The sequence below is a fragment of the Cavia porcellus genome, unplaced genomic scaffold, assembly GCF_034190915.1.
Source record: "Cavia porcellus strain 051 isolate PalLab524CR breed Dunkin Hartley unplaced genomic scaffold, mCavPor4.1 scaffold_22, whole genome shotgun sequence".
NCBI lineage: Eukaryota > Metazoa > Chordata > Mammalia > Rodentia > Caviidae > Cavia > Cavia porcellus.
In genome coordinates, this window is record NW_026947505.1 from 17,619,724 (window position 1) to 17,851,361 (window position 231,638).

A 231,638-nucleotide genomic window follows, 5' to 3' on the forward strand; every position below is an offset into this window, starting at 1 on the left:
AATATATTCAAAAATCAAAAGTTAAATATTATCAAATCAATCCCAATTGTGCCTTTTAAAAATATTAGGTGATATCCTTAAAGTTTAGTCTAAGAATTAAAGGATAGTAGCTCTGGTTGCGAGTGGTTTGAGGCTGTTGCCCAAAAGGCCATGTTCTGGAAACTTGACCCTCAATATTGTAGTACCGAGGTGATCGAGAACCTTTAGGAAGTAAGATTTAGTGGAAGGAAGGCAGTAGGTTGTGGGGACACCACGTTAGAAAGAGAATAATGGTTCTTCTGAGGACTCAATTAGCTCCTGTGAGAATGGGTTGCTACATGGGAGCCTGGCACCTTTAAATCCTTCTCATACATGTGACTCTTGCCCCTCATGCGTGTACACACATACATGGTCCTGCTATTGTGATGCTAGAACAAGGCCTTCAGGAGAGCTAAGTAGATGCCACATATGGGCTCTTGAACCTCTGCAACTGTGAATTAAACAACTCTTCTCTTTATATTGTACCCAGTATCAGGTAATTTGTTACAGAAATACAAAATAGATTGATTCAGTAATTCAGCACCTGTCAATCCACGTAAGTTACCACATGTCAGATTAAAGGAGAAAATAGTAGTCTTCACAATAGAAGTTAAATATAAAAGATCCACCAAAACTCATGTGTTTAGAAAAGAATCCCAAACTATAAACAAAAGAAAATCTACTTATTGATAGGAATCATGCATCACAACCCCAAATCATATAATACATTTAATGGTTAGATATTTTCAAATAACAATGTCAATAGCAAGGCAAGTGTACCCTTGTATCCCTCGGTATTCTCAAAGTCTTAGTTAACCAAGTAGGAGATAAATAACAAATAAAAGGTTACTAGGTTATTGGTGACACAAGCAGGATAGTATAACATGTAAAATGAAAGTAAACAGCCATTTAGTTAGAATCAACTTTGCTAGTAATAGCAAAGTTGCAGGAAATAAGGTAAATGGCATAGAAGTATAAAATTGGTACACAGCAAGATCGATACTACAGCCAACTAAAAATTTCCAAAATAAATAAAACCCTTAACTTACAATAGCAACACAATCTTAAGTTACCAGGAATAAAACTAAGTAATTATGTGTGCAAAAATTGTAAAACTTTGTTGAAATGTATTAATGACTTCTTGTTTGTTCTCCTGCAGTCTGTGAATGGCACTGACTACTGGAAAAGGCTGGTGTCTGGCTATCCCCACAGTGGCCTGCACATGGTGCCAATTTGCAGGGAGGGCTTGCTTCTTAGTGACTTCTTGTTCTCTTCCCCCTATTGAAATATATTAGAAAGCCACTGGATAGTTGACCAGATGTGTATGAATTAGGAGATGCAATGTTGTTTTAAAAAATTGATTTCCTCCAATATTGATTTCTAAAAATACTCCCAGTGGAACTTTCAATTAATTGGACTAATCTGACTCAAAAATTTACACAACAAGAATAAAAATTCAAGAATAGGCTAATTTTGAAAAGAAGTGCTTGATATCAAGATTTATTTCTAGTTTATGCAATGTGATACTGATTTTGGAACAGATAAATAGATCAATGGACTAAAATGTACAAAGCCCTACGTAGGTTTTGAAACTTAGTGTAAGACAAAGGCAACATAAATGATAGAGAAAACATATACATTCAATAAATGACTTTCGAGAACAGAGCTCCAGAGATCCGGCCATGGAGGGACTCAGGTAGCTTATTCACCCGCCCTCTTGGTAAGAGCCTGCAGCGTGGGCCAGGAGGAGAATCAGCTCCTGAGATCTGGCCATAGAGGGACTCAGACAGCTTGTTCACCTGCCCTCTTGGTAAGCATCTGCAACGCAGGCCAGGCGAAGAACAGAGCCCCAGAGATTGGGCCATGGAGGAACTCAGGCAGCTTATTCAACCGCCCTCTTGTTAAGCACCTGCAGCTTGGGCCTTGTTGTAGTCAGGGGTTGTACACAGAGAACAACTAGGATTAGGACATGGAGTTTATAATATTTTTATAATGGTCACCAGAAGTTAACACAGGAAAATGCAGGAAATCTCTCCACAACACAAAGACATAGATTATTTAGTCAAGAGCCTAAACCCAATGGCAATGTCCCACATGAATCCAGATAAAAACCCAGAGCTCAGGACAATGCCTCCCACGAGTCCAACTGGAGGTCCAGAGCCCACAAGAAGGACTCACGCCAGTCTCTTTTATGGATCTGTGCCAGGAAGACCCAAAGGTCAGCGGTGGAAGCCAGAAAGTCTATGCCAGCAGGATGAAGGAGCTGTGCTAGTGGGATGAGGGTTCCACTCTGGAGCCGAGAAGTCACACTCACAACAAAGAGCAGGGCTGTCCTGAAAGGCACCACAGCAGTCCTCAGCGACACAGAGGCCCCGAGCTCCTCCAACGACAAGCACAGTCAGGTACGTGCCAGGAAGCAGTGTGATGAGTTCATCCTGGAGACCAAGCAGCACACATCTTCCCCTCTGGAGCCAGGAAGCAATGCTCGATGTGAGGACCAAAGCTTCTCCAGGAGAACCAACAGCTCAGACAGCAACTCATAGGAGAACCCACAATGCTTCCTTAACACCTCAATCCCTCTCTAATACATCCCTTCTTCTCCACCTATTTATCCTGGCAACCCTCCTCAAGTGGAGCATCTTCTCTCAATGCATGCTGATGTAATCCAGCTGACGTTAAGTTGACCACCAGTTCTCAAACCATAGCCTGAAGGAGAACCATTACCTATGAGCCTACTGCCACGCAGGCTGAAAATCAAGCACCCTTCTCCCGCCTGTCCCCTTCCTCCATAGCTACTGGGGATAGATATTTCAACATCTCTTGGGAGGATGACAATATGAAGTATAGCAAATATGGGGGATTTCCTTCTATCTTCTGTTCGAAAGCATAGGTTGTTTTCACTGTTTTGTTATGTTTCTTTTGCTCTATTCAGTATTCTCAATTGGTCTTATAATGTTCTATTTTTGGTTTGATTCTACAATATCTACTTGATGGACAACTATTGTTAATTTAAAGAGATATACCATAGTACTTACTACAATCCCAGTATCCTATTGTGAAATCCTGTACCAATTTCACTGCATTTTTTTGATTAGCTTTGTTCTGTCGCATTTTTACTACTTTCAAAATTAAAAAAAAGAAATACATATTAAGGCTCATGCCTGTGTAGAATCTATAAACAGTTTATAAGAACTGATCTTATGATACATGATGAAATGAACACATACTTTGAAGAAAAAGAGACACCAAAATACCCAGTGCTGATCCTGGAGTGTCATAATGTGAAACCCAGCAATAGTATTATTCTTTGTTCAGAGTGATATTAGCCTGCTTGGGTTTATTCAATGTCAACATAATTGAAGATATGGGTAACTGCATGTATGTTTAAGTGTATAGGATTGATAACCATATTTCTAAGTTTTTGTTGGATAGTTGAACAGAACTGGTTGCAATCTCACTGTTTGAATCCCCACTTTATATGCTCCACTTTAGTATCTTGAATAACTATTTGTAAGACAATCTGTAATCATCAACTAGTGATTTCTTACTGTTTATTTTTTCTTTGAAACTATGTATTATTTCTACCCGTTTTCTGTATTGTTTAGTCTTTCTTTAAATTCAGTTTTAAAAAGAAGACACTATAGTACCCAGTGATGATCACAGACTGTCATGATGTGAAATCCAGCAATACTATTATTCTTTGTTCAGAATGATTTTAACCTGCTTTAGTTTGTTTAATCTAAACATAAATGAAGATATAGATAACTGCATGTATGTTTAAGTGTATAGGATTGACAACCATGTTACTAAGTTTTTGTTGGACAGTTGAATAGAACTGTTTTCAGTCTCTCTGTTTGAATTCCCACTTTACATGTTCCATTTTTGTACCTTGAACAACTATTTGTAAGACAACAATATCAACTAGTGATTTCTTACTGTTTATTTTTTTCTCTGAACAAATGTACTATTTCTACTTATTTTCTGTTTTGTTTAGTCTTTCTTTAAATAAAAAATTTTTAAAAAATGACTTTCTTCTGAAAAAATAGTTTTTATTTTCATCATAAAAGACAACTATACTACTAATCTCCGTGTGCATCAAAAAGAACAGTTGGTGCTCTCATTGTTTGATTGATTGACCATTTTTATGCCTAAGTCCTATAAGCTGAACAACTATTGCTAAAATAACAATATGCAATATATCAACTAGTGCTAATTTCCTTATTTTTGAAATTCTGTGTTATGTCTATCCTTTTTTGTTTTGTTTATAAAATTTTAAAAATTCCTAATGAAATAGAAATCTAAACATTTTTTAATTAATGTCATTTTATAATCAGAAAGAAGCTGAGAAAATGACATAGTCAAAATTAAAAGCAATAAAATGTGAATTTATTCACAACTATACAACATGCAATAGAAACTACTATTATATATAACTAAAAAATACAAAAGCCCCAAAGAAAAATGAGCAAAGGATGTAAAAGATGCAAAAAAGAAAGAGAAAAAAAAGGAAATAAGTACAGAAGGCCAATATACCTGTGAAATGATGTTCAACTACATTTTAGAAATCAAGGAAGATTAATTTAATGTAGTTATGAAATGTTACTTTTCCTAAATGGTTGAGAGGAAATGAAAACTCTGTATAATCAGTGTGTATTTTTCACTTTACCACATGCAGTCAAATACACACCAAGGTTAATACACAGATCAATTTGCACTTCCAGTAGCAATGTTGTACCCAGAGTGACTGCATCCCCTCACTGTGACCAACACCAGTCCTCTCTGTTGTTGGTTAGCTGTCCATGGACAGTGCTGCGTGGGAACCTGAACTTGGGGTTGAGTGAGCTTCATTTAAGCTCTTTAATGACTAGATTTATGAGGTGATGTGAAAGTATTTGCCAGAAGTTTTGGTCCTGAGACCAAGAAGAAACTTAGTATTCAGATGCAGGGTTAGCATCTTTATTTTATTAAAATGGGCCATGTGTCATGGAGTCTTGTAGCACAGTAGAACTTAGCTGAAGAATAATGAGCATATATTCTTGCAAGTTTTATTCCATGTGCCTCTTGTTTGTTATTCATATTCGTTTTCAGATCCAGAATGAAAGAACAGGGATGTTTCTTTCCCAGAAGGTTCCAGTCTTGAGGGCTCACACTGGATCCCAGGCCAGTCTCCATAACCAGCACTCCAAGATGTGCTAATTAGTTTAAGGCCACCAGTCTCATCCCTGACTGGAGAGGAGGAAAGAGTGTCAGCTTCCCAGCAAACCTGAGCTACTAGAGGAAAGTGAAGGACAAGAAAGAAATGAAAACTGGATTTCTGTTACTGGGAAGCCCTGAGACCCAGTTTTTAGCAGCAACTATTTACCTATTAAAAATATCTACAGTTTGGTTGTGAAGAGAAATATAAATAAAATGATGAAAAAGCAATATAGTACCATATAATTTTTAAATCATATAATGTAAAATAAAGCATAGAGGAAGGGCTAAGGAAACAAAATGCTAACATGATTCTATATCATCAGAGAGTTCCCCCCAAATTTATCAGGCTCCTGTTCTGCACTAGGCCTTGCTCTGGGCTCTGTCACATACTGTAAAGTTGTTGCCTTCTCTGACCCTAAAATGAGCATAAGACCTACTGTAGTGTTGTCAAGGAGTCGGATAAACCAATGTTTGCTAGGGGATCAGCTGCACATTACTATGTGGATATGATAAGTTCTGTATTGAAACGTCTCAGTATGCTTACTTATACTCTTTTCTTTATGTGCATATTTACCTCTTGGTTAAACAAAACTTACTCTTCGTCCAAAAACTGAGCTAAGATATAGTTTGTGAAGTTTCTCAGTTGTCTGTCTCTTTTACCATCGAGGCAGGTTCTGGACTCATCGCACCACACCTTGTTCTTACCTCCATTATCATAACGAATAGGTGTCTCATGGGTACTTCCGGTCCGTCAACTCCATTGATCTGGCATCTCCCAAGAGGGAAATATGATAATCTCCCATTTTATGCTTCGGGAACTGCAACTCACTATTGAACCTTCAGAAATCAGTTTGTCCCAATGCTCTTCTGTGACATGTTATGTGACATTGAAAATTAAGAAATGGTACCCTTATTTTAAGAAGTAAGTATAACAATAACACTTAACTATGATATAGATAGTAGAAAAAGAAAAAAGAAACTCAGTACAATTTGTGGTTATTGATAGGGAAGTTCTAAGTATTAGCAAAAAAAAAATCTGACTCCACATTTTCAAAATTACAGCATGACAAAGTAGGATTTATTATCCCAGGAATGCAAGGTTATTTCAAGAATGGAAAATTCATTAGTATAAGAGGCTATGTAAAATTTTTCAGCGAGAAAAATAATATGATTATCTATAAATGCTGAAAAGGGTCCTTAAAAATTGATATCCTCTTTTGATAAGAACACCCAAGAAAACAGGAATTGATAAACACCCTTTTAATGTGATAAAATGTATATTCCTTAGTTTTAAAGCCAGCAGTTTAATTGGGAAACATGATGAAGAGAAACAAAGCAAATTAGAGTACTGTTTCCACTGTTAATCAACATTATATTGATAATGTCACACAGACAGAAATGAATGAACTGAACTATGTAAATCATATGAAGAATAATCACAATCCAGGGAGTGAAAGAATTAACTCAGGCATGATATTTGGATTATTATCTTCCTGTTAAAGGTAAAATTGTTGTAAACTAGTACTGATTTGAATTAATCAACTTCTTCATTTTGCCCTAAAACATAGTTTAATAAAGCCAACAGTATTTTCTGCACATTCTGGGGTTTGACATAGAAATACAGAGATTGCTGATGACAGGTGACAGACTTCTCACTGTTGGAGAGTGACAAATGTGGAAAGGGGACCAGGATGGAGCATAAAGTCAGAGGCAGACAAGGACTTACAAGCGGGTAGGGTCACGTGTGAGTCTACACACGTACACATGTGCTAATGTACAGAGCTAGACACTGCACATATATGTAATGAGTGTGTTTCTCTCCCATCCCTTCCTCCGGCTCTGTCCTCTGAGAGGAGCTAGCAGCAGTGAAACATCATAGCAGTGAGCACACTGAGCATCAGATCTCATTTTCTATGCCATCCTTCCCTACAGGAGCCAGCATCTGGGGAAGCAACTGACCAAGGCTGAGCTAGGGAGAGGACGAGATGAGCGGAGCACACTCCACTTAGTCAAAGGATGGTGTGGGATGTTCCGCAAAGACAGAGAAGCAGGACCTTGCCCTCGCCAGGAAGGCACTTGTGCGGCAGCTACATCCCTGGCCCTTTTAGCTTTAATTTCTGCAGAAGTCTCCCAACTGTTTCTCATGCCCCAGGGTGGATCCTTCACCCCTGTCCTGCAGTCTGTCCTCCCGCCAGAGTGATTCTTCTCAGTGTGAACCCTCTGGGCTGGCTCTGTCTAGACAAAGGAAGAAGTTCATAAGAACAGTCAGGCTAGGGCTGGGAATTTAGCTCAGTGGCATAAGCACCTGCCTTGCAAGCCAGCAGTTGTGAGTTCCATCCCCGGTACTGATTAAAAAAGGAAAAAAAGAACAGTCAGGCTTTTCGAGAGTTTCAGCCTCATCTCCTTCTGTTCTCTGTGGCGTTCGTGCTTCACTAAGGCTCTGGAAATGCCGTGCTTTCTGCAGGTCTGATTGCCTTTATCACGTTCCATCCTTTACCCACACAGCTTCATCCTTTACCCAAGTGACTGCACATGTTTTCCCCTTGGATCCCCCTTCCTTGAGGACCCCTCCATGTGTCAAACCACGGACAGTGCCCTTCCACACACCTAGCCCATGCCCTGCTCTGTCCCCTTCAGTGCATTTGCCACAGTGCTGGACCTGGCTTATTCCTTACTGCCATGTGTGAGGGAAGAGAACAGTTTATCTTGGACACCATATGCCCAGGACCTACCACAGTAGGCACCTGCCATAGATACTGATAAATACTAAGTGAGTAGGCATGTGTTTTTTTAAAAAGTAGATTTATAAATACATGTTCAAATCACAGAGGAAAGCTTATCTAATCTGCCAAAGAATCAGTTTTTAATCTGCTTACGACACTAGGGAGTTGCATGGGGTGGAAGGAGAGAAGGGAAGGAGTGGCCAGCTTGTCTTTTCCTTTATAAATTTCTTTATTGAGGCAAAAATTGACATATGAAAGCTGTAGATATTTAATGTAAACAACTTAATGCATTTGGAGGTAAGGATGTACCTGTGAGATCATCACCAGGATACAAGAGATTTATTCACAGTTTTCAAAGGTTTCTCCCATTTCCATTGGTTTCTTGTTTCCTTTTTTGGTCAGAGCACTTAACATAAGATCCACCTTCTTAGTAAAACTGTTGAGGATCCAGTACAGTGTTGTTCTACAGTAGATCTCCAGAACTTACTTTCCTCGCAGAGCTGAAATGTTTTAAGTTTTGACCAATACTTCCCCTTTTCACTCTGCCCCTGGCTCCTGACAAGCACCATTCTGTTCTTTATTCCTAGTTTGCCTATTTTAGGTTCCACATTGGTGTTTCTACGCCTTGACCTCCCCTGCTGTCCATCCTGCTGTCACTTATTCGGTTAGTTCAGCTTCTAACTGCTTTAGGGAACAAAGAACTCTTGGTTTCCTAGGTATGTGCTCTTACCCATTCCTAGAGAGGCCGTGTGCCCTCTGTGGAATCTTTAACAAATTACTGTGAACTTGGTGGCTCAAAGCACCACAAACATATTGTCTTGATGCTGGAGAGTAGAATCTGACATGAGTCTCTTTAGCTAAAATCGAAGGACTGACATGCGAGCATGATGGGTAAGGGACATTGTCAGGCCAACCATGGCTGGGTCTTAACTAGAAGTGTGCACATGCATCTGTATTTTGAAAGTACATCAATGGAAAGATGCAAGTCTATGTCTTTCAAGATAGATCAGAAAGCTACAAGCTGTGCTGAGAAGTGAATCATATTCCTAGTATATTTCATTGAAAATAAATCTCGAAAAGATTATTTACCTACATGGTTTCAGGATGATGTTCAGTACATAAAACACCAGTAAAATAAATTATTGCAAAACTTTTTAGGAGGGAAATTTGGCAAAATGTATTAAAATAAAACATGTTGATATACTTTAATGTAGAAATTCTTTACAGACATAATTGTGAGAACAAAAACTGCAAAAGAAAAGCGGTTATGCAAGTTAAGTTTATCTGTCCACTGCATTGTGACCCTCTTACAGTACACAAGGAGGGTTCCGTAGAGGTGCAGGTAGCAGCAATGTCTGACTGTGGTGTGAGTCTCAGGGATGACCTACGTGTACTACTGTCCAAAATAATTTGGAGGAAGACACATGAGAAAACCTCAGCAGAGACGGGGTTAGCAGAAGCCAAGAAAGACAATCTATCTACATTTCTACTGTGGGGACGTTAATACTTTATTTTATAAAAGCAGGTGGAGAAGCAGTTAAAATAAATAGTAGCAACACAAGCAATGAGATCCATGAGAACGCTGAGAAGCCTGTCTCCTGTCTCACACAATTCCAAGCATTTTACCCAGATTATTTTACTTAATGCTCGCATCTCTACACATAGTAAATACAATCGTATGCACTTGGCAGATGAGGAAATTCCGAGTTTTAATGGTAAGCCAACTGTTTTATGTCCCCTAAGATAAGGAGAGCTCAGACTAAACTGAGGTCTGTTTGACCTAAGCCAGTGCTTTTTTAAGTGCTGTTTCTGTATGCATGTGTGTGTGCTTCTGATTTTTTATATTAAACTAAAAACCCTAATGAATGTAATTACACGTTTTAGCATGCAACTGATAAAAATATTCTTGAATGAAGAAACCAAAAGCATCTTCTTCCCCCAACCTAAGTCTAAATCAGAATTATTATACACAAAGCCCACACAACTTTGAAGCTTAGTATGTTCAAAATGCAAACAAATAAATAAATTTTTAAAGAGAAGCATTACTCAAAAAATGACAGTTTGTGTAAACACTTATAAGGAGGGCAATAAAAATAAAAGTTGGGGAACATAAACAGAAAAAAAGAATAACAAAGGGCTGAGCAGAAAATTTACAAGGTTGTGCTAACACCAGTGATTTACAGCTCTAAGGAAGTGCTTTATAAAAGGAGTTCAGGCTATCATTTTTGACAGCTGCAGTTTTTCCCCATTGTATGCACTAAAGAAATACTCCATTCTATTTCAGATAAGGTGAGGTTGGGGTGTTTTTCAGTGGGAAGATGTACCTCCATTCATATCAAGCGTACCTTATTAAAATTGCTTCCACATGTTGAAATCATTCATTTTGTTTTAGGGAAAATGAGAACAGAAGTAAACACATAACTCATTGCCACTCTAGATTTGCATAGACTCTAAAAATAATTTACCAAACACTTTCCAGGTGAAAATGTAACTATCTTGTCCACCCTGGTCACTGTTTCACAAAGGTGATTCTGATGCGAGCGGGTGACTAGAGATCATCCCTTCCAGGCCCCCTTCTTTTCTGACTTCTTTTGCCCCAGTGGGATGTCATCAGGTTCATTTGTTTGCACTGTTGCTTTCCAAAAGATCCCAGTGAGGAATTCAGGGTGGGTATCAAGGAGGCCTGCAGGGTCCCCCGCTTCACTTAGGAGTCCACACTTGGTTAAGTAATGGGTTCTGATTCAGTGACGTTGGACCAGCCTCTAGGCCATTTCTAACTACTAAGTATAAAAGATCAACAAAACACACATTTAAACAGTAAGATCAAGCTGCCGGGTTATTATATAAACTGTATTCTATCCACCTATCTGGACAAAAATGTATCAGTAAAATTTTTAAAATATATCAAATGTTGCCTTTATCCAATTGAAAGATATGCCAAGAAAATCAAATTTTATCATTGATGCACAAATTTGAATGTTTTCTTGATTGGGCTGCTGATGCCTGAATCAGTGAATAAAATGAAGACACTACATAATTCATAAATTATTACAGAATTATGTCATGCAGTTCACTTATGTTGCCTTTATTTCAGGAAAGAAACACTATATAGTTATACTGTTAAAATCGGGATTGCCTCAGAATTAGTGCTTTGTTAGTGCTAAAACCAAACTGGATTACTGCAGTTCTTAGATTCGTCAGTCAGTTCACATTTTAAGAATGGCTCGGCCGCGGAGCAGCAAATGGAAGCCTAATCACATTCATAGCACTCTGTCGCGTGCTGTGTAGCATGGTGACAGGACTCGTAAGACATTTAGGTAATTCTGTGGTGCTTTTTTCTGTCTACTTTCTGCTTTCAGAAACTGTATTTTAAGTTAATTGATGCTCGTCCGAATGTCACTGTGCTCTTTCTATTGTTTCCTGTTGCTAATCTCTGCCTACTTCATTTCAGATGGTTTCTGTACCAGGCTTTCCAGGTCACCAGTCTTTACTTTTTGAAGGTCTGCTGTACACCTCTTCCACGATAGATCTTCAATGTAGTTTTTTGCAAGTTCATCACGTGTTGTTTGGTAGCTGATTTTCCTCATAGTTGTAGGTGACTGTTACCCTCTTTTTCATATCCTGTGATTTACCACAGGATGTTGAATGTTGCAAATTTTACATTCTTGGTTGCTAGATTTTGTTGTATTTTAAAAGTTTAATTATTTTGGGGTAAGGCAGTTGAGTTTATTTTGCTGCTTTTGTGATTTATTTTTAAATTATTTTGATTTGGATGTAAAGTACTCCATTCTAAGGCCGATTTCTCTTTACTTCAAAGGAATATTCCTACGAGACTTGTTTCCTTCCTGTTATACTCCAGCAATTTCTGGCTCTGTAAACTTGGAAGACTGTTTGTTTTATATGTCCTGGTAGCTATTTGTTCCTTGAAGACTATTTTTGAGCCTGACTTAGGTAACAGTTTTCTCTCGGAGAAACACTTTGGTGTTCAGGTTCCTTAGATTTTTAGAAGTTTTCTTTGTGTACCTCCCTTCTTTGAAAAGATCTACACCACAAGATCATGCTGAACTTTGAGCTACTCAACTAAAGAATGTGTAAAAAAAAAAAAAAAGAATGTGGGTGTGTGCTAAGCTACCTCACCAGAGTACCGACATGGGTGATGGCAGGTTTGTTTAGCGGTGTTTACCAGCCTTGTGTTGCCTGTTCTTCAATATTGAAAAATTGATTTTCCTCTGTGTTACAACATGGTGATTATCACTAATGCAATGTATTATATAAACTCTTGAAAATGTCTACGAAAGTATAGCTCTCACCATAAAATGAAGCGTCTGTGAAGAAATATCTACACTAACTAGTTTGCTTTAACTATGCTACACTGTACACATATTTCAAAAAATCACACTGTATGTAAAAACGTATGTAAAATTTTATTGTTAGTTCAAAATAAACAAACATTTGTGCATGGTGGTATATGCCTTTATTCCTAGCTACTTGGGAAACTAAAGCAGGAAGCTACCAAGTTCTAGTCAGCCTGGGAGATTTAGCAAGACCCTGTCTCAAAAGAAATACAATAATAATGGCTAGGGATGTAACTCAGGGCCAAAGCCTTGGGTTCAACCTCCCGTGTTGCAAAAATGAAAATAAAGAAATCATTTTACTGTATAACTTTCATTCATTTCAGATATTTATGGCTGGAAGTTAATTGGCATTTACATCATGTTCCTGTGACAGAAATATAATTCTGCATATTAATTTTCTTGTTAATACTGTTTTCCTTTGCATTAATGTTGGAGCATAGGTGGAAATTATTTTCTGTGATAAATAATCATGGTGTTAAATACCTTTGTAGATAATGCACTCCCGTGGAAGGACAGGTGGGAACGTGAAGGGAGATGAGGAGATGAATTAGACAGGCCCCTGATTTCTCAGGGGAAAGAATCAGGTCTAAATTATTTTTTATTCATAGAATAGTCATAGTGCTTAGAAATAATTGGCTTCCTAGATCTCATAGGTCAATGATCAAGGAAGAACCAAAGAACTAGATGGATCAATAAGAAAGAAAGCTATTGAATCAGAAGTAGAATTCTTTTTGTCAAATGATACAAATATATTTTTAAGATCTTATTACATATTTCCCCTTTGCGCTTTAGGAAACTGACACCAATTTATAATTTATTCATTTTATTTCAGGGCAGCCAACACTGAGATAAATAACTTTTATACTGCAAAGAACTGACAAATGACAAACATCAAGGAACATTAATTTGCACACTAGACCTTTAAAATTTGATGTCAATTTTCTTACTGGAATTAGGATTCTTTAATAAAAGACTTTGCCGAGGCAAAAATGTTACTCAAACTATTAGCTAATCATAACCATTTCTATATTCAGTTATATTTATAAAAAATTAGTTGTTAAAGTTCTAGATTAATACATTGTTTATTAATCTATTATCACTTTTTGATCATTTGGTGGGAGCCATTCTTATTGGTCATGGTGTATAATTTTGTTCTTATCTGAAGTTATTAAAATACCATCAAAATTAACATAAAAATATTTTGATGGGTTTGTAAAGTAGATTAATGTGTTTTATGGTAATGTAAAAATAAAGTTGAGTAAAGTCAGAATGCATCAAAGATCTAAATATTAAAACAAAAACACTAAATCTACTGGAAGACAAAGTAGATAGTAATCTTGAAGACACCAGGGTAGGCAGAGTTCATGAACAAAATGCAAACCACATGAGAAGAACTTCAAAACATCAACAACTAGGATTTCATTTTATTAAAAAGATTTTGCACTTCAAAAGAAATCACCAACAGAGTGAGAAGAAAACCCACAGAGTGGGAAAGAATTTTAGCCAACTGTCCCTCAGACAAAGGAGTTATATCTAGAACATATAAAGAATTGAAAATCATCAGGCCCCCCAAATTTAAAAACTCAATCCAAAATTGGGCATCTGAGATGAACACACAATTTTCAGTTGACGAAATACAAATGGCAAATAAATACATGGAGACATGCTCAACATCACTAGTCATTCGAGAAATGCAAATTAAAACAACACTGAGATTCCATCTCACTCCAGAAATAATGGCTGCCATCAAGAAATCAACCAATAACAAATGCTGGCAGAGCTGTGGGGAAAAAGAACCCCTTCCCACTGTTGGTGGGAATATAGACTGGTGCAACCACTGTGGAACTCAGTGTGGAGACTCCTCAAAACACTAGGATTGGAAGGCTCAATCAATCCAGCTATTCTTCTTCTGAGTATTTTTCCAGAAAAACTGAAAAGTCATATCACCCACATTAATAGTGGCACAATTTATAATAGCTAAATCTTGGAAACAAGTAAAATGCCCATCAATCACAGAAGGAATAAAAAAGATGTAGTGTCTTTATACAACAGAATATTGCTCAGCTATAAAAATGTTAATCTTGAGGCTTTTATAGGTAAATGGAGGCAAGTTGAGACTAGCCTCATAAATGAAATAAATCAGATTCACATTTATAAATATCACATTGTCTTCTTAGTGTAAAAAATAATAATAAAAAGCCGAAAGGGTCATAAGAACCACAATGTATAATGGATGCTATAGTAATGAAGGGAAAAAATACTCAGAAGGAAAGAACAACTGGGATAGGGGAAAGGAGAAAAGGAGGAAAGGAACAGATTACACGTATGTAGGTATCCATATACAGCTGTATGTATGTATATGTATACAAGCTAGATAACTGTACTGCTCCTCTCTATTAGTTCATCCAAAAGAACAGTTTGTGCTGTCACTGTTTGATTGTTTGATCATTTTTATGCCTAGATCTTGTAACCTGAACAACTACTTCTGAGATAACAATATGTAATACATTAACTAGTGTTAATTTCTTACTTTGTTTTGAAATTCTGTTATTTCTATCCTTTTTTCTGTTTTGCTTTTTAAAATAAATTTAAAAATAAAGTTTAGATTTTCTGAAAATAAGGCAAAACAGTAACATAAAATCTTCATATAAAATTTAAAGAAATGATGTATAAAAGTTAACAAACATTATTTCAAAATACATAGCTATACTCACAAGAAAATGACATAAAAATCTAGAGAACAAAAATATAAAGAAAATTGATCACAAGTATGAGTCTATATACTTGCATATATATACTGATTGCATAGACGTGTATAAAGTATATTTATATGTTTGACACTTCAAGTTTCTAAGAACAGTCTTAGATAAACTAGAGATGTCTTGATAAAATAAAGGCTTGGAAATTAACTGAGCATAAGTCCAGGCTGTGATAGCATATAAGGAGTTGGGCCTGTAAAAAGATAGATACTTGGACTTCTATGAGCATATAAGGAAAGTGGAGTAAAATCTTCTATTCCCAGCATAGATAGGTAACAAAGACAACTGTCAGTCTCGGGCAGGGGTCTCATTGAAAAAAAAAACCGACAAAACAAAAAAACCCCTGGAACATTATAACATTAGCTTTATCTGACAAATTTTAGGGTTGGATTTCCATTATCTCTATAGTCTGGGAACTATATAACAAGTTAACATGGATATCAGTCCTGGATTAATCATGATCCTGGGATATGTTAAGTCAAATAACAGAATTCTTATCATAAAATAGCAGAAAAGTAAACTCACAATCTAAAATTATAAAACATACAGAGAAACAATCTATAATAAAAGTCAGCAAAGAAAAATATGATTAGATCACACCCTCAAGTATAGGATTATTGTACATAAACTATAAAATAAAATTTTTAATGGTTAAAGAGATAAAATTAAACACATAAGAATATGAGAGAAGGGTAAGTTACTATGACAAGTACCAGGTAAAGTTAAAAAGAATGTATCTTTAGAAAATATACAATTATTATTACTTAAAAATCGTTATGTGAATTAAACAAGGTTATATGGAGACAGAAGGAGGTGAATGAGTTGGTTGGCTGTCTGAGGACCCTGCCCTGAAAGTAACACAAAGAAAACTAGAGTGTGAAAGAGAAACAGGCAGACGTGGAGACCGGAGTAAGAAAGTCAGCGTTCGAATAACTGTAATTCAGGAAGAGACACTAGAGAGAATAAAGCTGGCTTTCCGCATGATATAAAAGGAGAAGCTTCCGGGATTTAATGACGATAAGAATCCAAGATCCACGGGCCAAAACAAGTAATAAAAGGATAACAAAACTTAACACATACTTAGAAAAATTACCAAATGCCAGAAACAGAGATGTTATAAAAAGCACAAAAAAACCACTTAAAATAGCATCGACAGCAATGAAAAGACAGTAAAATAATATATCCAGTATGCTTAGAAAAAACAGTTTATACCCATATAAACTACCATTTAAATGCTACATCCAATTACAAATATTGCTGAATAAGTTATTATTCAGGAAGCATAACATTAATTTTAGTAAGGAATGAGATGTACAGGAAGAAGAAATGACATTCTACATATCAGGAAAGCTTAAAAAGGACTTGTTGTATATAGTGACTAATTTGTAGATATAAAAACAAGAGTTTTGAAAATATAGAAAATAAGGGCATGGTGGCACACGCTTATGATTTCAGCACCCAGGAAACTGAGGCAGGAGCAGCACAATGAGTTTGAGGCCAGTTTAGGTTATATAATGAGTTCAAGGCCAGCTTGGAGTATGTGGCAAAGATCCTGACACACATACACATCCAATAGAAAGAAAAAGAAAGAAATGGTTTTATTAAACTAATAAACTACTACTGAGATTAGTATAAATCTCTGCTTTTGTCACTCCCCTCCTCTATTCTTATTCTGCATGAGGCATTTATTTAATGCTTACTAAATTATTTGATGTGTGCTAAAATAAGTTCATCTCTTATTCTACCACTCTTGAGCTCACTCAGTACAGATAATACCTTCAGAGTAAGATGAAATTCAGCCCTTAGATCAGAATGTGAAAGATAGACCCTGTTCACACCAGGAGCTTGTGTAATTACTTTGCAGCAAATTTCTGAGTACAATAATCTGCTTCTCAAAAGAAGGGAAGATCGTTTTCACCTAGTAATTTATGCAGTACAGTATGTCCAATCATTAAACCTCATCCAAATTCCTAGAGAATTTAAAAATCCCATTTAGGAAATAGTCAATAAGTCAATGACAACTGTCATTTCCCTTCCCTATGCAAGCAAAGAAAACAATGTATAAGTTTGAGTACACCTGGTGCCTGTCAGACCAGTAGTCCTTTAGCACAGTATGCAATGTTTATATACTCGGAACAAAATGTTTACAAATGTTTGGCAAACATGATACACCCCAGGAACTATGCTGCACAATAAATTATAAAAATTATCCTTACATTTGAAACACTTATCATCTGCTAGAGAAGAGACAAATGAGTGAAGAGATAATTTCAATATAAAATAGTGAGTTTGACAGTAGTGCTGTCAGTTAATTTATTGCCTCTCGGCTCCAAATCTATCCCTTATCATCTGCTTTGTGATACTGAAACAGCTCTTTTCCCAGTTGGCGCGATTTTAGGCATTGTCGGTAGAGGGCGCTGGAGGGACTCTGCAGGAGAAAGGAATATCCCTTCCTGGTTCCGGTCTGCTTTCCAGCTTTCCACCTCCAGCAGTGCTGGTCTGACCTGCTGGACACTCAGTGGAGCTACTGCAGGGACCTTCAGAAGCAGTGCTGTAGAGGTTGTTGGAGGGAGTTCCAGAGTACCCAGAGGGCTGTCCAGTACAGAGTGCAACAAAACCTCCCGAGTCAATTCCAGGTGAGTTCTTTTGGCCTCTACCCTGGATGTCCAGGGGCAGTGCAGTTCCATCTCCCCAGCAGCAGCTTCAGGATAGGTTCTATGGCCACCCCAGCCAGCTTCGCATCTGCAGGTTTTCAAGTTCAGTGGCACACCCCTTGGTGGATTCTGGTGAGTTCTCTGAGTCCCGAGGAGATCCATGAAATCTCTTGAATGGTGACCTCCTGGCCATTTTCTGGTAAGTCCAGCCAGCTTCCCAACCAGCTCGACAATCTCTTCTCTATCCCAATGGGCAGCGTTCTGCAAGTTACCCTAGGCTCACTGACCCCTTCCAGGAGGCATACAGCTTGCCAGTCTTGGTCTGCAAGTTACGATCAGCTCTGACCTGGACAACCCAGTAGTTTTTCATCAGCCTGTGGGCAGTGACCACTCCAGGGGCTTGAGCCCGAGTCATGGGAAGGGCCTTCTCCATTGAGTGCACTTTGCCAGCCTTGAGGAACTGAATTCTTCAGCGTTCTCTTTGGTGTTCTTTTAGTTTTTGTGTAAATAGTTAATAATTCACATCCCTCCTTTTCCAAATTATTGTATCCTTATTGGACCCAGATAATGTACTAGGTATAATCATTGTAGCTTAATATTATTCTAATATACTTAATAGATATAATTATCATGTCTATAGTCAGCAGTTATATCAACCACAGATATTGACTAAATTAATAATCTATAGAACATTACATAGAATATAGTGGTATGCCAAAATACCAATATTTGAATTTTTTGTTTGTCTATTGTTGCATGTTATACTTCAAATAACCACACATTTTTCTAATCCTACTTTCCCTTCATAGAGACTACTAATAATCTTTTATACCTGAAAATATATCTAAAAATCTCAATCTAAAACTCAAAGTGGCACTAGTATGGAGTATATCATATTAGAGAAAATTATTTCCCCAGTTAAGACCCTGCATGCGTTATAAATGTAGCCTTCAAACACCCAATCATCATGGGAGTGAAGTTTGTGAAAAATGGGTTATGAGTGAGAAATGCTCAACTTTACCCTTTGCTGGCATTGAAATTTCAAGGTTGAACTTCTGTGTGAGGGGCACCGGCCCACAGAAGTTTAATAGCCAAGTGAGTGGGCTAAATTCCTTTCTAAAAGTAAATGGATCATGGAATAGTATCTCACATCTTCTGGAAGCAAGGTCTCTTGGATTGCGGGCTGATACTCTCCGTATTGCATTCGTAAGGAAGGAACCGCAGATGCAGAGATCTGAGACTCCGTATTCCAGAATTCAGTGAAAGCAACACTTTTCTAGGCTCCTGCTATGGGAAGCACTCTGTTTGTCTTGTGCCAGTCTATGGCAGCAGTGTTTGACTTTGCAATATTGCAGGGGGTTAGAGATAAGAGTTTGCCTTAAGTCTCAAAGTAGACTTTGGACTTGGACTTTGGGTTTAATGTACCTCTGTGCTCTCTCTGCTTCCTATCTCCCCATCCTGTGAGCAGCTTTCTTTTGCCATGCAAGACGGTTCTTGTGGTAACTAAATGTGATTTTTTGTAAAGAATTTAGCTGTGTCTGGCAGAGAATAAGGTGCAAAAAAGTGATAGCTATGACTTTTGTCATTAAAACTGAAAGGTTCTTGGAGGCAGCTGACTATGAATATATTTTGATTTTGGGGGAAGGGAGGGTCTTTTTTGAGACAGGGTCTCACTATGCAGTTCAGGCTGGCCTTGAGCTCACTTCATAACCCAAGCTGATCTCGAACTCACAATGATCCTCCTACCTCAGGCTCCAGAATACTGGGATTACAGGCCTGCACCACCACACCCGGCTTTTGACTTATGGATATAAATGTGAACCAACATAAAACTCTCCTTTAAATTGTAGATGTCAGGTATTTTGTACCAGCGACCAGTGAAATAACTAAGACACATACAGTGGAACAAAAAGATAACATAAGTCCTGCCCTTAGGGAATTTATTACCCAGTAAGAAAGCTATTCGTATATAATGACAATGAGAAAATAGACCACAGTGAATGTGTGATAAACAGTGTGGCCGCCTGACTGAGTATCTTCCAGCTCCCCAGCTAGCGTATAGCTGACAAAGCCTTCCTGGAGGACCTAGGATTGTGTGTAAATGTGTCAGCAGCATGTAAGGTATGGGAAGGGGAAGTCCCTGGGCTGGGAGTGGCTCAGTGGTACAGTGGCTCACTTACCTAGCATGTGCGAGGCCCTCGGTTAGATTCTTAGCACCACCCATAAATTTGATTTTGAAAATCTAGAAATTGTCTTTGAATCTGGACCTTGATAGAAGCTTTGTGTTTTCTTAAGAAATTGAGTTTATTTTATAATCACTTAACCTCTTTTTGCTCCCTTCTGTTGAAAATGCTAATCTCAGACCAGAAGAAGAAAAGTCTAATTCTTGTGGCTGTGAACAGATTTCACTGGCTCACACTGCAAGATACCAAGAAGAAAGGTGGGCGTCTTGGTAGGTAGATCGAGCCAGTGACTTCCCCAGGGAACTGAGGTTTTCATTTTTGCTCTTCTCTTTGTAAAGTGTTGGCTTTTTCAGGCTGATCTTTTCAAGATGCTAGGATGACTGCACACTTTCTAGTTTAAATGTAAAATATGAATGGTTATCTGTGTCTTTCAAGAGAAAAGAATGTTCTTAAAGCCTGTGATACATTTGCCTGGCCTCTTCTTCAGTTGAAGCTGGGTCACATACCCATTCTTTAGCTACGAGTGGCGAGGGTGGAGTGTTGCTGTGGGTCTGCTCAGAACAGTCAGCTTCGCTTTGAGCAAATGGACTATTTTGGAGGGCATGATCGATAAGGACGGACTCACACTTAGGGAATCTATTGTGAGAAAACTGGAAGCAGGCTGACAAGGCAGCCAACAATGTTCACTGTGATAGAGTAAAGGAACTTTTAGGAAGACACTTTAGGGGCTCGCATGGAAAAATACGGAGAATTAAGAGATTAAACAGGGAGACCATTGGAAAGTTAACCAGCAGCTTCAGAAGTGGTAGTGTCAGGAGCATGAATCAACAGGACGGAAACTTTCACAGAGAGACAGACAGGTGGACAGAGACCAAGAGAGAGAAAGGGACGTAGAATCAGAACAATTTAATGTCAGGGAACTCAGAAGAGGAAGGAATTTTATAGAGTAGGAGAGGGACTGTGGAGAGAGAGTTTAGGCGTAAGCTTCGCCACCATGTCAACACGGAATTGGCCCTGCCCTGGCTTTAACTAGCCATATGTTCTTGGGGTATGTGTTCCTAAGGACTGAAGACTACCTAGATGCTGATGGACTTTGGCACCAAACAGCTTGGAATTCACACCCTGCCCCACCAGTTAGCTCTCAGAGCCATGGGGTCAGCAGCATCTCTGTCCTTTATCCAGAGCCAACTCTTTGTTTTGGTGCTTGTTTTAATCTGATGCTAGCAAATATTATGTGCTGTAGGTTTGAAGTGTAAAACTGTGAGAAATGCAACTAAAAGATGGTCCTTGTAACTAAATGCAAAGTTTGTAAAGAATTTAGCTATGTCTGGCAGAGAATAAGGTGCAAATAAGTGGTAACCAGGACTTGTGATATTGACACTGAGAGGTTCTTGGCTTTGGTAATGAGGACAAGTTGGCAATCCTTGAGAAATAGGTTCCTGAGATGTAAAGAACAGCATGAAAGTCTCTGAATCTGGAATGAGCTCAAGGGGCCCCCGGAGGAGCAGTTGTATCTCTATTTTTTTACTTCTAGTTTTGGTTAGGGCTGAAAAGTAGGGGTTAAAAAAACATGAGACAGCTCTACCTTAGTTATTAGTACTCATCAGGTGGGCACAAATAAGTCTCATTTTCCTTCCCAGCTATGCAATCTTTGGTTTGCGTGATACTTAAAAAAGTTCTTTTCCTTCTGGTATCACATCCTCCAGGAAATGTTTCTAGATTAACTCCACCAGTTTTCTAGTAAACTGCCTCCCTCAGGCCGTGTCTAATCTGAAAGCCCATGAAAATCAGAGATCAGTAGATATACACAATTGTATAGATGTCAGCAATCAGTTTGGGTGGGCTGTTAAAGAATTCACAGCTGCTGGTGGGCGAGATGTAATCAGCTAAAGACAATGCCGTGCTGGACGCTGGCTGGGTAAAGAGCCAGGCAGCCAGGAAGGGCTCTGGACTAAGGGCAGAAGAAAGAAAGAAGAGAGGGGCGAAGTTCCTGCCCCAAGAGACTGGATCAGTGCTAAGGACTGGAAGCCCTCCCTGAGCCCCGGAATGCTCACCTTTCCCTACAGACGTCGATCCTCTGCTTCTGGGCTATTTCAGGTTCCATGGAAGCCATGAAAGCCTCTTAGTTTTGGCAGAGATGACCAGCTAGATTTTGCAGAATGAACTAGTTTTGTCATCTGCTAACCACAGAGTGTCACCACTGTTGGTTTCAGTCATAGCAGAGAGAACAAGGCTTGACTGTGTCTCACCTTGTGAATCACATGTGAGGGAGCTGGAGAAAAAGTGAAAGGGCCGCCATAAATACATTAAGCTAACACCGAAAGCCTGTGTTAAAAGTACCACATTTAAGACAAAAGCTCACAGTGTATTCATATTTTTAAGTACTTGATCAACCTCAGATAGAAAAGTGAGTTCAGGAGCAGTGTGTGTTCCTATCAAATTCAGGAAAAACATCTTGTTCTTTTATGAACTTTAAGGGTCCAAGCCATTGCCCAAGTCTCGGGGGGAAAGGTTGGAGTTTACAATCCTAATTCACCAGACATCCTCTACTGAAATTGAGCTGCCATGTAGAAGATTTCAGCTGCAAAATGTTATTATAATACAGGTTGACATTTCAATTTCCAAAGCTGCCCAGGTTTTTAAATACTTGCTCTTTTAAGAAAGTCGCTGAGGCTGCAGATTCCTCTTGCATAGAGACCAACTCATTAGCAGAACATTGCCTGAACCGTCAAAAATAGGTGAGGTACAAAATAGCCTACCCAGGACAGCGAGTTTTAGCCCTGAAGCCATACGCTGCCTGCACCCCAAGCTTGGCACCAGAGGCAACTTGATTTTGCAGAGCGTTAAACGCTAATCTTTAGACAGCGTCCCAAACATCTGTCAACCTGCCAAAAAAATTGTTTTTTTCTTTTGCTAAGTGCATAGCATAGCAATGTGTGCTTTCTCCTTTTCTCTCCACTGCCCTTTCCAGGGCAGGAGAAGGGAGATTTCCATGTTTAAAATCCCCGCCACTGCTTCTTGCCCTCTACCCACTGTGCACACCTCTTTTGCACGTCTGAAGATCTCCCCAGTTCAAGGTCTTAGTGAGAGCGCTGGGAACCCGAGCATGCTCAGTAGCTGGGGTCGCTTTCTGAGCACTGGCAAGGAGCTTGGGTTTGCTGCAGCGGAGGCTGGTTCCAGGAAAGTCACGCTCTGCCGGATGACCTGCGGCTCGAGGGCCCTCAGCTGCAGCCCCTCAGCAGCCGGTCCCCGGGCGCCCGCCAGCTGCAGCGGATCTGGGGCGCAGCGCTCGAGTCCACGCTGCAGGCGAGGCTCGCGCAGATGCGGGCGCGGAGCAGAAATGAGCTGACGGCGTCGCGGTGTGGCGTGCGGGGCGCGGGCGAGCCGGGGAGGAGGCGTGGCGGCGGCAGCCCGGCCCCCTGCAATCACGGCTGCTTTGCCTGCTTTCCGGGATGCTGGCGTTCGCTGCTCCAGACCTGAGGAAGATGGTTACGGTGGTGACACAACTGGTGCACTGCTTCCACCGCAGGTGAGCACGGCGTCTTTGCACGATTTTCTGTTTTCCAGAGCACGGGTCGCTTTGCAATCTAGAGCTCTTGGAAAGCGCTTTTCACGATGGGTTTTATACTCACTCTAGTAGTTTGTTCTTTAGGAAGACTGGAGAAGGAGACTTTCTGAGTGATTTTAACTATCCTTTCTGGAGGAGGTTAAAGATAAGCATTAGAGTTCTGTCCACTCTCTCATACAGACTCTAAAATTTTCCTGGTTTGGTAGAATTTTGCCTTGAATCTACCATGCAAATTTCCATTTGCAAAATGAGGTTTAAGTTACTTTAAATTTTTTAAAAAAAGGTTTCTGTCTGGGAAAGGAACTTCATATGATATTGTTAAACTGGTGCTGTAATTGATGGCCTTTTCCAGATGAAAGAGAACAGTTAAGATTCTCTGTTAATCTTGGTCACCATTGGAGTGTCAGCTGATTAGAGGAAATGTTCATATTACAGTTATCCCAGTGTTAGAAATAAAATGACAACACATGCAAAACGGAAAAATAAAAAGAAAGCACCAGGGCTTACTCTTCAGAAAGAGTTCATAAATGTAAATAAAAATTAAAAATTAGCATTTCTTTGAGTCAGCAGAATAACTTCAGTTATTAGTCTGTTAAAAATGAAACCTTTCCCAAATGTAGTTGGTTTTATATTTTTGGTGATTGTGGAATCAAACCCTTAGATGGCTTTCCATCTCAAAAGAAATGAGAGTAGGGGTAGTAAACCAAGGTTATTTGAATACACATACTTAACTATGGGCTACCAAGGGAAAAACTCCCCAGAGCTACAGCTACAGATACTTCCAATTGCTATTATTGGGTTGGAGGTGTTAAAGCTGTTTTCCAAATAAGTAAGAGAGCTGCAAATATTTCCTAACCTTTAGCAATTCTAATCAATAGGACAGAAAAATACTTTCTTCCTGTTTTGACATTAGACTTTATTTCTTGCTTCAAGATAAACTTGTTAGTTACTATAGAAAAATGTATGTTATTTCTTTAAGGTACTAGGGATTCTTTTCGTATTAAAACTAAATGGGATATAAATCATGCACGGATAGATTTGATTTTGAGTGGTAATTGGAAAAAATCGAGAATTTCTGGACAGATGATTGCTTTTAAAGCCTGTTTAAAAGCATCGTTTAGTGTTCGTGGTGCATTCCCGGGTGAGACCATTAAACTCTGAACAAATGCGTCTGTCACTAGAGACAGAGTGTCGTGGCTCAGATCTGCCTTCTTGTTGAGCTCCTCCTCTGTAAATCCCTTGCTGTTTCCCGTAAGTTCTGGCAGCACAGCTGACACTTGAGATTAAGGCAGGTGGACAAGGCGAGGGAGGGAGGCGTGCTTTAACCCTAGTGGGATCAATTATGGGTGATGCAGGCAGCCGTCTGTCTCCAGACTCGGTCAGCGCTGGAGAGGAGGGACAAAGGCATGGCCTTGCGACGCTGCCCCTAGGAAGCAAAGATGAACGGCAAACTTGTACAGAGATAAAACTTGCCAGTCCCAGTTGGCTCTGCAGGAAATAGAACCCAAGTGCACTCAGGGGTGGGCTGTGAAAGGGAGACAGTGTTGCCGGGCCTGGTCCACTTTCACAGCAGCTTGGAGAGACCCGTGCCTGCCTTTCCATGTTGGTGTAAATGTCCAGGGCGCTGTCCTTACCCAGCATCTCCAGAGCTGCCGCCCGTGAACACCGGGATGGAAGCTGCTGGGGGCCTCTGAGATTAAGTGAAGCCTCTGCCTTTTCCCTGTGTCACATTGAAGAGCTCTGAGGTCCTCCTACTCAGTGTCCCTCCCAGGAATCAGGAAAAGAAGCACCCTTCTGTGAGCTCCCAAAGATGCAGGAATTTACAGAAGAAGACACACTCCCTGGCCCTTGTTTCAAGCTTTGTGTAGCAATGGAGATGCCCTCGTGGGTCCCGGGTCTGCAGAGATCACTTCCATTCTAGTCGGATGGCAAGCAGGTTCTAGTGTTTAACACCACAAGTAGCAACAAAGGACGAAAATGAGACAGAGGCAGGCTATTCTGTTCTTTCCTCTCTCTGCCCTCCCTCGCTCCTCCCTCAGTTATGACCCACGATAAGAAGTAACACGATTCGAGTGCAAGTTGTCCTGTGACCTGTTTTAATGCATAGAAAGGTAAGGGGCTATCACATCCTGCCACTGATCTGTCCTGGCCCCATGACCCAAGCATCACTTTCATTGTCAATGCAGAGAATGAATTTGTGTAAGCTCCCTTAGAGTGAGTCTGTGAAGCAAATGCCGGAGGTAGAATTTGTTCCATTTTTCTCTTATCATTATAGGGACAGAACTTCAGTCCTAGTATGTATAGGAACATAGTTTCCTGTTTCTTAAAATTTATGCCTGCTTTTCTCTGCCCCCACCCCTCTTTACCATTTTTGAGATGGAATCAAACTAATTTTTAGGATTAGACAAGAGCCCAGCTGTAGCTTGTTTCTTCTCAAAACCAGGTCTAGGATACCTCTTCAGCATTTTCCATAGAAGACCGTGTGGTTCAAGGTGTTATTTTAGTAAAATCTAAACTTCCTCCATTGTCTCCATCCAGTTTTTCACCTGTCTGAAAGACAGCAAATCACCCATGTTTGCAGTAGTGTGTGAGGTTTTAGTCCTGGTCCTAGTCTTGGATTGATTTTGATTGGATAAATGAGTTTTAAATTACTTAGATGATTCGTAGCTTTGGTTTTAGCAATTTAATGGAAGGATAATTGTATCTACACAGAAGTAGAGATACACAAACATTAACTGGAATCTAGGCAAGAAGCCAGAAATATCAAATTAGTTCTAGGAATGGTGTATTCACATTCAAGATTGCCAGGAATTCTCTGTCACCAAGGGTATCATTAGCTGCCAGCCCAGCCAGTGGCTTTTTGGATTGTCACTGCTGGGAATACAATATGAGCAGACTGACACATGCTGAGGTTTGAGAAAAGCATGGTATTGTTTCTCTGTGACATTTTCTGGTCAAACAGCTCAGCAGTGGTGGATAAATGTGAGTGAAGGCTGGAATCTTTGCAAATGGGCTGGTCCAGTTGTAACCCAAATATTCATGTTTCTTGGTGCTATGCAGGGCTGACAGGACATGGGAAGCCCTGCCTGGAGCTGAGACATGTTCTCTGGACCTGGAACAGAACTGAAGCCTGGGGCCATATTCCTGGTGCCAGTCTCTTATTTGTTCCAGAGGTAAACATAAAGTATTGTGGCCGGGATGGAGTTACTGTAAGCAACTGAGTTAGATGGAGGAAATCAGCACAAAAAGTACAGATGTCAGAATTGAGGCTGGAGGTGCATCTGAAGCCAGCCAACCCTGCATGCCTTTCTAGAGGTAAATGATGACTTGCAATTATACTGCAATTAGCACTACCTGGCCCAGTGGGGACCATAGAGGGATCAGGCACGTAGGTGGGTGACCAGGACATTGGGATCTACGCTCTCCTTCCTAAAAGTACCACTCGTTTCCCTGTTGGATCAGTGTTAGCTGAGTAGCTATTCTTGTAATCCTCCATGTTGTGACTTTGCTGTGTATATTACCCCTGACAAAGGGGCTCGGTAGCCAGCTACTCGGGAACCCAACTAAAAATCCAGAACCTGTTCTTCTCTCCTTATTTCCAATAAACTCCTCCCTTTGGTTTGCGACTTCATTCTCCCATGTTGTAGGACCACAAAACCTCCGCACATTTGGCATCTCCTGGGCCAGGACGCTCTTCTGTATCAGGGAGTGTTTGCCTGCCTGTGTGTGTAGGGATGCAGTGCACACACGAGGCTAGCTGGGAGGTGAGCTTGAGTGTGCAGGAGGTAGGAGACGAGGTCAGAGAGATGCCTCATCGAGGGCTGGAGACTGAATTTTTATGACACAGTGGAGCTCACTGGAGGATTTCTCCTTTCAAAGTGCTACAGGAGAAAGCGTTGCCGGGTCAGGAAAGAAAGCTGAGCACTCAGTGATGCCATTGGAGGCATGTCCTGATAGTTGCTTAAAAATATCAGTGTTTGTGTTTGTATTTTGTTTTGAAGCATTTAGGATGGATCCTCATAATTTACTTTATGAAATATTTAAAACTACACTTCTGTATCTGTCCTCAGATCCAAAATCCAGTACCTCTGCCAGAACTGGGTTTAGATTTATTCCAAGCTCGTTCCTCCTACTGTATTTCCTGTCTCTGTTCCATCCTACTTTTCGTAAAGCCACCCCAAAGAGACGGGAGACTCTTCTTTAGCTCTTTCTTTCCAGGAACAAGGGTCTACAAAAATTCACAGGTCCCTCACAAAGGGGTTCTTCCCTCCATTCTACAAGTCATTATCTTGCTTTAGTCAAATCATTTTATCTCTCCCCGGCTCTATCCAGCATGCTGCTACGATAGTGTACTTCCTTGTGGTGGTCTTGGGTGTTCCAGGCTGACCTGTTGTTTTATTAAAAGTGTAACAGTTTCCAGTACCTCTGAACTCCATACTTCTTGGACACCCAAGGGACATTTCAGTTTGCCTGCATTTTCTTTCTTTTTTGAGGGGTATTGTTGGTGGTAGTATCAGTAATCAAACTCAGGACCTCACCCTTGCCAGGCTGCCACTGTGCCACAGAACTAAATCCCCAGCCCTCGCCTTCAATTTCTAAGCTGTCTCCTCCTCTTTGTCACAGGGTTAGCCATGCTGGGTCAGTCGTGTCGGGCCCACTGCTTTTTGAATATGTTCATTTTGAGTTTGAAACTTTTGGACCTGCTGTTTCCTCCACCTGGAGTAGTTTTTCACCAAGTAGCATAATCTAGTCAATGCTGGAGACACACGTCCCATGTCACTTGTTTTGTGGCTTCTTCAGAGCTTGTTGGTTACTCCTTCAACACTCCACAAGCATGGCAGTCAATATTTCTAATTATTTAGTTTTTTTCTTCTGTTAGACTTGAGCCTGTGCAGGTGGGTTTTGATGTTTGGTTGTAGGCTTACGTGTGCACCTGGTAAAGGCTTATGATGGAAGTGATGGATGAAAAGACACAACAACACCTTTTACTTTAGCATCTGCCCCTCATCGAAAGCAGCTCTCAGCTTGGATAAGTTGTGCTCATAATAAAACAGTGCACTTTCATACTCATGGGCATGGATTGGGGTGTGTGTATGTGTGTGTGTGTTTCCTTTCCCAACTATTTTCCAATGGTTCTGCCTTATTTCTTAGGATTTGGCAAACAAAAGTCCTTGGAGTGAACCTTGCCTGACACCTGTTTTTGTAAATAAAGTTTTATTGAAACACAGCCATGGCCATTCACTTAAGTATGCTATACAACAGAATGAAGAATTTATAACCAGACTGTGTGGCCTGGAGTGTTTAAAGCATTTACTTTCTGACTCTTGTCTGCAAAACTATGCTCACTTTTACTCTAAGGAAGAAGCTAAAAGCAGGGTGATCAGACTGATTGGCTGTTGAGATATTTCCCAAGCAGTAACTGTAATGTTCTTATAGGGAGCAGTGCCTTCCTAAGGTTTATGTTGACTTGTATTTTGCTTCAAAAGGTGCATTTGGAACAAGGTCCAAGAAGTTCCTGATGGTGCCAGTCCAGAAGCCGTACTCCTCAGAACCACTACTAGTTAGGAATAGTGGTTTTGAGTTCTAATGTATTTCAGAACCACCTAGGAAGTTTAAACAAGTTTTTTTTTAAAAACATGTAGTTGGACTTCAGCTCAAACTGACTACCCAGAACCCATAGGCATGTTGTGGATTTTAAGAAGCGTGATTCTGAAGCGTACCTATCCAACCATCATGCTTTCACAGCTAACTGTCCATAAGAGTTTCACTGGAAACTGTGTGTATGACATGTTACAACTGTGAGTTTAAAGCAGTAACTTGATACAAGTGTTATTACATTCTCCTTTTGAGAAAACCTTTCCATGGAATTTTGTTTGTAGGTGGACTACAGTGAAACTAGAGTTCAAAAGGACTCTGTTTAGCAAGATGCTTTTCCTTTTGTTAGTCTGACAAGCACTGGTTTGTAAATTTGTGTTTCCACTGCAGTTGTGATTCTGTTGGATACTTGCCCATTCCATGTTCCTTGAAAGTGAGATTTTATTTTGGGAGGGTGAAGTGGCCCACATGGTGTTATCTTTCTCTGGCTGTCACAGTAACAGTGCCTAGTAGAAAGGGATGAGGGGCTTCCTGCCTCCTGCAGGGAGTAAGTACTATAGTCCTTAATAACCCAGTAAGAAGAAAGCCCCTGTTGCTTCACAAGGACTTTGCTGAGTTGGTTTCTCCCCTACCCCATTTTCAGCATACTATATGACTGGTTGTACTTTATTTTGCGACATTCTGAAGTCAAATATTGTGATAGAATACAAATAAGACGAGGCAACAGTGAAATATTAATTGTGGAAGTGCTAAGCCCTTGCACTTTGGCAGCCGGTGTAACAACCATGACAGACAGACGTGAGCCACGCCAGGAACTCTTAAGTGCTGTGTTGGTTCAGGGCAAGCATTTGTGCCATGCTTTTGGTCTGCATTTTAAAAAATTTCTTTGCTTTTAAAAGGATAGAAATCATTGGAAATAGTTGGGTTTACAGATTCCTAAATCCATATGACAAAATAGCCATGAACTTTATAAACTACATAGTTTCGTCTTATAGAATCATGATTACTAATGTGAAATGTTGGAATATGCACTTGACAAATGACAACATGACTAATATTCTCTAGGATGGAAGAGTTCATTTATTAAGTGTATTTGCCTTACTTCAAGTTCCAATGTGGATGTTTTTAATGAAAATTTTTGCCTTTTTTGGTTTTGCATTTCGTTAAGATTGGAAAGGATATTTAGGAGCTATTGTGAGGTGAAAAGAAGACCTATTTTTAAAAAAATTCTTTCCTCTAGGTATAATATGCATATGTTCCTTTAGATCTACATAGAGGGGCTTTTAATCCTAAGGAATTGTGTTTGTTGCCCAGACAGGTCTTCAACTTTTCTTCTTCCTGTCTCAGCCTCTTGAGTAGCTAGGATGACAGCTGGATACATTGTGCCTGGCTTCCTCAGAGCTCATTTCTTTAGGGATTCTAGTAAGCCATAGTATGCAGAAACATCCCAGTGTAACAGGCTGTAAATTTACTATTGCTACTGTTAATATTGTCTTAACCACACTCATTAGAAACACAAGGTCTAGCTATGTATTCACCTAGAACTGGTAAGTTTTTCAGTGATCATAAATATATATTGTTTAACTCCATCACTTTTTGCCTAGTAGTTGAACTTCCTTTCCTAATGGAAATATTCTAGATTCCTTCCTCGGTCCCAGGTGAGGCAGTTCCATGGATTTAGATCTAAGTGCTCTCCTTGTTCTGAGCACAAGTGAAGTACTTGTTGGTTTTTGCATGCTGAGAAGTGCAGTTTAGATCGGTAGATTTCCAAAGTTGAGTGTTTTTCCTGGGTTCAGGTTGTGCCCTGTTCTTGGCTTAATGCTTTGCTGTGGCTTGCTTGAAATTTTTAATACTTTTAAAACAATACTCCTGCATTTTTATTTCATACTCTGTCCCATAAACTTACCTACCTGTTCTGCCCCTATGAGCTTTATTTTATTTCTTTACATTCTTGTAGATTTCTATCATGATGCCTGATGCACAAATGAATGAGACTCTCCCTTGTTCAGAGAGCAAAACGAAGTACTTCCTATTTCTTTTTTAGTTGCTGTAAGTACGAGGTTTACATGACTGGTTTCCCAAAATGAGTATACTTCAGACGTAGTGAGGCAGACGGTGGAGTGAATGTTGGGTGGACGGGTGAACGTGGCAGCAGCAAATGGACTTTTAATGAATACACATTCTCTGGCTCCACCCGATCTTCCTGGCTTAAATCTGCTTCTGGCTGGAGTCCAGGAATCTCTCTCTTAGAAGCTCCTCAGGTGTGATTGCCTCAGTGTGCGGACTACAGTCTTCTCCCTACTGAGCTCTGCAAGGCCCCCACATCTGTGCCCAGCTGTGGATGTGGTTTGGCTAGACAAAGTGGGATTCAGCTTATTTTTAAAGAGCGTCAACTAATATTTAGACTGCAATGGGTGTAGGGGGCTGGGGATGGAAAGCAGACTGCACCTGAGTAGAGGATGGTACTGCGTGACCCAGCGGGGCAGCTGTTTGGATTACTGCATCTGCCCCAGTGGAGGGGGCGTGCACTGTGCAGCTTCTGCTCAGACACCGAGAGACTGAAGCGGGAGCTGGCCTCGTCCTCTAGACTGCGGCACCCCATCTTCTTCACAGGTGTGGCAAAATAGTGTCTACCTCCAGGGAGGGGGAATCCTAGAAATAAGATCACAGTCTGGGAAGGCCCGCTGGTCAGAGCCTTGCGCTGCAGTCTGGGTGTGGGTCTTGCCAAGATGACTATAGCTTTGGGAGAGGAAGGCTGTGGAGTGAGTCATGGACGTGGACCTGTCTGTCTCTCATGGTGCTTGATGATGTCCGAGATTTCACTCTTTGTGAGGGTTCTGGGCCAGGCATGTGGTTCATGGTAGAGAAAGGCCCTAGACTGATTTACTGTGGAGGAAAAGGGTGAGGTGGGGACCATGCAAATCTGGTGGAAGCTTCAGATGGTTAGGAGGCATGACTTCAATACCAGGATGAAAATGTGCACAATTCATGTTACCGAGTCACAGAATCTTGTCTGTGACAAGACATTAAAGAAAGGCATTCCAGAAGAGGGGTAGAACCCACTGGAAATGTCTGCTGCCCAGAGGGAAGGCTGTGTTCTGAGGGCCAAGGAGCAGGTTGCTAACATCTCAGTGCCAAGCTATGGTGCCATCGTCTGTTAGGATCTGTGAGGTTTTCAGGTCGAGACAGATGCATTCACCAAGGTGCAAGGAGACTGGTCATAACGTTTGTGATTGGTTCTGTTTAGATAGTTCCCTACAGCCTCATGCCCTCACAGGCTGGGCTTTTGAAAGGTGACTCCATCATAAGCAGTGTAACCGACTTGCTGTCAGAAGGTTGGTTCTGGTCAGAGGAGGTGTCTCACTGTGGGTGTAACTCAGAAGGGCCTGTCTCCTCTCTGTCCTCTGACTTCCAGCTTCCCATGTGCCATGTCAGCCTGCCTTAGAGCCAGGTGACTGTGGACTGAAATCTCAGACTGTGAGCTCTAATAAACTCGCGTCCTTTTAGTTGCAGGTGTTGGCTATTTTGTCCCAGCAGTGAGAAAGTCACTAAGACCTAGGTGGAGAGATGGAACAATAACCACTAGCAAAGAATAAAGGATAAAAGTTACCCAGAAAGTGAAGTGTTTTTTAAACAGCAAAACACTTGCATAGTAAACACTTGCATAATAAACACTTATTTATTATCTGGATAAATATGTCCCGAGCACCTATGATGGGTTAGGAAGTACTATCATTCTATGTTCTGCAGGGGCTAGAAAACAGAATAAATGTTACTTCAAGGAACCTGAGTTTTGATGAAGAAAGAGAGACCCTCAATAAACATGCACTGGGGTGTAAAGTAGTGTAACCATTATGGAGGTGCCACAAGAAAACTAAACCTAGCTTGTCGTATGGTCCATCAATCCTCTATTAGAAATTTACTAATTTCATTTTCTTTGTCAAAAAGATACCTATGGGGCTGGGGATTTAGCTCAGTGGCACAAGTGCTGGTCCACAGGCATGAGGTTGTGAGTTCAATCCCTGGTAGCAAAAAAAAGAAAAAAAAATCTATATTTTTATGTTTATCATGGCATTATGTATAATCACCAATGTATGGGATCCAGTAAGTGAATGGATGAAGGAAATGTGGTATAAATGCACAATATAATATTATTCAGACTTAAAGAGGAAAATCTTGTCATTTGCAACACCATGAATGAGCCTAAAGGACATTAGGGTAAGTGAAATAAGCCAAGCATGGAAAGACAAATGCCGCACAATCTCACTTGCATGTGGAATTAAAATCACAGTTATGCAAACAGCAGAAGGGCCATCAGGGGCCTGAGGTTGGGAAGGTGGGTGAGCTGGGACAGAGATGGTCAAGGAACACAAAATAAAACCAGAATTACTGTACAACATGGTGACTGTAGGTAACACCTAAGCAGTTTTCAAGCAGGACGTAATTTAAGTGCTCTCACTGTAGGAAAAGATGAGTAGATGAGGTAAGGTATCTGTCAGTTGTCTTGATTTAGCTGTTCCACAGTGAATATACATTGGAGACATGTAAATGATAAATGTTTACAGTCTGCCATTAAATAGTTGGAGAATAAATGATAAGCACATGGGACTTGTGAGTACCGTGGACGTCACAGGACCAGCAGTGGGTGGGCAGAGCCATGAGGGCGTCCTTTTCTTCCTTCCCTCCTCACAATAGTCACTACATAGAGTGAGAGCTCAGCTCTTTCATCCCAGGAACTACCAGCAAATTCACATTTTGGCCGGGGCATTGCGGACACAGTTGTCCTGTAGACTGCTGCGATTACAAGCTGCACCACATTGCCGTTGTACAATTAAGATTTATATAGTGAAAGTGCTTGATTTAAATTCTAGGATTTTCAGCAGCTCAGACCATCTCATCCACTCTCCTGTCACATCTAAAGAAAACTGAAACTTGGAAAGGTGAGCAGTCTGCTTTCCATGGGGATCATTTCACTTTGAAGCCTGTAGAGGATGTTGTTTAGCACAATGCTTGTAAACATTCATGCATGCGTGTGTGTGTGTGCAGTGCTGGGGGTTAAACCCAGGGTCTCTCCCACTGAATATCCCCACAGTGCGCTTTTCTAGATTGGATCCTGTTTTGTGTTCTCTCCTCAGAGAAGCTGTGGGGAGTCTGTGGTCTCTTGGCTGATAAGTGGAGAGCAGGGTTGGAGACCCACCGGGCTGCATTCCTTATGTTGCTTTTGGCCATGACATGGTACCAATATGTCATGGGGAGGAACTGCTGGAAGATGGGGAGAACATCTTTCTGCGCAAAACTAGTTATACAGTCTAGTTACTGAGTAAAACTCTGCTTTGTGCTCATAGATGCTAATACAGGGGAGGAACGACTTCCTAAGACTTCATGCTACAGGAATACTCAGTATGAAAAATGGCTGTCATGAACTAGCAGTGCCCATGGGTCACTGATTCTGCTAGGCTGTTGGTGCATTCTTTTTAAAATTTCCTCAGGATAATCATCTGCAGATTCTTAGTCACATTTTTCTTGCTGAGACATCCACAACTGTAAAGAGGAGAGGTTTATTTTGGCTTACAGTTTGTGGAGGTTTCCGTCAGTAGTTGTCTGGCTCCAGGACAAGGCAGCATGGCAGAGGAGCATCACAGCAGAAGAAAGCGATCAAGGGAGGAGGAGGAGACAGACCCTTCCAGGCCACACCCCCAGTGACCCCTTCTTCCTACTAGGCTTCCCCTCCCAACACATTCAGCTGTCAGCTCATCAGTGGTCTGAAATGAGACATGAAGTTATTTTGCCTCTCTCATCCAGTCACTCCCCAAAAGCCTCACCTATGAGCATGTGACATTTTGGAGAAACATCTAGATACAAACCCTAACAGTGATGCATTGATCTGATGATAGATAGGTTATCCCACTTTTCAGATGATTCAACTCCATCTGAATGAAGTTAAAACTTGCCCGGAGTGGAAATCATTAATCATGAAAGTCACTCTATTACTTTTTAATGGACATTGTGTGTATCTCAGTTCTGGGCTGCATGAAGCTATTAATAAATGATGTTGACAGTGAAAAATACAGTCATGAGAGTAAAACTGAGACTGTCGCTTAATCTCCCAGGTAAATTTACTCCCAGACATAGCAGGAATTACCTGTTTTACCTTCAAAGAGCAGTGACTTAGCTTACATGAATAACGAAGGCAGGATGTAGGACCAGACACTTTCTAGATTAAGGCTTTCATTTTTAAGATTCAGGATCGGGCCTGAGACATTAGCTTGATATTCCCCGAAGGATCACTAGATGGCGCATGAGAACAAAAGTGACCCAAAGGGTTCTAGGATGCAGGCTCCCTTGTTTCAAATTGTGTTTATTTTCTGAAATGAACCACTGCGTATTTCAAGCTACATCCGTTAGTTAATGGAAGGAACACCTGACCTTATCTTACCAATATAAAACTGTTTTATCTCCAATTTGGAGTAGAACTTTGATATCTAAGCAGAGTCAGTTCTTTATTTTTGGCAGAACATTAACTGTATGGATTGCCTGGCAAAATTGTTATGAAATCACTGATATGGCTTGTGTCTGAATGAACCCCCTAAAGCCTCATGCCGTCATGGGAACAGGCTTCTAGGATTTGTGACTGATTCACAGCCCAATGCTGGGATTATGGGTGTGAGTGCTACATCCACCCCAGGGTGGGTGTGGCCAACATACAATATAATGGACAGTCTTCTGTGGAGCTCTTCCCTGTTGCTCTTTTTCATTTTGCTGTCCTCCGCTGCCATGAATAAGGTTGCCCCTGTACCAGGCTACCCTGCCTTGGAGCCAGCTGATTGCAGACTAAAACCTCCACACACTGGGAGCTAAATAAACGTTTTCTTCTCTAATTTTGAGAATTGAGCATTTTTTCTCAGAAATGAGAGAAAAGTAATGAAGACAATAACTATGGCTTTAACTGTAGCAAAATTAAAGCAGATTGAAGTTGAGTATGGTAGCACATGCCTGTAATCCCAACACTTGGGAGACTGAGGCAGGAGGATTGTTGCAAATTTGAGACCAGCCTGGGCTACAAAATGAGCTCAAGACCAGCCTGAACTACATAGCAAGACTTTGTTTCAAAAAGAGCCCTCCTCCCCACCAAAAAGCTTTTTTGAGTATACAAGAAACGATGATAGTTGGGAAATATTCTCATGGTCTTGTAGACTTTAAAGTGTATGTTATCAGGAGTACAGGCATGATACATTATGCAAAGAACATAAACAAAAAGCATACTTATTCTTTAGAGATGTTTGTTTTTAGATCATGAAACTTCAGACTTTGGTATTTATTAACTTGATCATTTCTATTCTTCCTCTTTTTTTTTTTTGAGAAAATGTTTCATTATCTATGAAGAAGTCCATTCTGGCCTCGAACTTACTATTTACTGCAGGCTGACTTCTAAATTGCAGTGATGCGCCTGCTTCAACCTCCTGGATACTGGCGTATACTACAAACACTTGTTACAAAACCTGGCTTGTATTTCCACTTTTACTTATATGTTTTTCACTTTTTATGGTCTGTGCTGCTTTTGAGGAGTAGAATCGAGTAAGAGAGGGTAAAAGGTAGCAAGCAAAAGGTGGAGAGAACCAAGGAAGGATAGAGATTAAAGAATAAGGTGGAGAGAACCAAGGAAGGATAGAGATTAAAGAATTAAGTATTCAGATCAGACGCTTTAGCGAGGCCTAGCTCAGTGTAGATTGGTTCATGTTGTGAATGTCTCTAAAGCCATAACGGTAATGCTGGTTAGAAGGGCAAGTTCAGACACGCCCCCGGTAGAAGTACCCTTCCAACAAAGAAGAAAATATCGCTGCGAGTGTGGCCCAAGAGCGCCTTTGCTTTTCACAGCTCCAACTATGTGTGGAATAGTTGTTTTAAAATTTTAGTTAAAAATTATCGAGCACTCACTGGTGATGAAATTTTGCTGCTGTTTATCATCTCGTTTAATTCTCCTGCCAGTTCTAGGAGGAGGGAGGAAGCTCATTTACTGTGTTATTGACTCACTTTATGGATAAAAATCTGAGGTTAAAGGCAGCAGGTAATGAATAAGCCCAGGTTGCGATGAGGCTGGCCGAGGGGCCAGCTGTGTCTGATTAAGGCCCAGCTTTGACCCCCGTTGGTGTGGTCTTCCCTTGATAAGTGGCGTTTGAAGACCAGATCTAGGGCACATTGCAAATTAGTTGAAATAGTCTTTTGCTACCCTCGCAGTGTTCTTATTTCTCTCACCCGTACTCTGTGCCTCTCTTTCCCTGCTCCCATGGCCCTGCAAAACTTAGCCATTTCACTTGCTTTTGTTATTCCCTGCAGATAAGATAGTGCTGGAACCCAAATTTGGGTGCTACTAGGCGGATAATGTGGACTTTTTCATGTTTAGGGGCTGCTTTCATCTCATGCATCCCTAATATTGTATGCAACTCACAATGTACATATAATGAACCTATCTTGCTATCCTTCTGATTTCCGGTGAGTAACACACTGGTTCAAGCCTCTGGATCATTTCTCCATGGCAAGCAGGTGTTCTCACCTATATGCTGATGTTGTCTAAGAAAGTTGTACATAAATTACTTTTTAAAATAGCTCCCGAGGTGAGTGGAGCGGGTAAAAGGCAAGTAAGAAGTGTGTTATCTTAGCACAGCGCAAGGGAGACTGAGCTTGAGAGACCAGGAAGTGACTCATGCTATGCGGGATCTGCCCTTTGAGCCACAGATGGAACTGGACAAGTCCCTTCCCCCAGATCGGCTGGGAAACCTCTGCAGGAGACCCAAGGGTGGGGCTTGATGTGCTGTCACATCTTTCCAAGCCTTAACCTCCTAGGAATCTTCGAAACACACCTGAAGAGAGTAATCGAAAGTAGAGCATGAAACTTTTAATCAAAGCCAAAAATCATTTCAAGTCGGGGTTATAATTAAAACTCAGAAGTTCTTAGAGATGCTTAGATGAAAGCTCAGAAGGGAAGATACCCATGGCTAGGAGAGCTAGTGAGTAATTAATTACATGTGACTTTCGCCGTCATCTCTGCCCCACATTGCTTTCAGGAGCACAGGAGGAGGGCGACTGGAGTTCCTCCTGGCAGCCCTAAAAGAGCAAAACGTTTCTGATACAATCTAGTAAATACTGTTTTCCGTCCTCGTCAGTGATGAAGGAGAACCTGCTCAGTACCTCACAGCACCTTCCGTCTCCTTGATAATTCTCCACACACTAATAATATCCTCTGTCCACGCACCGAACAACCACAAATTGCATTTCACACATTCCCCTTCCGTCCTTGGCCTTTCCCTTTTTCTCCAAAGTCAGAGCAGATGCTTAGACAGTCTTTTTGAAAATCAGAATGCTGGGCAATAATAAAAAAAAGTTTACACTTGGTCCAGTGCAAATTCAAAGGAGGGAGGCCTTTTGGTCACCTGGATCCTCCTCGTCTCCAAACTGAAGGTTAGACATGAAAGGTTCTTTGAAGAGACGTGTTCGTTTTCCTTCCCTTTTCACATATTGGGAAGCAGCAACCAACGAAGTTAAGGTACTTGGCCGTGTTCACAGAGAAGATTAGAGGCGACAGGACTCAATCCCCAGCTCTGGAAGCCGGTGTGGGAATGAACCAGATGTTGTATGTGTTTTTACAGTAACTGGGTGTACAGAAAAAAATATGAAAAGCAGGTGATTTGCAAATCATGCCATCCTGCCTAGAAGATCAGTTGACTTTTGTGTTTGACCTGTACTTCTGACATGAGACTAAAAGGCCTAGTTTAATATATTATTCGTGGGAAGTACAGCATCTGAGAGATCCATTTGCAGGAGGAGAAATGGGTAGAATTAGCCACATTTTCTTCCCAGGGAGGAATAAATATGTGTTTTGAATGAACTCAGAATACATGGTCTTGAGATTAATATTAAATATACCAGAAACTCCTAGCAGTCCATTTATGTGGGGCGTGTGTGTGTGTGTGTGAGGGAGAGAGACTGCAAATAAAACCAAGTGAATTATTAAGACAGGATGAGGAGCCCCGAAGTGAAACAGGCTGGATCGGTGTCTGTCTGCACTCTGGGAGGAGGCAAACGCAGCTGTCCATTTCACTGCCAGAGGCCTTCCTGGGAGGGCCGTCTCCAGCATGGTTGGGTGTGAACCTACATGCCGCATTAGGGACCTTTCTTCCCAGTCCTGGCTGTCTGAATTCAGAAGAATTGCATGTGTTTTTCAGTGGCTCTCTGGTCTATAAAAGCTCTAGAACGGCCTGGGAAAGGGTGGAAAACCAGTCCTGGGTCACTCCCATGATAACAGGGTGCCTGAAGGTAAACAGTCACCCTTGATGTTTGACCTATTGAGTTTACAGCACAAATGAACATGGGAAGAATTATGTCCATCGTGTGTCTTGATCCAGGACACATGAAGCTTGTCTCAGATGGAGTCCTGCAGGTTCCAGATGTGTCTAAATTCACATTTTACCACTTATTTTCTGTATGGAAAAAAACTGTGAGCCTGAGTTTGACTTCTCTAAGTCAATTTTAGGTAAGGTACCTAATGTGTAATAGATGCCCTGTGTGTAAAAGGTTGTTGCCTGTGGTGGATGGAAAACTGATGGTCAATTTTGAACTGAATCAGCGTGGTGCTGAGTGTAGATGGCTTACCTGAGGATTGTTCCCAGCATAAAACCATAAGGACCTGGAGAGGAAGAGTTGTTGTTTTGGAGCTGTTGATTCTTTTGGAACTGCTGGTTCTCCTGGAGGAGCAGATGATGTGCTGCTCAGAATCCAGGAGAAGCTTCGTTACGCTGGCTTCCTGACAGGAACTCAGCTGTTATCATCAGAGGAGCTTGGGACCTCATTGTCACTGAGCATGGCTATGGTGTTTTTCAGGGGAGCCCTGGCTCTTTACTTTGGGCATCATTTTCTGGCTGCAGTGCAGAACCCTCAGCCTGTTGGCACAGATCCTTCATCCCACTGGCACAGACTTTCTAGCTTCCACTGCTGACCTTGGGACCTTTCCAGCATAGATCTGTGAAAGAGACTTGCATGACTCATTGTTGTGGACTCCAGGCCTCCAATTGAACTTGTGGGAGCCATTGTCATGGGCTCTAGATCTTCAGCTGGACTCATACAGGACATTGCTGTGGGACCCAGGCCCTTGGCTGGATTCTCTAGGTCTTCAGTATGTGGACAGATTTTCTCTGCACTTGTTTGTATTTGACTCCTGGGTGACTGTTATAAATAATACTGTAAATTATGTAATTGTTTTCTTAGCGATCTCTGACTACAATGCTGCCATTTCAGTTTGTCTAGTAAATGAATTGGTAGAGAGGAAAGAATGTACTGTGAGTTGGGCGGATTTTACATAAGACAGTACTAAAGTCCAAGGTTCAAAATTTGTTGGAAAAAGAAAACAAAACGTTTGAAAAAATGTGCAAAAATACAAGAACGTTTACTTACTAAAATCTCTAAAGAGCCACTGTGCCGTAGGGTAGAAGAGCTGGATGCTTATGTCTGGTCCCAGATCTTGTTGAAGCAGTAGTTTGTAATGTTAGACGTTTTCTTCTAGAATTTGTTTCCCATTACATTTTCCTTTTAAGTAAATAAGTTTTAAAATCACAATTTCCTTAAAATATTTTTATATACTTCGAAATATATTACTGGATTTAATGTCAGAGACTTCTGTTTCTCTCAGTTAACTCGGAGTAAATGCCTCCCAATCTAATGCTCTATGCTGGGAAGACAAATAAAAATGCATCCCTCTTTACAGTGAAATCATAACCTGTGCGTGGCCCAGAGGTAGATATTGACTTGGAATTACAGCTAGGTCCGAAGGCTATAGATGTAAGTAAGCAGCAAAGATCATTTCCTAAAATATTAGAGGAAAAGACGGACCAAAAGGTGCACTGCTAGAAGCCAAGTGCACGGGTTTAAAATAATGGATTCTTCAGCCAAACCCTGAGGAGCAGGGCTTGCAGGTCTGGAAATGGGGTGGCTGATGTGGTCCCTGCAGTCTGCCTGCTGCAGAGAAGCAGGTGTTCTAGCAAGAACCAGAAACCATTTTCCTGCAGGGTCTAGGCATCGATTGTTTTCTCCTTAATCCCAGTCTCATGGTTTCTGTTCTCACTCTCTTTACAGTTACAAGAAAAGTCAAAATGAAAACTAGCTTCATTTTTTGATGATGTAGAATGATGTTCTTTGTAAGATATTCAGATGATAAAGAAATATACAGAAGTTAAGACTTCAACAGTACAGCTTCTTAACATTTTAATGTCATCTTTTCATGATTCTGCATGTTTATTGTGTAATTTTTCTTCATTTTTTCATATTTTTAATTAAAAATGAATAGAAGAAAATATAAAGATCAGAAAACACAATCCCTTGTCAAACTGTCAACATTGTTTTTCATATAGATTAACATTTTGATTCTTACATTTCTGTAAAAATAGACTCAGAATAGTCTAAGCATTTTTCTTATATACTTTTTATCCTTTACCTTTTCCTGTAATCACTTTTAAAGCAATAATGAAAGTAGCATACTAGATCCCTGTATTTACAACTCGATACGTACCTTTCCGTACCTTTCTCCATGCTTATATAACATGTAAAAATATATGGGTGGAAGTGCCTTTTGGGGAGTGTATTGTTTCAAAATTGGTAATTAATTAGAGCTCAAACCCCCTGACATGGGTGTAGATTTCAAGCTGGTATACATCTTTATCTAATTGTTTAGCATCTAACTCTCACCTAGTTCAACAAATGAGTTCTTTTTGCAGCTTGCATTTATGAAAGCATTCAACTTTGGTCCTCCGGGAACCATTCTTTTTGAACTCCTGTATCTTCAGTTTGGACAATGTATTATGTAATTTCGTTGATTAAAGTCATAGGCCCACCCAGGATGAAGAGTGTACTGATTCTCTGTAGATGTGTGTAACTCAGATGGTGAGAGGAGAGCTCCACCTCCCAAGGTAAAAGTTTCAGATGTTCTGATGGCCATTGGTATTTAGAGAGGACTGAGAGAGCTTTCATCTTATAAAAATGTGTATTGTGTATGCGTTTGTTGTGTGTGTCGTAGTGTTAAAGATTAAATCCAGAGGCACTCTACCATGGACCTACGTCCACAGACCTGTTTATTTTGATACAGGACCTCTTAAGATTACCCAAATTGGCCTTGAACTTCAGGATCTTCTTGCCTGCACCTTCCAAGCAGCCGGGATTATCAGTCTGCTGCCCTGAATCTGGCTGTTTCCTGCTATTTGTGCACAAATGGAGCAGGGGACATACACTGCTTCATGTCTCCCTCACCATCACATGTGTGATGTTATTCAGAGATCCTTTTACATGTGTGATTATTCAAAGAAAAAAGAGATTTATTTGAAACAAACTTATTATGTACCAACTTTCATATATTACCTTTTGAAGGCTTTTCTGGTACTAGTTCCTAGTTCTGATAATAAGGCTTGATCTCCTGTGTTATAATGTTCTTTGGAGGCTCTAGCATATTTTGCTAATGCAGTATAGTCTTGCACTTGGTATGTCTCTTCTTGAATCAGTTCTTATTGTCAAATCTTAGTCTTTGGCACTGTAAATGTGTTTTTTCAGTCATCTACCGAAGTAGCTTGGGCATTACTACAAGATAACTTCACACCATTTATATAGATTAGTCTAAAAATTGTAATTACAGTGGCAGGGCAGGGATGCTGATATCTTGGAATTTGGTTAACTAGAAAGGAGACTGGTTGGTTTTCTAAGTTTGAAATGTCAAAAGTCAAGCTTAGGGATGTTGACCAAGTTGTGAGGCATTAGAATGGAATCACAGCCCAGGAAGACAAAGAGTCAATTCCAAAAAACCAGAAGGATGAGTCAGAAATTCTAGAGTAGACTCCCATGCAGGGGAGGGAGGGGGACAGAGCAGATCTGCACAGTGAGGAAGCTGGGAGATGCGCTGCGCATATCCATGTGAGAGGAACTGAATCTAGGTCTCAGGAGAAGAACAAGCAGGGGCATAGTGACGGCATCTGGCACTGAAGTCACATGGAAGAACTGAGGTATCACGATAAATGAAAGCTTATGCAGAATTGGTTCATAGCTTTAATTTTCTACTTTTTAGTTTTTTGGATATCTACGAAATTTACCTATTTGGCCCAAACATGAAGTGGTCAGAAATAAGAAAGAGTGAGAGGTGGGATGCCCAGTTGTGTCCGTGGAGCTCAACTTTTGAAGAATTTCTCAGTAGAGCAGAAAAGTCAAAGCTGGTGGTTACTGGCTATACTCATTCTATATTGGCAGCTCGCTTCCCATGTAGTATCTTGGGCTATTTACAAAAAGCAGTGGAAAGATGAATCTATTAGTGCAGCCTATAGCAGCAGATGATGGTGTCTTAGTCCATTTCCTGTTACTGTGATTATGTACCAGGAGCTGAATAATTTATAAGAAAATAGAGATTCCTCACACTGAAACTAGAAAATCTATCGGGCACTGCCATTCTCCTTGATATCTTCCCTAAAGAGTTAAAGACATCATAGTATAGTGGTCCATGCACACCCATTTTTAGAGCAGCACAATTCATAATAGCTTAATCCTGAAAGCAGTCTACAGGTTCATCACCAGGTGAATGGTAATTATGGTACACACAGCGGGTTACCACTTGCCATAGAGAAGGATAAACCTGAGATGTCTATAGGGACATAGATTCAAGTTGAGACCATAATGTTGAGTGAAATAAATCAGACATACAAGTTTAAATATCACATGGTTTCTCTTATATAAGAAATTATAAATAAAAAACTAAATAAAATCTGGGTAACAGGAAGTAGGGAGGCTCTCCCTCAAATGGCGAGGCGACCCAGCAATGGAGAGAGGGGAAGGGTATGGAGAAGTGTTTATGTACACGCACTAACTCCACACCAGGAATATAAAGGTATGTCCTACAAACACTATTAAAAATAAAATAAAAATTACTGAGATATCTAAAACAAAATTTTTATAGATTGATAAATAATAGAAGAAACTGAAAAAAGGAAATAGGTTTATTTAGCTCATAGTTCTGGAGACTGGAAAGTCCATGAATTTGGCAGCTACACCTGGTCAACATCTGGTGAGGTCTCTGCCTGACATCTGGGCTGCACCGTCATATGGGGGAAGACCCCAGACGGGGGACGGGGGGAGGGACACAGAGGATGTGAGCTAGCTTCAGTCTCTTTCTTATCAGATTACTAGTGACAGCCAGCCAGGGTCTCATCTCCTTCTCCTCTTCTAATCCGCACCTCCAGATACCAGTAAGACGGGGATTTCAAAATTAAGTTTCCAATGCTTGAGTTTTATAGCCCATACTGAAAGCCCAACACATGGGGAAAATTTATAAAAGTACAGGACTTCTTCATCTCAATCTCAATAAAATGGTGGTAGCAAATGTTAAACTTCCAAGTCATGAACGTAAATAGATAATACTTTTAAAATTTCTTGCCCACATTTAAGAAAAATAACAGCTACAAGAGGCAATACAGAAAATTCCTAAATGTTTTCTTATTTAAAGAAGTTATTACTGCTGTTTGCCTGCTGTACCAAAACCATTTCTAAATGTTTTCTGTTGTTGGGTGGATGCATTTTGTGTGTTTAATCGTACTTATTTCTTCACTGATTATTTATTTAAAGCTTGTTACCTAATTATGGGGAAAAAACCTGGAAAATCTTTTTTACCGGTATCAGGGATTGAACTCACAACCACACACTTACAATGCAGGTGCTTATGCCACTGAGCTAAATCCCCAGCCCCTGGAAGATCTTGATTAAACCAGCTTCATGGAGTGCTTTGATTTTGAGAATGGCAAAGTGAAAGAACCAGAATGTGTTTGATTTCAATATTAATAAGTCATGTCAGTGACGGATCAAAAGCACAGCTGCCTTGTCTATATACATTATAAATATTAGAACTCTTGGTTAAATTTCTTGAGAACATAAGTAATACAATTGTAAAGTTGACACGATTAGTCTAAAAAAGACAAATGTTGTCCTCTTTGAAGATAACTTATGAGGACATTACAAAATAGGGTTTTGTTATTACAGCTCCTCAGATATCAAAGTCCCCAAGGAACTACCCCACTGGGATATCTTCTGGAATAGACTGTGAACCACGTAACATATATTTCTCTCCCTCATGGTCTGATGTGGTGTTTAGAGTGTATTTTATTGTGGAGCTGCTAACTTGCTTACAGTCACACGTGAGCTGTGAGCTGTCACTTGCCATTTAAGTGGTACTAATGGGGATGTCATTTGTCTCTATTTTCTCTAATTAAGGGGCTCTTTGTGTTTTAATTTCATAACAAAATCATGCTCTTATTACCTCCCTTTCCTTGCTGTGTTGTTACCCTTACTTTTGTTTCAAGTTCAGCTCAACACATTTAAAACTTGTTGAGATATTCAAAGAAACTTGTTTAAAATATTGTAGGTACTTATAATACTCTTAAGTGTGTTTATAACTCTTACCAGGTAAATGCCTCCTGTTTTCATTTGCTTTATTATGATGAAATATAAATGACATAAAATTTATCATTTTAGTTAGTTTTAAGTGCAAAGTTCAGTGGCATTCAGTCCGCTTATTTTTCAGTTGGTTGATAAACGAGAGATCTGGAGCCGTCAGAAATACGCACTTAGTAAGACTGCAAACCTCAAGCATTAGTTGGTAAATAGAATGCAGACACCTTAATGTTTCAGTGCTAGGAATGACGCCTTGGGACTTGTACACGATGAGACATGAGTGATCCGCCACTGAGCTACACCCCAGCCCCTACCATTGTCATTGTGATTCCCTGAAAAGTGCTGTAGTGTCCTGTGATTTACTAATCATTGATTTGTTCATTTAGTCAACATTTAAGAACCTTCCAGACAAAAATGCAAAAGCTCCACCATCTAGGAAGTTTACTTTTAGAGGTGTATGAAGGAGATTTATAAAAGACAATCAGTTATACATTGTGGAAATACTTAGAGCACAGATGTTTGAAATGTGTCACAGGAGTGGCAAAGAAGGTTTGCCCTGAAGGTTGTGTTTGAATTTAAAGGATGAGAGACAGATACCAGCAAGAGTGGGCCAAGGGACAGCTTAGCACCTGTGCTGTGCCAAGGGAGGCAGGATCACAGCATGAGTTTAGGGAGCTGCTAAACTGGCATGCTGGTGTTTCCCAAGGATCACCTTCACTGAGACACTTTTCACTGCTGCTTACATAGGAGGAGCAGAAAAGCTTTGCCAAATGAGTTTGGAGAATGTTCAAGGCTGCTTCTGGGTGTGATGGCACACATCTCTAATCCCAGGCACTTAGGAGGGCGCAGGCACAGCAGGAGGATCTGATTTTGGGCTGGCATGGACAACTTGTAGGGAGACTGTGTCTCAAAAAATAAAAACAAGTGGAGGAAGCAATCAGTGGTAGATTACTCCTGGGTTTCAGCCCTAGTACTATAAACACAAGACAAAACCGAAAATTGTTTTCTAGTTGTAGGACCTCCAGGAGATCAGTTTAATAGGCAAGTTCTGTTTTTCCTAGGGTGAGAAAAGATATGCACTGTTTCCTAAATGCATTGACCACAGGACTCTTGACCACTCTGTTGGTTGGTTCTCTTGAAAAAGTGCTACTACAAGCCTTGGGTTCCCACTAGCACCCTTCATTATTGGAACTGAACCTATTTTCACTGCACTCTGTGAGGCTATGGATCGTTTATTATTAAAAGGCTCTACAATGCCTGATATTCAGGAGTGTCAAGCCCAAACAAGTCTCAGAATATGTGGTATATTCTTTATCATGATTGAAACTAACCTTGTAAATGGGACCAAGACCCAGACACTCTTTATTGTGAAAAACTGTAGGAAAAAAACCAGCCTGGCTGTTTCATGTTTTGTCTACTATACTTTGTTTTTTTTTAATGAGAAATGAATCAGTTACGGTGAGATATTTTTCAGTGTTGCAGGGCTCCTGGAATTTATGGCTAAAACCTCCTTGTTAATTTAGGTGTGTTCCAATAACACAAATAATTCAGCCAATGTGAAAAGAACATGCCCCATGTAGTGGGACCGTGGATAATTAGTTTTATGCTTCTTTGGATTTTATATTTGTACATAAATCTGTGGGCACTCAGTGCTTGTGAATTAAGAATGTATTAATAGACATTGGGCTGTAATGAAAATAGGAAGCCAACAAGCAGTGCTTCTGAAAGGTTGCAATTCAAATTATGTTGATAGCCATGTATTTTACTATAGTCAGAAGTTTACAGTCACAAAGTATTGTTCGTTGCCTTTAATAACATCATATTTTGTGTCGTGCTTGGTATTCAGTTTAGAGTTACACCCGGCAGCTGGCTTTCTTCTGAAGATGATAGGCATTTTTCCTTTACCGTTTAGCTTTATAGTTGCAGTTCCATGTAGCACAATGTGGGCACACGAAGTGCGTGGCTTGGTGGACATGCACAGATGCGCACACCCTGTGGCCATCACGGTAACATGGATGTCCATCCTTGCAGAATTTCTCCAGTGCCCTTTCGCATCTGGCTCCTCAATTTCCACCAATCCATCACCGTAGGTTAGTAATGTCTTACGAATTCCATTTAGAATGAAATGTGTGTGTGTGTGTGTGTGTGTGTGTGTGTGTGTGTGTGTGTTTTCTTCTTTTGATGTTTTTTAAGATTTTCTTATGCTGTTCTTGTATTAAAAGCCAAATTTTAAAACTTTAACTCTGAAATTACAGCACTTTGTCCATTTGCTTAAAAATGGTTATTTGCGTAGATTTGTGTTATTACAATGAATACTTAAGATAATTAAATTTATAAAGAGAAGTATAGCTTTGGCTTAAAGTTTTAGAGATTCCAGTCTAAAATTGGGGGTGCTGGGTGACATATCAGAGTGTGAGGAAGAGTCACTGCATGAGCCAGACAGCAAAGAGGGGATGACCAGGGACTCTCAGTTCCATATGAAGTCCATGTCATCAGTACTGCATTCCATGCCCCTACAAGGCCTCACCTCCCTAAAGATTCCTCCAGCTTCCCACAGTGCCATCTGGGGACTAAGCCACAGGGACCTTTGAAGAACCCACACCATAGCAGGTACCTTTCAGGTTTGGCTAATTTAAGTAAGATTAGGATCTCCTCGAAGATTAGATTATTCAAGAAAGAGTGGTAAAAAATCAAAGTATTTATTATTAACTGAATTGATTTGTAAATGAATAGAATTTTAGAAGGCAAGAGTTTTCAGACAGAAAGTCAATTATCATTTCAGATATTGAACATCTGTTGTATTCATACCATATGAAATACAAAGATAAGTAAATCTCTAAACACATTTCCTATCTAATAATATCAATAAATCTGGCATGTAAATATCCACTGGCTGGGGATATAGCTCTGTGCTGCAGTGTTTGCTTAGCATGCATGAGGCTCTGGGCACTGTCTGTAGAGAAAGAGAGAGAGAGCGAGAGAGAGTATGATTGTGTGTGTGTGTGTGTGTGTGTGTGTGTGTGAGTGAAAGAGACAGAATCTGATAAACAATAAGAGAATTAGACTACTTTAGGTATTAAACATTCATATATTTTAAGAAAATGATTATATCACTACCTGACAGAATTGGTGGAAAAGGATGAATTTAAAATATTTTACGTTGAAAAATGGGAAATAGTGAGACTGAGAAAGTGGAGAAAAGAAAATAGAAGAATGAGACCGTGGTGATCCAGAACCAGCAAGCCGGAGGTGAGAACATCATGAGATCACCTTCTAAAAAGTTAACTTCTGATGTGACAACTTCAGACAACAGTTTGTAGCGTATGATTCATGAGGGAGAACACTTTAGTGAGTAGAGTTCTGAGTACCTGTGACAGGGGCTGCCTTATATGACAAATTTATTTTCGGTGATGTTGCACTGGAGTTGGAAGCTCCTCTAAGAATGAGGCAGTAACCAGAATAAGGTGCAGAACCTATTACTCTGTTGCTGATTGAGATCATAGGTCTGTTCGCCTCCACTGAGAGCCATACCATGAAAAGCTGTCTCTCCTTATCTCTGAACATTGTCACAGTTTATCAGAACGGCCGCTAGATCCTTTTTGAATGAATTGTGAAGAATCCCAGGTGTCGTATTACCAAGTACTTTTAATATTTCAAGAGCTCCATTTCAAAATTATTGCTTTGGTTTGTTATCCTAGTCGCTTCAGTCATTTAAAAACTGAAGTGTCCACAGGTTTCATTGGATTAACATGGTTATTCTGGGTACGGTCTGGGAAGTCATGACCCAGAGATCCTTGTGGGTATCCCAAAGCTGTTTACCTTTATAGCTGTGATCACTCTTCATAAGTAAATAAACTTGTGTAAGGCTGAAGTAAACAGCCGAACACCAGTTCATTCATTTGCAGTAGGAAATGACTGTAGCATAAGATTTGCAGAACTGTATTAATGGGAAAATCTATAGCCAGGGTGCTCCTTCCTGTAGTACGGGTTTCCATGCAGCTCTCTGAATAAGTGCTTGAACTAACAGAGGAAATCAAACAGCAAAGATGGTGAAAAACTGAGCAGCATAATCAGCAAGGCTGACTTGATAAGCATACATACAGAACCTCTTTTCAGCATATACAATGATTACTAACCACAGACAAGTGTTTGACAGATTTCAAAGGACTGAAATCCTGTAGTAGGTGTTCTGTGATCACAATTCAAATAAATTATAAATTAACAAAAGGAGCACTAGAATGCCCCCATTTGGTGAAAAACAAATAGTTATTAAGTAGCCCTTCTATAAAATTAGAGAATAGATATTTTTGCATGTGATATTAATCATGCATCTTTGTCAGATGCAGCTAACCCTAAGTGCAGTTGGAGAGCAAATGTATATCTTGGAATAAAATTTCAAAATCAGTAAGTTAAGCATCCATGAGGAAAAAAAATCAGAAAAAATACCAGCACATTTAGTCTAAAAACATATACAAAAGGTAAAGATAACACAAATTAATGAGTTGAAAGATAAAAATATAGTAAGGAACAAACACTTATCCTAAGTCAGACCCTTTGAAAGGACAAAGTATGGATGGCCTTTTGGTGAAATTAAGGTTGAAAAAAGAACATATAAACACCAGTAGCAAGGAAGAAAATATGATATTAAAGACATTAGATAATTATCAACTGTCAATATAATTGAAAATTTATTTAAAATTTGCAAGTTCCTAATAAGTTAAATCTGACATACGTTGAATCTGTAACTAATGTCTTTATATTTAGAAGTATTGTTGGCCCACATAGCTTCATTGATGAACTTCACAAAATACTCAGAAAACAATGAGTGTTTTTCAAATTCTTTGAAGTAACACTCGGAATTTTTCACAAAACCAGAATAACCCTGATGTCAAATCCTAAGAAGATTATTACGAGATATTGATTTGATACCTGCTTTTCTTTGTAGAATGGCTAAGTATGTGCCATACTTTTTGATTGCACTTGTAAACAAATTACAACAAATTTCACGGCTAAAAGCAATATGAATTTATTATCCTGCACTGTGTGTGTTAAAAACCCAGGGCAAGTCTCACTGGGCTAAAACCTGTGTGTGGGTAGGGCTACATTCCTTCCCAGAAGCTCAGGACAGTGGTGTCTTCCACCTTCTGGACTGTGACTGCTTTCCTTAGCCCTTGGCCCCTTTCATATAAAAAGCCCACAACAGTGATACAACCTGTCCATTCCTTACCACATTGTAGTGGTTGGTTGATTGTGTCAACTTGAGACATTTAGAAGCTTAAGTAAATGGGTTTAGCAACTCTACACCCAAGGATGTAGAAGAAGACCCACCCTAGGGTGGGTCATCACCTGGAGGTATAAAAGGGAAGGAGGAAGGACAAATGCATTCCATTCTTGGGAGAAGCTCCAGTCTTCACCTTTGGTTTGGACCTCATCTCCTGGCTTCCTGTGTAGACTCCTCAGCTTTCCGGCATAGACGCTTCAGCCTTCCATCGTAGAGCCTTTGGCCTTCTGTCACGGACCCATCAGCCTGCTGGTGTGGACTTGAGCAGGATACTAGGGTGAACTCCAAACATTGGATTGAATCCTTTGGCCTCCAGCATGCAGACACCCTCTGCACACTTCCTCATTGGACTCTGTGGCTGACCATCGTAAGCCAGTCTTGTTGTTTCTGTATATCTTGTGTTATATCTGTTCTCTCTAGTAAAACCCTGAGTAATACACACTTTGAATCATTCTGACCTCCTCTTTTGCTGCCTTCTGCTTTTAAGGGTTCTTATGATCGGGCCCATCTGGATTATGCAGGACATTTTCTTTTATGGTCAACTGATTTAGTAATATTAATTTCCCTTTGCCGTGTAATGTAACATGGTTTTCAGGGTATTTTTTGGGGGGTATGGACATTTTAGGGGAGAGAGCATTATTCTGCCTACTATGGCATATATTTCTATTTCATTTATGTTAGATAAATGACACAGCAGCTCTGCCAATATATGGAAAGTATGATACGTAACAATCAAGTCAGAATGATTTTGGAAATATGACACAGGTTTTATACTTTAAAAATGTATTTTATCACATTAACAAAAATGGTAAAAATGATTTGATTGTCTAAGTTAGATGCATGCAGTGTTTGATAAAATCCAACTCGTTTGTGATTTTAAGTGTTTTGTTTTCCCTAACAGATTGGCTAAAACTCAGTGTGCTGACAGTGCCAGGTATCGGCAGTGTTACAGAACAGTAAGAATGGTCGTGTGCTCTGGGAAGAGTGTCCGGGGTCTGCTCTTCTGGAGAGCCATGTGATTTATCTGTAAAAGTTGAAGCTGTGTGTGTAGCGTGACCCAGCAGTGCCACCCCTGAGTACACTCAGTTAACACGTGTTCATGAGTGTGTCAGTAGCACGTTATTTATATGGATGAAAATTGAAAATAGCTCTAACGTCTGTCCATAATCAAGTGGATACATTGTTTTCTGTCTATAAAGAAGTGCGAGGGGCTGGGGATTTAGCTCAGCGGCATAAGTACCTGCCTTGCAAACAGGTAGTCGTGAGTTCAATCCCTGGTACAGATAAAAACAAAAAAGACCAAAAAAAAAAAGAATAAGTGCGATGTGGCGGTTAAATGAATAAACACGCTTGCTTGAACAATATAGGTAGGTAGTATAACTGTAAGGGTAAAAAAGGCAGTAGAAAATTTACATATTTTATGTTTCCATTTATAAAAAGTTTAAAAAAAGACAGGTAAAACTCAAAACAATAATATTTTTAGGGGTGAATTCTTAGGAGGCAAGATTACAAAAACACAAGAAAATCAAGAAGTCATCATGTAACTTCAGATGGAGGTACTGACTGAGAAAGGAGGTACAAGGTTTCTGTGGGCTGTGACAGTACCCTGTTCCTCAGCCAGTGGTGCTGTGGTGCAGAGCACTTCTGGCTCTGTGTGGCTGCCTTTTCTTCTCTTCCCGGTCTCTCCTCCTGACCTCTTTGATCCACATAACCTTTCCTTAGACGTCAGCCCTGTTCAGCCCTGTTCGTGTAATTGACACAGCCTTGTGGTCTAGGAGCTACTCTGTCCTTCAGAGATGTGCGGATTGTAGATTGAGAGCTGCTCAGTACCACCAGACTTTGAGGTTCTTTGGGTAGTGTTCAGGATGACAAGATGGACATCTGGATTTGAGAGTCTGAAGGGTACCCAGCGTAGACATCCATCCTTAGCCAAGGGCACAAAAACCATCCTTAAAATGGATAGCATTTAAAAAGACCCAAACCTGCATGTCTCTGCCCATGGAAATGGCAATTTTTAGAGTAGCATGGCTAACATGGATTTTCAATAAATATCTTAATTTTTTTTACCATAATCTTAATAGAAAAAATATCACCTAAAATTTATATTTAAAAATGAATTATTCCATAAATACTATTAACATGAAAGCATTTTGTTGATTTTAAAACATTTTTATTCGCATTTTCATATTATATCTGAACTGTTTCAAATTACTAAAGTCATTTTAGCATTTCAGAGTTTCTAAATTTGTTGAATTCTTTTGAAAGACACTGACTGAAAGATAGGAAACTGTAACAATTAAAAGATTGACTACAATTTTACAATTTTATGTTACAAAATTTAATTCAGGGTTGACTTTTGGAATACCATTATTAGGAAATGCATCACAATATGCTAAAATGTACCTATATTCAGTATTAAATGAGATTGAAACCTGTATTTTCTTTCATTTGTTTTCATCTGCATATCTGTGTTTCCTTTTACCCTTGAGCAGCACCAGGAAAAGCCATCTATTATAGACAATTAATTTCTGTGCTATCCCAGTCTTGCTAATTCTGCTGGGGCAACAAGAGGTTATTCTGTATTCATTGCATTTTCAAATAATGAGAATGAGAAAAGCTGAGTTATAAAAACTTTCATGATCATATGCAGTCTTTTAGATGATGGAGCAAGGATGCACTGAGTGACAAGACAGCTGAAGTCCCATTGCCAGGCGCTGGCAGCAGTGGTCCTAACCCTGCCCTTCAGCCTGATCTCTCACCGAGCACTACAGGAACAGACTAAAAAAGGCTGTAGGCTGTGGGGAGGCAGGCTGCCCAGAGAGGCCTTCTCTTCTTGTTTGTCACTGGAGGACCTCAATATGAGTAGTGAGCCTCTCCAATCCTTGGTTTCTTTCAGCTGTGAATTGAAGTCATATCCCCCGTGGTTTTTGCAAGAATGAATTAATACATGTAAAGTGTTTAGCAGAATATCTAGGGTATCATATGCACGCAGGAAGGTTTGCTATGTCTGCTTTTCCTTCTCATGGGTAACTGTCTGCTGCCTTCTACTTCTCTCATGGGATATGTTTTAGGAATTTTGTATCATTCCCATAATCCTCTCTAGTTACACGTTTTTTCATGAATTTTACATCAGAACTTAAATGCAGCTTGGGATCAGAGCATGGTGCATCTATTTTCAAACTACTGGCAAGGTTGTTCAAATATGTTACACAGTGGACACAGGAAATAGGAACTCACTTATAAAATTTTCCGTGGGCTTGCCTGTGTTACCTGTTGCCTGTGTTACCCGTGTTACCTGTGTTACCTACTTTCATTTTCTCCTTTTATTCCCTGCTTTTCCTAAAGGAAAACAAATACTTTGTTCAGTGGGGGAGGAGCCCTATACACATTATTGCCCTGAAGAATTAAATAAAAATAAGCAAGAACATTTTTATTGAATTCCTTTACACTTATTTACTGGCAATCATTAGCCATGATTTTTTGGGGGGGCGGGGGTACTGGAAATCAAACTCAGAGGCTCGTGCTTGCCAAGCAGGTACTGTGCCACTGAGCTACATCCCCAGCCCCAGCCATGATTTTTTATCTTTTTCTTTAATTTTGGGCAGGTTATTTTGCTAATTTGTTTGTCTCCTCATTACTCATTATCTTGATTAGTAATAAATGCCAGTTATGACTACCTCATCCAGTTACACCAGTTAGGACAAATGTGAGAAATGTTTATGAAATGATCATGGTTATTCTTTCTGAAACCCCCGAGTTTCCCCCGAGGGCAATGCTGTTGCATAGGTGTGACTCGTAGGGGTGTTTGGAGGGAGTTCCAAGTCTCACATCTTCTCGTTTAGTATATTAAGCCAACGTTTGAATTTTCCTCAGCAGCTGGTGACCATTCTAAATGGAAGAACATGTAAGTGGTGGTGTGCATGCTGCTTTAGAATCTGAGGGCTCCTTAAGAAGTCTGGTGAATCGCTTCTCACTTGCAGAGTTGTGTTTCTAGGTCAGACCTCTCTGCAGAGGGGACCTGGCTTCCAAGAAGGGGAGCTCGTGCCTTGGTGGACTGGTTCTACCCGCAATGCACAGTCTCCAAGCAGTCTTGCGTGGAATTGGCCCACTCCACCATTGCTGCTGCTACCAGTTCTTTTCTCAGCAACTTGACCTTGAATTTCCTCTGGTGACATGCCTGAGTATGCTTCAGACTTGTGTCATTATTCTCAGAAACAGCGTGCTGGCAGCCAAGAACCGGATAGACCAGTGGTTGGAGAATTAGTTCTCTAGCTCAGCTGGCTGCTTCACATCTGATAAGTTCCCTGACTTCTCTGTTCCTGTTCTTCATGAAACCAGAGCCGTCCTGCTTCCTAGAGGACACAGGCTTGACTCTGCAGATATGAAGTGGGGTGCAAAATATTTGTGTTTAAACACCAGTTCCATCACTTTAGAGCTCTGTGTGGTGTCAGTCAAATTGCTCTCCCTTGCACCTGTGATGAAGATACTGGTTATCTCTGACCATTACATGAGAATGCAGTTTGTGTATAAAGTGCTGCACTTACCAGTGCAACATTAGCCATGGTTATTTTCAGTAGTATTTCCCAGAGGTAAAAGGAGGAGGTGGATGGCATGGCACTCTAAGAATGGAACCCTTATGGATTTGTGCCCTAGTGGACCTAAATGGACCTTAAAATTGCTTCAGTCCCCCCACCCCAATACCACCCCCCACCATTGCTACGGTGTCCTCCCGGTACCTCCCTTTGAGTAATGGATAGTGGGTCTCCCTGCCAGCTCCGAAGTATTTACCTGGCTACCTCTGCTCCATTGAGTTACGATAAAGGCTCTGTGACTTGGCCTTGAGTTGCAGCTTGTTGCTAAGCCTCAGCTAATGCATGTTTCCTGGATCATATTTGGTTATTTGAGCGTAGCAGAGTAAAGAAGAATCATGGGATGTGGAAAGAGGATGTGTTGATGATAAAAGTTCTGCCTGAGTGAGACCTGGTTTTGAATTCACTGTCACTTTTGGGTGGTGTAACCTGTTTTCTATTCCCCAAAATGGTGGTTTGTCACATGGTTTCAAGCCATTAAATCTAATAACCCATCTGAAGCACCCACAGGCTGCCCAGCTTGCCATGGTTCCATTAAATAGAAGTTCCCTTCCCCTTTAGATGTCAACCTGATGTCAGCTCTACTTGCTTTGCTAATATAAATGGATTTGCATGAATTTAATTTGTTTACTTTTGTCCTTCAGAGTTGCCAAGCAGTTTTCCCTGCAGCAGGAAGATTTTTGTCTTCTAGCCAGCAGGTGGCAACCAAATTAAAGCTAAAAGTTCACCTCGTTAGCAGAAAGGTACAAACATTGTGTATTCATGCTTGGTTAAATGACAGGTGAGTGAAAAACATCTGATATTGAAGTGGTGTCACTCCACAAATGCGTCTTGAACTCCAGGTGCCTGATGCAGGAGATTGGTTTTTCTGAGGCCGCTTTTGATTTCGGTACCTGCATATCGCTGTCACCTGCCTTCCGAGAGGCGTGTCAGAGGACTCGGATTTATGCAATGCTGTGTGCAAAATAATGAATCTGCTCACTGGCATTTGCACGTTAAAAAGTGGAGTAGAAAGTGAAGTTGTCAGTTGTAAAATAGAATGGCTATGAGTTTTTTTTATATTCGATCTTATTTGTGTGGGGCTTTTGTTACTGTTTTTTTTGTGGGTTTTTGTTTGGGTGTTTGCTCTCTGGGGTGTGCATATGGTGTTTTAAAAAGCACATCCTTTTATGTGAAATCTTTAGAAACCTTTATAAAGTCTATTTTTGAACCCCTTTACCCCTGAGCTATTGGTGATTAAGCCCCTGGCCTTCACACTGAACTATATACCCAGCCCTTTAGTTTTTCATTTTGAAATACAGTTTTGCTGAGTCCACTCAGTTGCCCAGGCTGAGCTTGAACTTGCAGTCCTCCTGTCTCAGCCTTGCGGAGTGCTGGGATTACAGGCACGCATGACGATGCCTGTTTGAGCCTTTCTTTTCTTTTTCCTGTAAAATGGAGATGATATCTTCACCTGTTGGGTAAGGATGAAAGCGGACTTATGAGAAGCACTCAGAATGGTGCTTGGCTCACAGTGAACGAATACGGAGAATGGTGCCCTTTACATGATTTAGACTCTACATTGATAAGAGTCATCACCAAGCTTAGAAGAGGTCTGACACCCATGCAATCCACCCCTCACACAGGGAAACAGGCATAACAAAGCTCATGCTCCCAAAGTTATACCACTCATGGTTTTCCAGAACACCAGTTCTGGAAGCCAGGATCCTGGGCAGCAGCACCACCTGGAGACTCCCACAGTCTGGCTGGATGGTGGTGACTCGATTCTGCAGGACTGCGGGCAGATGGTCAGTGTGGCAGGCACGGTGAAGGCAGCATTCTGGAGTATCGTGAGGGACCCGCTGTCATGGGATATGTGTGCTGATATCCTCTGAGATAAAGTCAGAAAAGAGAAGTTCCTACTCCAGCTGTGTCTTCCGGAACAAGTCCCTGCTGGCCGCCTCCATCACAGTTAGATTTGATACCTGTTCAGTGTCCTGTGATGATCAGGAATAGGTGATCATTACTACCACTGCCCCTAGTCGGGGGAAAAGTGACCAACAGTGCCCTGCTAATGAGGCCCACTTGCAGCACCTTCATGATTTGCAGTTTCCTGCAAAAAATTCTTCTTCAAGGAGGAAGAGAAAAGAGGAGTAAACTTTCCTTGTTTCTCTTGCTGCTCTCCATTGTTGGCTGTCTGTGTCTCCCTCGCAAGGTCAGGGACGTTTAGCCCCCTTTGTTAGCCAGTGGTGGTCACTATCACACCTACATAAGGTGCCAGTGTATAGAGTGTGGACCACCGCACTATCACTGAAATTCATGCCGCAAATGCATCAGAGAACCATTGCTGCAGGAGAAAGGAGTACAGAGCTTCCAAAGTACACTTTACAGTTCAGAAATCCCCAGCAGGATGTCCTGTGGTCATTACCTTTCAAAGGACAACAGTGATTCGCTTCCTTATTTGATGCCAAGCCTTATACTGTATTTGGCAAAGATGAAACTTTTGTCAATTTCAGTTCTAGTTGAAAATGTTCCAGACCCCACAGAAACAGAGTTGATGGTGGTTCAGGGTTAGAAATAAGACATTACGTCCTCTTGTTGTATGGGTGTATATGCGGGCAAAGTTGTTCCTGAGTCTTGCCTAGTTTAGGGGTCTCTTTGGCCAGGTCTTTGTTAAACTAACAGGATTTTTTCTACCTCACTTCCTGTGAGCAACACCTTAGGAGAATGATTAAGACAGAAGGTGAAATCCAAGGGGAAGGTTCACAGGTCAGAAGAAAGGAGATTTGGGTGGAGAGCATGGAGATTACCTTTTCAGAGCTGCTTAACTCCTGCCAAATGGCTTGCTGCCCTGATCCTGTAGGCCTGAGGAATAACTCTAATGGTGGAACCATTCCTAGGACAGAGACATGAATTGAGAATGCATGAAGGGTGTTTCTAGCCCTGGAATAATTCCAAGTAGCTAAGTTAATAACGCTTCTACCGTCTAGAAGTTACAAAGCAAAGGTCTTCTAAAATTAGATACTTGTAATTTATAATTAGGCTTAATTATAGTTGTTGATTAGTGATGAAAGTGGTAGTTTCATGCAGCACTGGGGACTTTATGTTCTTGATGTGTTTTTTATCGTGTATTCCAAAGCTCAGTAAGACCAAGATGGGTTGTGACTATTAACAAATTGGTCAGTGCTAATGTGATAGTGATTCTGGGTTCTTTGGGAGGAGAGGGGATCAAAGAGTGGTAACCATTATATTTTTTTACTGTTTCAGAATGTGGAGCTGGCATTAATTTTCCTTCACAGGTGATCCAGGATTATGTTTACAAAGACTGACTCAGAATAACAACTTGCTCTTACCGTAGACTTCCAGCATTTGTCTTGCCAATCAGTGAACTCTTCTAGCAAATTTACCTCCCTTCTCTGTGTCCTAGCCCAGGTTTTATACCAAGCAGGCCACCACTTTCCACAGAGGAGAGCCCTTGAAGTCCATGTGCCCTTGGCCACATCAATGGCATTTGCACTGGCAACAAATACCACTGAATAATTGTATGCCCATATATTGAGAGGAGGGAGCTGGTTGGAACCTTCTGCCCATGAGATCTGTAAAGGCTGTACAAGATGTTCTAAACAATGCAGTGAATTTAAAAATATTTATTATAAGAGACACCACCATTAATCCTCTTCGAAATACTTCAGCCCCTGTGTCTCAGACATATGGGTCCATCGCTCCTGCCTTCTTTTGAAGCAGTTTTGGAAGTGCTCTTTCCTGAGTGTTTTTGTGGTGCTATCTCGGTCCTTAATCAGTTTAAAACCTTTACCTTTCATGGTCATTTTAACTTTGGGGAAGCCAGAACTGGCACAGTGCCAGCTGTGGTGGAGAAGGTGGGTGAGGACACAGCGTGATGTTTGTCACGTAACAGAAATTGCTATAGATGTCTCATCAGTGAGAAGTGATCGTGAAATATGCCAAATGTTCAAATTAAAAACTTTATTACAGTAAGAGATGTAATTGCTGTTAATCCTCATCAAAATACTTCGTACTCTGAACACACGCCATCATTCTTGGCAATGTGTCTTTTACTATAGTATTTTTTATATAAGAATTATCAGGGCTGGGGATTTAGCTCAGCAGCATAAGCGCCTGCCTTGCAAGCAGGCAGTCATGAGTTCGATCCTTGGTACCGATAAAAATGAAAAAGACAAAAAAAAAAAAATAGAATTTGGGTATGGAGAGGAGGAATGTCTTTTATACTGAAGGCATCTGCCTTCAGTATAAAATGGTAGTTGTAGAATAGAGGCTGAGACTATTCTGAGAGATCATCTTGTAAGTGAAATGGTCACATGTTGAAGTGCTGTTCCTACTGCAGTCATTGGACCTTTCTCCAGGATGTCTAAGGAGGGCGTGAGGGAATAGCTAGTTCTTCCTTATGACAAATAAAGGCTTTCACTTTTTAGAATGCCAAGCCATGTGTGTATATTGGCAGTATTCATTTAAAAGTACCTAAAAGGACAGCCCCAGACCTGGCTTCCAATGGGACAGGTCAGAGAGGAGGCCAGTAAGCTACTAGGCAAGAGCTTTACTACATAGTTAGCTTTGACCCGAGGTGACTGAGTACTTGGGACCAATTGTTGTCTCAGTGTAAGAGTGTACCACCTCTGAAGAACCCTTTGTTATGGGCCAGCGTAACAAGGTTCCAATGACAGCAGTATAATATCACCACATACAAAGCCAGAGAAACACTAATAGGCTAATGTTTCCCTTCTAAGGGTAAGGCTAGTTTACCAAGAGACAATACATGGAGCACTGTATGATTGAAATAGGGATCCGTGGTCTTTCCTTCGTCACGTCTAAACAAACATCCAGCCATCTTGTCTACCTATTTGATAGATATAAGAGTATCTGGAATACTTGTAGTTCTAGTTGCTTGCACATTATGGTCTGAGGCTTCACTCATGACATACGGTGCTCATACCACAGAATGCAAACCAGCCCGAGACTGGAGCTTCTAACCATACACCTGTCATATACCTGTGCCACCTTCAGAATAGCTGTTAGCAGGAGCAGACTTAGTAAGCGATCAGATTGGATGCAAACCATAGACTGGGTTCAATGCCAAGCCCTCCTGGCTCTACCTCTTATAAATTGCTTAATTTTTCTGACTAAGCTTATAGTGTCTTCATTTGTCAAATAGAGGCAGAAAGGAAGGATTGAGACAATAGAAGTTTAAAAAATTACGGAGTAGCATTTAATTGGTGTTTTAAAACATTTTCTCAACCAAGAGTTGTAAGAATTTAGGCAAACTAGCTTTCGTAAGTGTCTTATTTCATTTATTCACCAGTGTGTTACTGTTAACAAAGATAGTATCCAGCACCAGTAGGTGTATGCCAGAGGTGTTTGCTGAATGAATAAATGGGTGGCCAAGGAACATATCTTTATTGAAAAATAAGTGAATTGGCAATGTGTGTGCCACAGATGACATTTTAAGACCAAGACAGTGACCTTATGTTAATCTAGTATATGAATAATTAAGAGATGGTTCCATAAGTATCAAAGAGGAAGCTGGAGATTGTCTTCTTTTGATAACTTTAAATCTACTGTGTTAGTTAGTGGAATAAGTCAGTAGCTTTGATTCTCGGAAATGAAAGAGTGTGAGGTGGCTGTGTAGCCCAGTGGTAGAGTACCTGCTTAGCAGGCCGCGTGCCCTGGGTTTAATCTCGGGTGGGGCAGAGGGGGAGAATAAGAATGAACAAGAATGGGAGGAACTGTTTCTAGCAGAAGTCTGTAATGTTTCAGTAAGTTGCCTGGCAGTTGCAAAACACAGATCTTGAATAAATGAGCCCTTGTCCAGTGGTCCAGAGCATGTCAGGTGGTCTCTGAGTCTGCCTTAGAGATTCATGTCAGTACCTGGGAAACACAAGCTAGTCCTAAAATGCTGGAGTTTGGATTATCAAAGGATAATCTCGGAGTCTGTCCAGGAGTCCCAAAACCAGGCCGGGGTGCATGGCAGGTAGCCATGGTGACATGGAAAGCCTGGAGGAGTTCAGGGCTGGGGAACTTTGGTAAAACCGTTCGCTATGGCAGAGACTGTGCTGTGCTGGGAGGCTGTGTGTGTGTGTGTGTGTGTGTGTGTGTGTGTGTGTGTGTGTGTGTGTGTCTGTGTGCATGTGCGTGCGCGCACGCCCGGGTTGGGACAGGATCTAACCATATATAGACCAGGCCTGCCTTGGATTCCCTAAGTGACCCAGGCTGGCCTTGAACTTGGGCCCCCCTACCTCAGTGCTGAAGCACTTCAGTCCTGTGCTACCACACCAGGTTCCAATGGGTCTTCTAAGGGTGAACAGAGAAATCTAGAGGAGGAGTTTTCATATTAAAATGAGTGTTTTGCATATGAAGTCAGTTATTTGTATGAAAAATGAGGTGAGGATCTGTACCTAATTTGCCAGTTGTGTTCCTTGTGAAAGGGTCACTCTCTGTTTTGTGCCCTGATTACCTTTGCAGTCTCCCGTCCTTGTCACCATGACACTTGATTGCCATTCCTTGGTTTCATATCTCTTGTCCTTGAAGGTCAGGACAGTGCCTGTGGAGGTTAAATAAATGTACAAATATTGTCCGAATAAATGAGTATCGCTATCATGTATTATAGACAAAATATCCATAAATTTTAACCAAATTTGTAACTTTTGGTGCAATTTTAAATATAGTTATATCAATCTTCTTATTTCTGTGTTTAGTTCATTCTAAGATGTGTTTCATTCACATAAAGTTTTCTGAAACAGGTGCAGCTGACTTTTGATGATACTCATAATCTTACTGGCAACATTTTTTCTTTAGTGCTTTAATAAATGGGGGGGGGGTCTAACAAAAGATAAATCCTTAGGTTTAGCAAGCTGCAGTAACAAGACTAAATGCATCTTAATAATACTTCTGGGGCTTCATACCCAGGAGAGAACGATGTGGGGAAAGCACGGATTTGGGAATCAAAGAAGTTGTATTCTGAATCCTGTCTCTGCCTTTTTCCCCCCACATTATTTTAAATCTGAGTACAGTTTCCTCTACCTCTGATTGTTGCATGGCAGTGTTTTTATGTGTATGATGGGAATAAAACATTGATATGTAGACATTCAATGCATCAAATCAAGTGAATGCCTGTTCTTTCCCCCTCTATCCCCTTGGAACACCGATAGGCTAGGAGAGGCCTCCTCAGAGCCTTTGGTTTTGGGTGATTTTTTTTTTTTTTTTTTTTTAGGGTGGAGGGTGGTGCTGGGGATTGAATTTATGGCCTTTTGGACTATAGGCAAGTGCTGCACTGAGCTACATCCCTGGCTCACAGCCTTTGATTGCAGAGCACCGGAACTTCTGGGCTCTAGTAGGCTCCTTACAGGCAGATGTGCACATAGGTGAGAACTTAGCTTCTCTTTTATTGATAAAACTCCAAGGGCTAGCCAATGTAACAGTTCTATACAATGTGCTAATAACAGTGTCACACACACAAAAACAATGTCACACCCGCATCCTTTTTCAGAAAGAACTTTACCTCCGGCCCTTTTCTTCCTGTAAACAAGGATGGGCCTCTATTCAAAACAAAGGAAAAGGAAGAGGGAAGAGGATATTATATCACCTGGTGCAGCATTTTGGGAGCAGATGTTTTCTTTGTCTCATTGTTTGCAGAGAATGGATTCATGGTGGTGTAAACCAAATGTCCAAAAACATTTGATTCATCAATCAGTTCATGCTATTCTGTGGCTTGGATAAAGCAAAACTATGGGAGTGGACTGGAAAGGAGAGCTCACTACTCAGACTTCAGAGCTTGGTGCAGACCCTAAAACAAGTTCTTTGTGTCATGCTGGGGAGAACCATGACGGATGTTACCCTGCAGACCTTGAGCAGCAGAGGAGCAGTTGGGGTGGTGGTGGGGGAGGATGTGGACACTTTGTGTAAGTTCTCAGTCTACTCGGAAACATTTATTTCAGTTGTGACATTTGTTGTAGGCTTAGCATTTTAATCTAGTAGTTGTATTTTTAGGTTGCAAGAGAAACAAGTAACAAGGAATAGGCTTATTTATTTAATAAACTGTCAGATTTTAAATTTAAAAGCGTCACCTATTTTCAGACTCTACCAAGGCCTAACTGGGTAACACTGGGCTGTAAAGTCACCAAAGCATCAAGATTTTGTAACCCTGTGTATCAAAAGGAGAAAATAAAGGGCTCAGCAAGTACCAGAAACCTCATAGATGCTCAGTAAGTTCATCTTTCTGGACTTTCTTCTTCTAGCTTCTTGAGCCCTTGCTTGACCCAGTTTTGACATGTAATGGTCTGATGGGAGCTGCTAGTATAGAAATGGAGCTTCATCAAAAAGTGGGGCTTGTCTGTAATGCAGGTTCAGGAAAAAGCATTTGGACGATTAGCTCTCAGGGAGCAGTGGCTAGAGAGTCAGAATGCTAAGTATGGAATTGTAAAGCAAATTTAAAGACTCATAGCCTGACAGTACACTAAGGGCAGGAAAGGCAGGCCCAGCCTGGTTAGATCCAGCCAACCTTGCCATCTCCCTGCCATGCCAGCTGCAACTTGTAGCCATAACTTAGCCAGAAAGCACATCTTGTTGTGCTAACTTCTTCAAGGATAGTCCGGCTCAGTTAAAGGCCATGATCAATTCTACTCACTCACCCAAGCCCCTGACCTTCCTGCTGTAGGATAAGAAACCCCCTTCTGTCCACTGCAGGTCTCCCTGAGAACATGACACAGCCTCTATAACCAATTATAACCGACTGTCAGCTGTTTCTACTTCCTTCCTAAAACATATATCAATGTCGGTTTAACCCCAAGGAGGGGCTGGTGATTTGGATCTGTTTCCCCCAGTCAGCTAACGTGATAAAGAGTTGCCTTCCGACTCCTCGGTGCCCGTGTGTCTTCCATCCAATTGGGTCCTATTATTTTCTGCAACCGAAGAAGTTTTCAACACTCCTTCACTTCTCCTTTTGGTCCTTTATGAGCACATGTTGTTTGATACCTTTGCACCCATGTGGCCTATCCTCTTCTCTCCCCACTGGTTAGATATCTGCACTCGTCTGTGTTAGAAAAGGTAGAGTGATTCTAGACCCCTCTCATCTGTACTTGCACATCCTGCCAGATACTAAGGGGTCCATTGTCACAGGCTCTCTTAGCACTGGCCCTGCGCTGTGTAGCACAGGCTTGGGAGGAGGCCAGCCCAGGCAGGTCTGCTGTGGCTTTCAGACCCTGGCACCCCTTGACGCTCGCACCCCCTTGACCCTCATGCTCTCCTGCCTGCCCTGTCTTCCCGGGTTCTCCCTTCAGCCGTGCTATCCACAGCCAACACTGCACTCTTCCTTTGCACAATCTGATTATGGTGCTGCTGTCTCCTGCTTGCCTTGGGCTGTTTCCTGCTGCTGGTAGAACAGACTGAATACTTGCAAGGCATAAGAAATCTCAAACATGTAGTACCCATTTACATATTTTTATGTGGCGTTTCCAGATCTGCCTCCTGTTTACCATCTTGCACCCTTCATAGGAATTTAAAAAAAATTTAAAAATTGATATTAAATAGTAATTGTGTTTATTTGTGGGGTACAGTGTAATAATTGATACTTGTACAACTATTTTAGCCAGCATGCTCACCTCCTTTAACACTTTTATTTGTGTTAGGAAGTTTCGAATGCTTCTCTTCCAGTTCTTTATAAAGGTATGTGTAACAGTGTGTCATCGTACTGTGACACAGAACACTAGAATTTCTTTTATGCAATGACACAGTGCTTTGACTGGCAACATACTGGCTCTTGTGAACAACTGGCCAGAACCTGAGTCTTAGGTCCTTTTGTTCTAGGTCCTGTAGAAAGCCCCAAAGCCCCACTCTACTCAAAATGTGTGTTGATCAGCATCTTCTCTAGTTATAAAATAATAAATGATTACTACAAAAAGCCTAGCAGAAACCATAGAGGCATATTGCTAGAATTGTTCCCACCTTAATAGACCTTAGGCTGACCTCTCTTTAGTTGTTCTCTTGGTATTGAAGTATACTTTTCTTTATTTAGTTTTGCATTTATGATCTCATGTTTGATAGTATAAACAGGCACCTATTTGCCCATTCTGACTGAAAATTAAGGTTTGGGGTGCTGGTTGTTTGTGAATCACATAAACCTCTCCCAGGTATTGGTAAGAAGGGAGCCAGCAACTGTATAGAATGAGCTCGCGTGTGACTTTAATGGCTCTGTGGGCTGATAAAGAATTCTTTTCTTTTTACAAAGGCAGCCTGTGAGTGCCCATCAGTGCAGCCCTCAGAGGCCATTGCTGGGGCCCGGTACTTGCTCTTGGATCAATGCAAGAGGCTCAGACGGAATCATTTTATACCTCTCATCCACACTGAAGTTGTAGAACTTTTATTCTGGACTGAAACCTTTGAAAAAGTCCTTTAAACATGTTTGAGGGTGACTCTACTAAATTTTTTTATATTTTTCTAATATGTGAATGTTCCCAGTAGGCCACACAGAGTAATGTATAGGTAGTCTCTCTTAAAAGAGATGAAATCAGAGAAGACTGTGCGTTTCACTTTGTTTTCTCCAATTGGTGTGTTCGTTTTGCTCATCACAGCTCTATTTTGATGATCTTTGCAAGGTTAAGGCAAATATTACTTTTGAGCTAGGCAGACTTACAGTGAAGAATTTGGATATATGTTTCATTTTCATGGCCGAAAATGTGGATCTATTGCTTTGATTTGAATCCTTGATAACTTACAGTGATATAAATGTCCCAGAACATCACAGTGTTAGATTTAAACTCAGACTTGGAAGGTTATATTCACCTTCTGGAAACATTGTGACAACTCCTTCTGCTTAAGTGCAAAAAGCAATATGTTACAACGTGTGTGTTACAAGTCTGGGGAAAGGATCTACTTTTGTCAAACCAAGGCTTCCTGCTTTTCTTCTCTTGTGCCAAGCTGTGTTTATGTCTATATCTGGTCTCCAGTGTGTAAGTGTATTTCACGTGCATGTAAGATGTACTATGATGTGGTTGGAAGCATGGTGACTGAGTTTTATTATGTGTATTGATGCTGTTTAACTGTTACCTGCAGAAATGTGCCATATCTGATATTAAATGTGTAATTTCATTATTGAGCAAGAAAAAATATCTTAGATAGTTTTTAAGAAACATACAAAGATGAAATATTGTTCCCGAGACGACAGGTTGATGGGAAATCATATGTGTTTCCACTCTTTGTGGTGGAATTTTATTTTTTTCTGTTTGAATTGTAACCAGTCTTCTGCAGGATTTATTTATTTGCAGGAGTTTGGGGTGGCATTGGGATTTTTAAGACAGTATTTAGGAATGATGAATGAGAATTGACACAAGTTTTCAGCTGTTTCAATTGAACCAGGGGCTGGGTCGAGGATGTCTGAAGTCTGCACAGCGAGAAGATATTTTGGTGTCAGGATGTAATGTTCTTCTGTCTTAGCTCTGTCACCATTTGATTGGCTATTGTCTGACCTTTCTTTCCTTAGCAGTTGCTTTTATTAAAAAAAGTAGTTTGGGCTAGGCATAAAGATCTTTTGGACAGCCCCAACCTTACAATTTTGAGTATCTTTTAAAATGTCAGAAGGCTGATTGTCATAATTATAGGTGTTTGCTGAGTCTTTGTACTGAACTAGGCAAGTTACTAAATAGAATACAGGAAGATGACCTTTTTGGATATTTTCACAGCATATTTTAGGTGCACAGACCATTTTAGAGCTAGAATATTATTTAAGGAAATATTTTGCAATTAGGGTGAGGCACAAGGCATTTGAGTGAAAAGTAGGAATTTCTGTAGAACAATGGTTCTGGTACCACAATGGGCATCTGTTGAAACTTAGGACTCCTTATTCAAAATTAGTTCAGAATAAACAGCTCTACTTCAAATTTTGGGTAAGCTTTATGAATTTCACCAGAAATTCTTTCACAGAGATAGACTATATAACCAATGATATGAAGATGTTACACTCAATGATACCAACATTTTGGAGAAGTAGAATATTTCCTTGATCCTCTTTTGCTGTAACTTATAAGATAAACCAGGTTTAATGTCTTTTTGACCAATAAAGATTTTGCTTGTTACCATATCAAATGATCTGCAGAATTTTAAGTTATAGACTTATTTCCAGTGTGTTAAAATTTATTTCTTAGGAAAGCGGGAATACACTATTCTTTTTTTTAAAAAAATGAACTTTGGCTTGCGTATTTAAGAAAGAGGTTAAGATGTTATTCCCAGAAAACAGATGATCAGTGACAAATCTCCAAAATCAATTTTAATACAAAGCTATTTTTATTTTATACATTTTTGCACTTTCATTTTGATAGAAGCAATTGCTGAAAACCTTGTTTCTCAGAAGTCTGCTGTGACCAGGAAAGTAGAAACCACATAACTTGCTCTGCTGGACACGGATAGGCCTGTGTGAAGTCCAGTCTATCTAGAATCTTCCACACCCATGAGTTGGAACAGGGTCAGGAATGCAAGAACTGTTCCTCTCCCACTTGTCTGAGGAGAAACAGACTTGCCAAAGGGTTCTGAGATGTTTGTTTGCAGAGATATTATAGAGGAGATGTTTCTCCCTGTACTAGGATACAACCGTGGCATTCAAATCATGGACTTCAGAAATTTATCTAGCATTTCAGCTTTCAACCTTGGCTGACATGCCTAGTTGTACAAAACAATTCTGCTGTTTTTTTTTTTTTTTGTATCTTTAGACATGAAAAAAATTACTCATTCAACAGACCAATTGGAATTCCTTTTAAATATGCCAAGTTCTACCAGCATTGAATTCTTTAAATTATCATGATGGATTTTCTTAAAAACAGAAACTTCCCCATGAAATGCAGTCAGAGATATTTAGATAGACTCCAGAAAGCTAGTGAAGCTCTGTGTCGTAAAGAAGGACACTAACATTTTCCTGTGTTCTTAATGCTCCATTTGGGAGGAGTCATTAAAGCCCCAGCTCTGATGCTGATCACTTACATGGCTCTAGGATGGTTGTTTTCACCACCAGTGTGCACACCGGTACAGAGTGCTGACCCACAGTGACCTGTGAGTCTCTTTTCCTTCCCAGAGAAACACAGCTCACAAGGTACGCTGTTGGATGTCTGAGGCATTCATTCTGAAAGTAGAGTATGAGGAATTGTTTTTCTTTGGAAAAATTTTGCTTCTCCACTTTTGAGGAGCTTTCTAGCAATAGATATTCCTCAAAGGGTTTCTGGACAGAAATTCTTTTTGATAGTATCACTTTGTATAGTTTCATCATGGATTTGTTCAAGAAGAATAGGATGCCTATTCTGGAAACTACTGGAAAATGTCAGTGGAATGCCTTTATTCCACTTGTGTTTCTCCAGGTCACAAATCACCTCATTGTTGTGCTTTGACTAGCAGTGTTCTCCAGGTGTTTTTGTTTTTTAGCATAACAAAAAGGTGAATATCCTCCGTAGTCCATGTCAGGCCATGACTGTTATGTTTGGAAAATCTAAACAGAGATACAGTTTTAGATTTTCCCAGAAGGAAAATTCTCCCTCTCCAGAATGTTCTTCTTGACTTCATGTTTTCGGTTACAAATGTTTGCTCCCAGCACAGTCAGTGATGAGTTAAAGACTAAAGGAAATATTAGGGTCGTTGTATTTTCTTTTCTTGAACAGTGTTTAGTTTGGGCTGGTCTTGATGTAATTGTTGGATTTCCTACAAAGTTGAATGAAGTTAAACCTTTTCAGGTTTGGTCTCACTTGACCCCTTCCAAGGCCTTGTGGTTGACAAATTCTATACACTTTCAGGTTCACAAATCTACTCTGTAGCTGTCCCGTATTAAAGAATAAAGAATATTCCTAATTATAATGGCCAGAATAGTTTCATTTCATGGCAGCAGAAACAATGTTAGGATAGTGTAACAGCGATTAGAGTGATGTGTATGCTGTACCACACTACTCTCGTAATTTGAGATAAAAATAAAATTTCACACTGTTAGGAAAGAAACCAAGGTACGCGTGGGTGTCTGAATGAAAATCTTTAAAATACTGCACTGACGTCAGTATTTCAGTTAAAAGTTTGAAATTTGCTACAGAGTATTTACCTAGTTATTCATACGGTTCTTTTCATAAATGAAACTGTCAGTTCGTGACAGCTGTAACCTTCATAACGTTTCGGTGCTTAGGCTCAGTGCTCACAGAAACCAAGGCTGACATGTCCTGCCAGCTAGGTGCCCCCCCCCCCATTACTCCTTTCTAACGTAGGCAGAATTCCAGAATCTCTTAGGTTTGTGATTGAATACGAGTCTATGTGGGCCACGTCTGGCAATAACAAGCACTTAACTATTAGCAATTACTATTTATTGGTAAAAACAAAAACCCTCCCCAGCCATAAAAATACTTTTTTTCTACATGTTTGCCAAGAAGTCTAAATTAGCCTCTGCCGATAGCAGCTACGCATTATATCAAGCATGGCTCATATTTTTCCCTTGGAGGAACAGTTAGGAAAATAACTTTGAAAATAATGCAGAAATCTTTAGAGCTGTCCGGAGAGGGGGGCACTTCATTCCTTGTTGCTTCAGATAGAATTAGCAAGGGCTACCATTTCCTAGAAAGTCAGTTTAGATTCTATACACGGGGAGTTTTCCAGTGCCAGTTCCTCAGCACAGAATTGGCTAAGATACACACTTTCAGGAGTTACTCTTACAAAGACCCACCCAGGCATCAGAGAGCAGAGGTCAAAATACTCCCTCTGCAGTAGTGAACGCTACTTTACAAAGGTACTTTTCATCTCTTTGGTAATGCCATAACATCACACTTGATGATTAATTTACTCAAACTCTTGTTAAAATATTATTATAAATTGGCTTTAACTTCGATAATTGAGAAATCATTTTTACATGGGTTTATGTCCCTTTATAAGACTTACATTACCTTACAGGGATTAGAGGAAGGTACACTTTATCCTTACTTAATTCCTTCAAAGTAAATCAAAAGCATTGTCTATAAATATGTTGATTTCATAATTTTGGTTCCATTCAAATAGAATTCTGCATTATGAAGTAAGCTTCTACATCAAAATACAAAAACAATAAATTCTGTGATAGCACTCACACTGAACCCAGGAAAATTTCTTTCATTATTCTTGAACAGGGTTGTCAGGTCCTCAGCCCCAGCCGCACCATCTCCATCCTATTTTTAACAAGCTGAGTACAAGGATGATTGGCTTCCTTTTCCTTCCTGTGACCCTCAGTCCCCTCCATGGAAAGAGAATGAATGAAATGCATGTTTAAAGTGTCCTGCGGTTGTTAATTACTAAGATGTTTCCCAACAGGAAAGTATTTGGCATGCTTACAATAGTTTACAGCATCAAAATCTTCAAGGACACAAGGTTCTCAGTGTTTCTTTAAAATGATTGAGGAAAGGAGGAAGAGCATGTGCTTATGTGCAAAGTGAATGAGGAATAAGGGCTTGATTGGGGTAAATCTTTATAAAATTCAGCATCCGAAAAAGTAAGAACAGCCTTATAAGGAGCCATGTTCGTGGTTAGGATTGCAACCCTGATGACATAGGAAAATTCCGGAACTATTTTTAAAGTACTTGAGTGTGTATACCTGAGGCTGTATGTACAGGGTATGGTCCTACCGACTAGCCACCTGTGGCATGCACTACCTCAGAGCTGTAAAATCAGAGATTAGTGGAAGGAGGGGAGAGGGGCCCAGAGGATTTCCATGTCCTTGAAAATGAATAGGATTCAAATTTCATGTACTGTACTATGGAAATCAGTTTTTAATCACATTTTATTTGCTGCCTCACCGAAATTAAAAAGCATGGTTACTCTGAACTCAAACATTAGTTTGAACTCATAAAATAGTTCCAGGCCAACCTCTACATTATGAGTGTCATTAAACAAGTAAAGAGACTATAATTAGGCAAAGGTTTAACTTAATTATTGTTCTGGTTACAAACGGACAAAGTTTGCTTCTATCCTGAATTGACTGATTCATGACTGTTGGTGCGAGTCCTGAACTGAAGACGGGGCAGAGGAAGAGGGGAAAGTAGAAGAGAAATTGAGGAAGAAGGTCAAAAGGAGGTTCAGGGACCCACAGGAAGGAAGGGGCAAATAGGAAGCAGGGAGGGAACGAATTTCCAGAAGAGAGTGTGGGCGTTGCCTTCAGTAACTGCACCCCAGTGGGCTCACTACTTTTGCATTCTGCAGCACACAACTACCTCAAGAAAAAGTGTGAATGTGAGGAGCGTGAAACAGTTTTCCACGTCAGGACATTAAACGTGTCCTAACAGCAAAGTATTTGGCATGCTTTCGCTAGATCAGAGTATTAACATCATCCAGGGCGTGGCCTTCTAAGTGATGGTTTAAAATTGTTGAGCAAAAGAAGTAAAGGTGTGCTTATTTTTATCAGATGAGTTTTCATACAAAACAGCTAACATGGGATGAGACACATCATGCTGCGGGATTTTGGTGCAGAGAGGGGGACACTGAGGCCTTGTCCCCAGACAGCAGCTTTATCCCTGCTGGCATGAACTCAGCAGGCTCGTATCCAAAGGCTGAGCACTGAGCATGGCTGAGTTGCATCCTTCTATTCAATTTTTGTGTCTTTGTCTCTCTTCTATGGGCATGCGCTAACAGCTTACAGTCTGTTTGGGTATGATTTATGTGATGGAATTATAGCAGAACTACATAGATGTGCACAGAGGTTGATACTGCTCTCTTGTAAACAGGGACTGACCTGACCCGTCTGGAGGGACCCTACCACCCATGTCAGTGATGTGTGTGCTCCCATGTCCCATAGCAGCACACTCATAAAGGCTGAAACTTGTACAGGGACTCTACATCCATAACCGGTGAATGGATGATTACGATGTATTTACACACAGTGGAGTACTACCCTGTTGTAATGAAGGATAAAGCTGAGTCATCTGTAGGAAGATGGATGCATCTCAGGAGCATAGTGTTAAGTGAAGTAAATCAGACATGAATTTAAATACCACAAAAAATCACTGTGAATTTAAATACTCTGTGGATTCCTTTATGTGAGAAAACCAAAGTATAACAGATGAACAGAAAGGATAACAGGGAATAAGGAGACACATCGTTTGCACGTGGAACTAAGACCAAGAGATGGCGAGACAATGAAGATGGGTCACCTCTCCGCGCCAGCTTCCCACGAGGGCGGCGTCATTGTGGGCTGCAAATGCACACAAACAAAAAGTTTAAAAACTAAAAAACAAAACATGTGCCTCTCCCTAGTTTGAGCTTTATTCTTCCTCGTATATTTTCATTCTGCCCCAACTAGTGAGCGTATCATCAGTGTTGGCTCTGGGGCGTTGGGAGGGAAGGCAGGGCAGGCAGATGCCCTAGTTCCTTTCAGAAATTTTGGCCTTAGACACCCTGAGTGGGCCAGGGGAGTGGAATGTCAGACAGTTCAGGGGAGGGAGGAGCTGAGCTAGAAGCCTGCTGGAAGCTGGAAGCCAGCACTTGGTTACATGGCTCTGAGGTTGGGGCTGGGGGACTAGATAAGAAGTGGAGGTGGTGAGATTGAGCTCCTAATTTGGGATGGGAAGGACCTGTAATCACCTCTTTTTGAGGAAGACTTCTGTAAATGAAAGTTCACTGCAGATAGGACAGGGCTTTTTCCTCACAGTTTTAAATAATACTAAGAGTGAACCATGTTTGGGGAATGGTGAAATCAAAATCCAGCTTATGAGGAACCCCACAGGAGTCCAAGGAGATCATAAAGATCAGCAAAGAACTTCCGGTTACTAGGGCTGTCAAAAAGAGAACTTTTGGGGAAGACAAAATCTAGAAACAGCTGGCACTTTTCAGAAACTTTAAGCTTGTTTCTTAAGACAGAATTTTGTTGAAAGAGGATAGTTCAGATCCAGCTTTCTGCACTCAGTAATGGTATTTAGTAGCCTGTGCTTAGCCTGATTTTCCTTACTTTATTGGTGACACCTATCCTTGTGTCTCTGTGTGTGTGTTGTTCACAGCAGTGCACAAGTGTATGCACACACAGGTGGAAACACATGGTGGATGATACTTTTCATTCTCAGCAATAACAGTTGACAGAGCATTGATAGCGATCTCTTTCTGGCATTGAAGAATTTTTCTGTAAAATGGGATGGGCTTGGCCGTGGCTCCTAGAGAAAGAAGACATCCCCAAGCACACAGTAATTCAGGGGGGGCATTTATAAGCCTCTGCAGAACTCTCCTGTGGACCATATGGCCCAGGATTGCTGCTGCTGTTTGGGTTTTGCTGTGGTTGGCGTCACACTGTTCCTGAAGGGGTTAACAAATGCCCTTACTCATGTTACATGAAGTAGCAGAAATTATCAGATGGAAGCAGGAATTGGGAATGGGGGAAGGCGCTGCAATGATCCACTGTTTCCTGACCGGCACAGTTGTGCTTACGTGGATGAGTTAAGAATATAGGCCTCAGTCTCCGCAGATCAGGATAATTCCCTGGTAGGTGCAGCCGGACCCCCACTGCCTGAGCTGAAGCCACTCAGGCTGGAGTTGCTGGGGACTGAACAGTATTGTGAGTCGCAGCTTCTAGCAGAACAGGCAGGAAGCCCAGGCTGGGAGACACCGCCCCTGGGAGGAGCCGGCCCATGTTAATGAGCAAGTTGCCTGACAGAGACAGGAACTCCGTTCCCCTCCGAGTCAGGATCGCAGAAATTATGCCCCTTCTGTCACCATGAGCTGGCTCTCCAGTTCCCAGGGAGTTGTGCTAACTGCCTACCACCCCAGCAGCAAGGACCAGGCCGTGGGGGACAGCCATGCAAAGCAGGGCGAGGAGTCCATCTCCTCTTCCAGGTAAGCCCTGGCATTGGAAAGCCAGCAAACAAAACCAAGCCTTTTACCTGCTTCAGGGAAAAAGTGACAGGGAAGCTGGGTGGGGAGAGAGAATGACCTCTGCCCCCTGGGACCCAGCCTCCTGCCTCAGCCGAGGCGGTGCGAGGTGTAGTTTTCATGTACTTTGCCTCAGCTCCAGCCCCAGCTGAGAGAGCCCACAGAAAGCAGGCACAGGAGCTTGGATAGGGCGTCATGGCTCTCAGCAGGTGCATTTGCAAGCGCTGGGAAGATCAGATGACCATATTTGAAACACTTCCTATGAGATGGAATTCTTGAATGGGCTCAAGGCTCGGCAACTGGAACTGCACGCTGGGAAAGTCTGCCAAAAAGCAGGCATGCTGCTCACTGTACAAGCTGTTGTTGTTGGTTTTTTTTTTTTTTTTTTCCCCTCTTCACTGAAAGCAAACCTCTTAGGCAAACCGCCCAAGACCCTGGCCTGTGGCAGTATGTTTCACATTCTTTTGTGTGTATGTGTTCTTTCCCTTTCTCAGTGGAGTTTGCAGAAAGGAGTGCTGGTTAGGAGGTAGAATTCAGCTGCTGGGGTGAAATGTGGTTAATGTTAAATCACTTTATAGCAGAGAGGGCAAACTCTATGGACCACTGAGGCGCAGAGGGTACCTTTCTCCCTATCTGTGTACTTTGTTCTGTTTTCCAAAGGTTTTTTTTTTTCCCTTTCTCCTCTTAGTGACCTTCTCACTAGCTGAACATTTTTACATCTAGTCTTAGATATAAATTGCAAATATTGGCCTGGAAGATTGCAAAATCCAAATGCTGACACGTAGCTTGGGATACTAAATTAGTTATCAGTAAGTACATTTCCTCCTCAATGCTTAATGTGAAGAAGAATAAAGCCTTCTTTGTTGTTATGTGACTTATGCCTATATACTAAGTGGACATAATGCCTTCTTTCATTTGTTGTAAAATGCCCAAATATGGAGGTGAGAAAATAAGAGTGGCTGTGACAGACACCCTGGGTTGGACCCAGGCTCACAGGACTTATTTTCTCATGTGTTAGCTCCAATATGTATCCACTGGATGAATTCATTGCCAGAGATAAAAGAGAATTGCTACTTGTGCATGAAATATGTCACCATATTATTTTTGTTGCTTGAAGTATTTTCTGTGAAAATCGTAACTCCTTTTCATGAATTTTCTGTAGAACCGTAATGTATTAGTAATCAGCAGCACCAACTCTGTGCCAGCTGTAACTTGGCTTCTCCACGGCAGGCAAAATTGCCAGTGTTGTGCCAGCTCAGCGTGTTCTCCACTGGCTTTAGCCAGGGGCAGCAGGAGGAGCTCAGGCGAAGCTTGGCTTGTGAGAGTGGGTAGAACCATAGGGACCGGGGAGTCTCAGATCCAGGGATTCCTTCGCTTCTTGCAAGGGCTGCAGTTCTAGGATTTGCCTGGAGCTACATGTCCAGTTCCCTGCACTGTTTGCCCTGCGTCTGCAGTTTGGAAGCTTGTTGTAGGTTGAGCGAACAAAAGAGGGGAAGGCATTACATTATTCAACTATGTTGAGGCAGAACCAAGAGGCACTGCAGGGGGCTAGCATGCAGCTCCCCAGGCAAGGGGCGCTCACAGTGTGACAGAGGCCCCGTCTGCTCCTGAAGAGTCCCTGGCTGGCTGCCATATTGCTTGCCCATACTGGCCTCAAGTTCCCACTTGTCGAATTGGAGTCCTAGGGATCAGTATTTCTTTGGTTGGAGTAGAAGGAAGCCTGCTATGAGGGTAGAGAGGGAAAGCAGGAAGAAAAGACAGACCTCTCTAGCTTTTCCTTAAGCATGGACTATCAGAGAGGCATAGTAGCTTTGGGAGGCACTTTGTGTACCCTGAAAGGGCTGAGATACTGGAATTGGCATGGGGTGGGGATACTTGGGAAGGAGGAGTGATTTGAGGATGGGGGAAATCTCGAGTGGCCACCTGAGGAAGGCGGTGACGACTGGTGTGGGCTGCTGTGCTCGAGTATTCGAAGGTTCAGGGTTCCGAGGGGTGAGCTTGGAGCCCGCTGCCTGTTTGACAGCACCCTGAGAAGTAGCACCAAGAGAAACTGCTTAAGAGGGCAAATTAGATTCTGCATTTCTTATTGCCTATTAAAAATGGCCAGAGGTAACACCAAATCTGACTTCTTATCACAAGATTTTATCTTTTCTGAAGAATATGAGCTATTTAATCAAACATTTAATCTTTGATGAGCTACTTAATCAACTATTTAGTAAGAAAAGCACATATATACATAATACCATTTAAAAAGTATAAAAAGTTACATATATACATTTATTTATTGAAAATATTTTGATTTTTAGCTTTGCCTTACTAAATCCTTTTTTCACTATATTGGCCTTTTGGAAAAATGGGATGGCAGGTAATTAATATTGTGTAAATCTTTTAGTCTAAAATTTCTTCCATTCCAATTATGCTTTATCAGAAGATGTTCAGTGAGCCAGGTTTAAGGAATTCCTCCCACTCCTGACTAAGGCCTCTCAGATATTTGTAGAATCTTGTTTTCACTCTTTTTATTTTTTAAATGTGTTCTCAAAACCTGATTTGAAGCAATATGTTAACATTGCTTGCTCTAGCCGAGCTGTCCACAATCAAATGTTCCCAGAGAAAACCACTTTTTTATGAGCAGCTATATTTATAAGACTTTATTTACATGTTTTCCAACCAAGCTTCTTAATATTTACTTTTTAAAAGTAATTTTTCAAAGGAAGGCTATACTTCAGTCTATTTTTTACACTTCTCTCTACCATCATTTCAAGAAGAAAATTCCGATTGCTATTTTTATAAATATTTTAACATTATATCAAGTGATATTTTCTTCTTGCAACTTTCAACTCTTTACCTGAACAGGTTGAGAATTAGATATTTTTACATCTTCTTTGAACAACGATGTGGCATTCGTGGAGCCTTTCTGACCCCATTTGCCATTGGGTGGGGAGGGCAGGGGAGGCTAAGCTACAGTGACATAAGCCCTGTGACCAGCTGCCGGGGTGGCAGCCCTGTCCTCCCTCATTCTGCAGCAGGGTGACCCTGGACATTAAGTCTGCTGTAAATCAAATTCCTACCAATTCCTCACTGGGATGACTGAGCTCGGGCGGGGAACACTGTCTGCTACTTTAACACTGGGTTAAGAAGAGAAAGAATATTCTTGCTTGGTCCAGGAGCATTTTTGCTATATGTTAAGCTGTACAGGAACAGTCTGGCATATTTGAAATGAACTGAAGTTGAGGCCTTTGAAGTATGAAAGACCTGGGAAGTGTTCTTTTCTTCCTTGGCAATTGTTTTGCTTGGAAATGGGGATGGGCCCAGGGAAGACTTGGGCTACTGATAGGCTTTGAGGTCCTCAAACCCTGACTTTTAGAGCAACCTTGAAGGTGGGTGGATTCTTTTTTGGCAGCTGGTCTTTCTTTTGTCTCTACATTTCTTCCCTCCACCTGTAAGAACTACTACCCAGCATGCAAAGGGAGAAGGACTGCCCTCTCCATAACATTTATATTAGTTTCAGAGTCTTTCTTTCTTTTTGGTGGGGGGCAGTGGGTCTTGAGACTTGAACTGAGGACCTTGTGCTGCCAGGCAGATGCTGGTGCCACTGAGCTATGTCTGAAGCATTCCTGACTTCTATAATCATAGCTCTTTGGTCCCTCAGTCAATCCAACATAACCTTCAAGGTCTTGTTGAGTCACAGCCAGTTGTCCAGATGCTGCGTTATATTGGGGAACTAAATGACCACTGTGTGGGGAGGACAATGGAGTTTGAAAACCTGAACAGGTGAGGGTGGCCATGCAGACGCTGGGAGCAAACATCCAAGGCAGAGTGAGCGTAGGAAGTGTAGGGGCCTTAAGCTTAGAGGAGGCTGTAGAGCAGATTCCCACAGGAGCCAAGAGCCCCATATAGCCGGAGGAGGAGAGAGAAGAAAGCAAGGTAACAATTGAGGGTCCGTGCAGGGCTTTGGGAAATTAATTTTATGCTGAAAGTTAGAGGCAGAGACACTGATTGAAGGGCATTTGAGCCCAGCACAAGTGGAGCGGATTTTGGTTCTGAAAGTTCCCTGTGGCTGTGATGTTGATTGTAAAACCGTAGAAACAGCAACAGCACTCAACAGGCGAAGGTGATGGTGCCCTGGGCCGAGGTCCCGGCACTTAGGTGGGGGGGCAGTGGGCAGTGAAGGTCACATCTGCAGGATTTCCTGATGGCTATGGCACGCACCCAAACAAGTATAAAGAGCACTGCCAGGCTTTGGTCTGAGGAATTATGAGGACAGAGTTGCCATGCATTGACAGGGGAGAGATTTCCTGGGGAGTAAAACAGGGTGGGCTAGCCATCATCGCAAGCTCAGCGCTGGGCATGCAAGTTGGAAGCAGCTTTTTGAAAGACGCACAAAGAGAAGGGCACAGTTGTCTTTTTTGAAGAGATCAGCATGGTTATGAGACACTCAGAGCATTTTAAAAACCTACAGTTTTTCCTTCTGGATTTGTGTGCGATCTGATAGTATTGTGGTGCAAGAGGGCCAACGTGGTGATGAGCTGTTGGGCAAAGTTAATGAATGCACGTTTTCAATTTTAGAGGATTTAGTGACAATTTTTTTTTTCTTTTTCAACCTGTCCATCCAGATTATTTGGTCGGTCTCTCTAGTCCTCAATTTCATGGCATACAGATGCCTTCTGAAGACTCATTTTCTTTACCAGGCATTTTGGAGATTCTAGCCATAATTCCCTCCTGCATTGCTAAAGGAGGTTCCTCACGGGGCAGCAGGTTCCTTACTGGGTGTTTCATATCTTCCTTTAGGAATGAGATATTTGCCTTTTAACTGAGGTCACCTAGGAGGCCTGTGATTGTTGTGCATCTGGGTGAATTATTATAGAACTTACTAGACTTATGCTTTTCAAATGTAAGGGTTTAGAAATCACAAGCCCCCATCCCTGTTAAAACGTGCTGAAAATTTGCCTTGTTTCCCATAGCACACCTGTCCCTCCTTGGGGTGCAGCCGTCCTGTCACTTTGTGTCTAAGGGGGGCTTGCTTCTACTTCTCAGTGTTCTTCTGGTTGCCAAGGTTTGTTAGTGTTTTCTGAGAGTGTGGGCACGAAGTGGGTTCATAACAGTCGATGATAAGCTGTGTTTCATAATTGGACCAACCCCTGGGACAAATGATCTTTTGTATCTTTAATCCCTGGCTTGGTGTAAACATGGGTCTCCCTCGCACACTAGGGAAAGTTCCCAGCATCCCGGGGGCTGAGGCTGTCATTGGAGGAAGTGGAAGCTGCACGTCTGCTCCTGACCTGCAAATGTGGGTGTTCTCTCCCCTTGGCTGCCTCTCTTGGTTCAGCTCTGCCTGAGGGCGCTGAGAAAGTTCTTTCCTTGCCTTCCTCTCCTGGCAGTGTGACTGGAGTGAGCTCAGGACTGCAGAGACTGGGCCCCAAGCTGTTGGTCACTGCTGGCTTGTTGACAGTATGCACCCCACCTGTTTGTGGGAAGTAAGGTGATAGGACGGGGTGATGCCAACCCTCAGCAGAGCACTCTCCTTTAAGAGTTACTGAGTTATGGCCCAAACCTTCCATTCCATGCAAATCTTTTTGAGATGGAATGGTTTGTTGGAAAGGCTTTCTTCAATATGAAACTTGGGAGGTTCCTTGCTTTCTTTGGATAAAACAAGATGATGGGGAGCATAAGAAACAGGGAAGAGCCTTCAGGAGTATAGATAGGACGGGAGCCGGAAGGGTGCATTCTGGATGCTTCCGAAGACACATACCTGTGACTTCTGTGTTCATCACTGTGATTCGGCCAAGTTTATTTTGTTGTTTTATTTTGATGAGAATTAGGCAGGAGCCATGGAAACCTCTGTGGCAGTTATTGTATCTCGAGTCTTCTGAACTATCCAGATTTCTTTGTGGACAGTGTGGGAAACCACATCCCATTTACACTTGTGTTTGGGAGTTCTTTAGTCACAGAGTGCTCGGCGTTTATCGCAGGATCTGGGTCACATGGACGGGAGGCGTCTGTCTCTTGTGCTCTTAGCAACATGTCATGTGCTGTCCGATGAGCTGTGCCACGCCTCCTCTTTATTTCCTCCCTGCTCACTTTACTGTCTCATCACTGCAGTGTGGATGGGACGGGCTCTTCATGGATGCGCCTCTATCTTCTTCCACTCTTTTGTCTGTTTTCAAATGGCCTCAGATTTGCCAAGCTAATCTCTTCGAGCAGACCATAGTAGATAGATTCCCCAGGCAGTGGAGGGTTTGGCCGTTTTTGGTTCTTATAGAGAAGTAGGACCTATGGGAAAGGCAGGTTCCTGTAGGAAAGCTATGGTGCCCTTAAGATGTTTAGAGTCTGATAGCTTATGTGTTTACTGCTCTTTGAGATGAGCATAAAAATGTTTTTTGTATGCTCACAAGGACTGGAGACCTTGAGTGGGTTTTTCCAGATGAGGGATCCATATTCTTATACCTAAGCCTTGACACAGAGCTTGTTCCCCTGTAGGCAGTTAACAGCAGTTACTGAATGAATGAGAGAGTCGATGTAGTGATCGCACACAGATTTTGGAGCCAGATTGCCTGGGTTGGAATCTCAATTCTGTCACTTAATAGCTGTATGACTTCAGGCCAAGTTACTTAATGTCTTAGGGGTTCCGTTTTTTCTTTTACTTCTGTGACCTGGGGATAATAATACTGAGCTCAGGAGTTGTTAGGAAAGCTGAGTTAACCTTTGTACCATGCCGAGAATTGAGTTCGCCTCTGAGTGCCCAGCATCTTTGAAGGCTGCTGCCTGGTACTGAATGAATCTGGAAATGCTGCTGAAAAGCGCTTGTAAATAGTTTGCAAAATGAATTTTCCTTTAATGTGCTATTTCTCTGATTTAGAAATCCTGGAGTAAGTTACACGCAATACTCAAAAAGTTTTCCTAGAAAGAATTTTAGAGGTAGTGAGCTTGCGAGGTGTATGTGACTCTTTTGAATGCGTTTTGTATTTTAGTTGGGTGCTTGCAAGTTCATGAATCCTATGATATCTTTAATAAAGAGAAAATCATGGAGTGAAGACCAAGAAAGATGTATTTGCTCAGATTTGTCAAAGATCAGAGTTACCTGAGGTTGTTTGTATACTTGCAGTGAAAGGAGTGGGATCTCATGGCTAAAGTATTTGGGCCTCGCTTTTATACTTATTTTACCCCTAAAATATATTCGGGTGCTTTATGGACAATTGTTAATCTCATAACCAAGAAGCGGTGTGTGATGGAGCAGAGATCCCTGGAGGGGAGGGACCCCTGGTACAGATCTGGATGATGGGGTCTCCCAAACAGTTCCTCTTGAGCCCTGTATGCCATTCCCTTTCTCCATTTCTGCTGCATTATGTGTTAAAATTTTTTTATTGGCCAGAAAATGTAAAATACCACTTATTTGAAACATCATTGTTATACAAAGATGTGTTTTGAGATAAACTTTTCAAACCCAAATAAAATCTTGAAGTAAGTCGAGGGCAAGTAGTACTTTTTGTTGTTTCTCAGGACTTTTATGAATGAAGGATTGTTTTTTTTTCTTTTGGCTGCCTCTCTCGTTTTGTCCTGTTGTAGTACAACACCCTTCCGAAGGTAGGTGAGGAATTTTACAGGATTATTTTTCAATAAATATCCCTTTCCACATTTCCTGAACATGTGCCTGGCCACATTTGTCATTGCTTTTTGGAAGGCATACAGAGATCAAAATTAATGTATGTTCTTATGACTTAGTTGAATCACATTAGAATTGACACAATTAACTTAGTAACATGAGCAATGCTTTAATACTATGCAGCTACAAAGCTAGAACTGTGTAGGAAAATCTTGGGATTTGCGCTGACAGTAATTTTGAAATTGGGATGGTTTGGTATTAGAGATCTGGTATATCTCTGCGTACTGCAGATTGTCAGATACTATGAATATCTGAAAAATAATAATAGGTATCCTCTATTATTGATGAACAGCATAAAATTAAAATCCTACCTTGGAAGAAATTTGGATAACTCATAAATGCTTTCAAAATATGTAAATATGCAAGATCTTAAATTAAAAATTTTAATGTGTTTTAATTAAACAACTCTGAAGGTCCTCACTGAGTACAAATGATAAACTCAGGAACAAAACAAATATGAGAATTCCTGCTCTGAGGAAGCTTATAATAAAATTGAAATGGATTTTAAAACAGCTTTCTTCGGTTCATATTTAGGAAGGTCTGGCATGGTTCCCTTCCTGTGATATAGAATTTTACAAGAACTTGTTATTGAGTAATTGAGATGAGCTTTGGCTAAGATAAATTGGCTACTGGAAGTTGAAAGGAGCATGGGCTATTTATAGGTGGTCTAGAAACATGTAACCTGAGAAGGTATTCTATAATTAATGTTTTTTTACTAGAGTTACCAAGGGCATGCCTGTTCATTTCTCTTTGTCCAAATAATACACTCAAAGCTATGGTCTCTCATCTGACAGGTTTTTTTGAGTGAAAGTAAAGATAAATCTATGTAGTATCTTATTTTTTTAAAAAAATCAATCCTTTATTATGCTTGAAAAAGGAGTTATATACTCTGGTATTTCCAGATTGAAATTTTTTTGGATTGTAGCATTTTTAGATTATTCTGTTACAGTATAATCACATGGTATCATATCAAACCACTGTGTATACTTAGGTAATTATATGAATGTATTAATCCCTGATTCTCTGGTTTTAGAGCAAGGTTATAGACTTTAGAATCAGTAGGGACCTGGCAGATAATATGATAAATGAGTTAAATGGGTGACAAAACAGTGCAAGCCTAAGAAGAATTGGATTTTGACTGAAAATATTAGTTAGAATTTTAAAAATGCCAAGACACTCATCTGTAGGTTGGACCTACCCCAGGTAACCCCAGTTGTGATCTCTGTTGTGGAAGAGCAGATGGTGACTCCAAGAATACACTGATGTGTATTCTACCACCCAAAACTCAGTAAAAATGATAGTTTCCCATATCATGATTCCGGAGGGGCTCATCCAAGTTCTTTTTCACGACCATCATGCAGGATGGGCTGAGATGGATTGTCAGAGACTTCTGAATGGGTACATTTGACATCTGGGCTCATTGGGTAGCTCTTTATCTTCCTGCGGGTTCTCCATGTGGCCAGCTTGGGCTTCCTGAGAGCTTGGTGGCACAGGGATTGTCACACTTTTTACACTCTCACTGGCCTGCTAGCACCCCAAGGAGTTGTGGTGGAACCTACTAACCGGGCTTCTTGTGACTTAGCCTCAGAAGTCACTGCGTGTCACATAGCTGTGTTCTCTCTGCCAGCTAATCACAGGCAGATCCAAGACCTGGTGAACAGGATTCACCTCTCCGTGGAGGTGTGGCTGGGCACACAGGGAAGGAGGGCGTAGATGGCACTGGCACTGTCCTTGGAGGCAAGCTACTCATTTATCCTTCCAGTCTCTGGCCCTGCCTCCCTTTCCTGGCCTTGCTACTGACTGTCCTGAAACAAAAAATCTTTGTCCCCTGTAACTCCAGCAGTAGAGTGTTTGCACTTAGGGGCATTTATCTTTGGACCTTCAGTTTATATATATTTTTTATTGGACCTTAAGTTTTTACTGGAGAAGTGTTCCTTTGATTAAGAGCATAAGTGTCTTAAATGGGGCCTGATATTTTGTTTATCCTAAACATCAGAGTCTAAAAAATTGCCCTTAGGCACAAGTGCCGGTTCGAGTTTGGGAAAAACAGTGCTGAGAAATGAGGCCTTTTGAGAATGTGACAGGGTCCAGCCTAAGGTAAGTTCTCCAAAATGCTGGCTTACAGTTGCTCTTCGAGTTGTTGTAAAGCAAGCTGTTCCCTCCAGTTGTTGGCAGCCAAGTTGAAGCTACCCTGTTTGTTTGTACCCAGTGAAATTTGCTCTGAAGTACTCTTGGACACAGAGGTAGCACTTAGGAGCACATAATATTTTTGAGATCCTTTATTACATAGGGGCAACATCTTAGAGGTTATATAAAAATAGGCCAGAGTTGCCTGGTTTTCTGGACCATGGTTGAAGTTAGCAGTCTCCCCAAAGCCTGCATCACCCCGCCTTACATACCTATGCAGCATCACTGGAGGCTAGCCTTTGTTTCTTGTTCCAAAATTTTTGCTTGACCATGTTTTACTGCTAAACTCCGTTGGCTTCTTGCCACATTTTCTTCAAAGATGGAAAAACGGCATTAACTGGGAAGCCCACTGAAGCCTGGGGAGAGGGGAAAGTTTTCCTCTAAAATAAAAGGAGATTTTTAAAAACTAAGAGATGTGATGTCTGTTTAAAATACTTTGTGTCTTCAGCTGGTGTCCTCTGGGAGCTTAATGCATACATTTAAATGAGTCATCTATGGAAAGACTGATGTGCTTTATCAGTTCATGTACCAGTAAATCCTATGATTTTAGTGTCATTTACGGAAATAAAATTTTGCTACGTTCCTCTTCGCTGTTCTGTGAATTGCAAATCATGTTGATCCCATTTCACAGGCAGAAGAAAGGGACAAATTCCTTTTGGGCCTAATTTGAAGCCTAAAGTCCTGGCCCTGGCTTCTTCAAATGGAAAACCCATGCTAGTAGCTAAATAGCTGTAAATCTCAAGAGAGAATATTACTTTGTTAACCTGGTTAAAGCAAAATTTATTTCATAAATTAGTTTGAGTTTAGGTCCTTGTTTCCTTGACTGTGTGTGGAACACTATTACTAAGGGTCTCATTAAAAAGGCTTTTGTAGGTCAATATTTGGGTACAAACAATACTTCAGGCTGCCTCCTATCTTAGGGAGTAGTTTGAGTCATTGAAAGACAGGTGATAGCTTGGTATCAAAATAGCATATTGCAAATTTGACTTGGGAGCCCTTACTTTGGGGGAAACACTTGTTACCAACATTTTGGGAAAACAGTCTGTGAAATCCCAAAATATAGGTGTCTTGTCATATGTGGAAAAATGTTCAACATTATATACCTGGGAAATATTGAGATATTTGGGATTCTTTTAATAAAGTCTTTCAATATTTTTACCATTTTCAAAAATCTGCCATACTGATGGTTGTACTGGCAGTAACCATCTATATTTGTGGATTGATCCTAGAGCCTTTGCCCTAATCTCTACCAGCCCACTGTAGTTTTTATTTAGAAAGAGGGTCTCATTACTAAGTATCCCAAGCTAGACTCAAATGTGTGACCCTTGTATTTCAGCCTCCCAGAAAGCTGGAAATACAGGCAGCCCTAACATGAGTAGCTACCTAATATTTATTTCCTAGGGAAAAAATCTATATATCTCAGAACTCAGTATGATTTTTTTTTTTTTGTCTTTTTCATTTTTATCGGTAGCAGGGATCAAACTCACGACTGCCTGCTTGCAAAGCAGGTGCTTATGCCGCTGAGCTAAATCCCCAGCCCCCTCAGTATGATGTTTTAAATACGAATGTGGTGGAATTATAGCCACTGACATTTTTAGTGTGATAGAAACATGTTTGGAGACACACAGTGTCACACAGAGGATACCTGCCCTCTCATTGCCTAGAAGCAGCTCCATCTTACCAATTGTTTTGTCTTCATTTATCAGAATTTTAAGCATTTTACAGTCTCCTATGCTAGTTTGTTCACAATATATGGGAGTTTGTTGTGTTTTGTTTCAGAAAATTGGTTTCTGTCTTAGGTAGATGTGTTTGTATGTTTTTGTTTTTAAAAGATTTGGATGATCTCAGTTTTTTCTTGGCAGAACACTCAGGTGGGGACCCTTGCCACTAAGCCAGGAGGCTCACTTAACCTCCTTCAATGCACCTTGCCCGGTTGGTGGGGCTAGTGTCACCATTTTGCAGGTGAAGAAACACAGGGACAGAGTGGTGAAGTCACCCTGTATGTAAGTGGCAGGTGGCTTAGAATTGAGATATAATCAATTTCCTCTAAAGTCCTCAGCTTTGTCCCATTGGTCGAAACACTTTAGTCTTCAGATTCTGTGTTTGAAAGGATACACAGAATGAGTTAAAGTACACCAGACTGTTTCACTGTCTGGTGGTTTATAGGATTGTTTCACCCGTTAGTATTTAGAGAAGGCTGTGCCTAGCTGGATTCTAGGCAATTCACAGGTAGTAAAACAGGCCCTTTGAGAAATCACCTTGACCTCTTCTATGCCCCAAGATACTATTTACTGCAAAAACTGGCAGTTTTACCAAATGCTCCCACTTAGTATGTAAGGTTATTCAGTCTTGAGGCTTCTCCTGGTATTTTGGGGTCTGTTATTCATGAAACTGGGGCAAATTCTGTAATAGGGGAAAAGAAAAAACAAGTACTTCTGGGCACTCTGTGTGTTCCAAACGCTTGAAAAACAGAATTTGTGTAATCCTCATAAGGCAAGGATTTGTTATCTTCACCTGAAAGAAGAGAAGACTCAAGTGCATAGAATAACTGGACTGAGATCAGTTTGTTTTCAGTTCAGTTCTATTTGGACCCTACTTACTTTTATTCTGTTGGAAGATACAGAGTAAGTGTAGGGACCAGTTTCCCTAGCCTCAGCCTCAGAGAGGCTATCCGGACGGAAGTCTGGGTACATTGCTGGCAGCGTAGGGGTTCTAAGGCGAAGGAGAAAGTTGAGTTTCTATGGATGGAGCACAGGAGCCAGCCTGGCTATGGCTTCTTCTGTCTCCAGCAGGGAGCATTTGTGAATAGGAAACTATTCACAGGAGAATATTCAAACTCAAAGGGAAGCTGCTGGAACCAGCATAACAAGAGATTTGCCTTTAATCCCCAGACCCTTTTCATCACTGCCTTTGATGGTTGTATTTTTCTATAAAGGCTAAATATTCAGATTTTTCTTAGCTCCATGTGATCTGCAGATCTCTTCCAGCAATCCTGGTGGCTTTATTACCCTTTCTGTCCCATGAAAACTTACCAGCAACATCCGAATAAGCCATGCTGTTTGGCTGTGGAACTTAGGATTTTTTGCAGTGGCAAATGAACAGCTCCTTTTTGCTTCGCAAAGTCACTCACACACTTGGGGACCGCAGGGACTTTTAAAGTCCAGGCTTCCCACAGACCCAAAGATCTCAAAATAAACTGAGCTGGTGTTTCAAAAGCACTTTTGATTAAATCACTAAGCACCTTTGAGAAGGTGGTAAGGGTGAGTTGAGGGCTGGCTGGCTGGTCAGCTTGTCTGGGTAACCGTCTTGGATCCTTGGGTCTTTCACAGCCTGTAGATTTTCTTCATTTGTAAGTATTCACATCCGACCCATCCACTGCAGCTGTTTCAAGAGTTTCTCTGTTTTTAGGCAAAGCAAGCTGAAATCTCTGAAAGCTAAAGGTATTGGAGGACTGAATTATTCTTGGTCCTTATCCTCGACCTGTTTTATAAATAATGAATTTGCAGGCCAAGGTGTCCCTGTGTGACATGTGCCCATAAATGTCCTGTTGCCACAAATTGCAAGTCTTAGCAAAAATAGACTTCTGTGTCCACTCAAATGTTCCTGCTTTCCTGGGATGCCCTCTGACATTTCCCTTCGCCAGGTAGAGCTTTTTGGATGATTTCAAATTTGTCTCCTAAAATTCTGTGCACCCTAAGCTCCTTGACAGTATATTCTTTCCCCATTCTTGGGCAGCTAGTTGCATGGAAGGTCATCTGAAACTGCCAAGTCTGTAGGCCCAGAGCAAGGAGGGCACGGAGCAGTAAGGAAGCACGCAAGTGGGGTCCCAGGCACAGCGGAACAGTCTCAAGACCCCTTGGGTGAGCTTTACTCCCTGGGCTCGCCTCTTAGGTGAGAAGGAACGAAACACACATTTTATAAACAGTAAAGTGTTTCACAATGTTAAAGCAAAATTAACAGCTGCTCGGGCAGCCGAGCTCCTCTCTCGGATCTGTCTAGGGCTCATTTGGAGGAAGGTGAGATTCTCCTGGTTCCATGGTCAAACAGAAAACTGGGCAGAAGGAAGTGGAGATCAGCTGGGGACGAAGAGGCAGCAGAGGGGCTGGCTGTGTTAGCCCTGAGCAGCCCCGGTGCCCGCCTCTGTGCTTGCACCAAGAGACCGAACCTGAAACACGCGGCCATGGAGGTAGCCTGCAGGAAGAGCCAAGGACAGGAGAAGCCACCGCAGGCGGACAGGGAGTGGGGGTTTCCAGAAGTCACGGCTGCAGGCTGGAGGCTGTGTTGACCCTGCGTTGCCTTTGGGCCCCAAGAAACAGACAGGGAGAGAACTGCAATTCCGGGCAGCAGCAGCAGTCAAGCAGTGCTTTGGTTTGGTGTCTTGGTGGGGCAGGTCCCACGGGCCCCGAGGTCAGGTGGCCCGGGAAGTACCCATTTGGCCTGAAGTTCTTACAGGTTTTGATTGGTAGTACTGAAAAAAAAAGTGTCCCATAAAATACTGTGCTGGGAACTCTTGGCCAGTACATTTTAATACTTGGAGGGAACTGCTTTTCAGATTTATACCTGAAATTCCAATAATCGGAGCATCTTGGGGGAAAAATGATTGAAAAAGTGAATTATATGTTAAGAGAAAACAGCTTACTTAGCAGAATATTGAAGTGCACAGAATTTCTTTCAGGTTGAGATAGATCTTTCAGTGGAGAGGGTAAAAGCCCCAATCTCCATGATTTGCTGTCTTTCTACCCTGAGTTTCTGTTCCCTTCATCTTTTGATAAGACCTGGAACCAACCTTAGCATAGCTCTTATGAAGGACTGGGCTTAGGGAAAGTGTGTGAGCGTGTTCAGATCGAACATGACTGTTTTAGGGTCATTCACTTCTCTTCTCCTTGTGCATCCTTGTCTTATTTCTTTCCCATTTTTTATTAGTTGACTAAATTAATAATTAAATAACCTGTTAAGTTGTGATGTTTTTGTACAATAATATAATGTATTTCCCTCATCAAAGAAACTCCAACCCAGTGTGTAAATATGATATAAAATTGTCACACAGTATTCTGCGTACAACCAGCATCTTTTAAAAGTAACTCACATGTCAAATTGTACATTTGAAGTGAATTTACAATTTCACAGATTTAAAGGAAACTTCTTAATATTATGTAAGCGCATAAAATTATATTTGGTGCCTCATGCATCTTTTGAACTACACTATATTTTCATGGTGTGAAAAATTTTTCTTTTTTAAGAGGAATATAAAATGCTACACACCTTCATAATGTTGTGCAATTGATTCATATCCTCTATGTGTGATTATTCAAGATGACTATACCTTTGGATATTTTGTGTTACATCTTGGAAAAGAGTAAATAAGGAAGATGGTAATTATTTGTTTGAAAGTGAACCTCACCTACAGTTTCTAAAATTGTGGTTGTAACCAGTTGGTTGCTTTACTGTGTGAGTTGTTATCATGTTTTATTCTTTCAGCATGAATCATTGTGTATTTGAAGAGCATATGTGTTGATGGATGACTTGTAATGAGGGTAAAAATGTACCACTCCTGTTTAGTCACATCAGATAGTGAAGTGTTTTCTATTTGAAGAACAGTGTTTTTATGAATACATCTGGTAGGTACCTAGTGCCTTAGTTCAGTAGTAGTTTTATTTGTTTACATAGTATGTACTGCTGTAGCATTGCACCTATATGAAAATATTAGTGTTATGACTAAATTAGTAGTGCATTTTGGTTGTAATTCCTTTACAAATCCTTACACATTTACTTGGACAGGAAATTTATGTTGATTTTGTAATGAATATTATGAATGGACTGTTTGGCTAAAACCCTTGTATGTTTACCATTATTGATAGTGTTAGACTAAATTTAAATTTGTATAACTAGTTAACACATAGCTGAATAAGCTTCTTTTCAAGCTAGGTGGAAAACTGAATTAAATGCTCAAACTTTGTAGTTTTAAAATACAGAATGGAAATTGGAAAACTGGAAGCGTCAGGCCTAGGGATGCTGTAATGGCTTATCCAGGGATACTGTTTCCAAGGCTGTTGTGAAAAGGAAATGCATCATGTTTCTGAGTGATGAAATCAAGGAAGAGACTGATGGCTATGTATATGCATTCACTGTGATTTCTTAAATTTGACCAAAAGAATACTTTAATGCGAAACTATCATGTACAAGTGGACTTTTATCCCTGCATCCTTGGAGGAAGTACTCTGGTGGAGTTTTCCAAGGCAAAGACAATATCTGGCCAGTTCTTAAGTTTGAGGGAAGAGCCTGTCTGTATTTGTCAGCTTCCAGGATTTACCTTACTGTCTTTCAGGCCAGAGACTGGAAGTTTCCAAACTCCTGATGGTGAGGACTTGGAGGTGATGATCAGTGGCAGCACTCCTTGTTCCTTTAGAAACTTTAAGATTTGCCCTGCTGGTAATGCTCATTTAGTAACTTCCAAAGAAAAACAAGGAATGCATACACTTTGAATGTTGAAGAATTACTTAGATTCCTCTTTTTGGCTCTGTGATACCAAGATTCTTAAGAGGGCAGAAAGGAAATGCATACTTTTTTCTGTTAGACAGTGGATGTAGTGCTTTAATCAACAGTCTGTCGAGTCTTCTAAAGTTGGGATTATTGTCACTGGTCGTGCTCTTTTCAGCCTTCATTACCCAGTACAGCAGCTATCAGAGATGAGACATAGTTCTAAAGACTGTGCTAGGCATGGTTAGTATAAGAGGGGATTAGAGTCAATCTTTAGTACTGCAAAATAAGCAAACACTGTACTATGATAACTACTTGGAGTTTGTTGAATAGGTGCATTGTGTGCTGCCCAATGCTATGTATGCTGAGCTGTGCAGAGATAGCATTTTGTAAAGTGTTTTTAAAATTCTTCCCCAAATAATAAGCCCTGTCGCATATCTGTATGGAATGGAAAGTTACAGACACAGCCATAGCTGTTTAAAAACAAGCCTGCTGTGGGCCTTTACAGAGGCTGACATTTTCTATCTAACTAGGGGGATCAGGGCAAGTTTCATCTTGCTAGAGCAGTTAGGACTGTGATTTGGGGGAAGAAAATAAGTGTGTTCTCAGGAGAGGGAGATTTGGATGGAGCTTAGTACTATAGGATGGTGATTTAGTGGGAGGATTGGACTCTTGCAAGGAGAGAAAGCAAGATTGGGAGGCTGAAGCCAACATATTGTCAGCATTAAAATCCAGTCTTGACTAAAGAATTTGGACTTCTTTCCATCAGCATCTGCTTCACGTCAGAATGAATACAGGAGCAGAGTGGACCCTCTGATCTGCTGACCTGGGACGGTGACTGGGAGGGTGTAGTAATGCAGAGAGAACTCAGGGTTATGAGTCACATGGCTTCTTATCTTAGGTCTGTCTCTTGCTGGCTATTTGACCTTGGACAAGTTCCTAAAGCTGCGTGGGCTTCAGTGACGGTATGAAGATTAAATGAAGCGAACCACGTAAAGCACACAGCCTCTTTGCTGATAGCTGAAACCTTTCTTCCCTCCCCAACCTCCTACGCCATCTGCAGCAGTCCTGGCCACTTTTCTGTCATGAACTTAATTTGCAGTGAGTCTGTGGGTAAGGAGGAGAGGGGAGATGGTCAGCGCAGATAAAGGTGTTTGAGGAAAGGACAGCTTTCATGTGAAACAGTAAGGCTTGCCACGTCCCCTGATGAATCTGCCATCCTAGAGCAGAGGTGCTCACTGACCTTCTTTGCTTTGGAGGGGAGTGGGAGGTGCATCTCGCTGCCAGGCCTGCTCCTGTAGACTTGGAGCCTCAGGAGTCCTACCTGGTACCGAGGAGAGGAGAGGCCTGTGGCTTGTGAGCCCAAGACAGGCAGGAAATATTTCCTGCGGGTGAAGTTTCAGCTGTGTCTGAAATCAGACCCTTGGCATTTCCAGAGTTCGCCTCTGCAGTTTCTGCCATTGGCTGTAACTTGCAAGAATGGATCTTATGCAAGTTTCCAAATTCTCAGAGACCTATGAACCTGGAGTTTCAAGTCCTGAGGGTGTGGTGGGTTGAGCTGGTTCCTAAGAAGTGAGCTATCTGCTCAGCCTCTGCAGCAAGTGTTGCCCTGACTTGAAGAAACTTTGTACTTACTAAGAACTTTTTTTTTTAAAGTGAAAGTTGAGGTCACTTCTTTAACTCATGGAAGAAATGTGAATCAAGATAAAGGCAGAAGTCCCACATAGACACTTCTGTGCTTTGCAATCCTGAGAATTCTGAAAACTCAGCCCCATAGTTCTGCGTATCCCACAGGGCGCCCTCCTCAATGTCCCAGGGAAGAGACTGGATGTAAAGGATTCAGTGAGGCACCTCAGTTCTGCGGACTTCCTTGACCATTGCCAGCTTAACCGCACAGGGGCCTTTTAGCCTGGTGTCCTATTATTAGTGTGCTAGTCAGGAAGCTACACTCATTGGACAGATGGGAAAGCAGGTGCTGGGTTTTTTTGGCGCTCCCTGGTGGTGATCATAAGATGCACCAAGAGCCTTGTGGTCCTGGCTGAGAAAACAAAGTCACTAGGAGCAGAGGAGCCCACGGGACTCCGCAGAGGGCAGTGGAAGTGCTCCTGACCCCAGGGAGAGGTGGACCATGGCAGGGGAGAGGAGGCACCACAGAGAGTGCTGGGTTTTCCACTGTGGCTGACCCTCCGTGGAAGTGACTGTCAGAGGGGACCTGTACACACTTGGTATTTCACTATAGACACCTGTAAAATAGGAGTTTGGTTTTCCTCAGTGCAGCCTCACCTTTTTATGCTGTGATCTTGCTCTTGGCTTTGAAAGTTGCCAGCATACTGGGCTTCGAGTAAAGAAGTTCCCACAGCTCCCCAGAGGGAGAAAGAATCCAGGAAGCTGCTTCTCACTCTGGAGATGGTGTCACATTTGAGGAACTCTGGATCAGCTCTCAGAAGCTTTGTCTAAAGGGCATTGGGGAAGTGAGAGGAAGTAAAAGGGGGAAAAAGCAATTATGTGTTTTTTAATATGAAGAGGCTGTATCAAATTATCTACAACTCGATTAGCACAGTTTGTAGTTGTATTGAAGTAGACATTTTTTAAAGGCAGGTTTTTCTACATTTCACTTTTTGATGGAAAATGTCATAACTAGCCTTTGCCAAGTGTGTCCTTTTTATCTAGTACTGTCCTGTGTGCTTACAGCGTGTCTTATATCTGAATATCTGCAATGCTATAAGATTAGAGGTGATTATCTCCATTTCACTATTAGGGATACCAGGACACAGAGATTAAGAAACTTGTCCATGGAGCCATGCCAGGAAAGTGCGGGAGCTGGGCTCCCAATCCTGGCTGTCCAGTTTCAGGCTGTTCTCTGAGTGTCACTCTGTGACCACTGCCTAAACTAAGGGCAAAGTGATGGTGCTCGTGTAGGGACTTGGCCTGCTGGGTTTGCCCAGTGTACTTTAGAAGTACCTGTCCTATATGACCATGAAGTACTGCATTTAATACTACTAGAAATTCTTAGTGCTGCCAACTTTTGTGTTTCTCCAAGGCTCTTACCTGATCTTATGAGAGGATTCCATGCGATCGTATCAGGCTTTCAGTTAAATAAGTTATTTATTGCACTGAAGTTTCTCTCCGCTCCCCCTCTGTTCCTCTCCTCTCTATTCCGTCTGCTTTCCTCTCTCCTTCCCTCCCTCTATTTCTTCCTTTATTTGATTGCAGGTTATTGCTAAGTCACTAAGTTGCTCAGGCTGGGCTCAAACCTGTGATTCTCCTGCTGCACCCTCGCAGAGTGCTAGGATTATAGACAGGTGTGTGCCGCCATGCCTGGCTTGTACTTTCTTGGCCTTTATGATTTGGCTGAATTATGATTGATCTGTGTGTTTGATGTATTTAAATACATTATTAGGTATCTGATCATGATGACGCGTGCTGACCTCAGTAGGTACATTAGTGGTTCTTTGGAGTACTCCCCACGTGCTAAAAGTTCCCTAACACTTAGAGAGGTTGACATGCTCTCTATGTGGGTGTGTATATGTGCACTCATGTACATGCAGTGCATAAACTAAGAGCATTCTAACACATTTATTTACGAAATTTCAAAAATTCTATGATGGTTAAACTACACAGAGGAAATGAAGCTCCCTTGGAATGCTACTTTATACTAGGCACTATTGAATTTTACTTTCTTTTAATAGTTTTGCCCTTGCACACACCTTCCTAGACACGCTAGCGTAAAGCAGTATTTCGGGTAGCTGTGTGTTATCTTAGCCATAAAATTGTAAGTGGGGCCCAGGTTTTGCTGGCGAAACCACAGAGCTGTGACCATTTATAGTTCTGCTTCGCCATCGCATGCATCATTTCCTCTCCTACTTCCTCTGTGTCCCTGCAGACCTGCTGCTGGCTCTGTGCTTGTGACATCTGAGTCATCCCTGACATCTCTCTCAGGTCTGCTCGCGGAGCCTGTTAGAGAGCTTGGTTGGTCAAACCTCCCGCCCCCATCCGAGCCCCTCTCAGATCTGTACTTTAATTCCATCATCTCACACTATCGAAGTTTGTTTCCTGAGCTCCAGATCCTTCTCTGTTTCAATCCACACTTTAAAAAGTAATTTCCTGCACTGGGCATGTAGCTCAGTGGTAGAGCTGTGCTGAGACACACAAGACCCTGGATTCAATCTCCAAGACCACCACCAATCAAAAAGCAATTTTCTCCTGCCTGTTTCCTCAATATCCCTTTCCTAGCAGAGGTCCCCCAGGGAACCCCTCTGCATTCTCTTCTGGTCTCTCCTGCATCATTTTGTGTTCTGCAGGTGTTCCCGTTCACTTTGTTTACCCATGCAAGGCCAAGATGTACCTTGGTGCTTCACTTTGGCATCGTTAAAGAGACCTGGCTGGAGCTGAGAAGACTGACATAAGAAAGGCTCCTGACGTTTCCAGCCCCTGCACTCTGTTCCATTTTGACCAGCAGGGTTTTTCTCTTCTCCTGCTTGTTGCTTGAGAATGTCATTCTTGTTGTTGGGTTTTATTCTTGCTCTAGAATTCACACTTCTAATTGAAATATGACAGAATCTCATATTAATTGTTTACACTTGAGTGGATTTGATTACAGATTCTTTTTTGTGACCAAGTATTTTAATGAAATAAAACTAATATGGGTAGATGTAGTGGCATTTTATTTACCAAAAAAGTCCTTATTTGGTAAATTAAAAAGCTTGCAATCCTCTCTTAATCCCTTCCACCCTAATTTAAAAAACCTGTTTCCCTCCAAAGTCGGTGGGTCAGGGAATGCTTTTTGGAAATAATAGCATAAAATAACAGGAGAGGGAGAGGGAGGAGGGAGAGGAAGAAATACAGCAGCCCATATGAGATGTAATATTATCAAGCTATGGTCTTTCACATACATATATTTTTATGGGTGTATATTTTTCTGTGATAATAAATACATACAGTTTTTTCTGAAAGAGCATATTTCTTTTATTCAGACGTTTCTTAGGGACATGTGTCCAGCTGTTGTATCTTAGAATATAATTTCATTCAAGCATTGAGCATATTCTTTTCCTTTATCTCGGATATTTCTGCAGCTCAACATATAGTTAATACCATGTATAATGTGTATAATCAGTACATACTCATTTTATGGTGATACTTTTGACCACCATTTCTTTGTATTTCTAGGGCTTTATGTTTTTTCTTATAGAATATTAAGAATTTTACTAACACTGGTGTCAAAAGTCATGTTATATTTACCCCCAGATAATGGCACTCAGTTGTCCATGAGAAGATGCCATTTGCAACCTGTGTTAGTGACAGCCAGGTTTAGATTCCTCTTGGGTTTGTGCTGCTGCTGGATTGAAGACCTCACCTTTGGATCTGGGATCTGCCAGGAAGGAAAGCTAGCCTGGGGCCACATGGTGGCGAGGCAGGTGTGTTTTAGTGATTGTGTCAGGATGCTGGTTTGACAAGAGGCAGGTCATCAGTGGTTATATTCTGGAGTTAGCTCCTCTGTCACCCTGGCATGTCTCCATACTCACAGTGACAACTGCTGTCTTTTTCTTGGATTTTTCCAATCATAGAGGGTGTGGGGGAGAGGTGATGGATTTTTTTGTTTAGAAAATAGGATGGGGATTGATGCTTGCTTTTTATATACTGCTTCTCCAATGACCCTTCCTTTAAAAATTCCATGATTTTGTGATTATAATTTTTTCCATTGAAACAGTTGTCAGATTGTAAATTTAATAATTTAAAATAATCTTTGACAGAGAATATAGATTTTTCACTGGAATGGAAGGATAGTGCATGATATGAGATGCAGTAGAGAGGAAATAAGAGTTTCTATGTAGCTACTTCAAGTTTCTGCTAAAGTAAACTGCCTGATCTGTGCACATGATCGTACTCTCTGAGAACAGGATTAAGTGCAGTGTTTTGTTTCTAGGATGGTCTTGCAGTGCAGGTCCTCAGTAGACACCCTTAACTGAGGTCCTCTGGGTTTTTATGCTATTCATTTTGCATTTGTTTGCATGTTGCTATATTTGAAGCCAATGCAACAGTAAAATTAATTTCTTTATATTGTTTTTAAAAATACAAAAAAGCCAAAAAATTTAATAACCCAAATAAATGGAGGAATATTATACCCCATTCCAACAACTCAAAGGAGGAAACGTTTAATTTCCTTAATGGTTTCAGAGGATCTGGTCCATGGTCAGCTGGCTCCAAGGCAGCAACGTTATGGCAGGATGGAGCGAAGCTGGCTAGTTCAAGGAAGTGGGAAGCACAGAAGAGCAGCATCAGAGGGAGAAGGGATAAGGAACAAGAGTACCCGAGGGCTGTACCTCCGTGACCCAGGCATACCAACCCGGAGGTATGCTCTGCCAGCTTCCTTGGCAGCTCCCAAGCCTATCAGGTTGACTCAAGCATAACCATCACAGGTTTTTATACAAGCAGTTATTAAATTGGCAATTCTTTTATTTATTTATTTATTTTTTGGTACCGGGGATCGAAGTTATGACCCTGTGCTTGCCAGGCAGGTGCTTATGCCACTGAGCTAAACCCCAGCCCCAAAATTGTCAGTTCTTATAGTATGACATATGCTGCTTTAGAATGTTTTCTTTTCTGAAGAGCACCAAGTACTAACTACACTGAGAAATACAGCTGAATAAGAAGGATTTTAGCCAAAGATCACTGGATGCTAGAATAGCAGTAATTCTCCACAGCCAATCAATAGAAAGAGGAGGAATTTCAAGCTTTCAGTGGTCTGTGTTACGTTTCTACTCAAATGGTTTGGTCAGGAGGGTAAACAGCTGGCTCAGCCTCCACTGTCATAACTGCTGGAAGGTAAGAGGCGTAAACAGCTGTTCAGATTGTGACTGGAATCTTGACTTTCTCTATCTTACGCTTGCCCAGGCTACTTTGGCCCTAGGTTTCACAGCGCTTCTAGCCAGCATTTACTATTGTAATGATAAAGCCACTGCCACTAAAATGTGTCCAGTGTGATTGTCCTGTCAGTCTTCCAGTGACACCATGCCAGGCTTCGATCATGCCCAGGTTCACCTCGAAGCCTCAGGACTGCTACGACCTGATTGGGTTGCCTTACTGAATTATTAGGTTTGTTTAGTGTTTGATATAACAATTGTCAAGCCAGAGTTACAAAGAAAGAAGGTCACTGTTTTACAAGGAAATGAGACTGTAAGGAAGAAAAGAGAGGCTGGTTACGTTAATTTTAATGCATATATTTCTCAAATGCTCCTCATAAACACATGAAGAGCAGAGGAGTAGACTTAGACAATCGTACACCTGAGGCCAGCTCAGGCATGGATGCCTTCTTCAAATCTGTTTAGTGCAGTTGGGCTCTTTTTCTATTTTTTTTTTTTTTTTTTCTTGGTCTTAGGCTTTCTGTGTGTGTTTGTCAGGTAATGGCCTCAAAATAAATACAAGTTCTGATCCTCGAAATCCATGCATATTTTTTGGAAAAGGTGATTTTTGCAGCTGAGACCAAATTGAGGATCTGGAGATAGGAATCGACCCTGGATTATCCATCTGGACTCCGAATGCAGTTACCAGCACCCTTCTGCGAGGCAGAGGGGAATTGGACATCAGGAGGACAGAGCACGTAAGGGTGGAGGCATAGGCTGCGTCTCCTGGCCACGGAGGAGTGACTGTTTGTATCAGCCGATGATGCAGTAGGCCAGAAATGAGTTTACCCGTGACTCTACCCACAGCTGGATTACGGCCCAGAGATCCTGAATTTAGACCTTTGGCCTCCAGGCTGTGACACAGTAAATTTTTGTTGTTTTTATCCACCGAGTCTGTGGTGGTTACTTACAGCAGCTGCATGAAACCTAATACAAGAGGTAAAAAAATAAAAGTGGAATAACAATTTAGGAGGACTCTGCCACCAAACTTAATTTTTCTGAACTCCTTTTTATTTATTTAGCATTGTGGACACTTAAAACAAGCCTGGTGTGGTTTCATTTCTTTCTGAAACAACTCTGTTAGTGTCACACATGTTTGCCTGTGTTCCCAAAGAGGCTATAAATTTGAGATCCTTTCTGCCTTGTTTGTAATTGCACCCACATTGGCACACAGTAGGCTCTTAGTAAATATTTTCTGAGTGAGGACACAGCTAAGTATAGCTGTTTTCCTAATCGGGACTCCAATCTGCTGCTCTAGCTATTTTTCTCACTATCCTTCTCATGTTCTTGCCAGAGGAAAAAAATCAAGTTGATGAGATATAAAAAATGAATAATAAGTACAATTTCCCCTACGAATAATAACGATCCAGATGACAGATGGCACTTGAATAGACTGATTGTGTAATAAATATTAATTGGTGCACTTTTGTTATATCTCTTAGAAAAAGGAGACCAATTAGGACAAATCAAATGTATACTAAGGATTGATTAAACATGTACTTCAAAGTGTGTTCTTAGGGTGTCTATTGATAAGACTGAACCACATCCTATATCGTCAGTGTTCTGTACTACTTTGCAGAGTGTCAGCAAGGCTGTGGACTATATCTTTAAAAATAATTTAAAGTAAACACTGAAACAAAGTTGCAGTGCAGCTGTAAGTTGAAATTCAGCTACTTGGTGAAGTTTTAAACGTTTCTCGTCACCTAAAAGTAGTTTTCTGCCTGTGAATTTTAGTCTGTGGGCATTATCTTTGGAAGATAAGCGAGTAAACACAATGGTCGATATTCTTTCCCCGGCTTTTTATTGTAAAAAACTGAAGCACTTTGAAGCAGGGCATTGGTGGCACAGGCCTGTAAGCCCAGCATTCTGAGAGGATGAGGCAGGAGAATCTCCCATCTAAGTACCTGCCAGCCTGACCCTGCTTAGCTTCCACAATCAGAAGAGATCGGGCACTTTCAGGGTGGTGTGGCCATAGACAAGGCAGAAGAATCACAAGATCAAGGTCAGCACGGGCAGTTTTACAGTTTGATGAGGCCCTGTCTCAAAAATAATAAGGGGGCCGGGGAAGTAGGAAGGCTTTGGGTTTAATCCCCAGTCGTGTAAAGAAAAAAAAATTCAAGGAAGTAGAAATATTTTTGATAGGTTAATGAATTCAAATAAATTATAAAGGTAGGTTCAAGATTTCAAATTTAGAAATATTAAAGTTGCCAAGCACAGGTCACATTACAGATAAATGAATCTCAGTCCCTTCATGAGTCAGAGGCCTAAGTTGATTGTTGTTTTGGTGAAATTCCCTTGTGGTTTTAATGATTTTTATCACAGTAAAGAAAATTAGGGTTCGCTGTGCAGTTTATACTACAGCTTTCCAGCTTCCTCCCCAGATGCTTTTTATGCTGTTTTTGTTCCATACTCTGATGTGTTTGGTTACTACCTCTCCAAAGAATGCTTATTTTTGTTTTTAATGCTCACCAATGCACAGGCATGATAACTGCAAGTATTCGTAGCTTCAGTGCAGTTAATAATGTCTTCTGCATCTTGTCTGGGTGCCGGTGGAGTGTGTTGTACTGTCTCAGTGATGTCTTGCACTGACCAGCAAGGTAGGAGGCAAACAGGAGAAACTACATAGCCTTTCTCAAGCACAAACGTTGCATTGCTGTGGATTTAGAAAAGAAATCAATGGAGAACTCAGTGTCTGTAATCAATAATGCATTTAAGTTCAAATATGTGCACAGAGATGTGAGGGAGAATTTTATTTCATGTTTGGTGTAAACATCATTCACACCAACTCCAAAGGACCTATGCATATGGCTCCCTGGGGTTCTTAGGGTACAGCTGGAAAGAATCCTGGCTTGAAAGTTGCTCCTCCCCTGGGGTGAGCTAGTGGTCTGGTGGTCATGGAGCCACCTTTCTCTTCTCTTGCAACAACCGCTGAACTTCTGTCTTGCTCGAGCTTTGAGGCATAATTGGTCAAGAAAACATGAATTGGTACTCATACACAAGTTTTATTTTTTAGCCTTTCATTTATTGGTATGTTGCTTTCTGTTTCCTCTTAATAAAACTACTCCCAGCTTTGACCGTAGTCATATTTTCTGTATGAGAAGCTTAAACCCTGTCTCACAGACAGGATGGCGATGCTGGGAAGCAAACGCTTCTTCATGCCAGGGATGATGATGATAGGGAGGCTGTGAGTGGCATTGCTGAATCACCAGAGGGCTGAAGATATGTGTCTAGGAAAAGAACCAAGGAGCCATGCAAGGTACTCTGTGTTGTGACAGAATTTGGGGAAGTCATTTAACCATTATGTGCCTGCTACTGAATATTCTGTGAGCATCAGGCTTCCAATTTCCAGGGATTTGCCAAATAGCACACAGAAATCTAAGAAATGGAACTTAAATGTTTTAAAGCAATGCCTTACTTTTCTGGAGACACATCTTTTAAGTCAGCATGCTTAGCAAAAATAAGAATACCTGGCAAAAACTAGCTGGCTGTAATCATAAACAAGTATGATTTTTATGAGCCACAAAAATAGTAGTGACCAAAGGTAGCTTTTCATTAGACTTGACCTTTGGTACAGGACTCTGACAATCTCTTAATTTACAATTTTAGATCTGGCCTTGGATTTATTTTATCTATGTTCAGTGATTAAAATTTCAGTGTTCCTCAGTATTCTCTTTCTTAGTGTACAAGTACTTCTTTTTTTCAGCTATACCAGTGGTTCTTAGATAATTTCCAAGGATAATTTTTACTTTGTAAGTTTCTATGTTTAAAGGAGTCTTATTTTAAGGGCCCTTGTTCTGGAGAGGTAAAGTGACTGCTCAGAGTCACTTGCGTCCAGCTGGAAGGGAAAAGGATCAGAGCCTTCAAGGGCCCGAGGAATGTTATTCTGTGAAGTGCCTGCTGTGTGCACTTTACTTCTGGACATTTTTAAGAGTCTTGTTAGAATAATTTGAGCTTGAGACCATGCAAAACGTAGTATTTATATGAGGCCTCATGGATGGCTTCAGTCTTTTCATCCCACTTTCACTAAGGATGGAAAAGGTGTGCTTTCCATGTAAGTGCTGACCATGGGGAGGATAAGGATGCAGAGGCTGAGATATGACCCATGGATTTGTGACACCTGAGGTGCATGCTAGGTGGACGCTTCTTGGAGTCAGAGGTTGCTTTTGGGTCATTTGGTAGTTTTCCAACACACTGATAAATATTCAGTGACTGAGTCCCAGGAGCCCTGCTAATGGATTACCCATGATGAAGGTTTAAGTGGTGGTAGTTGACCTGTTGCCTTCTCTGCAGTCCGTGGGATTGTTAACCTTTTGGATGGGCAGGAGTAGAAGTAGCAGTCTTCAGCATGGTTGCTGGTTAGAAGAGGCTGGCTGCTTCCTACAGGTTTATTACTTTCCCATTTATTGCAGGAACTCCGGCCAGCTGTGGAAGAGGTAAGCAAGGTGGGCCGGCCATGGGCTTCCTCTAGGCTTTCCCACTTTTTGTACCATTTGGCAGCCTTTTCTGGAATATATAGCCTAGAGAGAATCCAAGTCTGTTACTCGATCTGATCAAGTGCTGGCCGCAGTGAGGCCAACCAGGCCTTTGTGTGGCTCTGTTTTATCCTTTCAATGGTGTCTTAGTCACAATTTTCTCATCACTAGCACACAGTGCCTGATACAACTCAAAGGAGCAGGAGCTTATTTGGGGTCACATTTTGCAGAGAATTCAGTCCATAGACAGCTGGCTCTAAAGCAGGGCCCCATGCGAGAGGGGTGCAGAGGAAAAACAGCTCACAGCAGGATACACAGGAAGCAGAAAGGGAAAAAAGGAAGTGGGGAGGGAAGTCGACTATCCCAGGCCGCCACCCCGGTGATGACCCAGCTCTCCTGCCCAGACCTCATCTCCTAACCATATGTCAGCTGTGAGTCCCCATAATCCAGCCACCTACCGATTTAAATGATCCCTGGCCACTCGCTGATCAATCTCAGGATACAATCTCCTCGTTCCTATAGTTGTGGACCTAAGGCAGTAGATTCTGAGGCTACTGGCTAAACTTAGAGTGGGAGTTGGCCTGGAATCAGGTCGGTGTGGTGGGGACCCAAGGAGGGAAGCGATACCTGGGTCCCAAGGAACCAGCGGGGAGGAGAGCAGTGAACTCTGGCTCTTGTTTCTGCTGAGATACATGCTCTCCTCTGAGGGCTGGGAAAACCCAGGCTACTTCCTGCATTGTACAGTAGATCCCTTTATTCTAAGGAGGAAAGAAGCCAGGTGGCTGGGCTCTAGGAAATGCCCTTGACAGAAATGCAACACTTTCCAGATGAACCTGCTTACATGGGCTTCACGTATCACAGCACCAAACATTGGGAAGTTTATTAAAGCTACTCCCAGAGTCCTTTCCTCTTGCAAATGTTGGAAATGCATTCCAGGGTTGTGTTGCCTGATTAGTGGCAAACAACCAGACTCTTCCCCGGGGGTGCAAAAGTTGCATGAACTAAAGTTGTATTGCTCATGGTGTGAGTCCAGCCTGCCCAAAAATGGGGTGACCATCACCCCTTGTTTCTCTGTCTCTCAGCTGACAGACTGAGGTGGTGAGGAGCCCTGTGCAAATGTTTTGGAGCCTTGGAGGATGGTGAAGACTTGCAGAATGTGAGCTGCTGATAGCATTTTATGTTTCTGTTTTCTTTTGGCTGATTTATACTCTTACTAGAAATTCTGGTTAAACATTTTTAAATGAAAGGTATTGGTGACCCCTTATGAAAATTTTGTGAGTTATGAATTCAATCAGCTATACTTAATATGTCACGATGAGCTGAGATTAGGGTTAGGGATTCAGTTTGACTCAGGAAGTTCTTCTATTGAGGGGCTTCATTTAGTCATGTTACAGAAAAATGCTTCAGTGCAGTACAATTTTTTATAATGTCCTAAGCCACAGAATTTTGAAGTTTCAACATATACAGTATTAATGTTCTCTTATGCCTTGATTTACAAGGAAGAAAATAGGCCAGAGAGATGTAGCAGTGTTTCCCAGATGGAGCAGTTAGTGACAGAACCAGGCAGGCCACCAGACCCGGACTGCAAACCTTCCTGCCTGCCTCCTAGTTGTAGCCATTTACTTTACTAATGGTGAGAATTTCGCTTATGACTTTATTTTTGGATAAAAAAACACAATGGAAATTGTAGACAGGTTATGAAATACTTTTGTAAGGTGTATTTCCTTAATGATGGGGAGATTAAAAGCCTGAGGGAGAGTTGGGAAGAAGCTCAAAGCCCATCTGTGATAATCACTGGTTTCAAAGAGATTGTGTGTATTTGTGTGTATGTGTGTTACTCTGTGGGTCTGCAGGTTGCTTGACCCAGTGTCTTTTAAGCTTTTTGTCATTAAGTTGAGTAGATTTTTTGATCACGTGCCCACTTTCCTTTTCTACATCTGCTACAGTACATTGGTTGTATTGTGTCAAATTCCTTCAGATGCAAGTATCAGAGTTTTCAAGCTTGGTGGAGCCTGTTCTGTGGTGGAAAGTGTCTGCAGGCATAAGAGTGTGGTATTATGGGCTCTGGACTGTGGTCTTTTCTACAGATTCTTTTAAAGAGTTGACTGATGGCACGTTCATTTAAGAGAAGCAAATAGTAAAACCAACAGCATGAAAATCATGGGTTTAATCTTATCTGATCAGGCAAAATGTGTATCACCTAAGTGGTTGAATGCTAAGAATTTGGAAGGAGACAGATAATTGTGCATTTAGAGAATATGGAAGGCGGGTGTGGTGACAGACCGGTAAGGCCAGCACTTTTGAAGGCTGAGGCAAGGGGGTTCACAAGTTTAAGGGCAGTCTAGGAAACTTAGTGACTTAGTAAGATCTGGTCTCAAAAATAAAACGTTCCTTAAGAAAAGGGCTGGAGATGTAGTTTAGTGAAACGATGCTGGCTTTTGTACTGAGTACCAAACCAGCTAACCGACCAACCAAACAAGACATCCCAAAAAAGTAAAGCAGTGGTGACTAATAGTAGCTAAGACCTGCAAGATAAACCTTGAATTCTTATTGAATATTATGTTTTCTTTTCTTATATAGTCATGAAACAAAGAGGCAAATCCCTCTGAAATAAACTTGATTTAAATCCAAAATCCAAAAAGAAACCCTTCACTTGGGATGTGAATTTGGCTGTTTCATTTATGGATGGTGCACATACACTGGACTGGTTAAAAAAATTCTAGGAGACTGGGAATTGGATATTTGCTTTGAATTTTTGTGTATGAAAATTGTAACAAGGAAAGGCTTCTACTTTTAAATACTGAATGACAATAAGGAACATAGTGTTATCATTCTACAATTTATATAAAACATTTTTAAAATAAAAATTTTTTTCTGATATTTTATAAATAAATGGTTCACCTGTGGATTTGAAAGAAACAGGGCAAAAGGTGGGGGGACCTGAGTTGCCACCTCAAGTGTAGACAGCCACTTACATCACCAGAAACTTGGTTTGTAAAATAAAATAACATGAACAGGTGATTTGACGATGTCTTTCGCCTTGGCAAATCTGTCATTGTAAATAGTTTCAGATGTCAGAGATCAAGATGGACCAAGAGCCTGAAAGCATTATTGATGATATGAATGGGTACCAATTTTGAGAAAAGGTGTAAAACTTGATTTCTCAGAGAAGGGTGTTCCATGTAGACACAGGGCATGAACAAAGAGGTTATTGAAAGGGGCAGCCTCATAATTTACAAGCTCATTAGTACACCGGCAAAGTTGTTTACTGGAGGGGGATTGAGTTAGGTGTTGGATCAGCAAGTTGGGGACAGCCATTGAAGTGCATTTGCATGCAGTCAGAAAGCCATTGAAAGCAAATGCACTGCAGCTAACACGTGTGAAGTAACCCAGGTGTGTGGAGTTGGGAAACTGAACACACTCTCATGCTTACTTCCATGAGTGAGGATGAGAACGGGGGCTCTGGCAGAGGGGTGTTAACAGGTGAGGTGATGGGCAGTGTGAAGCAAGTGTTGAAATCGTTATCCTGGGTTCCGAGGGTGGGACGTGGGAAGGGAGGAACCCACAAGATAGGCTGGCTGGAAACGAGTTGTGGTTCGAGATGAGGAAAACCAAATTGGAGATCTTTGTGGTTTGAATTAATAAGACTTGGCCTGTGGCCATGGGAGTGGAACCACATGTAGGGGAGTCCAGTCAGCACGTACAGTTGGGGAAGAGCCTGCCAGGGTTGGCATCAGATCCATACAGGGTGTTTCTATTTGGAGGGTAATGATCGTGGAGAGCAGGCATGAAAACCCTGCAGTGGGAGCAGGGGTGGGGAAGGAGTTTGTGTGTGTGTGTGTGTGTGTGTGTGTGTTAGGGGTGCTGTGTTCACAAAGTGGAGTGAGGGAGAATCAGAGCTGAGCAGGATCAGTGCTGCTCTGTGGGGCAGGATCACCCTCTGAGGGTGCCTTGGCATCTGGGGGTTCTTTCAGACCATCTCCTGCTTGGGAGGGCAGGTTCTAGCTGTCCTCCCCGCCCCTCCCATCCTGCAGTTTCAGAACGACTCTGCCATACCCAGAATCATCTGGTGCCCTACATGACTTCAGAGTGACCAAGCTGGCATTCCTGAAGGATGTGGTATTCCATTGACTCTGAGCTCTGCTTGTGCTAACTCATTTTAGTCCACACACCAGCTCTCCATGTTCTTGTAGATTGTTTTTCTTATGAGGAACGTTTTCTAGCCTTATTTTTAAAAAATCTACATTTACAGGTTAGAAGCAGGTATAAAATATTGACTACATCATTTATATCTTTTGGTGTCCAAGTGATAAAGGAGAATGAAACTCCCAACCTTCTGTATGTCCAGTATGAGTTCATGTTCTCTAAAACTGAAGAATGAATTTTAGGAACAATGGAGGTTAAGAACAGAATATATTTATTAAGAGAAAGCTTCTGCCTGAGGGACAAGGGGGTCCCAAGTGGGTTACCAAAGACTGTCTTTGCTAGGGACTTTTATAGAGTAAAACCACAAGGAGAGATGGGTCCAAGGTGAAGAAAACCTGGGAACCCACAAGGTGGACATAAGGTGGGACAGAACTATGGTTAACCAGTAAGATTAATCACTTAGGTAAAACTGATTAAATTGTAGACAAATGGGGAAGCAAGTCAGGTAGGTAGTAAGTGGCATGCTTAATGAGTAGTGAGTCTTCCCTTAAGGACTTGGAATGGTGACTCCTGGCTTTCTCAGTGTGATAGAGACCTATTTAGAGTACCAGTGTATAGGATGCAGTTGCATTTGTTTGATCTTTTGTCTTGAGCCCAGCCCACAGCAGGAGATGTCTGTCTCCCCAACAGCCCAAGGTATTTGGGCTGGCTCCTTTGAGGACCTAGCCCTGTCTGCTTGCCTATAATATTTCTGTCTACCTCAGTTGCCTGTAACACAAGCATTCACCATAGCATGTGTTTTACATTGTCTTCCTTTATTTCCTCCCAACATGATAAAGGACATATGCATACGCATATACAGCTACGCATGGATAACTGACCTGAACTTCACTTCAGAATGAAGGTGAGGGAGGCACATTACATTAAGGGCAGTGGGGCTGCTCAGGTTGAGAGCTATTTTACTGGATGGTGTCCAAGGCTTCCAGACCAAGAATCACTAAAATAGTGCAGCTCCATGGATGCAATGCAGTACTATGAAGAGGTAGACTTTTGGTAGTGATGGAAAATGTTAGAAACTGGTGAGATCAGGTTGGGGAAGAATCAGGTGGGCTGAGGAGCAGGTGCTCAGGTCCAGCAGCCCAGAAAGGAGAGGTGCAGTAGGGCAGGCAGGCCCCTTGAGGTCCTCACGGGACGTGAAGTAAGTCAGACATATGAGCTTAAATATCACATGGTTCCTCTTACAGGAGAAACTCAAAGTGTAAAGAGCAAAATAAATAGATAATAGGACACGTGGAGATAGAAATGGAGAGAGGAGCAAGTGAGGGGTTGAGGTAAAAAGAAGTGGATGGGATATGTGCATGTACCAGTTCTTCATGATGAATGTCATCATTCCATACAGCAAACATGGTCTAATAAAAATAAAGTAAGTGTTACTAGCTCGCCCACTTTTAGCAGGTTCTACATGACTCTTACAATGAAATAGGTGCTGGAAGAGCATTCTTTCAAATAACTGAACTACCCATCATTGTAATCCTCTGTCCTGAAAGATGATTTTGCTTTGTAAATTATGAGATTATACTACTGTCCATCATCAGTGTGAACATTCTCTTTAGAAACGCGCAGGAAGAAAGTTACCCCCATATGTGATTGTCCCTTCTATTTGAACAGGCTCTTTGTTGCTACACATCAGTCTCGAGCTGCAACATTTCTTTCTTCCACTTGTAAGCTTGCCTCATGCCTTAAGGAATATTGCAAATGCTAAATAATACAAGTGACTATAGACAACATAAAAGAAGAATGTCAAAATAGGGAAACATCCATTAAGCCATAGGCTGGATTTCTTAGGCTTATTGCTTTTTTAGAAGTTTGGTTTTAGGTTAGAAAAAGTTTGAACTTGATATATAGCACATTAAACACGCACAGTGGTCACACCTAAAATTCCTAGGGACTATTTTAGAATCAAATTTAAGGGAAATTTCAATAAAAACTGTCCATAAAGTCAGTGTGGAAAGAGTTGCTTTCTGTAACCTTAAGTGGTAGAAAAATTAAAATATGAAAAGATAAATCGATATAAAGTCAATTGAAAAGGGGAAATAATGTCTACTTGCAGTGTATAATAAGAATTGGCAAAGCCAAAATTAGGTGTCATGGTGAATATATTTAGCTTCACTTTTATAATACTTGTCCACTCTAGAAAATTTAGGGACTGTTGAAAACTACAAATAAACAATAAATTTCTTTCCGAACCAATGCATAAAGGTAGTTTCATGAATATTGGGTGCATGTTACTTATTTTTGGATTGCTCTTTAAGAAGTTCTTGTGAGATGGAGTGCCTAGTGGTTGGAGTACTAAGTCCACAGAGGATTACAAGGAGTGGTTGTGTTCTTGCGAACCCCCTTGGCGTGTGGATTATTCCCTCCAGACTTGAGCCTGTTAGTGTCTTTTTTTTTTTGGTCTTTTTTTTGTTTTTATCGGTACCAGGGATCGAACTCACAACTGCCTGCTTGCAAGGCAGGCACTTATGCTGCTGAACTAAACCCCCAGCCCCACCTGTTAGTTTCTTTTTTGTACTGTGGTTCTTTATTGATTTGCTACCCTGTAGGGCAGATTTGCTTTTCCTTACCTGAAATGCTTCAGACAGCTTTTGGAGTTTGTGTTTTGGAATATCTGCCTAGATGTTACTTACAGGTTGGACATCCTGTAATCTAAAAATCTGAAATCCCAAACACTCCAAAATTCAAACTTTTTTGAGCCCTTTGCCGATTTCAGGTTTTTAGATTGGGGGTGCTCAACCTATATTTGGATTGTTACATAAACTCTTTACAGTACTCCTAACAGGCAAAGTAGGCCCTGTTATTTCATTTTACAGAGGAGATGGTTCACAAAGTTTGGAGGATTGGCGCATAGCTTCATCTGCAGTAAACCGTGAGCTTGTTGGAGTCTAAGACAAGGCCATGCTGTCCCTGGAGGGATCTCATCACTGGGTGACCAGAAATGTGGTGCCCAGGGCAGCGGAAGTTCAGAGGCTGAATGGAGGCCAACAGTGCTCGTGGTGTGGGTGGTGGGTGGAGTGATGGCTGGGCGGGGGACGTGGGGACAGGGCTGTGTGATGGGGTTACACAGCATCTTGGGTCAGAGCCAGGTGCCTCAGAGAGAAACAAGAAGCAGCCTGGAAGGGAGGAAGTGGACTGGAAGCCCAGGCCACACCTGCGCCCCTCCTCTTTAGGTTTATTGCAAGATTGAAAGACGATACTGAGAAGATAAGATGTGCTGAGCCTATGCCATGTTCTTATTTTAGTGACAGTGAATGTTGGGATAAACTGATGGTTTGGGGACTCATAGTTGAAGATTCTGCCTTGACACCTAGCATTGTTCCACCGTGAAGTGAGCATTGTTCTATAAAAGTGAGCATTCTCAATGAAAAGGATGGCTGGAGACACCGGTTTGCATTGTCCTGGCTTGGGAAACAGAATTTCTTCTCCTGCTACAAGGACTATTTCAACAAGAAAAGGGAAGACAAAAAAACCAGATAAGCTTGCTGCATGACAATTCCAAGAGCTGGCAGGCCGCTTGGGGAATTGAAATATCTGTGGTTTCTCTGAGTTAGCCTTGCACTTCCAAGGATGTCAACAGTCAGAGGAGGCGGCGAGGTGGGATTGTTGGCAACCTCCTGCTAGCTCCATTGGTAGGGTTTGTAGGTGTGCGTGCCTTTCTTCCCTTCCCTGAAAAGAGTATCAGTGATACTTCCTCCCCTGCTTTTCCATCCTCCCCTGTTTCATGGCACTCTCCTTGTTTTTCAGCTCTTCTCCATGCACATTTCTGAACGCCCAGTAACCTTCTTCCTCTTGGCCAGGAGCCCAGGCAGACGTTCTCAGCCTCCTCACCTTGGCCAGGCGCCTGCAGGACATGCTGCGGTTCTTGACGGTTTCTCTTTGCTCTGCCTGTATCTGTTGCCTTCCGCCTGGCAGATCGTGACCCAAGAGGAATAGGCAAGGCCCTGCCAGACACTCCGGGCCTCAATAACTGCTTCCTCAATGAGTTCATTACTCATGGGGAAGAAAACTCGTTCAGGAGAGGACTTCCTCTTTGGGCCTCATGCACACATATTTCTTTTTAGGTAGACTTGGCTGATGCTCGACTCCATATTGTAGGATTTAAATTATTTTAATCTCTTAACTACTCTGCAGAAAGCATTTTGTTAAAGGTACAGGGAGCCTCTGGTTTGGGGGCCAAATAGGGATTGTAGTTCAATTCTGCCTGTCCTGAAAAGTATGGAGATATCCTTATTCTGAAAATGTCACTGTGCTTTTTGAGAACATCAACAGAACTTACAACAGGAGGCTGTTATTTTAACGATTTTGATGGAGATTCCCTCTCTTCCCCCTTTCTACCTCTCCCCAGCCCCTCCTTAGCACGGTGTGGGATTCTGTTTCCAGGGTGGCAAAAAAAGTGTATTTTTTTTTAGTTGGGAAAAAAAGAATAAAAATGAGTTTTAAAATAACTATAATTTACCAGCTTTTCAATATTGTGAGGTTTATTGTCCCAGATTAATTTTCACATTCTATGAGAGTATGAACTCATTTTTCTGACCAGTGGAATATTTGTGTGTGAATTGGATGGCTCAATGTAAAAACTACATTTTGTGCCTAATTTGAGGGAGGCGCTGGTGTTGAGGATTTGCAGAGTAGGAAATAGGCTTCTAATAGCTACAGGAGAGCAGAATGAGGTTTCCTGTCAAGAAGGACTTATGATCTCATTTGTGGGATGAGGCAGACACATCTGAAATGATTAGCAAACCAGGCAATGTTATTTATAGCTGGGCATTTGTTTTTAATATCTGCCCTGAGTTTTCCAAAGGCTTTGTGTGTCTCTGTGTATGTGCGTCTACTCAGAGTGCTAATCAGTTAAGAGGAGGAGCCTGGGAAGGAGTTAGCTGGGGAAAGAGGAAGCTGACCCTGCAGTCACGTTGGAGGCTTCTTGGACAGGCCACAGAGGGCCAAGGGTGGCCTTAGTAAGGGAAGGGGTGGGGAAGCTGGGAGGTTCTCCAAAGTGGGCTGAGGAGCCTATCCCCTGTCCAAGTGCTCCGATGCTTGTCATGCTTTTTGCTGTCTCCATCTGGGTACCTTTCCCAGAAATTCCCTATGTCCTGGCCCTGCTGGAAGCTGAGCTCCCGGTCACCGAAAGAGGGCGCAGCATCCAGCACAGCAGGCCTCAGAGGTGCACACAAGTGACCCTGCTGGTGTCTCCAGGAAAGCAGCATTGGGGGAGTAACTCCTGGCCTGGACACTGGGGGAGGCACCCAGGAGGCTTTTAACGGATCCCCTTTCTGCTTGGCCAATATTAAGTTCTATAATTTGTTATTAAAAACTTGACAAACATAGATACCTGGCATTCGTCCCTGTCTTCGGCATCAAGGGTCTGCAGGTGCTCAGAGCACAGTCTCGGGCCTCCTGGCAGCTCCAGAAGGGGCAGCTCTGGGGGTTCCGGCTTCCCAGGCAGAACAGCTGGGATTCAGGAAGCGGGCAACACGGGCAAGGTCCGGGGAAAGCAAACTGAGTGGGTCGTAAATGTCACCTCGTGCAGCAGTGCGGAGCTCTTGATTAGAAAAGGCTTTTTCTGGAAAGTTAGTGCGGTTTGGCTCTTATCGAATGTTGGATTTGACAGGTATGCATTGTCGTTGGTTAGAATGTGGACATCGAGGTGGTTTTGGTCAGTTTTGCTTTGGGGTGTTGGGCCCCAAATGCTTAGAAGCAGGGAAGCAGGGGTGGAGAGCGGGGAGGAAAGAGGCTTATGTCCCCCTAAAAGTGCCCGTGGCTCTGCAGGGGGTTCTACCTGCCACATCATCAAGATCTCAATCGCGTGGACAGTTCTGTTCCCAAACATCCGCATTGCTAACCCTGCTGCCCCATCCCCTGCACCTGCTCTCGTCTACCCCCGGGCACCTCACCATGGTCTTCTCTTTGTGTGTCTGGGAGCTCGGTCCCCTCATCCTTTTATCCCACCTGATTTATTTTCCTGGAATTTCTCACCACCCAATATGCTAGGAGTCTTTTTTATTTATTTTCAAAGCAAAACAAAAGATAGAAATGATACAGAATTTTTTAAAAATAAGAAATTAACACTAATGTATTGCATATTATCTTAGAAGTGGTTGTTCAGGTTATAAGGTTTAGGCATGAACAAACGATCAAACAATGAGAGCACAAACTGTTCTTGAACTAACAGATTAGTCGTATAATTATATCTGTCTTGTGTACACACACACACACACACACACACACACACACATTTATCTGTATACTTTTTTCTCCTTTCCCCATCCCAGTTCTTTATTTTTGAGCACTTTTTTTTCCTTTTCATTTTCACAATATCTATTGTACATTTGGATCTTACTCCTCTTTCAATTTTGTTTTGTCTTGTTTTTACACTGGGGAGACAATACAATATTTATAAATGTGAGTTCGACTTACTTCACTTTTGAGTATGGTCTGAATCACATCCATTTACCTAGAAAAGCCTCACATTTACCCTTCTTTATAGTTGAGCAATACTCCATTGTATAAAAATACCCCATCTTTTTTATCATTCCACAGTTGATGGGCATTTGAGTTCTAAGATTTAGCTGTTACAAATTCTAGCAGTCTTTTTGTTTACTTATTTACTTTGTGTCCTTGACCCTCTCAACTTCATGAAAGCAGGGACTTTGTCTCATTTGCTGTGGATTCCCGGGACTTACAGTACACTTTATGCATAATGACTGCTTGATAAGTTGTTCTGAAGAAGTGAGTCAATGTGGAGTTCTAGATAACTTACCGAAGGTCTTGTGGAGAAGGATGAAACTGGGTTTTAAATTTAGTCTTCATAACTCTTACAATACCCCAGTTCCTGTTGCCCGCTACCCCCAGGCCCCACTGCCTTGGAAAACTTTTGTATTTTTATACAAGTGGAATAAGAAAAATGTGTTCAGATATTTCAGTTGGAAAACAGATTTTCATGTTTCACAGACGAGGACCCAACTGCAGTTCACTCCTGCTGTGTCTGCTTCCTTCTTGTTAGAGCAAGACTTGTTTGGTGTAGAATTCACTTGTCCTTAATTGGGGATGGGTTTGACATAGGAGGCCATGTTATTTTAATGCCATAATATGAATGGAGTGGAACAGAGCTAGTAACACAGATATAGCAGGACTAGAGGCAGGATGGGGGTGGTAGATGCCCTGTGCTGTAGGTACCCTTTTCAGAGGGGCCAGGCCCCCACTACCCGTGTCTGCTCACAGAAATATGTTACAAGAGACAGAGGTGGTAAAGCAGGCTAAGAATGCTTACAGTGTGTTGCCAAACAAACACGATGATGCTTCTGCCTGCCAGGTCTCCCTCGCGGATCCCTAGTTTGCAACTGTCGAAGTCTTAGATGTATTAACAACCTGTTCTGTTTCAAAGATGTAGTCTCAGTAGGAACATGTTAGGAAGTAAGTGTGGTGATATCACCATGGCTGTTCGTTCTTTGGACTGGCCGTAGGGATCATTGGTGGGCTGAGCTGTCAAAGTTCATACGGGGAAAATAATGATCTATACAAGAGTATTAATGGCTTGCCTTTATGATCTGTGTGATAAGGTGAGGGTAGTACGCTTGTGTGAATAACATCTGTCCTAATGGGCTTACTTGGTTATTCCCTGTTTTGTGTGAGTCAGGAGACCCCCGTAAAGCTTTGACATAGGTATTAAACATGAGGGTGTTAACTGAGAATATTACTCAGTTTTTTTAATTCTATTATACTACCATTTCAGTACTTAAGGACCAGACTTTGAGGCTGGAGAGGATTTTGTGCAAGAATATGGAACCTAGTCCTTTGTCTTCCTGTCTTTGGAACCTTGTCACAGTGCGTCTCTTGGGTTTACCCCGTCTGGTTTTCTTGTGTTCACCCCTTTCTGTTTTTGAGCGCATGGATAATCAAAGGACACTTGCTGCCTTTCTTTAGTGAGTCACCTGTGAGGAATGATCCAGAGTTAATGTGTCATTTTGGCTCTGACATCCACCATACATCCAGTTACCCATCCTAAAGACAGAATTGCAAATCTCTTTAAGGGAAAATAAGAGCGTAGATTTTGGCCCTGTGGCCTTGGTTGTACCCTGCCCATTGCATCCCTGTTGATTTATGGCTCTAAGCCTCAGTTTCCTTATCTGTAAGTGGAGGTAATAATCATAACTCCTTCCCCATCTTATGGTGATCATTATTCTTGGCAAACTATCAAATATCCCTGTTGTATAGTGGAGCAAGTCAGTGGTGTAAATAATAAAATCCACACTTAAATGAACTTTTGTATTGGGAGAGCGTTTGAGAATTGCCTTTTTCCTCAGGTTTTAGGCCTTTCAATGTCTTTTTTCTGACCTGAAAGGTGTTGGACACAGAAGCTGGCAGGGTGAATCAAGGCTGTCCTCATGCCCAGGCTGAGGCAGCGTAATATGTCTCTGTATTCGACCAGCACCAATTGCTTAAGGTGCAGAGACCTTTGCCTCTTGTAGATGTCAGCTACACAGCTCAGCTTGCCCGTGTGGCTAGACAGAGTCACGTGGCTATATATCCCATGCAAGGGTGCAGAAAGGTGATTCTGCATGCACAGCGGGATTCAGAGGCCACAATGGTAGTGTTGCTGTGGAGGGAGGTGTTTATGGCGTGAGATACTGCAGTGGTTTTCAGGGGCTAATGTGAGGGCCTCTGCATGGGAGGAGCAAAAAAGCACCTCTCCAGATCCAGATTGGTACATAATTTAAGGAAAGAGGATGACAATAGATTAACTGCACCCACTTCAGGAGGAGAGCAAGAGTGTACACTGCTCCAGAGAGGTGAGAAGCAGGCATTGTGCCCTGGTGTGCCCTTCCCAGTGGGCTGCTGTCAGCAGCCTCTCCTTGCCTGCTCGCTTTGATCTCCTGCCATATCTGTATTCATGTGTACCAGCTTCCACATAAAAGAGCACAGCTTGCTATTCCTGACTTCGCTTCTGTGACCTGCAGTAAAACCATTTAAAAATGCATTTGAAGGCTTTCACATGGCATAGTAATTATGCACAGTGGTTTTTAATCATTTGGGCATCTAATGAGAAGAGGGTCTTACGTTTCAGGGAAGGGCAGCTTATGTGGATCTTGGGAAGGCCTCTGGCTTGCAAAGGCATTGGTATTCAGGTGTTTGTGTGTGTGTGTGTGTGTGTTGGCAACAGCAGGCAGCCATGACAGCATCACCTGGGAAACAGGACACACACGACTGCCTTATGGACTTGAAACCAGCTCTAAGCAGCTGTGGGATTCTAACACAACCTCAGGAAAGGTGTTCGCTCAGGTAGGCTGGTGGGCTAAGATGGCCAGGTGGGCTGAGGGTGGAGAACAGCTTGGCAGTCGTTGGTGTTCTCCTGTCATTGTCTTAGGAGAATCTGATGGAGTAAGTAAGTCTCACGTGGCTGCCAACTTGGGCCATCACAGTCATAGCCAGGAACCTTCTTAGAAGAGAAACTTCTGTTCTCTAGGCCCCCATTATTAGCTGAGGATGCTGTGGTGTGCTGCGGTGGCCATGTGGCCCCTGGGAAACCAGCCCAGCATCCAGCCCTCCTGGGTCCTACTTCTGCTTCTGTTCCTCTTTCCCAATAAGCATGGCCTTTATTTTAGATTTCTCACTTTAAAAAGTAGCACATAATTACTAACAAAAGCCTGGAAAACAAAAAATAGAAAAAATAAACAAAATCACCCATGATACCACCAAAGCAGCCACTATGAATATTTTTATATTCAGCTTTTTTACAAATTAGTAGGCTGTTGTACATTATTTTGTATCTCACTTCTTAATGTTCCATTTGCTTCTGCTTCCACATCAACTTTGAAACATCACATTTGTTTTTGTTGTTTAGCAACCCTGAATATTAAGAACTATTAGCACGAGTTCTCTGTAGTCATAAGAAGAAGTTCTTTATAGCTTTAATGTGGATTTGCCATAGTGGCTCTTTTAGTTTTGCAGGTTTCATTTCCTCCTCCTCCTCCTCCTCCTCCTCCTCCTCCTCCTCCTCTTTCTCCTCTTCATCCTCTTCTTCCTTTCCTCCTCCTCCTCTTCTTCCTCCTCCTCCTCTTTCTCCTCCTCATCCTCTTCTTCCTCCTCCTCCTCCTCTTCCTCCTCCTTCTCTTCATTTTCTTCTCAGTTCAGTTTTTGTATAATGCACTTAACAAGCCATCGTTTACCCATGTGATTCTTTATTTCACTTCCATCCACGCAGCATCCTCCACACCACACACAGCCTCCTTTATCCTGTGTGCATTTGTTTTCCATGGATGAGCTGTTTTTCACTCCTATGGTTTTAACTCTCATGTGGATGTTAATGATTTCAAAATTACCTTCCAGCCAGTAACTCCTTCACGAGCTCCTGGATCTCAGTTTTCCAATGCCTGGAGCAGTCCTTCTGTAACTTGCATGTGACCGGAGTCACGTGGGGCTCTTGTATAAGGCACATTGAGATTCAACAAGTCTCAGATCCTGCCCTTTTGATAACTTTGATGCCTGGTGCTAGTCGTGTAGGGCCCAGCTTGCTCCCCAGACAGTAAGCCGATCAAAAGAAACAGACACATTTACATACACAGGAGCCTCTCAGGAACGTGGTGAGGGAAGAGACACAGAAGCTCGGCTATCTTCTTCTTCACAGGGGAGAGCAAGTGAGGGCTGCGGGGCTTTTACCAGGGAGAATAAATGATTTTTAGGGAAGACAGGTGGGCTCAAAGAGCAAATAGGCGGGACCATGTTCCTATGGGCCCCAGCTCTAGTCTTCACTGTGGGTTCATTTCTGGAGGATCCAGGCTTTAGATAGAGACAAGAACTTCAGCAGGTGCTTCTTTCTAGGCTTCTTCCTGTGCTTCAGGAGGAAAAGAGAGACAAGATATTCAGAGAGATGCTGGTGCTTCCAAGCATTTAGCCCTGGTCTAGGCCTTCTTAGCAGTTTCCCTTGGAGTATTCTGTGTCAGAATCACAGGTCTTTGTTACCTTTGAAATACTGGGTCTCCTCCATCTGTGATGTATTTGCATTTTGTTGTTTAGCCTAGCATGGAGAAAAGTTGGTTTTAAGTAATTACTTGTTGACTTAGTGAAAACACAAATATCTGTAGACAAGGAACATTCACTCTCACATGGTGGTAGCTGGGGGAAATTGTGATGGATACATACTGTGTCACAGGAGGACCTGGCTCATAACATTTTGTCACACACTGTCAGTGCAGTAGCCAGGAGCCACCTGGGGCTATTGCACACTTGCAAAGTGTTGTCCCAAACTGAGTTGGTGTGGAAACGTGAATTTTTCATAAAGCTTTAAGAGAATGCAATACAATATATTTGGAATAGGCTGAGTTAGTGTAATGTTAGCACCCATGTTTACCTGTGTCATTTTACTTCCTTAATTTGGCAACTAGAAAATTCTAAAATAGTTGCCTGTGGCCCCTTGCTTCTATTGGCTAGCACCACACCGTTGTTAAATAAACATTCACTCATCCCTCTCAAAACAACCCTGGAAGGTTTCCCACCCCCTCTCCAACTTTTGTACTTTTGTGACAGTGTCGTGTTTACTCTAAATAGAGTTCTATTTTTGTTCATAGGAGCTGATTTAAAAATAAATCTGCTTCTGTGAAGATGCCATCAGTGAACTCACTTCTTCAAGTTGTGTTTTTGAGATGATTTTTTTCAAATGTCATTATGTCAGCTGCTGGCGTCACCAGTGAACATGTGTCAAAACATTTCTTTTATTGTGATCTAGGGAGCGATAAAAAAAGTGAGAAATTCTACTATGAGATTTGCAGTCTTCTTCCTTAACCTTGCTCCGCTTCATGATCTTTTCAGGGATTAAAGATAAGGATTTTCTTACTTGAGAATTTTTTGCGTTTGAGACTTCAGGTTTCTGAGACAACAAAACTCCTGCAGTCATGGACTCCTGTTCCAGTGCATCCTCCAAGACATCTTTAACAAATCCAAACCAAGCAGCTATGGTGGAGGGGTAGGTGGGGACCCAGAGAGCCCCTTTCCTGCCAGCTTAGCTTTGCTTTCCTTGAAAGATGCAAACTGGCAGCCAAAAGAAAGCTCCATGTGTGAGAAGTGTTAACAGATTAGTTATGTAATTCTTAGACTAGGTGGTGACTTGAGGTAATATCCTTCCTTTGGTAGGACGAATGTATCTATCACGCCCAGACAATGAATGGTGGAGCTGGAGATAGGCCAAGCTCCTTTGGCTCCCAGTAGAATCTTCTTTCCCCAATTATCCTGTGATAATAGCATAAGGAATCATCTGTCTTGGGACATAAGTATGGGCTAAGAAAGATGAAGGCAGTCAGGTGTGAGTGAGGACCTAGTGGCGATAAGAGGTGTGTGTTTATATCATGATGTGTGGAGCGTGAGGATAGGGCGCATGCTCAGGAGGCAGCTAACAAATGCTCCTCCTCTCTTGCATCCTCCATCGCTTATTGCATGCACTGATTAGGGTTTAAAGTGGCACAATGAATTATGCAGAGAGTGTTTCGAGGGTGGGGGTGCTGCCTTGTAGCCTAATGCAGCGCAGATGGAAAGATCCTCTTTTAATCATTGTTCTCACAGTACTTGGAAGCTTTTTGAGGAATAAGCACTCAGAAGTGGAAGTGAATGGCCTTCAGCAGTAAATGAATTCCGTCTGCAGAGAGGAACTGAAATGTATTTGTGATGCAGATGGTTGTCCTGTGTTTGAATGCACATCTTTGTCATTGGAGATTCATACTTACAAGCAAAATGTCTCTTGAAGTACTTGGGTTTTAGATGGCTCCACTGGAGAAATTAATTCTGCCAGCCTGGCCCAATATGTATTTTCTTTTTTTCAAAAGTGACATTGTGTTTAAATGCCACTCACTGCATTCAAAATATGCAAATTCATCACTCTCTCTTGCTTTAGTTGGTTCTCTCTCGCTCTGATCCTGTACTGAAGAGATGGAATTATTTAGCATCCTTTTACTTTTATTAGCATAATATTAATGCAAATGTTCAGCAGAGGCTTTTTGAAAAACAGAACCATGGAAAGCAATTCATAACAGTGCTCATTTCTTTGGTGAGGAAGGAAAAAACATTTATGATTAGATTTCTAACTTTGTTATATGGACCAAGGACCTTTTGCTTGTGCCCAGACAGGTATGTTTCTAAAATAAATGTCAGTTTAGATCTTTCCCCCTTCCAGAGCAACATCCAATTTGAAAAAGACACAAAGGAACCATTCCATAACAAAGATGAGATGTTATCTGTAAGTAGATTTCAACATGCATCTGTGCTATTGGCTATGTTTCTGAGGTCCTACTTTTTAAATTATAAGAGAAAAATATACTGGAGTAACTAATGTTCATTGAACAACTCAAGATGTAGAAAAGGGTTGAGTTAAAATCATCCCAGCAGAGGGGTTAATATACAGAGGACACTGATAAAATCTTTATTTGGTCAGAGGAAGTGGGCTTAAGTGGGAGGGAAGTGAAGTCAAACCAAACACCAGAAAGACAATGTTGGCTCTGGAGAAAAGTTTATAAAATTAGAACAAAGTATAGCAAGACATTGGAATTTCCCTGCTTCCCTCCTCCTACTGTACTACAATTATGTTTCACACTTTCTGGCACCTCGTCCTTGCCTGTGTTTGACAGGAAGTGAGCACTGACATGCTGGTGTCTCATCCAGTGTGGAGCCAGCAGTGGAAGCCAGCATGCCCTATGCTCCATTGCTCCTGCTTACCGTAGCACCTCCATCGGGTGCAGATGCTGAGCTCAGAATGGAAACCCGGCGTGACCTTGGTATTCCACACATGTGATACCTGGCAAAGAATGAGTCGCCAATATTGGTTGCAGGAATGGCTGGGTCATGACAAAGTGGTCTGTACATTGTGAGCTAGCAGGCGCCCAAGTCGAAAATGTCATCCCATCAAAATGTTAAAAGTGTTAATATCATTCCGATTCTGTCTTTGTTTTATATGTCCTCTTTGTTACTTAAAATGGAAGTTGTGAGGGCTGGGGTATGGCTCTGTGGTGAGGGTGCGTGCTTCCCACGTACAAGGTTCCCTGTTCTTAAACACCCAAAGCAAAAATGTATAGATGCATGTCTTTTTAAATCATAGTTAGAATGATTTTATAAGTAACATTTAAGTCCAGAATCCTGACTATCCATAAAGAAGACCAATAAATGGAGAAATAAATGTAGGTATTGTTCACTGAAATTTCTATTTGTAATAAAGAATTGGATTAAGAAATGTATGTTGTACCACACTGGTTGACATATGAATGATTATGTGCCCAGAATTTGGCCCCAAACAACTGAGTTAAAGAAAAAAAAAATAAGAAAACAAGGAAAAGTTTGAAGTCTTGGGTCTTTACCCTAGAGTATCGAACTTAAATGTTTGCATTGATGTAGCCTGGTGAGACAGAGAAGTAAGCGTTATTTTTGATGCGATCAGCAGAGCTAGGTTCCATGCCTGTGGTACCCACTGCACAAATACTGGAGGATGCTACAAATTCTTCACCTTTTCATCTCCTTTTAGTGCTTATTCCAGCTGTTTTGGTCCCTGGAGATTCCAGTCTTCGTTCAATGATACTGACTGATTTCTTCTGATAGGAATCTTTGTCAGGGAGCAGGGAACATTGGTACCAGATTTGTTTTATTTTGTTTTGTTTGGTACTGAGGATTGAACTCATTACCTTGTGCTTGCCAGGCAGGCACTTGTACTGCTGAGCTAAATCCCCTGTCTAAGACTTGCCTGGGATGTGTCCTAGGCGCTCTGACCAATGTAGAATTTGGGACTCAGGAAGACTGATCTAGCATATGGCATTTTGTGGGGGGAGATTGGAGAGCAGTCAACCTCTATTTTTTCTTTCTACAGGCTGATCAGGGTGAAAAGCAGAGAACAAGAGGGATAGAAACTTAAACTGAGCTTTTTGCAGAAAGCTAGCAGTCTTGGCTGAGGCCCAAGAGTGAACGCTTAAGGGCACGAACTGCTTTTGGATTTCTTAAGCTGCTTCATGTCCCCACATAACATGGCATTTTGGAACCAGGTGTCATATTGCTTCTGCTTAGGTGGAGATTTTAGTTTTTGCTTTTTTGAGATAGGTTCTCACTATGAAGTGCAGGCTGGCCTCAAACTCTTGATCCTTTGATCACAACACCCACCTTTACCTTTAAAATTAATATTAGAATAGTACTAGAGGAAAAAATATAGAAGAAATAAGATATACCATGTACAGACACAAATTCCCTGTAATGAATGTGGTCATTACATATACTTAAATTGTGCCAGTAAACTTAAGAAGAGAGAATAGTACTGGGGATAAAGTGGATAGCAGGTTGACACATTTTGGCAGTTGATAACTACCTTGGGAGCCACGTGACTAAGGCAAGACAAGAACCAAACACCCAGAGTTGTGAGGAAGCCAGCTTAGTCTCAGCAAAGAGCTGCTTTAATAATGGGCTCGGGTAGAGTGCCAGCAGATGCAAGATGTGTGGGACCAACAGTCAGGCTAGGAGAGGCTTCCAGGATGGCTCTCAGTGCGTGTACCTATGCGATTCAGACAAGACTGCAGGAGCCCGGAGGGGTGGTGCGTGGGAACAATGAAAACTTTAGACTTTTGGGAGGAAGACAGGCCTCCCTGTCTGACGAGGGCTGCTTTATCACTGAGGGCACCTTCTCGCTGTGTCCTCAGAGGCAGAAGATGCAAGCCAGTGCTGGTGCCTCCTTTATGAGGGCGCTAATCCCTCGCCCCATGACCCAGCGCTGAATATTGTCCCCTTGTTGGGATCTTAACATGCGCTTTAGAGCACGAAAATACTGAAACCATAGCATGAAGGTAATGGAGGCAACCTGGAGTTACTGGTGTAATTGCAGGGGATGATAGAGTAGGGATGAGAGAGCAACAGAGGCTGCAGCAGCCCGAGAGGAAGTGAAAGTCTCACTGGGGAAGGAATGGCGAAGCACAGCAAAGCCTGAAGAGAGTTAGGCTGGCGCTTACACAGAGGTCTTGCAGGCTAGTCAGGCTTCTGGTTCTGTGAAGAGCTGGAGAACTGCACGCTGCACCTGCTGATAATATTTATCATCTACCTCGTATACAAGGTTTGAAGATCTTGGTTGAATAGACATCTCTGATACAGTGTTTCACATAAGGTAAGGCATTCAGTACTCAGTTGTTTTAGAGATCAGGGTGCCAGCATACAACATTAGAATGCGTGTTTATAAAAACTGTAGGTGAGAACTTATTTGTGACTTCCTATTAGTTTCAGTCTGAAGTTGGTACTTCCCTTTTTATATTCTGCTGTCTTACAAAGCCTGCTTTTTTTGGGATGGGGTTGTTGAGACATGGTCTCCCTATGCGGTTCAGGCTGGCTTTGAACTTGCTGTGTAGCCCAAGCTGGCCTTAAATTTGCGATGATCTTCCTGCTTCAGCCTCCCGAGTGTAAGAATTACAGGCATTAATTGCTCCCTGTTGGGCAGCCTCCTTTTTACACTAAACCTCTAAAAGTAGAGTCACAGAGACAGAACAGTTATCTTACTAATGTTAGGATTTCTCCAATTTCGATTTCTTTGCTGGCTACTTTTTATGTTCCTATCTTATTTCTTTGATGTTTTGTACAATGAAATTTTCAAAAATTTTTGAAATGAAAGGAATGTTATTTTAGAAGCAGCAACAATAACTCAATAAATAATGGAATGGTTACTAGCTGGTGCTATGGAACAGGTTTGCTTTGTGATAGAATTGACACCCTCACAGGCAGGAGATGTAAAATTCTACGGCCTTAATTCATGACCTTTTTCATGCTAAATACGGAGACATCTCTTTTTCTCCCTCTGGCCTTGCTAATAATGCATGAATAGGCTTTTCCCTTTATTCCTCTACTCTTCCTGCAAGGACTAGGTGTGTTGGGGGTGGAGTTCAGGATGTCTCCTGCAGTGAATGGCCCCAGCCTGTGTTATATTAGGAGAAAGACCCGACACTCAGACACATGAGGCCCTACTCACAAGCTAAAGGCAAGTTACCAACCTCTGGTCCACCCCCAGGGAAAGCATAAAAGCTAGTCCTGCTCTTTGGGAAAAGGCTGGTGTGATCATCAGAGCTGTGCTCCTTTCCTACTTTCTAACTAATGAATGTGTCTTCTGATGGCCCTTGAGGGCACACCTTGAAATCCTTTTTCTGTAACAAGTCAACAAACCTGTGATGTAGGTGCTGGGGAGGTTGTGGTCCCGTCTTCTCTTTAGAGGACTTCCTTGGAGGGATCTTATGGAAACATGATAATTTTGTGATTTCCTTCCAAACTGAGCAAAAGCTCTCTTGGCTGATTTTTAACAGCTTAAACCCAGGGCTACCAAGATGAACCACAACAAAACAAAACAACCAACCATTTTGGGTCTCAAATAGTAGGAAAAAAAAACCCAACCAACCATGGATTCTTGATCCCAAGATCACAGGGTTTGGTAGTAGGGACTTAAGCTTGAGCAGATCCTCACAGTGTAAGATGCACTAAGGGCTTTAGGAAGTCCATCAGCGTGAGGTATTCTAACCCTCACAGAGAATGGCACCAAGATATGAAGCTGGGTGATGATAGCTGGAGAACAGATCACACTGAAAGGCTTTTCTAAGCTCAGATGCAAAGTAGCCACTGGTACCTGATTTTAGGGGGCTGTCTAGCTGGCCAGAGCAAGCTGGAGTCCTGGAGAAAGGACAGCAGACCCTGGCTGTAAGGTGGATGCTGAGTGAAATACATGTGCGGACACCACTCAACATGCTTTAGACCAGCGACTTGGGATCTGGAGACTTTATGTCAAAGTCCCTGCACAGATGCTTTCCTTGTCATGCTGGAAGATGGTTTTAACCTCAAGGGCCCATGTTCCTGGGTCTGTCCTTGTCAAGTCATACCCCTCCTAGAGCTGGAGGAAAAAGCAGCTTCCTGAGAAAGGATGAGGAGGGAGCCCAGGAGCAAAGCGAGCCCACTTCAGAACCCATCCTCTAAAAGAACAAAGACCTGTGTCTCTCAGCCCGTGACAGCCCCGACCTGAGGACCACAGGTCTGTGTGTGAGAGGGGTGAATGTTTGCTGCTTCCTGTCTGCCAGACCTCACGGTGGTAACTGTGCTTACCTCGCTGTTCCTTCAGGGGGGCGGAAGAAGCATGAAAACATCGTTGCAAAACAGAAGCCACACTTGGGAATTGGGTTTGCCTTAATCATCCGCAAAAGTGACAAAGTCAGGTTTTAAAGGTGCACTTTCAACCTTGTTGCGAGTGGGCTTTTCTTGTCAGTGTTACGGATGTGATATTGTATAAACCCAGGAAAGCCCAATGACCACAGTTTTGCTCTCTGTCAAAGCTGGGTGGACACTGAGAAAAGATGTTAAGTGATCTTTTTTTTAAAGAAAAATCTGAAAGAAAAAGTTAATTTAATTTTTTCCTTCAGAATGTAAAAGAGTTTACATACAACATAAAGAGGTTAGTTTGCATGAAATATGGTGCTAAGCTTAAGCCCTTAAACTATAGCCAGTGGGTTGGGCACCAGAGACTGGGAACCTTTTCCCTGAGTCCTGATGGCCCCTTCGGTTTGGGGCGTGATGATGTCACATTGCTTTCTAATCAACTTCTCTCTGCCTTCAGGCAATGGCAGCGTTCCCTTTGGAAGTTAGAGCCACTGTAATAATTACTGCTTTCAGCTAAGCAATAGTAGGCATTCACTTCCAAGGGAAAGAAAATGACTTGGTCATCATAGGCTACCGCTCTTCATAGTCATTCAAATTGAGCGTGTTCTGATGGACAGAGCCGTTACACAGTGTTAATGGCTTCACCAGGGCACAATGGCAGCGATGACTTCTGTAATATCACTGCTGCAGTGAAAGACAAAGCTCTGCACCACAGAAGCTTGCTTTTGCTTTCAACGTAGAGAGGTAGATGAGGAAGCAAGGTGAGCTTTAAAACATTTAAAAATGTTTAAATTTGTGCAAAGCAAAGTTGCCTTTATAATGAGTTCTATTGGAAGCCATGCCCAAATGTGACACCAAACATAGTTTAAATTATTTTATCTCAAAGAGAAAAAACCAGAAAAATCAAGAAGCAAACAAAAACAACAACAAAAGCAAAACAATGACAACAATAACAAGAAGAAACACTTAGTGATACAGGATTTCAAACCAAGATGGTTTGTTATTTTCAAAATAGTTGCTCAGGTTACCAGATACAGGCATGCAAGATTGATCAAACAGTATATTTTCCCTTTGAGCAGTTTCTTTTCCTTTTACTATACCTATTGTGACTTTTGGATCTTACTTACTCTTTCAGTTTCTTACACTAGTGAGGCAATATGGTGTCTACACATGCAAGTCTGATTCATTTCACTTACGAATATGGTTTCTAGTCGCATCCATTTACTTATAAAAACCTTGATTTTATCATTCTTTATGGCTGGATAGTACTCCATTGTTTAAAAATAACACATTTTTTATGTTCCTCAGTCAGTGGGCATTTGGGTTGTTTCTCAGATCTGGCTATTATAAATTGTGCTGCTATAAATATGGGTGTGCATATATCACTGTGGTATGATATTTTCAATTCTTCTGGGAAAATACCCTGAAGTGGAATAGCTTGGTTGAATGGAGCCTTGAATCTTAGTTTTCTGAGGAATCTCCATACTGATTTCCATAGTGGTTACACCAGTCTACACTCCCACCAACAATGCAGAAGGGTTCCTTTTTCCCCAAAGCCCCACCAATATTTGTTATTGGTTGATTGCTTGATGTTAGCCATTCTTTCTGGCGTGAGATGATATCTCAGTGTTTTTTAAGTTAGCATTTCTCAAATGACCAATGATGTTGGACATTTTTTAGTACATTTACTTTTTGTATTTATCTGACAATTCCGTGTTCATCTCAGATGCCTATTTTTGAATTGGGTCTTTGAATTTGGGGAACCTGATTTTTTTCAATTCTTTGTATGTTCTAGATAGAAACTTTGTCTGAAAGTTGACAAAAGTTTTTTCCCAATCCATGGGTTTTCTTTTTACTCGGTTTATGATTTGTTTTGATGTATAAAAACTTTTTAATAAATTGAGGTCCCAGTTGATTCTTTGAAGTATTTTCCATGTAATTTGTATTTTGTTCATGAACCTTTTGCCTACCCCTGTGTCCTCAAGATTTCTATGTCTTTTGTCTTCCAGTGGATTTAGTGTTTCTGCCTTAATATTTTGGTCTTTGATCTATTTTGACTTTAGTGCATAGTGATAGATAGGGGTCTAGTTTAAGTCTTCAGCATGTAGAAAGCTAGTTTTTCCAGTACTACTTATTAAAGTGACTATCTTTCTTCTAGTGAACAAGTTGGGCCCTTTGTCAAAGATAAGGTGGCTGTGTGTGTTTGTAGCTGTGTCTGTGTCTTCTGTTCTGTTCTATTGGTCCTTAGGTCTGTTTTTCTTCTGCCAATAACATGCTGTAGTATAATTTCAAGTCAGGCATTGTAATGCCTTCTGCCTTGCTTTTGTTGCCTGGGATTGCCTTGGCTATTCTAGGTCTCCTATGATTCGTATGAATTTTAGGATGTTTTCTCAAGATCTTTGAGGTATGCTAATGGTATTGCCTTTTCGAGAAGTGTGGTTTGATCTTTAAGTGTATTTGTCTCTTGATAAATGTAATGGTCACTTAATTATAGACTGTATCAATAATATCTCTTTTGGCTCAGCTATCTGCATTATAAACTCAGAAATATGGGTGTATTTAATGAGAATAAAGCAAATTCTATTCTTTTGATCTGTTTGAGATGATAAGATAACCACTAAAGAAAACACAAGATCTTGATCTTAGTTTTATCATCCCTTTGGTTAGCGAGTTTGGGAAGGAGTTAACCGTGAGTCCTCATTCTGTCATTTGGAATATGAACAGAAAGGTATGAATCTCTAACATCCAGTACTGAAGTTTAAGTTTAAATAAAGATGACTTTGTCTCAAATACACTTAGTCATTGAGGTTGGTCAGGTCATATGTCAGGATCCAAGTAGGAACTTCTGTTTTGTTTTTAAAAAAGAACCAAGACAAAAAATAAACCGTTATCTCCCTTATTATGCCCCTTAGTCCAGTAACTTCGTGTCCTGCAGGGAAATAAAGGGAAGACGAGAAACATGATGATGTTACTGTGGATGACAAGGGTCCAGAACTGATCCCTAGGTTCTTGTGCCAGATACATATAAAGAAGGAATAACAATGATTAATTAGGTGACAATGTGAGTGAATGGGCTTGTGTCAGCAAAAGGAACGTGGTAGAGGTTAATGTTCTGCCTAGGGTGCCTCCCATTGGCTCTTCTATTACAAGATTGACAGCATGATTGACAGTACTGAGTCAGCTGTTTGCTGGGGGTGTGCTTTCCCATGATGCACTCTTCTGTAATTGGATGTATGAGATGCAATATATATGCACAAGCTTTCAGTGAGCTCCAGGTGAAGACAGGTTAATACAGGTCCTGCCAGAGTTATAGTGCATAGCTCTCTTGATTTAGGGTTTTGCAGTTTTCCAGAGTGGCCAGAGGCGTCTTCATTTTCCTTATCTCTACCTTTGGGAAATAAGGCTTAGAACAAAGTTCGGGGCTTGGCCCCAGAGCTACTTACTGGTTTCTGGTGAGTGGAGGGGAGTGGCCCCATGGCCCCAGCTGCACTGTCTGTGTTAATGGGATCTTCTAAGAACATGAAGCACAAAGCCAGAGACTCACATCAGTGCACTTCAAAAGGACAGACTTCACACAACAAAAATGTCTCTGGACAGGACAGAGCGAGATACAGACAGTGCATGCAGTGCTAATATACGGGAAGAAACTCACAGCCTGCTAGATGTCTGCTAAGAGTTTGTGTTCCGTAAGATCGAAGAATAAATTTTAGTAACCATGGAGGTTAAGAGCAGAGTATATTTAATGAAAGAAGGAAAGCTTCTATCAGAAGAGAGAGAGAGACAGAAGGGCTCTTGAGTGGGTTGCCAAAGACTCTTTCTTCTCTAGGGAATTTATACAGCAAAAACCACAAGAAGAGGTGGGTCAAGGTGGGGAAAAAATGGGAACGGAAGGTGGGCATGAGTTGGGACAGAACTATGATCAACCAATAAGATTAACTGTTCAGGTAAAATTGATTAAATCAGAGACAAATGGGGAAGTGAGTCCTGTAACAAATGGGCATGCTTAGCAGCAGTGACTCTAACTGTAGGTGGTTGGGATGGTGACACCTGGCTTCCCCAAGGTGATAGAGATCTACTTAGAAGATGCATCCTTGATGTTTATCCCTAAGTGTGGGTGCATTTGTTTTGTCTTTTGTTCTGAGGTTGGCCCTCAGTGGAGTTGTCTGTCTCCCCAACAGGTACCTGGTCTTCTGCACTGGTTCCTTCCAGGGCCCAGCCCTGTCTGCTCTAATATTTCTGTCTAAGTCAGTTGACTATAACAGTGTCACAGTAGGTGTCAGAGGGGCCAGAGAGGTCCCTGCACCCTCTCTGGAGTTGGGCTGAGTCACATTCACATTGGACAGATTAGCAGATATACAAATCTGTGTAATACGGACACAAATGTGACAGCATGAAACTCGAAAAAGGTTAAAGCTCGAATAGCCATGTCACAGGTGCAAGGAGGGTGGCAGAGGGGACTGTATGTGCTTTCAGAGGGGTAGTGATGATTTTAGGAGAAGAGAGTGGCCTCCACGGAGGACATCCTGACCTGTGACCCAGTTGTTCTCTGCTGTGAGGAAACTGGCCGAGTGAGAAGCAGACGCCTCCTGTGACTGGGAACCAGTGTTGGCCACTCTCGAAGCTGCTTGGAATAGGGGCAGCCTCCGTGGGCTTGCTGAGGGCTGCTGGCCTCTGCCTTCTCCACAACTGGTTCATTTTCTGTGGTTATTTGATGACAATTCCAGGGCAGGAAGTTCAAGACAGTAACACGTTTGGCAGAAGTTTCATGGTGATAAAGAGACCTATAGTCAGACAAGGAAAGAAAGAAGAGGGTTAGAAAGGCCTGTTTCAGGGGCTGGTTCTAAGGCTCTTAATTTTCTTCCATGCAAAAGTGCTTACTTAGTATGCCAAAAATGAGAACAGCAACAAAAAACCTTCCTTTGGATTACTGTTTCCTCAGTCCCAACAACACGGCCTACAGATAGTAGGAATTGGACCGGATAGTTCAGTAACTTGAGAGACACGTGCTGAACCCTATAAACGTACCTTGAGGTGGTGTCAGGGAGAGAGGTCCATGGCAGAGGAGCAGTAAGGGAAACCACATGTGATACCAGGCTAAAGTGGGGACACCTGCTCCCCCTTACATGTGGTGGCGCTGAGCCAAGCGCTCAAGACCCGGCAGAGGCCAGGCTTTCTGCGTGATGATTTCTTTCCATGTCACTAGCGTATGAGTGAGCCTGGATGTATCACTGGAGTGAGTCCCAGTTTTTATGAGAGGCTACGAAACCAAACTAAAGTAAACCAAGAGTTGGGCTGAGAGTCACCCGTGAAGCACGTCTGGGCCTCCATAGGACTCTGGAGTGCTGTTCCTGGGATGGGAAGTGCTTTCTCAGGTCCACTAGCTGGATGCTTGAGAAAGTTTCAGAGCATGATTCCCGGACGTCTGGGAGCCGCCACAGCTTTTCGGGGGCCTAGGAGATCAAAACTTTTCATACTATCACTGAGATGTTATTTCCTTGGTTAGTCGTTCTGTCGTGAGAGTATAGTGTGGCACCTCGGAGGTGACATGCTGTGTAATATTCCAGATGACTGAGCACGTCAGCATCCAGATGCTGTTTATGAAGCTGGGCTTGAAACACTGTTTCGAGGATGTAAAATTTGCTTGCTTGCTTGCTTTTTACAGATGGGTTGGAAGATTTTTTTTCTAAAAAATGTTTACGTTGAAATGTTTATTATCAAATGAGTAGTCTTTATTGTTTTAGTTTTAATATCAACTGCTAAGAACATCAGTAGAGACCACACATGCATGCATGCACATGCACACACACACACACACACACGTATGTGCCTAAAGCTCTTTGGGAGACCTTAAAATATATTAAGTATGTAAGGAGCTCTGGAACCAAAGCACTGAGAATCCCCATAGGATAACCAATCCCTCTGGACCTCAGAAGAGAGCAAAGGTGACCTTAGGAAAAGAGGAGGAGGGGTAGTGGCTGTGGATGTGGTTGTGTGTAGCCATAGAGTATGCACTTAGCATTCCTGAGGCTCTGGGCTCAGGTCCCAGCATCAGAACAAACAAAACCGGGTGAGTGGCAGTGGGATAATAGATAGCAGTGAAAAGTTAGCTGTGGTCTTCCCATGGTTACCTGTCCGGCACTTTGGTAGGAATTAAGGCTGGTGGGTGTTTGCCTGTTTATTTGGTTGGTTTTGAAATTCTGGGGATCGAACCAATGACCCTCTGTTCCCCTACTCCCACTGTTGTTAATATCCCATTTTATAGACTGAAAAATTGAATAGAGACGTTGTCTCCTGTCTCCCTGCTGACTCCATCCGTGGCGGGGTGAATCATTGATCAGCTTGCTGTCTTCCAGTAGACCCTGGTGTCATGAGATGCAGCCCCCATCTCCTAGGGAGATGTTTACTGCACAGACCAGTTCCATATTCTTTACAACAAAATAAATAACGGGCATTATCCATCCCTGGAATGATATCAGTACCTTTGAAATTCACTGATCAGCTGGAAAAATGATCACAGAGAGGGGGTGATGCCTGTCTAGAGAAAATACAGCAGAACAAATCCCTAATTTTAAAAGCTAAATATAGCATGAAGGACATGCTAGCAAGGTGACAAAGGAGAAATGCATCAGGGTGTGTGCAGTGAATGTTCCCTGGAGGTGTTGGTGCCTATGACAGAAGACGGGTGACTGTGCTGTGGGGTGTTGGAAAGAGCTTAGCTTGCACCAGAGCTGGGAGCGGTGCTCTGTCGGGCAGCACAGGTGATCTCTTTTAGTGGACTCTCTGCAGTTGCATACTGATGGTTGTAAGAGGTGAGAAATAGGGGTGTGTCGGGGCTGGGGATTTAGCTCAGCGGCTTAAGTGCCTGCCTTGCAAGGTGAGTTCGATTCCCAGTACCGATAAAAAGGAAAAAGACAAAAACAAAAAAGAAATAGGGGTGCGTTGGAAGCCTGGCCATGTATGACCAACACTTGGGCTTTTAAGCGGGCAGAGAGGGAAAAAACTTGGAATAGTTGCCTGCCAGTAGGTCAGGCGAGGTCATGGCCAGTTGCCTGTGGTGTGAGCCATGTTCTTTTGATTATTTCTGCACTGTGCTGGCTTGGATCTTTTGGAAATGTAAAGTATTTCTGTTCTGCAGTTCATTACGTCCAGCAGATGTTGCTTTATGGCTCTGAACCCAAATTTCAGAATGAGCGAGGTATCAAATAACATAACCCTGAAAGCAGGAAAGAGGAAATTGGTCTGCTGGCCACTTACCAGGGAAGTTTTAAGAAGGTTCCAGATTGTTAGCCATGGCTGGTCTGAAGTACAAAGCAGAGCAGATCCCAAGATGGAAAGAAGCTGTGTGACTGCTGATTGCTAAGCCCTGGGAAAACGTTCGCTTACGTCTTGAGAGAAGGGGCACCTGAAGCAGGGAGTTGGCCACTGCATGTCTTCCGCTGCCTCCTGGCACTTGATTCCTGAGGCCTATTTAAGTGGAAAATGTGTTTTTGCCAAACTTTCCTGTGATCTAAGGGGAGGGGGCAAGCAGTGTGAAAAGAAAAAGAATCCATGACTCAGTATTTTCAGGTTGTGGTAAAACCTTGTGCGGGTTGTGAATCTTATTAAAGTCACAATATTGAGTCAGTTCATCAGCACTGAGCTGTGAGACTTGCGTTACGCATATTTTGGAGGCAGGGCTTGGTACAGGTGAATAGATGCATTTTGTGTAACAGTGCTATGACTCCATGCCCTTGCTCCCTTAATGGAAATATACTGGGAAATTCTTGCCAGAATAAACACATTCCTTCAGGAATGAAAGGCTTAGCAGATTTCTAGTTCAGCTGTACTTCTTTCCTGTGAGCAGATAAACCACATAATTTGACATTAGCCTTTATACTCTGTACAGTTCACTGTACTATTGTTGACTCCCTTGGGGGTCATTGAGACCAAGGGTAAGAAACAGACTGAGGTAGCCAGTATTATACTGTAAGAAGTAAAAGCCAGGCATGGTAGCACACAGCTGTAAACCCCGCCATCCTAGGGGCTGAGGCAGGAGGATCACAAGTTTGAGCCCAGCCTGGAAAACCTCACGAAATGCTCTCAAATAAATAGTAAAACACAAATAAACAAAACAGGTGATGCTGGAAATGTAGTTCAGTGTGAAAGCCCTGGGTTCAATCCCCACTGTTACATCAAAAATAAATACATCAATAAATAAATGACAGAAGCAAAATCAAAGATAGAGCATCTGTGTACTTGACAATTTAATTTGAAATAAAAATGAATCTGGCAGACAGTCTGTAATTAGTTTTAGCCTTCTTGGAGAGGCAGGATTAGGACTATGAATCTAGATACATTGAGTTACTGTTCCTCCAAACTTAAAAATCATGTTTAAGAGAAAGATACCTTTTTACTTACACTCTTAAGACTCAGACCTAAAAGTCACGTGAAGAACAGGTTGGTTGTGTAGTGACCACTGGGGCCACTGCGGGGGAGCAGGGGGAATACAGTGAGGTAAACAGGATGCTAGGGCCAGAGAGGAAGGAAATACCCCTTAAACTAAGGGAGGGAGGAGGCAGACAATGGACAATGGAGATTTGAGGAAAGAGGCTCACAAGCACGGCTAGAATTATTCTTGTTGGCCCTGAGCCGTATCCACCCATCACCACCCAAGGTTGTTACCAGGGAGAGATGATAGTGACTGTTTATTCATTCATGTGAATAGCATCAATAAAGTGCTTAAGCAAGGCCGGAGAACCATCTTTAAGGGGATAAAACTGGCCTATTAACACTGTAGGTAACTGTTCAGTGATATTACCTGTATTTGCAGCAAGGGGCAATTGAGTTCTTTGCTTTTTTCTAATACACCAGTTAGAATTAAACGGGGTGGATTTGCCCAGAGCTCAGTGACCAAGCATCTCCCTCCTGCGGAATTAAAATTCTAGTATCCTAAATTGTGGGAAAGGCTGGTTTAGAGGTGAGGTTGTTCACATGCTATTAAAGAATTTTATTTCTTTTTATTTTCAAATTGTACAGGGTGTAAAACTAATTCAGCAGCATATTACTTCCTAGAAGTCCTTCTTGGGAAATAAAAAAGCAATTCAAATTTAGTATATTAAAACGCTTTTTCACCAATTATTGTTTCCACTCAAATTTTGCTTTTTAAAAAAATATTGTATATAAAAGAAAGGCACCATAGCAGAAACATTTCCCTTTTCAGGTAATTGTTGTTTTTCCTTATTCTATAAGTATTGAAACAAAATTTAACATTTCTAGTAGTTATAAGCTCTAATTCAACTTTAGAAGTAGAATAGATGTGAACTATAAATAAAGTATAGTTTACTTGAAGCCACAAAGTACTCTTACTTAATTTTCTTCTCTTCATAGGTAATATGTAAATTAAATATTTGAAGTAATCCCAAACTATTCTTGCCATAATTGAGCGGTTGCCAATAAATGAATGTTAAACTCACTTAAAAGTTATAATATACACAGCAGCAAATTTAATAAATCATCCTTTTATTTATATGGTAGTTCCAAAATTGGGAATTCAAATAATACTCTATTCATTGATTGAAGGTGCATGCTATATAAGAGTTGATTGAGTTTGGCTTATAAATGTAAATGATAAATATTGGAAAAATTTCTTCCTAATGTTATTTATTAATAGCCTATAATCAATATTTATACTATTGTTTTCTGAGAAACAAAGTTTCAGATTTAAGTGAGTCTTAAAGTAATTTAAGGTCATGTAAGCTAACACCCTAACACCCTAGAAACTGTAGATTGTGGCAATTGTTTCTGTATTTCCTAGAGAATGGAAATACATGGAAAAGTCAATTCCTATGTTGTTTTTTCACAGTGGGTTTTTATTGTTTTGTTTTGTTTTGTTGTTGTTGTTGTTTGTTGTTTTTTGCTTTGTTTTGTTTTTGTGGTCCCAGGGATGGAACTCATGACCTCGCGCTTACCAGGAAGGTGCTGTGCCGCAGAGCTGTACCCCCAGCCCTCCACCATAGGTTCTCAAACACATTGTTTTACAAGCGTCTTATAAGCAGTAGCATCCCGAGGGAAACCGTTTCCAAATTCTCCAGCTCAGTGTTATATTTTGAAAGTCGTATGACTTCTTCCTCTTGAACCCAGATAAACCTTGTTTTCTTTTGTATGTGTAGTTGCAGGTATGGCCAGTACACCATGAGCCAGGGAAGCACGACGAAAGCTACAGAGAAGCCTCCATTCGATCGGTCGAGTTCCCAGGATTCCTTGGATGAAATGTCTATGGAGGACTACTGGACAGAACTGGAAAATATCAAGAAATCTAGTGAAAACAGACAAGCTCAAGAGGTGGTGGTTGTCAAAATCCCTGATGGTAATAACTAAATAAATGAAGCTGGCATTCTTGTTGTATGTATTTGTGGGAAGTGGGTGCATAGAGGGGAACAGAACAACCAGAAGGTGATACTGCTAGTTGCCCTTCAACTTGAAAATTGTTTGTGGCAGATGTGTGGATAGAGCTGCCCAGCGAAAGAGGCCTCAGTAAATTCTCTTAGTTTGTAGTTATGGCTCCACCAAGTGTGGCTAAATTTCTTAAGAGTTAAGCTTGGTCTTTGAAAATCAACTAAACTGCATTTGATAACACTCCTCCCACGTAGTTGCTTGGTCTCCAGGAAATGTAGATGTTTACAGAAAGGTCCCGATTTTTAAGTGATACTGTTTTCTAGTGGTCTACTTGATTGCTTTTGATATTTCTTTATTGATTTGTGGCCTACTAGCTTCTAACTTCAACTCACATGCTGTAGATTTTTTGCCTTTGGAGGAGAGCAAAGAAAGTTCGCTGTACTTTTACAGGGTGGATGCCTTTCAAAGAGTTGGGGATACCCTGTTTCTAGCTGTCATTTCTAGAAGGAAAGTTTATCAGACCATTTTTTTTTTTTTTTGTGTGTGGCTGGTTTTCAGGTGTTGTAGTCATAATGATTGAGGAGTACAGATCTACATTGAAAGACAGTGGGGCTGGGGATTTAGCTCAGCGGCATAAGCGCCTGCCTTGCAAGCAGGCAGTCGTGAGTTCGATCCCTGGTACCGAAAAAGACAAAAAAAAAAATAAAATTAAAAAAAAAGAAAGACAGCATGAGTGTTTTTTAACTTCTGAAGTTGCCTCTTTCTTGTGTTTGTCCCATAACTTTTCAAGTCTTTTCCCAACTGTATTTTGCCACACTATGTGCCACTGCACTTGTATTGTAGAAAAAAACGTGTAATAATCTATTTCTTTTTTTTTTTTAATTTCATTCCATTTCTCTAATCTCTTAAATTCAAGCAATCACCAAGCTTTTGAATGCTCAGTTTGGGCACATATTTTATTAGCATTCTTTCTATGCCATCTGTAGATCTGTGAGTACTCTGTTTTGATAATTCAGACGATAGACGAAGGCAGAGAGTGAAGTCTGTGCCTTGTCACCTGCTAAGAGATTTCTTTCTCAGTGAAGTGACTTCTTTACTAAATGATTCAGGATGGAGCTAGTTAGAAATGTCTGTATTAGATTTTCTCCTTGGCTGCACCATTACTTGGAAAAGAATCCAATAATTTTAAAGTTGAGGAATTTTTCTTAATGTAACATTTCTTAGATTTGTTTAAAAAAAAAAAAGCCAAATCACCAGCTCTGTTTCAGTTTCTTTCTTTCTTCCCCAAACATGTTAGTAGTAAAGTCAAGTTATTTGTGGTAATTAATATTGTTTCTTAGTCTTTCTGTCGCTATGTTTCAAGATGGAAGCAGTGTTACAGTGGCCTGCTTAGTAAAATAAAGTAGCATTTAAGCCATGTGTTGCTAGCTGCTTGATAATTCTCTGAAGATAAAAACAATAGTGGCCAGGTGTGGTGGTGCATGCCTAGCACTCAGAAAGCTGAGGCCAGCCTGGGCTATGCAGCGAGACCCTGTCTCAAAAAAAGAAAAAATTATCATGCACAATGTGGTCATCAAAAAGACTGGCCAGAGTGGTTTCTGTGTGCCTACACTTTTTTTTTTAAAACCTTATACAGTTTGAACTTACTTCTGTTGGTTGAAATAAATGACTCTCTGTGGTACTCTGTTTTCCTCGTCATAGCAATTCCAGCTATTTTTTACCTCCAGCAATTTGGTTTTGTATATCTGTACTGAGCCCTACCTAAACAGCATTAATAATAATAGTTGACTGACTTTTTATGTCAATAAACAGAGTGTCTGACAGGAGCCAGGTTATTAACACCCAATTACTGTCATGAAGGAATTTATGTAGTGTAGAAGGATGCACACAGCCAGTGCCATCCCATGTGGCGCAGGCTATGCTAGTACCCTGTGAAGCTCCTCCCCTGCCATGTCCTCAGCCTTGGTTAGCATGTGGCTGGGGGAGCTGCCATCCAGTTTACAGATGAGACAATGGGGTCACCTTGAGACAGAGGGACTTGCCTAGTGGCACAGCTGCAGAATGGACCCAAATCATTGCTGTAAGCATAATGGTTGGAGTGAATCTCTCTATTTAGCCTCCTGATTTTCTGTGATTAAACAGCGTAGTTACCCCTTGATATTCATGGGTGATTGGTTCCAGACTACTGCAGATATCAACATCCACAACTCTCAAGTTCTTTCTATACCATGGCACATTATTTGCATGTGGCCTGTTGGTATTATCTCATATGCTTTTTTTGGTCCTCTCTGGACACACATAAAGCAATGCCCATGCTACTCAGTTGTTACCCTGTGTGACTTAAGGACTGATGACAATGCCTGCACGCATTCAATGCAGGTACAACATTTTTAGAGGATGTTTTCAGTCTGCTGGGTTCAATCATCAGATGCACAGCCTGTGGGATATGGAGGGTTGACTGTAATCCCTGTTTCCTATTTTCAGTGATTTGAATGGATTCAGGTATTTAATTATTTTCCCATATCGTCTGTTTTTTTTTAAACAGGGTACTTTTTAAAATTTGTTTAAAAAATAATGAAATAATATGAACTGATGTGTTGATGGCAGGATTAGAAAGAGTACGTTGAAACTGTATAATTCCCTGTGTCCAGCTGCTGTCAGCTACTGTCCCCTGTCCCGTCAGCCACTGTGAGCAGAAGAAGCACACCTTCCCACAAAGCATCGTGGGACTCTGGATGGCGCTGAACGTGACCCAGGTTGCCAGCCCAGCATCCACAGCCTGGTCTGACTGCCTTGTGTAATTGATGGGAGCAACTTATCTTTTCATCGCTTGCAGTCTCTTAGAAGGCAACAGTATCAGCCTCTACAGTTAATCTGCAAGACGTTGTGGAGGTTAATTACATGTGAAGTCATTTAAGGTTTTGTAATCGCCTATCTATGAAATCACCTTCCATTGGATAGCACTGTGGCCAGCATAGATGGCTGTTGTCCAAGTTTCAGATAATGAATCTGAGCAACACAGCTCGGTTACAATAGCTGAATTTCAGGAAGAATATTTAACAGCTTGTAAAAATTGAACATTTTTGTAATGTGTGATTTAAAAGCTGTTTTGTTTTTTTTTTAACCTTCTGTCTCAGAGGGCGAACTGGAAGAAGAGTGGCTGAAGGAGGCGGGCCTGTCCAATCTCTTTGGAGAGTCAGCCGAGGATCCCCAGGAAAGCATGGTGTTTCTGTCCACCCTGACACGCACCCAGGCAGCAGCTGTCCAGAAACGGGTAGAGACGGTCTCCCAGACCTTGCGGAAGAAAAACAAACAATACCACATTCCTGATGTCAGAGACATATTTGCTCAACAGACAGAGTTAAAAGAAAAAGTAAGTTTTCTTCTCCAATATTGAGGCAAGCGATTAACTCCTGAGCCTCACTTGGACCCATCCAGTTTGATTCAAATGATTACAAATTACTTAGCAGGTGCCAGTGATGACATCTGGGTACCAAAGGTGCCTGCAGTGAACCAACAGGTTTTGATCCCTGCCCTTCTGGGGGTTGTACTGATGGGGCAAGATGCTAGAAGTAAAAACTCGATGTGAGCATCCTGTTGGGAGTAGATGGCATCCTTAGAGTTTTAGATCGATACTGGGAGCATCAGGGAAGGTGTCCCAGGCATTCTGACTGCCAATTATTAGCAATACTGAGACGAGAACAACTAGATCTTCTCTATCTCTTAATGCTTACAGGACTATTTGGGTTTTTCAGACCCAGAAAGGGGAGGGAGTGGAATATGAGAGTGCTAATGGCAGCTGCATTACGAACTAGGGATCCTGAGACATGAAATTGAGTCCCCTTTGTGGCTCGTGCTTAAGCATTATACTCTTGCATATACATGATTGGAGTGAATTCCTGTGCAAATGGTGAACATGTTAATGGAAGATGTTGGAGTCTGGTAGAAACTGAGTAAAGAGGTGTCGAGAAAGGTTGGTGTACAGTATTAGACCTGCGTGACTCAGAACACTGCTGCTTACAATAGGCAGTTCCTATGTTAATTAGCATTCATTCATGAGGAAATCAGGAATTTGTGCAGAATGACAATTATTGTTCTTTCTTTCATCAAGAGTGTCTTGCTGTTGAAAAAAGATAAAGGGTGTTCTTAATGTCACAGTGGATTTACATTCTGGCCCCAGTAGCTTCGGCTTGTAAGATCCACTGAAGTAGTTAAAATGAGAAGGAATGAAGGGACTCTTCAACAATGATTGTAATGGTAACAATGGCAATACCAATCTGCCACCACCACTGAACGTTCAGTGTGTGTTGAGTCTTAGTTATTTTTCTTTCATTGCTGAGATAAAATTCCTGATGCCCAAAATGAGGGAAGGAAAGGTTTATTTAGCTTATAGTTTGTGGAGGTTTCAGTCCATACTCAGATGGCTCCAAGGCAGGGTGGTGTGGCTGAGAGGCATCCATTCATAGCTACCACAAGCAACAAGAGCAAATAGGGTAGAAAGGGGAAAGTATGCCTCCTTCCCTCCCTTTTATAGTATACTGGCTCCACCCCTGGGTGGGTGCAGCACTAACACCACCAATCCCAGTGCTGGACAATGAACCAATCACAAACACTAGATTCACCTGCTTCCATGGCTGCATGAGGGTTTGGGGGACACTCACACACAATTATTGTGCTAACTGCTTTGTCTGCTTTATCTCAATGAATTCCTCCAGCAGGCTTATGAGTGAGGTATTATCGTTTCCTTTCTAAGGCTGAGGCTCATAGATTTTAAGTAATTTGCCCAATGTCCCATAGACACTAAACCCAAATTTGACCCCAAAGTGCATGCTTTTAACTGTTTTCTGTCCTGCTATGTTTCATTGCCATCTACAGTTCTGATACTGAGCATTCTAAATGTGAGATTCTATTTATACTATAAAAGGGTAATAAAAATTTTATGATTCTTTATAAAAATATGGAGCGGCAGGGCTTATAGTTAAAGGTTCTTTGTCTCATGTGCAGGATTTTCGCTTTTGGTAGATGTTTCATTTTTCCAAGAAGTGTTTCCTAGCTACAGATCAATTTGGATGGCCAATTTTGGATCAAATCTAGTCCTTTTAATGGGAATTCTGAGGTCACTAGATTGCTCCAGGCACTTGTCTGACTTACTACCCAGCAGTTATTTGGGATATATCCACTGGTGTCAAAGGACCAAATGAGGTTTCCAGCTGTAGAAAAATGAATAGAAAGGAAATATAGTATTACAGTATTTCCTCCCCAATTAACCCTCCCTACCAGAGCTAAAAGGGCATGAAGAGAGGGAGGAGGCAGAGAGCTGAGCCTAAGCAGAACATGTATTGTGGGACTCTTGCCAGTCTTTGAGAGGATGTTTCTATCGCATTTTCTAGAAGCAGCACTTTCCAGCAAATTCCTGGTAATGTTTAAACCATATGGTTTCAAGTCCAAGGTAATTGGTGGATTGTATCATCTGATGGACTCATTAAAAAATAGCACAAACAAATTAAAATAATGTTGACTCACTCGCATTGCATGCCTTTAATTGAAGCACTGCTGCCCATTAGACATTTGGTTTACATTCCCAGTCCCTCAAGCAAACATGGCCCAGACGCCTTGACTTGCAGTTCTTCTGCAAGAGTGCACATTTACTCTTTCATTTGCAGTGCTTTTCCATGAAGCCCTTGCTAATACTAGGACATACCATACCGCAATGAATACCATCTACCCTGCCACCTTCAGTTGCTAAGGCCAAGAGTGAGACCACATATTCCAAAATACAGGCTCCCAGCAAGCTTAGCGTCTTGCTGAGTGTGCTGTGCGATGGAGATGAGCTGTCCACAGCGTTGTGGATGCAGGAAGGAGGATGCACGGTCCTGTCCTGCAGCCAGCCGATGTGTATGCACCTGTGTGTCACTTCTGGGGTTTGGGACTTGCTGTGCCCTGTACTGAGGCTGATATGCATCTGATTGGACATTATTGGCATGCATGTTCCCCTGCTCTGATGCTTTCCATAGGTTACAGGTGGAAATGGGAGTTCTTTGTGATTCATACCCAGGGTGGTGGTACCACCAGGTCCACTTTTGATTGGGGGTGATGAAATCCAATAGAATGACTGTTTTAAAATTAATTCACTCCCTCAGGCTTCTCAGGGTGGCCTGGCAGGGAAAGAGGAAGTGAGTGTGACCACATCTACTTGCTGGTAGGTGAAGCCAGCTGTGCCATCTCAAATTCGAACCCCAGAGGGCCACATGCCTTGGGTGTCGCTGCCTGACTCCCTTGACAAAAAGAATACCAGCGAGTGTTTTAGGTCTTCATGTCAATTGATTAGTTTTAATTTAACCTTTCATGTATTACTTTTTTTTTTTTTTACAAAAAAATTTCTATCCTCAGCTTGTAACTAATTCAGCTTTGTCTTTTTGTGTTTTCTCTCAGCACTATTGAGATGAAATCCATATATTGTAAGTTTATCCAGTGCAACTTGGTGGGTTTTATGACAGTCACATTCTCCTGCACCATGTCAGTGACAGCACACTGTCATGGCCCCCTCAGAAAGTCCGTAACCAGACACAGCCAGCCCTCATGCTGCCTTCACTGAGGCAGCTGCTAATCTACTTTGTCTTCCTCATTTGTCTATTGTGGACATTTCGCATAGTAAAGATATTAAAATATGCAGAATCATATATGTGGTCTTTTGTGACTGGTTCCTTTTGTGTAGTATGGTGGTTTCAGGATTCCTCCATGTTGAAACGTATTTCATTTTTATACCAAATATTCTGTTGTATAGGTAAACCACGCTTTGTTTATTCATCACTTGCTCAGTACGAGTAGCTTTCTACATGGTTTTTTTTTTCCTCTCGATGAGGTAGTGATATTTTTAATGACAGGGACACTTGACATTTTCCATTTTCCCTGCAATGTTTTGTCTTACGCTTGTGGGTCATCATCACGTATTTGTTCGATGATTGCTTGCTGGTTATAACCATCGTGCTGTCTTTGCCCACTGTGACCGTTGTGTGTCTGAGCACATTTGTCTGTACTCCGCAGGTCAGTAATGACATTATTTACAGTGCCGCTTTCTCAGGTTGTGACTTGGAGATGACTGAATGGCTCATTTTCTGACTAAATGGCTGGTTTTCTATGTTTAGGCTCCAGATGGTCCTGAATTGCAGTCAGTTGGAACAAATGAAAACAAATACCAAGAAAAAGATGGTATGTTGGACTTAATTCTCCCCCTCCCTTTAATTACTGTAATAAACAATTACAACTTTTAAAGATTCTTACCTTTAATTCTAGTAGGCAAACTCTGTTAAAATAACAATGTAAGATCCCAAATGGGTAATTACAGGGAGCTGAATGTAACATTGGGCTTTAGGGTGAAGTGTGTCCCCATCTGACCCAGAGTCCACACATAGCATCCTGAGTGAGTATCCTGTGTTAGGCATTGTGTGGAAAGTTCATTTCCTGCCCTCAGCAGCTCTCCATGGTGGGTTCTGGGCTTCAGCCGTTTTGCAGATCAGACAACTGAGTTTTAGAAACGTAAATTCATTGTTCCGAGATCATACAGCTAGAAGTGCAACCAGGGAATTTAAAGCTTGCTTCTCCAATTAGTAAATGGATTAATTTTCAAAACATTTAGGGGCACTTAAAATTAAGATTTGGAGGGGGAGTAGTTGATTACTATTTTTTTTCAAGCTTTTTCTCTTTGAATATTGAGTTCCAAAATAGAAGTTCAAAGCGGGGAAGAAAATTAATAAGATTCTATTGGTACTTAAAAGAAAAAATTATACCTGTTTTGTCTACAAAAAGGAGGACTGTTCTAAATTAAGCTCATTGATTTAAGCATAACAATTTTGTCCTTAATATTTACTCACCAAACAATAACAACGGTGAAATGTGTTTATCGTCTTAAATGTCCGTGTCTTGGACATTCATGCCGTTAACATTTAGTTTGGAAGTGGGAGATGTGGGTGTCAGGTAAACTAGAGGCCTGGGAGGGTTCCTAGTCTTCCCAATGAAGGTCATGAGTTACCCTGGATTATGTGGGAAACGTTACAGTGTTAGCACCTCCAACCTACTTTTTTTTTGGAACATCTCTCTTGCACTCCTACCTTAAAAAAAAATATGTAGATGTACAGGCATTGACATATGCCTATGTGTTTGCATATGCACACATACATACCTATGAAAGCATTTCATTTTTTCCTGCTCTTCTGTGAAAGTTTCTGTGGCTCCATGGATTATAGCAGAAAATGATTCCCAGTGTTTCCACAAGTCCGTACCCCAGCAAAGTATCTAGTAGGCTGGCAGAGCTGGGGGACAGGCGGACATTTGGTGCCAGCGTTACAATGCTTGGAGCTCTGGGGAAGAGTGCTTGGCAGTTGTATAACAGGTCCTGAGGACGACACTGCCCTCTGTTCGTGTTTTCCTCCATTTCCTCCATTCCTCCATCTGTAAATAGGCAGCATTAGAGAAAGTTCTGGGAAAACAAGTTCACAGCCTCGACTGCAGCAGAAAGGGCAATGTGGCAGCCCTGCTGACTGATTTACACCTGCTTATGCTGGAATGCTAAGTGGTGGGCATGGAGCCCATGATCAGAGTTATGGGAGGACACACTCATGGCTGTCCGAGTCACTGGGTAGCTGCTCAGCACCCGTTTGAGGCAGTGACCCCCTCTCACCAGCCAGCAGAGTTATGCAGACTTTGGAAGGTTTGCAGGGATACACGTGGGAAAGCTGTCTGGACTCTCAAAGCGGAAGTGTCTCCCACTTAGGTCAGGAGGCGTGGATGACAGTGTGTTTTCCATGTTTTTCCCACTTTTGGGTTTCAAACATGTTCAGTTCGTTTTCCAAATTTAACATCATAAAGTTGAATATTGTGTTGACATGTTTACAGTTGGTCTACCACTGCGTATCCATCTTAACTGTTCATCAGATCAACCAACTTTGTAACTCTAGGAGGCTGGTGTGTAATAGATGCGTTTAATATTGGGCATGCCCAAACACTTAGACTTTTACATTGATATGTCTGTCTTTCTTCTTCTCTGATTTCCATGAGAGAGCCAAAAAACTTTAAAAACAAGGGCATTTCTAGGTACTTGGCACAGCTAGAGAACTTTGGGAGATTAGTAAAATACCTAAAACCTATTGCTATTGTTCATTTTAAAACAAAGGAAAACAGATTACAGAAATGAAAACATTGACACTGGAAGGCTTTCAGAGTAAGAGGTTTATCTCAGGATTTCCTTGTAAGTTTTCATGATTAATTCATTGCTTTTCTCTGCTCATTAACCCTCTGTTTCCCGTGGAAGTGCTCTGTCTCCCATTGCTTTAGAATTATTTTCCCTAGTCTCTGCCTTGGCTTCATTTACCATTGGAAGTGAGGCTTTTCATATAATGTATTTTTACTTTTTCCCTATTTCTAGAGGACGCTTCTATGTCTTAAAATGTCCTAAATGGATTATAATCACCAAGCTTTAATGTGTGCACAGCCCAATTATTTGGGTGTATGTTAGGCAGAGGGATTGTTATAATTCTGCCATGGAGTTTTAAAGAAAGTAGTTTTTAAATTGTTGTCTGCAAACTTTTAACTCCTCAAAGATAGCTTCTAATTTAAGAAAATGGCTAATCACTTTTTTCCTCTTAGAATAGTTTCCTAGGAAACCACTATACAGATTCACAGTAAATCACAGTGTACACCAAAGGGAAAATAAGATGGCCTTTGACATTTATGTTAGTATTTTTAAAAAATTAATCATAGTACATACTCTAATGTGTTTTTTAAATGTCAGGCTGTTGAAAGCATAAATATAATATAGGTGGTAGCTGATAATACTAATAGTGTACAGGAGCTTCATATGTGTCTTCATTTGGGAACAGACTGGGTGAATGTTCCCTTTCTCTCTCTGAGATGCCATGAGGGCCTGCTGGACCAGGCACACCAGAAATGTCAGCGTCCAGTGCAGCTCTCATGGCAGAGGATTCAGTGAGGCTGGGCCCTTCGAAGTGGGGAGCCCTGTGCTGACACAGATTGTACACCCTGAAGCCCACCCTGCTTGTTCATGAGAATGAATAAGATGAGATTCACACCAAAACTTTATTTTGATTAAAATAGGATTTCTTAGGGGCTGGGGGTTTAGCTCAGCGACATAAGCACCTGCCTTGCAAGCAGGCGGTTGTGAGTTCGATCCCCGGTACCGATAAAAATGAAAAAGACAAAAAAAAAAACAAAACAAACAAACAAAAAAAAACAAAAACAGGATTTCTCTTTATAGAGTAAACGAGTATGTATATGTATTTTGCAAATAGCCAGCTATGAATATGACACACATTTATTGTTAGATGAGCATTGCCTTCTGTCACTTAGCTGTGTCCCTAAAGCAGCATGTTAGCATGCAAGCATGCCAAGAAGCAGCCTGCATTTATTGTTTTTAACGTAGACATTCTTACCATGAATTGGAGGTCAGCAATGCAAGCAGTCACAGTCACTGGGACCAGAGATTTTCCAGTGTGAGTTTCATTAATTCCAAAATGTGACCAAAAAGTCAGACTTACAAGTATTTCTACCAATCCTAAAGTATGTGTTTTTGTCAATGAGGTGTTTGTTGTTTCTTTCCTGGTAGATTAAGAGAGGGAAAAAAAAAGGGGAAAGCCAAAACAGTTAAACGTTTTACACCAATATCCTTGAAATGTTGATAAATATTCAAAGCTTATTTGACTCATGTTTCTATCTGTGAGCGCTTTCATGCTCTCACATAGAATCAGGTAGAAGTCCTCTTTGTTCCTGTACCAGGTACCTGTCGACCTGACTCCCATGCTGGGAGATTCTTGGCATTAACTTTTGTTTTGGAATTGTTACTATGATGGATAGGTAACACGGTGGAAGGAGGTTTATTCCAGGAATCCATTCCACTATGAGGAAATCATGTGGTATGCTGCTAGCTCCAAAAGAGACCCTATTTCTCTTTTAAGTCCGCAGTGTAGGAAAAAACAATTGTTTTTATTAAATATGTTGAGATTTTCCATCAAGAGTCTGTCAGCTTCCAGCAGTATTTGAGATTTGGATTCCATCTATGAACTGTTATCTCAAGGAAGATTCCACAGTTGAACCGTGGATTTTTAGTCATTCTCTCTGGCCCTTCCTATTCCCCATTGGTGGGATTCCTTGAGTATACTAGTAAAATAACAGTTAATTATTGCCTGGAGAAAATAGTACTCTTCCCAAAGGTTTTTACGTAGTAAATGCATTAGACTACACACACACACACAAACACACACACACAGAACAAGCATTTGAATTGGGTCTTTTTCCTTGTAGGCCAGGCTTCCTGCCTCGCTGGTGACAAGCAGCTGATCCTTCCTGTGCCTGAGGACACGCCTACCTCCATCACAGACATCAACCTGGAGGTGTCATTTGCTGAGCAAGCCTTCAATCAGAAACAGAACTCCAAGGACAAGATCCAGAAGACTAAAGGCAGTGATGCCTCCTTACCTGTACGTAGTGAACAGTCAGATGTTGCAAAAACAACCTGCTACGCTTTTTCAATCATCTTTTTCCTTTTAACACTTAGAACCCATATAAATGTTGAACATAGAATATAGTGAGCACTCTATGCTCATTTGCAGATTGCTTTTGTATGATTTTATAATCTTTCTGCATCTACCCACCTATCTGTATGATTCCCACTTTTTGTTTTGAGATTCTTGGGGTATACAAAACAAAACTGTTCATAATACTTCAGGAATTGAACACCAGCTCATACTTGTAATCCTAGCACTCAGGACAGACTGATAGCCCTGAGCTCAGGGCCAGCCTGGACTACCTAGCAACACCCTGTCTCAAAAACAAAGCAAAACAAAACACCCCCTCCAAAAAAACCCAACCAAAACAACGTTGTATAATACTTCAGAAATTGAACCCTCAACCCATTGGTCTATTGAGTAGGCAGCCGTGTTAGAATTTTCCTGCTTAAGATTGACTCTTATGGCTTCTCCCTTCACTGCTCTGTTTTGGGGTGTGACCAGGGAACATAATGCTACATCGTCAGTCTCTCGTTTTCTTGAAGTTGCTCCCCTTCTCCCTTAGTATTTTTGAAAACCTAGAGCAACTTTCTGATTTTGTCTGGTGGATTCCAGTTAAGCATTTTTAGCCCATCTATGGGCCAGTGGGTATTTATGCTTCCATTGCATGCTCATAGCTGTTGTGTGGCATCGGATAGTCACTGTTGGTGACACACATTTAATCACCAACTTGGCTAAAGAGACGTTCAGTAAGTCTCAGTGTAAAGCGACCTGTTTTGTATGCACTTAGTGCTCATTTGTGGTCCTTAAAACTGGGTGAATAATGTGATAACCCATTGCTGTCATTTGTCATTGTCCCAGAAACAGTAATGAAATGGAAACTTGAGAAGCAGTGGTTTTCTAATTCTTTACTCCTTCTGTGTTTATGGGTTAGCCATCTTCTGTAATAATCAGTTTCCTTGTCTGTGCTTCTATTTTTACTTTTTGGTATTGTTTTGTTTTGAAATATCACTAAAGTCTGGTGGCTTTATTGTTTTCATGCAGGGTTTTATAAATCATTGTCATTTTTCTTTGATGTTCAAGTTTACAGAGCTGTCAACAGTAGGAGCCTCTCTGAGCTGGTTTCCTTGTCACTGTAACCTCATGCATGTCATTCCTCTTCACTGCCCAACACAAGATGTACCAGACTCACTTTGTAATCTCAGACTCGAGAGCAGCTATGTCTCCAAGAAGCTCTAATTCCTGTTAGTAGCAAGTTGTTATTTAGACTCCAAGCTTTGTGTCTCAAGTATTCTCATCGCCACTGAATGCCTTATAATTCAAAAGAATACTTAGACTTTCAAATATATAAAGGTTAAAAAGAACAACATAATGAACCACAAGTACTCATCACCCAGACTAACATGTATTACCCGTAGCCAGTCCCAAAGTATCCAGCTCTATTCTGTGCTATTTCAAAACACATCACCAAATTACATTACATCTGTAAATACTTGTGTTGCTAAAAAAGGGAGGATTTTAAAGACATTATACTTTACAATCCTTAAATTTATATACCCGATCAGTGTTAAGATTTCAAATTGTATCACAGATTTCATGATGTTTTTGTACAGTTCAGCAATCAGCATCCAAACAAGGTCTATATATGCAAATCGACTGATGTCTTTCAGGGCTGTTTATCTCCTCCATTTCTTTCTTCCCCTGTCCTTTTCCCTTTCTCCTCACATCTGTCTGAAACACTCATCCCTGTGTTCCTTTCACCTCCTCTCCTCTTCTCCTCTTCTCTCTTCTTCCTCCCTTACCTCTTTCCCTTCTGTTTTCCTCTTTTTTCTCTCTCTGTGTTGCTGCCTCTGTCTTTCCATCCAGCCTTTTGACTCCGTTCCTCAGACTTTATTTGTCGAAGATACCTGGTTATTAAGGGGAGAGATTTCTTTCCCCTGGCTGACTTGCTCTCCTGGTACAGCTGCAAATCTGCCTTTATTAAGTGGCTGACTTTAGATGGGTTGGATACAGGTTCTGTTTCTTGTCTAGGCAGGTGATGACGTGTTCTCTTTCAAGAGACTCGTGTCTAGTTATATTATTTTTGGTGAAATTAATAACTGCTTAGGATCAATACCAGGGTTCTTAAGTTTATTAATGTTTATAAATGTTTGATATTTACCTCCCTTTTTCATTTGTTAATTTGGATAATTTAAGAAAAACTTCCTAAAAATATTTCCCAGTTTTCAAAAATGTTTTAAACTGATTCCTTAGCAACTTTAAACATTGACCAGTGTGTTTCTTTTATAAAAATAATGTCTTAACTCATGGATTCATATATATTTGATGTGAGCATTTCCAGGATTATCTGGCATCTTTTTTGTCCCAAACCTAAAATCACACTCTTCTGCAGGAGCCCCTGGTTCCACTTAGTAGAAAGACACTTTTGTGCCCGTAGCCAAGACAGTAGATGTGTTCGGTTCTCTGAGTTTCAGTGTTTTTCAGAGGACAGAAGCAGAACTGCTCTTCTGCCTCCTTGCTGGGTGTTGTGGAAGATGTATGTATTCTTTACCCTACGTTCATATACAGTGTTATCAGAATAACAACATTAACACGATCACCAGCCTGCACACTAAAAGTATTGAAACCTGTTTTTCTTTAATAGTTTGTGTCTGTGAGATGTATCCCAGCAAGGATTGCACATATTAAAATTATCATGCTGTAGGGTGGTAATTCTTGGGCTAAGTCATCAACTGCATACCTGGTTGGGTTAATTTGCTTCATTTTATTTTCAGATTTAACAGTTTGATTGAAATATAACCTTGTTTTATAATTGTGTAAAATCTTTATATGATCCAAAGACAAATCTAGAAACAAGGTGTGTACAGATCTAGCTTTGACCCCTGAGCGAGTCCCCTACTCCACTCCTCCTGTTGGAGGCAAACTTCTTATTAATACTGTGGCTTACCCATAAGTTTTAAGTAAGTAGTAGTTCACTATACACACCTTCCTAACTTTAATTCTATTTGTTTATTTTCTTAGTATATCCTTAAAATCTTGCTTTAGTAAAAAGTATCTCATTCCTTTTTACAGATACACTGCCCTCCACTGTACGATTGTATTATAATTTATACAACCAGCGATGGCAGATGTTTGGTTATTTCCAGGATTTCTTGTGTATTTTGAAGAATCTGTTCTTAATACCTAGTGGAAAAGTAAAGAAGTTTGCAAAATTTGACATCAAGTGATGATCTACACCCTCAGATGATGCGTTCTTAGGGATCGCAGAAGATGGAAAGGCTTGCAATGGAAGGATTGTAGGCTATAATTAAACAAGATGCAGATACACTTGACTTTGGTTGGCTCAAAACAATGGCATAAAACCTAATTAATCTCCACTTGGGGGGTTGCTAAAACAAAACTTTCTCTCCCATTTTATTCCCCATTTAATGAACTAATCTGGACATGCTACCATCTTGGTTCTGTTCATTTACCCCAAAATGACATTTCTCTTCCAGAGTATGAGCTTAGATTAATATTTGGAATCACATGTTAAATTATCAGGGGCATGCTCTTCATAAGTATTATTAATCTGCCTATGTATTTGTTTTTACATGTGCCGCATCTATTAGTTTCCACAACCTTTTTAATCTAAAAAGTGTTGTAAAGATTAACATGGTCAATGAAGTGAATATTTATATTCACTTCCCTGCAGCAAGTATCAAGGAGATAAAACCTTCATTCCCATTTCTACCCCACACTTCCCTGGCTCCATAAATAAGCAGAGGCTTTAGGCAGTGTGTGGTTCTCCAGTGACCTCATTTAATATTTACTTCCTTTTTCTTAGTGCGCTGAGCAGTCCTAGTTAATTCTCTGTGATCTTTCCCAGTGGATTCAAATTGCCCCTCTTGAATTTAGGGATCCGGTTTTATAACCTTTAATGTGCTTTAGTTTGAAAATTTAGCTACCGTGCATGGACGCACTCAGAAATAATGCTGGCAGTTCCTCCCTTACCAAATGATCTTTGAGAGGTAGACATTATTCTCCCTATTTTTTATATTAGAGAGAGTACATGGCATGCCAGGCCTGACTCGTGTGACTAAGCCTTTGAAGGTTTTGCCTTTCCACACTGGGGCTAAAGGGTTTCCATGGGGCCAAGTTCATCACTGGAGACATGCCCCTTGGCCCCCTTGTAGTGTAAGACCTGTGAAGAGGGGTATGGGCAGAGAGTGCTTCCTTGTTAATCTACATAGGACATGGGAAAAGTGACCTTCCATTTAAAACAGTGTTTCATTTTCTCTTTAAACTTTTTTTTAAAAAAGGTAAAGAGCTTTTCTCCTGATGAAATTCCACTGTTGTCTCTGAGCCAAGGAACTCAACCATTGAGTCTATTAACTAAACAAAAATGATGAGAAACTTCATACATATTTAAAGGGGCTGCCGGGAGCCCAAAATTGGGATAAAGAGCTAACGCCTTCATTAAGCCCAAATAAATAAATAATCCCACACTGTATGTTGGTGGGTAAATCCAGTGTTTGAACTAATCAGATTTTGGGTTTCTCTAAACATTTACCTTGGGTAATGCTTTAAGAATAATTACATTGTGTGTGTTTGACATATTAAACCAAAAGCAATTGATTTCAGTGAAACATTAAAAAAATGTGTAAAGGAGTAAAAATATGGTTGGTTCCTCAAGAAAACAAAACCATCAGGAGTCACATAGGACCAAGCCAAGAAAAAGGTGACAAGGTTTGCATGGTTCCTAAAAGTAAAGCTCAGTGAAGATCACAAAAAAAAATCAGGAGAACACCCAGTAAATTTGATTCTGAGTCTTCTCTGTCGGCGTGTGTTTCTTTATTCCTTGGTAGACAGTAGCAGAACCCTGGAAGTGATAGGGAGTGACAGGCTATAACAGGACCTTTTTGCTTTTCTTTTCTGAGACTGGGCTGGTTTTGAACTGTGGAGCCAAGGCTGGCCTTGAATTCATGACAACCCTTCTGCCTCGGCCTCTGGGTGTCAGGATCCTCTGGACTCAGGGACTCCCAGACCTACATCAATACAGATCAACCGAAATTTCTGCCTCCTGCAGCGCAGATGGGGCGGTGAGCAGACTGGTCGCTAAATCTGGGGCGTAGGAGACCCGAGTTTGCATCCATCAGATGTCCCTGACGTGTGACCATGTTTAAGCCTTTGTGCTGAGCCTCAGTTTTCCCAGCTAAAATGTGCCATAGTGAATCCTACCGATTTGGATGTTTGCAGGATATAGCATTATCTTGACCATTTTTAAAAACTTGTCATAATATTTAGGAAAAAAGGACAACCATGAGAACTGAAATTATTTGAAGAGTTCTGTGGGAAAAAAATGGAATACAAAAGCTGGACACTTTTTGAAGCATACTACTAGGTGCCATTCGGTCCCTTCACCATGGCCTTCTAAAGTGAGACCCACTTCTGGCGCACTTTACAGATTAGGACGTGAGACAGGGAGATGATGTGTCAGTGGGTGATGGAGCCAGAAACCGCTCCACAGCCCCGGAGGCCAATGCTGGAAGCCCTCGTGGGCACCGTCTGTGGCGCCCATGCTGTGCTGCCACCGCTCTTGCAGGAAAAAGAAACATGCTAGCCAGAGTTCAAAACAAAACAGAACCTTCACTATAAGTGAAGGAGAGGGATTCTCCTGGCACTGTTTGCTTGAAAGGAATTGGCTGCTCAGTTACCAGAAGTTTTTGATTTTAGGAATTCTGTGAGTATAGTGACTCTGGCTTTTTTTATAATCAAATTATTTTTTAATTTTACTAATGTGTGCTTGCAGTACATGATGAATACAGTTATCACTTGGTGTTGGGATGTGTACATAATGCTCTCAATTCTCTTCTCTCATTTTTTAAAATTTTATAATCCCCCCCCAGTCTTCCTTTCATTTTGTGTTCTTAGGGATCTTTTTCAAGTGCATGGGGGGACCAGAAGGGGAGTAGGGAAGGGAACAAGGGAAGGAATGGGAAAAAAAGAACTGAAGGGGGAAAATGATGAAATTAGAGATTTGCAAATGGAAAGAGGATCAAGCATTGGAGAAATTAAAAAAAATTAATCTATTTAAAGAACCTCTCATTGTTGACATAAATACCCTTGTAAAAGGAATGAACCATGTTTTCTAAAGCTAAAAGTTGGGAAGAACAGCGAGGTTTTAATTTTTGTGTCTGATGTCTGGCTGTGTCCTGCATTCAGCCTGTTGTAATAGCATAAGTCACTCACCCTGGAAAGGTCTACACCCTGGAAGTTCTAGTCATGGGTAGTTTGTTCTTTCTTATTATTTTGACTTCTTGGACATCTTGGGTGGGCCTGCCAGGGCCCGTGGACCACACTTGGAGAACTGGTGCCACGGTAGGTCGCGTCTCTTGCACAACTGTCTGGACCCTGAAGCGTTAATGATTTGGTGCAAGAATCAGCAAAGCAGAGGGAGTAAAAAAGAATCAGCTGAATGTCCTTGGCAAAGAAATAGGGAAGTCAAGGTAAACCCAGAGACGTGATCTTGATGACAGGATTTTTATGAGGCTACCAGAGGAGGATCGCTGGTGTAGTCGGCATGCACAGGGAGGGCTCTAATTTGTATTAAACATGCTATGCAAATTTGTGTCTGTGCCTCATTTTCTTCTATTTAATGTTGAAAAAGTTGAAGAGGTGGTATTTTGGGAAAGGCATAAAACAGCAAGTGTACTGTGTGTGTGTGTGTCTGTGAGAGAGAGAGAGATTGAGATTGAGAAAGAGTGAGCCTGGGTGGTTTGTACCTCTCAGCACATTCACTGGTGAAGGTAATAGCAACCTCAAATTGGGAAGTAGCGGACATCTACACCTTACAGCATCCCTCTGAATGGCTCCTCCTCCTTTTTTTCCCCTTCCCTCTCCTTTCCCTTCCTCCCATTTTACAGAAAGAAAGACTAAGTATTTTCCAAGTCCCACAGCCAGTGAACGGCTGGTTGATTTTGGCTCTAAAGTCCATGCCACTTACAACCCCAACTCTCTGTAGCCTTTTTGTGACCAGTCTTGTTATTTATGACAAGTAGAAGATATGCAACCTGGGTAAAGGTTAACTGGCACACTCTGAGCGTGTCTTGTGGCTGTGTTCCTCTGCCTGTTCCGCCTGTTTCTCTTTGTCATATCATCTACCTCCTCCTGTCCCCTTCCTCCTCGTGGTGCATGCCTGACTTGTGATGATTGGTTCTTTTTGGTTCATTAACTAGAAATCATTTTCTCCTTGTTGTCTATCTTGTCCTCTGAATCGCTGCTATGAGTCCTCCCAGTTCAAGGTCCTTCTGCTGTGTGTTGGACTTCAGATGTGGAGTAGTCCCTGCAGCCATAGGGACGCTCAGAGCCACGGCTGTTCTGCCGTCTACGCAAGACATTCCACCGTGGCTTTGTCGCTTAATCCGAGTTTAACTTCTCTGTATAGTACCAATTGCAAAAGCATTTAGATACTGTAAACTTTTGCTGTACTAATGGCATTTATTTTAGAGTTTCAGATTGCCAAAAGATAAAACGGGCACCACAAAGATGGGTGACCTCGCCCCCCAGGACATGAAGAAAGTGTGCTATTTAGCCTTCATTGAGCTGACCGCCCTCTATGACGTGCTGGGTCTTGAACTGAAACAACAAAAAGCTGTGAAAATCAAGACAAGAGGTAACCTTGAGGCAAAAAATAGATTTATTCCTGCAGTAGCAGAAATGCATGTGGCTGCCTCGTGGGGGTGGAGGTGAGAGTGGGTAAGGTGATACCTCGAGGTAAATGAAGTCTACAATACACTGAAAGCCAGATTCTGAAACGTTGCCTGCAAAATATTTGTGATTCAGTGAAGACATACCCTGTCCTAGACCACAGAATAAAGTCATGATTGAATAATTACATTCCCATGGGAAGGAAATTGGGAATCTACAAATTCTAACACCTGTGTTCTGTCTTTCAGAAACTGTATATTTAAGGTCCATTTGGTGCACATAGTTATTATTTTCCAATCTTGAATGACTGCATAGTAGTGGATCCTGAGTGATTATTTTTCCTCTTCAAGATGGGGAAACGCATGAAGTAGTTAACAGCCTGACCCTTTGTTTGCATATAATTTTAATTATTGTATAAAAGCATCGTTTCCCCTGTTAGAGTTGCTATTGTGACGCTCATTATCATTCAGGTTCAGTCTATGCCTCCTTCATGGGTGCAGCTTTTCTTTTGTACACAGCGTGCTGTCTCCATCGCATGAACAGGGAACTGCTTATCAGAGTGGATGCCTCTGCCGCTTCTGTCTCTCTAAGGTTTTATTGGTCTCCAAGTCCAGATAAGGCTCTTAGGATGAAGGTTCACTGTTTAGGAATCTCTGTCCTCTTGTTTAAGCATTAAAGGTATCTCTTGAAGAGACACCAAGAAGGTGGATCGAGTTGCCATGGCAACCCCTGCCAAGCCAAGCACTCACCTGGTTCAGGTTTCAGCAGCTTTTCCACTGTGGGCTGGAGCTTAGGCCTCCTGTCTTGGACCCGAAGGCATCATGGTGAGCTCAGGTCTGGGAGGATTTTAGCTTGAGGCCTGAGGTGATAAACTTTAGAATGAAATGGTTCTTCTGGTTTTCTCCAAGTCCATTATGGAAAAAAAAAAAAAATCACAGATGATTTTTTGGGAGCCAGATGCTGGGGTAGTCATACCTGCCGTCCCAGTACTTAAAGGCTGAAAAGTTTGAGCCTCACTGAGGCTTCTTGGCAAGATCACATCTCAGAATCAAAAAGGATGCAAGATGCACCTCAGTCAGAGCACTGCTGCAAAAAGAAAGAAACAGAAAAGTAAAAGGTGCTTTTCTGAAGTTCATTACAAAATCTCAGAGCCTTCTCCAATCATGAAATAGCATAGATATAAAACAGTTGCAACTCAGCGGTGATGCTTCTTAAAGTGGCTTAGAGAAGTTTTGCTTTTCTTTATTTTTTTCCTTTTAGTATTGAGTATTGAGCATAAAGAGTGCAAAATTATGTCTCTTGCCCATTTTTCATTATTGAGTCAATCAATTATGATAATTGATTGATTAATTGGTTGATTCCTAAATTGCCCATGGTGGCCTCAAATTTGCCATCCTGCTGCCTCAGCCTCCCAAAGGAAAGGGATACAGGCCTGCGCCACTACACTGGGCCCTTATTTTTGTTTCTAGTTATGTTCTGAAGTTCCTTCAAAGTGGTGAAACATCAAGTTCTTATTTAAAACTATCCTTGTTTTAATGGAAGCAGTGAAAATTCTTTCCAGCATTGGAAAAAAAAAATCTATCTTATCCAAGATATTCCTGCTGTATAGTAGACACTTGGCATTCTTGAGATTGCATCTTAGTTCCCAAACCAAGAAGTCATTTCCTGGGTTACTGGCATTCTTTGCATTATACTGCGGTGTCTGAGTGGCTGATGCTGTCATTTTCCTGGCTGGGGCTCCGTAAATCCTTGGCTAATTGAATGACAGTGTCAGAAATCCCTCCACGTTTCTGTTTTTTATTAACAATGGAAGTAAAGCAGCTTTGTTTTCCCATTACAGATTCTGGTCTTTTTGGTGTTTCATTGACCATGTTGTTAGAAAAAGATCAGAGGACAGTACCAGGAACTCGAATACCCTTGATCTTTCAAAAAGTAAGTCGGCCTGAACTGGATGGTGGGGAGAGAAGACACTTAAACATATAATATGTTTTTTGTTTTGTTTTGTTTTGTTTTTTTACTCATGCTATTAGAATATAGTTTTGTAACTGATATGTTGTTTTATTTTGTACTTCGATTTTCTATTCAGGAAGCAAATTTCTTTCAAGGGCTCATAATTTTTATTTCATGGTGATGCTTTCTCTGTTATTACTGTAACTGTGATTACCTGCCCTCATTTTCCTGTCTTATATTAGCTGCTTTTGTATAATTGAGATTTCAGTTCTATAATACATAGGAAAGGGAACTGCTTATAAATTTCTAGGGAATTGAGCCCTCATGAATATTTCATGCCCGCATGTATTTCCCAAGCTTTCCCATTTACAGGGAGGATGTCCAATTTAATTTCCCAGTGTCTGTGTCCAAAATAGGCAAAGAAACCATAAAGTAGAATTAGGAAATGATTGCTAAACTGTCAAGTCGCTTGTGCAGTCAACACACTATTGTACATAAAGAGATTATCCATAGCAATAAAAAGCTTCAACCCAACCTCTGAGCCATCCCTGTGCAGGGACACAGATTACATCTGTTCAGAGCCAGGCAGTGCAGGAGAGAAAGCGGCCATTCAGTTGCGACTACCCAAGCTGGAGCATCATCAAGCAGCCGGGGGTGTCAGGGCTTCTGAGATATCCAGGGACAGAAGAAATTGACTCAAAAAGTTGATTGGTCTAGCAAACTCACCCAGTCCCTTAGTGCTTCGTTTTCCTTGATTCCGAATCTGTCACTTCCCTGTCCTAGCTGTCCGTCTGTGCTTTTGTTCCTTGTCTCACGTTCATCCCCGGGAATTTTTTCTGATGAATTTGGCTCTGCCTGGTGTGTCCTGTTCCTTGACCTCCACCATAGGATGCCCATAGAACCAGTATGGGAATGGGCAGCTGTCAACAGCACCTGTGATTAAGACAGGCAGAAAATGCAGACTACATAATAAATTCGAGGGTCAGTAGAAATTGTTAGACACAGGTGGTTTTGCAAAGCAGGGAACCTCAGCAGTGCCCCTGCCAGATGAATCAGCTAACGTTTAGCAAAACCAAATTGATAGGTTGTATGCAGAGATGGAGAGGTTTATTTTAAAGAATTTGATATCATTGTGGACATTGAGGAATCCAATATACCATGAGTGGAGCAGCCAGCAGGCTAGAGACATGGGCAAAAGTGGGTGCTGTGGGCTTGCAGCAGAACAGCTGCTTTTTTGGGGAACCTCCATCTTTAATTTGAGGCCTTCCATTGATTGGACAAGGCCCACCACAGCATTACAGAGGAATGTATCTGATTTACTCAAACTCTGCTGATTTAAATTCTGGTCACATCTAACTGAAAAGATGGTAGTGGTACCATCTAGGTTGGTGCTCAAAGTGGACACAATATCCTTGCCAAATCGGCACACAGTTATCAATGTGCCAGGGAAGATCAGCAAGCTTGGGGCTTTATGAGGTTCTGGTGCCAACTGTGGATCTCATCTTAAGAAAGATCCTCTTTGTCATTGCTCTGGGCATCATTATTTTGCTGCTTTGTGTTTTTGTATGTATAAAATTATACTTTACACTCCGGAAGCTCTTCAGGGTTTTGGGGACTTTGGGAGCCTGTAAGTTCCTAGTCCTGCATAACAGCTCCACACGTTTTCATTCGGGTATGAAATGCAAGGGGCCGAGAAGGGTTCACTTGTAGGGCGCACTTTTCTGTGTGAACCCCCTGAACTAGAAGCAATAAGTTACAGTGTTCTGCTATGCAAATTATGTTTTGATTTATAGCTGACAACTTAGTTTTGTAAAAAGAAAGATTTGGGAACCAGAGTAGGCAAAGTGCGTAACAAGAAGACTGATGATTGCCAGACTTCGGGGAGCTACACTTGAATGTTGAAGCAATATTGTGGGACCACAAAGTGCACTCATAAAGCTTATCTGTTGTCAGTGAATCGTATCTGTTTGGCTTTTTTCTCTAGCGTTGTGGAAAGAGGCACATTTTTAAACTACATCCTCAGACAGGGCTGGAGAGACAGAATGGTTAATTATAATCTGTGGGGAAAGAGAACTTGATAGAATTAGCCATGCTGGCATGCTCACTGTCAAGCCAATTGGGGAAATCAAACACACCATGTATTAAAAAAAAATCTGACTTTATTTGATTTTTCAGTTTCCGTATTTTGAGAAATGCTATAAATTACTGATAAAGTACAGACTATGTAAGATGAATTACAGGCCACTTAAGATAAATCACTGAAAACAATATAATTATATAGAAAAATATATTCTGTCTTTTAAGTTTGAAAGTTAAAGCTATTGATTGTTATTATATTTTCATAATGTAATATAATGTGGTAGCCAAGACAGTTCTTTTTGTTTTGGTGGTACCAAGGTTGAGCTCGGGAGACCATGCATGGCGAGACAATCTCTCTCCCACTGACCTAATGTTCTCAACCCTTTTTTGAGGTAGGCTCTCATCAAGTTGCCTACTCTGGCTTTGAGCTTGCTGCCCTCCTGCCTCAGCCTCCTAAGTAGCTGTGGGTACCATGCCTTGCTCTAAAACTTTATTTTCAAGATGAGAAGAAAATATGGATCATTTTTTCAGACAGTGTTCATAACTATTAGATGTTGTTCAGCTTTACAGAATAATAAAATGACTCAAATATAAAAATTCAGAAATTTCTCTCAGTTATTTAGAGATTGAAACTTTTGAGTATTTAATGAAAGCAAAAGTCATATACTACTAAAACATTTACCTCAGCAGGGAGCACCTTATTTTATTCTTACTAGTATAGAAAAGCATTTAAACATTTTGCAAGGTAAAATAAAAATCAGTGATATTTATAAATTTTAATACCTATGGAAATTGAATAGTTACAAATTGGTTTTAAATGCTTTTATTAAGTAATGCTCAGTTAACTAAAATTTTTAGTCTTTGCTATGGGATTTTATCCAGTGTAATTGGAAAAGTATGATCTTGAAAAATACTTGTTTAGTTTTTTAAAACAATAATTCACTGTCTTACTGGTCAAAGATGCTTGAACTAATAATAGGTTACTAGGATTGTTTGTTTGTGTTGCTGGGTTTTAAACCCAGGGTATTCACACTGACCTATATCCCTACTGCTTTGTAATTGTATTTTGACACAGCATTTCACCTGGTTGCCCAGGCTGCTGTTACTGTCTCAGCCTTCCAGAATGCTGGGATCGTAGGCACAGTGCCACTAAGACCTGGCCGTAGAGCAGCTTTGGGACTGTCTGGGTTTGATGCTCACCTGAGGCCTCAGTGTGAGAGCATCTTCAGCTGTGACCTAATGCAAGGATTCAGGAAGTCCAGACACTGAAGAAAAAGAGCCCCGGGCTCCAGTGTCTCCACCCTACCCTGTCCCGGAGTTTTGGGCATCAGTTCAAAGGGCAAAGACTTTATGATGCCCTGTTCTGCTCTTGACACTTTTATATGGAAGGAGAATCAGGAAGAACTCTGTGCCTTATAGAGCCTTTGTGAATCAGCAAAGATGTCCCTGAAGAAAAAAATAGTTCTTACATTTCTTTGCTCTCTGGGTGGTTTTATGCCTTAGGGTGCACAGAAACAGTTACAGGAGACAGCAGAGGAGGGATGGTGGGGTTAGTCTGTTAGGGGAGGAGAAGCCTGTTGGGTGAGGGGTGCGTGTTGCAGCCAAAAGACCCTGTGCGCAGTGTGTGGGTGCTTGGTTTAAACTTAGGACGACTTGGAAACTGGTTTCCTTCAAGTCAGTAGCACAGCCCTCATCACACACAGCCCAGGTACCGCAAGGCCAGGTCTTCCCGATGCAAGCCCAGCCCGCCAGGGGACCCACGGCACTTTTACCTCCTTGAGAGTCTTCAGCAGTTCATTGCTGTAATTCCCTCATTTGCCTTATTGTTAAGAGTTTCTGGCTTACGTATTTGAAGAGAACTTTATTTTCATGGGGTTTTTATGATTTAATTGATGCCTTCTTCAAGAGTATTTTTCTTACAGTTTACTACTGATGGCTTTATAATGAGTATTAAACTAGGTGTAATCCCAGGACTCTGGGAGGCTGAGGCAGGAGGCTAAGTTTGAGCCCAGTCTGGGGAATTGAGTGAGATTCTGTCTCAAAGTAGAAGGTTCTGTCTCAAGGTTCAGTGCCCCGCACCGCCAAAAAAGGAATCAGTTTTTTTCTTCGTGTCCTAAGTAATTCTTCCCTGAGACAACGCAAAAATCAGATGTAAATGGAGAAACACTACAGTTTCATGAGATTCATTTGGTTGTACAACGTATGTTCCTGGAAAAGCATGGAAAATGCAAGTTTTAGTTGCTTCTCAGTAGGAGCTTCTCTCTTCTCGTTTGGAAGACCACAGCCATTCTGTGATAAAGTAGAACAAGACCCAGCCTTCTCTAAATCGTAACTAAAGCTTTTGGACTTTCTGTTTTAAAGAAAGGATTTAGAACCGCGTACAATCCAGTTCGGTATCAGTGTGACCAGCTTTCCTGTACTCATATGTGAAACAAATGTTAAAATTGTACCTGTTACAAACAGCAGAATCAGAGCGGTTTTCTGTTCCCACAGCTGATTTCTCGCATTGAGGAGGGAGGTCTGGATACCGAAGGGCTCCTGCGGATACCTGGTGCTGCAGTTAGAATTAAGGTAACGTGACCTCGGGGCTCTGCCGATGTACATTTTAGATGTACGTTTCATGGTTTCATTGCAGGTTTGCATTTTAAAATACAGCTTCTCATCCCCACCTCCTTGTTCCTATTGGTAGATAAGTGGGTAAATTAAAAGAATACAATCACTTAACACTCATAATACCTAAGGAGATAGACAATTCTCCTTAAGGAAGCAAGAGGCATTATGGTAACCACTGTTGATAACCTTGTACTCTGTTTTTATATCATATGCTATGTCTATCCTTGGTTTTGACTGACAGCTTTGTTTTATCATGTTTGATTTTATTCTCTTACAAAAAAGTAATAAGATCTATGGGAGCAATAAAACCCAAAATGTGTAAATTTTATTGTAATAAAGAGAGGGAAAAAAAAGTGCCCTAGAGGGTACAACAGCAAGTGTGTTTAGGGGTGTTAAATAGATGACCATATTAATATTTTTGATTGGATCATTGAACACAACTATTTTCAGTCTCACTGTTTGAATGTTCACTTTGTGACCTGAATCACCATTTCAAAGATGATAGTGTGTAATCTATTAACTGGTGATATCTTACTGGTTTTTTTTCTGTAATTCTGTATTACTTGTACCCTTACACTGTTTTGTTTTGTTCTGTTTTATTTTCTCTTTTTCTTTTTAAATAAAAAAAAATCACTTAACACTCAGTGCGTCTTTAACTTTTTCATTTTGGTCTTTTCGAGATAGTGTCTCATGATGCAGTTCAGCCCGTTCTTGAACTTTCTTTATAGCCCAGGCTTTTCTCAGACTCACAATGATCCTCTTGCCTCAGCATCCTGAGTACTGGGATTATAGACGTGCACCACTATGCCCAGCTATCAGTCTTTATTCTTTATGGTCACTGTATTACCTCTGATGAGGCTGCGATCTACAGAACAGGATGCGTGCACAGGTCAGCGGGGGGCGGGTTCAGTCAGGATGAGTAGAAACAGTTGAAGTTTTACTGTAAAACAGACAGGAACCCAAGACTCGGCAGTGAGCTGACAAGGAATTGTGACACAGGCTCCCATCCGTAGTCAGTCTCTGTGAATGGGCCCGATGAGACTCTCACAGCTCCCCATGTCACTGGAGCCAGGGTAGCCTGGATCGGAAGTGAGTGGATTCCTAGACTTGGCAGTTTGTTGCCCATTTTCCTCACTCACTATTTTCTCTCTCTGTGTGGCATTTCCTTCATCAGTGTGCCCCAATTCCTGTTCTGGGAAAGAAAGCATCCAGTGAAAGCACAGGAAAGGTGGAATAAAGCCAGGCATGGTGGTGCATGCCTGTAATGTCAGCACTCTGGGAGGCTGAGGCAGGAGGATGGCTAGTCTAAGCCCAGCCTGGCCAGTTGAAAGGCTTATCAAGACCCCATCTAAAATGGGTACAGGTCTTTTGCATCAGAGAGGGGAGCAAGCTATGGAGCACGGCAGGAGGGAGGAAAGGGGAAGGGAGTGAAGAAGAATTGAGATGTGTTGTGCATCTCATCTCAGCTCCTCATGATGAATGTGATCATCAGTGTACAGCAAACATGGGCTGCCAAAAATGGAAACTTGAAGGCAACCCAGTTCAAAGGCCTTGGAATGAGTCCTCAGACAGACACGCACGCACGCACGCACAGACGCGGGCTGACCCTACAGCTGGTGCATACTACACATGCTTCCCAGGAGTGTTTGCATTATAAAAGGGCATCCCTGCTTGGAAGCGCAGCTCTGTGTAAAAAAGTTGTCAAGAAAAATGCTTAATACTCCTTCACTATCTCTTGTCTTCGAGACCAGCTTTAGTTTTGTACTGAGATACTATGAGAAACTGCCCACATCCAGCATTCAACCTTCCCTGATTTGAGAACCCATCAGAAGACAGGACTGAGGGGCGGGACGTCTGAGCTCGCTTCCCATAGGTCTGCTCTGTATGAAAACTGCCAGGACAAAGCGGGTCTCAGTGGGTGTGCCTGGGCCCAGCCCGGGGTTCTGTGTTGCGGTGCTTCTGGGGTTGGGATTGCTGTGTGTGCTCCCCAAACTTTGCAGTGCCTGCTCATGTGATATATTTCTTTACCTTATCACACTGGCTGCAGTGTAGCTGGCTCTTAGCACACAGCAATCTCGTTTTCCTAGGATTCTGGTTCCCTGGCCCAGCAGCTCATACACATCAGCTCCTGTCCGTGCAGTGGACATTCCCAGCACTGCTTCTGTGTCTTTCTCAGTTTGCTAACTCGCTGTTGCCCAGATGCTTCTATCACCTACAGCGAGCTCATCAGTCAACCCGAGGTGCTGTGTGTGCTCCTGAGAGGTGCCCTCTCTCAGAGATCTCCCTTGGGGACGGATGGGTCCTGTCACTTTGTGAACTGGAGCCAGTGTGAGTCTTGTTGCTCAACTGGCTTCTCAGGCCACTTCAGCCCACAGGGCCCAAAACGTGTTCACGTTGGCACAGAGTGGGGAATGCAAAGTGGATTTTCTTTGGTGCCAGAAGAACAGCTAAATGTAATTTCCATGGAGGCCAACTAAGTGGGTCAAATTGGGCCAAGTCACCCAGCATGTTTTCATACGCCAGACTGTGTAGCAGGTGGTCCATTCCATTGGAAGTAATTTAAAAGTTAAACCAAAGTTGGCATGGTGGTACACTCCTGTAATCCCAGCACTCGGGAGGCTGAGGCAGGAGGATCATTGTGAGTTTGAGGCCAGCCTGAACTGCATAGTGAGACCCTGTCTCAAAAAGATAAAAAAAAAGAAAAAAAGCTAAACTTTAGTAATCTCTTTTCTTCCAGACTCCACCAGATTTCTTTGTGCTTTTCTCCCTTCTCCCCTCACTCTGCACCCCTCTGTTTTCCTTCTGTGCCTCTTTTCTTTCCCTTCTCTCTTTTTCTCCTTTCCACTACCCATTTCTGGGTTTACCCTCATATTTTTCACCCATTACAAAAATAATTAGGGTGGGGAATGTGTGTGGGTTAGGAAGAAGAAATGTGATAAATTCACCTTAAAAACTGAAGAAGGGCTGGGGTTGTAGCTCAGCAAGAGAGCGCTGGCCCAGCACGAGGGTTCCCTGAGTTCCATGACCAGCACTGCTGGATTGGGGCTTTTTCAAATAATAGAAATAACATAAACTGGGGGGAATGTTCAACACGATGAGATTTATGCCGTGGTCAAAAGCACGTGGCAAGAAGTAATGAGACTAAGTTGATTTATTAGTACTTCTGACTGGCAGATTTTGGGGCAGGCTTTGAGGCAAGTGAACTAGGTGTTTCCAGTTAACTCAAACTGCTTTCCCGAGGTGGCGATAGAATGTCTGTGCATTGCAGACAGAGATACCGATATGTTTTCACACCTCATTTGCTCTGGCATTTGCTGTTCCATTTCTCAGAGGTGACTAAGCAGAGGTAATCTGGTTAGGTTTGAGATTGATGATCCATTTGGTTATGTAATACAGTTATGAATAATTGAAAATGGTCTTTTTAATAGAGTGAAGGATTATAGAATCTAGCAGCGTGCCTCAAATGCAAAGACTGAACCAACATTTTTGCTCAATGTGTACTACTTAAAGTTTGTTGAGTAAATAAAAAAATGTGTGTGTGTGTGTGTGTGTGTGTGTGTGTGTGTGTGTGTATCTGTGTCTGTGTCTTCAGTAAAATTTCTCCTTGGTAAAGTACAACCAGAGTAGGAAGGCATCCTATTTCTCTGAGTAACAAAGTGATGACTTGGATACTGCAATACGTTTTCTTTTTCAGTGTAGAATTTTTGTAAAGTGGGAAATGTATCATGATCTCAGCAGGGGGACAAATGCATTTACTGATAGCTTTTTCTTTCTTTTTCTTTTTTTCTCTTTTTTGGCCTTGTGCCTTTCAGAATCTATGCCAAGAACTAGAAGCAAAGTTTTACGAAGGGACTTTTAATTGGGAAAACGTCAAACAGCACGATGCAGCCAGCCTACTGAAGCTCTTCATCCGGGAGCTGCCCCAGCCGCTGCTCAGTGTCGAGTACCTCAAAGCCTTCCAGGCCGTCCAGAGTAAGTGCCACCGTGCTTTAACACAGCCCTTGCACCGGTGCCATGCATATTAATTGTCTGCATGACACTTGGCAACCTGAGGCACACAGCCAGATGGATTTGGATAAACGCGGCAACTGGCACTCAGACGCCACATGTTGGCCCCCGTTCTTTTATAAATCTACATGTCCAAGTAAATAGGTAACGGATGTTCTCCTTGTGTGTAGGTTCAAGGCGAGGCGGGCAAGCAGTGCAGTGTAGTTTGGAGTTAAACGTAGAGGCGGCGTTACATTGCTCTCTCAGCAGAGGGAGTCACATAAGGTCTCTGAAAGAGTTTTGCAGCCAAGCATTCAAAGCAACCCTTACGGGGAAGCTGGGGATTAGCCGTTATCAGGGAAAGTACAGGAAGTCGTGGGAGAGTCTGGGAGCCTTTCCTGAAAACTTCAGTTCTGCCATGGTTAGGGAGCCAGGACAGGGCATTCTGCTGTCTCACGAGTGCGGAGCTGCACGCTGTGTTTTGTGTTCTGGGCGGGCACCAGACTGGTGTTTGTAGTCATCTTTACTCCTTGTCAAGGAGAGATCGCAGAAGGTTTATGTCTTGGCACAATTATTCATCTTATTTGTAGATGTCAGCAAAAGAGAAAAAAGTCCTCAGTTTTTAGATAATCATGTCTTTCGCTTCCACACTGGACCGTTTTTTACGGTGAAGGAGGGGCTTTCTCACTACTGACCTTGTCAGTCAGATCTGCTGTGAGCTCATCTGAAAGCCAGACTGAGATGAAGCTTTGGGTCAGCTTGTGTTGTTTCTTCAGGATTTCTAAGGAAGACATGAAATCTGCTGTGAAATTTTGTTTGTTTCTTAATGGATTCATTTAACAGACCAAACCTTCTGATTAAAAATTTTTGATTAATGTTGTTACTTTGCCTACATTTCCGAGGTATGGGTTAAAAGACTAAATCTGTTTCTGACAAAGTCATGTTGACACGATCCTAGCTACCCAGGGATTTCTTAGAATAGGACAGAGATGACCAGGAACAGTAGCAGTGGGGATGATAATGCACATTGCAGGCTGTTGAGTGGCTGCTTGGTTTTCTGGTTCTTTCCACGGCAGGTGTGGATCACCTCCTGTTTCCTAGGCCCCCTGTGACACATGGCTGTGGGAACTTGTGGACTCTTCCGCAGTCTATTTGCCCCCCATTAAAGGAAATATTGTGCACAGTTTAGATTGCAGCCTGGTACTCTCTCGTGGAAGGTCCCATCTCCTGTGCCTTTTCACCGGCCGGTGATCATGACGCAGAAGTGACAGTGATTTCCAGAGCTCTGTGTGTGTCTGCAAACAGACGGCCGCTTGTCATCCTATCCCAGTTGGAAGTGAGCATCCGAGAGACGGAAGTGGGAGCAGCTGGTCCCCCAGTCGCCCACAAACACCGCCCCCCCGCCAGTGCGCGCTGCTCAGTCTTTGTGTCTCACTTCTCGCTGAGATGTTTATGCCAAGTAACTTTTTCTTGGAAAATGCAAAAAAAAAAACCAAAACAGTGCAGGGAAATGTTCCTTAAAGAGAAGAGCTCAGCTCTGTGTCCTCTGTCTGCAGATCTTCCCACCAAGAAGCATCAGCTGCAGGCCTTGAACCTCCTCATCATCCTGCTACCTGACGCAAACAGAGACACGCTGAAGGTCAGCTGCCTGGGTTTGTATTCAGTACCCTGAGCCACAGGGTAATTGTCCATCATTTATGGCAAAACAACTTGATGTTTACACTGGAAATGTTAGTAAGTCCAAAACGAAAGGCCCTATTTTAAGGACAGATGGTGAGAGACCTCTTTTAACGATTTATTTTGTGGCTTGTGATTGTTTTGTTTTTGAATTTTCACTGTAACATTTGTTCTACCCAAGCAGGTTGTTCCAGTTCCTTGGTTAATAGAAACATAGATGCTTATTTTTTGTCCTTTTTTCTAGATTTTCCAAATTTTATTTCATGACTGCATGTTAAGAAGGGGGAAATAAATGTTTAAAAATCTTAAGGGTCATGAGACTTCTTCTCTAAAGATGCTACAATTGTAATTCCAAGGGATGGGGTGTGAGGTGGTTCTTAGTGTGTGAGCCTAAAGATAGACCAAGTCAAAGGAATTCTATTATTTCTTTAAGGGCTTAAGTTTCCAATTTATTTTACTTTGAAATGATTTGTTCTAAGAATTCTATGATTTAATACTATTTATTATAAATATTATCAGAAGCTGTTAATGATCAGCATGAATTATCTCATAGTGATTATCTTAATGACCCAAGCTAATAGAGTTGTTATAAAGGTTTATTTATTAACATGAAAACAATATATAAATGAATATTTACTTATGCTTTGACACTCCCTTAAATATTATTTTGAATAGGCAAGACCCTTCTTTATCCACTACATTTCTTTCTATTACAAAATGAAATCTCATGTCAAGCTATTTCTTGACATGTTGGTAAATCTCAGAAATGTTTTCTTGCGACTCATGAAAACACCTTGACTTCTAGCTGCATAAGAGATCAATCCTCAGCGCCCATGGAGTGAATATTACACTTAACTTTTCTGGATCCAGCAGCTCATGTGGATTGCTGGAGGCAGATGGGGAGAAGCTCCCCAGCACTCCCCTTTCACTGTCACATGTTATGGGGTGGGCCAACGACTGAGGCAGAGGCTGGCTCTAGGGAGCGGAACCTCCAGGTGCATGCATAGCACTGCATGTGGGGTGTGTCGATTGTGGGGTGTGTCAGCCTGTGACTGGGGGAGCCAGCCATGCACCCATCCTCATAGGAAGAGGAGCATTGTTCCCTCACTCACATAAAGGTCCCCATTTGTGTGACAACACGGTGGGTGGATGAGCAGCGTAGCACAGGAAGTGAGAAGCATGCGAGTTAAACCATCCCTGCACTCCAGGGGGTTCCAGGAGCTACAGGCGGAAACTATTCTTGCAGTGTGGGTTCTAATGATTGGGCAAAGCTGCCTAAATTATTCTCTGGACTTCACCATCAAATTCTTAAGCACAGTCTTTGCACAATTCTGTTTAAGAATATAATTTTTAAAAATTTAGGGCAGCTTTTAATTTGCAATCTTATAATTAATTAACTTTTGGGAGGATCAAAAACCAGGAGATGAAAAGAAGTGATTTTACTTATTTACAAAGCTTAAGTGACTTAATTAGCTGGCTTTGAAGAGGTTTCAAACAAGAACTCTAATTATAAAGAATGGTAACAGTACACCATGAGCCATAAACTTATAAGCTGTAAATTCAGTTTTTTCTGGTTTTGGTTTTTGAGACACCATTGCGCTATATAGTTCAGGCTGACTTTGAACTTGCCATAGATCCCAGGCTGACCTTATGGTGATCCTCCCGCCTCAGCCTCCCAAAGTGCTGAGATTACAGGTGTGCACCGCTGCCTAGCTCCCATTTAGCTTTATGAATGAGAAGGGAAGTTCCATGGCAGTGTGCTCTCAGGAGGCCCCATGCAAAGCTCCATCCCTCTCCCCAGTCCCTCATCTAGCAGGTCAGCATCACTGGAGGAATCAGTGATGGCTGATGTAGAACATTTCTGTGGCAGATTTGAGGGAGAAGGGGCTGCTGGTTGAATACTACATCCTGCCCTGAGGGCTAAGCAAGTGCCCTGCTGAGCGAGCATCATTTTTGCCTTGATCACTGTGTCTTTGGACCCGTGATCAGACCCACTTTCATGAGTAACCCTGCTGACTTCAATTCAGTTGGACCTCATAACACAGGCTCATCATAACACAGGCTCATTATTGTTTGTTTTCAGACAGTCTCTCTCTGTGGAGTTCAGACTGGCCTTGAACTCACTGTGTAGCGCAGGCTGGTCTTGAGCTTGAGCTGATCCTCCTGCCTCAGCCTCCCTAGTGCTGGGATTATAGGTGTGTGCCTCACATCTGGCAGGAAGTATTTTTTAAAGGAAATTGCTTGCAGTTTCGATGAAAAGCATGTGCCGCAGGGTATTCAGTAAGTGCAAGGCTCACCTCCTACTGATTTCCTGTTTTCTCTCTCCTTCATTGTTTCTTCTCCTCTTCCCACAGCTTCTCCTTCCCTCTCTCCCTCGCTCGCTAAGATTCTGGAGGTAGTATTTATTATTTGGTACCAGGAATTGAACCCATGACCTCAAGGCTTGCCAGGCAGGCACTGTGCTGCTGAGCTGTATCCTCAGCTGGCGGTAGCATTTTGAATAACCTTATTGTTTATGCACACCACAATTAAAATAATTACTTCATCTCTATAATTTATGCTCATAAAGAAAATGATGCACTGGTCCCTGAACAATTATTCTGGTCTCTTTGGAACAAAATTAAATAATTTTTTTCCAAACTTCAATTAATCTTTTGTCTTCATTGGAGAACTCGTTCCTATAGAACACGATGCTTGGATTACAGTTTCACTTCCTGAGCCCTCTGTCAGAAATTAGGCACATAAATCCTATTGCTAGATATTAAAATTCTGTGTCGGTTTTAAATTTTCGAGGTCTATTTAACAGCTAAATTTGATTAAAGATCAACCTGTGGGTATTTAGAGGAAATTCTGGTTTTTTTCTTTCTTAACTCTGAGTTCCTGTAGCGGACAGATGTTTTCCCCCCTTTTCCATCCTGGTATCATATATTCACTTTTTATTCAGTAGGGATGTCAGGCCAACTCTAAAGCATTCTTTCAGCAGTGAGGGGTTCAGAAGCTGAAGCCAGATAGATTAGCAGTTGAGTTCCTTCTCCTCTGTGTGTGCCCGCCGGTGGCTGCAGGGGGTCACCTGATGTCCCTTAGCACCGTTCCCTCACCTGTGCAACGGAGATGACCAGCTCTGCCTTCAGTCAGGGTTAAGCGAGGTGACCTCAGGATGTGTGGAAAGCCCAGCTTCACCCAGAGAGCACATTAACCACCCTCGCTGAGTTCTGGACACGAATAAGAAGGCAAAAGAAGAACTGGTGTCCGTCAGGGTGGGCAGCCTCAGGGGCAGGGCCCCTGCAGCAAGGCAGAAGCGGGCAGCGCCGCAGAGCTGAGCGTGATTAGCACGTTCTGGGGAGAAGCCCCGCTAACCCCTTCCTTCCTTCCTTCCTTTCTGTCTCCTCTCTGCTCTTCTCTCTTGTCCCTCCCTCCCCATCACAATCTTCTTTCTCTTTAGGTTCCCCACCAGCCAGCTACTGAGCTCCTCAAATAAGGAAACTGAGGCAGAATGAGCCCCTTTAAAGACACTCTTTAATCTATAGAGAGAAAAGCATGGGACTTCCAGAAACATGTAAACGTTTGTGTGTTATTTGATAAACACTCGGAGCGTGGTGACTTCCATAGGTGGAGAGGCCAGCCCTCCCTTACTCCTCTCCAGCCTCCAGGGCCGGACGGTCCATCACTCCCTCGTGGCCCTGCATCTCAGGCTGCATCACCAACATAGATGGCCACATTTGGCTGCCAGCAGAGTGACACATGAGTTACTTTTTTTAGATGGCATAAACATCCTGAAGGCTATAGCACTTTAATCTCATGTCTCCGTCTCTGACACCAATCTCAGAGTCGTTGTCTCTTTCAGGCCCTGCTTGAATTTCTCCAAAGAGTCATAGATAATAAAGAGAAAAATAAAATGACCGTCATGAATGTAGCCATGGTCATGGCCCCAAATCTCTTCATGTGTCACGCACTGGGTTTGAAGTCCAGCGAGCAGCGAGAATTCGTAATGGCAGCTGAGACGGCCAGTATCATGCACTTATTGATTAAGTATCAGAAACTTCTATGGACAGTAAGTATATCTGCATCTGTATCCAAGTTACACTCAATGCCATATCAGGTCCTATAATTCTTTAGCATAAACATAATGGTTGTGAGCATAAATTTAGAGAGCTGATATTAAAAACAATATGCTTAATGGTTTAAAAAGTAGTGTAACCTTTTAAAAGTACATGTATTATTTGTGAATGTAACAGATATTAACACTTGATTTGTATGGGTAAGGAGGGCCTTTTTAATTTCTATTTTAAAATCACAGAATCATGTCAAGAGAATGTCCCATGTGTGAAGTTCTTTTTAGTTTCTTCTGAGCATTTCCCTTTTAGTCAGCATTCATGTGTAGTGTCTTATGATTTTATTTTATTTTATTTTTTTACTTTTTGAGATTGGGACTTGCTATGTAGTTCAGGCTGGCCTTAAACTTACTGTGTAGCCTGGGCTAGTCTTGAACTTGAGGTGATCCTCCTGCCTCAGCCTCCCCAGTGTTGATATTACAGCTGTGCACCACACACCTGATGCCTATTGTGTTTTTGAAAGCTTGTGGGCCTTGGCCTCAGCTTTCACACTATTCTTCATTGACCGTTATTTGACATTTTGTGCCGTCATTGCAAGAAAGTCTAGAAAGTGCAGAGAAAGTTTCTTTCTACTCATGTTGAGGTTGAGTTTTGACAGATAATCAGAACACCATGGTAGATGAGGGACTTAGTTGATTAAGGTCTCGTCTTCTAGTATAATTTATAATTTGTATGAGACAGGCATTTTATAGGCATTTAAAAAATGAACTAATAAAATTCCAAGTAAAATTACAATGTCAAATATTCAACTCTATTTGCAGAACCCCAAGATATTAATTTACGACAGAATGATGACCTCTAAATTCTAAAGTTTTTATTTTTTTTCCTAAAAATTTATGTGCTATAAAAGGCATCTGATGTATAGGTGACTTCAAATGTTTTAAAAATTAATATCTTAATAAATATTAATTTTTAAAATGCATACATGATTTGATTTACATTCTTGGTAATTTAAAATACTTTGTTGTTGTCAATGCGATTTCTGAGAGTAGACCCTTGCCGGATTGTCACTTCATAGCTAGCTGGTGGCTCTTGTTCACTGGAGGTGAGTTTTCCTTTGTCCTCTGACAACAGAGCCTGGCTAGGGCTCAGACAGGGACATAGGTCGCTATGGGAGCTGTAGGGAGGCGGCCCAAAGGGGACAGACTGCCCAGGTGGTGGTCTCCACAGCCTGTGCCGGAAGTCTCCAGCTTTGGCATCAGCGGCATAGAAGCTTCTAGAGCTCCTTGAGCTTCTCTGAGTTGTACTTGGAAGTCTGCAAGACGGGAAGCAAATTACATCATGTGCGTGCTCCACAAGCCTTGTAGACTTCACGGATAGTGTTTGCCAAACGGCACCATCTTATCAAATACAGCCTTCTTCCTCTCACCGTTTCAGGAATGTTTACTTCCGTTTGTTTAAAACCATGCCTTATCCTTCCCCAACTTCATTTCTTTTCTCGGCAGATTCCCAAGTTTATCGTTACCCAAGTGAGGAAGCAGAACACTGAAAGCCAGAAGAAGGATAAAAAGCCTATGAAGAAGCTGCTGAAGAAAATGGCTTATGACCGAGAAAAATATGAAAAGCAGGATAAGAGCACCAATGACGTAAGAGAATCTGCAAGAGATAAATTTATTCTGATTTTGGTACCGTTTCCATAATGACTTTCTCCTGCTCGCTAAGGCTTGGTGCTATGTCTCCAGTGAAGGCGTCAGGAACAATAGCTGCACATTAGGACTGGGAAGGATGGGTATTGACAGGTGGTTAGGTGTCAGTATGGGAACAAAGGAAGATAGAAAACAAGACTGATCACAGAGGCACTGCATCCCAATGGCAGAGGAAAAAAGGCTTAGTCGTTCACACAGGGTGTTTTTTTCACGCTGTCTTTTTTTAATCTGTACTATGGGGAGAGAGAACTCGGTAAGATGAGCAAGCTGACATTTGTGTTGGGCATAGGATCACTCCTGGGATTCAGTGGATATTCGAAGGTTTTCATTGGGATCCACAGAATTTGGGAGATTAATGTTATAGAGCAGGAAATTAAGATCTTTCAAAATCAACTATCCAATTATAAGTACTAATAAACTACTCTAAGATTACATTAAGAATCCGGGTTTACCAAAGTGAAATATACACGAAAAGATTTTTGCGGACTGAGCTAGCAAAGCGCTTGCGGAAGATCACAAAATGAAAGGGCTTCTATTGTTCTAGCAAGTGAATACACGCCTCGCAGATACAATCCGGGTTGTTCAGTTGCATACTGCCATCTAGTGGGACAATCTGAAAATGCAATGTTCAGCCTTTGTCTGATTTTTCTGCTTGGCCTGCTTAGGGATCCAGTAATTCTACAAAATATGTTTTCCCACTAAATGAATTTATAAATCTCTTTAAAAAGTACTTTCTTGGAATTTCGAATCTTTAATAAAAACATGAAATATAATAAAGGGCAATTATGAATAATGTTTATATTTTTTGAGAAAGGACTTGATATTATCACAAGGCTCCAAAGGATTTTAGTGTAGTGTAGTGTAACACCAATGTAAATGTAAGGTTTTCTTTTATCTTTTAGCCCTGTCTAGTCTTACAAACCTGTGATTTTAGTAGTCCTGTCTTTAAGGCAGTTATACGTGGTAGCATGAGGCTCAGAATCTATGTAAATATGTTGTATTTTTTAAATAATAAATTTTTAGCAAAAATTTAAGAAATTACTTTCTAGAGATGAATAGCTAAGTAATCTTCTTTTACGGGAAAGCACCATTAACTTGGATTTCTTTAGTTTGTACTTTGAGCTAACTAGACACAGGCACGGCTGATTCAATCTCTGCTCTGTTTAAAAGCTGTATTATTGGGCCTTCAGTTTAAATGCTGGGGATTTTGCATATACATACTGTCACTTCACCTCTGAGGTTTGGTTCTCTATTCTGCACAATTCAGTTCTTCACTGAACAAACGCTGCTGTCTCCTGCACGCCAGACTTCACCCCGGGGTTGGGCTGCAGTGGGTGAGGCCAGAGGTGGGTGTGCCATCTTTAGGGTGTGACTTGGAGTTGCAGGAGGTGTGCAGTGAAGCCTGAGCCTGGCTTGTGGCGGGTCATGAGCAGGAGGAGCATCAGGGATCCGTGCCTGGGCATCCTGTGAGACGCAGGAACCACACAGCTATTATCCTGCATCCCTGGGAGCAGAGATCTGACCTGCAGTGCATCACAGCCCTTGCGGGAACCTGTTTGACTTTGCCTTTGCCCTGAATCCTTTTTATCAGTTCCCCAGGTTTACTGTTCTAGTTTGCCTCATTTTATTAAAGAGCAGAATATTCCCACGAAAACGTTACAAAGAACAAATGCACAAGAGAAATCTAAATGTTGTCAGTATGTGGTCACTGAGTGTGGCATTCAGAATTATTTTTTACCAGTTTCCATCACTTGGCAGAATCTTTTTTTGTTTGTTTGTTTGTGGTTTTATTTTTGGTCTTTTTCTTTTTTATTGGTACCGGAGATCAAACTCATGACCACACACTTGCAAGGCAGGCGCTTATGCCGCTGAGCTAAATCCCCAGCCCCGCTTGCCAGAATCTTAAAACTACACGATTGAATGTAAAAGCACTGTTTGCCATCTTACCAAAAAGTGGCAGTGGGGCATCCCCAGCCCCTGGCAGCAGAAGTTCGCAGTGGCTGGGCTCTGAGTGACTCCGGGTCCTTGTGAATGTGACATGGGTCCCTTGCTCCTCACTCTGACTTCTCGCTTTGCTTTCTGGCTTCTCTCTTCCAAATCACTTGAATTTGCAGCATAAAACTGGGCAAGGCCCTCTATGGGGTGTTTTATTATTCCTGGCTGTGATGTGAGGTGAGCCTACGGTGCTAGGTGGTGCTTGCTCTTGGGCCCTTGAAAGATGCCACTGAACAACACAGAGAAGAATCCCTACTCCTGTGGAGTTCACATTCTTTATGTTTACATATAATGAGGAAATCATATGTGCTAGCATGTGGTCAGTGCACTTAAAAAAATAAGAATAGAAAAGAATTTGAAGTGCACGCATTTGTGGTGCTGATTTGGATGGTGTGGACATTACCTCTGTGAGCAAAGCATGGAGGAGGACAGAGTCCAGCTGCCTTCCTATCTGGACGCTCATTCCGGGCTGAGGGAAGAATCTCGTAAAAGCCTTTAGGCAGTACATTGCTTGAGATACTTGAGGCCTAATAAGGAATGCATGGGCTGGAGTGAAACCTGCAGGAGGGACAGAGCATCGAGGGTACAGAGCCACATGGGGCTGTGGAGACCATCCTGAAAGTCGGATTCACCCTGGTGCCTTGGGGTCATTGCAGGGTTTTGAACAAAAGCCTGCGTATCTATGATGCATTTAAAAATGATGCTGTGAACTGTCAGGTTTCAAATCAGTTGTAGGCGCCAAAGGTAGAAGAACTAGGGAGACTACTTGGTTATCACCGAGCTGAGAGCCGATGGTGGCTCAGCCCAGCGTGTCAGCTGGAAGTGGAAGCAATCAGATTCTGGATAGTTTTCTAGAATGGCTAGAACCATTGGGATGTCTTGCTGAAAATGATATGAGTTGTAAGAGGAAAAAGTCCCAAAGGACCCAGAGACGTGAGGAAGTGGCAGATAGGACTTGGAATTAATTGGATAGGAAAGGTCATGATTGCAGTCTGGGGCCTGTTGAGTGGGAGGTGCCCATTAGACATTTAAGTGGGACGTTTGGAGGGTCCAGGTCATGCCATGGCTGGTGAGGTGCAGGAAGGCAGAGTCAGTGAGAAACCAGGCTCACGGGGGAGCCAGGCTTCCGTTCTGCATGTGATGCAAAACTGCTGAGAGGTGGGGAGCCCGTGAGCACTTCAGAGCAGTTACCATGGTGACAGGTGGAGGGAGAGTGAGGCATCGCTGAGTAGTCCCCGTCACTGATGGGAGCATGTGCCTTGACGGAGTCCCTTCAGAAAGCACGCTCCAATGGGTCGCAAATGTACAACACATGGGACGCTGTGTTCTTCATGGGACTACCGTTGCTATTTTCTTCACACTGGCCTGAGTGAAACGTATGCCCAAAGAATACAGGTGCTGGCTAAATATGCTACTATATATTCACACCACGAAACGCAAGAGCACACAAGTTCACTCCTTCTGAACATAGCCATGTTATTGTGTGAAAAAATTTATAAACCAATGAATAAAACCCTGCTGTATTTATGCAGTATGATAACAATGATCTTAAATGCTTACCACAGGTCAGCATGATACGACCCTAAACATTTTGTAGAGAATGTCTCATTTAGTATTTTCGGGAGACGAGGTGGAGTGTATGTTCTCATTTTCTCTAAGAGCAAAGTGAAGGCTGACCATCTTAAGGTTATCTGTGTAGAAAGTGGGGCAGCCTGGAATGCCACACCAAATCTATGTAGCTTTAAATCCATGGATTCTGTTCCATTTTCCTTTAGATTACAAACCAGAACAATGAACACCACGTACGTGCACACACACACACACACACCCTTTAGAAGTGTGTACACGAAAACCCTGTGTTTATTGATAGTCATAGAATGAAGTGATTTACTGCTGTTCTAAAATATGTTTTGTAGAGAGCTTTTAAAATAGTCCTGAGCAGGAACTGAAGCCCAGTGGCGATGAAAACTTTAGATTATGAGCCCGTGAGACTCTCACAATGGGGAAGGGGTTGGTGGTGAGGGGTGTGGGAGAGGGGGGAATAGGATGACTTACTGAAGTTTGCTGAGGTGATTTTGTCACCAAGATAAAGGATCAAGCAAAAGGAACCAACTTGAGATACAGCTTTTGGCACCCTGGGTTGGGATGTGCCTGTGGGAGGAGCCTGGAGGTGTCTCATATGACAGAAAGTGGATGAGCAGAGTGTGAAAGTGAGAAGCGAAGGTCTTGGGTCTGCCATGGTGCTGAGCCATTGAATAGGGTAAAAATGCTGCTTAAATAGGCGAAGACACAGGAAGAAGGAAGGGAAAAGGAATGGGTATTGTCTTGGAAGACGAGGCAGGAAGAGCAAAATAAAAAACCAAAACAAAAGCTGAGTTAATGCTCAGTTGCAAACATTGGAGTTTACACTGGTAAAGGTCTTCGGGCTCGCGTTTGATGGTCCCTGATGGCTGTTTGCAAAGCACCGGGAGTGACTATTGATGGAGGAAATCAGGTTGTCAGGGATTGGAGAGTGAAAGGCAGAGATAATAGACACCAGACTTTGTTAAGGTAATAGTTTTAGAACCACTTTGTATGCTATTAAAGCTAACTGCATGTAATTGGGCACTCATATTAATGTATGCTTGACTAGGTAAATTAATAGCTTGAGCCAGGTTGTAAGACACACTCAATTTACCTAATAAGACAAATGTTAACGACTGTAGCATATTAATTGTTTGGCACAAATATAGATATTCTTAAATACTAATAAGTCTTGTTACTTATACCAAGAAGAAAAAATTGGGAAAAACAAACTTGTGACCATTAAGAATAACCTTTTTTTTTTTTTCCTGATGGCCTTGAACTTGTTTGGGTTACACACATCCAGCCACATCCATACCATCATACACCACAGGTCACCACCTTGGGGCGTAAGGCCAGCATGCTCACTGGTGTGTGCGGCATCACTTTATCTCTCTGGGCTGTAACTTTTTTATTCTTATAAAATGATGAGGTAGGATGACAGGGACGATGGTTCACCAAGGTTTTGCAATAGAAACTTCTAATTTTAAAAATAATAGCAGCCATTTCTAGAGCAGGCTTTGGACTCACTGAACCAAACTTCCTTGCCAGGACTTAGGCCTGTGTGTTACATAAAATTGTAAAAGTAACTCTCTTCTCCCCCAATTTGCTGTGCAGGCACTTACATGTTTAGTTATGCTGTGGATTTTTCTAACACACACAGAGGTAGAGATAGTCTATGAGCATCAACAAGTACATTTTTCCGATCTAGTGTCATCCTGTTCCCTACATCTTTTTTTCTCTTTTGTATTGCTAAAGGAATCACAGCCATCCCCTGTGTCTCACAGTTATCTTGCATTGTGTCTCTGTCTTGTGAGGACATCGGGGCTGTTGCTGACTGCACTAGGCACAGAAACACAAGTTCTCATCATGTGGTTAATTTTAGTGCCAACTCCAGATGATCTCGTGTCCCAGCCTAAACAGGGGGGACCTCAAGGACTTCGAGTGAGTTTGTGTGACTTAAAATTCCAGAACGATCTCATAACATTTTAAGGTTTGAGGCAAGAAATCTGCCGCTACCTGGCTGCAGTGGGGATGGATCATGGTGTTCTGAGTGTAGGTTCATAGGCCCATAACCACAGCTCTACCCAGAATTCCATCTCTGGTTTCGTTAGCATCGTCACAGATGCTATTCCCAGTCAGCCTGACGTCTGTGACCAGCCTCTGGTTTAACTTGGGAACCCGTATGGAAAATCCAATTACAGTGGCAAGCACTAAATCTTATTTCTTTTTATGACACTCCCCGATTATTAATAGTGCATATACACACAAAAAACATACTAAAATGGGAAAAACATGGTCTTGTTTCCCTGGAAATTAAATGCTGATTAACTACAGAAGTTATTTAAAACCCCTTTTAAGTGCTTTGAATCTGTGGGCTGGATAAAAGTTTAAGGCCTTTGGATTGCAGAAGTCCAGTGGTGATCCAGAGTACTGACACAAGGCTGTCACCCTTCCCTGTCTCTGTCCCCTGGCGTTAGCATTGTGCCATCCTTTCGGGGTGATGGCGCCGTTTTAGTTTAAGATACCTTACTAAAATATCCTTTCATTTTCTAAAGCATATCTCCAGCCGCCTTTTTGAGAAAGCTGTATTTCCAATTTGTCCTTTTAAAGATTAAAAGTTTCCCGAGGCATTAAAAATGTCAGCTTTACATTTAAATCAGGCTTTAATGAAAAAGCAGAAATTAATGTCTCTTCCAAAGGTCTGCCATTAAACTTTTGGAGAACAAAAATATGAGCAATTCTACATCTAATGTGAAGTACTAAAATCAACTAAAATCATTGTTTAAGCAAATATGAGAAATTTTAAGAAACATAGTTCAGGAAATACATCCTAATTCAGTATAAAAAATGTATTAGAATTGCAACAGATGATTTTAAGAGAAATTAACATTTTTTAAGTTGTAAAAATCTTTGGTAACTAATCATTAATGGGGAGTTACATAATTCCCCCAGTCTACTATAAACTGTGTAGCCTGAGTTCCTGTGTGTACCACCCTGTCCCCCAAAAGGGACAGCAGATAAGTCAGAAAACATGAAATCAGGAGCTCACAAAGATGATGCTTTGTATAGATTCAGCTATGCATTAGGGCGCAAGAACTGACTGTTGGACCTAATGATCAGACATACTGTGTCTTCAAAGCTGGCAGCCCCGTTAATTAGGATATTAAGAGTGTTCATGCTTGATACGGCCTGATTCTGGGGCTTGGTGGTAGTTGTCATACACCACTTAGATGAGAGTTTTGGCGTTTATTATCATTTTTATATGACTCTCATTTTGATTTGTCAAAATATTCAGTTGGGAAACAGCTCCAGAAATGACTTTTAAACTCCTTTTACCATTATATCACCTAACTAAAGTGCTTTGTTCTCCAAAGATGTAAAGGTACTGTATAGTCACATTGGCTTAGGTGCTCCGTCTCGTATTATTGGAAGAATTTGGATGGGTTGAATTAAACCGTGACTTGTTTCTATCTTGTAGACACCCACCCACCCATTCTGTTTCTATACAGGTTCTCTGCTCGCGATGTAATGTGAGCAGTCAAGGCAGGCAGGCACCATATGCATTGTCGCCCTAGTGGGAGGTTTCCGAGTGGCATTGGCATATACTCCGTGTGAAATGCATCAACATTTTTAGTAGTTTGGGGAGTATGAACTGGCCTAGCCTCATTGTCTGCTCACTGAAGGAAAGGAATGTGGAAAATACTTTAATCCACACCCACAAGGAAGCCATAGGATAATGTCCATGCCAGTGTCTCTGTTGGCCAAAGCATACCCCTGGGTCCCATGATGTCAGTTTCCTAATAACACATTTCCAGGAGACCCCTCCTCTGCCTGCAGAAGCTGGTGCCTGGACTCTTTTAAACTCCTGTCGGAAAGAGTCGGGTTTTCTTCTTCTTCCATGGTGCTGCTAGGAGTTCACCCACCCACATGCAAGCCCCTACTCTAGCACCGAGCTGCACCCCAGCCTGCTGTCTGGATTTGTGCACCAGCCATAGTGTGCTCCCTGCAGCCCTGACAGCACACCGAATTTTGTGTTGTGTTTTATGAGGGAACCAGCTACACCCTACAGGGTTGTGTGATCCCTGAGCTCAGGGAGCAGGCTGTGATCATGCCAGTAGAGGCCCTTGGTTCTTCCAGAAAACTTTTAGGTGGGAAGAGGGCTATACCTCCCACACGTGCCTTCCTGCAGGAGAAAATGGCTGCATTATCCATGCAGAATCTCTAACACTTCTCCTTCTTTTCTTGGGACTGGGGAGAATATCATGGTACCTTGTGCTTGTAGATGTTATGTGTAAAGACATTTTCTTCTGTCCATAAGGAAATGCATGTTGGTATCCATTATTTTTATTTGCATTTATTTATTTATTTTTGTCTTTTGAGACAGGGTCTCACTAGGCTGGTCAGGCTGGCCTTGAGCTCACTTTGTGGCCCAGGCTGGCCTCAAACTTGTAGCAATGCACCTGTGTTCGCCAGCCGAGTGCTGGGATGACAGGAGTATGCCACCATGCCCGGCCGTCCTTTTAACTCTAGAGAAACTTTCACTGTCATAAACCTATTACTCTGAGGGGAAGCTGTGATGAGAGACTCATTTAGTCAGTTGCAACTGAGGTACAGCTTCCAAGGACTTGGATGAGAGCATGAAGCTAGAACACAGAATCATGCATTAGGGTCTCGGTTCTCAGTGAGGGTGAGGGGAAGCCAATGATTTTCACCCTGAAAGAGCCACTCCCGTGGAATTGGAGTTAAGCCCTCAAACATAGATAGTGAGGTGACAAGTATCCAGGAGGGGAGTAGAATACACTTAGCATGTGTACATAGTGCATTTGGCTGGCATTTTTTTTAAAGATACCGAAAGGAGTGGATAACAAGGCCAGGAACACACTCAGGTTGTCATAGCCCCATCTTCCTAGCATGTGTTACTCTTCTGGGTCATTTTGATTTTGTGACTCATCTATTGTGGACCTGCTGTATAGCAAAGCTTACATTCTAGTCACCTTAACTGCCAACGTAGATTTCACGGCCTCTTGGATGTCCTAGAGTTTGGGAGGAGCTAATTATGGGGAAAGTGTAGTTACTATTACTTTCATCAGACAAAACCTTTATGTAAGACTGTTTGGCGCTGTCATAACCAGGAGTTCCTGACTTAAAATCAGCATGAAATGCATAGGTATCTGCAAACTCTGGCTTACATTCCAGATCTTATGCATTGTAATAATCGTAATAAATGGAGAGGGGATCTGTTGCCTTTACTCAAGTGGGCAAGAGGAATGGGGCAGCTTATGAGATGGCGGTGTGTCTTTCACTCTGACATTAAAATTGCCAGTACAAGTTTACTGTTTCTGCTTCCAGTGAAGGCAATAGCTGAGGCTGGGGCAGCAGGCAGAATGGCCAGGGTAGGAAATAAACCAGCGATCCCTCTCCGAGAATCCTGGTGCAATAGAGAGGCAAGAGTACAAAATGAACAGGTTTATTGAGTTGAGGACATGGGAAAGAGCACACGACCCATGGTGGCTGGGCTGTCTCTAACCAGGTACAGAGAGGCACAGGGTTCTATGACCTCTGATTGAAGTGGCGCATGGGATAGATGTTGATGACGTGTGAGGAACTGATTGGAATTCTCTGTGTGTGCAAACAGGAAGGGGAGTTGCTGAAGAAGAAGCAGGAAGTCATAGACATTCCCACTTTGACCTTCCGCCATGTTAGACCACCACCATAACTGTACAATAGTTTATACTAGGGCAAGTACCTTTCATTCCCGTGTTTGTCTTGTTAGAAAAAGGGCAAAGACTGTCTCGTACTATTTCCTGCTGGACAGGGGCATTGCGTTGGAGTCTGGGGGTTGATGGGATGACAGTTGATGTCTATGTAGAAGCCGGTACCAGGTGTTTCAGCCAGGACAAGGAATTAATCATTGGTGAATGCTCATATCCTAGATTGGAGAAATAAAAAACACAAGGTTCTATGAGGGGGCAGATCACATCATAATTAAAGGACCAAGGAAAAGTAAAAGGAAAGGTGCCTTTGATCCAAATGTGTCGTTCCATCAGGGCCATGGTGAGGAAGAATCTGAAAAATAAGCATGGAGTTGGGAGGGTGGAGTTGTGAGAGGTAATTATTCCCCCATCTGAAAGGTTAAAAGTTAAAAGTGAAGGTAGGACTTGTCTTTGCTGCAGGAGTTGAGCTGGAAAGAATAAGAAGCATAAGAAATATAAGGCCTGATGATTGAGTCATGTTTGGGAGATTATAGAGTAGGGGTGGGGAGAGCCATGGCTGTGTCACAATAAGTGACATGAGATCTTAGACATACAGGAGTCTCATGTTTAAACAGCTGAGGGCAGAGAGAACTAAGGGAGTTATAGTGAAAAATTAACTAATAGAATGTAAGGGATCAGGAGCCAAATAGGATAACAAAACATGACTAGTTTGAAAATTGTGGCTGTGGGGCCTTGGTGAGATGGAGATGGGAGATAGGAGATGAGATGGCCTCTCAGAATGTTTAGAGTCAGGGGAGTTAGGGTTAGGAGGGCACCACTTTAACTTGAGTGATGTGGAACCAGGATGGCAATCCAGTGACCTTGACCACTGTTGAAGTTTGAAGGAAGACCAGGTAGGGGACACTCCATGTTAGTTGTAGTCTTGTTGAGAATCTGAGGAATAGAGGCTGGACCATTATCTTGACTGGATACCCTGAGGTAGACCAAACCTTGGGATGATTTTTTGTAACAGGACTTTAGTAACTATATTAGCAGTCTCCCTGGTTATGGGAAAGGTTTTTATCTATCCTGAAAAAGTACAAACAAAGATGAGAAGATATTTGAGAGTTTTGTGGTGGGTCATGAGTGTAAAATTTACCTGCCCAGGGATCAGGTAAAATTTTCTGACCAGGGTGTGTCTACGAAGTTGATGAGTAGGAAAGGAAAGGGGTGGTATGTGTCCCTGAGAAGAGGTTCTACTATAGAGATGTAAGTTGTAACTTACAGGTGTTGGAGGGAGGGATATGAGAGAACATAGTACAAGGGTTTGGCACCATTGGGTGAATTGGGGTAACAGCATCATTGATTACCCTACAGTTTTGTATCAGATTATAGGACCCATTAGGCTTGAGTACTAGAGAATGGGAGTATTATAGGGTGAATGGGTAGGTTTAAGAAAACCATTGTCTAAAAGATGCTTGATCATAGGTTTAAGTCACCATAAATGTTTGGGAGCTATAGGATATTGGGGAACACAAGGACAAATTGAAGTATCCCTGAAAAAAATAGGCATGGCATGGGTAGCACAGTTGGGGTTGGAGGTATCCCAAACTATGGGATTGACCAGAGAAGAAGGGAGGGGAGGGGATGGCTTTATAGCACACTGTGAGGGTGTCTGGAGGATGAGAGCTGTGGAGATGGAGAAGGTAAAAGAGAAGTTAAGCTTTTGAAGAAGATCTCTACCTAAAAGGGGTGTAGGACATGTTGAAATTATTATAAAGCTATAGGTAAAGAAGAGAGTCTGGAACCTGCATAGAATAGGCACTGTCTGCAGAAGCTGTGTAGGTTGTCCCTCAACATCCACTACAGAGACTGAGAATTTAATACAACAGTCTGAAAACTCAGGAAGAACACTATACGTGGCCTCTATGTCCACAAGTACAGAGAATGTCTTACCCGAGACCTCCAGTGGGACTTGAGGCTCTAAGAAGCATACCTTAATGGGGGGCTGTTGGCCTGAGCCCCATCAGTCTTTAGCAGCAAGTCCAAGTAGATCAGCCAGTGATGAATGCGGTGATGATGAGATCTCCTGTGAGGGCAAGGATTTAGAGGATGGCTTACCCGCTCTCTGGCGCTAGGACAGTTGCTCTTCCAGTGGCTCTTGAGATTACAGAGGGGGCATTCCCTTGCCCAGCATCCTTTTTGTCACACTTGAAACATGGTCCGTGAGGGGCTTGGGCAGCTCCACCTTGTCTCAGTTTACCTGTCTCAGAGCTCCAAGTGTCATTGCTAAAAGATCAGATTGTTACTTTTTCTTTTGATTTTTGTCTCTGTTGTTGAAAACACAAAAAGCCATATTGAGATGATCTCCCTGTGGGGTTTGAGGGCCAAATTTAGCCTTTTGTCTTGGGATTGGGCCCATAATGGGAGGTATCTGTCTCCTCAACAGTCACAAGACATCTGGTCCTCTGTGGTGGCTACTTTGAGGCCTGAGCCCTGACTGACAGCCTATAATATTTTTAACTGACTTAGCTGCCTGTAGCATTTTTTTCCTCTGAAGAAGTAACCCAAACTTCCGTGAGGGATAATGGGTGATGACTGATCTGGCTTCTTCAAGCTGAAGGGGATTGAAGTTGTTGAATGGCAGTCAGGAATACTCTGCAGAGCTTTTAACTAGTGGCCCTCAGTAGGTAGCAGGCATTTTCACCTGGGATAAGGTATACAGCTTTAAGTCTAAAGGAGACAAAGGCAAAGAATCAATTAAGTATGCAGGGGCCAAATAATAGAATCAACAGGGTATTTATGAGTATAATTTTAGTAATGAGTTCCCATAAAGAGGATAAGGTCCAGAGAATTTTAGAAACTGACGTGTCATTCATTTGTCATACACATTTAGGTATTACAGTTGTATAAGTTCCTCTTGTGCTGTTAGAATGTCTATTGTCATTGATTTTGGAGGATGGCCTGTTTTATTAATTGTACCTTTTTATTTAAGAGAGAGATCAGCTGTGGTGTCATTTAAGGCCTGTTGAGTCTAGTTAATTATGGCCCCAATATGCGTTATAAGCTTTTTCTGGAAAAGATCTGGTGGATCCCAGTAAAAGGAATCTAAAAGGAATTTATAATTATCTCTTAATTTTAGTTGTTGAACATCCAGAAGAGTGATAATAGTACAGTACAGCAGAGACAGTAAGCTTAACATAGAACATTAAATGGAACTACTATTTTTTTATTTAACCATGAGTGTTTTAACATTTGAGCACTGAAGAAATTTGTGACATTGTTTGGACTGCTCAGTATTTAAGCATCTCTAAGTATAATACACACACTACATTTAAATTTTTGTTTAAAAATTATTTGACTGGTGACCTCCTGTTGGTTTGACTTGGATCTCCTGGCTGGAGCACAGGAAAAAGGCAGATGCCTGGATCTAAAAGAAAATATTTGTCATCATAAACAATCCCAATTTTATATTTGAAGGCATGAGTATACCATAAGATCAGCAACAATGAATTGTCTTAGTCATATGAACTTTAGTTGAAGCATCTCCCATATCGCTGTGGAGATTATTGGGGCCTTCAATTAATGAACAAGGGCTGGTTAAAGTTACCAGGTGGCCACTTTCTTATTCATCAGTTGAAGTCCTGTCCAGTGTCTCCCCATCCCAAGGGATTTTATTTAACCAGTTTTAGCATCATTTTGACCAGCTGGCAACCTAGGTGGAAGCATGTTTTTTTAAATCTATAACCCAAATAAACCTTGATTAAATGATCTGAAAATGCAAAAAAAAAAAGGAGGAAAAAAGATTGTCGAGCTCAAATAAAAAGGAACAACTGTTTACAAAGCAGACAAATGGACAAACATGGACAGATGATCTGTACAGTATAAACAGACTGGACAAACAGACAGATATATAGACTGACAAATATCTTACAAACTTGGAGTGCACTCAATATTTGGCCAATTTGAACTATAATAAATAAACAAGTGCCAACCTTTTTGCAAATTAATTAATAGAGATCTCTTGAAATGATAGCAGAAAAGGAACCTAATTTATTTATGTTTCCTCTGAGATAGGTCAGCGAGGGTAAAAAGAACATGACTATGAACTGGTCCCTCAGGACCAGCCTGTTTCTGAAGTGGGAATAGGGACTGAGGCTGAGAAGGCTGTGGAGTGGGAGATGTAGATGGCCACCGGGCAGCCAACTGCCCAGCGGGTGTCTGTGGGCAATTACTGAGTGATCAACCACCATGTGACAGGGAAGCACAAGATTGCAACTGATTACCATGAGACCCACAACTAGAAGGCTGCCGCTGGTCCGATAATGAGGGACTACAAGGTGGCTGCCATTTATCCTGTGACCTGTCGCGAGATGGTGGTGCACTGTCATGTGGCAGAGGGCCACAAGCTGGTGGCAGTCCTTCTTGTGAGCTGCAGTAAGGTGGCTGCTAAAAACCATGTGGTATGGGATTGCAAGATGATGGTCAAATACCATGTGGCTTGCTAGGTGGCTGAAACTCATAAAACCTAATATGGTGAGCTGGTGGGAAAAATTGAGGTGCACAAGTAGGGGACAAAGAAGAGCTGTCTGATGGAATAGATGGCTCTGGAGGGTACTGAGAAATTGGAGACTGGGGAGAGAAACTAAGGGAAGGATCAGAGGCCACTGGGGGTGAAGAAGGGGAAGAGGATGGCACAGGAGGCATGGAAACCTCTGGCTGAGAAAGTTGCAGGGTTTGGTCTTGGAGATATAGGGGAGGAGCTGTAAAGATGGGAGCCACATCATCTAAGGGTCTGAAGTGGGGGGAGATCCTGGTGGAGCAGAGCGAGCCAGAAGTGTTTGGGCCATCACAGAAGACAGAGTGAGAGAAGGACACATCCTCAAAGTGAAAAAGTTCTAAAGATGAAGGGTTTCTGCCAACTTGCCACCACTGGGACAAAAGCATAAATAAGAGATCAGCTTTTTGGTTTTCATAGCCTTCTAGAGGCCAAGAGCACCCAGGTTATGAACCAGGTACCCCAGTGTGTTTTTCAGGGGACCGGAAGTGGTCCCCGTGACCGAATTATAAGTGAGCTGAGAGAACAACTTCACCTTGGGATGTAAGAGCTTTAGCTCCCCTCAAGGAAGGTGGAAGCTGTGCTGGGTCACACCTATCAAAAGGGGTCCTCACCTGTTTTGAAAGTGTGACACAGAAGATCCCAACTCCCCTTCTCCTTGGCTGTCACTGAAAAGTGTGGGGCGGGGTCCCAGGGAACAAAAATAACAGTTTTGCCTCAGGCTGTGCAGCCTAAGGACCATGAAAACTGCTGTCTCTGTCCAGGGATGGCAACAGATAGGCTTTCTGACTCTAGTTGGCGAATTTTAGGAATAGAAACAGAGAACCCCGGACGTCAGCTCACCTGTCATGAGTGAGGAAGGTCTCTGTTGCATGTGGATTAGTGGCAGCAAGTAAACAATCCTGGAGGAAAAAATAGGGGGTTCATAGGCAGGGAGCTCGGACTGGGAGTGACTCTCAGGAGCTAGCGCTCTGCCATCTGAGTAACAGCACCATAATGTTAGAGAATTCTGGTTAATAGAGAAGCAAAACTACAAAATGAACAGATTTATTGAGTTGACATGGAAAGGAGCACACAACCCCTGGCAGCTGGGCTGTCTCCTTCAACCAGATACAGAGCGGCAGAGAGTTGCATGACCTCTGATTGAAGTGGCACATGGGACGGATATTGATGATGTGTGTGGAACTGACTGGACTTCTCTGTGTGTGCAAACAGGAAGGGGAGTTGCAATGAGGGCTGAGGAAGAAGCAGGAAGTGGTAGGCATTCCCGCTTTGGCCTTCCATCACGTTAGACCACTGCCATAACTGTACAGTAGTTTATACTAGGGCAAGAACCTTTCAATCCCCAGCCCAGGAGTTCAAATCGTCCCAGAGCTTTGGGACACCACTGAGTGAATAACGGCTCTGAAAGGAGTAAAGTAGCACCACTGCAACAGGAAATGCTTTTTCCAGTGTAGGAAGTGGCTCGTTTTCCAGTGTCTGAGCCCCAAGGGTAATCTGCCTGAATCGAGACACAGGTAAATGAAGCTTGTATCCTAGGCCAAGGTCAAGGTCAGTGACCAAAGGAATGGGGACAGATCCCATGACCTGCAGGGTCAAAGTCACAGTGTGGAGCCAGGGCTCCAGGCTGGACCGATAAATGCAGTGGGGTTCAGGCTGCATGTGGAATAGGGGTACAGCCCATGCTCCACGGGTGTCCTCTCCAGGGCTGCTTTTCTCTCCTAGTCCCACCCGATCTCTCATGTTACTGAGAAGTAGTTTTAAACCCTTCAGGCTACTTGATTTTTATGTTGTTTGATTCCTAAGGCGTATTATTTTTGTTGAACTTTGAGACTAAACTAATGGCATCTGTGGTGTACGTGTTTGCTTTATGTTAAACAAAAGCAATTTAAAACCACATGCATTAAGAGTGATAGTGTGGGCATAAAAACAAGATTGTGTAATAAAAAACTGGAGTCTTATCTATTAGGTAAGCAGACCTGCACACTAGTTAGTACTTAGTAATCACTTAGTAAATTTTGGTTGAATTAAATGGGATATTTGTAGCATTTAGAGAATTATCTTCAAACATAATTTATGCATGCTGTTCTGAAGCCTGCTTAAGACATATGGTTTGAATACTAAATTTGTATTTATTTTAGTAGAACCATTTAGGAATTAATTAAGCCTAATACTTCAAATGCCACAGCTCATGTTTTGATATTATAGATATAAAACTCTTTCATAGATATTTCCACATTCATAAAATGTTCTTTATGTCCATGAGCAAAGGACTTAGAAGTGGTCAGCCTGAAGTCAGAAGTGTAAGTCCATGGACCAAGTAGAGAGCAGATACCACTCAAGTCTTCCTTTTATCTCTGGGTAGACCCTTGAGGACAAAAATCTGGGGGGGGGGGTGGAATCTGAATATGTAGAAGTTTTAAAATTCACACATAGCAATAGCCTATAGAGTGACTTTTTTCTGATTTAGTTTCATAAATTGCTACGTGAAGAAGTACTGCCTAGTAGATAATACTCAGAAATCAGCACTTAATATGGCAGTAATGGTTATTGCTGTCATTCTTTACATCTTTAAAAATAATTAAGCATTACTGCATAAGCATTATAAAGTTCCCCCATCACCATTAGGAGGGTAGTTGAGGTTTGATGTAATTTAGCAAATTGCATTATACAGTAGTTAAGGTTTTTATGCAGTGAAGTAAAATGCGTTAGCAGTTAAGCATGCCCACCATATAATGCACTGTGCACGGCTCCCGTCCCAGCTGCCGCCAGCTCTTTCCCAGTGTCATTATTGCCTTGCAGGCTGATGTTCCTCAGGGAGTGATCCGCGTGCAAGCTCCCCATCTTTCCAAAGTTTCCATGGCAATACAGCTAACTGAAGAACTAAAAGCCAGTGATGTACTCGCCAGGTTCCTCAGCCAAGAAAGGTAGCTGCCTGTTTTGTTTTAATTATTCTGGGGGGTAACTCACCTGCTCTCTCCTCTTCCCTCTCGTCCTTTATTTTTTTTTTTTTTTCACTCTAGGTGACGTGAAGTCTTTAAAAATTTGTCTTCCCAGGAGAACAGAAGAGGCTCAACAGGCCATTGGGATGAGTGTAGTTCCTTGGGAGGAGTCTGAGTTTAAACTGAGCCTCTTTTGAGCAGACTGTGTTCCTTCCTGGGGTAGGAAAGGGCTGGGCGAACGAGACTACTGGGTCATCTTCCCAGAAGACATGGATCGCAGGCAATTAGGGTAATCATGAGCAAGGATGTAGTGGGATTAGAACCAGTTTTTTTCCTAAGAAATGTAATGAATATAGAAATGTTCTACTTTAAGATCAGAAAGCATGAGGAGTTGAGTGGCCTTGACTCTGGCGTCATAGGGGAGAAAGAGCCCCTCCTCAGGGGCCCCCAGACCTTCGTGTATGTTTTGGGGACCATGCAGTGGGGCATCTTTGAAAGCCCTTGGCTTTCCCGATCCTGACTGCGCTTTCCAATTCATCTTTTCTTGAATTTTACAGGTCCTAATAAGTGGACAGGGTCTTCAGTTTTGCCCTGAAAATTCTTACTTTTAGCTGAAATCATGTTTTAATGCCACTCCCCATTTCTGCAAAATTTTCACAAAGAAAGGCAACCCGGGACATGGGCATCTGTCTGTGAATAGTCTGTTTCTTATTTTTCTTTGAACTTAATCTCGTTCTGACGAGGAGAAGCTTCAGTCAAATTCTTTTCAAAAGCATCTCCAATTTTAATACAAGTTCCTCAGGTACGGAATATGCATGGGTGACCCCCTGGAAGGTGTCATAAGCAGTATGAACTTTAAAGTGCCTTCCCCAGGGTTTATAAATTGGAAGAAGGGCTGTATCTCTCCCACTAACAGATGGCAGTAAAGCGGGAATATCGGTAATAATCTGTATACAATTACCTTACACTCACAAGGATGAGATACAAATACAGTCCTTATCCTTCTGTTCCACTGGTAAGAAACCCGAGACCTGCTGGGTTACGTCCTTCTCCTGAGCAGTGGAGCTGGAATTGTGAATCTGTGGTCTGGAATCACCTTTCATACTGGATACACAGGTTCTGGGACTGGACACAGTTTTGCAGGATTTGAGTCCTGGGGCACTTGACTGTGTTAGGAGTGAATCCTGGGAGCAGCCTGAATTTTTTAGTATCTTTGTTCCCCAAAAGCTACCTCAGCTTCAATGATTTTGTCCCTCTCCTGTCTATTCCTGCCCTGGCTTAGCAGGTACCAACTTTCACCTTCCTCCTCCTTAGGCACGATGTCCCATTCCTTCCCAGAACGTGGTCCTGGAGCCTATGTTAGACACGAGCAGCTCTTTCACGGTGGACATAGTTCTAATTTACAAAAGGTTTACCTTCAGGACCACGTGCTCAATTTATCCCCCAGCCCCAGTTTGCTGATGAGCTGTGACTCTAAAGTTGTAACAGTATATCCAACTTTAATATTCAGGGCACAGCATGAAATACTAGTTGATATATTGCCAAAGCACTAGCTTTGTGGTCGTTACCTCTTCATAGTTGTGCTTTCTGATCATTGTGCTCTTATTAAGGATTTGCTACTCCCTGGAGCAGGATCTCTCTTCCACTTAAGAGAAGTGTAGCAAGCTGCTTCTGGCTCTCAATTCACAGACCATTTCCCTATGCTTAGGATGCTGGGGGCAGTCCACTGGACTATTTAAATGTCCTTTCTTCTACCTGTCCTTGTGCTTCTCATTTATATTGCATCTGTGCCGGGCAGCTGGGACTTCACTTCCTTTCACCTCTTTCTTCCACTGTCTCATCTGAAACCACCATGAGTGATTGAAAATAAGTCCACTAAAGTGCACGTGAATCACTAGTCATTGATAAAGGGTTTACACCTTTTCAATAATTATGAATTTGTTGATTAGCATTATGTGAAAGCTCACACGTCCCAATCTAATTCAGGTTTTTGTCAGGTGGAACAAGAATGCAAATATTGGAAAATCAGTCTCCAAGCAATACTGTGTCTGCATAGATTTTTTTCAATGAAGATTTTATAACATTCAGTTTGGTTTTTCATAGCTACAGTGCCTGCTTAGACTCACTTTTATAGTATAAGTAAAATATAATTATTACTTCATTTAACCTAAAGAAAATAAGCAGCCCCTTGTTGGAAATTGTCCTTACTATTGGTGAGGACATAATGCAGCAGGGGAGCTTGAGTGTGAAGGCATTTGCACGTGAGTATATAGGGGTGCAAATGATGGGCGGGGCTTGAGAGAATGGTACAGGAGGAGGAGCACCAGTGGCTGGTGAGGAGAGCGGCTGGACCCTGTTTGGGTTCCAGTTAGACCTCGTTTGCCCAGTTCCAGAGTGTGTCTTCAGTGGTCTATAGACCCTTCCATGCGTCATCATCTGTGACAGAGCCTGCTAAGAACAGGTGCTAAACTTCACCCAGGAACTGCTGGAAGTCCTGGTGCTCTCAATCTGAATTTTTAACAAGCCTTCCAAATAATTCGTTTACCAAAAACTTTGAAAATCACTGGATATTACCCTTATGTTTGAACCCAGTCCTCTACAGAGTTCATTCTTTTTTTTTTCCTAATGAGTTTATTCTTTAAAAAATTTTTGACAGATTCCTAAAACCAAAATTTCTTTCTGTTTATGGGGGAGGCGGCAAAAATTCAAAACCTACACCAAGTAAAACCCAAATCAGAGTCAAAATATCTTTCTCCTCCAACATTCACCACTTCTTTAAGGTGATGAGTTTGTTGTTTGAGGAGTATAAATATAATTGCAGCCCACTTCAAAGTCTTTATAATGACCACTTCCACCTGTCAGGCATGTGTTCCTCTCCCGTTAGAGCAGCCAGCAGGCAGAAGACAGGGATTCCTCACACACCATCAGCATTATCAGCTCATGTGACAGACATTTCATGCAAGGATGCAGTGTACAGAGTGGATAATCACATTAATAATGCCACTGGCACTTAAAGTGTGGCATTAACTTTTCTTTTTAATTTTACAAATTTAGAGAGTGATTTATTATTTTGCCTTGAGATGTGTGATTCCATTTGCTTATTTTAATTTACAGGTGTGACATTTTTATTATCTATTTGGCACATTTAACAGATGGAAAAATACAAATGCGTGGATAATTACAATGTGTCTAAGTTATGAATTTTCTGTGGCAGCCAGAATTCCCTCTGTATGTGAAAGTGATTTACTTGCAAGCTGTTTGAGGATGCACTAATCAGTTTGTTTTGTCCCTTTTAGTGGGGTTGCTCAGACCCTGAAGAAAGGGGAAGTTTTTTTGTATGAAATTGGAGGAAATATTGGTAAGCCATTGTTTTTCTCTTTGCATTCCGTGGGCTGAATTGACATTACCAGAGGTGGTTATTTACATCCTTGACAGAAGAAATATGGCATGCCTTTTAGATAATCACTGAGTAGATGGATTTGTTTAACAGTCTGATGTCTCTTTTCGGGCTCTGTTTGAATTGCTACTGCATTCAACTTCAGGAAAGGCAGGCCTCCTAGAGGAGCAGTAACTTCTAGAGTGGTTAAAGTGGAAACGGTTAAAAACTTTTGTTCTTATCCTGTCATAATGAAGGAGGTAGTGGATGTAATTTAAGACATTTTCGTTATGATATACTAACTAGATACTGTGGTTTTAGTAAAAGCAAGAATTACATATTGTGATGGTTTCCTACAGTTTAGAAATGTGCACACATTAGTAATTTGGGAAATGAGACCGATGAATTCATTTTGACTATATTCTATATTTTCCCCTTTTTAAATTGCCATGGGTCTTGCAGTTTTTAAAAAAATTAAAATTTATATTTTTATCTTATTTATATTTTTAAGTTTAAAATTTCATCTTTTTTTGACTCTTGCAAATGGTTAAGGGTGACATTGTTAAGAAATAAGTGAAATCATGTTTAATACCAAATAGTGAGTGAAAATAATTTAAAGAAGTGTTGTGGAATTTTTTTGTGAAACTTAAAAACCATTACTAAATGGTTTAAGCTGAATACAGCGAACGTGACGATGTGTTGGCAGAGATGTGGTCTTATTATATTGCCCAGGCTGGCCTCGAACCTTCCGTTTCCCCTCTTTATTCTCCCAAGTAGCTGGGATCATAGGGGTTTGCTACCTTGCCCAGCTCATTCTTGAAATTTAAACAAATCGTAACTCCAGGAGAAAGCTGGAGTTGTTAAATTTATGAGTAAAGATTCGTTAATATATTGGATTTTTGATTTTATCATCAGATCCTGGGCATGAATGTGCTTTCCTAGGTGAACTCACAACTGTGGTCATTCTTCCTGAAAATGAATAAGATTTTAAGGAAGCATAAAAAAGCCCAAAGAATTTTTCCTAATTTGAAACCTATTTATTTAGAGACAGATTATCAAATAGACTTTTCCAGTATTTGGGCCAAGTCTTCATCCATTGCCGTGGGAATCAGTAAAGGGGCAGATTTGTTTTGAAGTCCAAGACTTCAGAGATAAACTGTTAGGCTTGAGTTTGCAGTCACACCCGCGCCCGCCCACTGCGTTAGACTGACACCGGTCTCTTTCCCAGGGGAACGCTGCCTCGATGACGATACTTACATGCAGGACTTGTACCAGCTCAACCCAAATGCTGAGTGGGTCATAAAGTCCAAGCCGTCGTAGACCACAGCAAGCAGCACAGAGAACTGCAAGGACTTCTGGAGCAGCTCTCGCTGGGTCGAGAGTGTAAATAAAGGAAATGGTGGGGCTCTTACTCTTAGCTGTATCCAGCTATCAAAATTGACACCTCAGGCCTTAAAGATGTACGCATTTGTGCTGCTGCCAGAATTACGTTAATTATTAATAGTAGAAAACAGGTTTCTGGGTAGGCAAGGGGCTTCCTGAGCTTGCGGCTGTTTTCATATACTGTAAAACGCACCCAGATGTGACAATTGTTTTTTTTTTTAACATGAAAATCTGTTTTCTACCCCCTTTTTACTCCTAGAATCCTATTTTCTGAGGTATTTCCTTTCTTACCTCTTCAAATCTGTCTTTCCTCAATGTAGTTTGTATTTGTTAGTTTTTCTAGGTACAAAACAAAGTTCAAGTTATGAAGCCAGCAGGTATTAAAATAGACCTGATCGTGAAGTATTCTTGTCACTGGACACTGCTAGTATTCATGTCTTTGGGTCATTTATCCAAATAATGCCATGCTTCTGTGTCATAGGTGATGATTTGCCTTTTTTCAGTTCGTCTGACAGATTTGCCCAGAGTTATATCCAAGACCAAGCAAATAAACCACCAGAAACTGCCAATTATCACCAAACCATTAAATACTTAAATACTATGAATAAATAAAACACACCCATGTGGAATAGCTGAAAATACCAATACCCAGAGAGGGAAAATCAGATCACGCATAACGCACTCTTGCAAAGCTTATTTGAACAATCCTAGCTGGCTTTGCCCATTGTTGTATCAGGATCATAATACAATCTGGTAATGACTGGAGCATATATTCATAAAGCAGGGCTTTTAAATATTTTTGTCCTGAATAAGTCAACTAGCAGAGTTAATGTGGGTATAACCATCGTGTGAACAAGCTTTTGTTTGTGTACTTATTTTAAATAAGCACATTTATTAAACTGTTGAAAGGACTATTCCCAGGGATTTTAATGCATACACCAAGTCATGAGAAGAGGTAAGCCTCTGTATTGTACATAAGAGAAATGTTAAATATTTTATGAGGTTAGCGTGTAGTAAATAAAAGGTGATGTAACTGAATGGTGTGCCAACTTTGTTTATGATACTTTTAGTAGTTCTTTAGGAAAATTACGTTCTCAGAAGCTCTTGATGCCTCTCTAATTAGGAGTGAAAATGCTGTTAATGAGAACAGTCATAAATTTCTAGCATTTAATTACAAGAGCAGCCTGTGGATAGGATCACTTCAGTAACTTTCTGGTGATTTGTGCCATTGCTTTTTTTATTTAATGACGTTTTATAATTAAATACTTTTTGCTAAATTTTTTGAATTCTTTTAATACTGTGTGTTGATGAGTCTGCTTTCTTAATATTTTTGATTGACAAACGGAGTACATGACTGTAAGCTGTATCTGATTTTATTTTTCTATTTTACCTGTGTACGTTTTGAATTTGGAAGATAATGTGAGAGAAATGTCCTTCCCTCAGGGTTTTCCTTATGTAGATTTCTATTTTTAAGGACTTTCCAAACTTTATTTTGTTTCTCATTCTAATGATATGTTATTTTCATGATAAGCAGAATTTTTATTGATGGTTTGATGAAAGAATATAAAGGTTTGAAAAACTTAGGCTTGTGCAAGCTCAGGAATAAATACAATGGCTTAAATAAATGTCTTTCGAAAGCATACCCCATCTAATTTTCAGCATCTTTACTGCCTAGCCAGGAACTGGGGAAGACAGTACGAGAGGGTGTCAATCCTGAAAAAGTTACCAGATTTTGGTAAATAAAATTGAAGATGCCATTTTGAGTTCTTTCCAGGACTCATAACCAAAGTTTTTGCATTAAAAAATAATTGCATTTAAATTTTAGAAAAACAACAAAAACCTAACTGGAGAAATTTGATAGTACTGAGACTTGCATATACATGTTCTGGTATTAACTTACATATTTTTACTGCAATTTTTTTCAGCAAGTTTTAAACCTAAGTGAACATTTGTTTTTATTTCAGTGAGATGAAAAAATAACATATTTGCTTTGAGGCTTAAACCTTTTAACTCTTACAAGAGTTGCTGGTGAAAAGTAGCAGAGCTGGTATTTGTAAGGAAGACCAGACCCTTTGCCCTGTTAGGGTCTGGCAGTGCTTTTCTGAAGGAGGTCATTATAATTCCTTGCACTTACACAATCTTTGCATGCTTTTGCTGTAGGATTCAGTGTAAACTCCTGATTGGTTCTCTTTAGCCAAAGTAGTTTGTTTTACTGACCACGGGATTTTTCATTACTGTCTCTTGCTAGGTTTTTGTTTTGTTTTAAACCGGGTAACACCGATTTCCTGGTTTCTCACCTTCTTACCGGTAGGTGGCAGTGTTGGTCAGGGAGTCCCTTTGACTCTGAAATGCAGGAAGTTTTTTAACTGAACCTCAGTTCTCAGGTAAATGGTGGAATTCATTTGAATCTGCAAAGCAGCAGGCAGTCCTGTGGCTCTCTTGCTCAGAAGTTGCAATAATTACGAGAGCTTCACCTTCAATGCACAGGATTATTCTGCTTTTATCCTTAACCTCTTGATGGAGGAGAGATTTTGCTGACCCACAATTGGACCTTTGGCCATGTCTTGTTTCAACCAGCGAATTGTGACAAAAAGAAAAAGCAAACCAGTAAGATAAGAGGAAGGAAGTTGAGATAAGGAGCGGTAGTCCCCTGTCTTCATAGAGCATGTGTACTTAGTGGGCAGCTATGTCTACAGTCATGTTCTTCCCTCAGTGAATAAAGGTTCTACAAGGTTCACCCGTTAGGAGAGGAGAACAAAGAATGATAAATCACAGCCCGTGCTGAAGCATGGTAAATGCAGTGGGTGCCAAGGTGAGCAAAGTAGATGGGATAGGGGCTGGAGGGGAAGGCTCACGATGGAATTGAACAGGGGGGCTTATTTTTTTAATTATTTGCAGTACATAGTGATTACATTCCTCATGGGGAGCTGGTGTGTGGATCTCACACATCTTCATTCTTTTTTTTCTTTTCTCTTCTCTTCAACTCTTGGTCACAAGGAGTCTTGATGAATAGCCAAGTAGCTCACTAAAGACTCAGTGGAGGTGAGAAACTTGCCATTTGACTCTCTGGAAGTGGGGGACATTGAAGACCAGGATCCTAAGCAGGAGTGTGTCTTGCCTGTCAAAGGTTGACAACACCAGTGCTGAAAAACTAGTGAACATAATAAATGAGGTCTCAGAATAAATACCTGGGTCAGCAATAAGATCAAAAGGGTCTTGGGTCAGGGCAACAATAAATGTGTTCAGATTGGTACATTTGTGAGAGCAAAATAGGGCTCTGTTGGGCAGGTGGCAGCTGAAGCACCAAGTGCCCATCACTCTATGTCATGAAGGTAGAGCCTGTAAGGCTTCTGGTGTGAAAGAGAAGCTATTCTTGGATGCATTTATTGGTTTGTTGAGATAGGCTCTCGCTTTATAGTTTATTCTGGCATTGACTTACTGTGTAGTCCACGCTGGCCTCAGCCTTATGGTGATCCTCCTGCCTCTGCCTCTAAGTGCTGGAAGAAAATGCATTTTTAATTAAGCATAATCACAAGAATTTTGTTCCAACAGCAGGTGTAGGGAAGGAGGAACACACACATGAATTTCATCATGGATGTAGTAAATTTGAGGTGGCTGTTTGACACCCAGTTGGCAATGTTTTATAGCAGTTACACAGGCAGACATTTGAGGGAAAGGGCTTGGCTGGAGTAGGCTCTGTGCATATGGGATTTCAGCTTCAATGAAGCATGCAAGAGGTATCTAAGAAGATGAATGTGAATGTGGAACACACTTCTAAGAATCGAGCTCTGGAGCTGCCCACACTGCAACTACAAAGAGGAGAAGGAACCAGCAAAGAGTGGAAAGATGCAACCTTTGAGATGACCAAGAATCTGTTGCAAAGGAGAAGCAAGCGGAAAAAAGGGCACCAAGGAGAAGAGGATGGCTGGGATGTCAGAGGTCAGAGGAGGTAAAGGCTAAGAACTGAGCCCTGGGTTTATCCACGTGGAGGTCACTGTGGACCTTGTAGAGTACTCAGGGTAAAGAGACCAGGGGAATGGCAGACTTGGTGTAGACAGCTTTAACAAGTCTACTGCTACATGAGAAGCAGATAACTAAGACTCTAGCAAGGAAGTGGGAGGTGATGTCTAGAGCATCTTAAACACGGCAATAGAGATTTCGGAATTCGTGTGGCTCAATATTTTGATAAGTGGTGGACATGGATACCAGAGCCAGTTGTAGCTGGATTAACCAGTGTGCTCTTGGACAAGTTCCTGTCCTGTGTCTAGGTTTCTGCTTTGTAAAAAGTAGGAATGTTTACTTTTTGAGCATCTTACTAGTGTAATTCATGTAAAGACCTTAGCAGCCTAATTGACTGATAGCAAGTATTCAATGAAAGACTTTTATTAGTGTTAATGATTAATATTATCAGAGCTGTACCTTAAGAATTATCTGAAAATAGTGTATCAAATTCTCTGTTCTCCTTAGCTAGAGGAAAAATGTAGTAGACCCATCAGGGACAGCAGAATAAGCAGGTGGTATAGGGGTCACCCCAGCTCTATGGAGAATAACAAGCACCTCCCCTCAGGGGATTCTGATAGAACCTGCTGTCTCCAAGACGGGAATCATTTCTTGGGCTTTTGAACATCCCTTGAGTAACCCCACTGCCATGCTGTTTTACCTGAAAATTGGTGGCTGTCCAGAGGAACTAGGTCAGAAACAATTTCAGAGTTTTCAGGGAAATACTGCCAGAAGGCGCAGAGCCTGTGTCAGGCCAGGAAGGAAGCAAAGCCCTGTGCAGATTTCCACACTTGCTCATTTCTGGGAGGGTCCTGGGCACCTAGTGTCAGGCACCCTAGAGATCCCACTTCATTGTCCTACTTTTTCTATTGTTTCTCAGACTCCACAAATGGTAGATATTAGTTATAATTGCCCTGCTGTTGTCTTTATGTCTTTGATCTGGACGTGGTGTCTGTTTCTCTTTCCACCTGTGATCTAAAGTGTTACCATGGGAAGAAGCTCGGCTATGGCCAGAGTGTTGCACAGGAACCATCAGAGGGAACCCTGTCCCTCTATACAAACATTCCTGAAATGCCTTGCCATTACTCTCAAGGGTTTCTTGAGTTGTATTTCACATATGGCTGCCTTGTGTATGAAGAAACAGGTTGGTTAAAGAATAGACGTTTCTCTGGTGTTGGTGCTTAAAGCCAAGACACCCCAGCTTTGTCACAGTGGGCCTTTTATCTTGAGGTTTCAAGTCTTGATTTCTCAACCAGAGGAGCTCAGGTCAACTTCACAGAAAGCAGCTCCCCCCTCCGTGTCTTTACCCTTTTTTGGATGTCCACCCTCGCTGCAGCCCAGCAGCTCAGCTCGGTGTCTTCTTGCATGTCCTGCAGCCTTTACAAAATGACAGCTTTCATGCCCTGTCTACCTTGGGTCACCTTACCCTTCAGCAAGACTGGAGCAAACCAGACATTTCCTCTGGAGGGAAGCTCTTAAGCAGTCGCAGGGGCCCAATTCTGAGTGATCCATCCGTTAAAATGTTTCCTGTTTCACTGGATGGTAGCCTTGTTCCATATATGAAAAAGGAGAGATTGAAGCATTACCTGTGCCTTTACAACTCTTTTCAATAGGCTAAATCTTGGGGCATTGTAACTTTGGCTGCTTCTGTCACCTAGTTAGTATTTGACAAGAATTCCACTGAGAACATGAAATAACTATTTAGAGGTTATGCATCTCCTTTGTCCAATATTTTGAAACATGTCCTAGGACACACCTCAACCTTATCTTTGTATTAAGGGTGGAATTAATAGATTTGTTTATGATTTGGTGCTAGGGATTGAATCCAGAATCTTGCACATATTAAGAAAACTACTATTACGCTCTTCTGACTATACGTCATGCTTTATTCTCAAAGAATTAGGTATGAATAGATAATAACTTAAGATATTCTGTTAATTCGTTTCCACACATTTGATTCTTGCTAGGTGCTGTACCATGGTTTATGTTGTAGGTGACAAAAAAATCTGTTGTATGAAGAGAGATTAGATTGGCTAGGACTGATACAAACTGGTGTTAGGGAATGTGTTCTCAACAAATAGACTGTGATTTGAGGGAGGCAGAAAGAGATTCTGCTACATGAAGAATAAAACACATTAGGAGCATAGAGAATGGGTGCTGTGAATGGGGTGGTAACAGGCAGTGGTCTCTAAGCTGGAAGCTGTTAGAATATTAAGGACTTGATCAGGTCAGAAAGGGAGGTTCAGATTCAAGCAATGAAGTGAGCCCACCAATCTGTTGCTGCACAACTGGAGTCAGAAGGGCTTGAGGACTCCCTGGGCTGCGATGAGGTGAGAGAGGGAGGTGCAAAGGGGGCTCATGATGATGGTTTCCAGCAAGTACCCGAAGAGAGGGCAGTGCTGGGGTGCTATGAGGGGACTGTGGCACAGGCAGCGGAAAGGACAGAAAATAATGTATTGAGTTTGCGGTGCAAAAGGCTGAATGGTTAGAAGTGAGATCTTAAGTAAAGTTTATTTGACAAGTACAGTAGTACCTCCATTCAGAAACTTGCTCCTTTCATGATTCTGATCCGAAACTGAATGAGACAAGAACCGAATCAAATTTAATGGGTAGGTTCAGTGTTAACCTCATTGAAAAATTTGAATCAGTTCTCGATCAGTTTAGTTTGTGACCAGAATCATGGAGAGAACTGAGTTTGTGAACTGAGGCACCACTTTGTGTATTTAGGGAATACTTGTAGCAAGATAAGAAAAAAAATCATTTTAATAAAGAGGACAGTCCATGGAGAGCACAGGGCCACAGAGAGCCAAGAGCCACTTGGAGAGATGCCTCACTTCAGGGAGATGGAAAGAAAGAAAGGCGTGGCTCTAAAACCAGAAATTCAATCCGAGTCCCCTACTCTCCTCCTAGCTATCTTCCCACAACTGTTTAAGTCATCACTCCACCATGATATATGCATGCCCATATTGATAGAAGTTAATTACGTCTTTGAAGTGGTCCATTTGTCCATCCACCAGCTGGATAAAGATAACATGGTATTTACACACACACTGGAGTATATTTATGCCATAAACCTGAGTCTTCAGTGAGAGAACAGATGCACCTTGAACATGTGATGTAAGTGAAACTTCAAAGTATCAATACAGAGCAAAATGAAAGATAATAGGAAGTAGGGAGAGATGGGAAAGGGACCAGGAGATAGGGCAGGGCTGAAATAAGGAATTAAGATGTGTTATGTGCATGCACAAGCTCCACAAAAGAAGTGTGTACCCCGTGTGCTGCAAACCCATACTAACCGCAATGCAAAAGCTACAGTGTTAGTGTCAGAGGACTAAACACAGATGTCAGGGGTCACAACAGGTTTAACAAAAAGTATCAGCTGTGTCAGGAGGCACAGTCCAGTCTAACGCTTAGTAAATAGCACTGATACCAGTGTTCAGAAGGGCTGACCTAGAGAGCAGGACAAGAGTGTGCCCAAGCCGTAGGGGACCCCTGTTAGCATCAATCCAGATGCAGATAGGAGCTGGAAGCTGTGAATTGGGTTGGGATCTTTGAGGAAAGAGGTAGAAGCAATAATGTTCATCAAGGTTTTTTATCTTCTTTGACATTTTGCAAAGTGGAAGCCTTAATATAATTTTCCATAGCGTCTAAAACTTGAATGCTCTATTTCTATATTTAGTTAACTCAACAGCTCCTTGATAAGGGTTCCTCTTATCTGAAATCGTACTTGAAATGATTCACTTTTGAAGAAAATGGTGCCAAAGGTAAAATAAAATTCTCCAAGCATTTTGCCAGACCTTCTGAGAGATCATTGAGTTTTAAAAATCACAAAAATGAAGAGTTTCGAGTTTAAGTGAAAGGATTTTAAAATAAGCTTGTTTGAGCCAGGTGCATTGGCACACACCTGCAATCCCAGCACGTGACACCTTTAACAGGTTGAGGAGATCGCAGTGTGAAGGCCCCGCCTCAGTACCACAAAATAAACAAGTAACTGAGCTTTTTGGAAGCTAGTGTTATATGTTGGTTGGGAGCTGCTATTCCTAACTGCTTTTCATTGTTACAGATAAGTTGTTGACCACCTTTCTGAGACCACCTCTAGCGAGACCTGAGCAGCATGCAGTACGTACAGTGGGAAGGACCACGTGCTATAAAATAAGCTTCCGGACAAATGTGAAAGCTTTTGTTTCCGTTCCCTAGCAGGGAAAGGTAAACAATGTACCGAGTGCCCCATGATTCAAAATTTGCCGTTTAATCCTCCAAATAACATTATTACAATGAGGCAGTTTGCATAGTTTCTTCATTGATATGTTCCATTATAGGTTTAATTGCAAAGGATGCTCTAATACTTTAAGATATTTTAAGTGAACCATGGATGCAATAATGACTTGATCCTAGAGAGCAAAATACAAGGTAATAGGAAGTAGGGGGAGAGGTCTTTCTCAACTGGGAAGGGAATGGAAAAGGGATGTAGCTGAGTTTTGCGCCTAAGGAATGGGACCATCAACTATTGTAAACATGGATTAATAAATTATTTTAAATGCGTGAAAGCTCACCATTAATAGAAGGAAGTTTTTTTTTTTTTTTTGAGCTTGAATTTTAATTGTAGTTTCTTAGAAGTTTTTCCTAAAGTAATTCATTCCATGGTACAAAATGTTTACATTCTTTTGCATCAAAATAAGCATAGTATATTATTGTTTATGAAAACTATCAAATTTTGATAGCACTAATACAAGACTTAAACTTTATGGAAACGGGTTCTAAGTGAAGATATGGTCTCAGTTTTTTTCCTTCAGTTACCAAGGATAGATATTTTCTTTCTCTAAAAAATTCATTTTGTTCCTTTTATTCACTAAATGTGTAGCCACTGAGACTTTTTCAAATGACTGGGCTACAAGATTTTATCTATAACAATGATAGTCCTTGAACTCCGGTACATTATACATCAAAAATCACAGTGTGTCATCAGATTTATTTGTGGGCTACCATCTAATAGGTCCTTCATATTTCTGAAAGCAAGTAATTTAAAACAGTCTGATTTTTACAAGCATTTATGATTATTCATTTTTTTTGGTTTGAGAAGTGTCAGTGATGACTGATGCAAAAATAACTATTTAAAATTCTTATTGCGTATATTGTCAGGCTGATTTTAGGAAGGTTATACTATATACTTCTGTCGGTGGTGGTTGAGTGATAATTTCAGTGTCTCCTCACCAGTTTTTAAATATTCATTCATTTCACGGGTGAAGAAATGCCATTTCTCTGTTTTAATTTGCATTTAATGGATAACTAATGAGGCTAATCATGTCTCATATGTTTATTAGTGAATTCACCAAAGGAAAAGCATCTCTTTATATTCTTTTTCTCATCTAATATATAAACTATATACTTAGGAGAGATTTTTCCATATTTACCCACTGAATTGTCTAAATATTTAAAAGGAACTATAAATATTGTAGAAGATCTGAGCCATCGTAAGTGATACATAATTTTTGAGGTTTTCTTGGTCCATTTTCCCTGTTTCCCTCCATCTTTTGATCCATGTGTGGGTGCAAAAGTAGCAGATGACATTTAAGGATACTAAGTAGGAAGCTACAGATTTCAGAGTAGTACTAATTTAAAAACATAAAATACATTTTCCTGGGTGGGAAGTTGGACTAGAAGCTTGGGAGATACCATGAGGGCTGTTTAATGAAAACCAGCCAATCACTAGCTGTAGCTGAGGAAGTGGAGTGTGTGGGCCTATGAAAGGAGATGCCAAAGCCAGCAAAGCCTGTGCCATGAAGCGTTGGGGTGAGCCAGCCCCCCGGGAAGGCTGACTGCTGTCCGTGAGGTCACTGCACCAGGTCCCTTGGTCTGCTGCACGCACTCCTCTAGACATCAGTTACCGTGAACCCGGGGCAGGACCAGGGGCAGCACCGAGAGGGCTGCTGTTGCCTGAAACTGTTGCTGTTTCAGCTTAAAATGTGAACACTGAGAGGAAAAATGGTTGCGAATTATTAAGTTGTGTAATTTGTGGCTTGAAGTCATTAAACAGTAATGCAGCCAGGAATGAGACTGGAAGTACCCTGAGGGCAGGGTCTCAGCTCATCTGGTGTCTGCAGTGGTCAGAACCCAGGAATGAGCACAGAGGAGGTGCTCAGAGCCTGCTTGGCACAAGTAACTGTCTAAGGGTTCTCTGCGTAGTGTAAGTGGAACCCTGAATGGGTTCAGTGGATAGGCAGGCTTAGCTACGACATAGGCACACTTAGCTAAAAAGAATCTGGTTTCTCTGTGATGGGCACGGGGCTCTGGGAACGGGAAGCAGGGAGCTCCTGCATGGCATGGACGGTTAGGAAGGGCCTCCTCCTGGATGGTGTTAGATTGCACCTGCACAGCAGGCCACATCTGTCTTGCTGAGGATCCAGTTGGCTCTGTGGCTCTGCAGATGAGGGCTCACTCACCCGTCCCCAAGGACAGGTTGTTTTGCTGTGAATATCTTCCTGAGGCTTACGTGATGTCTCAGCGAGGACTCTTCAGTGGCATGCTTAACCTTTTCAAAATAATAGTGCTGCAGTTTCAGAGTAACACAGCTGAGATTAAAAAGCCTTGAGACAGTACAAAATGTTCATGACGTGCATACATGTGTCTCCTCGTATTTCCTGGTAATGAACCAGTACACACAATGGAAGCCCCACTCTGAAGAGCCCTGACTCCCCATCTTTTCTGCACTAACACCCAGGCCTTTTAAGTACAGGACTGTGTATGAGCCATGAACCAATTCCTTGATGAACCAATTCTGACTCAGTTTCCAAAACTAATCTTTGAAGGCTGTGTATCTGGCTTCTTTCTGCAGCAGGTCTAATATTGAGTACGACAAATGAGCTTCCAAACCTGGTTAGACTGGTACTCAGGACACACAGCTCTCCTTATTCCACTCCCTGATGGATCATAGGTAGGGAAGACTTCATAACCAGGGTGAGGAGTTCGCAGTCAGCACACACTGGGAACTCACGGACAGCTTCTATGTGTGGAGTGGCGCCGAGTGGAGTATTCAAAATCTGCCTGAGACATTTTACACTGTTCAGTTCCCCAGACTTCTACCCTCACCTTATGCAGCTGTTCCAAGGTCCTGCGGCAGGTATTCTGCTAAGACACAGCCAAGTTCTGTTCAACATGTAACTGCTCTTCTGTTAGCTTGCACTTATTTATGAGGCATTGAAAGGGACAAATAGGGTACAGGCCACTCTCCCTTTCCTCTGTCCTGAGGGAGTCCAGTCAGCGTGGACATGTTCTTTCCTTTCTCTTCCTCTTTTGTTATGTTTTACTCCTTTCCCTTTTGGGAAATGACCCGCTTTGTTTCCTTGTCAGTATACATTGACAAACTTGGGCAGTGCTATCTGTTCCTGAGTTCCAGTAGAGTAGTCCCCTTAGTCCTGATGATAGTTACTGAGGATGTGTCTTCATCAAGTGTCTTTGACAGCGCCATCAATCTTGTTTGTCCATTGTGCTTTTTCAGGAGGCGTCTGGGGTAGGCAGGGAGCAGCTTCCGAGCCCCTTTGGCCTAAGGAACATTAACTGGCTCGTGTGTGTTTTCAAAGGTGGCAGCTGCATCCAGGAGCAAGGCCAGCGTTTGCAGTGATCCTCCTCCTTCTCCTCATTTGCTGTCAGGTTCCCGGAGACGACAAGCCGGTTCCTCCAGGATCTGATCTTCTCTCAGCTCTTCCATGCTGTCATTCTCTCTCCCCAGGACTTGGCCTGGTCTGTGCTAACCCTGCCACTGCAGCACCAGTCGCCCCCTTCCTGTGAGTCACCGCTCATCGTGTTCTGAACCAAGGCGGCTTGGTATTGTCTCTTGGATTCCTTTTGCTCTTCTTTGCTGACGTCTTTCCTGCCCTAACTTCCCAAGATGTTATTTCACTTCACCACATAGCACTGGACTGATTAACCTAAGTCAGGGAGAAACGCTACTGCAAAAATAATAGTTGTTTGGGTACGTATGTGTTCTGTGCCATGCACTGGGCTAGCGCTCTGCCAGCATTTTCTCATTAAAGTCTGATAAAAGCCCATGAGTCTTTGATTCCCATTTCTATTTTGATTTCTAGGAGTTGTAACTGAGACCCAGCAAATGTGCATACCTTTCTCTATGATAAACCAGGGTCAGAGCTGGGGTCTGAACCCACAATTCCTATCCAAGTCTGTGCTTTGGTAAATAACACTGCTCTGCCATACTGTCAAGCAGCTCAGAGAAACTTCGACATTGTTTTCATAATATTCCATCTTGGGCCAGTAAATATTCCGGTGGGGATTTTCTGTTGTTTCACTGTTGTAAATCTAGAAGTTCTCTCTGAGCTCATGGTCATTGCTTGCCTCTGTTAGCAGGTGGAGTTTCCATAGAGGTCTTCTCAGTCTAGTCAGACCGCAGAGGTCTGCTCTCTGTCCGGCTCTCTTCTGTGGCAGTGTTTTAATCGGTTTTTAAACTCTCTGCACTAGGGCTGGAGATGAAGCTCAGCAACATAAACACCTGACTGACAAGTGCAAGGTCATGAGTTTGATACGCAGCACTGCATGGAATCCATACAGTGGATTATTTCCATTTTAAGAAGTAGCTCTGTAATTTTGTAGGTGGATAACATGGGGGCAGGGATGTAGCTCAGTGGCACAGCTCCTGCATGCTAGGTGATAACACAGTTGCATGCCAGCAGCCTGCACAGTCTGTGTGTCTGCCACAGCGTTTTTGTGTCTTCTCATGGGAACTGGGCAAGACTTACAGCTGTATGATTTTAATTTGACAAAGGGAAAACAGACTCCTGTATGAACCTCCTGCAAGTCTTTTTAGAGATCCTTTTATTTTCCTCCCATATTATTGTTTTAAAATGTAAATCATATAAGGCCACTGCCCCACATAAAAACCCTTCAATGCTTCCCAATTTCCCTTAGAACCAAATCCCAGATCCTTCATGTGGTGTAAGATAATTACCATGTTTCATTCGAACCACAAAACTGCTTCCCATATGTGGTGGTTGGACACCATCTTTCCATCTACCACTCCAAGGATATGCACAGCCTTCTGCCTGGTGCCTGTGGATGCTCACTCTGTATGGAAAAGGGACTTTTAGATATGAATAAGGATCTGGAGGTCTGCAGGTTATCCTGCGTAATCATAAGAATATAAGAAAGATGCAGAGGATTGGAGCAAGATTAGTGGGACATGGGCCAACAAAAGATGTCAGAGTGATACAAGCAAAGTGGCCAGAAGCCAAGGAATACAGAGAATCTCTAGAGGCTAGAGCAGCCAAAGAGCATTTTTCCTGAAGTCTCCAGAAGGAGCCTCACCCTGCTAACATCTTTATTTTAGGCTTCCAATCTTTGGAACAATAGGAGAATAAATTTTTAGTGTCTTATGATTCTAAATTTGTGGTAATTTCTTAGGACAGCAATAGATATAACTCAATTTTCAAATTATAGAAAACTGAAAATGGAGGTGATTTATTCAATAAATATCTATTTACTGCCAGGCAATCTGTATGAGGTGTTTCCTTTGTGATCCTAACAGTCTAAGAGAAAATAATACGTTACTAAATTTGCTTATTAAATCTAATAGTCTTTTGGAGGAGTTTCTGGGGTCTTCTAAATAGAGAATCATGTCATCTGCAATAACAATAGTATAACTTATTCCATTCCCATCTTTATTCCTTTTATTTCTCTTGTCTAGTTCCTTCAGCTGAAGTTTCTAGGACTATGTTGAATAAGAGTGGAGACAATGGACATCCTTGTCTTGTTCTTGTTCCTGATTTTAGAGTAAAAAAGCTTTCAGTTTTTGGCCATTTAGTATAATGTTGGCTATTGGTTTGTCATAGATGGCATTTATCAAATTGAGATAAGGACCATCTATTCCAATTTTCTGTAGGGTTTTTATCATCTTTATCATCAACTTTGTCAAAAGTTTTTCTGCATCTATTGAGATGATCATATGATTTTTGTCCTTGGCTGTTAATACAGTGTATTATATTTATGGATTTATATATGTTGACCCATCCCTGGGACTAATCCCACTGGATCATAGTGTACAATCTTTTTGATGATTTAATGCATTCTGTTTACCTGTATCTTGTTGAGGACTTTTTGCATCAGTGTTCATTATGGAGATTGGCCTATAATTCTTAGTTGAGTCCTTTTCTGGTTTTGGAATCAGAGTAATGCTTGTTTCCAGGAATAAATTTGGAAGTATTGTTTTCTTTTTAATTTCATTAAAGAGTCTGAGAAGTAGTGGTTTTAGGTCTTCACTAAATTTCTTGTAGAAGTCAGCAGTAAATCCATCAGGGCCTGGGATTTTCTTTGTTGATAGGTTTTTAATTACATCTTTGATTTCATTTATTGATATTGGATTATTTAGGGTTTTTATATCTTCTTGATTCAGCTTTAGTAATTCATATGTATCTAGGAATCTATTTCTTCTGCTTTCCATCTTATTAGAATACAAGTTTTCAAAGTAAGTATAGATGATTTTCTGGATTTATGCAAGTCTATTGTGATTTTTACCTTTTCATTCCTGACTGGGTAGATATGAGTCTTTTCTTTCCTTTTTTTTTTTAAAGGTTGGTTAAGGGTGTATCAATTTTATTTAATCTTTCAAAGATTAAATTTGATTGATTTGATTCATTCTTTGTATTTTTTTAGTCTCCAGCGTGTTAACTTCTGCTCTGATCTTTATGATTTCCTCCCTTGTATGAGCTTTTTTAACTTAGCCTGCTCTTCTTTTTCCAGAAGTTTGAGGTTCAATGTTAAGTTGTTTATTCATGCTTATTCTGTTTTCTCTATATGGTATTTACAGCTATAAATTTCCCAATAAAGACTGCTTTCATTTTGTCCCACAAGTTCTAGTATATTGTATTATTGTTGTCATTCAACTATAAAAACTGTCTAGTTTCTTAATTTCATTTGTGACCCACTGGTTGTTCAGGAGGGTGCTATTTAATTTCCATGTGTTTATGAAGTTCTTTTAGTTTCCTTTGCCGTGGATTTCCAGTTTCATTGCACTGTGGTCTGATAGTATGCATAAGATAATTTCAATTCCTTTGCATTTTCATAAGCATGTTATATAAGCCAGTATTAGTCTGTTTTGGAGATTGTCCCATGTGTAGCTGAGAAGAATGTGTATTTTGATGTTGGGAGGTGAATACTAAGTCCATTTGCTCAAAAGTTTGATTTAGTTCTAATATTTCATTATTGACTTTTTGTCTAGTTGATTTTTTTTGACAGGGCATTGAAGTCTCCTAATACAATTGTATTAGGGCTTATTTGAGTTTTCATGTCTGTTAGTAATTGCTTTATATAGATGGGTATGCTGATGTTTGTTGCATATATATGATTGTTATTTCTTCCTCTTGGAGTGTTCCCTTATGAGGATGTAGTGACTTTCTTTATCTCTCTTAATCAGTCTTGGCTTGAAAGTTACTTTGTCTGCAAATAGAATAGCTACCTTTGGTTTTTCCCAGGTTCCTGTCACATGAGGAATTGTTTTCTATCCTTTGACTTTCAGTCTGTGAATTTCTTTTCAAATTAAGTGTGTTTCTTGTATGCAGCATATTGTTGGTTCTTGCTTCTTGATTTGTTCTGCCAGTCTGTGTCTTTTGACTGGTGATTTGAGACTTTTCACATTGATGGTTATAACTAATATGTATTGATTTTCCTTGTTATTTTCCTGTTTTTGGCTCTCTCTCTATTTTTCCCTCCAATTATTTGCCTTCCCTAGTAGATTCCTTCTATTGGGGTTCATGAAGCTACAGTCCCTATTATCTCTCTGAAGAATGTCCTTCAGAATATTTTGGAGTGTTGCTTTGGTGGTCATAAATTTCCTCAGATGCCCTGTGTAATGGAAATATCTTATTTCTCCATCCGTTTTGAAAGGTAATTTTGTAGGATACATCAGTCTGGATTCAAAGTTATTTTCCTTTGGAGCTTGCAGTACAGCACTCCAAGGTCTCCTTGACTTGAGAGTTTATGCTGAGAAGTCAGCTATGATTCTGGTGGATAAAATTACAGTAAACCTTGTATAAATCTAGAAAATCATCTATACCTACTTTAAAAGCTTGTATTCTAATAAGATGGAAAATACAGAAGAAATAGATCCCTAGAAACACATGAATTACCAAAGATTTGTTTTTTTTTTCTCTAACAGCTTTTAGGATTGTAGTCTCATGTTGCACTTCTGGAATCTTGAGTGTGATATGCCTGGCTGTAGATTTTTTAAAATCATTGTTAATTGGAGTTCTATATGCCTCATTTATCTGAATGTCAAATTCTTTCTCTACAAGGAAAGGTTTCCATCATGATGTCTGTGAACATTTTTTAAAATACCATCTCCTGCTTGTTCATTGACTCCAATTAATCTTAAGTTATTCTTTACCTCATTTAGACGCTGCTGGGTTGATTTCTCATGGTCCCCTGCTATTTGAGAAATCTTTGTTTTCCTGGTTGCAAACTGCAAGCCTGTCTTCAGTAACTGAGACCCTGTCCTCGTATTGGCCTAATCTGTTTCAAAAATTTTCAGTGCAGTTTTAATTCTCCTGTATATGTGCTTGAATCTGCTTATGTATTCCATTCCTTTCCTATGCTGAGCTTCCATAATTTGCTTAAGCTCATCCATTTTTTGTCTGGGTCTGCTCTAATGTTGCTAAGCATGGTATGTATTTTGGTAATTTCCATATTTTTGGAGAGATAACGTCTGATTTAATTTTTTCCAGGGCCTCATTCATTTGTTGTGTTGTTTCTTCTTCAGAGAGATCTGCTAGGAGTCTTCCAGATTGTGTCACCTTTTTGCCCCGGGGTTTGCCTTTGGTGAACTGGATGTCTGGGGTTGCATCTTGTTTAAGTGTTTTCTCATTTCTTTTAGTTTAATTCTTGGGGTGATGATTGTAAGTTGGCTATGGTGGGTTGTTTTATTGGTAATATTTAGGACACTTAGGTGATGATTACTCCTCTGAGGTAAGTTCTAGGTATAGCTAATTTCTGGGTTTTGAGAGACAGAAAATAATATCATTTGGTGTTACACGTGTTTTGTATGTTGAGAGGAAAAATAACAGGGTAAGGTTAATCTCATGTGCTAGGGTAGGAACTGATGAGTTTCAGTCAGATAGCACAGGAATCATTGGGAAAGTGACTGTTAGGAGTTAGATAAATGTACTCTGGTAGCTGTATGGACTTCTTAGTTGAGATGACCACTAGGCAAATGGAAAAATCAGTACATAGGCCAGGAAAGGGCACTGTGCCTGGATGTTTGCCGCAGTAAGGATGCCAGTGTAGTTGAGGCAAGTAGGCCTAGAGTATAGAAGAATAAAATCTTAGAGGTCACAGTGAGTCAGCACACAAAGTCCTCTCTTTGGGTAAAAGGATGTGATCATTATCATGAGGTGCCAACTTGAATGGATTAAGTAATGCCTGGAAGATTACTGGAGCACAAATCTAGGTGTATACATGGATGATTGACATGTAGACCAGCAAACTGAAAGACGATGGCCCACCCTGGATGTGGATGGTACCAACCAATAGGCTTAAAAGTACTCCTGTTTATGAAGGGCTCCAGTCTTTGCCATCACCATGAAATACTGGGCTCCAGTTTCTCCCCTTGGTGACTCCACAGAGAGACATTCCAGGCCTTCAGGTGCCACTAAATCTCTTGATCTCTCTTGGCCTGTGGCTTCCAACTTCTTGGGCAGAGAAGCTGCAGGTCCTTCAACACCCAGCCATTGTGGATTCTCCTACCTCTGATCCTGTAAGCCTACCTAATCAACTCTTGTATAATGATGCATATATTTTCTATTGGTTCCATTCCTCTGTATAACCCTAGCTAATACAAAGTTAATACAAGTTGGAGCATTCTGGGCAAAGCCACCACATGCACTGATACATCTTTGAAAAGAGTTGCTATATTGCCATTTTTAGAGGAAACTCAGAGTTGAGATAAAGAAGTGAGAATGAAGAAAAAAGATACCTATGAGCAAGCAATTGGGCAAACTTGGCAAGATACAGTTATGGCTCAATAAAAGGAGAGCTGCTGGGTCAGCAGTGCTCAGATTCAGGTTTCTTTGAAAGAGCACAGCCAGCAGAAGTTCCTGAGAGGGTTGGATATGGACTTTAAATCCAGGATCCTTGGTCTAACTGCAGGAAATGGGTTAACCATGAATTAAAAGTGGAAAATTATGGAAACAGTGAAATTACGGGCAAAGATTGGGAATTCAACTTGGGACAAGTTAAACTGGGGCACATGTTAGGCACTTGATTGGGAAAACAAAGTATCAATCTGGTATTAGAATCTGTTCGTCAAGAGACAAGTCTGGGTGAGCGCTACACACTGCAGAGCTGAGCACATGCAGATGGTATTTTATGAAGGCAAATAGGAGATGGAAATGTCATGGGTGGACATTTTCCCATGGGGATGAGTGCAGGCTATGAGGACAACTAGAATATGAGAAATGATCGGAAAAAGTTCACTGCTATACCCAGAGGGAGATATTGACTACCAAGGGAACCAAAAGATTCAATGGGAAATATTTTCTCATAGAGAATATTAACAGAATGCAATATAAACCCATTGTTGGATGAGCATTTGCACCTCTGATGCTCCCTGAATACCATTTTTCTGGAGCCTCCCAAGTCTCTGTCATTAACAGTATCCCCTCTAAGAAGAGATAGGTGTGGTGGCTTGAAAAGTGATAATTCTGAGATTTGGGGAACAGAATTTGTGCACTTAACATGTACATTTTATGAGGCTTCCATCTAGCAGGCTGCTCTACTCTACTGTTTGACTGGAATTGGCTACTCCTTGACATTTTATGAAATCCTTTCATATGAGCTCACATTTATCCTTCATTTTGGTTTTAGGAAGCAGATAAGGCCCTCATTTACAGTTGTGGGGACTCAGACTCAAAACAATGGAACAATTTACTCAGCTATTAGGCAAATTTTGGGCTTGATTTACACTCAGAGTGCCTAGTTCTTTTCCAACTTCAATAAATCCATAAAGGTACTTAAAATTTTTTTTAAAAAGTCTTCTCCATGGAAAGATGGATGTAGAGGACATTTCCTAGGCTTGGTGGGTGGTGGGGTATGAATGAAGCATATTTTAAAAATATGGTAAAGAAACATTGCCGTAAGTTCCCCTCACATGACTCACCCACACTTCAGGTATACTTAGTTTATCATACTTACCCAGTTATTCTTCCCACTTTCTGGAGTAAACATGGTCCCCCTTCATGAGTGTCTTTATGAGGTGTGGTTAAACTGCGGCTGTTGCCAAGTGTCATCCAGCAAAGACGCGGGCTTTGTAAGAATGCCATGGTCTCCTCGTCCACCTGATTCACCTGATCTGACCATGCCACTTCTGGTTTTTCCCCTAACTCCCCTAACTCACCTTGAAAGGGCAACATTTCGAAGCAGTTCAGCACATGGAGCAGCCATGAGTACAACAGAGGACCCTCGCAGAAGAGGACTCCAGAATTGGAGGGAGTCCTTCGGGGGGATTAATGGCAATGTGTTGTTTTACTGTAATAAAACATTCTCATTTAAACAGTCTCTGTATTCTCTGATTATACTTTGTATTAGCCATTAAAAGTCTCTGTAAAGTTGTATACAATGTAATATCACAGAAGTGTAATGTCACTACTATCTGTAATTTGCTGCCTTGATGATTGTTGGGTCCTGTGTGCTTGATCCTTGCACCGTTGGCACGTTGGGCATAACTGGTTCATGTTCCAAAGTTGAAACTGGTTGAAATTGGGGACCCTATCATAGCTGCTTAAGATCAGCTGTGTCCCCCACCCGCTGAAATGGGGCTTGCTCAGTATGCTTACTGACCAAGTATTTTCTGCTAAGTACCTGTCCCTCCTAATACTGCTCACAGGGAATTAGAAAAATCTGAGGAATACTTGGTACATTGTCTGAGTACTACTGAAAAGAGCAGGGATTGCAGGGGTGGTGACATAGTTATTGCTATGAATAGGTTGGTGGAAGAGAAGGTTTCTAGCTGGATTATTGGTCGCCATGGATGGAATTTTGGATCTACGAGGATGAACTGTGGAATCATTTTACAGTATTGAAAAAAGGGGTAAGTTTTTGGAGAGGAAAGAAGCTGAGACAGATAGAACCAGTTCTGAATATTGAACACCCATAAAGGATGATTTCAGAGGTGGATGGAAAAGGAAAATAATGTTTTTCAATAAGGTGCATAGATAGATGGAGATTAAACATTATATCCAAAGTGGAGCAGAATAGCAGTTTTAACTAAATAGGGCCACATGGGGGGAAATAGAGATGGCAGGAATCTCAGTGAAGTGTGACTCAGGAATAACTTGTAAAGATAGAATAATTTGAGAGAAACAGGCCACTGGAGGGCCAGGGCTGGTAGCACACACCTGTAACCCCAGCGCTCAGAAGGCGGAGGCAGAAGGATTTTCATGCATCTGAGCTAGCCTAGACTACATAATTGAAGGCCAGCCTGAACTACAGAGTAAGACCTTGCCTCAAGAAACCTAAAATATTGACAGTAATAATAGGCATAGAAAAAGCACTTGACAAAGTCCAACACCCATTCATGATAAAAATCCTTAAAAAATTGGAATGGATAGTCTTTACCTCAATCTGATAAAACCATCTATGACAAACCAACAGCCAATATCATACTAACTGGTCAAAAATTGAAAGCTTTCACTCTAAAATTGGGATCAAAACAAGGATGTCCACTATCACCATTCCTATTCAATATAGTTCTAGACACATTAGAGCAATTAGACATGAGAAACAAAGACAGGAAAGGAAGTTAAATTACCATTATTTGTAGATGGTATAATTCTCTACAGGGTAGATCCCAAAAATTCTACCAAAAGCCTTCTAGATTTAATAACCAGATCTGTAGAGTAACTGGATACAAAGTCATTATTCAAATCAATAGCTTTCTTGTACTAAAGAAATGGTTTAGTAGAGGAAAGAATATTCATACCACCCCCTCCCCACTGCAGTGTGAAGGGCTGTATATAGGACATACGTGTTTGGGGGAAAGATGTTGATTTGTGTAATTAATGCTTTTAGGAATAACATCTCAATTGGTTATATTAATATGAGGACTTTATGACACAGTAACCTATAGAGGAAAGTCTTTTTCTATTTTCTCAAAGTTATGATTGGCCAAAAACAACTGAAAATTAGTACTCAGGTTAAGTTGGAAGATAGTGATAATTAGAAAACCAAACCACAGGAAGAAAATTAAACTTTAGCATTTGAAAGAAAGGATAAAAAAGGATCTTACTTTCATCAAATGCCTGTTCAGTGCTGTATATTTCAGTTTGTACTCGCATAGTAGCTGACACACAGAGAAGGTGAGAGTCAAAGAAGTTTGTGTGATGCAAGTGCTCCGTTGTTGGTTGAAAGCTGTCCTGAAAAACTCCAAAGTTCACCTTCCTTTTCTTTCTGATTAAACATATGAAACTCTTCTCTAAAAATCTATATCCTCAATATTTGTTTATTAAATTAGGAAGCATATCTCAAATTCAGAGAAAAAATGGGTAGGCTTCTCTCTCAAGAGAAGCAATCATGGCAGGAATAATCTCCAGCCATGCTTTAGTTCAAGACTTTTCTCATTTATGTATGCAATATATTATATATAATATATGCAATATATTTACATATAATTGGTATATATTATATAACTAGTGACAATGCATTATATGTAATACATGGTATATATAACTGGTGACAATGTGTCATTTAATACATAATACATAGACAATGTTTGTGCATGCAATAACTATAAATCTGTAAAGCCTGAGCATGAGGAAGTAAAATGAGTCACGCTAAAGGAAACTCATTTTACTTTCTCTCCTTTTAAACTAGAATTGATGAAGAGACTGTCATAGATTCTACATTAGATTAAAATATTTAACCACGTCATATTTTTCCAGTAGAAAATTATAAAATGTGATTCAAGTATAATATGCTTAAGGAAACTTAATTTTAACTAGTAATCATTTTAAAAACCAGTGGGAAATTTCATGCAGGCCAACAAGGGTTTTATTCAACACTTTTTAGGTGGTTTTCTATAACTCCAATGAAGAAAAAACTCTGCATGGTCAAATCAATAGAGGGCAGACAATGACATATAGGTGGCAAAGTCAGATGAAAGATTACTGTAGGAGTTTTAATAGACTTGGTTTTGGGCTAAGCCAGCTGGAACCACAGATGTAGACAGATTAAGATAGATGGAAGGATGGGAACTCTGGTAGGGCCAGGATTTAGGAAATTCATTCAGCTACAAGGCTTCACTCGGGGAAAAAAAGACCTGCAGCCCAGCTGGTTGACCTGAAGTGTAATGTGGACGTGAGCTTGAGAAGCTGCTGATATCCATGGCATTCCAACATGACAGGTGGAATGTGGCCACCACATGTCTGTATACAGCTGATATTCTCAATTACATTGCTAACACACTCAGTGATGCACCCAGCTGGAACATGACCCTGGCCAACAGCTAAGAATAAAGGAGGCAGGGTCATGCCTTGCAGAGAACTGTCTGGCAATCAGAAAATGGAGGCCAAAGTCACACATGTAAATGTTAATGTTGGGTGAGTTTAGGGAAAGAGCTTCTGTATCAGTTTTGCAGTGGGCACTGCCTACGGGACTAGGTCAAACTCATGGACACGTGAGATTTCAGGTAAGGACTGAATAATGCAGTGTTTATCAAGAGCTGCTGAGGGTGAAGTATCCCAGGACCTTACTTAAGACTGAGAGAAAACAAAATGAAAAGAGATCACGTGTCAGATGTCAGGGCGGAAGTTGTACCACCAAAGGGTGAAGTAATCATGAGGTGCAAATCTAGAAGGTCAAGGAGCACAGTCGGGATGGGTGAGCACACAGGGTCAGGACGAAGCCCTGAACACCACGCAGGCATGGAGATGCAGGCAGGAGCGGGCTCTGTCCTACCCTATGCTGCCCATTCTGCTACGATGGGAACCGGACAGGTTTAGCCTTTACACCACAGCTTTCATGACCAAAAGCTAGTGATATAGAAATACTGGAGATTTAGACAACATTATGAAATGATTAAAATTTCAAGAATTACAATTACAAGGCTCAGTGAAACTTTCTGAAAAAAAGTGGGACTCAAAAACCTGTTCAAGTGGACCAAACATTTAATATACTTTACATGATGCAACGTATTTTAGGGGAAAATGGCAATGATATTAAACTATCAAGGAAAATTGGGGGGAGTAAACAATAAGACATAAACCCTAAATCCTAGATTTTCCAGAAATCCTGGGGAATTAAATTTTACTAAATATATTTATGAAGGACTTGTGATATTCTTATTCCGAGGATGAGGTGGAGAATGACGAGAAACATGAACATAACATGAAGCACAGTTAGCAATAAACCAGAATGAATAGGACTTCTTAGTGTTCACTTTGCAGTTCATGCTGGCCTCAAATTTACAGCAATCCTCCTGAGTGGTGGGATTACAGGTGTGTGCCATCATGCTCAGCTGATAATTAATACTTAGTGGTGGTGGCAAACATTAAATGTGCCCTATGTTATTCCGATAAACAGACTTCAAGCCATCAAGTAAAAACTTTCCAAAACATAGATAACAGGAACTAAGCAGATTTTTTAAAATTATGAAATACTTTTTCTAGCAATGAAAAATCTGAATTTTGAGTGAGCTGTCTTGGGAAATATTCAAAAAGGTAAGATGGATGATTACCTGTCTGGAAGCCCAATGATATCTGCCTTTTGTGTGGAATTCTGCTGAAAAAAAAATTTCTTCCAAGATTTAGCTATTATGAATTGTGCTGCTGTAAACACGGGTATACATATATCAGTGTAACATGATACCTTTAGCTCTTGGGAAAAATAACAGCTGGGTCATATAGAATTTCTAATTTTAGTTATTTGAGTATTTCCATAGCAATTGTACTAATTTAAAATCCTGGAAGCAGCCTGTACACCCATCACAGATAAATGGATAAAGAAACTGTGGTATCTATATATAATAGAATGCTACTTGGCTATCAAAGGTAAATTCAAGTCACTTTAAGGGAAATCGAAGCATCTGGAAAATATGATGTCAAGTGAAAGAAAACAGACAGATGAGTCTACCCTGTCGTATCTCTCACTTGAGCAAGGCAAAGTACAAACAAAGAGCAAAATCAAGGGCAGGTAGAGGGAAATGGGAGGATCGATTTCTCACAAATGGGAAGGGGGAGCATGAAGACTTCAGATGTGCTGGGGATGGTTACCAACACCCACAGGGAACATAAGCTCTGTAAGTCATAAACATGAGCAAATAACAAGAATGAGAGTGAGTACCAGGAAAGAGGGTTTAGAGATGGAGAAACAAGGAAACAAGCTGTGTGAAATACATGTACCTGGTCCCCCCAGTGAATGTAAACCTCACATCCTACCAACATGTGCTAATAAATTTTGTAAAATATCTCTTTTGAAATACTGTCCCAATGTTTAACTTGGGTACTATAGAACTTCACCACAGATGTTCAATTTTATTAATTATAATGTCAGCATATTCCTCCAATATGTTAAATTCTACTTTATAGAGATGTCATCAACTTTAGAAGTGATCAAATGTCTGATTAATGCAAAGAACCCTGGGAATTAAGACAGCTCATTCCCAGTCACTCATTTGATGATATTAAACAAGTAACAGTATTTCTGTGAGTCTTAATTTTATCATCTGGAAAATGAGAAGAATAAGTCTATGTCAGTGAGTCCATCCATGTAACAACCATTTCCTAGACAAGGACCATGTGCCAGACCCTGTGTTAGCTCTGAGGGGTGTGAAACAGTCTCTGTCCACAACAACCTCACAGCTTGGTAGGTTGTTGCAGAGTGAACAGGTTTGTTTATGCAGGTAATAACATCATGCATGTGGCTTGCCCACACAAAGGCAAGCTAACAGTATTTGTACAGTGAAGACTCATAAACACAGACTCCATACAAAGCATCACCATTGTACCAAAGTGATAGTCTGATAATGAGGAAACAATAGTGAATTATGACAAAGAGCTCAAAGAAGCCAAAAAAGAGAAAAAGAACAAGACTAACCAGCAGCTAAATGATGACAAGAAGACCAATCTGTAGGGAGCTGCTGAAGCTGAAGATTGATCACAGGTGTGGGGCTAAAACAAGGCCAGCTCTGAAAACATAGATGGCCTAAAACAAGTCTCATAAACAAGCTGTTCCAGTACCAAGAAGGCAAGGGTCCCAGTCCAGCCAGGCAAACGAGTTGCTAGGCAGTGGGGTTGAAATCAACATTATTCTTGGGAGTGCATAAATAAAGGTGCTACGATGGCTGAGAAGTTCCTTTCCTCCCATCAGTAGGATAAGGGCTCCACCTGACCCCAGCTTTGTCTCCTCTTTATTTTCTCATCCTCTCGTGGTCTTTCATCTCAAGAACCTCAAGAGCCACATGGGTTGTGGTACCAACCTAAGAAGTTAGAGAAAAACTAGAGAATAGTGCAGATGAATTCACTAACATGCTTACAGAAACTATAGAAGAAAATTTCACAAACACAAAAGAATTTAAAATACAGGTGAATGATGCTTATAGAAAAATGAATAATTATGTTGGAAAGAGAAGTTCACCAAGATATGTCCTGATTAAATTCACAGGTATCCAGCAAAAACCCACAATTCTAAAGGCAGCCAGAGAAGAAACAAAATCACATATAAAGGTCAACCAATTAGAATTACAGCAGACCTCAGCACAAACCTCAAAGGCTAGAAGACCTTGGAGTGAAGTATTTCAAGCTGTAAGAGCAATAATTTCCAACCCAGATTAATTTACTCAGCAAAACTATCCTTTAAAATGGAGAGGGGCCAGGGGGATTTATCTTAGTGGCATAGGTGCCTGCCCGGCAAGCATGAGGTTATGAGTTTGATCCCTGGTACCAAAGTAAATAAATAAAATAAAAATAGATGGAGAAAGAAGGTATTTCCATGAAGAAGACCAGAGCGGAATATATATGCGTGCTAAACCAGCTCCTGAGAAAATGCTCAAGGATAATCTCAGCAGGATCAGTGAAAAACACAGAGGAAAACAGTGAGGTCAGTGGATAAACAGCAACAAAAATATCAGGAAAAGAAAAACAATGTACCAAGAGATAAAGAAGTTAACAGAATAAATAATCACTATATTTCAGTAATATCTCTCAGTGTTAACAGCTTCAACTTTCCAGTGAAGAGACACAGACTAGCTTAGAAAAACAATTGAACAATCTGTTGCATTCAAGAAATTTATCTGATCTAAAAATGATAATCATAGACTAAATTAAAGGATGCAAAACAACATTTCAAACACCAGGACCTTGAAAACAGGCAGGGGTAGCAAGTCTCACATCAGGCACAGTAAACATCAAACTGAAAGACACAAAGGAGGTCACTACTTACTGGTTAAGATAATCTAGTGAGAAGAGAAATATTGATAAACATATTCGCACTGAATTCTGGAGTCCCTATCATCATAAAAAACTGCTGAAATTAGAAAGTCAAATAAATGCTAATTATAGTATGAGACTTTAACACCCCACTTTCACAAAGAGATAGATCAACTAAACAAAAAGAAAGACGAAAGAAATTTCACAGCTGACCAACACCCTTGAACACATTGACTTAATTGGTATATACAGAGTATTCCATCCTACACAACAGAATACACATTCTTTTCAGCAGCACATGGTACTTTTTCCAAAAATAAATGCCACACTGTCCACAAATCCTGACAAAAGTAAAAGAACTTAAATCACCTTGTGCATACTAACAGACCACTGTACAATGAAAATAGAAATCAATATCCGAAGAAGAAATTTCAGAAGAGGCAAATCTCCTGGAAAATTAGCAACATACAGCTAAACAACCAATGCATCCCAGAAGAAATCAAGAAGAAATTTTAAAAATTCTGGAAGCCAGTGACGATGACTATAACACTCAAAACTATGGGACACTATGAAAGCAGTGTTAAGCAGAAAATTCATTACAATCATTGCTTACATTAGGAAAACAGAGGAAGTGCAAATAAATAGCCTTATAAAAAATCTTAAAATATTGGAGAAGCAACAACAAATCAGACCCAAACCAAAATTAAGGAAATAAATTTTAAATGTGAGAATGGAAGCCAATGAAATTGAGATTTAAAAAACTGAAAAAGAAAGTAAATTGAAAAGCTAGTTCTTCAAAAAATAATAATATAGATAAGCCTTTAGCAAGATTCACCAAGAGACTCACCTCAATATAACTAGAAATAAAAAAGGTGAAATCGCTGCAGTGTTGAAATCCAGAAGATATTAACTACTTTGAACAATTAATTCCAACAGATTAAAACTTTGAAGAAAGGGATGCCTTCCTAGACATAGACGAACTACCAAAAGTAACCCAAGAAGACAGAATATGCTTAACAACCATAACAAGCAATGAAATTGGCTCAGTTATGATGAATTTACCAATTAAAATGAGCCCAGGACCTGATGAATTATATGAAACTTTTAAGGAAATTGTATCACCAATATTCCTCAAGCTCTTCAAAGAAACTGAAAGGAATAGAGTGCTCCAAAATTCATTTATGGGAGCCAATATCACCCTGGCCCCAAGATTGGATAAAGACCCACTATAAAAGAGAAGTACGGGTGTCATTGTCTTCAATGCACATACATGCCACAATCCTCAAAAAAGTATAAGCAAGTAGAATGCAGCACATTATCCAAAAGATGATACATCATTAGCAAGCAGATTTCATCCCAGACATGAAAGGATGGTTCAGTGCACAAAAGTCAATAAATATAATATCACATGAACAGGAGCAAGGTAAAAAAACATCAATAGGTGCAGAAAAGACTCTCAACAAATATAATACCCCTTCATGACAAAAATCCCTGAGGAAACAGGTATAGAAGGTCAATATCTGAATACAACTAAGGCTATTTATGACAAAGCAATATGCAGCATCATATTAAATGGGGGGGGGACTAAAAGCATTCCCCTGAAATTCAGGAACAAGATGAGAATATATGCTGTCACATCCTCTAATCAACATAGTACTTGAAACATTGGCTAGAGAAATCTATAAGGCAAGAAAAATAAATAAAAGGTATACATGTTGGAAAGGAAGAACTTAAATTACCATTATTTTCAGATGTCTTTTTACACTACAGAGAAGATCCAAAGAACTCCACCAAATATTTTTGAGAATAATAAATTTCAGCAAAGTAGTAGGGTATAAAACCAACATACAAAAGTCACTAGCATTTGTATACACTAACAATTAATGGGATGAGAATTATGAAAATGATGCCATTCACAGCTCAAAGAAAAATGAAATACTTAGGAATTAATCTAACAAAGGAAGTGAAATATCTGTACAAAGAACACTATAGTACTCTGAAGGAGGAGACCGAAAAGGGCATTAGATAATGGAAAGATGTACCTTGTTCCTGGGTAGACAGAACCAGGACTGTCAAAATGTCCATACTTCCAAAACTGTTATACATAGCGTAGTCCCAATCAAACTATGAACAACATACTTTTTAAATCTACAGAAAACAATCCTAAAATTCATATGGAGCCCAAAGAGACCCAGAACAGCAGAGATAATTTTGGGCAACAAGAGCAAAGCAGGTAGCAATATGTGACTTCAAGCTTTACTATGAGACAAAAGTGATAAAAACAGTGTGGTATGGACATGTGGATCGATGGGATGGAATTAACAATCAGAAACCTAGAAACCTCCCCAGACATATTCAACTATTTGATTTTTGACAAAGGGGCCAAAAATGTAAGTGGGAGGAAAGATGACCAGTTGTCCCAAAATCACTTGCTTAATAGCCTCTTTGCAGAACCATAAAACTGGGGCCTTATCTCTCACTGCAGACTAAATTAAAAATGGATCAATTTTCTACATATTGGAACAGAAACCTTAAAGCTTCTGGAAAATAAGTAAAACACATAGGTTTAGGAAAGGATTTTCTAAATGGCACTTCAACCACACAAAAAAATGGCATGAATACACAAATGGGATTGCACTGGACTAAAAAGCTTCTGTACAGAAGAAGAATCAATCATTAGAGAGAAGAAACAACCTACAGAATGGGAAAACAGTTTTGTCAACATATCCTTAGACACAGAACTAAGGATCCAGTCAAGAAATGGGCAAGATAAATGAACAGACACTTCACAGAGGAAGAAATACAAATGGTTGACAAATACATGAAAAACATTTAACATCTCTGGCCATCAGACAAATGCAAATTAAACAATGCTAAGTTTCCATCTTCCTCTGGAAAGAATGGCAATCAATTGGGAATTGAGCAATAACAAGTGCTGGCATTGCTGCTGTGAAAAGAAAAAAAACTCTCCTGCAGTGCTAGTGGGAATGCAAACTGCTACAGTCTCTATGGAAATCAACCTGGCGATTTCTCAAAGAACTGAAAGTAGAAATTTCATGCAACCTAGCTATCTCCATGCTAGGTATCTATCCCAAAGGGATAGAGAAAGTCGTCATACTAAATTGACACATGCATACCAATTTTATAGCAACACAATTCATAAGAGCTAAATCCTGGGAGCCTCCTGTATGCCCATCAACAGATGACTGGATAAAGCAAATGTATCTATACACGATGGAATACTACTCAGCTATAAAGAATGACACATTTGAGACTTCTGTAGAAAATGCTTGCACCTGGGAAATATAATGTTGTGTGAAATAAAACAAACACATAAGCTTAAATACTGTACAGTATCTCACATTTGAGGGAGGAAAATTATAAACAAAGGGAGAAATAAAGGATGGTAATAAAAGGACAGATATCTTGCAATAGGGAATTGTTCTAAGGAAACAAGGGCAAAGGTTAAGGAGGAGGGGAAAGGAAAGAAGATAAAAACAAGCCATGAACAGAAACCTAACAATCCCAAATAATGTAAACATGTGCCACAACATGGGCTATGACAAATAACATCAACAAGTATGGAAAGGAAGAGAGGGGACCTAGAGGAGGAGGGGAATGTGAAGGGGGCAGGGGATTAAAAAAGAAACAAGCTGTAATGTATGTACCTAAGCACTCCCTAAGGTGCCTGTAAACTGCACGAATTGCAAACATGCACTAATAAAAGCAATAATTTATACAAGAAAATAAATAACTTGATTTAAAAATGAGCAAAGGGATTCTAAGGAAGATGGATTGATAAGCAGCAAGGTAAAGAGCCTGTCTAGATAAACAGCTGAGATGCTAGAATTTGCCACCATGGAGAAAGGAGAGGGATTCTCATGACCCAGGAAGAACTAAGGAAAAAGAAAGAAGGAAAGAAAAACATGGACAGAAGGCTGGAGCCAGACGTGCTCTCACTGGAGCTGGTCAGACTTGTACCAGAGCTGCAGTCACACTGAAGTTGGGGGTTGGTAGCCCAATGGAGAACAGAGCCTGTGTGGAGACCTGCACTAACCCGCAGTGAGTGCTCAGAATTTGGCCCTCCTGCAGGAGAGGGGTGACTGACCCAATGACATATTGGTATAGGGCAGGACAGGCCAGAACAAGGAATGGCAGTGACTTCAGTTGGCTGCTGCCTGCCCAGAGAAGACTTGTGGGATCTGCTTGGGCTGGGTCACACCCCTGGCTAGGACCCAATAGCCAGGGATGAAATTGTCCCAAAAGTTGTCCTGAACCAATTCTGTCAGTGCAGCACATAGGAATGTGGTGAAGGCCTCCACTGTTTGATTGGCTTGGAGGGGTGAGGCCAGCCTACACTGCTCCTGCTTGCACCTCAGTGACCAACAGCAAACTACTGAGGACAGAAATCCCTAGACAGCATGCTTCAGAAGAACCATAACCAATATGGAAAGGGGCTGGGACCTCCACCATACACCTGTATGGAAGAAACAAGAAACATGACAAGAGAAAGAAATAAAAAGTCTCCAGCCAACCCAGGGAATATGGGGCCAGAGAGGTAAACACAGAAGAGATCGAGGGCAGCAAACATGTAATATCAGACAGCATCAGCTGACATAAAGAAAATATCTTCATGACATTATAGATGAACTCAAAACTGAAATATGAATACAAGTAAAGCAAGATATAAGAAGATTTATGCTAAGCACCTCTGAAGAAGACACAGATGGAAGAGGAACACAAAAAAAGGAGAGAAATCTTTGATGAAGAATATAAAAAAAACCTAGAATACATGAAACAGATTCAAAGAGATTACCAGGAAATTAAAAACTCTATTAAAAGCTGGCAAAATTGCCTGAAAGAAACTAGAGATAGATTAATAAAACTTGAAGGTTTGCAATGTGTGAGCATGAAAGGAAAGGTCTCTTAAAAATAACAAGGAAACAGACAGTAACAATACAAAGGCCAGAAGATGACAAGAGGATCTACAACTTAAGAATAAAAAATGTGAGTGAAGAAGCAGGGGTAAACAAAGAAGGAAATACAAAGGTTATTCACAGAAATAATTAAGGAAAACTTCCCAAGCACAGGAAAGGGAAATGATACTCAGATGTCTGAGGCACACAGAACTCCAGCCTCCTAAAACCAAAACATAACTACACCCAGACATAAAATAATCAAGATCTCAGAAATTCATCACAAGAACAGAATATTAAAAGCTGTCAGAGAAAAGAAACAGATCACCTATAATGGAAAACCCATCAAAATCACAACAGACTTCTTGACACAAACCATCAAATCAAGAAGAACTTAGAGCAAAGTATTCCAAGCCCTGAAAGAAAATAACCTCCGGGGCTGGGGATTTAGCTCAGTGGCATAAGTGCCTGCCTTGTAAGTAGGCAGTCGTGAGTTTGATCCCTGGTACCAATAAAAATGAAAAAAAAAGAAAATAACCTCCAAGTCAGATTGATATACCCTGCAAAACTATCTCTCAAAATTAATGGAGAAACAAGATGCTTCCATGACAAAGAGGAAGTGGGCGAGTTCCTGACCACCAATCCAACCCTACAAATAATACTGAAGGACATTCTAGGGAGAGAGAGGAAAAAAAAACCACCAGGATTTCATGAACAGTGGCAGAGAGGCCTCAATGAATGGGGCAGACAGTGAAATGAAGGAGAAAAGTAGACAACCAACGGCAGAAAAATAGCATAGCAGAAATGAGGCAGAGAAAGTTGGCTATAATCTCTAACATAGATGGACTTGATACACTAACAAAAAGAAACACAGGCAGAGTAGCAAGAGATAGGATCCATCAAGATGCTCTGTATAGGAAGTATAATCTGACAGAGGGTTTATGGACTGAAAGTCCATATTTTTTTTTTTTTATTTAAGAGGAAAAAGAGAAAAGCACAAAACAAACCAAAGCGGCGTAAGGGTACACGCAATACAGAACTACAAAACAAAACAAAACAAAACAAAACAAAACAAAAAACCATAACAGTAAGAAATTACCTGCTAGTAGATTACACACTATTTTCTTGAAAATAGTTCCTCAAATCACAGTATCAAAGAACACAAGGTGGACATTCAAACAGGGAGACTGCAAACAGCTGTGTTCAATGTTCCAAAAACATTGATAAAGTCAGCTATTTAACACCCCCAAACACACTTGCTGTTATATCCGTTAGAGCTCTTTTTCTTTTTTTTTTTCCCTCTCTTTTTTACAACAAAATTTACACATCTTGGATTTTATTACTCCTTAGTGCTTATTACTTTCTTTGGGGGGGGGGAATACAGTCAAATATGGCAAAACAAAGCTGTCAGTCAATACCAAGGATAGACATAGCACATGGTGTAGAACAGAGTACAAGTTTATCAACAATGGTTATCAACGTTGTCCCTTGTTTCCTTAAAAAGAATTGTCTATCTTATTAGATATTATAAAGTTGGACAAAACAGTAGAGAACAAGACCAATAAAACTTAGGCATTGTAAACATTACAGGACTTCCAAAGAAGACAATAGTCAAACCAGAATGGGTATCTTAGTGAATCTTATTGTCTTCAAAGTAGTTGCCTATGTCTTCAAACTTGATACTATCATATAGAATGGAACAGAGTCTAATCAGTCAAAACAAGATCATGGGAGTACTACAGGACTTCAAAACAAGTTAATAGGAAATCAAAAAGAGTTACTATTTATATATCCTAATTTTTTTGAATTTTTTCTTTAATTAAGACAAACATAAGAAATGACTAAATAATTTTTTTTTGAAACAATAAGGGGGAGATTGAGATAAAACAGGACATAACAATATAACAATAGAGGTCACAGCATGACTGTTTCAATAACCTAGTACTTCACCACCTTATAACCTGACTTAATAGTAGTTACCATAGTGTCTTTTTCCTTGAAATATTTGGGTAAAACTTCATATACTCTAGCTTCAAATATTTTCATATCAAGAAGCCCAGAATAAAGCCTTTCTAATTAATGAGTGAAAACTTTATAAGGCTTCAAGGCCACCTAATGGGGAATCATGATTACCACATATTTTTATATATTTGAATCATTACTTACATTAGGGAAACTATTCGGTATTCACACATGCGAGATTGATTTATTTCACTTATGAGTATGGTCTCAAGCTGCGCCCATTTATTGATAAATATCTCAATGTGATCCTTCTTTATAGCTGAATAATACTCCATTGTATAGAAATACCACAACTTTTTTATCCATTCCTCAGTTGATGGGCACTTGGGTTGTTTCCAAGATCTGGCGATTACAAATCGTGCTGCTATAAACATAGGTGCACATAAATCACTGTGGTATGATGTTTTCATATTTAATGAGAAAACAATGCTCTAGGTGACAGGGAACCAGAGAGAAATAGGGTCACCTCACCCAGCACCTGCAGATAGGTTGGAAAGACATGACACTTTTGTGCAGAGATCTACTCAGCTATAATGAAGGAAAACCTTGAGGCTTTTGTAAATAAAGGAATATAATTTAAGATCAAGCCCAGGGGTAAAAGGTTCAGAACCACTTAGGTAAGTAGCGGGTTGCCCCCCTAACCTAAAAACGAAAAGAATTAGTGGGACCCAAAATATACAATATACTCTGTGAAAGTGAAAGAGGAGGAATTGTCTAAAAAGAAAGGCAGAGGACATTGTTAATGGTATATCAGGATTTAAAATCTACATTATTCTCATGGCTCTGTTTAGTTTGATTATATTCTTTTCCAGTCTCTCTACTTGTACTAGATTTGAGGGCACAGACAGCTATTCCAAAAAATAGTAGGATATATTACAGTAACCATCCTTAATTTTCTGTTAACTTAATCTGAAGCCCTGTATAACTTACACTGTCTTATTAAGACTGATCTTATTTGAATCTGATCTGTTAGATTGCTATTTTGTCTTGACTAATTTTATTCGAATCTGTTATGATTGACAGTCTTAAGTCTGAGAGTATAGGCAAATATTCTGAAAATAACAAGACTTACTAGAATACCCACTCTGGTTTGACTATTACTTGCTTTTGAAGTCTTATAATGTCTCCAATGTTTTGTTCTTATTAATATTGTTATGTACTGCTATGCTCAATTATACTATGCCTGATGATATAGATAATTCTATTGAAAACAAGAGATATCATAGTAACCATTCTAGATCACTTTGTATTGTGGTTTTATATGTGTTTTTTGTTTCATGCTTTTCTAGGAATTTGTTTTGTTGTGTCTTGTTTTGTTTTTCCCTCTACTACAGAAAGGATAGATATACATGTAAAGACTCATGCATGCATAGAACTTCTAAACAGTTTCTGAGGATTGATTATATAATGCACGATGAAGTGAACAACTACTTTGAAGAAAAAGAGACATCAAGGTACCCAGTGCTGATTCTGTAGCATCATGATATGAAATTGAGCAATACTATTATTCTTTGTTCAGAATAATTTTAGTCAGTTTTGTTTTGTTTAATTTCAACGTGTGTGAAAGCATGGACGGCTATTTTGAAGAGAATGAGAAACACTATGACAGCCATTGTTGACTTCCTTATTGTCTGGTCTTGAAGACCTAAAATGCCTTCATTAACTTGTTCTGATCAGTTTTATACTATATTGTTTTGTATGAATTCACTGTATGTGAAGATATGGACAACTATTTGGAATAAAACAAGAGATAATATGATAGTGAAGATCTCCAGTTGTCTTGCTTTGAAATCTGTGTCTCTTACATTGTTTCCTTATGTTCTGTTTTGTTATGCTTAATTTTACCCCCTTTAAAATAAAATTTAAAAAAATAAGCAAAGGACCTGAATGGTGGAAGTGGAGTTATTTCTTTGCAAAGTTTGTAATTGGGGCCCTGTAAGAAAAGATTTATACACAGAAGCACAGACATTTAGTCAACTACAATTTCTATGACATAGAAGCCTCCATGACAATGAAGACCCAGAGCTGCAAATCCATGATTGTCGAATAGAGGTGTCCTGGTGCTCACCTCTGCCAGACGAGCGGCAGGGGAAGGGCTGCAGTGGGAGGGGAATGGCTGCAGGGACAACTGTGCAAAGCAGCAGGGATGGGAACGCTAGCTAGCACTGGGATAGCACTCAGGTAACTTTCACCCTAGCAAGTAAGGGGTGCAGAAAGGGGAGGGCACCCCACATTACCGGCAAAAGCTCAGAAAGAAATTCCCAGCAAATTCTATCAGGTGGCATCCCTGCAATCCTAAGTACTGGTGAAATCCACTGTACTCAAGAGCCGCAACTGCACTTGGGGAGCTGTTGGGCATCTGACAACTTCTCTGCTATGAATAAAAATGTCACATTTTATCTCCACCCCCAATCACCTCCCCAAATCCAAGCTGATAGGGAAGGTGCTGCTAGGCTTTGCCTTGCCTTAGAGGCCAATAGCCACGTTTTTGAGGCTTTCAGTGCTTTGGGCCAGGGAATGGTGCACAGGATCTGCCTCTTAGCACCTTGCTGCCATGGGGCATCTGCGTTTGCTGCACAGAATGTGGGGGTAGTCCTGTCCATGTCACACGCCTTCCAGACCGTAATTGCCAATGTCACCTGTGCTTGCTCCACAAGACTTAGGGAAGGTCCTCTCCATGGTCCATGGCCCTGGAATCATAGATTCTGCTGCTACAGACTATAGCATCACTCTGGTCATCTGGAAGGTCCTACACAAGGTCTTCTCCATATTCACTGGCTTCAGCACCAAAGCTGCCAGTGCCACAAGATCCCGTGTCACCCACATTATCCCAAGGCATTTGAGGAAAATTCCCTATATATTTGATGGTCCCAGAATTGGAGAACACTCTCCCTCTATGTCCCATACCATCCAGATCACAGCTACCATCATCACAGGCCACAGCACCATCAGGGCTCTGCAGGGCGCAGTCATATCATTACTTTAAGTAACTACCATAGTCAAGGCTACTGAGGCTTTCATAGACACTGTTAATGTCTGTTAGCTGAAAAAAAAAATGTGAAGGCTATACTTTTGAGCTCACTTACAAAAAGCCAATATAACTACCCAACTGACTTTTAAGGGTTTTTTTTTTTGTTTGTTTGTTTTGTTTTTTTTACAAAATCTATTACATAAAAATGGAAACAGAGACTTACATCTGATGTGTGGCTATCACCACAAAGATACACGAAACACGAAACCTTCAAAAGAATATAATGATTCTCTAATAGACTCCAATTTGAAGGAAATCTTTGCAAATGCCTAAAATAATTCAATATAATTATCCTAAGGAAACTCAGTGAGATATTAGAGACTAAAGATAGAAAATACGGCGAAACAAGAAAAATGATGTACATGAATGAGAAACTTAATAAAGAGAAATCATAAAAAAGAGTCAATCTGAAATCTTAAAGCTGAGAATTTTAATGAAGAAATAAAAAATACGATTGAAACCTCTTGCAAAAGGCTAAACCAAGGAGGAAGAAAGAGTTTCTAAGTTATAGCCTTCTAAAATAATCCAGACTGTTCTCTGAAAAAGAAAAACACAAGAAAGACAACAAAACAATATGTTGAAAGAATAAAATCTGAGATGTATAAGAAAGTGTCAGGCAAGCAAATACTCGTATTAGAGAGGAAAAGGGATACGTCCATGGAAACCTATTTGATGAAACAGTAGCTGAAGTTTCTCTATTCTTGAAAGAGATATGGACATCAAGATCTGGGATACTCAAAAGACTCCACCTGGACTCAACAAAGAAGACTTTCCCAGTATACACTGTAGTCCAGTGATAGTGACTTTTCGAGCTTCAATGATAAAATGTAGCTGGCTGCGGCTAGTGTACCACAGGTTCACTGCCACTGTTACAGGAAAATCATCAAAACTACAAGACAAAGAGAAAAACATCAAATCGCCTAAAAAGGTATCTTTGTTAGATGAACAGCAGGTTTTTCACCAGAAATCTTAATGATCATCAGAGGATGGGATGATACATTCAAAGTCCAGAATGAGAAAAACAATAAATGAACAACAACAATATTGTAAACATCCAGGACTCATACTCAGAAAAGCTATCTTTCATACATATAGAATAAATAAAATCTTTCCTATACAGCAAAATCTGAGAAAACTCATCCTTCCAGATAGATCCTACAAGAAATCTTTAAGATAGTTCTACACTAGAAACGAAGGGATAATTACTATCATAAAACCACATGAGTATTAAAAACTCACTAGAAATAAAAGCATCAAACCTTATGACAAAAACTATCAAACCACAAAGACAATAACTAGAGATGAAGAAGGGTACAAACATAAAACAATGAATGAAATGACAGGAGGAAGTTCTTACCTGTCAGTACGAACTATGAGTGCAAACAGGTTAAATTTTCTAATGAAAATGTACTGGCTGAATGGATTAAAAATAAGAACTAGCCATTGGCCACTTAAAAGAGAAAGACTCAACTGGTAAAATTATACATACGTTGAAAATACAGGTTAGAAAAATACACATCACTCAACTGGAAACCAAAGTGAACACAAAAAGTTATATTTATGTCCATAAAATAGACTTCAAATCAAAACTATAAAAAGGAAAGAACATCCTTACATAATGATAAAAGCATAGATTCAACAAGAAGATACAATAATTATGCAGTCAATATAGGCCCAACCAAATAAATATATGAATGAAACTTTAGTAAATCTGAAGTTAAAGACAAACTCCAACCTGGCAATGGATGAGGGCTTGCATTGCCCGCTTGTGTCACTGAACAGGAGACTCAGACAGAAAATAAAGGTTGATCAGACTTGAAACATCCATCAAACAACTGATACGTATAGAACATCTCTTA

General features: G+C 41.2%; 1 protein-coding gene across 4 annotated transcripts; it reads left to right on the plus strand.

The window, feature by feature from the left end:
• The first annotated feature begins 17,667 nt into the window (after positions 1-17,667).
• On the plus strand, positions 17,668-195,041 carry Arhgap18 (Rho GTPase activating protein 18). 4 transcript variants are annotated; one of them, XM_063232870.1, is made up of 15 exons: positions 17,668-17,687; positions 134,392-134,588; positions 137,755-137,990; positions 141,763-141,826; positions 145,931-146,106; positions 153,622-153,787; positions 155,663-155,754; positions 160,345-160,422; positions 164,277-164,436; positions 166,008-166,090; positions 169,973-170,179; positions 171,686-171,826; positions 188,501-188,625; positions 191,937-191,998; positions 193,245-195,041. In XM_063232870.1, exons 2-15 carry the CDS (start codon positions 134,414-134,416, stop codon positions 193,334-193,336), a joined length of 1,857 nt encoding a protein of 618 aa, XP_063088940.1. In that variant the 5' UTR covers positions 17,668-17,687; positions 134,392-134,413; the 3' UTR covers positions 193,337-195,041. The 4 variants fall into 4 exon arrangements, with proteins under 4 accessions (XP_063088940.1, XP_063088939.1, XP_013006494.1 ...); XM_063232869.1 differs by lacking the exon at positions 17,668-17,687 and adding an exon at positions 23,233-23,417; XM_013151040.3 differs by lacking the exon at positions 17,668-17,687 and adding an exon at positions 73,979-74,183.
• Positions 195,042-231,638: the final 36,597 nt, after the last annotated feature.

Bases quoted from the DNA above. Each gene is read 5' to 3' on its own strand.
- Arhgap18 (XM_013151040.3), top strand. From the start codon at position 74,065: ATGAGCTGGCTCTCCAGTTCCCAGGGAGTTGTGCTAACTGCCTACCAC. The intron at 153,788-155,662 runs GTAACCTTGAGG...TTCCCATTACAG, and splicing joins TGTGAAAATCAAGACAAGAG to ATTCTGGTCTTTTTGGTGTT. The intron at 166,091-169,972 runs GTCAGCTGCCTG...TGTCTCTTTCAG, and splicing joins CAAACAGAGACACGCTGAAG to GCCCTGCTTGAATTTCTCCA.